Below are 288,358 nucleotides of genomic sequence, written 5' to 3' on the forward strand. Positions count from 1 at the left end.
GTGGTTTTCAAACCTGGACTTACACTGCAGCAAAATCACCATGATCCCAGACAGGCAACCTTATTTAACTACTTCGGGAAGGAGTGCTTGGATTGTTGAGAGAGTTACTCTCAATCACTTCTTGAATGTCTTGTCTCCTGCTCTGAGAAGGTGTGTAAGCCATGCAGACCCAAGAATGGTGGACAGACTCATAGAGATGGTGGAATACTACCAGGGTCGGACTGGGACACCAAGGGCCCACCAAGGAAGTTTCAGCCTGGGGCCCACCCCCCTCTCCTCCTCCCTCCCCCCCCCCCCCATTTTGGGCTCACATACACATGTACTCTAGAAATTTTGCATGACTTTATGGTAGGGAATAGATTGTGAGCAATTCTGAGGACAGTCTCCAATAGGGATATGTGTAAATGCGGCGCGCGCAGCGCGCCGCAGAGATCCTGAATGGGCATCACCACGCACTGGAACATCGACGTGGTCATGATGAGTCATGGGCAGACTTAAAAAAAAAAATACAAAACACAAAATAAGTAGCGGCGTTATTCACAGAGATTAGGTCTGACCAGATACATTTTAGATAAAATATTCAAGTAGTTACATGCCTCATGATAATTCATCAAGTAGTCAAACGGCAGCAGATACCCCCACAAAATGCAATCAGGTTGACGGCAGATACCCCCACACAATGCAATCAGGTTGGTGGCAGATACCCCCACACAATGCAATCAGGTTGACGGCAGATACCCCCACAAAATGCAATCAGGTTGACGGCAGATACCCCCACAAAATGCAATCAGGTTGATGGCAGATACCCCCACAAAATGCAATCAGTTTGGCTGCAGATACCCCCACACAATGCAATCAGGTTGGCTGCAGATACCCCCACACAATGCAATCAGGTTGGCTGCAGATACCCCCACAAAATGCAATCAGGTTGGCTGCAGATACCCCCACAAAATGCAATCAGGTTGGCTGCAGATACCCCCACAAAATGCAATCAGGTTGGCTGCAGATACCCCCACAAAATGCAATCAGGTTGGCTGCAGATACCCCCACAAAACGCAATCAGGTTGGCTGCAGATACCAGGGCTGTGGAGTCGGTACAAAAATCTTCAGACTCCAACTCCGACTCCTCAGTTTTTGAAACCACGACTCCAACTCCGACTCCGGGTACCCAAAATTGCTCCGACTCCTTAGTCTGATACTTAACTGGGCTGTGGATTTTGTACAAAAATCATGCGACTCCGACTCCCGACTCCGACTCCTCAGTTTCTGAAACCACGACTCTGACTCCGACTCCGGGTGCCCAAAATTGCCCCGACTCCGACTCCACGACTCCGACTCCAACTCCACAGCCCTGGCAGATACCCCCACACAATGCAATCAGGTTGGCTGCAGATACCCCCACACAATGCAATCAGGTTGGCTGCAGATACCCCCACACAATGCAATCAGGTTGGCTGCAGATACCCCCACACAATGCAATCAGGTTGGCTGCAGATACCCCCACACAATGCAATCAGGTTGGTGGCAGAGATACCCCCACACAATGCAATCAGGTTGTCTGCAGATACCCCCACACAATGCAATCAGGTTGGTGGCAGAGATACCCCCACACAATGCAATCAGGTTGGCGGCAGATACCCCCACACAATGCAATCAGGTTGGTGGCAGAGATACCCCCACACAATGCAATCAGGTTGGTGGCAGAGATACCCCCACACAATGCAATCAGGTTGGTGGCAGAGATACCCCCACACAATGCAAGTCCCCCCCAGCTTGGAAGGGGGGGCAGAGGGCACAGATCAGCGGGGAAGCCTCCCCCCCTCCCTCACCTAGGGCCCCCCCTTCCGCGCACCCCCCTCCTCCTGGGGGCCCCAGAGCTAAGAGGGAGGGGGGCACAGCTTGGAAGGGGGGGAATTGGGCACAGAGTGGCGGGGAGGGGGGGGAAGCGTTACCCCCCTCCCTCACCTAGGGCCCCCCCCTTCCGCGCACCCCCCTCCTCGAGAAGTGCAGCCAGCAGCGAGCGGAGAATAGCTTACCAGCTTCAGATGATGCTATCTCTGCTCCGCTCCGCATGCCGCTGCTGCCCTGCTGGTCTCTGTCTCCTGTAGTGACGCTGTCCAATCACGCTCTCGCAGGAAGTACTGCGAGAGCGTGATTGGACAGCGTCACACACTACAGTCAGAGACCAGCAGGGCAGCGGCATGCGGACTCGGAGCGGAGCAGAGATAGCATCATCTCTGTAGCTATTCTCCGCTCGCTGCTGGCTCAGCCTGGCTGCACTTCTGGAGGAGGGGGGTGCGCGGAAGGGGGGGCCCTAGGTGAGGGAGGGGGGGGGACGCTTCCCCCCCTCCCCGCCGCTCTGTGCCCAATTCCCCCCTTCCAAGCTGTGCCCCCCTCCCTCTTAGCTCTGGGGCCCCCAGGAGGAGGGGTAGTCGGGGCCCACCGATGGGACCATCGGTGGTTCGGCGGCTCTGTCCGAGCCTGAATACTACCAAAAGGGCAGGTGGAACTCCCATGGGGCCGGACAGCAAATGGGGCTTTTTCAGTGTAGGATATGTAATAAATGAGGACATCACACGTTGCTGTCTAAAGTCTTATTCCTGCTGTAAGTATGGAGTGTGAACAAATAAAATGAAGGTCCTTCCTTGTCAGACCTGTTTGCATTGTGGACATTAAGTTTCACTTGCCACATATAAAAGTAGCTGGAAAAAGTGTCCAAACATTTCTTCACTTAAGTAGTCTGGTGATTCTGATCTATGCCAGACTGGTGGAAACTGCCCCCAGATTGTAAAGTGTGGTAATATTTTTTCTTGTGTCCTTGAGAACTCCAAACAGTATCCAACCATCCTACTAATATAATAAATGGGAAAGTTCGGATGTTTGGATGTTTGGATGTTTGGATGTTTGGATGTTTGTTACTCGATCACGCAAAAACGGCTGAACGGATTTGAATGAAATTTGGCACACACATAATACATTACCTGGAATAAAGTATAGGATACTTTTTATTCCCATAACCAAAAAGAGACAAATACAAATTTCACTGGAAAATGTAAACTGCAGCCATACACTGTTACACTGGAGGTGTGTTTAGCTTCTAAGGGTAGAATGGTTAATTTGCATATATTCAGCAGTGATGCACTGGGAGACATCTCAAGCTCACTCCAACCTGAATTATCGCAAATTCTTTCTGTTTTAAGAAAGCAAACGTTTGTTTTTCTTAACATCTTAGTAAGGGTGCTTTTAGGACCATTGTAGTCCCTTACACACTCCAATGAGTTCTGGGTCACCATGAGCTTGCTGGTTAGTCTGTACCTCTCAGTGTTACAAGTTCTACTGCATAGAGCCAAATTAATCTATGCCATGCACTGATAAGGATCAAACAATCCAAAAAAGTCTGTATGCATGTTGGATTATTATGGCTCTGTACAATTTAACAAGCTGACACATCATTGCGTTCCAGTGGTTCTGGAGGTGTGTTTAGCTTCTAAGGGTAACAATGGTTAATTTGCATATTTTCAGCAGTGATGCACTGGGAGACATCTCAAGCTCACTCCAACCTGAATTATCGCAAATTCTTTCTGTTTTAAGAAAGCAAACTTTTGTTTTTCTTACTTTGTTAATGGTAGGGTTCTCAAACTTTGCACAGTTGGTTGTTGGCTGACTAGAGTTATTATTCAGAAAAGTGGTTGGAGCCTATAAAAGCCAATCAAAATTCACCTAATGATTTTCAAGGGGAATATTTACATTTCTGCCATTCTTGCACTGTTAATGGCACAAGCCTCAAACTTGGTATAGTTGATCATTGGGTGACTGGGGTTCAATTTCAGAAAGGGGGTGGAGCCACAAATAGCCAATCAGATTTGTTTCATTCCAATGCAAATTATTGTTGCCAAACACCACAAAGCTCACAAACTTGGTAATTGAGTAATTGATTAATTGTGTGTTAGGGTTAGGAAAGTGGGCACAGCCAACACCAGCCAAATACATAAGCGGGCAACGCAGGGTTATAAGTGGGCAGAGACAAATACAAATTGTACTGGGAAAATGTAAACAGCAGCCATTCTTACACTGTTAATGGTAGGGTTCTCAAACTTTGCACAGTTGGTTACTGGGTGACTGAGATTAATATTCAGAAAAGTGGGTGGAGCCTACAAAAACAATCAAAAATTACCTATTAATTTTTCAGGGGAATATTTCATTGCTGCCATTCTTGCACTGTTAATGGCACAAGTCTCAAACCTGGTACAGTTGATCATTGCGTGACTGGGGTTTAAATTTATATAAGGGGGTGGAGCCCCAAACAGCTAATCTGATTTGTTTCATTTTAATGCAGGTTATTGATGCCAAAGACCGCAAAGCTCACAAACTTGGTCATTGAGTAATTGAGTAATTGTGTGTTAGGGTTAGAAAAAGTGGGCGCAGCCAGCACCAGCCAAATACATAATCGGGCAATGCTGGGTCATCAGTAGGCGGAGACAAATACAAATTTCACTGAGAAAATGTAAACTGCAGCAATTCTTACACTATTAATTGTAGGGTTCTAAAACTTTGCACAGTTGGTCACTGGGTGACTGAGATTAATATTCAGAAAAGTGGGTGGAGCCTACAAAAGCCAATCAAAATCCACCTATTAATCTTTAAGGGGAATATTTAATTGATGCCATTCTTGCACTGTTAATGGCACAAGCCTCTTGCACTGTTAATCACCTGTACCTGGTACAGTTGGCCATTGGGTGATTGGGGTTCAAATTCAGAAAAGGGGTGGGGCCACAGTCAATCAGATTTATTTTATTTCAATGCAAATTTTTGATGCCAAAGACCGCAAAGCTCACAAACTTGGTCATTAAAGGATACCACAACTGAAATGTGACATAATGAGATAGACATGTGTATGTACAGTGCCTAGCACACAGATAACTATGCTGTGTTCCTTTTTTTCTTTCTCTGCCTGAAAGAGTTAAATATCAGGTATGTAAGTGGCTGACTCAGTCCTGACTCAGACAGGAAGTGACTACAGTGTGACCCTCACTGATAAGAAATTCCAACTATAAAACACTTTCCTAGCAGAAAATGGCTTCTGAGAGCAAGAAAGAGGTAAAAAAGGGGAATTTATTATCAGTGAGGGTCACACTGTAGTCACTTCCTGTCTGAGTCAGGACTGAGTCAGCCACTTACATACCTGATATTTAACTCTTTCAGGCAGAGAAAGAAAAAAAGGAACACAGCATAGTTATCTGTGTGCTAGGCACTGTACATACACATGTCTATCTCATTATGTCACATTTCAGTTGTGGTATCCTTTAAGTAATTTTGTGTTAGGGTTAGAAAAAGTGGGCGGAGCCAGCACCAGCCAAATACATACCTGGGCAATGCCGAGTCTTCAGTGGGTGGAGACAAACACAAATTTCACTGGGAAAATGTAAACTGCAGCCATTCTTACACTATTAATTGTAGGGTTCTAAAACTTTGCACAGTTGGTCACTGGGTGACTGGGATTAATATTCAGAAAAGTGGGTGGAGCCTACAAAAACCAATCACAATTCACCTATTGATTTTCAAGGCAAATATTTAATTGCTGCCATTTTTGCACTGTTAATGGCATAAGCCTCAAACCTGGTACAGTTGATCATTGGGTGACTGGGGTTAAATATTTTGAAAAGGGGTGGGGCCACAAACAGCGAATCAGATGTGTTTCATTTCAATGAAAATGATTCATGCCAAAGACCACAAATCTCACAAACTTGGTCATTGACTATTGACAATTGTGTGTTAGGGTTAGAAAAAGTGGCCACAGCCATCAGAGGCAAAATACATACCCGGGAAACATTAGAACATCAGTGGGTGGAGAAAATTACAAAGTTAACTGACAGAATGTAAACTGAAATTTGGCACACACATAGTACATTACCTGGAATAAAGTATAGGATACTTTTTATTCCCATAACCAAAAAGGGGGCAGAGACAAATACAAATTTCACTGGAAAATGTAAACTGCAGCCATTCTTACACTGTTACACTGGAGGTGTGTTTAGCTTCTAAGGGTAGAATGGTTAATTTGCATATATTCAGCAGTGATGCCCTGGGAGACATCTCAAGCTCACTCCAACCTGAATTATTGCAAATTCTTTCTGTTTTAAGAAAGCAAACTTTTGTTTTTCTTAACATCTTAGTAAGGGGGCTTTTTAGGACCATTGTAGTCCCTTACACACTCCAATGAGTTCTGGGTCACCATGAGCTTGCTGGTTAGTCTGTACCTCTCGGTGTTACAAGCCCTACTGCATAGAGCCAAATTAATCCATGCCATGCACTGATGAGGATCAAACAATCCAAAACAGTCTGTATGCATGTTGGATTATTATGGCTCTGTACAAACTAACAAGAAGACGCATCATTGCATTCCAGCAGTTCTGGAGGTATTTAGCTTTTAAGGGTAACAATGGTTAATTTGCATATATTCAACAGTGATGCACTGGGCGACATTTTAAGCTCACTCCAACCTGAATTATCACAAATTCTTTCTCTTTTAAGAAAGCAAACTTTTGTTTTTCTTACACTGTTAATGGCAGGGTTCTTTGCACAGTTGGTCACTGGGTGACTGGGATTAATATTCAGAAAAGTGGGTGGAGCGGGAGCCTACAAAAGCTAATCAAAATTCACCTATTGATTTTCAAAGGAGTGGAGCCACAGCCAATTAGATTTATTTCATTTCAATGCCAATTATTGATGCCAAAGACCACAATGTTCACAAACTAGGTCATCCTTGAGTAATTGTGTGTTAGGATTAGAAAAAGTGGGCAGAGCCTACACTAGCCAATTACATACCCGGGCAACGCCGGGCGACCAGCTAGTTGTTAATAATGTGAGAGAAGTTGTATGGTGTTCCAATTGAAATGAAAAGTGATCACAGCAAAACAAAGCCTGATAAGCCTGACATTAGTACCAGATCAAGTGCTTGCAGCATGGCTTCCCACAGGATCTGTCAAACTTGTGAAACACTAACAGCCAATGCCTCACAAATTAAAGGGAACCTTAACTCTAAAAAAAAATAGTTTTACTTACCTGAGGCATCTACCAGCCCCCTGCAGCCATCCTGTGCCCTTGCAGTCACTCATGGCTCCTCTGGTCCCCCGCTGCCAGCTAGTTTCGTTTCTTGCCGACTGGGAGTCAGCCGGATGCCATGTGTATGTTTTTACACATTTCCGCTGGTGCAGGAAGCTATTGCAGACATCAACAAGTACATTTTCACGCATTACGGGTGTAATGCGTAAAATTTTACTAGCTGGCAGCAAGGGACCAGAGGAGCCATGAGTGACTGTGAGGGCACAGGATGGCTGCAGGGGGATGGTAGATGCCCCAGGTAAGTAAAACTTTTTTTTAGAGTTAAGGTTCCCTTTAATGAGTAAAGAGGGTTTTTCCAGTTCCCTTACCCATTGGCTAGTGACACAAGAGTTAAAAACACCCACGCTGCACCCATGCTATGAATTTTATTATTTTTATAAAAATGGTATAATGTTCTCTAATATCATCATCTTCGTCTGTGGCTAAAAGTATTAGAGACAGAGGACCAGCAGGAAAGTCAGGCAACTTGTATTATTTTTGTGAGAAAGCCGCCACATGTGCTGACAGCAAGGCGGCTAATTCCGCATCCAGTGTGGCGGTTTGCACACAGAGGCATGCGTCTGGTACTGGGAGTGACGGCGGAAAAAGTTTGCATGCAGCAGCATGCGGCTGGTGTGGCTGGGTCTGTTAGTTCACAGATTCAGGAATACGCGCGCGCGCACTGAGAGGCAGAACTTTTATGACGGCCAAGGGGGGATCAGCTGACCAGGCTGGTCAGCTGACCTCAGAACTAGTGGCTATTGGTCTATCACTTAAGGGTGGCGCCAGAGAGTGCTACTCTATATATAGTTATGGCTGGACAGTCACAAGTTGTCTGCCGTTGCGAACACTACGTGGAAGCACTCAGACCTTAGTCAGATCCAACAGTGTGTTTGAACCAGGAGGGCCTGGGAAATCACACTGAGCCAGATTACTACTGTATTATTATTGTGTTATACTTCAGACTAGTTCCAGGGTGTAGAGACCACGGACCTCTCACCCAAGACTAGGGAACTTGTGTTATCATTCTGTTATACTTCAGACTAGTTCCAGGGTGTAGAGACCACGGACCTCACACCCAAGACTAGGGAACTTGTGTTATCATTCTGTTATACTTCAGACTAGTTCCAGGGTGTAGAGACCACGGACCTCACACCCAAGACTAGGGAACTTGTGTTATCATTCTGTTATACTTCAGACTAGTTCCAGGGTGTAGAGACCATGACCTCACACCCAAGACTAGGGAACTTGTGTTATCATTCTGTTATACATCAGACTAGTTCCAGGGTGTAGAGACCATGGACCTCACACCCAAGACTAGGCTTTGTTGGATATCTGTTATGACCTATTGCTTTCCTGACTATCCCTCCGCTCGCTGATTCGGTACCACGCATATCTGATTATCTGTTGCCAACCCTGCCTGTCTTGGATACCGAACCAGCCTTCTGTCTTTGTACTTTATTTGTCCGTGTGTTGCCGACCCGGCTTGCCCGACCTCGAGAGCTATCTCCCCTCTTTAGGAGTTAGTCTCCAGATCAGTTAGTGACATCCACCTTCAGGTGTCACTCACTCTCTGACACTTCCTACTTCAGCCTGAGACTCCAACCCTTGGAAGATCTCAGGCTGCTGGAGGGTTCTCGTGCTTCTCAAAAGAGCAGTGTTGCCCACACTGCCAAGGACCACCTGCTCATCAGGTGGATTACTCAAAGTATACTGTTGCACCAAACACTCACGATATATACAGGTGTCCAGAGGTTAGTACTATATCTGTATTATTGGTGATTCTGCAGATCATCAATAATCAGGTATATATCTGTATTCTTGGTGATACTGCAGATCACCAATAATCAGATTCTCTCTGTGTGCTGACACCGATCGTTACAATTTTAAAGGGAATATATACTTCAGTTTAGGTTCATTTTAAGAGCACTCAACTTCTTTCTACAATCTTATCCCTTCAGAAATATACATCTTCTGGAATCTTTATCTGTATTCTCGTGAAATCTTTTTTAACTGTCATTCTTCATGTGTAATTTAAAAAAAAAAAAACGTTTCTGTTTAACCTTCATACATAAATCAACTGATCGTTTTTTTTTCTTGATTGCAGATTTTTGCAGTCTGGAGCTGTGGTCCTGTCTTCTGTCTTTAAAGCCTTTCCAATAATGTAGGAATCTCTGTGACGCTTGGGTTTATAAATGAGTCAGGGTTCCTTGAGTGACATCCCAAACCATAAATAGTCATTGATAATAAAAATATGTAATATTTCATTACAGTGTCTGTTGTAATCCAACAGTGTTTTTCATGTTTGTTCTTAAGCCTACGGGTTTACTTTAAGTTAACTGTTCATTTTTACTTTCCCAATGGGGCTTATGCATTGCTCAATTAACACCAATATAGCTGAAAAAGCTCAGGCAATAGCTGTTATTTGAACAATGTTGTTTCATCTTCTGCTAATTAACATTATAAAACCAAATTTGTGTTTTAAGAAACCTTTATTTACCTCTAGTGAACACAGACAATCTTTCATCTAGAAATGTTAACAAGTAGCAGGACAGTTCCTGATTCTGGCATGCAATACAACAACTGGCAGGAATTCTGCCTGAGGCACTTCTTTTGGGATGACAGACTGAGTAACCACAATCATCCATGCTAAACTCCTGAATAGATTCGGGATGCATAATTAATGCCTCTACTAAGTCAATTTAAACTTACTAGATAGGGAATAGATATTGCAGAATTTCCAAATACAATCTTAAATATTTTTAATTTGTACAGTATAATGCTCTGGTATAGTATTTATTGGAAAGTAAAAACATTATAGTATTTATTGGGACATGTTTCTAGTTTGTAATCGGAAATTATAATCACGAAAAAAAAATAATGTACAGACTTTGCTCTGTCAACTTCATAGGTGCATAATAAATAACTTATTGTGTGTATTCATCATAATCAACCTTCATGAATAAACTATTCCTGGTGCTACTGTTTTATCCAGCCTAGAACTGGCTATATTAAATCTTGAAATAGACAACCTACTTGCCACATATTAATAGCAGTAACATGTATTTTATTGAAATATTGGAAAACAACAGAGGTCTCTACCATAAGTGATGTTAACTGAGAGGCTGAATTTCAATACAATTTGAAGAGGTCTTAGGAAAAAGCTGTACTTGTAGATAGTATTGGCCAAAATAAAGATGTTTTCCATTAGATGAATAATTTAAAACTTGATATATATTGCCTTGGTAAACATATTGCTAGAAGCAAAATACACCTGTGTATGATGCTATGTTATTTGAGAATACAGACTAACCAGCAAGCTCATGGTGACCCAGAACTCATTGGAGCGTGTAAGGGACTACAATGGTCCTAAAAGCCCCCTTACTAAGATGTTAAGAAAAACAAAAGTTTGCTTTCTTAAAACAGAAAGAATTTGCGATAATTCAGGTTGGAGTGAGCTTAAGATGTCTCCCAGGGCATCACTGCTGAATATATGCAAATTAACCATTGCACCCTTAGAAGCTAAACACACCTCCAGAACCGCTGGAATGCAATGATGTGTCAGCTTGTTAATTTGTACAGAGCCAATCCAACATGTATACAGACTGTTTCGGATTGTTTGATCCTCATCAGTGCATGGCATGGATTAATTTGGCTCTATGGAGTAGGGCTTGTAAATCCAAGAGGTACAGACTAACCAGCTAGCTCATGGTGACCCAGAACTCATTGGAGTGTGTAAGGGACTATAATGGTCCTAAAAGCCCCCTTACTAAGATGTTAAGAAAAACAAAAGTTTGCTTTCTTAAAACAGAAATTATTATTTGAGAATGTTATTTGAAATACTGGTGTATTCTAAGTATTTGTAGTATTACTCCCTAAACAAATATTGCACAGTTTACAAAAGATGGTTTGCTTAGATCGCAATATCGTTGTCCTACTTGAGGTGTAAACCATTTTTTTTCTTTTGTAATCATTTGATATTTTGCAAAGTGATCCTTATTTGAAAGCATCATTTCTGTTTATTCTTTAAAGTACAACTGAAGTGAGAAGTATATGGAGGGTGCCATTTTTAATTTTTTCAATACCAGTTGCCTGGCTGTGCTGCTGATCCAAATCTCTAATACTTTTAGCCATAGACCCTGAACAAGCATATGCAGATCAGGTGTTTCTGACATTATTGCCAGATATGACAAATTCAGACACATTCAAACTAGCAACTGGGGAGATACCATACAGTATGAAGACTTTGTGTGAAACTTTGGAGTGATTATGGATGGAAAGATAACGCTCAGACAACAGGTATCGGCTGTTGTCAAGTCCTCATTTTCCATCTGAAAAATATAGCAAGAATTAAACACCTTATGCCAGCTGGAGACCTACCTGTGCTAGTTCATGCATTTGTATCCTCCTGTCTGGACTACTGCAAGGCCCTGTTCGTCAGATCCCCAGATAAGAATCTGGGCCCCTTACAACTAGTACAGAATGCAGCAGCCAGACTCCTAGTCAAGGCCCCCTGCAGCTCACACATCTTCTGCAAACTCTTCACTGGTTGCTACTTGCCAGTAAAATGGAGAATCTATTTTAAGATCTGCCTGCTGACATTCAAGACTCTAAACCACATGGGACCAAAGTACATAGCGGATATGTTGGAGCGATATGCCCTCTTCCACACACCCACCGTTCTGCCAATTAGAGATGGCTCGAACCTCCGATTTTCGGTTTGCAAACCTCAAACGTGAACGTCTGCAAAAGTTTGGTTCACGCAAACTTTTGCGATCAGCAATAGACTTCAATGGGGAGACAAACTTTGAAAACTAGAAACATTAATTATGGCCAGAAAAGTGATGGAAAAGATGTTTCAAGGGGTCTAACATCTGAGTTTTTGCATGGATGAGTGGGATACATGCCAAAAGTCCCAGGGAAAAATCTGGAATTGACGCAAAGCAGCGTTTTAAGGGCAGAAATCACATTGCAATGGTAAATTGCAGGCATAAAGTGCTTTAAAACATCTTGCATGTGTATACATCAATCAGGGAGTGTAATTAGTGTACTGCTTCACACTGACACACCAAACTCACTGTGTAACGCACTGCAAACAGCTGTTTGTGTAGTGACGGCCTTGCTGGACTGGTGCACACCATGGCGAAAGTGCAGGCCATGGCGGTTTTCCAGCCCATATGGTCGCCGGGCTGAGGTAGCTGAATGACAGAACAGTGACTGTACAGCTGATCGAATTTGGTCTGTCCACAATGAAGCAACGACCTTATTATCGTAGGTGTGCCCCCCGCCCCCGAGACACTCATATAGCCATCGGTCATTGCTTCATTGTGATATGCAAGCCCTTTCATCGCGGCAAGGTAATGATCTTGAAGGGGAATTGGCACATGTACATGCCTTTTGTTTTGTTGTTGCAGCTGCAGTGCAGCCAGAGAAATTAGGCAGGCATGTACACGCACCAGAAAAATTATTATAGCAGCCACTGCTAGCAGTCAAGCGGCCTGCAGGCAGAGATGCTATGTGGGGAGCGACTTAGTCTTGGGGCAGGAATTCACATGGCGTGCAGGCAGAGATGCTGTGTGTGGGGCCTGATTTAGTCTTCGGGCGGGCAGTAGCAGTCCATGCCTTATTCATTTTGATAAAGGTGAGGTACGGAACACTTTTGTGACTTAGGCGACTTCTCTTCTCAGTGACAATGCCTCCAGCTGCACTGAAGGTCCTTTCTGACAGGACGCTTGAGGCAGGGCAAGACAGAAGTTGTAGTAACAAAAGAGATGGCACACCACTAGCTGCAACAAATATTGCTGTATTCACAAACAAGTACACACTACATGTTGCGGAATATTACATCCTTCATCAGGTGAAATTTTTTTTCACCTGATGAAGGATGTAATATTTCGCAACATGTAGTTTGTACTTGTTCATGAATACAGCAATATTTCTTGCAGTCAGTGGTGTGCCGTCTCTTTTGTTACTAGGTTGTTTCCAATAGCCGTAGGAGCAATTCAGCTGAATCAGGGCACCGGCAGTCATTAAGGTTTTTTATACCTGACACACATGTTTCCGTGCAGCAGCGGATGCAACAAGACAGAAGTTGGATGGCAAATTGAGACAACTCTGGCCACAGGTCAAGCCTGCACACCCAGTAGTCCAAGGGTTCATCACTGCTCACAGTGTTTACATCCACACTTAAGGCCAGGTAGTCGGCTACCTGCCGTCGAAGCATTGGTGGAGGGTGGATCTGGAATGGCTAAGGTGAGGCATTGGACTAAAGAATGTCCGCATGTGTGACATCACCATGAGTTCACTGAAGCATCCTGTCCTTGCCTGCGTGGACATGGGAGAAGGATTACTGGCAGTGGTACCTTTATTCAGTTGTGCTGTGACATCACCCTTAAAGGAATACTGTAGGGGGCGGGGAGTCGGGGGAAAATGAGTTGAACTTACTCGGGGCTTCTAATGGTCCCCCGCAGACAACCTGTGCCTGTGCAGCCACTCACCAATGCTCCGGCCTCTCCTCAGGTTCACTTCTGGAATTTCAGACTTTAAAGTTGGAAAACCACTGCGCCTGCGTTGCCGTGTCCTCGCTCCCGCTGATATCTGTGGGTGGAGACACCTGTAACCCCCACCTTCTATGTACTCCCCAAAGTACATAAGGATAAGCGTAATCCCCCAGGACGACCGATTGTGTCGGGCATTGGAGGCCTTAGTGAGAAGTGTTGTTCCTTTGTGGATTTCTTTCTCCAGCCCCACGTTGTCTCCCTTGACTCATATATCCGTGATTCAATGGACGTTCTGACAAAAATTCGGGATGTGCAGATGAGTCCAGATGATACCTTGGCCACGTGTGATGTGGAGAGTTTATACTCGAACATCTCACATGTGCCCCATCCGTGGCAAATCTGTTTTGATGATGGTGGGAGAGAGAATGTGTGTGGGTGTCGTCTCTGGAACGATTCCACCCCGCTATTGCGGGGTGGCATCGTTTCATAGACGACATCCTCATATTATGGCAAGGTCCCCAAGAGGACTTACAACAGTTTTTGAATTTGTTGAATACCAACGATTTGAACATATTCCTAACGTTTGACATCTCCTCCACAACAGTCAATTTCTTGGATTTGCGTATTGTGAAGGATAACGATGGATACCCGAACACAACTCTCTACCGAAAGAATACCGCCGTCAACAGTTTGCTACATTTTTCATCCTATCATACACCCACAACAAGAAGAAATATACCGGTGGGCCAGTTTTTGAGGTTGAGGCGTAACTGCTCAACACCACAGGCATTTGAAGAAGAGGCAGAGAAATTGGCGAATAGATTTCGTGAACGGGACTATCCCAATAAATATGTGAGAAGGGCATGGAGGAGAGCCAGATTCACAGATAGAGAGACCCTGTTACAACCATCCACAAATAAAGGGAGGGAAGCAAGGAGGGACCAGACAGTAAGATTAACAACGAGATACAATGACAAATGGAATGAAATATATAACATCATACAGACCCATTGGAATATCCTACCCTATTCTTAGACAACATTTAACCAAGAAAGCAACGATTACAGCAAAAAGGGCACCAACTTTACGTGATCAGTTATGCCACAGTCATTATATGAAGCCTAAAAGATCCTTAAGTACAAAGGGGAGCCACCCATGTGGACATTGTTCTATTTGCAATTTAATGCCTGCAACAAAATTTATAACCAATTATAAAGATGATAAAAGGATTTACCTACAAGATTTTGTCAACTGTCAAACACCCTGGGTAATATATATGTGCTTGAATGCATATGTGGGAAAAGATATGTAGGACAAACCCAAAACCCTCTAAAACTTAGAATACAAAAACACCGGTCTACAATAAAATTGGCCCCTAGAGATAGTGTGGTGGGAAAGGCGCTTACTACAGTAGCGGCACATTCCTTATTATGTACTCCTGGAAATATGGATAGATGGAAAATTTATGGAGTGAAGAAACTACATCTTAACAATAGAGGTGGTAACCATACAATAAGACTGCTACAGCTGGAGCTACAATGGATCCATAGATTAGGTACAAGATGTCCCACGGGCCTTAATGAGGATTTTGGGTTTGGATGCTATTTACCATCTTAGTGATTTTGCTATGCAAATTATATGGAATTGTGATTGACTTATTGGTGATATAGGCACAATATCTTTCTGGCTTTCTAACACCCCCTCCTATTGTGTAGAGAAGATGGGTACTTCTATCTATTAAACATTATGAACTATTCTTCTACTCTAAGACCTCAAGGTGAGGAGGTCTGACTGTGACATGACTCTTATGATCTAGGACCCTGAGGTGAGAGGGTCTGACTGCCTGAGCCCCTTCTGGGTCTCATATTCTTTTAGCTGCTTGTTTTTGTGTGTTTCTTTCCCCCTGTCTCATCTAAGACCGTGAGGTAAGACGGTCTGACTTTCTACACTTGAGAGACTCAACTGCTGTTTGATGTGTTTCTCTGGATGATGAATACTAAAATTGTCTTGTCCTTTTTGATTTGCCCTAGAGGGCCCTATGTATTGCACAATCTGGAAAGACCCACCTTCTTTTTTTGAGAGGAGGGGACTTATATATAAGAAGATGGACTTGCCCTATGATGTACCATGATGGACTATTCAAAAGAAACATTAACTTGTTGTTTTGATTTTCTGTATTGATATCCATTAATATATTGACCTCTTTTGAAAAGGATATTTATAGAACCTAACAATTGGATACGTTTTGTACTCTGTATGATGTTTTTATATTTGGCTGGTGACACCCATCCCAGATGGATTGACATGATTATAAGAATGCTGTCATGTATTCACTAAAATTGGATATTGTTCAATATAACACCACTAGATGTCCTCGGTAGTCTCCTCACCTTCTCCTTTTCGCTTTATTATTTTCCTCCAATTCTCTTATTGACCACTAGATGTCTCTGGTTTTTCCAACGAGTTCCATTGCTTCTTGAACGTAATAGCCACTATAGTTGTAGGGGCGGACACGGCAGCGCCGTTGCTATGGTGACGGCGCGCCTGGTCACGCTGATGACGCGGCCGCGTCCATTGCAGAAATTTAGTATTTAAACAACGGATAGGAAGTTAGAGATATCCCTGAGGTAGCTTCTGGCGTAACCGGTAGGATCCGGATCCCCATGACCCCATTCTTCCTTGTACACTAGGGTAAGCTCCGCTGAGCTGCAATATGAATGCTGCTCCCACATCTTGATGGGATTTCTACTGCATTTTGTTTCTCGCTGGTTATGGCCTACCACACGTGGTCTTCTATTTCTGTTTGTTTGAGGCTGTTCTGAATTCTGCTTACACTATATTTGGTTATTCTTTTTTGACACTATATTTTCTTTTGTTATTCCATTCACTTCGTTGCTGTTTGATCATAGTCCTCTATTTGGACAGGCACTTGCACTTTATATACTGTAATGACACTTTATTTGTATATGTACTCATTCTTCATGAAATGACCTAATATGAATTTTACCACACAGCACTTTATACATTTGTAAATTGCACATTACCAAACCAGTAGCCTGTGATTTCTATATCTATTTATTATGGTTATTGTTTGGGGCTCCCTGGGCTGTCAGCAACACTGATACAAACACATAGCTTCTCAATCCTGATCATTGACATACAATTGTATATTTTCCATTGGGGAGCTCTATATCCATCTATTTATTACTTCTTTGTGTCGGTGTGCTGACAGCTCTGGGATCCACCTTTGCTGAGTGGACTTGTGAATATACTATATTACAATACTAAGGAATTTATGGATGGCAAGAGGCCAGGGGATCCTGAGTGTGTTTTTAATGTGTTTTTAACCATGATGCTGTTTAAATAAATAAATGAATTGATATGTGATACTATTGTGGTTTGATCATTATCCTTGTCATAGGTAGGAGGGGACTACTTTCTCTTTTGTTTGTGAATAGATTGCCCCCGGATCGATGATCCTAGTCCCCAGAGATGATTACCTCTCATTGGGTAGCACTGTCAGTGGATTGGACTAGACAGTGAGTGTTTGGGCTTACATTTTTATGGTAATAACTCGCTCCCGCTGATGTCACCAGGAGCATCCTGCGCAGGCCCAGTATGGTCTGTGCCTGCACAGTACGCTCCTGGCAACATCAGCAGGAGGGGGGGAGCGGCAATGCAGGCGCAGTGGTTTTCAGACTTTAAAGTCTGAAATTCTAGAAGTGAAGCGGAGGCGGGGCCAGAGCATCAGTGAGTGGCTGCGCGGGCACAGGATGTCTGTGGGGGACCATTAGAAGCCCCGGGTAAGTTCAACTTATTTTCAACACTGTAAAGCATGGTTGCCAGCTTGTTCTGCAAGTGCTGCATCCTTTCTGCCTTCTGGTGAGTTGGAAACATCTCCACCACTTTGTGCCTATACCGAGGGTCTAGTAGCGTGGCCACCCAATACAGCTCATTCCCCATGAGTTTTTTTTACACGGGGGTCCCTCAACAGGCTGGACAGCATGAAAGATGCCATCTGCACAAATTTGGATCCAGACTTACTATCCATCTCCTCTTGCTCTTCCTCAGTGATGTCAGGTAAGTTCTCCTCCTCCCCCAGCCTCGAACAATACCAAGGGAACGCAGCACAAGCCCCCTGCGATGCCTGCTGTGGTTGCTCTTCTGCTGCCGCCTCCTCCTCCAGAAAAAAAAAACCTTCCTCATCATCTGAGTCTGACTTCTCTTCTCCACACGACTCTTCTTCCTCCTCCTCCTCCCCCCGCTCTGTGCTGCAGCAGGTGTTGAGGAAACATCTTGTTCTGATGAAAATTGATCCCACAACTCTTCCTCTTGTTCCTGTTCACGCTCGTCCACAGCTTGATCCACCACTCTACGCACAGCACGCTCCAGGAAGAAAGCGTACGGGATCACTGATGGCGCCTTCACTGCGACTCACCATGTTTGTCACCTCTTCAAACGGCCGCATGAGCCTGCAGGCATTTTGCATGAGCCTGCAGGCATTTTGCATAAGTGTCCAGTTCTTCGGCCAGAACATCCCCATCTCCCCAGAGTTTGTCCTTCTAGTGTAGTTGTAGAGATACTGGGTGACAGCATTCTCCTGTTGTAGCAGGCGGTCGAACATCAGCAGGGTCAAATTCCAGTGAGTTGGGCTATAGCAAATCAAGCGTCTCACCGGCAAGTTGTTTCTCCGCTGAATATTGGCAAAGCGTGCCATGGCTGTTTAAGACCACCTGAAATGCCCACACAACTTCCTGGCCTGCTTCAGGACGTCCTGTAAGCCTGGGTACTTAGACACAAATCTCTGAATTATGAGATTCAGCACATGTGCCATGCATGGAACATGTGTCAACTTTCCCAAATTCAAAGCGGAAAGGAGATTGCTGCCGTTTTCACACACCACATTGCCGATCTCCAGTTGGTGCGGGGTCAGCCATTGATCCACCTGTTTGTTAAGAGCAGCCAGGAGAGCTGCTCCAGTGTGACTCTACACTTTGAGGCAAGACATGTCTAAGATGTCGTGACACCGTCGTACCTGGCATGCAGCATAGGCCCTGGGGAGCTGGGGCTGTGTAGCTGGAAAGGAACACCAGTAGAGTTGAACTGCCACTCAGCCAAGGGGGAGGAGGATGACGACAGTGAAGAGGATGTAGCAGGAGGAGAGGAGGTGGCAGGAGGCATGCCTGCAAGCTGTGGAAGTGTCACAAGTGGGTCCGCTGCACAGCCACGTACTCCCTGCTTGCCAGTGGTCACCAGGTTGACCCAATGGGCTGTGTAAGTAATGTACCTGCCCTGACTGTGCTTGGCAGACCAGGCATCCATGGTCAGATGGACCCTTGACCCAACACTGTGTGCCAGAGATGACACACTTTGCCTCTCAACTTCATAGTACAGTTTGGGTATTCGCTTTTTAGAAAAATAATTGCGGCCTGGTATCTTCCACTGCGGTGTACCAATGGCAACAAATTTACGGAAGGCCTCAGAGTCCCCCAGCTGATATGGTAACAGCTGGCGAGCTACCAGTTCCGCCAAGCCTGCTGTCAGATGCCGGGCAAGGGGGTGACTGGCAGAAATTGGCTTCTTCCACTTAAAGATTTCCCTCACAGACACCTGACTGCTGCTGTGGGCAGAGGAGCAGGAACCACTCAAGGTAAGAGGCGGAGTGGAGGAGAGTGGCTGTGATTGTGAAAGTGCAAGGGAGAAAGAGGCTGAAGATGATGCACCTGAAGGAGGAAGAGGGGAAAGAGGGTGGCTTTTCTTTTGCGTGCTGCTTTTCCTCTGGTGCTCTTCCTATTGCAGTTTGTGCCTTTTCTCCATGTGCCTTCGTAAGGCAGTTGTCCCTACATATAATAAATTATGACGCCTGGAGTCCGGGTAATTTGATTCTTAATTGATGTATTGGTAAAATCAATTTAGCATACAATACACATATTGTGTATAAGTAGCATTGTGTGCAGCACAAACAATAGGAACATTAGTGCAGTTGTCCCTACATGGCTGTTGGCCTTATTCCACGGCTCCATTTTTGGAGGCAGAAAGAACTAGAGATGGCCCGAATGGTTCGCCGGCGAACGGTTCCCAGCGAACTTCATTGGTTCGCAATTGCGGAGAACCGCAAACTTTTCCAGAAGTTCTGTTCACCCCCATAGTGCATCAGGCACGTCCCATCAACTCCCAAGATTGTCAGGACGTGGTTGACTATTTAACACAGAACACCTCATCTTCTGCAGCCACCAGTGCTACTCCAAGTACCACATGCACTATATTTGACAGTTTGCAGGAGTTATTTGGTGGGGAAATCACTGATGCACAGCCATAATTGTTACAACCAGATGAAGGCGCTAAGCAAGTTACACCACCTCATATGTTTGGGTTAGGTGACACTATGGATGTAACATGTGTGGAGGAGGAGGATGAAGTACCTGCTTTTGTCTGAGGTGTCTGAGGCTAACAAATCTGGGCAGGATGATTATGATGATGACGATGATACGGATCCCATGTATGTTCCCAATAGAGGAGATGAACAGGGGGACAGTTCAGAGGGGGAGTCAGAGAGCCTTTTCTGGCCAGCATAAGTGTTTCTCGTTTTCAAAGGTTGCCTCCCCATTGAAGTCTATTCCGGTTTGCGAAAGTTTGCGGAAGTTCGCGAACCAAAAATCGGAGGTTCGGGCCATCTCTAGAGAGAACAGATGGCATTGCTCTGATCTAAGGCAGACACACTAAAAAATGTCCAAACCGCTGAGCCCCCTTGGGGTGATGGCACTATGGTGGCATCAGCAGCTGACATTGAAGGGCATGTTGGCTGGCTGTCCATAGGTGGCGATACATGGCACCAGACACTGCCACCAGCTGTTTCTGATGATGAGTTCCCCCTGTTTCTTTCAGGAACTCGTCTCCTCCTACTCCTCTCTGACTCCCCCTCTGGATTGTCCCCTTGGTCATCCTGTCTCTTAGGAACCCACGTGGCATCCGTATCATCATAATCATCATAATCATCCTCCCCAGCTTTGCTTGCCTCAGACACCTCATAAACTGCACCCACAGCAGGTACTTCATCCTCCTCCTCCTCCTCACACCTTACATCCATAGTGTCGCCTAACTCAGACATATGAGGTGGTGTAACTTGCTTAGCGACTTCATCTTGTTGTAACAGTAGTGGCTGTGAATCAGTTAATTCCCCACCAAATAACTCCTGCGAAGTGTCAAATGCAGGGGATGTGGTGCTTGTAGTAGCGCTGGTGGCTGCGGAAGATGAAGTGTTCTGTGTTAAATAGTTAACCACATCCTGACAATCTTGGGAGTTGATGGAAAGTGCCTTATTCTGAGCACTGTACTTTGGTCCAAGGCCGCACGAAATCACATCACCACGACCTCGAACAGACCTGCCGGGTGGCCTTCCTCTGGGTCTGCCTCTACCTCCGCCTCTACCTGTTTTGTCCATATCTGTTTTTATTTTTAATGATGGATGTAACATTTCCGTCGCATCTAACAGTTGGAGTGCATATGGTGGTTGCGACCTTAAGGTCGCATCCCCAGGCGGCACGCATATGCGCTCCAATGGCGTCAAAGGTCACGAACGCGAACCGGAAGTACTCCGAGTGAGACCGGAAGTGGTCATACTGGCAAACGGCGGCCACGGCTTCGCACTGGACACATGGGAGTTGGTAATTATATGTTTTATTATATATAAATGCACTTTACCCGCCCGCTCTCGTATCCCTTGATGACGGCGAAAGGCCGAAACTAGTCGGGACGAGAGCGGGCAACGCTGCACTTACTGCAAGTATATTGGAATTAGTACCACATAGAGTGGGAAGTGTATTAGCCTGGAGGGTCTCTACTGGAGTAGGACCCTCTAAATGTTAGTGTACTATGCTGCACTTTGAAAATAAGTTTTTACTCAAATAAAATGCTTTTGGACCATTTCCACTGAGAGAATCCTTCTTTTTGCTTATTTTATGCACTGAGTTGCACTTTAGGTATACAAAGACTTTGCATGGGATCTCTGGAGGTGGAAGAAGTGTTTTGCCAGTATCCTGAAGTGTATACTTTTGAGCGCTGTTGTTTTGCTGACATGTCACATCTCTATGTTGTAACAAATATTGATCTCCTAACATTATTTTATAGTGTGTTTCTAGACAACACGTGCAAAAATGCAGGTTCCATAGAAGTTGAACATTCAATAGAATAATTTGTGATTTTTTTTTTTATGCGCATATTGTGCATTGCGTTATGTATTCATTGTAGTGTGCACATTACCAAACGCACATTGGGCTCGATCCCATTCACTTTTCTCCTAAGTTTTCTCCTAGGTTTGCTGGCTCTGCTGCATTTAAAGACTGGGTTCTGTGCCTCCCCCAAGGTTAATATACTTTCAATTAATGTGTTTTAACATTTAATACAGAGTCCATGGTATCTACATGGAGTGGGGTATAGTACTGTATTAGCTAGACCTATGTTTCACATTGAGTTTCAAACAACCAGAAAGCACACTTATCCGGCATCAACCAGTCCTCATTGGTGGCAGATAATCAAAATCAATTTTATTTGGTCAAATAAGTTTTCACTTGTAAGAAATTTGACTTGGCTGTTGCTTAGCGGACACAGACAAATTAATGCAAGGGCAGACAGTATATATATTGCAAGTCAAGGACAGGGTGAAACATGTTCCTTTTCAGTTCTGTGCTGTAATGCTTTCAACTCCTTGCAGCTCTAGTGTGGTTCCACATTAACCAATGCTACCACTTGAGGGAAGAAGCTGTTCCTGTGCCTTGAACAGAGACTGTACTTTAGTTAGTAAAGGAAATAACATATCAGTGATTGCAAAAATTTGCAAAGCGTGCTTGCTGGTTAAAACAAGTGCCATTTTTTAACATACTGAGTATATACTGCAGAATATCTGTATTGAATCTGTGGCAGTTTTGAGCTTACTGTTGGAAAAGCATCAAAGGACTTGGGGCCTGATTCACAAAGCGGTGCAAACACTTTGCACGCCTGTGAAAAGCCCTTTATCTTGATCTGAAGGAATTTGCGTGAACTCCCGCGTGCAAAGTTTTGCACATGCAGCACACCACGCTACGTGCGCAGCGCACCGTGCTTCGCGCAAAGCGCCCATTAAACCCTATGGGACTTTGCGCGCGTGCGTGCGCGTTTGCACGCGCAAAACTTTGCGCGCGGGAGCTTCGGGCGAATTATAGCACAAAGCGGTGATAACTTTGCTAGTGCAAAAGTTATCACGCCTAAAGTCTTTTAGGCGTGATAACTGAGTTATCACCGCTTTGTGAATCAGGCCCTTGGAGTCACTAACAAAGGAAATAGACAAAATATGAGTTGCAAATATTTGTAGCAAATTAAATATTTAAAAAAAATTGATAATTGATAAACAAACAACTAATATGATGAAAAGCTTAACCACACATGCGGTCACACATGTCTTTGAAGACGCTATCTCAGCGAAACGGTCATTAGGCGGGCCATAGCCACAACCATGCCCCACAGCCCAGTTCACACTCCCAACGGGAACGTGCATTGTTATTATTGAACATTGTTTGAAGAAATGTTTATATTTTGAAGAAATGTTTGTATCCTATTGAGCCGAGCACAATAAAGCTCTATTTATGAAATGTGGATGCAGTGCCAGACCCTATATTATCTTTGCTACCTCTATGGACATTTACCTATAGTTTCTGGCCTAGAGCACGCTGATATCTATCATATATAGTACCAAAGGAATCGACATGTTGTTGTGGTGTCAATGATCATTTGCATGCTGCCGTGGTGCCTGCCACTGTTGTTCCTTCTAAATTGCCATAACTGAATCATATATTGTCAGTTTTGTTGGCAAATATTATTTCTAAAATATTTATATAATTCAATTACCATTTTATTGGTGCATTAATGGCAGAACAAAGGTGACTGTTGGGTGAATCTTCCATTTACTTCTTTGTTAATAAACCTCTGTGTTCTCAATCCCAAAACACCCAACAAAGCATATTACGTGCAAATAAACACAATTCATATTTAGATGTTTTAATTAAGGTTGGAATTAACATGCATGCTTGTTATGGTAGTCAGCTGATGCAATAACATTAATGAGTAAAAGGATTAACAGTAAATTTAATTTTGAAATGAAGACTTAGTAAAATCTTTTTATTATGAAGGATATTACCCAGGTGCATTATCAAAGTCAACTGAACATTCCAAAATGTGATTAATTTTGTCAAGTCTATATATATATATATATATATATATATATATATATATATATATATATATATATATATATATATATATATATATATATATATATATATATATATATATATATATGCGATATACATGTGATATGATAATAATCATCATCACATTGTTTGCCTTTTTTATTATTACCACAACGATGGAGACAATGACGACGACGACTATGATAACAACAACGACTAGGGCACTGCATTGGAATGGACAATATAATCACACTGCAACTGTGATGCAATTATATTGTAGTGGTACATTCGCACTGGCACATTAGCAGTGTATTGAAATGGAATCCTTTGGAATAACATGAGGCATGCTGTGGGTAACCGGCAACATGTGAATTTACAGTTGTGGAGAAGCACACTTTTAATGCTCTGTATACCTCATTGTATTTGCCAAATTTCATGCGTAAAATCCTATTTTGCTGTGATTTATAATATGAACATGTAGCAATTTTAGTGATGATTAAACCTCACACTTAATGAAACATGTATTTGTACTTGTATTGCTGGATTGTCATGATTGTACAGTGTCTTGAATGTCTCATGTATATATGTTCCCTTAACCTCTTGCCGACTTTTTCACGCTGATCGTGAGCAATGCGGCAGCCCCAGGACCGCTTCAAGCCAATTGGCATGAACAGCGGAGAATGGGCTTTCTAGGAGAGCATGCGCACTAACGCGTACGCATCTCCTTCAGTCTCCCAGCGCTGTCTATTTAGTTAGTACAGCGCTGCAACCTAAGGCAGCACTGTACTGGGGACAGCCGTGTGACACAGCTGTCCCCCTGGGGGACACAGGAGCGATCAGCTGTGATAGGCTGAAGCCTACCACAGCTGATCGCTGTCATAGGCTGCCGCTGGGAGGAAAGGAGGGAGAGTGGTTCAATTATAAAAAAAAATAAAGAAATATAATAAAAAATAATAAAATAAACAATTATTAAAAATAAATAAACATTCCTGGGGGTGATCTGACCCCACCAACAGAAATCTCTGTTGGTGGTGAGAAAAGGGGGGGGGGGAATCACTTGTGTGCTGAGTTGTGCGGCCCTGCAGCTAGGCCTTAAAGCTGCAGTGGTCCAATTTGTAAAAAAAAGGCCTGGTAATTAAGGGGGTTTTAACACCGCAGTCCTTAAAGAGACTCCGTAACAAAAATTGCATCCTGTTTTTTATCATCCTACAAGTTCCAAAAGCTAGTCTAATGTGCTCTGGCTTACTGCAGCACTTTGTACTATCACAGTCTCTGTAATAAATCAACTTATCTCTCTCTTGTCAGACTTGTCAGCCTGTGTCTGGAAGGCTGCCAAGTTCTTCAGTGTTGTGGTTCTGCTATGAACTCCCTCTTCCAGGCCCCTCTATGCACACTGCCTGTGTGTTATTTAGATTAGAGCAGCTTCTCTCTTCTCTCTTATATTTTACAAGCTGGATAAATCGTCCTCTGAGTTGGCTGGGCTTTCACATAGTGAGGAATTACAGACAAGGGCAGGAAGAAAAGAGCAGCCTGAAACTTTAGTGCATGAGAGATGCAGGGGGAAAGAAACACACAAATGATCTCTTGAGATTCAAAAGGAAGGCTGTATACAGCCTGCTTGTGTATGGATGTATTTTCTATGTGTGGACATACTGTACATCAACCTACTTCCTGTTTTGGTGGCCATTTTGTTTGTTTATAAACAAACTTTTAAAAACTGTTTTTAATCACTTTTAATGCGGCGGGGAGCGGCGAAATTGTGACAGAGGGTAATAGGAGATGTCCCCTAATGCACTGGTATGTTTACTTTTGTGTGATTTTAACAATACAGATTCTCTTTAAGTGGTTAGTATTTATTTTGCACAATGTACAGCGCTACAGAAAATAAAAGAAAAAAAAACTTCATTTTTTTGATTGGTCCAATGCTTCTGAGTTCTTTAATTGGTCCAATGCTTCTGAGTTCTTTAATTGAGCTAAAATTACTGAGTTGCGCTAATGCGGTATTTCCACAGAAATCCGATTTCCATTTTGGGAATTAATGTAACTTTTCCCCTTTGTCGCCTTGTGTACAAGTAAACTAAGAGCACAATTTGGCTGCAATTATCACTTATGTTAAAGACTAGCAAACCAGTAATGTATGCAGATTTTTATTAAAGAGACACTGAAGCGAAAAAAAAAATGATATAGTGAATTGGTTGTGTACTATGAATAATTACTAGAAGATTAGCAGCAAAGAAAATATTCTCATACTTTTATTTTCAGGTATATAGTATTTTTTCTAACATTGCATCATTCTATAATATGTGCAGATTACACAACACTCAGCATTCAAAATTAGTCTTTCAGAGCAGTCTGTGAAGTAATGACCTCTCCTCTAGCAGAGGAAAAGTAAATAGTCCAGGAACAGTTGAGATAATAAAAGTCAGATAACAGCCCTCTCCACGACTAACTTAGTCGGAGAGCTTAATGGCTTGTTTGCATAGAGATAACAACTGGAGTTTCTCAACTCTTCCTGTACTGGAAACTATTACACTGATGTATATGATCTGAATGTTTTATTGCTTAGCTGTGCTACACATACAAATCATAATATCATCATTTTTTTTTCGCTTCAGTGTCTCTTTAAACAAATCAAAAGTATGTTTGAGCATGGAACAAGTAATAAAGCAGAGATTACTAATGCCACATTAAACTTTGTAGGGATGAACAACATTACCTGTAGCCAGCTGTCCCCAACAGCAAAGCTACTTCTGGTGTAAGCAGGCTGCTGATTCCAACTTCTTGCAAATGGGTTATTTCAATGGCTGAGTGCTCTGTCATGTGACATGTCCCAGGTCTCTGTGAGAGAAACATTGGACAGGTTCTAGTAGGATATTCATGCCATTTTACATAAATGTATGCAAATGACTTCAGGGTAGGAGTGGGCTGCAATCAAAAGGTACAACTAGGGTGTGATTCACATGCCCAACAAGCTGGAGACACTAAAATGTACTTACATTGATTTACACCACAAAGGTAGTATATTTACTGGCAAGTCTGCTACCAAATGTAAAGGTGTCTGTGCAACGTCCAGACTGTGATAATGTGTCCAGACGGTGTTAACGTCCAGATGCTTAATGTGTTGGCTGGCTTTCTAGAATTGTCAAAGACACCCACATCCTGAGAAACTCTATTCTCTCTATAAGGCCTTCCAGAGTTGAGATGGATAACCATTGGCCTGTTGAGGGACCAATAGGAAGCACTGGTGGCACATTTAAAGTTTTTTTTATGTGGCTTGCAATAGATTAATTTAGCAAGCCCTGGCCCCATGTATACTTCTGCTGGCTGCCTGACACAACCCCAGCACCCCAAGCTGGCACATGACAACCTTTCCCCTGTGGCATCCACAGTACCCCCAACACCTGCCAGTTCTCCCTACACACACTTCACCACTAACACCTGTGGCTCACTGCTGACACTCCAACACTCACCTATAAGAACCTCGACAAAAAAATCTTTGAATTTTCCACTGGGGTTTCCCATTGGTTACTACACTGAACAATGAAATACCTCAAACTGTACAGAGTAAGGAAGGGTTAAAACCTATCTGAGATTTAGCTGCTATTAACACAACAGGAGGTTAAGAAAGCTCTTCAACCTGAACATGTTCAACAATAAAACCCTGATAAAGGCTACAACTTATTCAACATTCCAAAACAACATATTTCACTTCCTCCTGTATCCCTAGTCAACAGGTTTCTTCATTTTAGATTTCCAGTGAAAATATCCCCATTTGAAAAAATAAATAAATAACAGAAGGTTGATGGGAACTTTTGTATTAGCCCATTGTTATGAACAGATCATCTGGTCGGTGGCATTCACTCCCCTCTCCTCTGCCTAACACTATCTTCTTCTCTCCAGTGGCTAACACTAACCTTTCATCTCCTCTGCCTAACACTTACCTCTCATCTCTGGTGCCTAACACTATTCCCCCCTCCTCCATGCCCCACACTAACATCTCTATACTCTAATATTAACCTCTCTATTCCAATGCCTAAGACTAAACCCTTTGATGCCTAACACTAAACTCCCCCCTCTGATGCTTAATACTAGCGCTTCTGATTTATAGCAGCAGTCATAGCCAGAAAGATAAGCTGGTCATGCCAAATCTGTGATTGACAGACTAATATGTAAGTACTGGATAATGTAATCCAAACAACAGCAGCAGCTCCACTCACAATTCTTGTGACTTAGTTACTTTTGATTATGTGAAGGGATTTTTCAACACAATATAAACATTTTTAACTTCAGAATCCTTGTTTCACACACAAAAAAAAAATAACATGTAAGCAATGTGTTTATAAAGCTATCAGGTAGTAAATGTATGTCTCCCACAACAGGCAAGTACTCAATGTCACATCTCACTTTTGCATTTGTATTTTTTTAAATGTATCTTAGCTCATCCATGTGCAGGGCTAGCAAGCCTTAGTCTTGCTCTGTAGCTGATGTGGATAAAGTCCAGATCTAGCTTTTACACCAGCTGCTTTGAGACTGTGTGCACCGGACAGTTCTATGGCATCATTATATTGCTTTTTTGCATTAGAGGACCTTCTACATTCTATTAGTTGTTGGCACATGGTCCCCTTCTAGAACTCAAAAAGCTATGTGTTTGCTGAAGCAAGCCATAGCATCATAATCCCATCTTGTCAAAACAATGCATCGCCTATCCTGTTATCTGCAATTTTGGTTAACATGTGTCATTGATATTTTAGTATTTGTAAATAGTGAGATATTGGCTTTTCAAAAAATATATTATTTAATACTTTTTAACAAGTTTATATACACAAAAATCAAATCTTATTTTGGGAAATATTTTGTACGTGAAGACATATTGTGTTATTTTTATTTATGTTCTTGTTTTCTTTCTGTTTTCTTACCCAACTGAGATGTAGAATTTTAAATGACCTTCTGTCTAAATCACTTATGCTGTAGACCAACCTGATTTATTTGCAAGGCACATAATAGCAAGAATTCTTAGATCTTACGTATAATAAACTCTCAAATCAACCAGGAGGTGTTTTATAATTCAATATATTCAAGTGAAAGTGCTTTACATCACTTTTACTGTCTCAAGACAAATAAAATATGTAACAACCAAAGTGGGATTTTAAAAAGGAGATTTGTCATTTGAGACTTAAGTTTTCACAGACCTGCTGAAGTTGTCAAGTGTTATTTCTATCAAATGTATTTTTAGGTCATCCAATAACAAAAGATCAACAAATAGATTTTACATCTACATTAGAGTAAACATATTCTATTTTATTTGTGCTATGATAGTTTACATATATATCTTAGTTGCTAAAAAGTCTAGTTATTTCAGTATACAACATTAAAGGATGGTGTCCCCTACATCTTTTGTTTACTTCAGGATCTACCAACAGCATAACTCAAATGACATGCTTGCTCACTGCCTCTAACGCAAATATGCTGGTACCCGACAACCCAAATTTATCTCAAGTAATTACCATGTGTCCTTTGTTAACTAATAGTAGCATGTTAATGCTCATTTATCCCTTTGAACTTGAGAGTTGAAGTACCAATATTCATCCGTGAGGCTGAATATTTTGTCCTTCATTATATTATATACAGTATATTGTTTGTGTTTCCTTCTATATGTCACACATGTTATGTACCCTTTCTCTGCATACCTATAAAAATGGTGACCGATAAAATTAGCACTGGAGACTTATATATTAAAATAACAGATTACAGATATTATAGTACTTAATTCCTATAATAAAATATTGGTAATATTTACTAATATTTTACTATGCCTTAACCCTACCCACACACACATTCCTCATTCTACCTATGCTTAACCCTAAGACCCCCCAGCTAGTGTTGGGCGAACACCTGGATGTTCGGGTTCGGGAAAGTTCGCCGAACATGGCCGCAATGTTCGGCATGTTCGGGCCGAACCCCGAACTCCCCGAACATCCCGCTTTTGGGGGCCCTATGGGGTCGCAGGCATAAGGGGGGAGCATGCCCCGATCGCGGGGGGGGGGAGTCGGAAATTCCCCCCACCCCCTCCGCTAGCGCTCCCCCCTCTGCCCGCTTCCCCATACAAAAGTTTCAGGAAGTACCGGTCCGGTGGTAGTGGGTGGCTGGCAGTGGGCGGCACTGTGAAGTGAGTGACTGAGGAGGAGGAGTCCGGAGAGTGACGCGTTGAGGGAGGCCGGGCAGCGGGCGGTTCAGCAGTAGTACCGTACTACTGCTGAACCGCCCGTTGCCCGGCCTCCCTCAACGCGTCACTCTCCGGACTCCTCCTCCTCAGTCACTCACTTCACAGTGCCGCCCACTGCCAGCCACCCACTACCACCGGACCGGTACTTCCTGAAACTTTTGTATGGGGAAGCGGGCAGAGGGGGGAGCGCTAGCGGAGGGGGTGGGGGGAATTTCCGACCCCCCCCCCCGCGATCGGGGCATGCTCCCCCCCTATGCCTGCGACCCCATAGGGGGGCAGTATTCGGCCGAACAGGGGCCCTGTTCGGCGGCCAATTAGTAGTTTGGGGCGAACCCGAACTTAAAAGGCCGAACACCATCAGGTGTTCTGCCGAACTCGAACATCACCCGAACAGGGTGATGTTCTGCAGAACCCGAACAGTGGCGAACACTGTTCGCCCAACACTACCCCCAGCACTGCCTAACCTTAAACACTCCCCCCTGTTACCTAACCTTAACCACCCCCTCTGCCTGAACTGAACTACCCAAAGCCTAGCCTTAACTCCTGCCCGTGCCCAACCATAAACTCCTAAACTATCCTGTTACCTCTAAACTACCCTGTTGATGCCATAGGTAGCAATAGTAAAAGCAACAATTAGTGGCAATGAATGGTAATTATGGTATTTATTGGGCACCATAATTACAGTTCATTGCCTCTAATTGTGGCTTTTACTATTGCCAGCTATGGCAATGACATTTTTTAGCAGCGGTGCTCCTGCACCATCTTCATCTGATTCACCTTTCCTCAGTCCACCTTATGCACAGGGTCAATGCTTTTTAAATCTTTCTGAATTTCCACATTGTATTTCGGTATAAGTATAAGACAGAATCAGTAATTTCTATGAACAGTACCTAATAAGGGCAAGACTTATCTAAGAAAACTATTTTTCTGGACCTTTTGATTACTAATTTGTAAGAATAAAGAAAAATAACAATGTACTGTAAAATGTACTTCCAAAGAAGATATGATGCATGTTCAATAAGTATTTATTAAAAAAAAAATGAAAGCAGAAGAGGCAAGACTGTTGCCATTACATGTCAGTGATTGGTGTATAACCGGACACTCTGATGTCTATTGTAAACCAGTGTGATATTATGTGATCACGGTGAACAATCTGTCGACTTTTACCATTTGAAAACTGGAAAGCAAGCTTGACATTGAAAAAATGTTCCAATCGATACAGAAACAATGGGCAAAGGATTGGTAGTAGGATGGTGACACCTATCAAGGGTCAGAGCTTTTTAATAAAGCACCCACTGTGAAATGACCATTAATACCAATTCCTTTTTTATTGAGTTTTTAGTGCAGTTACAGATAAGTAAACCCTTGATATCAATTTATAATACAAGACAAAAACAACACACTACAGAGTGGCAAGTGAGAGCACATTGTAACATGTATGAGAAAGGTAACATGTATAGGTAAAATGGGTAAAATGATGTGACTATTCTTCTTGATCAGTTGATATTGTATTATATAGACTACACAGTCTTCCACAACAATAACCAGTTATTAACAAAAAGGGGGAAAAAAACCAAAAAGCCCTAGGACCAGGGATGGTCGTAGTCAGTCAACTTTGCTACGCTGGAACTAAGCATAGTTTTACGCAATTACGCTTTGCCAAACTACGGCTTCAAAATGAAATATTCGCTTCGTATGCATTTCGTAGACTATGCGTTAAAATACGAAATTACGCGTGGTGTGTATGCGGATGCTTATGCCCATATGCAGAAAATGTTACGGAATTAATTCCTCTTTAATTTCTTATACCGGTACCTCTTCTATGCGTACATTCCCAGTTATGAAACTTCACCTACGAACTACGATGCGTAGATGCGAACTACGATGCGTAAATTCACACTGGTTTAGTTTCTGCTCATCCCTGCCTAGTACCTAACATTTGGTCCAATGTTTAACTAAGTGGTTGCATGCCAGCTCTTACTTCTACCTGCTATCCCCCGTGGCGCGGACAGCTGATGACAGCAATTTGTCTCAACAGAGGGATAGGGGAGGGAAGACGGGTGGATGGGGGGGGTACTCCAGAGCAGTGTCAGACTGGGAAGTGAAAAAACTGGGAAAATCAACTTGCTTGCCAAGCAGCAGTAATCAGGTATTGCTGCTTGCAGTGAAGACTTGCTACAGGTTTCTGATGGGAGTGACACAGGGTTACTGCTGCTTGGCCAGTAGGTGAATTTCCTCAGCTTTCCCACCTCTCAGTCTGACACGGTTCCAGAGAGAATAGGTACTGGCTGTATTTTTTTGTTTTAAAACCAGGTTTTTCCTATAGGATGTGACTTTTTACACCACAGATGTCTTTGTTTCAAGTAGATGATTATCTAGACAGCGATTCAAGGATGTTACCTGAGTTCACAGAATGCACAGAAGCATATTGCAGGGAGGAAGGGTTTTGTTGCAGTTGGTTCTCCATTTCTAAATTGCATTGAGTGGCTTGGACTATTTGAGAGAGTGAGGAAATATGATTGGAGGCCCATTCATTCAAGATAGCTAGTCGTGTATCGCATATAATGTGAGCAAGTGTTTTTTTTTATAGCTAATAGGGATTTTGTCTAGTCCTATAAGAAAGAGGCCAAGTCTGGAGATAGTGCTATGGGCACCCCTATGATAGAGGTGATCATCTGGGATATTAAGTACCATAGGGTTTTGGATCTTTGGACATTCCCACAATAGATGGCATATAGTGCCTACCGTGCTGCAGCGCCTCCAACATTGTGGTGAATGATACTTGGAGAAACTAGCTGATAAATGGGGTGTTAGGTATTATTTGTAGAATATTTTCCTTAAAGTCTTAGGGTGTGTAGAGCATTTAGATAATTTCCCCAAAGAATTATGAGCTTTAACAAATGAGCTGTTGTTATAGGGACATTAATCTATAAGGACCAAAATATAGCATCATTGTTTAATAATGAGCACCTTTTTTGTATTAGAAACCAATACCAGGCAGAGATACCCATTCTGAGTTGTATAGGACTGTCCAAAGGGGGCTGTAATTGACGGAGGATAGAAATTGTTGTTATTTGATGAGAGTGAAACCTGTAGTCTATTTGTAGAAACTGAAACCACATGGGCCTATATGCAATTAACTTTTTCACCTGTGCTTTCTCCTAGGTGATATTTCCACACCTTGCTATAAAATGCCCTTTAAACCACCAGCAAGCAAGAAAATACTCAAAATGAATTTGGTAGTACTTTATCACCAACTTTTGGGTACTTTTTCAATTGAAACTGCTGAAAAGTTACTTTTTAGAGAAGATGAAAATTATCTCCTAGGAGGTAACTCAGGTGAAAAAGTTAATTGCATATGGGCCATGGTGTCTGTAGAAACTGAAACCACGTGGTGTTGAATGCAGGAAATGTTAAAGACAGAGTAGAGGAAGGAAGTAGTTTTATCATTATCGCTGATGTCCACTAGTGAGTGAATGCCCAGTGTGTTGCCCATTTCTGGTATCTTAATTCTTTGATAATGCCTGGTAATGTAGATATAGCTATGGGAATCATCAAATGGTCAGAATGTATCTCTGCTAACATATCAGACCAGGCTTGGATTGTGGCTTTCATGACTGAAGATTTTACCTGTACTAGCCCTTGTTTATGAGAGCTTAGTAGCAATACATTTTTCAGAGATGCAGCGTGATATAGTGAGTTCTCCTTCATTGCCCATTTTTGGGGGCTACTGGAATTCCATCAGTGTTTGGTCATGTCTAGATTACATGCTAGCTGGTATTTTTGGAGATCCGGTACTCTGAACTCACCCTAAATGTTCTTTTTTTTTCTTTACAGAAATTAGGAGGGATTGTGATGGGGATTGTATGTAATATGTATAGGATTTTGTGTAATGCAATGTGTATGCTGCAATTTTCTCTAATACCCCTTCCCTCTTACCTACATTGTTCCTGTATAGTTGGACTAATTGTACTGATGGTGTTAAAAGAAAATAAATTGCATAATGCTATATAATATATGCTATGTAAAATGGATTCTGTACCTCCACTCTTTCATTTAAAATACTTATTCATAGACCCATGTAGACTCAACAGAGAGAAGGCTGAAAGGGGCAGCTTGTTTTAATGTCAAGTTAAAAAAAATCCCTGTTTGTTCAAGTTCTGAGCCTGCAATTAGCTATTATAAGAAAGCTTAAAATACCGATGCAAAAATGAATAGTCTTGTAGATTAGAATGCTACTCTTAGGTATACTGGTGGGTGCCGGTGGGAATGTACCAATGGGAAGCCCCAATGATAAATTCAAAGATGCATGTACCAATTCTCCTGAGTGTTGTTACAGTTAGGATCTGACAGCACAGATGTGGCATCAGTGGACTCTCCCAGAAATCTTTGCAAAGACCGCAGAGGATTTAAATCCTTTGTTTTGACCAGGGTGATGGTGGGGGACATTAAAGAGACTCTGTAACTTTAAAAAGATTCCCTGGGGGGTACTCACCTCGGGTGGGGGAAGTCTCCGGATCCTAATGAGGCTTCCCACGCCGTCCTGCATCCCACGGGGGTCTCGCTGCAGCCCTCTGAACAGCCGGCGACAGGCCCGACTGTAATTTCAATATTTACCTTTGCTGGCTCCAGCGGGGGCGCTGTGGCTGCATTCGGCTCGGAAATAGACGGAAATACCCGATCTCCGTCGGGTCCGCTCTACTGCGCAGGCGCCGGAGACTTGCGCCTGCGCAGTAGAGTGGACCCGACGGCGATCGGGTATTTCCGCCTACTTCGGAGCCAACAGCCGTCAGAGCACCTGCGCAGGAGCCAGGAAGGTAAATATTACGTCACGGCTGTACGGAGGGCTGCAGCGAGACCCCCAAGGGACGCAGGACGGCATGGGAAGCCTCATTAGGATCCGGAGGCTTCCCCCACCCGAGGTGAGTACCCCCCAGGGGACGTTTTGCCGTTACAGTTCCTCTTTAAGAAGAATTTTATGATGTGTTTTACATTATTTAAAAACTTTTACAATGTCAATGTTTTGGGGTAATGCCTTAAAAAGGGGCTATTAATACACCCTTCACATATTCCCATAAATGGGGAAAGGTACCTAGGGGGCTTCCAGATCCCAGCATCAACCCAACCTCAACATCTGATTCTGATTCGAATACTAGCATTATTTTTTTCCGTTAATCCAGTGAGGAGAAGGTATTAGTTTACTCATGGGAGAATCAGAAATCCACTTGAAAAATTCACAAGTTAACAAAAAAAATAAAAATAAAAAATAAGTATAAACAAAACTGAAAAGCAAGTTTTATTAACACAAGAATTTATCCAAAACTGGAGCCTTAAGGTATCAGTACACAATGTACAATAGACGGTTGCACTGTGTTTTCTTGACATGCGAATAGACAGATCAATTAGTGATAGTCAGAAATTATGATTTCCGATTCCGTGGATAATCTGAATACTGAAACTGCCAAATAGAGATTCCCGGGAGATACGAAGTCCTATTTCTGATGCTTCCAAGTTCCATGATTGGGTTAAAATTACTGTGTTGCGGTAATGCAGCATTTCCCCAGAAATCCGATTTCTGAGATCGATTTCTGATTACCGCTGAAGTAAGCCCATTTCAGATCAAAAAAGCGTAAATTTCAATGCCGCGGAATCCAAATAAGCATCCCTAATACAGATGGCCCGATAGGTTCGCCCGCGAACTTATTCACGCAAACTTCGGTGGTTTGCGTTCGCGAACGCAAACTTTATGGTGGTTCGACCCGCCCCCTATACTACATAATTAGGGTCAACTTTGACCCTATACATCACAGTCAGCAGGCACAGGGTAGCCAATCAGGCTACACTCCCTCCTGGAGCCCCACCCCCATATAAAAAGTAGGCAGCATCAGCCATTTCACTCACTCGTGTGGCTGCAGTAATTAGAGAAGGGAGAGGTGCTGCAGAGACATTAGGGAAAGCTTAGTTAGGCTACATTTAGGCTTGTTAGATTGCTCTTTCTTGCTGATACTTATTGCTAAAAAGCACTCCTCATCCTCAACAGCTCTTTTGAGAGCTAATGTTGTTCTTGTGATCTATTTTTTTGTGTGTGTCCCACAGACACTTGTGTTGCATATACAGCCCTGTCAGTCAGTCTTAGCTGCTGGACCTTGGCCCCTTGGTAATTCCTACTGTGCCACTGCCAGGCCCAGCACATTCAGTGACAACCTGTGTGTGTGAGACAGCTGCATGGACACATCTAAGTGAGTCTGTGTTACTCACTGCACTGGGAGAAGGGGGTTGAGGGAGGGAGCCATGCTGTGTCTGTCTGTGCTGCTGACAAGGCTGGAAGCAGCCAGTACCACGGACACATCTGGGTGAGTCTAACTCACTGTGCATTGCATGTTATCTGCCAGCCAGCATCAGCCTGCAGATGTCCCCTGATCTCCTGGGAGAGGAGGTGTTCCAACATTTTAGCATACCCCACAAAATAGCATACTAATGCTACTAAGCATGTGCAAAGTCATGCAGGTCATACATTAACCCCATAATGCCCATCAGCAGCTGAGGGATAGAGACATGCTGTGACTGTGTGCAAGAAAAGGTGAATGGGTGGTGAGAGACATCACTTGTGCATTTAGCTGGGTGTCTGGAATACCTCCTGCAACTTTAAAAAACAATTCCCTTAAATTGCTGAAGCGGCAAGCTGGTAACTATACAGAGGCTTGGGTCTGTAGGGTCTGTGGGAAAAACTCAGCTCTTTCACTATTGTAAAGACTGATGTGGACGGCTACATAAAGTATTTCACAGGATGAAAAGTTTTTGACAGTCCCTAGACTCCAGGGCTGCTTTCTGACTTGTGTGAGAGACTGGCAGGGACAGGAGTCATATTACAGGCTAATAGCCTCTGTGTAATGTGGGACTGCAATACAGATAAGCTCTCTGCTCCATCTCAGGCTATTCTCAATTTCTCCACTCCTCCTCTCTCTGGGCTAGTGCACGCCAAAATCACAATAGCAATCGCTAGCAATTTGTGAGTGTGATTTTGTGAAGCGATTTTTCAGAGCGATTTTTGAATGAATCGCTCCAAAAAATGCTATATGCAGTGTGTTTGTGATTTTGAAAAAATCACAACGCTGCTGCCTGCTGTGGGAACACCCTCATAGGGTAACATTAGCCAAGCGCTTTTCAAATCACTGTCGATTTGAAAAATGCTCAGAAGCCCTCTTGGTGTGCAGCAGCCCTCCCTCATTCACCTTTGTTTCCCTCTTCCCCTAGTGCTGGGTGTCTTCTTGTCATACAGGAAAGCTAAATAAAAGTGCAATCCTGGTGAGGCAAATTATTATTAGTGGTCAGGAGGAAACTGTGGGGGGAAGGAGGGCCCAACAGATTAAGTTTGCCCTGGGGCCCCAGGGCCCCTTAAACCGGCCCTGATGGTACCTGTGTGTGTGTGACAGCTGCACATTTGTAATACCCATCACTGCATATACCTACCTGTTGTTTAGTGCACCCACCTACCTACGTGAGTGCACGCAGTGTAATAGTTAATACCACCAGTCACTGTACCTGTTCACGATACCTGTGTGCAGTGTGTGTTTGTGACAGCAGCAATTTGGTACGTGGTACTGGCAATTTGTGAGTGTGATTTTGTGAAGCGATTTTTCAGAGCGATTTTTGAATGAATTGCTCCAAAAAATGCTATATGCAGTGTGTTTGTGATTTTGAAAAAATCACAACGCTGCTGCCTGCTGTGGGAACACCCTCATAGGGTAACATTAGCCAAGCGCTTTTCAAATCACTGTCGATTTGAAAAACGCTCAGAAGCCCTCTTGGTGTGCAGCAGCCCTCCCTCATTCACCTTTGTTTCCCTCTTCCCCTAGTGCTGGGTGTCTTCTTGTCATACAGGAAAGCTAAATAAAAGTGCAATCCTGGTGAGGCAAATTATTATTAGTGGTCAGGAGGAAACTGTGGGGGGAAGGAGGGCCCAACAGATTAAGTTTGCCCTGGGGCCCCAGGGCCCCTTAAACCGGCCCTGATGGTACCTGTGTGTGTGTGACAGCTGCACATTTGTAATACCTATCACTGCATATACCTACCTGTTGTTTAGTGCACCCACCTACCTACGTGAGTGCACGCAGTGTAATAGTTAATACCACCAGTCACTGTACCTGTTCACGATACCTGTGTGCAGTGTGTGTTTGTGACAGCAGCACATTTGTAAGAGCCATCACTGCATATACCTACCTGTTGTTCAGTGCACCCACCTATCTACATGAGCGCACGCAGTGTGATATTTAATACCACAAGTCACTGTACCTGTTCACGGTACCTGTGTGTGTGTGTGACAGCTGCACATTTGTAATACCCATCACTGCATATACCTACCTGTTGTTCAGTGCACCCACCTACCTATGTGAGCGCACGCAGTGTCACTGCACCTGTTCACGGTACCTGTTTGTGTGTGACAGCTGCACATTTGTAATACCCATCACTGCATATACCTACCGATTGTTCAGTGCACCCACCTACATATGTGAGCGCATGCAGTGTGATATTTAATACCACCAGTCACGGTACCTGTTCCCGGTACCTGTGTGTGTGTGTGTGTGTGTGTGTGTGTGTGTGTGTGTGACAGCTGCACATTTGTAATACCCATCACTGCATATACCTACCTGTTGTTTAGTGCACCCACCTACCTACGTGAGTGCACGCACTGTGATAAGTAATACCACCAGTCACTGTACCTGTTCACAGTACCTGTGTGTGTGTGTGTGTGTGTGTGTGTGTGTGTGTGTGTGTGTGTGTGTGTGTGTGTGTGTGTGTGTGACAGCTGCACATTTGTAATACCCATCAATGCATATATCTACTTGTTGTTCAGTGCACCCACCTACCTACGTGACCGCATGCAGTGTCACTGTACCTGTTCACGGTACCCGTGTGTGTGTGACAGCTGCACATTTGTAATACCCATCACTGCATATACCTACCTGTTGTTCAGTGCACCTACCTACCTACGTGACCGCACGAAGTGTCACTGCATCTGTTCATGGTACCTATGTGTGTGATACCTGCAAATTTGTAATACCAGTCATTGCATAATTGTTCACAGTACCTGTGTGACCGCACGCTGTGTAATATACCACTCAAAACCTGTAGAGGCGGAGGCAGACCCAGAGGAAGGCCACCCGACAGGTCTGTTCGAGGTTGTGGTGATGTGATTTCGTGCGGCCCTGGACCAAAGTACAGTTCTCAGAAGAAGGCACGTCCCATCAACTCCCAAGATTGTCAGGACGTGGTTGACTATTTAACACAGAACACCTCATCTTCCGCAGGCACCAGCGCTACTACAAGCACCACATCCGCTGCATTTGACACTTCGCAGGAGTTATTTGGTGGGGAATTAACTGTTTCACAGCCACTACTGTTACAACAAGATGAAGTCGCTAAGCAAGTTACACCACCTCATATGTCTGAGTTAGGCGACACTATGGACTTAATGTGGGAGGAGGAGGATGATGAAGTACCTGCTGTTGGTAAGGCAAGCTAAGCTAGGGAGGATGATTATGATGATTATGATGATACAGATGCCACGTGGCATCCTAAGAGACAAGATGACCAAGGGGACAGTTCAGAGGGGGAGTCAGAGAGGAGTAGAAGGAGACGAGTTCCTGAAAGAAGCAGAGGGAGCTCGTCATCAGAAACAGCTGGTGGCACCTATGTACATCTCAATTAAAGAAAAGCAAGGATGTCTATTGGGTGAACTGGTCAATGTACCCTCAAGGATAAAGGGTGGGGCTAACCCTCGCAACAATGGATAAGTTAAATATATACACAATAAGGTCATAAGGCCACCATAATTGTACCAAAAAGATCTATGTATTAAATCCAATTAAACATAATCCCCTCAATGCAAAACCCTCAATACAACATATTCCCCTATTCGTTAAAACCAAAGAACAATGCAATGCATTTTAGCCATGGCACATGATGCAGATTTCTGCAGATGTAAAGATAGCTTATCTCTGGCCAGAGAGTATCATCATATCATCCATCCGCCTGCGCATGCATACAACAACCATACTGCCACACTGTCTCTATGTCCGGGGGCCCCCCCTTTTTCCTTTAAATTGGGCTTCCTTTTAGAAATCCTACCAGGGACAATTTTTCCATATAGGTACATCAAGATCTGATTCAGAGATGGAAAGTTCGGATAACTTGTATGCTTTCAGTCTTAATGATATGAGGTAACACTATGGATGGGTCTCACCCGTAAAGACAGTCCCCCGTTGTAATCACAGCAGCTCCACACTCACTTTCATTGGTGTTATAGCCGTAATCTCACCGAGCGTGTTGCGGGTACAGTCACCTTTAATGCTGTCATGCTGCCCGCCGCGTGTGCCTCCGCATCCACGCCAAACACGCTGGTTCCTCTATCCGGGGTTCGTGCGGCCAGGATGTTGTGTCATCAGATTAGCATCCACTGTGTCGGCTAATGCACCGCCCACCTCAGAACAAGATGTTTCCTCAACACCTGCGGCAGCACAGAGGGGGAGGAGGAGGAGCAGGAAGAGTCATGTGGGGAAGAGGAGTCAGATTCAGATGATTAATGTTTTTTTTGGAGGAGGAGGCGGCAGCAGAAGAACAACCGCAGCAGGCGTCGCAGGGGGCTTGTGCTGCTCAACGTTCCCGTGGTATTGAAAATTGCGCAAAAGGTGGATCAGCGCATCACCAGGCCGCCTCCGAATGGCCTCGAATCAGAGGTGCGCTGAGCCCCCCCAGAAACTGCAAACACACCTTGAACCCAAACAGAAGCTCTGCATATACACCAAAAGCAAAGCTGTTAAGTGGGAGCAGCTGACCAAAATTGAAAAAATTAGTACATGGCAAGAAAATGAACAGCGCTACTTAAAAACAGACAAGTGCCTACCTGCAAAAGAGTGCAAGCCCCACTTGTGGGATAAAATACACACCTAGCATACACATGACCTGTCTACCACTGGAGGATGTTGGTTTCTGTAACAGCTTGCATGCAACCTATTGAGTACTCGTCCCTCCCACTGCGAAGAAGTCAATCCTCCATGGGAGGGGACCTAACACTAACTAAATCCTAACCTATGTATATGCATAGCCTGAGTGCAGCTAATCGAGTAAAATCGAAAATTGAAAATTGCGCAAAAGGTGGATCAGCGCATCACCAGGCCGCCTCCGAATGGCCTCGAATCAGAGGTGCGCTGAGCCCCCCCACTTAACAGCTTTGCTTTTGGTATATATGCAGAGCTTCTGTTTGGGTTCAAGGTGCGTTTGCAGTTTCTGGGAGGGCTCAGCGCACCTCTGATTCGAGGCCATTTGGAGGCGGCCTGGTGATGCGCTGATCCACCTTTTGCGCAATTTTCAATTTTCGATTTTACTTGATGAGCCGCACCCAGGCTATGCATATACATAGGTTAGGATTTAGTTAGTGTTAGGTCCCCTCCAATGGAGGATTGACTTATTCGCAGTGGGAGGGACGAGTACTTAATAGGTTGCAAGCAAGCTGTTACGGAAACCAACATCCTCCAGTGGTAGACAGGTCATGTGTATGCTAGGTGTGTATTTTATCCCACAAGTGGGGCTTGCACTCTTTTGCAGGTAGGCACTTGTCTGTTTTTAAGTAGCGCTGTTCATTTCCTTGCCATGCACTAATTTAACTCAATTTTGGTCAGCTGCTCCCACTTAACAGCTTTGCTTTTGGTGTATATGCAGAGCTTCTGTTTGGGTTCAAGGTGCGTTTGCAGTTTCTGGGAGGGCTCAGCGCACCTCTGATTCAAGGCCATTCGGAGGCAGCCTGGTGATGCGCTGATCCACCTTTTGCGCAATTTTCAATTTTACTTGATTAGCTGCACCCAGGCTATGCATATACATAGTTTAGGATTTAGTTAGTGTTAGGTCCCCTCCCATGGAGCATTGACTTCTTCGCAGTGGGAGGGATGAGTACTTAATAGGTTGCATGCAAGCTGTTACGGAAACCAACATCCTCCAGTGGTAGACAGGTCATGTGTATGCTAGGTGTGTATTTTATCCCACAAGTGGGTCTTGCACTCTTTTGCAGGTAGGCACTTGTCTGTTTTTAAGTAGCGCTGTTCATTTCCTTGCCATGTACTAATTTAATTCAATTTTGGTCAGCTGCTCCCACTTAACAGCTTTGTTTTTGGTGTATATGCAGAGCTTCTGTTTGGATTCAAGATGCGTTTGCAGTTTCTGGGGAGGGGCTTAGCGCACCTCTGATTCGAGGCCATTCGGAGGCGGCCTGGTGATGCACTGATCCACCTTTTGCGCAATTTTCAATTTTACTTGATTAGCCGCACTCAGGCTATGCATATACATAGGTTAGGATTTAGTTAATGTTAGGTCCCCTCCCATGGAGGATTGACTTCTTCGCAGTGGGAGGGACGAGTACTTAATAGGTTGCATGCAAGCTGTTACGGAAACCAACATCCTCCAGTGGTAGACAGGTCATGTGTATGCTAGGTGTGTATTTTAGCCCACAAGTGGAGCTTGCACTCTTTTGCAGGTAGGCACTTGTCTGTTTTTAGGTAGCGCTGTTCATTTCCTTGCTATGTACTTATTTAATTCAATTTTGGTCAGCTGCTCCCACTTAACAGCTTTGCTTTTGTTGTATATGCAGAGATTCTGTTTGGGTTCAAGGTGCGTTTGCAGTTTCTGGGGGGGCTCAGCGCACCTCTGATTCGAGGTCATTTGGAGGCGGCCTGGTGATGTGCTGATCCACCTTTTGCGCAATTTTCAATTTTACTTGATTAGCCGCACCCAGGCTATGCATATACATAGGTTAGGATTTAGTTAATGTTAGGTCCCCTCCCATGGAGGATTGACTTCTTCGCAGTGGGAGGGACGAGTACTTAATAGGTTGCATGCAAGCTGTTACGGAAACCAACATCCTCCAGTGGTAGACAGGTCATGTGTATGCTAGGTGTGTATTTTAGCCCACAAGTGGAGCTTGCACTCTTTTGCAGGTAGGCACTTGTCTGTTTTTAGGTAGCGCTGTTCATTTCCTTGCTATGTACTTATTTAATTCAATTTTGGTCAGCTGCTCCCACTTAACAGCTTTGCTTTTGTTGTATATGCAGAGATTCTGTTTGGGTTCAAGGTGCGTTTGCAGTTTCTGGGGGGGCTCAGCGCACCTCTGATTCAAGGTCATTTGGAGGCGGCCTGGTGATGTGCTGATCCACCTTTTGCGCAATTTTCAATTTTCGATTTTACTCGATTATCCGCACTCAGGCTATGCATATACATATGTTAGGATTTAGTTAGTGTTAGGTCCCCTCCCATGGAGGATTGACTTCTTCGCAGTGGGAGGGACGAGTACTTAATAGGTTGCATGCAAGCTGTTACGGAAACCAACATCCTCCAGTGGTAGACAGGTCATGTGTATGCTAGGTGTGTATTTTATTCCACAAGTGGGGCTTGCACTCTTTTGCAGGTAGGCACTTGTCTGTTTTTAAGTAGCGCTGTTCATTTCCTTGCCATGTTCCCGTGGTATTGTTCGTGACTGGGGGGAGGAGGAGAACTTACCTGACGTCACTGAGGAAGAGCAAGAGGAGATGGATAGTATGTCTGCACCCAAATTTGTGCAAATGGAATCTTTCATGCTGTCCAGCCTGTTGAGGGACCCCCGTATAAAAAAACTCAAGGTGAATGAGCTGTACCGGGTGGCCACGCTACTAGACCCTTGGTATAGGCAAAAAGTGGCGGAGATGTTTCCAATTCACCAGAAGGCAGTACAGATGCAGCACTTGCAGAACAAGCTGGCAACTATGCTTTACAGTGCATTTAAGGGTGATGTCACACCACAACGCAAAGGTACCACTGCCAGTAATCCTTCTCCCATGTCCTTGCAGGCAAGGACAGGACGCTCCAACGATCTCATGGTGATGTCAGACATGCGGACATTCTTTAGTCCAACGCCTCACCTTAGCCCTTCCAGATCCACCCTCCATCAATGCCTCGACCTGCAGGTAGCTGATTACCTGGCCTTAAGTGTGGATGTAGACACTGTGAGCAGCGATGAACCCTTGGACTACCGGGCACGCAGGCTTGACCTGTGGCCAGAGCTGTCACAATTTGCCATACAACTTCTGTCTTGCCCTGCCTCAAGCGTCCAGTCAGAAAGGACCTTCTGCACAGCTGGAGGCATTGTCACTGAGAAGAGAAGTCGTCTAAGTCACAAAAGTGTTCAGTAGCTCACCTTTATCAAAATGAATGAGGCATGGATCCCGGAGGGCTACTGTCCCCACACACAGCATCTCGGCCTGCACGCCGTGTGACTGCCTGGTTTTCTGGTGCGTGTACATGCCTGCCTAATTTTTCTAGCTGCACTGTAGCTGCAACAGCAAAACAAAAGGCATGTACATGTGCCAATTCCCCTTCGGGATCATAACCTTGCCGCGGTGAAGAAGCTTGCGTTTCACAATGAGGTAATGACCGACGGCTATATGAGTGTCTCGGGGGGGGGGGGGGGGCACACCCACGATAATAAGGTCATTGCTTCATTGTGGACAGACCAAATTCGATCAGCTGGACAGTCACTGTTCTGTCATTCAACTACCTCAGCCCGGCGACCATATGGGCTGGAAAGCCGCCATCAACTGCACTCTCGTCATGGTGTGCACAAGTCCAGAACGGCCATCACTACACAAACAGGTGTTTGCAGTACCTGCATACCTTCCACTGCATCTGTGACTGCACATCGTATTATACCTGGCAGTCAGTGCATACCTTTCACTTGAATGGATGGTAGACTTGCCCTCTATAACAGATTCTCGTTAAAGGTTTTGAAGTTGATTCATCTCATATACAGCAGGGCCTTGAAAGTCCTCCTGTATTGTTATTTTTTGTCACTACCTCGGGACTTGCATGCCATGCCTGCTGCCTTCCTTCAATTCAATTCAATTCACTTTATTGTCATTGTGTAACACAACGAAATTACTTTTCATGACAACCCCACGGTGCATATAGGGAACATAATGATAGTAACAAGGAAGAGAAGAAATTATACACGTATGCCAGGTATTACAGATATTAAAACAATTTGTACACAGTGTTAATTATTTCAGAGAGGATTCAGAGTTCATCAAGTTTATGGCGGATGGGAAAAAGCTGTCTTTCAGTCTGTTTGTGTGTGTGCGTATTGATCTAAAACGTTTACCTGATGGAAGGAGCTCAAACAAGGCATTTCCAGGGTGAGTGTTGTCCTTGATAATGTTTTTGGCCCTTCTCACGCTGCGAGTATTATTCAAAAGTTCCAGTGATGGTAGTTCAGTGCCAATAATGGCTTCTGCTGTTTTAACAACTCGCTGCAGGGCTTCTCTAGTAGCCTTCGTGCAGCTGTTGTACCAGGTCGTCATGCAATTGGTCAGAACGCTTTCTATAGTGCATCTGTAAAAATTAACCAGCAGCTTCTGTGGGAGGTTAGCGCTCCTTAGTTTTCTCAGAAAGTAGAGGCGCTGTTTGGCTTTGCCAGTTAGAGCTAAAGCATTGTCATCCCAAGACAGGTTCTCTGCGATGGTGACTCCCAAAAAATTTGAAGCTGGAAACTCTCTCCACAGCCTCTGCATTGATCATTAGCGGTAGGTGAGTGGTCTTTTTGGTGGTCCTAAAGTCCAGAATAATTTCTTTGGTCTTCTTTGTATTTAATAACAGGTTGTTAATGTCGCACCATGCAGTCAGGTTCCTAACGTCTTCTCTGTATGCAGCTTCCTCATTGTCTGATATAAGCCCAATGACAGTCATATCATCTGCAAACTTAACAATCATGTTTGAGGTGTGGTGGAAGCCGTTTCTCAGGCTCCAACTCCGGACCGGAATTGAACCCTGATTCCACGGCCATTACCCGTGGTCACCATGGTACTGAGAAAGTAATATGGAAACTTGTTTATCAGTCACACAGTTGAATGGATGGCAGACTTGCCCTCCATAACAGATTCTCATTAAAGGATTTAAAGTTGATTCGTCTCATATACAGCAGGGCCTCGAAAGTCCTCCTGAATTGTTATTTTTTGTCACTACCTTTGGACTTGCATGCCATGCCTGCTGCCTTCCTTGGATGTGTGGTGGTAGCCGTTCCTGCTCCTTTACCCACAGTGTGCCTGCTGCCTTCCTTGGATGTGTGGTGGTAGCCATTTCTCAGGCTCCCAGTCCGGACCGGGATCGAACCCTGACTCCCCGGCTGTATGCTTTCTTTAACAATGGTAGAGAAAGAACCATCAACAGTATGAGCAGCGATGGACTACTAGGTGCGCAGGCTTGACCTGTGGCCAGAGCTGTCACAATTTGCCATCCAACTTCTGGCTTGCCCTGCCTCAAGCGTCCTAGAAAGGACCTTCAGCACATAGGTCAAAAAAAGTGTTCAGTACCTCACCTTTATTAAAATGAATGAGGCATGGATCCCAGAGGGCTACTGCCTGCCTGAAGACTAAGTCAGTCCCAACTCCCCACACACACTGTTGTTCTATCATTGAGCTACCACAGCCCGGCGACAATATGGGCTTGAAAACCGCCATGGCCTGCACTCTCGTCATGGTGCGCACCAGTCCAGCAAGGCCGTCGCTACACAAACAGCTGTTTGAAATGTGTTACACAGTGAGTTTGGTGTGTCAGTGTGAAGCAGTACACTAATTACACTACTTGATTGATGTATACACATGCAAGATGTTTTAAAGCACTTTATGCCTGCAATTTAGCATTGCAATGTGATTTCTGCCCTTAAAACACTGCTGAGTACTCCATACGATCCGCAACATCAGAAATTGTATCTTTATTTATAGCTCATAAAAACAATTAAAATCCATAAGTGGGTTTGTGCAAAAATGATGACGCACAGGCATTTCGGGCCATCGTAGGTCCTTTCTCAAATCATGACCAGCCCACAATGTCCTCTAGTCCATACAACAGTTCATTCAAAGCCTCAAAGAGGACCACATAGAAAACTGCAACATTAACATATATGCATATTCATGTCTGCCAAACATCCAATAGGAAGCCACACAATAGTATATTCAAATACACAATCAAAATTACCACAGATCAACTGCATCTGATCTTCTAATTTTATCATATAATCTGCCTACAACATGGATACTCACCACCTGCCTCACATGTATAAAATACATGTGGAAAAAGCAACATGTATTTAAAGGATCATAGTATCCAATTGTAGCATAGCCTACAGCGTCCGCCATAGGACTGTGTCCAATCGCTGCAGGGACATTCAGTGGACCCACCCTCCTCATAGCCAATCAAATGCGCAGCGGCGGACAAACAGCGTCGCTATATATACAGAAAAATTCTGCATCTAAATGCGAAAATGGCTATACGGAGCGTCATCCAATCATACAGGACATACCAAGACTCCCAGCTAATCAAGAAACGCGGTGGCCACGTCCGCCTATGAATGCGTAATAGGGCGCCGACCAATGTGAGGGCAGTAAATCTAACCAATCATAACGGCACCTACGCCGTCTGCCCAGGGGAAACAGACTACACAGCCATCCAATGGCTGGGCCGCCGACAGCGTCCGCTAGTTGTAGTCTAAGAGACACGTGATCCCATCACGTGTCTCCATCCACCTATCCAAACCCGAACCCGCATTGCCTGCATCTCAAAGTGCATAACGGCAGTCAGATGGAACGCCCTTATTCAAATTAGCCATGTGGAGAGCAGAAGACACATGACCCCACCGCAGTATCAGACAGTATACATTACATCAGAAACATTAAGTGGGTAATCATAAGCCGGATAGAGGAGGCAGAGGCACATATAATTTATACTACAAAGAAAAATACAAAATCTAGTATTGAAATTATAATATATGAACACCTCTCCAACTCCACCGGTCCATGATGACCTCTAGTGGCAAAGAACAAACAATACACATAAACCTTAGATTACAGCAGTAAGATCGTAGTCCCTGTTAAGGCCCTTGGGTTCACAAGTCTCCAACTTATTTATCCAATAAAATTCTCTCAAAGTTAGCAATTTTTGTCTGTCTTCCCCCCTACGTAATAGAGGTATCCCTTCAATCACCTGGACCCTAAGTTGTGCTAGAGAATGTTTTTTGTTACAAAAGTGTTCAGATGCAGTTAGATCCCTATTTTTATTCCTGATGTTGGATTTGTGTGAGGCGATACGGTCCTTGAGGGGTTGAGTAGTCTTACCCACATATCCCAAACCGCAGGGACATTTTAACAAATAAATCACATACCTGGATTCACAATTATAGAATCCTTTAATCTTATATCTGGTCCCTCGGCTTGGGTGGGTAAAGACATCCCCCCTGACCATATAGCTACACAAATGGCAATTTAAACATGGATAATTACCATTCCTTTTGTTGGTCATAACTTCCACCGGGCTCAGATCATTTTTAACCAGTTTGTCTCTTAGTGATGGAGCTTTTTTGTATGAGAGGAGGGGGTAATCATGAAACTCTTTGACTGTAGAAAGACCCTGTCTCAAAATCGGCCAGTGTCTGTTAATAATACGTGCTATTTTATCCGCAAGCACATTATAAGTCAACACGCAAGGGATTCTTTCTAAGATCCCCAATTTGATTGCACCTCGTCTCAAACCCATGTTAACCCTAGATCTAAATTTGAAATCATCACTCAAACATATTAAAGGATATTTTCTAGCCAAAAACTTATATTTCATTTCCTCCAATCATTTCTCTCTTATAATGGGACCCCCCACTATTCTTTCTATACGTTTGAACTGAACGTTTGGTATATTGTACCGGGTATTGTGGGCTGGTCATGATTTGAGAAAGGACCTACGATGGCCCGAAACGCCTGTGCGTCATCATTTTTGCACAAACCCACTTATGGATTTTAATTGTTTTTATGAGCTATAAATAAAGATACAATTTTTGATGGTGCGGATCGTATGGAGTATTTTGCATGATACTTGTGACTCCAGAGGTGATTTCAGCACATCTGTTCCCCATCATTGGTGCAGTGGCTTTTACTATTCTTAAAACGCTGCTGTGCGTCAAATCCAGACTTTTCCCCGGTACTTTGGCGTGTATCCCACTCCTCCATACAAAAACTCAGATGTTAGACCCCTTGAAACATTTTTTCCATCACTTTTCTGGCCAGAATTAATGTTTCTAGTTTTCAACGTTCGCCTCTCCATTGAAGTCTATTGCGGTTCGCGTTCAAGGTTCGCAAACGGAAAATCGGAGGTTCGAGCCATCTCTAATCCCTAAGTTCAATGACCCCCCCCCCAAAAAAAATAAAAATAAAACAAAAGTGAAAAATATATGTGTTTTGTCAGTCACATTTGACAATATCCAAAGACTATGTCACATATAGTAAAGATACTGACCCATGTAACATGTGGCAGGCAAAAGTCTATGTGAATCAAGCTGTGATTCATGAATTGTTGTGTGAAGGATTTTGTGAACGGATATGCAGTTGAGGGATTAAGGCAATTTCAAACTACAATATATACAATGCACAACATTGTTATGTTTAGTTTTATTGTATTGCTTCTTAAAAACTGCAGCTATATTTTAGATATATTGTTAGATAGGAATTTAAAGGAATAGAGTATTTTTATTTGTATTTTTTACTGTGGGTTGCTTCTATCTTATTGTAATTTAAAAAAAATAACAATAACTAGCAGGAGAAGCAGCATTTGTAGAATGTTGCTGATACATTGCAATTGTTATTTTCATTCACAAATACATCCAAGAGCATAAAAGGTACACAGTTAGAAATCACACCCTTAACAAATATTTTTCTCCTCTGGTTTGGATTGCAAAATTATCGGCATTTCATTCTGAGGTCATAGAAGTCAAGACTAGCAGAACAGTAGAGGCTTCCAGCAGTGATGATAGGTCAATCAGACACCTTGTGTCTCAGCATGGGGCTCTGAGTGTAGAATAGGTAAAATGTACCTTATATTCCTGGAAAATTTCCAAGCAAGAAACTCATATATATATATATATATATATATATATATATATATATATATATATATATATATATATATATATATATATATTTAAAATATTCATTCTCTTTGAACAAAAACAATTAGTGCAGCATTTACAATGCAAAATAGTTAGTTTGTGTCATTACCATTTCAGAACTAATGAGCTAAAGAGAAGGTCTAGGAATCTGAAATAAAATACTTATACCTTTTAATAAAATTGATACCTTCATAATCACAAAACATTTGCTATCACTTTACCAGAGTCTATAATATTTATACATGTTATAAGTGTACACCACCTTGTTGAACTTTTGACTGATCCTTTGCACTTCAAAGAATCAAATATATAGAGCTAATGAAATGTAGGAGTTCTTAAAACCAAATAATAGCTGTAACAGGACTGAGTGTCAAAATGTGCACTCAGTGAAGTAAGGAGAGATTCAAGAGTCTGAGGAAAATAAACAGAATTTTAGAACTACAGAATGCCCAATATGTGTTACACTTTCATCCTCTTGTTATCCTGTAGTATCATGATTAGGGGTGGTTAATGAGATATTAATTGTTCCTAGTTGATGCAGGACGTTGCAGATTTTGAATCAAAATTTATGTGTAACGATTGGTGTCAGCAACAGCTTTTCTGGTTACTGGTGATCTGCAGTATCACCACTAATACAGATGCTATATCTAATGATATGGTGATTAGAGATGTCGCGAACCTCCGATTTTCGGTTTGCGAACCGGGTTCGCGAACTTCTGCGGAAGGTTCGGTTCGCGGAAAAGTTCGCGAACCGCAATAGACTTCAATTGTCCCTTTAGATTGTAAGCCTCTGGCAGGGTCCTCCACTCCCTAGTGTAATCTACAGGATCATGTGCTCCTGTCCTATGACAGCCTGTACTTGTATTACTGGGCCTACCTAACCAGCCCATATTGCATGATCATGTATTTTGTACAATTTGTATGCATAACTTTGTTCTATGTGTATAACCCTATGTATGTCATCCTTGTATCATTGTATATATTTATTGTCCAGTGCTGCGTAAGATGTTGGCGCTTTATAAATACAATAAATAATAATAATAATGGGGATGCGAACTTTCAAAAATAGAAAAAATTATACTGGCCACAAAAGTGATGGAAAAGATGTTTCAAGGGGTCTAACACCTGGAGGGGGGCATGGCGGAGTGGGATACATGCCCAAAGTCCCGGGGAAAAATCTGGATTTGACGCAAAGCAGCAATTTAAGGGCAGAAATCACATTGAATGCTAAATTGCAGGCCTAACGTGCTTTCAAACATCTTGCATGGGTATACATCAATCAGGGAGTGTAATTAGAGTTCTGCTACACACTGACACACCAAACTCACTGTGTAACGCAGCGCAAACAGCTGTTTGCGTAGTGACGGCCGTACTGGACTGGTGTGCACCGTGGCCAGAGTCTAGGCCGTGGCGTTTTTCAAGCCCATATGGTCGCCGGGCTGTGGTAGCTCAATGATAGAACAACAGTGACTGTCCAGCTGATCAAATGTGGTCTGACCACAATGAAGCAACGACCTTATTATCTTTTGTGTGCCACCCCCACCCGAGACACTCAAATAGCCGGCGGTCATTGCTTCATTGTGATGTGCAAGCCCCTTCACCGCAGCAAGGTAATGATCATGAAGAGGGATGGGCACATGTACATGCCTTTTGTTTTGTTGTTGCAGCCGCCCGCAGTGCAGCCAGAAAAATTAGGCAGGCATGTACACGCCGCTGCTAGCAGCGGCCTTAAAAATTCAGGAATCCGCCTAGAGTCCTGGACCCTGTTGGTGGTGGCGGAGAAGGCAGTCAAGCGGCCTGCAGGCAGAGATGCTGTGTGTGGGGACTGACTTAGTCTTCGGTCGTGCAGTAGCCCTCCGGGATCCATTCCTCATTCGTCTTGATAAAGGTCATGTACTGAACACTGTCATGACTTAGGCGACTTCTCTTCTCAGTAACTATGCCTCCAGCTGCACTGAAGGTCCTTTCTGACAGGACGCTTGCGGCAGGGCAAGAGAGAAGTTGTATGGCAAATTGGGACAGCTCTGGCCACAGGTCAAGCCTGCACAACCAGTAGTCCAAGGGTTCATCGTCGCTTTTCGCAGAGTCTACATCCACACTCAAGGCCAGGTAGTCGGCTACCTGCCGCTCCAGGCGTTGTTGGAGGGTGGATCCAGAAGGATTATGGCGAGGAGTTGGACTAAAGAACGTCCGCATGTCCGACATCACCCTGAGATCGCTGGAGCGTCCTGTCCTTGCCTGCGTGGACTTGGGAGGAGGAGGGTTACTGCCAGTGGTACCTTGACTGCGTTTTGCAGCCACATCACCCTTAAATGCATTGTAAAGCATCATCGACAGCTTGTTCTGCAAGTGCTGCATCCTTTCCGCCTTTTGTTGAGTTGCTAAGAGGTCCGCCACTTTGTGCCTGTACCGAGGGTCTAGTAGCGTGGCCACCCAGTACAGGTCATTCATCTTGAGTTTTTTGATACGGGGGTCCCTCAACAGGCTGGACAACATGAAAGAGGACATCTGCACAAAGCTGGATGCAGACGTACTCTCCATCTCCTCTTGCTCTTCGTCAGTGACGGGACGCAATTCCTCTTCCTCCCCCCAGCCACGAACAATACCACGGGAACGTGGAGCAGCAGAAGCCCCCTGTGACGGCTGCCGCGGTTGTTCTTCTTCCGCCGCCTCTTCCTCCTCCACAGAAACACCTTCCTCATCATCACCATCATCAGAGTCTGACTCCTCTCCTTCCCCACACGACTCCTCTTCTTCCTCCTCCTCCTCCTCCTCCCCCCTCTGTGCTGCCGCAGGTGTTGTGGGAACATCGGGTTCGTGTGTAAATGGCTCCCACGACTCCTGCTGCCGTAACTCTTCTCGTTCACGCTCCTCCACAGCTGTATCCACCACTCTACGCACAGCACGCTCCAGGAAGTAGGCGTAGGGGATCAAGTCGCTGATGGTGCCCTCATCGCGACTCACCAGTTTGGTCACCTCCTCAAAGGGCTCCATGACCCTGCATGCATTTCGCATCAGTGTCCAGTCGTTGGGCCACAACATCCCCATCCTCCCAGATTGTGTCCTTGTACTGTAATGATACAGGTAGTGGGTGACGGCTTTCTCCTGGTCTAGCAGGCGAGAGAACATCAGCAAGGTGGAATTCCAGCGAGTCGGGCTATCGCAAATCAGGCGTCTCACCGGCAAGTTGTTTCTACGCTGAATCTCCGCAAAGCTTGCCATGGCCTTGTAAGAGTGCCTGAAATGCCCACACAACTTCCTGGCCTGCTCCAGGACGTCCTCTAAGCCTGGGTACTTGGACACAAATCTTTGCACGAATAGATTCAGCACATGTGCCATGCAGGGTATGTGTGTCAGCTTTCCCAAATTCAATGCAGCAATCAGATTTCTGCCGTTGTCACACACCACGTTGCCGATCTCAAGCTTGTGCGGGGTCAGCCATTGCTCCACCTGTTTGTTAAGAGCAGCCAGGAGAGCTGCTCCAGTGTGACTCTCCGCTTTCAGGCAAGACATGTCTAACACTGCGTGACACCGTCGTACCTGGCATGCAGCATAGGCCCTGGGGTGCTGGGGCTGTGTAGCTGGAGAGGAGATCGTGGCACCAGCCAAGGAGGAGGAGGAGGATGACGACAGTGAAGCGGTGGTAGCAGGTGGAGAGAAGGTGGCTGGAGGCCTGCCTACAAACCGTGGAGGTGTGACAAGTCAGTCTGCTGCGCAGCCACGTACTCCCTGCTTGCTGCCATCGGTCACCAGGTTGACCCAATGGGCTGTATATGTAATGTAGTGGCCCTGCCCGTGCTTGGCAGACCAGGCATCCGTGGTCAGGTGGACCCTTGACCCAACGCTGTGTGCCAGAGATGACACCACTTGCCTCTCAACTGCACGGTAGAGTTTGGGTATGGCCTATTGTGAAAAATAATTGCGGCCTGGTATCTTCCACTGCGGTGTACCAATGGCCACAAACTTACGGAAAGCCTCCGACTCCACCAGCTTGTATGGTAATAGCTGGCGAGCTAATAGCTCCGCCACGCCAGCTGTCAGACGCTGGGCAAGAGGGTGACTGGCAGACATTTGCTTCTTCCGCTCAAATACTTCCTTCACGGACAGCTGGGTACTGCTGTGGGCAGAGGAGAAGGAACCGCTCAAGGGAAGAGGCGGTGTGGAGGAGGGTGGCTGTGAAGGTGCAAGGGAGAAAGTGGATGAAGACGATGCACCTGAAGGAGGAAGAGGAGAAGGAGGGTGGCTTGTCTTTTGAGGGGTGCTGCTTTTCCTCAGGTGTTCTTGCCATAGCTGTTTGTGCCTTCTCTCCAGGTGCCTTCGTAAGGCACTTGTCCCTACGTGAGAGTTGGCCTTTCCACGGCTCAATTTTTGCTGGCAGAGACAACAGATGGCTTTGTTCCGATCTGAGACATACACGTGAAAAAATTTCCAAACCGCTGAGCCCCCCTGGGCTGATGGCGCTACGGTGGCATCAGCAGCTGACGTTGAAGGGCATGTGTGCTGGCTGGCCATAGCTGGCGATACATGGCGCCGGACACTGCCCCCAGCTGTTTCTGAGGACGAGCTCCCTCTGCTTCTATCATGGAGTCATCTCCTCCTGCTCCTCTCTGACTCCTCCTCTGAACTGTCCCCCTGTTCATCTCCTCTACTGGGGACATATGTGGTATTCGTATAATCGTCATCATAATCCTCCTGGCCAGCTGTGCTTTCTTCAGACACCTCCTCAAGTGCACCAACTTCAGGTGGTCCACCATCATCCCCATCCACACATGTTACGTCCATATTATCGCCACCTAACTCAGACGTATGAGGTGGTGTACCTGCGCCTTCTTGTTGTTGTGGCAGTAGTGGCTGGGAATCAGTGATTTCACCACCACCACCAAATAACTCCTGCGAAGTGTCAAATGCAGCGGATGTGGTGCTTGTTGTAGCGCTGGTGGCTGCGGGAGATGAGGTGTTCTGTGTTAAAAACTCAATCACCTCCTCACGATTTTGGGAAGTGATGGCACGTGCCTTCTTCTGAGCACTGTATTTTGGGGCAGGTCCGCACGAAATCAGAGAAACACCACCTCGCACAGACCTGCCGGTGCCTGGTGGCCTTCCTCTGGGCCTGCCTCTACCTCTTCCTCTACCTGGTTTGTCCATTTTGTCCATCTCGGGGGGATGCTAGCTATATGCAGTGAGGTGGGTTCTCACTCAACACAACCGGTAGTTAGATGCAGTGAGGTGGCCAGGTGGGTTCTCACCCAACACAACAGGTATTTAGATGCAGTGAGCTGGGTTCACTCAACACAATGCTAGGTATATGCAGTGATGAGGTGGGTTAAGTATACACAACAGGTACTGGGTAGTTAGATGAAGTGAGCTGGGTTCACTGAACAGTGAAGGTACTTAAGATGCAGTGAGGTGGGTTTTCACTCAACACAACCGGTAGTTAGATGCAGTGAGGTGGCCAGGTGGGTTCTCACTCAACACAACAGGTATTTAGATGCAGTGAGCTGAATTCACTCAACACAACGCTAGGTATATGCAGTGATGAGGTGGGTTAAGTATACACAACAGGTACTGGGTAGTTAGATGCAGTTAGCTGGGTTCACTGAACAGTGAAGGTACTTAAGATGCAGTGAGGTGGGTTCTCACTCAACACAACCGGTAGTTAGATGCAGTGAGGTGGCCAGGTGGGTTCTCACCCAACACAACAGGTATTTAGATGCAGTGAGCTGGGTTCACTCAACACAACGCTAGGTATATGCAGTGATGAGGTGGGTTAAGTATACACAACAGGTACTGGGTAGTTAGATGCAGTGAGCTGGGTTCACTGAACAGTGAAGGTACTTAAAGAGATTCCGTAACAAAAATTGCATCCTGTTTTTTATCATCCTACAAGTTCCAAAAGCTATTCTAATGTGTTCTGGCTTACTGCAGCACTTTCTGCTATCACAGTCTCTGTAATAAATCAATGTATCTTTCCCCTGTCAGACTTGTCAGCCTGTGTCTGGAAGGCTGCCAAGTTCTTCAGTGTTGTGGTTCTGCTATGAATTCCCCCTTGCAGGCCTACTCTATGCACACTGCCTGTGTATTATTTAGATTAGGGCAGCTTATCTCTTCTCTCTTATCTTTTACAAGCTGGATAAATCGTCCTCTGAGCTGCCTGGGCTTTCACATACTGAAGAATTACAGACAAGGGCAAAGCTGTTTGCAGGAAGAAACGAGCAGCCTGAAACTTCAGTGCATGAGAACAGGGGGAAAGAAACACACAAATGATCTCTTGAGATTCAAAAGGAAAGCTGTATACAGCCTGCTTGTGTATGGATGTATTTTCTATGTGTGGACATACCGTACATCAACCTACTTCCTGTTTTGGTGGCCATTTTGTTTGTTTATAAACAAACTTTTATAAACCGTTTTTAAAAACTTTTAATGCGGCGGGGAGCGGCGAAATTGTGACAGAGGGGAATAGGAGATGTCCCCTAACGCACTAGTATGTTCACTTTTGTGCGATTTTAACAATACAGATTCTCTTTAAGATGCAGTGAGGTGGGTTCTCACTCAACACAACCGGTAGTTAGATGCAGCGAGGTGACCAGGTGGGTTCTCACTCAACACAACAGGTATTTAGATGCAGTGAGCTGGGTTCACTCAACACAAAGCTAGGTATATGCAGTGATGAGGTGGGTTAAGTATACACAACAGGTACTAGGGTATATGCAGTACTGGGTAGTACAATGTGCAGCTCCCTGTCACACACACAGGTAGTCACTGAATGTACTGGGCTGCTGGCAGTGGCACACACACTATCAATTAGCAATGCTGTGCATGCAACAAAAGTGTCAGTTTGACACACAGAAAAAGAAAAGTACAGGATGAGCTCTGACAAGAGCTGTTGCTGGGTGTGGGTGCTATAAAAGCAATTACAATCAGCCAGGAGCAAGCTAAGCAGCCAAGAACCTAACTAATCTGTCCCTAGAAGAACAAGTCTGCAGCAGCTCTCCCTAGTCTGTCTAATAGCAGGCAGACGAGTGACTGTAATGGCCGCCGGAGGCTGCCTTATATAAGGGGGGGTGGGGCTCCAGGGCTTAGTGTAGCCTGAACAATGTGCCTGCTGACTGTGATGCAGAGGGTCAAAGTTGACCCTCATAGTGCATTATGGGGCGAATCGAACTTCCGCAAAAGTTCGCCTGGTGCAGATGAACGCGAACCCCCGAAGTTTGCCTGGAACCGTTCGCCGGCGAACCGTTCGCTACACCTCTAATGGTGATCTGCAGAATCACCAATAATGCTGATATAGCGCCACCAAGGTACTTGATACGTGTAGGGTGTTTGGTGCAACAGTAATACAGAGAGCATAGGCAATAGATCATATGTGAAGAGAAGAACCGAGAGCCAAAATATAGTGTAGTAGATTATGATAAATGGAAAAATAAAGTAGAGTACAACAATATACTCACAAACATGGGTTACCACCAGGTAACCACTATATAAGCAGGTGAGGAGATTAGCCTGTCCTCACTCAGGATTAAGAAGTCGCTCTCTGTAGATAGGAAAAAAGATGGGGTATCCCCCTCCACCAAGGGTGGATATTCAGATTGACAAAGACAGAGGCGCCAAAAGGATAAGTTCAATGCTTAAAAAGTTTAAAAATTGCTGAGGAGGCAGTGGTGGACTTACCTCCAGCAAGCAGACACAACAAGCTGTGTATTTCAAACAAATAAAATTTATTGGTACACTCCGGGGGGCGGTCGCAACGCGTTTCGCAGGCAAAAGCCCGCTTCCTCAGGCAATAGTGGACGGAGTACACAACAACTTCAGGTCCGGGTAACACCTGGCGCCTCGTCCGAGGCTGACGAGGCGCCAGGTGTTACCCGGACCTGAAGTTGTTGTGTACTCCGTCCACTATTGCCTGAGGAAGCGGGCTTTTGCCTGCGAAACGCGTTGCGACCGCCCCCCGGAGTGTACCAATAAATTTTATTTGTTTGAAATACACAGCTTGTTGTGTCTGCTTGCTGGAGGTAAGTCCACCACTGCCTCCTCAGCAATTTTTAAACTTTTTAAGCATTGATTTTATCCTTTTGGCGCCTCTGTCTTTGTCAGGCAATAGATCAGGATCTCCTGAGGAGCAGGAGACTCTGACTGCATCAATGTAATTCACAAGTAATGATTCAGATACTACTGCAGCCGAGGATCTCAAATGCTAGGAGAACACGGTCTGTAAGGAGCTTGAAACACCTGAGTATGAGAGGTGATTCAGACCTTATTGCAGAAGTATATTCCCGAGGAGTGGGAATAATAAAAAGAACCCCTCAGCCTGGGCTAGACCCAGTGCTGAGGGTGGAGTAGTCAGACAGGCAGATTCGGTAACACATGGACAGAGGCAGTACAGTAGCAAGAGGCAAGATCAGAGTAGTGTCACAGGCAGAGTTTGGCAACTAGATCAGATAGGCAACGGTACAGAATCAGAAGACAGGAGAGTAGTCAGGCTATCAAGAGGTCATAACAAATAATAAAGTTAAATTAGTACTTTAAGCTATCAAGGAATCTGACTAAGTGTGGATCCCCAGCTCCTGCTGGTTCTAGCACACTGTGGGATCTGACTCAGGTCTGAGAGGTGAGAGCTAACACATATAGTATTCGTAACAGCAGACAAGGATCAACTGACAGGAAGGGTCTATATATACCTGGAGCACTCCTTAGCTCCACCCCATTCACTCAACCAATCAGAAGGGCGGCTGGAGTCAGCTGACCGGCTGGTCAGCTGACTGCCCTTCTACTTGCATAAAGGTCCTGTCGCCTTGCGCACGTGCGCTTGACCCTCAGCCTCTGTGTGTCAGTGAGGCTATGCACAATGTCAGGATGTAAATGTGTGTTAAAGGCTGCCGGCTGAGATGCAGAGACCACCGCCATGTTGCTTACCGCGGCGGCGGTACTTCTGCTAGCCCTTACAGTATGTAACTTGAACTAGACCATCTCTGCAGAAGTCCATTTCCAGGCTGCATACATTTGCATTAGAAATTTGCACAATCCTACATCAAATTGGAATGATTTGCATCTCATTGACCATTTCTAATCATGGTGTATGTAACTAGTCAACCACTAGTGTTACAAAGAAAAAAATAGACAAAATCTTGGCACAGAGTAGTTGTTTTTTTCCTTTTTAGGGGTGAGGTTGGAAGGGGAATCTCTCAGGCACATCCGACATAGTTTTTTTAACCTCCTTAGTGGTAATCCTGAGTCAGGCTTGGGCCAGAAATCCACAGCCCAGAGCGGTAACCCCGAGCTGGACCCATTGGAGGTGTGTAATGTGCAGGGTTGCTGCAGATCTATCAAGTGGTATGATTTTTAGGGTCTAAAAGCTCATAAAAAATTGCACGGCTTTTAACTAAAATCCAGAAATAATCACAATGCCAGGGAGGTAATATAAATTTCTGCCAGGAATCCCAACAACTGTCATAAAGAAATTGCAGAAAGAAACCTGCCCTTGTTTAGCTACTTTTCATTTGAATACCCAAGCAGCTCGGGTGAGCTACTAGCAAAGTATAGGGGGTTAAAAGAGACCAAAAAGCAATCTTAGGGATTAGGGATAAATGAAAGTTATTAATATTACCTTTCATTAAAGGTGCATTTGTTATTGTTATACTTAAGTCCTTATTAAATGTTATATTTTCTATCTAGAGAAAGGTATACACAAAGTGGATTAAAGTTTTTGCTGTATTTCAATACAAATATATTTCTGAAGTGGCAAAAGAAAGGGAATTGTTATGTACTTTGAGCAGTATTTTAACCTCCCTGGCGGTTAATTTTTTTTTGTCAAATTGGCAAAAATCCTTTTTTTAAAAAAAAAATTTTTTTGTTTCATGTAAAGCTACCAGAGTGGTAGCTACATGAAACACCACTAGAGGGCGCATGTGTCCCTCTAGTGCGATCGTCGCCGGCATCAATAGCAAACAGGGGAACGCGTATATAACGCGTTCCCCTGTTTGGCTTCTCCTGTCGCCATGGCGACGATCGGGATGACGTCATGGACGTCAGCCAATGTCCTGACGTCAGGCACACCCGATCCAGCCCATAGCGCTGCCCGGAACTCATTGGTCCGGGAAGCGCAGGGCTCTGGCGGGGGGGCCCTCTTTCACCGCTGCGTGCGGCCGATCGCCGCAGAGCGGCGGCGATCATGCTGTGCGCGCGGCTAGCAAAGTGCTGGCTGCGCGCACAGCACTTTGAATGGGGCGAATCGCCCCAGTAGAGCGGGAGAAATCCTCCTGCGCGGCATAGCCCGAGCTCAGCTCGGGCATACCGCCAGGGAGGTTAATTGTCAAAAACAAAAAATACTTCTAGCACAGCAGTACTAATTAGAGATGAGCGTAATGGAGTAATTACGATTTCGCGAAATTTTGCGTAATTAGTGTAATTACGTTTATGGCCGTAAGTACATAATCGTAATGAAGAAGAATTTCGCGAAATTTCGCGTAAGCGTAATTTTCGCGTAATTTTCGCATTGCAACGGGTATTACGAAATTAATGCGTATGGTCATGCTCCCGAAGCGGAAAAGTTGACGCATGTATCAATGTTAGGTAGCCGCCGACTTTAAGGGTTAATAGCAAAGCCCCCTTAAATGCTAAAAGCCTCAAATTTGGAGAATATATTAAGGAGATCAGGAGGAATAAGAGGAAAAAAAAATTTTTCAAAAAGACCTTATAGTTTTTGAGAAAATCGATGTTAAAGTTTCAAAGGAAAAATGTAAACATTTAAAAACCCGCCGACTTTAACGGTTAATAGCAAAGCCTGCTTAAAGTTTAGGAACACCAAATTCCCAGGGTATATTAAGGGGATCAGTGGGATTAAGAGGAAACATTTTTTTTTCAAAAAGACCTTATAGTTTTTGAGAAAATCGATTTTTAAGTTTCAAGGGCGAAAATGTCTTTTAAATGCAGAAAATGTCAGTTTTTTTTGCACAGGTAACAATAGTGTATTATTTTCATAGATTCCCCCAAGTGGGAAGAGTTTTACTTACTTCGTTCTGAGTGTGGGAAATATTAAAAAAAACGACGTGGGGTCCCCCCTCCCAGACCTCTTTAACCCCTTGTCCCCCATGCAGGCTGGGATAGCCAGAATGCAGAGCTCCGGCCGCGTGGGGCTCCGCACCCTGACTATACCAGCCCGCATGGTCCATGGATTGGGGGGTCTCGGAAGGGGAGGGGCAGCCAAGCTTTCCCCTCCCCCTCCGAGCCCTTGTCCAATCCAAGGACAAGGGGCTCTTCTCCACCTCCGATGGGCGGTGGAGGTGGAGGCCGCGATTTCCTGGGGGGGAGGTTCATAGTGGAATCTGGGAGTCCCCTTTAAAAAGGGGTCCCCCAGATGCCCACCCCCCCTCCCAGGAGAAATGAGTATAGAGGTACTTGTACCCCTTACCCATTTCCTTTAAGAGTTAAAAGTAAATAAACACACAAACACTTAGAAAAAGTATTTTAATTGAACAAAAAACATAACCACGAAAAAAGTCCTTTAATATTCTTAATTAACCATTAATACTTACCTGTCCCTTTAAATAAATGATCCCTCGAAATAGCCTCGGAAATGTTCTATCAGTTACAATGTAACAAAGTTATTACAATGTACAATTTTGATTTGAAGGAACCCCATTGGTCTGCTAAGGACCAATGGGGCTCCTTGGAGCCAAAATACAAAGATGCTTCTCAGAGCTCTGAGCTATATAGCTCAGAGCTCTGTCGGGAATCTGTGCAGCGCAGACGCGTATGCGGCGGCGGCGAGTGACGTCGGGTGCGGCATAGTTACAATGTAACAAATTTGTAAAAACTGCCCCCTGGGGGCTCCTGAACACCCCCCCCACACACACACACACACCCTCAGACCCTCCCTAGACCCTCCCCCCTGTGTACTGTATACATCTATTCTTCCCTATAATCACCCACTGATCACCTGTCAATCACCCATCAATCACCCCCTGTCACCACCTGTCACTGCCACCCATCAGATCAGACCCTAACCTGCCTTTTGTGGGCACCTGATCACCCACCCACACCTTCAGATTGCGTGCAGACCCACCCTCAGATCACCTCCGAAAGTGCATTGTTTACATCTGTTCTCCCCTCTAATCATCCACTGATCACCCATCAATCACCCATCAATCACCCCGTCACCACCTGTCACTGCTACCCATCAGATCAGACACTAATCTGCCCCTTGCGGGCACCCAATCACCCGCCCACACCCTCAATTAGCCCCCCAGACCCCCTCTGATCAACTCGCCAGTGCATTGCTTGCATATATTCTCCTCTGTAATCACCTACTGATCACCTATCAACCACCCCGTCACCCCATGTCACCACCTGTCACTGCTACCCATCAGATCAGGCCCTAATATGCCCCCTGCGGGCTTCTGATCACCCGGCAAAACCCTCACCCGCCCCACCGCAGTGACAGAAATTTTTTTTCTGATCACTGCTGGTACGACCTAATTGCCATGTCCAGGTCACGATTTGAGAACATTCCTGCACTTCAGTGCCAATACAACCTGTCATCTAAGAAGCCACCCTGCTTATGACCGGTTCCACAAAATTCGGCCCCTCATAGACCACCTGTCATCAAAATTTGCAGATGCCTATACCCCTGAACAGTCATTTTGAGGCATTTGGTTTCCAGACTACTCCTCGTGGTTTTTGGCCCCTAAAATGCCAGGGCAGTATAGGAACCCCACAAGTGACCCCATTTTAGAAAGAAGACACCCCAAGGTATTCCGTTAGTAGTATGGGGAGTTCATAGAAGATTTTATTTTTTGTCAAAAGTTAGCGGAAATTGATTTTTATTGTTTTTTTCACAAAGTGTCATTTTCCACTAACTTGTGACAAAAAATAAAATCTTCTATGAACTCACCATACACCTAACGGAATACCTTGGGGTGTCTTCTTTCTAAAATGGGGTCACTTGTGTGGTTTCTATACTGCCCTGGCATTTTAGGGGCCCTAAACCGTGAGGAGTAGTCTAGAAACCAAATTGTAAGGCTTGGTGGCAGTGGTGCTCAGCAGAGCTCGAATATTCGAGTAGCTCGAATATTCGAGCTCTTTTTCAGCTATTTGAGCTCGGTATTCGAGCTCCGAATAGCTGGAGCTATTCGAATGGGCTATCCGAGTACACTCGAATAGCCCATTCACTATTCGAGCTATTCGAGCAACCCGGCGCTATTCGAGCTCGGTACCGAGCTCGAATAGCGTCATAGCACAGATTGATGTCCTTAGAGCCAATCAGAGGGCTCCCAGGCCCTCTGACGGCAGCCAATCACAGAGGGGGACCCTGGCCAGCCCCTACCCTATAAATAGCGGCCGCCATGTTACGTTTCTCCGTGCTTGCCTGAGACTTGTACAGAGAGAGAGTTGCTCCTTTGTGCTTTGGCTTAGCAAGAGCTCTATTGTCGTCATTTACCTAGCGTTTTTGCTCACATACACCTCCTATACACACCTATATTGTTGTTAGTTAGATAGACATTGTATTTTAGTTAGTAGCTTGTGTGTTACATTAGAGACAGGCAGCTGCTGCAAGCTTACAGGTTTAGGCCTCAGGGGGGCCTTGCCTCTGTGGGCAGCTGTCCTCTGTTTATTTATCTCATCTATACCAGTATTTCTGCTGTCCTTTACTAATAGTATTGTAGTTATACTGTACTAGGAGTAGGACACTCACTGACTGTCACTGTTTATAGGCTACTAGCTAGCTCCTGCGTGTGTGCACTCACTCACTGTCTGTGTGTACACACACTCTATTTCCTTCTGATTACTGATAGATTATTGTTAGTTAGTTGTACTTACTTACTACTTACTCTTACTGTACCCGTAGGGACACTCACTGTCACTGTTCATATAGGCTACTAGCTCCTGCGTGTGCGCACTGCACTCACTGTCTGAGTGTACACACACAACACACACTCTATTTCCTTCTGATCGCTGATTGATTATCGTAATTAGTTAGTTGTACTTACTGTTACTACTTACTCTTACTGTACTAGGAGTCTAGGACACTCAGTCACTGTGTTCATAGGCTACTAGCTCCTGCGTGCGTGCACTCACTGTCTGAGTGTACACACACCCACACTCCATTTCCTTCTGATCGCTGATTGATTATTGTAATTAGTTAGTTCTACTTAGTGTTACTACTTACTCTTACTGTACTAGGAGTCTAGGACACTCAGTCACTGTGTTCATAGGCTACTAGCTCCTGCGTGCGTGCACTCACTGTCTGAGTGTACACACACCCACACTCCATTTCCTTCTGATCGTTGATTGATTATCGTAATTAGTTAGTTGTACTTACTGTTACTACTTACTCTTACTGTACTAGGAGTCTAGGACACTCAGTCACTGTCCATAGGCTACTAGCTCCTGCGTGCGTGCACTCACTGTCTGAGTGTACACACACCACCCACACTCTATTTCCTTCTGATCGCTGATTGATTATCGTAATTAGTTAGTTCTACTTACTGTTACTACTTACTCTTACTGTACTAGGAGTCTAGGACACTCAGTCACTGTGTTCATAGGCTACTAGCTCCTGCGTGCGTGCACTCACTGTCTGAGTGTACACACACCCACACTCCATTTCCTTCTGATCGCTGATTGATTATTGTAATTAGTTAGTTCTACTTACTTACTGTTACTACTTACTCTTACTGTACTAGGAGTCTAGGACACTCAGTCACTGTGTTCATAGGCTACTAGCTCCTGCGTGCGTGCACTCACTGTCTGAGTGTACACACACCCACACTCCATTTCCTTCTGATCGCTGATTGATTATTGTAATTAGTTAGTTCTACTTACTGTTACTACTTACTCTTACTGTACTAGGAGTCTAGGACACTCAGTCACTGTGTTCATAGGCTACTAGCTCCTGCGTGCGTGCACTCACTGTCTGAGTGTACACACACCCACACTCCATTTCCTTCTGATCGCTGATTGATTATCGTAATTAGTTAGTTGTACTTACTGTTACTACTTACTCTTACTGTACTAGGAGTCTAGGACACTCAGTCACTGTGTTCATAGGCTACTAGCTCCTGCGTGCGTGCACTCACTGTCTGAGTGTACACACACTAAATTTACTTGTGATTACTACTGATTATTGTAACTGCTAGTTGTACTTCCTGACTGTTACTACTTACTTACTGTACTAGGGGACACTCACTCAGTCACCTCACCAACCAACCAACTCACCTCATTAAAGTACCCCACTTTTCACCCGCCCTTTTAAAAAACTTTTGTCTATACGCCCAAAACATTGAAGATGTCTGGAAGTGGCAGCCAGCGCGGTTTGGGCAAGGGCAAGGGCAGCAAGGGAATCAGGAGGAGAGGGAGCAGCATTGTGGCAAGCCGCGGCCGCGGGCGCGCCACCATGCACAGTTCCGCAGCAGCAGCAGCGTCAGTGGCTAACATTCCTCCCATAGCCACTGGTCGTGGACGCCTTGGGCGCCGCCCAGCAGGAGCATCTGCAACTCACGCTGCAGAGACACAGCAGCAGCAGCGTGTAGCACCTGCTCCCATTTTCCTCCAGCCGGGTCGGAAACGTCCCATTGAGGAAAAGGATGCAGACACTGTGGTGCAACTCATGACGGAGGATGAGCAGCCCGCCATCAGCTCTGCATCCGAGGCCTCCACCCTCACCACCACCACCACCACCACCACCACCCCTGTTCGCAGCAGCCGCCCAGCAGGGCCTGGGGAGGAGGCCAGTTCACCGTCAGTTGGCGACCTGTCATTCAGCAGTCTTTTGACCCCAGGCATCATGAGTCAATTGTCTGCTGTTGTTGGCGATTTTGAGGAGGAGATGCTGATGGGCACTTTGGGGGATGAGGGATTGGACAGCAAGACTGTGGCGACAGTCAAGCAGCCCATCCATGCATCAGGAGAGGAGTTTGGGGGGTCCTCATCCCAGCAGGACATGTTTCAGGAGGGGGAGGATGATGATGACCCGGTGACAGACAGAGACTGGGTGCCACCACCTCCAGGGGATGTCGTCCTCAGCAGCTCTGAGGAGGAGGAGGAGGATGCTCTTGTGGGCCTTGCAAGGAGGCGCATCATTGCAAGCATTGGCAGCAGCAGTAGGCAGGTCCCACAGCCTGCTGGTGTCTCAGGCTCAGCAGCAGCAGCAGCAGCATCTGCCAGTACCACCACCAGCCGCACCCAAGCCCCCCAAGCCCCCCCCCCAACCACCACAGGGAGACAGGCAGCAGCGCTTCCATGCCGTAGGGGGATGTTTAAGTCACCAATCTGGCGATATTTCACCATGCCCACTGTGTACAGCAAGTACGCCACTTGCAACCACTGTCAGCGGAAGTTGAGCAGAGGTGCAGACCCCTTAAAGTTCTGCACCAGCTCGCTCATCAACCACCTTGCGGCTAAACATTTCCACCAGCATGAGGAGTTCCAGAGGCTGAAGGCATCTGGTGCTGGCAGTGGCACCACACCCATCACTGCACAGCCTTCAGCAGCAGCAGCAGCAACAGCAGCCACCCGCCCTCCTGCTCCTCCAGCAGCACCAGCAGGAGTGCGGAAACGCACTGCTCCTCCCCCCTCTGCAACTCCTGCCGCCGACACTGAGGCCTGTTCTGGCAGCCAGTCCTCAGTGGCCTCCTCTGCTGTGTCTGCTGATTCCCGTGTCAGCAAAAGGCCACGCCAGAGCCTTTTGAGCGAGTCCTTCCAGGGGGTGGTTAGGGCTCTGCCTCCCAGCAGCCGTCGCGTGCGGCAGCTGAACGGCTTGCTGGCACGGGCCATGTGCTCCCAACTCCTGCCGTACACGCTCGTGCAGGAGGGGAGCGACATTCGTGCGCTGCTTGCTTGCGCAGCCCCAGACTGGCAGCTCCCCAGCAGACACTTCTTTGCCCGCAAGGCCATTCCTGCACTGCACCGCTTTGTGATGGCCAATGTGGAGCGAGGGCTGGAGCATGCGGTTGGTGAAAGGGTCCACGTCACCATGGACTCCTGGAGCAGCCGCTTCGGGACAGGCCGCTACCTGTCCTTCACTGTCCACTGGGTCAGCTTGGTGGAAGGGGGTGAGGATGGGAGAGCAGCAGCGGGCACAGCAGCAGCAGCAACACAGTGGGTGGTGCCACCCCGCAGGGTCAGGGGAACTGCAACAGGTTCCTCCGATCCTCTGCCATCCTCCGGCACACCTGGCCAAACCCCCCGCCTCAGCAGCAGCGTGAAGGCACGCCACTGCCAAGCGCTGCTGCACTTGGTCAGCCTTGGGAAGACCAAGCTGACGGCAACCCATGTGTTGGCCAAACTCCAGGAGCAGGAGAGGATTTGGCTGACCCCCAGAGGCCTCAGAGTCGGAGAGGTGGTGGCCGACAATGGGGCCAATCTGGTTGCCGCAATAGACAGGGGAAACCTGACCCACATCCCCTGTCTTGCCCACGTGCTGAACCTGGTGGTGCAGAAGTTCCTGCGCACCTACCAGGGGATGGGCGAACTGCTGGAAACGGCAAGGAATGTTGTGCGTCACTTCCGGCGCTCGGCTGCAGCCTGTGCGAGCCTGGAAGACGTGCAAAAGGAGCTGGATCTGCCACGCCATCGGATGATCCTTGACGTTCCGACTCGCTGGAACTCCACCCTGGCGATGTTGGAGCGTCTGGTTGAACAGAAGCACGCTGTCAACCAGTACCTTGCCCTGGCCACTGTTTCCGCCGCTCAGAGAAGGGACAAGACCAGCAACATCCCGTCCATCGTCCCCGATGATGACTGGAGGCACATGCAGCAGGTGTGCTTTGTGCTGGCTCCCTTCCTGCAGGCCACAAACATGGTGAGCAGGGACCATGCTATGGTCTGCGAGTGGGTGCCCCTGGTTTCTCTGCTGAACAGGGCCCTCGATGCTTTGCTGGAACAGGGAGCGGCAGCCTTGGACCAGCAGGAGCGGTAACCAGCTGCGCAGTCCACCTCTGAGGGGGAGGAGGAGGAGGACTTGGTGGAGGTCCCTGACCTGGCTGCTGATGAGGGGGATCAGCACAGCGCAGCTGAGTTGGTGCGGGGGTGGAGAGAGGATGAGGCGGCAGAGGAGGAGGATGAGGACAGCACTGACGTCGATGTGCCAGCAGACGTGGCCCGCCTCTTCCCAATGGCAGCGCACATGCTGACGTGCCTGCGCAGGGACCCCAGGGTGATCCAGATGAAGCAGAGGGAGGACATCTGGATCAGCATGATGTTGGACCCACGCCTCAAGGGGAAGTTGAGCCAGTTCCTGCCGCCTGCAGGAGGAGACCCAGCGCAACAAATAAGGAGCTTGCAGCAGGCCCTTGTTGAGCGCTTGGAGGAAGCCTTCCCCCAGCCTTCCACCCCCACTGTCCAGCAGCCAGCACAGAGGCAGCAGCAGGTGCCTGCATCCAGCAGCAGCAAGCGCCCCACAGACCTGCTGTCTCTCAGCCACGAGCTCTACAGGACTGTAGAGGCTCCGGCAGCAGTGACTAGAGAGGAGATGCATGCAGCAGCATCCTCCTCCGGTCACAGCCAGCGCCTGACCCGCATGGTGGCTGACTACATGGGGTCGTACAGCGGGCTTGACAGCGATGCCCCTGTTGATCCCATGGAGTATTGGGTCAAGCGCATGGAGATCTGGAGCGAGCTGGCGCAGTACACCCTGGAAGTGCTTTCCTGCCCCCCTTCCAGCGTGCTGTCCGAGCGCTGCTTCAGTGCAGCTGGTGGCGTGGTCACCGAGAAACGCTCACGTCTGTCTCACAAGTCTGTGGACAGACTGACGTTTCTCAAGATGAACCAGGCGTGGGTGGAAGGCGAGTTCCTGGCCCCTGTTGTCGGCGAGAGGGGGACATGAACTGGCTGCCGGAACCATCGTTAATGTGCCTTACCACCCTTTACCACCTCCTGGCTCCTGCTCACTAAGCCAGCCTGGTTCAGTTTGACTATTACGTCGCCTGCAGCCACACATTTTACACCTACAGTGGGCTGCTGTGTACTGCCCTTCTGCTGTCTGTCTGTGTTTCCCACTGCCAGGGTACACAGAATTACCTTCTTCTGCTGCCACTCTGCCACCAGCTATTACGTCAAACAATAGCTATATTGGTTGCAAAACCAAAACCAAACAAACCATTAAAAAAAAAAAAAAGGTTTAATTTTTCTGAGGTGCCCGGGTTGAAAACTGTGTTGTCCCAGTTGTGTATTGGACACAATGTGGGCTGCACGACCGCTGTCTGGGACCTCCTGTTGTGTTTATTTACAGCCCTGGTATCACCGCTAGGTACCAGGGCTATTATGTCACGCTGCCTACCTGCTGCCACACTCACACTACTCCTCCATACCTCCTCCTGCTGCTGCTGCTGCTGTCTGTCTGTGTTTTCCACTGCCAGGGTACACTACACAGATGATTTACCTTCTGCTGCCACTCTGCCACCAGCTATTACGTCAAACAATAGCTGCTCACATTACTCCTCCATTCCTCCTGCTGCTGTTGCTGTCTGTCTGTGTTTCCCACTGCCAGGGTACACAGAATTACCTTCTTCTGCTGCCACTCTGCCACCAGCTATTACGTCAAACAATAGCTATATTGGTTGCAAAACCAAAACCAAACAAACCATTAAAAAAAAAAAAAGGTTTAATTTTTCTGAGGTGCCCGGGTTGAAAACTGTGTTGTCCCAGTTGTGTATTGGACACAATGTGGGCTGCACGACCGCTGTCTGGGACCTCCTGTTGTGTTTATTTACAGCCCTGGTATCACCGCTAGGTACCAGGGCTATTATGTCACGCTGCCTACCTGCTGCCACACTCACACTGCTCCTCCATACCTCCTCCTGCTGCTGCTGCTGCTGTCTGTCTGTGTTTCCCACTGCCAGGGTACACAGAATTACCTTCTTCTGCTGCCACTCTGCCACCAGCTATTACGTCAAACAATAGCTATATTGGTTGTAAAACCAAAAACCAAAAAACCATTAAAAAAAAAAAGGTTTAATTTTTCTGAGGTGCCCGGGTTGAAAACTGTGTTGTCCCAGTTGTGTATTGGACACAATGTGGGCTGCACGACCGCTGTCTGGGACCTCCTGTTGTGTTTATTTACAGCCCTGGTATCACCGCTAGGTACCAGGGCTATTATGTCACGCTGCCTACCTGCTGCCACACTCACACTGCTCCTCCATACCTCCTCCTGCTGCTGCTGCTGCTGCTGTCTGTCTGTGTTTCCCACTGCCAGGGTACACAGATGATTTACCTTCTGCTGCCACTCTGCCACCAGCTATTACGTCAAACAATAGCTGCTCGCCTACTCCTCCATTCCTCCTCCTGCTGCTGCTGTCTGTCTGTGTTTCCCACTGCCAGGGTACACAGAATTACCTTCTTCTGCTGCCACTCTGCCACCAGCTATTACGTCAAACAATAGCTATATTGGTTGCAAAACCAAAACCAAACAAACCATTAAAAAAAAAAAAAGGTTTAATTTTTATGAGGTGCCCGGGTTGAAAACTGTGTTGTCCCAGTTGTGTATTGGACACAATGTGGGCTGCACGACCGCTGTCTGGGACCTCCTGTTGTGTTTATTTACAGCCCTGGTATCACCGCTAGGTACCAGGGCTATTATGTCACGCTGCCTACCTGCTGCCACACTCACACTGCTCCTCCATACCTCCTCCTGCTGCTGCTGCTGCTGTCTGTCTGTGTTTCCCACTGCCAGGGTACACAGAATTACCTTCTTCTGCTGCCACTCTGCCACCAGCTATTACGTCAAACAATAGCTATATTGGTTGCAAAACCAAAACCAAACAAACCATTAAAAAAAAAAAAGGTTTAATTTTTCTGAGGTGCCCGGGTTGAAAACTGTGTTGTCCCAGTTGTGTATTGGACACAATGTGGGCTGCACGACCGCTGTCTGGGACCTCCTGTTGTGTTTATTTACAGCCCTGGTATCACCGCTAGGTACCAGGGCTATTATGTCACGCTGCCTACCTGCTGCCACACTCACACTGCTCCTCCATACCTCCTCCTGCTGCTGCTGCTGCTGCTGTCTGTCTGTGTTTCCCACTGCCAGGGTACACAGATGATTTACCTTCTGCTGCCACTCTGCCACCAGCTATTACGTCAAACAATAGCTGCTCGCCTACTCCTCCATTCCTCCTCCTGCTGCTGCTGTCTGTCTGTGTTTCCCACTGCCAGGGTACACAGAATTACCTTCTGCTGCCACTCTGCCACCAGCTATTACGTCAAACAATAGCTATATTGGTTGCAAAACCAAAACCAAACAAACCATTAAAAAAAAAAAAAAAAGGTTTAATTTTTCTGAGGTGCCCGGGTTGAAAACTGTGTTGTCCCAGTTGTGTATTGGACACAATGTGGGCTGCACGACCGCTGTCTGGGACCTCCTGTTGTGTTTATTTACAGCCCTGGTATCACCGCTAGGTACCAGGGCTATTATGTCACGGCGAGCTGCCTGCCTCATTGACTGCCTGCTGCCACACACTCATCCTCCTCCTCCTGCTGCTGAATTTACCTCCTGCTGTCTTTGTGTTTCCACTGCCAGGGAGCACATACAATGGCGCTTCCAACATGCGTGCGCCCACCAGCTATTTGTTACGCTCAAAAATAGCTGCATTTCTTTAAAAAAAAAATTGAAAAGAGAAATACGTGAAGAAGACGATATTGAAAAAGAAGGAGAAGATGAAGATGAAGAAGAAGATGAAGAAGAAGATGAAGAAGATGATGAAGAAGAAGATGAAAAAGAAGAAGAAGATGAAGAAGATGAAGAAGATGAAGAAGAAGAAGATGAAGAAGAAGAAGATGATGAAGAAGAAGAAGAAGAAGAAGATGAAGAAGATGATGAAGAAGATGAAGAAGAAGAAGAAGAAGATGAAGAAGAAGAAGATGAAGAAGAAGAAGAAGAAGAAGATGAAGAAGAAGAAGAAGATGAAGAAGAAGAAGATGAAGAAGATGAAGATGAAGAAGAAGATGAAGAAGATGAAGATGAAGAAGAAGATGATGAAGAAGAAGAAGAAGATGATGAAGAAGAAGAAGAAGAAGATGATGAAGAAGAAGAAGAAGAAGATGATGAAGAAGAAGAAGATGATGAAGAAGAAGAAGAAGAAGAAGAAGACAATATAGAAGAAGAAGAAGAAGATATAGAAGAAGAAGATCTAGAAGAAGAAGAAGAAAGATAAAGAAGAAGAAGAACAAGTATATACAGTAACACTACTGAACAAAATTAAGGACACAACTTCTCTTTCCACATTTTTTTTTTTGAAGGAACATCCCCACATAATCACTTGCTGTTGTTACTTGGAAAAAAAGATGTTTCTTGCATCATTCACCCTCAAAACAAGTGTTGGAAGCTATTTAAGGCCAATTCGAATAGTCAGCTCGAATAGTGAGCTCGAATACCGACTCGAATAGTGAGCTCGAAGTCCGAGGTCGAATCGAATAGTAAAAATTATTCGACTCAAATATTCGACTGACCTCGAATAATTTACTATTCGAATTCGACCTAACTCGAATTTTGAAAAGGGGTATTTGAGCATCACTACTTGGTGGTGTATTCTCCACAGTCAGCATGCAACGCATGAGCTGGCGTGGAGGAGGTACACACACTAGCACAAGGAAACAGGCTATCCCTAGTATAGTGGAGGGGAGGACTGACTCCAATAGGAGATTGTGGCGCACAGAGCCGGTGCAGATCTGACAGCCACAAACAATGCTTTCGTTATAACATCTCAGCGCAAAGTAGCGCTGAGCGCATAAACCAGAACTGAGGAGATCAGGGCAGGTAGACAGAATGAACGCTTGCTAGCTAGCGGCTACTTAGCGACAGCAAGCGTCCAAAACAAGACAGACTGGAATGAAGCAGCCAATGCGATTGCAGCGATGGCGTGCCTCACAAAGACAGGACAGGATAGTCAGGAAGTAGCAGGATCAAGATAGATGAACGTAACACAGACAAATATACAACAAGTATGTTTTCCTAGCGTATTACAATTACAGCTATCAATGAAACTATTTGTAACGTCTGACTAACATATGTATATATCGGCAATGAACCGATATATGACATAAGCAGGAACGCTGACTAGCACTGGAGCAATACAGGGAACAGGGCTCAGAAGGATTCGCTATCTCTTCGCAGAGATGAACGCAATCCACAAACGGTAACAGGACAGGATCAGAAGGATTCGTTATCTCTTCGCAGAGATGAACGCAATCCACAAACGGTAACAGGACAGGATTCAGAAGGATTCGTTATCTCCTCGCAGAGATTAACGCAATCCACGAACAGGACCAGGAGCAGGATACTAGCTCAGCACGGGTGCTCACGATACGTGCAAACTACCAAAACGTGCTGGAAAGCTGACTAACTGCACACAGGATATAAACAGTTCATGTACGTATACATCAGCGACACTGATGTATCAACGTAACACGAATACAAGGAAAATAATAAACGTGCTGGTATGCATATATATGGGCAATGAACCAATATATGATGCAAACCAGCAAAGTATCTTTTAGAACAAGAAACACGATCGGGGGCTGAAGCGACAGCAAGACAGGCTGAAACTGAAGCTATGAAAACCCAAGGAGTCCTGCAGGAAGCAGATCTTTATACTGAGGTCATCCAATGGGAGCAGACATGCAGATTCCCACACAGGTGAATGATAATCAGTCACAAGCTGACAGCAGGGAAAGACAGACAAAGCTATGCAGCTTGCATGGAAAGATATCAGAACTGATGCAGCACTACTATTTCCAGCAACACCTGCTGCAGCAGTGATCATTACAGTACCCCCGCCCTTAAAAGCGGATTCCAGACGCTTTTCAAAACTGAAATTCCCAACAAAACAGTCTGACTGATAATTCATGATGACCGGGACAGCCCGGCAAGATCGAATTCCAGAATCTGTCCCCACAAGACTGGACCCATCAGAACCAGAACCTACAGAACCATGCCCATCAGTACTACAAGCCCCAGTGTGACACCCATCAGAACCATGATTTCCAGAAGAAAGCCCTCCGAAACTCCCTGAGCGATACCCACCGCCTTCCAGGAACCGTTCAAAAACGCCAAAGCCTTTGCAATGCCCACCGGGACTGTCTTTACCAACACAAAACCCACTGTTGAACCAGTCCAAGGCACCAGGACAAGTTTTCTCAGAGACCTCCCAGAACACCTTGAAGCTCCAAAGAGATCCCCATAGGTCAGAACGCCCCTTAGGCTCACATGGAGAACTATCAAGAACCCCTATGGAACCTAGGGCAATTCCCGAGTCAGGGCCACAAGGACAAACATCAAGATCAGGGCTTTCAGGGACCAGAACCATCTCTGGGCATGCAGGCAGACTGGCAACATCAGAACATGTTCCCACTAAGGAAGCATGAGAGCACGCTAACACCTTAGACACACTTGGGCATTCTGGCACACAAAGAACATCTGGGCACACTGGCACAAGAGAAACCTCTGGGCATGTCAAGGAACTGTGAGCCTCAGGGTCAGCCAAGACAGGACCAAAACCAGGACTGGCCAAAAAAAAATCATCATGACTAGACTTCGCAACTACTGGACTTTTACACGAGAATGCAGGATCAGACTTAAATGTCGCTGATTCCAGCAAAGTCAGTAACAAATCAGATTCAGGGGCACTAACAAGACAGGACAAATCTTCTGATGTATGCACTGAACCAGATAGGGACTCCACAACTACCTCTGGACTGGACAGAGACTCATCTAATACACTGGATTGGAGCTCATGAGGCGCTGCAGAACAAGTCAGTATTGCAGCGGCCCCCACTGGACTAGGCAAAACTGAGGAATTCCCTGGACAGGAAGGGGACTCTGGAACCTCTGCCACCGCGGCCAGAGAACCAGAATCTTTCAGGATACAGGGCTGGGTTTCAGGAACACTCATCAGACCGGACTGAAATTCTGAGATTTCTATTATTTTGACCAGAGAATCAGAATTATCCATGTTACAGGGCAAGACTTCTGAAACATTCAGAGGACAGGGCTGGAGTTCCTCGGCTGTTACAACACTGGAGAGGGACTCAACAACATTGGTTAAATCAGACTGTGTACAGGGCAAGGTATCTAACACACTTGCTGACGAGGACAATATTTCAATGGCTTCTGCTTTGCTGGGCAGAAATTCATCAAGTTTTATTAGAGCAGACTGTAATTCCAAAACAGCTGCTAGACAAGTGAATATTACTGCAACACCAACTGAGGTAAGCAGTGCCTCAGACTCCTCTGCTAGAGGGTTTGAAGTATCCAAAGTACTGGGTGAAGCATAAGACTCTGCGACCACAGCTTCACTGGACAGGATCACTGAACAGTCCATATTGCAGGGCAAAACCATGGAAGCACTTGCTGGACAGCATAATGATTCTGTGACCTGAGTTTCATTGGAGAGATCTACTGCACAATTCATGGTACAGGGCAATTTTACTGGAACATCTTCTGAACAAGGTAATAATTCTGCGATTTCAGGTTCACATAGCAGATGCTCTGAGCTATTCACAAAACTAGAGCGAGGTGTAGAAACAGGAAGATCAAGACACAATGTTTGCGCATCTGAATCACCATTCATTTGTAAAATTGGAAAATTCAGATGCTGGGGTTCTGAGGTTTCTAGACAGGATTGCTGGGACTCGGAAACTGATGTAGTGCATCTATTGGCATCTGCTGGATCAGACAGGAGTTGAACTTTATTAACACAGGTAATTTCTGCAGAAGTGTTTGCAGAGGCAGGCAAGATTTTTCTGGTGTCTGTTTCACCGAACAAAGAGTCATGAGTACTGGCTAGGCTGGACTCGGAAGTCAGCAGGACCTCTGGATTCTCTGCTGAGAAATTTGCGCAGGGCAAGGTTAAGAATGTATCAGTGGCTTCTGTTTTACTGGTAAGTAACACTGAGTTATCCATGATACAGGGTGGAATTGCAGGAACTTCAATTTCACACAAAAAGAGCTCCGAATCACCTGCTGAATCAGCCAAAGGTGCTGAAGCAGGCGGGTCAGAACGCCAAATTTGTGAATTCGGAGTCACATAAAAATCATCCAAAATCAGTTCCCACACATCAATCAATGGAGCCACAAAGTCATACCCACACACACCAGTTTTTATTAGGTTATAGGCAGACTTAATGCATGCATTCAATACTAATTCACTTTTTGCACTGTAAAATTGACAAAATGAACTTGAATCATTCTTCCATTCATTGACCAGAGCTTCCATCTCTCCTTTCTCAAATGGAGGATTCCAAGCATACTTAACAGGCAGATCATGGTTTGCAGATATGATTGTAGCAGGGACATATATTGGGTTAATTAGCAGGTGATTGGCAGATTCCTTATTCCTAAGAATCTCCAATACCTGTAGCAAGTGCTGAACTGTAGTGTATGCAAACTTTCCATGCTTCACAAATAAGTCGATTTGTTCAATACTCTGTAATATCTCCTCATAATCATACTCAGATAATTCTTTTAAACAAAAATCTTTATTTTCCCTAGCCAGGGAGGAAAGTTCATTAGTAGTTTCATAAGTCCATTTAACTCCCCTGAAAGACAATTGCATTTCATTATCTGTTAATGGCAGAATCTCATTATAGGTCTCAGTCGCTAAGGATAACGATTCTGCAGATTGGACACGTTTCTTAGAACGTTTGCATTTTGCCTTTGACCTTGCTGTTTTTGGTGATTTATTCAAAGCTGCAGGAAAATTATCAGTAACACTTTCTGCTTGCTGCTCATTCTTGCAAGCAATTGAAGGAGCAGCTGATTGGCCTGCTGCCAGGAGTTCATTAAGAGGAAAAGGCAATGGATCTATGCGCAACCAATTGTGAATTACAAAAGCTATAAATTGCAAAGGACTTTGTCTAAACTGAGTGTGATCTAAGACATCGATTGCCCAATCAAAAAGTTTGCCCTTAAAAAGAGCACAAATGATCCAATCAGACCAGGTAGAAATTGCAGAAGCCCGAAAGTCGGGATTGGCCAGAACTTTAACCAATTCTGATATAAATTTGTCTGTAACTTCAGGACCAAGCTTTTCAAATTTTTTAAAGGAGCAGGACCCCTGACAAACAGTGTCATAATTTCTGGAAATTCCCCCCACAATGGGGATTGGTAATGGGGTTTTCATAATGTAAGGCTTGGTGGTGTATTCTCCACAGTCAGCATGCAACGCATGAGCTGGCGTGGAGGAGGTACACACACTAGCACAAGGAAACAGGCTATCCCTAGTATAGTGGAGGGGAGGACTGACTCCAATAGGAGATTGTGGCGCACAGAGCCGGTGCAGATCTGACAGCCACAAACAATGCTTTCGTTATAACGTCTCAGCGCAAAGTAGCGCTGAGCGCATAAACCAGAACTGAGGAGATCAGGGCAGGTAGACAGAATGAACGCTTGCTAGCTAGCGGCTACTTAGCGACAGCAAGCGTCCAAAACAAGACAGACTGGAATGAAGCAGCCAATGCGATTGCAGCGATGGCGTGCCTCACAAAGACAGGACAGGATAGTCAGGAAGTAGCAGGATCAAGATAGATGAACGTAACACAGACAAATATACAACAAGTATGTTTTCCTAGCGTATTACAATTACAGCTATCAATGAAACTATTTGTAACGTCTGACTAACATATGTATATATCGGCAATGAACCGATATATGACATAAGCAGGAACGCTGACTAGCACTGGAGCAATACAGGGAACAGGGCTCAGAAGGATTCGCTATCTCTTCGCAGAGATGAACGCAATCCACAAACGGTAACAGGACAGGATTCAGAAGGATTCGTTATCTCTTCGCAGAGATGAACGCAATCCACAAACGGTAACAGGACAGGATTCAGAAGGATTCGTTATCTCCTCGCAGAGATGAACGCAATCCACGAACAGGACCAGGAGCAGGATACTAGCTCAGCACGGGTGCTCACGATACGCGCAAACTACCAAAACGCGCTGGAAAGCTGACTAACTGCACACACGATATAAACAGTTCGTGTACGTATACATCAGCGACACTGATGTATCAACGTAACACGAATACAAGGAAAATAATAAACGTGCTGGTATGCATATATATGGGCAATGAACCAATATATGATGCAAAACCAGCAAAGTATCTTTTAGAACAAGAAACACGATCGGGGGCTGAAGCGACAGCAAGACAGGCTGAAACTGAAGCTATGAAAACCCAAGGAGTCCTGCAGGAAGCAGATCTTTATACTGAGGTCATCCAATGGGAGCAGACATGCAGATTCCCACACAGGTGAATGATAATCAGTCACAAGCTGACAGCAGGGAAAGACAGACAAAGCTATGCAGCTTGCATGGAAAGATATCAGAACTGCCTGAGCTGCAGCACTACTATTTCCAGCAACACCTGCTGCAGCAGCGATCATTACACAAATGCCTCAAAATGACCTGTGATTAGGACGTTGGGCCCCTTAGCGCACCTAGGCTGCAAAAAAGTGTCACACATGTGATATCGCTGTACTCAGGAGAAGTAGTATAATGTGTTTTGGGGTGTATTTTTACACATACCCATGCTGGGTGGGAGAAATATCTCTGTAAAGGGACAATTGTGTGTAAAAAAAATCAAAACATTTTAATTTACAGAGATATTTCTCCCACCCAGCATGGGTATGTGTAAAAATACACCCCAAAACACATTATACTACTTCTCCTGAGTACGGCGATACCACATGTGTGACACTTTTTTGCAACCTAGGTGCGCTAAGAGGCCCAACGTCCTATGAGTACCTTTAGAATTTCACAGGTCATTTTGAGGCATTTGGTTTCTAGACTACTCCTCACGGTTTAGGGCCCCTAAAATGCCAGGGCATTATAGGAACCCCACAAATGACCCCATTTTAGAAAGAAGACACCCCAAGGTATTCAATTAGGTGTATGGGGAATTCATAGAAGATTTTATTTTTTGTCACAAGTTAGTGGAAAATGACACTTTGTGAAAAAAACAATAAAAATCAATTTCCGCTAACTTGTGAAAAAAAAAATGATATCTTCTATGAACTCCCCATACTACTAACGGAATACCTTGGGGTGTCTTCTTTCTAAAATGGGGTCACTTGTAGGGTTCCTATACTGTCCTGGCATTTTAGGGGCCCTAAACCGTAAGGAGTAGTCTAGAAAATAAATGCCTTAAAATGACCTGTGAAATCCTAAAGGTACTCATAGGACTTTGGGCCCCTTAGCGCAGTTAGGGTGCAAAAAAGTGTCACATGTGGTATCGCCGTACTCAGGAGAAGTAGTATAATGTGTTTTGGGGTGTATTTTTACACATACCCATGCTGGGTGGGAGAAATATCTCTGTAAATGGACAATTGTGTGTAAAAAAATCAAAAGATATCTCATTTACAGAGATATTTCTCCCACCCATCATGGGTATGTGTAAAAATACACCCCAAAACACATTATACTATTTCTCCTGAGTAAGGCGATACCACATATGTGACATTTTTTTTGCAGCCTAGGTGCGCTAAGGGGCCCAAAGTCCTATGAGCACCTTTAGGCTTTACAGGGGTGCTTACAATTTAGCACCTCCCAAAATACCAGGACAGTAAACACACCCCACAAATGGCCCCATTTTGGAAACTAGACACTTCAAGGTATTCAGAGAGGGGCATGGTGAGTCCGTGGCAGATTTCATTTTTTTTTGTCACCAGTTAGCAGAAATGGAAACTTTTTTTTATTTATTTTTTTTGTCACAAAGTGTCATTTTCCGCTAACTTGTGACAAAAGATAAAATCTTCTATGAACTCACCATGCCTCTTAGTGAATACTTTGGGGTGTCTTCTTTCCAAAATGGGGTCATTTGGGGGGTATTTATACTATCCTGGAATTCTAGCACCTCATGAAACCTGACAGGTGCTCAGAAATGAGAGAGATGCTTCAAAATGGGAAAATTAAATTTTTGCACCATAGTTTGTAAACGCTATAACTTTTACCCAAACCAATAAATATACACTGAATGGGTTTTTTTTAATCAAAAACATGTCTGTCCACATTTTTCGCGCTGCATGTATACAGAAATTTTACTTTATTTGAAAAATGGCAGCACAGAAAGTTAAAAAAATCATTTTTTTGCCAAAATTCATGTCTTTTTTGATGAATATAATAAAAAGTAAAAATCGCAGCAGCAATCAAATAGCACCAAAAGAAAGCTGTATTAGTGACAAGAAAAGGAGGTAAAATTCATTTAGATGGTAGCTTGTATGACTGAGCAATAAACCATTAAAGCTGCAGTGGTCTGAATGGAAAAAAGGCTCTGGTCCTTAAAGCGGAATATAACCCTGCATTTCAACTTTCCTCTAAAATATTATTTACAGCATATTATATGCAAAAAGCATTTTTTTTTACTAGACCAGCATTGGAAGGGTTAAACACAGACGTTTCAAGTTCCGTGGAGAGATATGCAGAAGTTCAGATTGTTACATTCTATGTATCTATTGATAAACAGTTACGCACTCTTTGGCAGTCCTCCAAGCTCCTTCTCATTCAGAGAGATGAGTCACATTAAACACTTAGATACATTTCTGTAAACAAAATGTATCTCTTTTCAGCTTCGGATGCGTCTGCAGAAATCTAAAGGAACTTTAAAGCCCTGTGTAACCCTTCCAATGCTGGTCTAGTAAAAAAAAAAATGCTGGTTGCATATAATATACTGTAAATAATGTTTTAGAGCAAAGTTGAAATGCAGGGTTATATTCCGCTTTAAGGGGTGAAAAGACTGCGGTCCTTAAGTGGTTAATACAGATTAAAAGTTGGTATGTAAAACTTCTTATCCATATTACATTTTAAAAAAATTAATTCAGTCACATGTCTGCCATACTCATACTTGTTATTATTATTAGTATTAGCAAATGTCCACTTATTTTAATTTCTTGTTATATGATACTAAAACCCCAAATGCTAACTTTCACTGATACAGGTATTTCTCTAGTTTAATATGAACTCTTTTATAAATTGACAGCTGGACCACTGGTAATGACTAGTGTTGGGCGAACAGTGTTCGCCACTGTTCGGGTTCTGCAGAACATCACCCTGTTCGGGTGATGTTCGGGTTCGGCCGAACACCTAATGGTGTTTGGCCAAACTGTTCGGCCATATGGCCGAACTAAGAGCGCATGGCCGAACGTTACCCGAACGTTCGGCTAGCGCTGTGATTGGCCGAACGGGTCACGTGTAGTGTAGTGTTGGGCGAACACCTGGATGTTCGGGTTCGGGCCGAACAGGCCGAACATGGGCCAGATGTTCGGCATGTTCGGCCCGAACGCCGAACTCAATGGGAGTCAATGGGACCCCCGAACATGCCCATTTTGGGGGCCCCATGGGGTCGCAGGCATAAGGGGGGAGCATGCCCCGGTCGCGGGGGGGGTCGGAAATTCCCCCCACCCCCTCCGCTAGCGCTCCCCCCTCTGCCCGCTTCCCCATACAAAAAGTTTGAAACAAGTTCAATAGTACCTGGGCTGGTGGCACTGGCTGGCAGTGGAGTGAGGAGGAGGAGGAGTCCGAGTAGCAGAGTGACGTTGAGGCCGGGCAGCGGGCGGTTCAGCGCTAGTACCCTTGTGGTACTTCCGCCCTTTCTCTGACCTCACGTCCTCTGCGTGATGACGCATACGAGGGTACGCGTGATGCGTACCCTCGTATGCAGAGGACGTGAGGTCAGAGAAAGGGCGGAAGTACCACAAGGGTACTAGCGCTGAACCGCCCGCTGCCCGGCCTCAACGTCACTCTGCTACTCGGACTCCTCCTCCTCCTCACTCCACTGCCAGCCAGTGCCACCAGCCCAGGTACTATTGAACTTGTTTCAAACTTTTTGTATGGGGAAGCGGGCAGAGGGGGGAGCGCTAGCGGAGGGGGTGGGGGGAATTTCCGACCCCCCCCGCGACCGGGGCATGCTCCCCCCTTATGCCTGCGACCCCATGGGGGGCAGTATTCGGCCGAACAGGGCCCTGTTCGGCCGAACAGGGGCCCTGTTCGGCCATGCATTCAGTAGTTCGGCGAACCCCGAACAGTTTGGCCGAACACCACCAGGTGTTCGGCCGAACTCGAACATCACCCGAACAGGGTGATGTTCTGCAGAACCCGAACAGTGGCGAACACTGTTCGCCCAACACTAGTGTAGTGTTGGGCGAACATCTAGATGTTCGGGTTCGGGCCGAACATGGCCGAACTCCGAACATAATGGAAGTCAATGGGGACCCGAACTTTCGTGCTTTGTAAAGCCTCCTTACATGCTATATACCCCAAATTTACAGGGTATGTGCACCTTGGGAGTGGGTACAAGAGGAAAAAAAAATTTAGCAAAAAGAGCTTATAGTTTTTGAGAAAATCGATTTTAAAGTTTCAAAGGGAAAACTGTCTTTTAAATGCGGGAAATGTCTGTTTTCTTTGCACAGGTAACATGCTTTTTGTCGGCATGCAGTCATAAATGTAATACATATAAGAGGTTCCAGGAAAAGGGACCGGTAACGCTAACCCAGCAGCAGCACACGTGATGGAACAAGAGGAGGGTGGCGCAGGAGGAGAAGGCCACGCTTTGAGACACAACAACCCAGGCCTTGCATGAGGACAAGAAGCGTGCGGATAGCAATTTGCATTTTGTCGCCATGCAGTCATAAATGTAATACAGATGAGAGGTTCAATAAACAGGGACTGGAAACGCTAACCCATCACAGATGTTCATTGTTCATGTTACTTGGTTGGGGTCCGGGAGTGTTGCGTAGTCGTTTCCAATCCAGGATTGATTCATTTTAATTTGAGTCAGACGGTCTGCATTTTCTGTGGAGAGGCGGATACGCCGCCGATCTGTGACGATGCCTCCGGCAGCAGTGAAACAGCGTTCCGACATAACGCTGGCTGCCGGGCAAGCCAGCACCTCTATTGCGTACATTGCCAGTTTGTGCCAGGTGTCTAGCTTCGATACCCAGGCCCGCCATCAGGGGGGGACATCCGTGACTCCCGTCACGGGCCCGGGCCTGCAGGGGGGCCCCATCCCCGCCGCGGCCCTAGCGGGTGCCGCCCGACCGCCGCTCAACCTCCCCTGGCCGCTGCTCCCTCCCTCCATCCCTCTAGCCGCCGCCTCCGCCGCCGCGTCAGACCTCGATCAGGCGGCGACAATAGTGCGGGCGCTAGGACCCAGTGCCCGCACTGATATGCGGAAGTGACGTCACTTCCGCATATAGAGCGGGTGCGTCCAGCGCCCGCTCTTACTGGTCGGGTCGCCGCTGATCTTGAGGTCTGACGCTACTGGCAGCCTGGCAAGGTAGGGGAAGCAGCGGTGGCGGCTGGGGGGGGCCTCCCTGTCACTCACTCACTCACTAGCTAAAGGGCCTCCCTGTCACTCACTCACTAGCTAAAGGGCCTACCTGTCACTCACTCCCTAGCTAAAGGGCCTACCTGTCACTCACTCACTGCCTAATGGGGCTCCCTGTCACTCACTCACTAGCTAAAGGGCCTCCCTGTCACTCACTCCCTAGCTAAAGGGCCTCCCTGTCACTCACTCACTGCCTAATGGGGCTCCCTGTCACTCACTCACTAGCTAAAGGGGCTCCCTGTCACTCACTCACTTGCTAAAGGGCCTCCCTGTCACTCACTCACTAGCTAAAGGGCCTCCCTGTCACTCACTCACTTGCTAAAGGGCCTCCCTGTCACTCACTCACTTGCTAAAGGGGCTCCCTGTCACTCACTCACTTGCTAAAGGGGCTCCCTGTCACTCACTCACTAGCTAAAGGGGCTCCCTGTCACTCACTCACTAGCTAAAGGGGCTCCCTGTCACTCACTCACTAGCTAAAGGGGCTCCCTGGCACTCACTCCCTAAAGGGGCTCCCTGTCACTCACTAGCTAAAGGGGCTCCCTTTCACTCACTCACTAGCTAAAGGGGCTCCCTGTCACTCACTCACTAGCTAAAGGGGCTCCCTGTCACTCACTCACTAGCTAAAGGGGCTCCCTGGCACTCACTCACTAGCTAAAGGGCCTCCCTGTCACTCACTCACTAGCTAAAGGGGCTCCCTGTCACTCACTCACTAGCTAAAGGGGCTCCCTGTCACTCACTCACTAGCTAAAGGGGCTCCCTGTCACTCACTCACTAGCTGAAGGGGCTCCCTGTCACTCACTCACTCCCTAAAGGGGCTCCCTGTCACTCACTCACTCCCTAAAGGGCCTCCCTGTCACTCACTCACTAGCTAAAGGGGCTCCCTGTCACTCACTCACTCGCTAAAGGGGCTCCCTGTCACTCACTCACTCACTCACTCCCTAAAGGGCCTCCCTGTCACTCACTCACTAGCTAAAGGGGCTCCCTGTCTCTCACTCACTAGCTAAAGGGGCTCCCTGTCACTCACTCACTAGCTAAAGGGGCTCCCTGTCACTCACTCACTAGCTAAAGGGGCTCCCTGTCACTCACTCACTAGCTGAAGGGGCTCCCTGTCACTCACTCACTCCCTAAAGGGGCTCCCTGTCACTCACTCACTCCCTAAAGGGCCTCCCTGTCACTCACTCACTAGCTAAAGGGGCTCCCTGTCACTCACTCACTCGCTAAAGGGGCTCCCTGTCACTCACTCACTCACTCACTCACTCCCTAAAGGGCCTCCCTGTCACTCACTCACTAGCTAAAGGGGCTCCCTGTCTCTCACTCACTAGCTAAAGGGGCTCCCTGTCACTCACTCACTCCCTAAAGGGGCTCCCTGTCACTCACTCACTCCCTAAAGGGGCTCCCTGTCACTCGCTCACTAGCTAAAGGGGCTCCCTGTCACTCCCTCCCTCCCTAAAGGGGCTCCCTGTCACTCGCTCACTACCTAAAAGGGCTCCATGTCACTCACTACCTAACCTGGGGGTCCCTGTCAGAATCCAGGTGAGAGGTGTCTACCATAATAAGGGGGCATTCTGCCTATTTATGTGAAATGCTGTCTATTTATGTGCCTCATGTCTGCTGAATTTGTCTTGTTGGGGGCCTAATGATTAAATTTTTACTTGTTGGGGGCCTCATGATTTGTTGGGAGCCTCATTGCCTCAAGATTGCTGAATTTGTCTTGTTGGGGGCCTCATGATTTGTTGGGGACCTCATGATTTGTTGGGGCCTCATGATTGCTGAATTTGTCTTGTTGGGGGTCTCACGATTGCTGAATTTATCTTGTTGGGGGCCTCATGATTGCTGAATTTGTCTTGTTGGGGGACTCATGATTGCTGAATTTGTCTTGTTGGGGGTCACATGATTGCTAACTGCGAGACTATGGGAAAAGCTGAATCATTACCATATGAGACAATAGCATTAAACCTACTTTTTTAGTTTTTTTAAACAGAAAATAAAACTGGGAGGTTCTAAAAAAATGATGGAGCACTTCCTCCTTCCGGCTTGAAGGAGGAAGTGCTCGATATCGAGGCTTGCAACGCGTCCATTCGGAAACTTGCACCTCGTTGAAACGCTGGGCGGAGAGCGGCGGTCTGGGTAATTAACCCCGCCGCATCTAGCCGCTCAGCTGTGGCAATTAGAGCTAACTTGAATCACGAGTATCCACCGTGGTTATTCGTGATTAATTTGTGGACAGCAAGCCTCCAACTAGCTCTGCCAACATGTAATGGCTACGCACATTTCTCAGTTTGGGGGGGGGGCCCGGACTGATGATTTGTGAGGGGCCCCAAAATTTCTGATGGCGGCCCTGTCGATACCCAATAGTTGAAGGGTGCAGATGGATTGTTCAACACAGCTACGCCATCTGACATGTAGTCCTTGACCATCTTCTCCAGGCGATCGGTGTTGGAGGTGGATCTGCACGCTTGCTGTTCTGTGTGCTGCTGCATGGGTGTCAGAAAATTTTCCCACTCCAAGGACACTGCCGATACCATTCCCTTTTGGGCACTAGCTGCGGCTTGTGTTGTTTGCTGCCCTCCTGGTCGTCCTGGGTTTGCGGAAGTCAGTCTGTCGGCGTACAACTGGCTAGAGGAGGGGGAGGATGTCAATCTCCTCTCTAAAGTCTCCACAAGGGCCTGCTGGTATTCTTCCATTTTGACCTGTCTGGCTCTTTCTTCAAGCAGTTTTGGAACATTGTGTTTGTACCGTGGATCCAGAAGGGTATAAACCCAGTAATTGGTGTTGTCCAGAATGCGCACAATGCGTGGGTCGCGTTCAATGCAGTCCTAGGCCGAAGAGGTCATAGCCTAGGGCCACAAAACCTGTTTATTGGGCAATTTCAATGGTGGCGAGTCTGACGTACATAAATCGCAGCAATGGCCGTTAGCAACGTCTGAATCTCACGAAATGTCTCATGCAGGTAGAAGACATATTGTTAGACTTGGGCTCCAAAGATGGGTTCCCTACATCTCTGCAAACCAGAGTTACAGGGCTACAAATTTGGTAAAATCCCCCATAGGCTTTCATTGGGCCTCCTATTTACAGTTCCAAAATCTCACATCTTTTCAAAGGGCAATTACTCAGCAGTGGCAAATTTTCTAGCATTTTAGGGACCCTTAGGGGGAACATGACTGGTGAGTTTCGGGCCCCTAGGCCGAAGAGGTCATAGCCTAGGGTCACAAAAACCTGTTTATTGGGGCTATTTCAATGGTAGTGATGGTGACGTACATAAATCGCAGCAATGGCCGTTAGCAAAGTCTGAATCTCACGAAATGTCTCATGCAGGTAGAAGACATATTGTTAGACTTGGATTCCAAAGATGGGGTCCCTACATCTCTGCAAACCAGAGTTACAGGGGTCCAAAATTGGTAAAATCCCCCATAGGATTTCATTGGCTCCCTATTTCACTTTCCAAAATCTCACATCTTTTCAAAGGGCAATGGCTCAGCAGTACCAAATTTTCTAGCATTGTAGGGACCCTTAGGGGGAACATGACTGGTGAGTTTCGGGCCCCTAGGCCGAAGAGGTCATAGCCTAGGGTCACAAAAACCTGTTTATTGGGGCTATTTCAATGGTAGTGATGGTGACGTACATAAATCGCAGCAATGGCCGTTAGCAAAGTCTGAATCTCACGAAATGTCTCATGCAGTTAGAAGACATATTGTTAGACTTGGATTCCAAAGATGGGGTCCCTACATCTCTGCAAACCAGAGTTACAGGGGTCCAAAATTGGTAAAATCCCCCATAGGATTTCATTGGCTCCCTATTTCACTTTCCAAAATCTCACATCTTTTCAAAGGGCAATGGCTCAGCAGTACCAAATTTTCTAGCATTGTAGGGACCCTTAGGGGGAACATGACTGGTGAGTTTCGGGCCCCTAGGCCGAAGAGGTCATAGCCTAGGGTCACAAAAACCTGTTTATTGGGGCTATTTCAATGGTAGTGATGGTGACGTACATAAATCGCAGCAATGGCCGTTAGCAAAGTCTGAATCTCACGAAATGTCTCATGCAGGTAGAAGACATATTGTTAGACTTGGATTCCAAAGATGGGGTCCCTACATCTCTGCAAACCAGAGTTACAGGGGTCCAAAATTGGTAAAATCCCCCATAGGATTTCATTGGCTCCCTATTTCACTTTCCAAAATCTCACATCTTTTCAAAGGGCAATGGCTGAGCAGTACCAAATTTTCTAGCATTGTAGGGACCCTTAGGGGGAACATGACTGGTGAGTTTCGGGCCCCTAGGCCGAAGAGGTCATAGCCTAGGGTCACAAAAACCTGTTTATTGGGGCTATTTCAATGGTAGTGATGGTGACGTACATAAATCGCAGCAATGGCCGTTAGCAAAGTCTGAATCTCACGAAATGTCTCATGCAGGTAGAAGACATATTGTTAGACTTGGATTCCAAAGATGGGGTCCCTACATCTCTGCAAACCAGAGTTACAGGGGTCCAAAATTGGTAAAATCCCGTATAGGATTTCATTGGCTCCCTATTTCACTTTCCAAAATCTCACATCTTTTCAAAGGGCAATGGCTCAGCAGTACCAAATTTTCTAGCATTGTAGGGACCCTTTGGGGGAACATGACTGGTGAGTTTTGGGCCCCTAGGCCGAAGAGGTCATAGCCTAGGGTCACAAAAACCTGTTTATTTAGGCTATTTCAATGGTAGTGATGGTGGCGTACATAAATCTCAGCCATGGCCGTTAGCAACGTCTGAATCTCACGAAATGTCTCATGCAGGTAGAAGACATATTGTTAGACTTAGATTCCAAAGATGGGGTCCCTACATCTCTGCAAACCAGAGTTACAGGGGTCCAAAATTGGTAAAATCCCCCATAGGATTTCATTGGGCCTCCTATTTACCGTTCCAAAATCTCACACCATTTCAAAGGGCAATGGCTCAGCAGTGGCAAAACTCACCAGTCATGATCCCCCTAAGGGTCCCTACAATGCTAGAAAATTTGGTACTGCTGAGCCATTGCCCTTTGAAAAGATGTGAGATTTTGGAAAGTGAAATAGGGAGCCAATGAAATCCTATGGGGGATTTTACCAATTTTGGACCCCTGTAACTCTGGTTTGCAGAGATGTAGGGACCCCATCTTTGGAATCCAAGTCTAACAATATGTCTTCTACCTGCATGAGACATTTCGTGAGATTCAGACTTTGCTAACGGCCATTGCTGCGATTTATGTACGTCACCATCACTACCATTGAAATAGCCCCAATAAACAGGTTTTTGTGACCCTAGGCTATGACCTCTTCGGCCTAGGGGCCCGAAACTCACCAGTCATGTTCCCCCTAAGGGTCCCTACAATGCTAGAAAATTTGGTACTGCTGAGCCATTGCCCTTTGAAAAGATGTGAGATTTTGGAAAGTGAAATAGGGAGCCAATGAAATCCTATGGGGGATTTTACCAATTTTGGACCACTGTAACTCTGGTTTGCAGAGATGTAGGGACCCCATCTTTGGAATCCAAGTCTAACAATATGTCTTCTACCTGCATGAGACATTTCGTGAGATTCAGACTTTGCTAACGGCCATTGCTGCGATTTATGTACGTCACCATCACTACCATTGAAATAGCCCCAATAAACAGGTTTTTGTGACCCTAGGCTATGACCTCTTCGGCCTAGGGGCCCGAAACTCACCAGTCATGTTCCCCCTAAGGGTCCCTACAATGCTAGAAAATTTGGTACTGCTGAGCCATTGCCCTTTGAAAAGATGTGAGATTTTGGAAAGTGAAATAGGGAGCCAATGAAATCCTATGGGGGATTTTACCAATTTTGGACCCCTGTAACTCTGGTTTGCAGAGATGTAGGGACCCCATCTTTGGAATCCAAGTCTAACAATATGTCTTCTACCTGCATGAGACATTTCGTGAGATTCAGACTTTGCTAACGGCCATTGCTGCGATTTATGTACGTCACCATCACTACCATTGAAATAGCCCCAATAAACAGGTTTTTGTGACCCTAGGCTATGACCTCTTCGGCCTAGGGGCCCGAAACTCACCAGTCATGTTCCCCCTAAGGGTCCCTACAATGCTAGAAAATTTGCCACTGCTGAGTAATTGCCCTTTGAAAAGATGTGAGATTTTGGAACTGTAAATAGGAGGCCCAATGAAAGCCTATGGGGGATTTTACCAAATTTGGAGCCCTGTAACTCTGGTTTGCAGAGATGTAGGGAACCCATCTTTGGAGCCCAAGTCTAACAATATGTCTTCTACCTGCATGAGACATTTCGTGAGATTCAGACGTTGCTAACGGCCATTGCTGCGATTTATGTACGTCAGACTCGCCACCATTGAAATTGCCCAATAAACAGGTTTTGTGACCCTAGGCTATGACCTCTTCGGCCTAGGACTGCATTGAACGCGACCCACGCATTGTGCGCATTCTGGACAACACCAATTACTGGGTTTATACCCTTCTGGATCCACGGTACAAACACAATGTTCCAAAACTGCTTGAAGAAAGAGCCAGACAGGTCAAAATGGAAGAATACCAGCAGGCCCTTGTGGAGACTTTAGAGAGGAGATTGACATCCTCCCCCTCCTCTAGCCAGTTGTACGCCGACAGACTGACTTCCGCAAACCCAGGACGACCAGGAGGGCAGCAAACAACACAAGCCGCAGCTAGTGCCCAAAAGGGAATGGTATCGGCAGTGTCCTTGGAGTGGGAACATTTTCTGACACCCATGCAGCAGCACACAGAACAGCAAGCGTGCAGATCCACCTCCAACACCGATCGCCTGGAGAAGATGGTCAAGGACTACATGTCAGATGGCATAGCTGTGTTGAACAATCCATCTGCACCCTTCAACTATTGGGTATCGAAGCTAGACACCTGGCACAAACTGGCAATGTACGCAATAGAGGTGCTGGCTTGCCCGGCAGCCAGCGTTATGTCGGAACGCTGTTTCAGTGCTGCCGGAGGCATCGTCACAGATCGGCGGCGTATCCGCCTCTCCACAGAAAATGCAGACCGTCTGACTCAAATTAAAATGAATCAATCCTGGATTGGAAACGACTACGCAACACTCCCGGACCCCAACCAAGTAACATGAACAATGAACATCTGTGATGGGTTAGCGTTTCCGGTCCCTGTTTATTGAACCTCTCATCTGTATTACATTTATGACTGCATGGCGACAAAATGCAAATTGCTATCCGCACGCTTCTTGTCCTCATGCAAGGCCTGGGTTGTTGTGTCTCAAAGCGTGGCCTTCTCCTCCTGCGCCACCCTCCTCTTGTTCCATCACGTGTGCTGCTGCTGGGTTAGCGTTACCGGTCCCTTTTCCTGGAACCTCTTATATGTATTACATTTATGACTGCATGCCGACAAAAAGCATGTTACCTGTGCAAAGAAAACAGACATTTCCCGCATTTAAAAGACAGTTTTCCCTTTGAAACTTTAAAATCGATTTTCTCAAAAACTATAAGCTCTTTTTGCTAAACATTTTTTTCCTCTTGTACCCACTCCCAAGGTGCACATACCCTGTAAATTTGGGGTATGTAGCATGTAAGGAGGCTTTACAAAGCACAAAAGTTCGGGTCTCCATTGACTTCCATTATGTTCGGAGTTCGGGTCGAACACCCGAACATCGCGGCCATGTTCGGCCTGTTCGGCCCGAACCCGAACATCTAGATGTTCGCCCAACACTAGTAATGACCAAAACAACTCTTCTACCTATTACCAGAAGCATTCTCTCAAAGAACATGATTAGGAGCTATGTACAAAACCAAACAAACCCTTAGCTTGCAATTGTTTTGAAACTTTTGTCAGTGCATCACTGGCCATGTGTGTACTCACAGGTCACTCTATCCTGTCAGTGAACAATCTTCTGAAGATATATCCTAATAATACATATAAAATGTCATACTAGTGTGATCTAAGAAAAACATGCTCGAAAACTGATGTCTCAAAAAGGCCTTAGATAATACATATGTCATTTCTCAATTCCAAAGACCAGTTCAGCAGCTGTCAATAAAATCCTATTTGTCAGCAATTGTAGCAAGGACAGTGATAGCACAAAGATACAGTATGTATTGAAGTTAGATTGGAAAAAGCAATTATGTTTTAACTTTAATACAAAAAAAATCACAGTTTGACACCACTGAGTTGGAATGGGCAAACATTATAATGTTGCATTTGTGAACACGTTCGATGTGAGCTCCATTAACTTTAATGGCAGGCAAACTTCTAAAACCTTTGGGGCATCCCTGCAGCCAAAAAAGTGTACAAAACCCAGTGGCATGGCTGTAAGGGATAAAGGATGATATAATCCTGGTATACTGGGTGGAGGTATTGGTGGTGCAAGACAGGTGGTCAAGTGACCAAGGTGGGCATGATGCTCCCATTCAATTAGGGCAATTACAAGTCCATGCTGTAACCCTCTGATACACTCCTCAATTATTTTAAGATATTTCAAGTATTTAATACTGCTGTGAGCTAGTCGACTTCTCTTTTCTGTAACAATCCATCTAGCTAGCTGCACAGAACATAAATTCAGATAGGACACACAACGTAGAGCAAGCCAAAAGCTCCATGGCAAGTTGTGTCAGCTCTGGCCACAGGTCAAGCTGGCACACCCAGTAGTCCAGAGGTGCCTTGCTCCTCAGAGTGTCCACAGTGACTGTTAACCCGAGGTAGTTGGATACCTGTTGGTTGAGATATTGCACAGAGGAAGGACCCCCTATCAGGCATGATTGCCAGTGCACAGAGGTACTCATTGACTGCATGTTGTTTGCAGATGATAACTAGTTTGCAGGTGGTAGATTGGAGTGAACCTACAGTTGCCCTATCATCTATATATATATATCTACAGACTAGCCCATAGACACTATACAGCAACAGCCTACTGGCATTATTTCATCTTCCAAAGTTTTGCCACAGGTGTCTGATGAATAGAGTTACTGCATTAATTGATTATTCACTGGATTGGTAGCCATGGTTATGGAAAAGCTACCCTACTGCTAAGTCAAGAAAAACATGCGACAAAATTGTGTTTTACTGAAGAAAGATATTTTGTTCTGATAATTAAATATCTCTCATGTAGCAGATGATTGCCTAATATTATCTGTTTGGGTATTTGGTTACCTTAACTACTTGAAGACTGCCCCACGCCAATGGGCGCGGTCGCGGCGGCAACCCCAGGACCACCTGGTGCCAATTGGCATCAAGGCCTGGGGCTGCATTTTTCAGGAGATTGCGTGCAGGCTGCGCGCACATCTCCTGCTCGGGGGGCGGAGCTTCACCCCCTCTTCAGTCTCCGAGTGGCAATCGCCACTCGGGAGACTGTTAGACGGCGTGATCGCCGTCTATTTACATACAGCACTGCGATCGGCAGAAGCGCTGTACTGGGGACAGCCGTATGACACGGCTGTCCCCTCCTGAGACTGGGGAGTGATCGGCTGTCATAGGCTGATGCCTATGACAGCTGATCACCCTGATTGGCTGGCGGGGGAGGGAGGGAAAAGGGGAGCACAAATAAAAAAAATAGCAAAATGTATTAAAAATAAATAAAATAAATATTTATAAAAAAATAAATAAACAACTCTGGAACAATCAGACCCCACCAACAGAGAGCTCTGTTGGTGGGGAGAAAAGGGGGGGGGATCACTTGTGTGCTGTGTTGTGCAGCCCTGCAGCTTGGCCTTAAAGCTGCAGTGGCCAATTACCAATAAAAAGGCCTGGGGGTTTAACACTACGGTCCTCAAATGGTTAAAGTAGCACTGTCACACCTTATTCGTTTTTCAGTAAAGTTAAACTGGACATTCCTTATTGTACTCCCTTTTCTGTTCTCCATCTATGTCCCTTTCTCCTAGCTGCTTCTTGGTCCCCTCCATTCTCTGCCCATCCCAGGTGCAGCCCATTTGCATGCACATGGACATCCTGAACTGCCAGACTGTTTCAGTAATTTTGGCCTACTCTCTACACTAGGGATGTCACACTCCAGTCCTTGAGGTTTGTGGTCCTCCCACATTTTTAGCACAGTTCAAATTAGTTGATGGGACTGAATCAGAAAACATATGGTTCACCAAGTAGAACACATTTATCCATTTCTTAGTCCATCCTAAACACTGGCATGGCCAGGGGCGTCGCTAGCCCTGTTTTAGGGGGGCACGTGCCCCCAATCTTTCCTGGGGTGCCACGGATCTCCGCCCGGCCGCCCCCTCTGTCAAGACTCAGCGGCTCCCTCCAGCCGCCGCGTCACTGACAGTCTCAGACCTCAGGATCAGGCGGCGAGCCGGCGACCAATCGTGCGGGCGCTAGGACCCAGCGCCCGCACTGATATGCGGAAGTGACATCACTTCCGCATATCGAGCGGGTGCGTCCAGCGCCCGCTCGTACATCTGGTCGGGTCGCCGCTGATCCTGAGGTCTGCTGAGAGGTAGGGGGGGAGCGGCGGCGGCTAGAGGGGGGGCCTCCCTGTCACTCACTCACTCACTCCCTAAAGGGGCTCCCTGTCACTCACTCACTCCCTAAAGGGGCTCCCTGGCACGCACTCACTCCCTAAAGGGGCTCCCTGGCACGCACTCACTCCCTAAAGGGGCTCCCTGGCACTCACTCACTCCCTAAAGGGGCTCCCTGGCACGCACTCACTCCCTAAAGGGGCTCCCTGGCACTCACTCACTCCCTAAAGGGGCTCCCTGGCACTCACTCACTCCCTAAAGGGGCTCCCTGTCACTCACTCACTCACTCCCTAAAGGGGCTCCCTGGCACGCACCCACTCCCTAAAGGGGCTCCCTGGCACGCACCCACTCCCTAAAGGGGCTCCCTGGCACGCACTCACTCCCTAAAGGGGCTCCCTGTCACTCACTCACTCCCTAAAGGGTCTCCCTGTCACTCACTCCCTAAAGGGGCTCCCTGTCACTCACTCACTCCCTAAAGGGGCTCCCTGTCACTCACTCCCTAAAGGGGCTCCCTGGCACGCACTCACTCCCTAAAGGGGCGCCCTGGCACGCACTCACTCCCTAAAGGGGCTCCCTGGCACGCACTCACTCACTAAAGGGGCTCCCTGGCACTCACTCACTTCCTAAAGGGGCTCCCTGGCACTCACTCACTTCCTAAAGGGGCTCCCTGGCACTCACTCACTCCCTAAAGGGCCTCCCTGTCACTCACTCACTCCCTAAAGGGCCTCCCTGTCACTCACTCACTCCCTAAAGGGGCTCCCTGTCACTCACTCACTCCCTAAAGGGGCTCCCTGTCACTCACTCCTTGCCTAAAGGGGCTTCCTGTCACTCACTCACTGCCTAAAGGGGCTCCCTGGCACTCACTCACTGCCTAAAGGGGCTTCCTGTCACTCACTCACTGCCTAAAGGGGCTCCCTGGCACTCACTCACTACCTAAAGGTGCTCCCTGTCACTCACTATCGGGGTCCCTGTCACTCACTACCTAACTGGAGGCACCTGTCACTCACTAGCTAACCTGGGGGTCCCTGTCACTCACTACCTAACTTGGGGGGGCTACCATATTAAGGGGGCATTCTGCCTATTTATGTGAAATGCTGTCTATTTATGTGCCTCATGACTGCTGAATGTGTCTTGTTGGGAGCCTTATGATTTGTTGGGGGCCTCATGATTGCTGAATTTGTCTTGTTGGGGGCCTCATGATTTGTTGGGGGCCTCATGATTGCTGAATTTGTCTTGTTGGGGGCCTCATGATTTGTTGGGGGCCTCATGATTGCTGAATTTGTCTTGTTGGGGGCCTCATGATTGCTGAATTTGTCTTGTTGGGGGCCTCATGATTTGTTGGAGGCCTCATGATTGCTGAATTTGTCTTGTTGGGGGCCTCCTGATTTGTTGGGGGCCTCATGATTGCTGAATATGTCTTGTTGGGGGTCACATGATTGCTAACTGCGAGACTATGGGAAAAGCTGAATCCTTATCATATGAGACAATAGCATTAAACCTACTTTTTTAGCGTTTTAAAACAGAAAATAAAACTGGGAGGTTCTAAAAAATTGAATACATTTTTCAGGAGTAGGATGGATGAAATTGTTTATCTTCACAGTTTATTTTCAACTTGGATTTTCCATAATGTTCATGTATGAGTTAAAACGTTTGTACAGTATTTAGTTTAAATTGCTGTTGCCACTTTGCGATAGATACCGGTAAGTGACTTTTGGGCTGCAGTTTGGGCACTCGGCCTCCAAAAGGTTCGCCACCACTGTCCTAATCTGATGTCCCACCATTGCTAGGTTCATGTAAATTTGTCTCCACCCGTTACCACACCTATATTCTGGTCCATGGCCCACCCATTTTTTGGTGCGGCGCGATAAGCACGCCGCACAACGTGATCGTCATATTTTTGGCACGCTAGCTGCAGTGTGCTGAATTCTGCTGCCTACAGTATGTACAGTATACGCTGTTCTCTAGTGCTTGCACTGTGTGCTGATTTACCTCCAGTGTGTACAATTTTAGCTCTGTTCATAAAATTCATTGTCTGTTGGCCCACTTACTGCACGGGGGTGGGAAATTGGGGGTCAGTGATTGACCAATCAAAATTGTATGTGCGTATACATCTTTGATCTATGCCTATACTGATTGTAAATGATCGAAATAAAGGACAGGGGGCTCCGTCCAATATTTCGATGGGCAGGCCCGTTATCCGTAGCTTACACCGCTGCTAAGTTCATGTACATTTGGCCCCACCCATGGTCACGCCCACTCACCGCATGACCACGCCCATTTTTTGCCGCGGCGCGCGCATGTACCTCCCCGCCTGGTGCCCACAGGTGCCACTGATCTCCAAGGACCCTAGAAACGCCCCTGGGCATGGCTATGGCTCCTGAGGATTGGTGTTGGACACCTATGCTCTACAGGCTTGAAAGTGAATGTTTATTTGTGTATGGAGTGGGCAGGCTTTACTTCAGTGGGGAAAGTGTCATCGGACAGATCTGTCAGGAAAGACAGACACCTTCATAGCAGTGGCAGTGAAGAACTGGAAGGAGAAGATAGAGAAAAAATAATATTTTACCAGTTATCTATGCATTTTATTATGTAAGTATTTAACCTCTCCAGCATCAATACTGTAGACATATAATCCAATTCATAATCAGTTCCATTCTTAGAGATCACTGTCATGCTATTTTAAAACTGGGGCTTTAGAGCAATACAATTTCTTGCTTAACACCTGTTCATAGAAGATTTACTTTACTACGTATGCATTACATTGCCTTGCCTTAAATTTTAGCAATATAATATAGGCCACTACAATATATTGTATTGTAAAATTTCCAAGTTTACACCACAAAATTAGCGTGGAAAGATTTTCACCAGATCCAGCTTATCCTATTACTACATACAAAATGCTATGTTTAGGTTTAATCAAAGCAAAACTACCAATGAGCAAATAAGTCTTTGAGTCCGCATACATTTTGGTTTCTTTTAAAATAGATAAATTTCCTGCAGCAATCACGTTCTCTTGGGTATAGTAAAAACATTTACCATTTAAAAATCACCAGTTTTCTCTAAAATCTTAATGAAGCAATGGAAAAAATACATCCTTCTAAGCTTGAAAAAAAGTAGTTATTAAAGCTACCTCTAACGAGGTATACATAATAGCATGCTGAATGCATTTAATTAAATAGCCAGATTTCAGTTAAATATAAACATTCAAATAGAAATGCTTTTCAAAACAGAACATTGTAAAGGAAAAGTTTGCCTGTATAGTATATGGCAAACAAGGATTTAAAACATGTAACATTTACCCTATGTATTAAAATGTAAGCAACCGCTAGTGTGAGTCATAGTACCTCTGATACTACCTAAACATGTGTATTTATCATAATTATTTTAGAACTGGCCTGGGTACATGTTTTCCAATTATGCATAATGCTTTCATATGCCATAAATGTTTACTACATGTTTTATATGGTTTATTGCTTGCTAAAACCCCAAAACTGTTGGTGCTGAATTAACTATGACAAGCCATGGTACTCTGGGATACTTCTAGACTTTATGTTGCCTGAAGTAAACTTGAGAGGACCCTCCCCAGATTTGGAACAGTCACACAGCACCCAATTTGCATATAGCAAATTGTTATAGCCATGGCGCAAAAAAAAACCACCCTCAGTATAGGTAGGTAGCAGGGGCGTAACTAGAAATCACTGGGCCCCCCTGCAAAAATTTGGGCACCCCTCCGTAGGTGCCAAATATGGTAATTGGGCAACGTTTGACTATAAAATAATTGTAGTTGGGCAGCGTTTAACTATAAAATAATCATAATGCAACAATGTTTTACCAGAAATTATCCGTAAAGTCGGCAGCATTTCACCAGAAAATAATCGTAAAGTGGGCAGCAGTCACCAGAAAATAATCGTAAAGTGGGCAGCAGTCACCAGAAAGTAATCGTAAAGTGGGCAGAATTCACCAAACAATAATTGTAAAGTGGGCAGCACTTGACCAGAAAATAATCGTAAAGTGGGAAGCATTCACCAGAAAATATTCGTAATGTGGGCAGCATTTCACCAGAAAATAATCGTAAACTGGGATGCATTTCACCAGAAATCATAAAGTGGGCAGCACTTCACCAGACAATAATCGTAAAGTGGGCAGCATTCCACCAGAAATCGTACAGTGGGCAACATTTCACAAGCACAAAGAAATAAGAAAAGGGCATACATAGCAGTGACTGCATGCCAGATAACTAGAGATGAAGGTGTTGGGGATGTTGGGGAACCTGGGGCGCCTATTAGTCCAATAGCAATTAGTGTGTGACGGCTGGGGTGAGAGGGATGGAGGGGCGCACTTTGGTGTCTCAGCCTTGGGTGCTGAAGGACCTTGTCCCGGGTCTGACCCCCAGTATAAGTAGCCTGGTATAGGTGCCACCAGTATAGGTAGCCTGGTATAGCTGCTTCCAAAATAGGTAGCCTGGTATAGCTGCTTCCAAAATAGGTAGCCTGGTATAGGTTACCCCAGTATAGGTATCCAGGTATAGGTGACCCTTATATAGGAAGCCTGGTATAGGTGTCCCCAGTATAGGTGGGCAGGTATAGGTGCCTCCAGTATAGGATGCCTGGTATAGGTAACTCCAGTATAGGTAGGAATAGGTGCTGCACCCAGCATAGGTAGACAAACTCACCATCCTCCAGCTCCATCTTCTGTTCTCTGCAGCAGTCAACAGTGTCTGTGACTCTCCCAGTGGTTGGTCCTAATCTTCCCTACTTCAGTGGTGGCTAATGTGAGTGAGCAGGCAAAAGGCAAGCGAGTATGCGGCAGAGGCACTTCTGGGTTTTTTCCAATGCCACCCTCAGCCATGATGCCGTCTGAATGTAGAGATGGCCTGAACCTTTCGATGTTCGGTTCGTGAACTTCCGCAAACTTTCGCAAACCGCAATAGACTTCAATGGGGAGGCGAGCTTTGAAAACTAGAAACACTTATGCTGGCCACAAAAGGGATGGAAAAGATGTTTCAAGGGGTCTAACATCTGAGTTTTTGCATGGATGAGTGGAATAGATGCCAAAAGTCCCGGGGAAAAATCTGGATTTGACGCACAGCAGCGTTTAAGGGCAGAAATCACATTGCAATGCTAAATTGCAGGCATAAAGTGCTTTAAAGCATCTTACATGTGTATACATCAATCAGGTAGTGTAATTAGTGTACTGCTTCACACTGACACACCAAAATCACTGTGTAACACACCGCAAACAGCTGTTTGTGTAGTGACGGCTGTGCTGGACTGGTGCGCACCATGGCGAGAGTGCAGGCCGTGGCGGTTTTCTAGCCCATATGGTCGCCGGGCTGTGGTAGCTCAATGATAGAGCAACAGTGACTGTCCAACTGATCAAATTTGGTCTGTCCACAAAGAAGCAACAACCTTATTATCTTGGGTGTCCCTCCCCCCCCAGCAGGCACTCAAATAGCCGTTGGTCATTGCTTCATTGTGATACGCAAGCCCCTTCACCGTGGCAAATTAATGATCATGAATGGGAATTGGCACATGTACATGCCTTTTGTTTTGTTGTTGCAGCTGCAGTGCAGCCAGAAAAATTAGGCAGGCATGTACACGCACCAGAAAAAGTAAATTCAGGAATCCACCTGGAGTCCTGGACCCTGTTGGTGGTGGCAGAGAAGGCAGTCAAGTGGCCTGCGTGCAGAGGTGCTGTGTGGGGAGCGACTTGGAGCAGGCAGTCACACGGCGTGCAGGCAGAGATGCTGTGTGTGGGGACTGACTTAGTCTTAGGGCAGGCCTGAGCGTGCTTTGCAGACCAGGCATCCGTGGTCAGATGGACCCTTGACCCAACGCTGTGTGCCAGAGATGTCACCACTTGCCTTTAAACATCACGGTACAGTTTAGGTATCGCCTTTTTTGAGAAAAAGGCCTGGTATCTTCCACTGCGATGTGTGGCTTTTCTTTTGTGTGCTGCTTTTCCTCAGGTGGTCATCCCATTGCAGTTTGTGCTTTGTAATCATGTGCCTTAGTAAGGTAGTTGTCCTTATGCAGGTCTTGGTCTTTCCACGGCTCAATTTTTTGTGGCAGAGAGTACAGAGGGCATTGCTCTCATCTGAGGCAGACACACAAAAAAATGTCCACACCGCTGAGCCCTGGGGTGATGGCACTTTGGTGGTGTCGGCAAACTGAGTGTTAAATGGGGTGCCAGAATCAGAGCAGGAGGAGGAAGATATGTCATGCTTCAGTGCGGAAGCTGAGAAAGATGAGGTGTTCTGTGTTAAATAGTCAACTATGTCCTGACAATATTGGGGGTTGATGGCACATGCCTTCTTATGGACACTGTACTTTGGTCAAGGGCCGCACGAAATCACGACAGCGAGACCTTGAACAGACCTGCCAGGTGGCCTGCCTCTGCTTTTTGTTTTGTCCATATTGGGGGGGATGAAGTGAAAGGTAGGCACTGACTTGACTAATACAATGTGCAGTCAGTCACACAGGTGCAGTTAACAGGTATGCACGGATTGGTATATCACACTGCGTGCACTCATGTAGGTAGGTGGGTGCACTGTGAACAGCAGGTAGGTATATGCAGTGATGGGTATTACAATGTGCTCCTGTCACACACAAACAGATACCGGACAGGCACAGTGACAATGCGTGCGCTCGTGTAGGTAGGGGGGTGCACTGTGAACAACAGGTAGGTATATGCAGTGATGGGTATTATAATGTGCACCTGTCACATACAGACAGGTACCAGACAGGCACAGTGACACTGCGTGCACTCACATAGGTAGGTGGGTGCACTGTGAACAACAGGTAGGTATATGCAGTGATGGATATTATAATGTGCACCTGTCACAGTAGTAATTATACCACCAAGGGGCCAAAGGCCAGCTGCAGCTGACTGACAGGGCTGTATATAATGCAAGTGGGCCACACAAAAAAATATATATCACAAGAACAAGATTAGCTCTCAAAAGAGATGTTGTTGAGGGGTGCTTTTTTAGCAATAAGAATCAGCAAGGAGCAAGCTAAGAAGCCTACAAGAGCCTGACTAAGCTTCCCTGTAGGTCTCTGCACAGCAGCTATCCCTTCTCTAATTACGGCAGGCACACGAGTGAGTCCAGTCCAATGCCTAATGCTGCCTGCCTTTTATAAGGTGGGGGGCCTCCAGGAGGGAGTGTAGCCTAATTGGCTACAATGTGCCTGCTGACTGTGATGTAGAGGGTCAAAGTTGACCCTAAAGATGTAGTATAGGAGGCGAATCGAACCGCCATAAAGTTTGCGTTCGCGGGCGAATGCAAACCACTGAAGTTCGCCGGGAACCATTCGCCGGCGAACCGTTCAAACCATCTCTACCTGAATGACGTGCCTCAGGCTGCATCATGGTAGATCCGCTTCTGGAAGTACCTCTTGAACACCTCAGAAATGTCACCTATTGTACACATACCATTTAAGTGTTATGAACCTGGCGAAGCAAAACAGCACAAAAGTTAAAAAAAAAATAAAAAATGTTATTATGCAACCAAATATCCAAGTGGCTGGTTAGTCAGCACTGAGATTCTATAATACAATACTTACTCATTTGCAGTGATATCAGAGGGACCACCTCCACATTCCCTGACTGGCCTACTATGTCACCTAACCAAGTAGAATGCAGGTAAGTCCTTGTATTTATAGAAATGAGTCCACAGGTTTGCAGCACACACAATACATTGAGCACAAATCCAGTAGCAATAAAGCAACACATCCATTTTTTTTAAACTCCAGTTGATCTTATGATCTATATCCATGGGAAACAAAAAACATATAGGAGGGACCTGTAAGCTACACAAATATGTCTAAATCATATTTTTTGTTTGAACCAGAAGGAAATAATGTACCTATGTTAAGTATCTAGAAAACACTATGTAAGTTTTGAAACCTGGTGCCCTCCTTTCCTAAGTCTCGGAATATGGTCTATGACCATATATTTAAAATCTTTTAACGTAATGTTTTGCCATTGATAACTCACTGTGTCCATTGCACACAGAGTACCGATGTTGCACTATACAATCACAGACCTTCTGCATTGTCTCTCTGATATAATATAAGCCACATAGACAATGTAGCAGATAGACAATAAAAGTACTCTGGCAGGTGACATAGTGGGTAATCTTAAACTGCCGTCTATGGAGTATATCCTCAAAGTACTGTCCTTTAATCACATTACAGCATTCACTGCAGCTGTCCTTGAATCACATTACAGCATTCACTGCAGATCAAGTATGGATAGCACCCAAGGCGTGCTATAACCAAAAAGGTTGTGTCTTATCTGGTAGGAAATCAGATCTTACCAATCTGTTCCCAGTAATGGTGTTTTTATGAAAAAACTATCATGAGGGAGAGGCAAACTCTAGTATTTCTGAGTATGTGTTGCTCAGGGTATGCCAATGCCTTCTGACTCAAGCCTGTATCTTTCTGGACTGGGCATGATATTGGCAGACACAATTAATAAGTTGGCCTCTATCCCTATCCTGGCCACCACCAGGGTCTAGCACAGTTTCACCATCCTTCTGCACCTCCTCCAGTAGATCCCTGGTACATCCCTAGGATAACCTTTTAGGCTATTACATGTTTATTGGGTGTGTTAATATATAAGGGCAGTTGGTGCTGTCCATTTTTTTTTCATGTCTGCCAGAAGTAAAGATGATGACCTGCAGGCTCACCGTGGAGCACACAACATGAACAAATGACACGGTTAGTATCATTCATTTCTTATCTATCTTCTATTTCTTAATGTTCATCTTTAATTTTCCAGGCAAGGTAACTGATCATCTCTGATCTCAATTTGGAAACTGTACATGTTTTTTTTTAATTCAAATTGAATCTGTATTTGTATCTGTATTTGACCACCCTTTCCATATAGGGTTAATTTGTGATGTCATCACCTGCTGATGAGAGGTTCTTCCCCTAGGTATATAGGTGGGCTGGGACAGGAAGGGGTGTGCCTTGGTGTCCTGAGGAGGTGTGGGAACACGAGAAACAGGTCTTGACACAGGCAGTCTTCTTTCTCCATTGTAAATCCTGCACCGTGCTTAAAATGTAGTTGTCGGGCATAAAATAAAAAATCAATTATTTATTTTTATCTGGTAAAACAGTAATAGGGATGCTAACCAGGCAATCTAAAAGTTAAAATCACTATTACTTTTCTTGTTAATAAATGATCATTCTCCAGCTTACCTGACTCTTATTTGGTACACACAAAATTTGGTACACAAAAAGAAAGTTGCAGGGCATACTGGGTTGTCCTTTTTTGCTTCTTTACGTCCCCTCAGACTTAACTAAGGCAGCCTGATTGGCTGAAGCCTCTTTCCCTCCTGTTTTCCCCTCCCCACCCCTGTTGCTCTCTGATTGGCCAATATTTCTCATGCTGAGACAATGCACTTTTTTATAGTGAAGGACGGGCAAATCAAGCAGAGGAGAGTAAGGGAGGAAATTACATCAGGATTGGCTTCAAAATAGCCACACTTAAAATGGGCAATGCTAAGAAGGATTTTCTTTTTTTTTAACTGTAGACAAATCACTAAATTCAAAACGTGGACAGTGCAATACATATGTTATATAAGTAGTGAAAGTATCTATCTACTTATATATATGTTTTTTCTGAGATACTATGGCTGACAGCTCCTCTTTAAATACTATTTATAAGGACTTGAAGTGCCAGAATCCTCTCTTTCTTTTTACTGAAAACATAATCTTTGTTCTATAATTCCCAGTAAGAATTTAGAAGGTAAAAAAACAAAAAACAGAATTACGAGATGCAATATTTAGGAATTTTTATTTTTGCATTGCATATTTGCAATGAGATAAAATATTTGATATGTCCTAGATCGCATAAAAGTATAATTTCATTAACTGTTTTACTGTTAAAAATGGAATCGTATTGCCACATAAAAATTGCAGTTGTGTTCTATTGTGGAAATAAAACCCACACGCAGGTATTGTTATTTTTTTTATTTATAACTGGAAATGCAGTGCATTAACTGTATGAATTGAATAATGTTGTATTTGCTGTTTGGTTTATGAAGTAAAGATACACTAAATAGACATCTTCTAAATAGACTAATGTGGAAATCCCCAGGGGTTTAATTTACTTTCAACATCTTTACTAGTGTTGCTGGAAGCAGATGCTGCCTCATCCCCTATGACATAGATGTTCCTAGTCAGCCTTAGGAGATGCCATCTGACATACATATATCTTTAAAAACTCTATGAAGACATCATGACTTTCATGGGACCATTTATTTCTGCCTGAATGACAGCACTGTACATATCTAAAAGGGGTATTTGAGTTCATTGCAGCTGTGTGTCACTAAATCTTTTTCCTAACCCTTTACTCTATGAAATGCAGATAATATAATGTTGAGCATATTTTAAGTATATGTTGCTATTCTAATTTAGGATTATTAAGGTTTTTTTTAAGTTTAGTATTATTTACTATTATAGTTACTGCACTAAGTTTTCAATTTACTTATTGAAAACATCAGATGTCAGATGCCATGAACTTGTCTGAAAGTGTACTGGTTAAGGGCTCTGCGGTGACCAGAGTTTAAAACCTGGCTAGGCTCAGTACCTATTCAGTAAGAGGTCCTTGGGCAAGACTTCCTAACACTGCTGGGTGCCCCCATGTGCTTGCCCTTAGTGGCTGCAGCTCTTGAGTGCTTTTAGTCCAACATTATTATTATTACTGTACTAAGCTGGATATGAACTCTGAACACTAGGTGCTCCTTTTTGTGCCATTTGTCTGGGTCCTTATTTAAAGCAGAAGAAGTGTATCTTAAGGCAATCAAAGGTTCTACTTGACCAGTGCTACTGACTAATCAGAGAGTGACCAGGAGCCAAATTCTAATTGATTATTAACACTAGCCATCTAAAGTATTTGTATACCTTTGTACCATATTTTTTGTCTATTATTTGGTAATCATAAGTAAAATATCTGGGGCCATATGCAATTCACTTTTTGACCTGAGTTTTCTCCTAGGAGTTATTTTTTAACTTGTCAATAAAATGTCTTTTAAGCCATCAACTAGCAATAAAATACTCAAAATAATTTTGATAGCACTTTTTCACTTACTTTTGATACTTTTTTTAGTTTAAAAATGCTGGGAAGTTATTTTAAACTGAAGATGAAAAATTATCTCCTAGCAGAAAACTCAGGTGAAAAAGTAAATTGCATATGGGCCCTGGTGTGTTTAGGGCTGACCTATATGAGGTTCGATAATATGACAATATTATGTATAACTAGAGATTCCCTTTGCCATGTGTAAAAAAATACGGAATTGTATTATACAGATGTCATCTTCCTCAAAAGTGACTGAGAAATCATCAGAAGGTAATACTCTTTGGATCCAGGGAAAATGTAATTAATATCTGTAGGGCACAATGTGGGTTTTAAAAAATCCCTTTGTTAAGCAACTTGAAAGATAATTAACACTTTTAATGGGTATTGCCGTATTTTCAAAAATAATAGGTGAGGTGAAAACTAACAGTTCTACTTATCGCTCATACTTAACCAGGATAGAAATAGAAGACTTGTATGCCTGCCATGGGATGAACATTCATTAACTCTCTGCACTTATACACTCACAACAAGCTGGAACTCTAATAATGTTGATAAAAACAAGTTGAATGCAATTTGTATTCAGCTGCACTAAGTAGAGGATATTCATTTCCAAAATGGTTTGCATGCAAAAGCATTCCATACTAGACCCTTTTACCAGCGTTGAGGTTCTCTCCAAGTTCAAAAGGGTCCCTACTCTAACCACACTAGTAAGCAAGCAAGTAAACATTTCATGCTCTCAAACCTGAAATTTACGGGTCAACAATTTTAGGGAACACATGCATGCACATAAATAAGTCTAAAATATCCATCTACTGTATATCAGACATTGTTCTTTTAAATGCTGGAAGTGCAAAGTAATCAAGTATGTAGCTGACGGATTAAGAGCAGAAGGATACATTTGCCTCAGGTTCTTAGCTGGAGTGAAATATGTTTGGCTGACAATAAACTTCTACATTGCTCTTAATCTAATTAAGGTAAATATAGCTATTACTTGTCAGCATTTTACTTATGCATAACATGGCAACTAAATTGGCACTTTTCAATACATTTCAATTACCGTATGGATGAATATTATAAATACTTATATTTGAAATACCAGTTTTACTGTGTGAATTAAGGAATTAGACAAGTGTTTCTAACAATAGCAAAGTATGGAATTTACAAATGATTATTTCTGACAGCAGGTCTTATACATGTATAATACAAAGCCACTTTTGTTTGGAACTAGCAGGTATTTTAAATAGCACATCAGTATTCAGTGAATCAGAGGACATTTTTGGTTTAGTTCTACTGACAGTTCAAATTAATTATTGAACGGAGGCTAAGGATCTTAAAACTGGTGCTTTAATATTATTTTATTCACTAATAATGTGTAATGGTGCAATATTTAAAATACAAAATATAAATAAATAAAAAAGTTTTTTCCCTTATTGTGTGCCTGACTTGAAATAACATGGTCGCCGCCAGCACCATGAGGATTCTGGGGGATGTAGTCCTATACGGACTCGTACGAAATCAGGAGGAGGGCCCAGAATTCAGTATAGAAAAGGTACGGGCGGAGATGCGGGCGGCGTATGGTTAGGTAATGCGCCTAGCATTATGGGATGTGAATGGCTCTGTACTGAGCCATAAGGAAAGAGAGATCTGTGGCATTATGGGGGCTGTAGGCTAGTCTAGCCGGCCAATAGAAGGACTGCTGGATGTAATGGCAGTTATGGCGGCGAATAAGAAAAGCCTAAATCATTGGTCATGTGATGAAGGGGGCTATAGTACATATAGCGTCTTTCAGCTCTGAATGGCCGAGCCCCTGATGAGTCATAAGACGAAACTAGTAGGGCGGAGCCTGAGGAGCTGACAAGACGCTGGAGGATCCTGTGATTGTTTTTATATGCGCAAATTTTACTGGAACTTTGTAAGTGCACTACTATTTTTATACTATTAAACTTTATGGAATTATGCTATGGTCGATTGTCTTTGAGCCCTAGGAGATTACTCACTGAACTCTGAAGCTAAAGTAACAGAAATACGCTGGTTGCCGGTCTGTTGCGGGTTGGCCCGTTTATCTGGTGAGCGCTCTATGTATCTGTGGTGGAGGCACGCTAGGTGTCACTTTTGGATGCGGGGTGCACTGGTGACAATATAACAGCATATTGTTCAAAACGGTATCACACTATTGCTGTCTTGTATTCATATTTATATATGTATCCGTGAGGAGACCGGTGAGACATCTACAGAGAGCTGGCTGGCTAAACCAAAAAGCGCTGACTGCTGATCTGAGAGGATTGGCTGAATGTTCTGGTGAGCGTATAGGTTATTACTCTAAAAGGATCTGGATTTTTATTGCTGAAGTGAACCATATTGGAGGAGAAATGAAGTGATGAACTTTTATGAATTATATTAGTTGCAACCTTAGACTGTATACAAGGGAAGATTTCCCTACAGATGATGTGGACTGTAGCTGCATTTATTTATGTAAACTGTTGAGCACTCTGCTTTTTCACTAATATTTAAAATACAAATCCATTTTTATGGTCATGATCAGCTTTCCCTAATATCATATGACTGGTCAAGAGCTGGTTGGTTGTAGTTAGTAGGAAAATAAATGAAAGGAGTATGAATTAACTTCCTAGCAATACCAGCAAGCTTCATCATAACACAGGAATATGCTGTGCATGGATAAAGGGTATCTTTGTTCTAGGTTCTTACAGGGGGATACCGTTTCTCCAAAAGAAAAAAAAATGGAATTCACTAAGATGGTATAGCACAGGAGAGGTAACATGTAATCTCAGAGAAAACATCAAAGCTAAAGCTGAGCACCTTAAATGATGAAATGAAGTGTGGACATGTCTACAGTCTCCCTGGGATCTATGATTGGCCAGCATAGTTTTTACTCTTGAGTTGACAAAAAGAGCCCTAAGTGAAAACAGACAATACAGTAGGAATGTTTTAAGCTGGAGTTACAGTGGTCCATTGCATAACCAGGGCTGGTTCTAGACTTTTTGCTGCCTAAGACTTTTTGCCTGCACAACTATCATCTTGGCAAACTTGTAAGGATGCGCCCCCATTTGGAATGATCACACAGCACCCGACCATTTACTCTGCTTAGTTTAATGTTGTCACATGACATGCTGCAGTTTATCATAATAGCACACTGGCTGGCTGTGAGTCTGTGACAAACAAACTGCTCACCCTCAGCCACTCCATTCCTCCTCAGTCAGGACAGCAGTGTCCCCTCCCTTCTTCTGCTGGGCAAGTTAAATGACACACCGCTGCTCTCTTGCCTACTCCCTCATCACTCACTGTCAGAGTCCTCACACAGCACAAGCTGTTTTTCCCCAATGATGACCTCTTCACCTCACTCTCCTCTTGCTTCTCCTCCTACTCTGACTGCATGCTGTTATTGTAAACACAGTACAAACATGCTGCCTCTGTAATCTCTGCGCTTGGTGCAAATGTTTCAACTTCATGACAAAACCTGCCCTGTGCATAATGCATGTGCTAAAATGGGACTTTAGACACTACAAATACATACAATACAAAGCCTACATGCTGTGAGTTAAAATAATGCAATCTGTGACTATGCAGTACTGTGAACAGGCACATGCAGAATTATTGTGCAATGCAACTGAGCACTGTGAAGAACTAGTCCTAAGGAAGATAACAAAAAGCCAGTCAAAAAAAGAAAAACTTGACGAGCATCAATGAAATTATTTGGCAATACTCAAAGGGAAGTCCAGATCAGTTGGATCAGTGATTGAAAGGAAACACTACACATTGCCCATCAAACATGGCATAGACATATAAGATTATCATTATTATTATTATTGATTTACTGTATAAAGCACCAACATATTCTGTGGCACTGTACAAAGTAATAAACAAACCTGGGGTAGAAAATAATACAGACAATGGGATGCACCAATAGACAAAATACAGAGTTGGTAAGAATATATATATATATATATATATATATATATATATATACAGTATATATATATATATATATATATATATATATATATATATATATATATATATAGATATATATAGATATATATAGATATATACAGTATATATTCTCCAGGCTTTGCTGATGACAATGAAAAAAGTAAACATAATGATCCGCACCACCTTTAGAAATGTATCTTCATTTATTGAGTGAAAAGACATACATATTAAAATAAAGAACTGTAGGACAAGACAGTCCACTGTTTCAGGCTCCTGCCCATCTTCAAGTTGCCCAGTTCTGAACATAGGTATATGCTCTGACTTAGGACATTCCCCCTGCAACCTCTGGCCAAGTTGTACTCCTTGCTAGATAACGTAAAAACACACTGCCTCTAGGTATACATATTGTATACTACTCTAACTCTTGTGTCCTTCCTATTCCTATAGATTGTCAGCTTGCGAGGGCATGGCTCTCTCACCCTTTTGTGTCTTTGTTATACATTTTGTGTCTTGGAATTTCTTATACATTTTATTCATCATGCTGCATTTGTCACTGTAATTACTATGTCTACCAATTCTGCATTTTGTACCATGTATCTATATTTGGTGTATACCACTGCATTATCATAAACCCCATGTTTGTTTCTTATTCTGTACAGTGCCACAGAATATGTTGACACTTAATAAATAAATAATGATAATAAAATAATCAACAGCGAAAAAAATATATGCATTATTAGAATGCTTGTTTTTATTTTTTGAAGTATTTGATACAAAACTCATATTCATATTTTTATTTTTCAGTAATCATAAAACATTTATTTCAAAAAATTAAAAAAAAAAAACTTTTTGATTTAACCACTTGAGGACCACAGTCTTTTCGCCCCTTAAGGACCAGAGCCTTTTTCTCCATTCAGACCACTGCAGCTTTCACGGTTTATTGCTCGTTCATACAACCTACCACCTAAAGGAATTTTACCTCCTTTTCTTGTCACTAATACAGCTCTCTTTTGCTGCTATTTGATTGCTGCTGCGGGTTTAAGTTTTAATTATATTCATCAAAAAAGACATGAATTTTGGCAAAAAAATGACTTTTTTAACTTGCTGTGCTGACATTTTTCAAATAAAGTAAAATTTCCTATACATTTGAGCGCGAAAGTTATTCTGCTACATGTCTTTGATAAAAAAAAACCATTGAGTGTATATTTATTGGATTTGGTAAAAGTTATAGCGTTTACAAACTATGGTGCCAAAAGTGAATTTTCCCATTTTCAAGCATCTCTGACTTTTCTGCGCACCTGTCAGGTTTCATGAGGGGCTAAAATTCCAGGATAGTACAAATACCCCCCAAATGACCCCATTTTGGAAAGAAGACATCCCAAAGTATTTAGTGAGAGGCATGGTGAGTTCATAGAAGATTTTATTTTTGTCACAAGTAAGCGGAAAATGACACTTTGTGAAAAAAAAAAAGTTTCCATTTCTTCTAACTTGCGACAAAAAAAAATTAAATCTGCCACGGACTCACTATGCTCCTCTCTGAATACCTTGAAGTGTCTACTTTCCAAAATGGGGTCATTTGTGGGGTGTGTTCACTGTCCTGGCATTTTGGGGGTTGCCTAATTGTAAGCACCCCTGTAAAGCCTAAAGATGCTCATTGGACTTTGGGCCCCTTAGCGCAGTTAGGCTGCAAAAAAGTGCCACACATGTGGTATTGCCGTACTCAGGAGAAGTAGTATAATGTGTTTTGGGGTGTATTTTTACACATACCCATGCTGGGTGGGAGAAATATCTCCGTAAATGACAATTGTTTTATTTTTTTTTACACACAATTGTCTATTTATAGAGATCTTTCTCCCACTCAGCATGGGTATGTGGAAAAATACACCCCAAAACACATTATACTACTTCTCCTGAGTACGGCGATACCACATGTGTGGCACTTTTTTGCACCCTAACTGCGCTAAGGGGCCCAAAATTCAATGAGTACCTTTAGGATTTCACAGGTCATTTTGAGAAATTTCGTTTCAAGACTACTCCTCACGGTTTAGGGCCCCTAAAATGCCAGGACAGTATAGGAACCCCACAAATTACCCCATTTTAGAAAGAAGACACCCCAAGGTATTCTGTTAGGAGGATGGTGAGTTCATAGAAGATTTTTAGCGGAAAGTTAGCGGAAATTAATTTTAATTGGTTTTTTTCACAAAGTGTCATTTTCCGCTAACTTGTGACAAAAAATAAAATCTTCTATGAACTCACCATACTCCTAACGGAATACCTTGGGGTGTCTTCTTTCTAAAATGGGGTCATTTGTGGGGTTCCTATACTGCCCTGGCATTTTAGGGGCCCTAAACCGTGAGGAGTAGTCTTGAAACCAAATGTCGCAAAATGACCTGTGAAATCCTAAAGGTACTCATTGGACTTTGGGCCCCTTAGCGCACTTAGGGTGCAAAAAAGTGCCACACATGTGGTACCGCCGTACTCAGGAGAAGTAGTATAATGTGTTTTGGGGTGTATTTTTACACATACCCATGCTGGGTGGGAGAAATATCTCTGTAAATGACAATTGTTTGATTTTTTTTACACACAATTGTCCATTTACAGAGAGATTTCTCCCACCCAGCATGGGTATGTGTAAAAATACACCCCAAAACACAATATACTACTTCTTCTGAGTACTGCGATACCACATGTGTGACACTTTTTTGCAATCTAGGTGCGCTAAGGGGCCTAACGTCCTATTCACAGGTCATTTTGAGGCATTTGGATTCTAGACTACTGCTCACGGTTTAGGGCCCCTAAAATGCCAGGGCAGTATAGGAACCCCACAAGTGACCCCATTTTAGAAAGAAGACACCCCAAGGTATTCTGTTAGGAGTATGGTGAGTTCATAGAAGATTTTTTTTTGTCACAAGTTAGCGGAAAATGACACTTTGTGAAAAAAAAAAACAATACATATCAATTTCCGCTAACTTGTGACAAAAAATAAAATCTTCTATGAACTCATCATACACCTAACAGAGTACCTTGGGGTGACTTCTTTCTAAAATGGGGTCACTTGTGGGGTTCCTATACTGCCCTGGCATTTTAGGGGCCCTAAACCGTGAGGAGTAGTCTTGAACCCAAATGTCTCAAAATGACCTGTGAAATCCTAAAGGTACTCACTGGACTTTGGGCCCCTTAGCACAGTTAGGCTGCAAAAAAGTGTCACACATGTGGTATCGCCGTACTCAGAAGAAGTAGTATAATGTGTTTTGGGGTGTATTTTTACATATAACCATGCTGGGTGGGAGAAATATATCTGTAAATGACACATTTTTGATTTTTTTTACACACAATTGTCCATTTACAGAGAGATTTCTCCCACCCAGCATAGGTATGTGTAAAAATACACCACAAAACACATTATACTACTTCTCCTGAGTATGGCGATACCACATGTGTGACACTTTTTTGCAGCCTAGGTGCGCTAAGGGGCCCAACGTCCTATTCACAGGTCATTTTGAGGCATTTGTTTTCTAGACTACTCCTCACGGTTTAGGGCCCCTAAAATGCCAGGGCAGTATAGGAACTCCACAAGTGACCCCATTTTAGAAAGAAGACACCCCAAGGTATTCCGTTAGGGGTATGGTGAGTTCATAGAAGATTTTATTTTTTGTCACAAGTTAGTGAAAAATGACACTTTGTGAAAAAAACAATAAAAATCCAATTTCCGCTAACTTTTGACAAAAAATAAAATCTTCTATGAACTCATCATACACCTAACAGAATACCTTGGGGTGTCTTCTTTCTAAAATGGGGTCACTTGTGGGGTTCCTATACTGCCCTGGCATTTTACGGGCTCAAAACTGTGAGTAGTCTGGAAACCAAATTTCTCAAAATGACTGTTCAGGGGTATAGGCATCTGCAAATTTTGATGACAGGTGGTCTATGAGGGGGCAAATTTTGTGGAACCGGTCATAAGCAGGGTGGCCTCTTAGATGACAGGATGTTTGGGGCCTGATCTGATGGATAGGAGTGCTAGGGGGGTGACAGGAGGTGATTGATGGGTGTCTCAGGGGGCGGTTAGAGGGGAAAATAGATGCAATCAATGCACTGGGGCGGTGATCGGAAGGGGGTCTGAGGGGGATCTGAGGGTTTGGCCGAGTGATCAGGAGCCCACACGGGGCAAATTAGGGCCTGATCTGATGGGTAGGTGTGCTAGGGGGTGACAGGAGGTGATTGATGGGTGTCTCAAGGTGTGATTAGAGCGGGGAAATAGATGCAAGCAATGCACTAGCGAGGTGATCAGGGTTGGGGTCTGAGGGCGTTCTGAGGTGTGGGCGGGTGATTGGGTGCCCGCAAGGGGCAGATTAGGGTCTAATCTGATGAGTAACAGTGACAGGTGGTGATAGGGGGTGATTGATGGGTAATTAGTGGGTGTTTAGAGGAGAGAAGAGATGTAAATACTGCACTTGGGAGGTGATCTGATGTCGGATCTGCGGGCGATCTATTGGTGTGGGTGGGTGATCAGATTGCCCGCAAGGGGCAGGTTAGGGGCTGATTGATGGGTGGCAGTGACAGGGGGTGATTGATGGGTGGCAGTGACAGAGGGTGATTGATAGGTGATTGACAGGTGATCAGTGGGTTATTACAGGGAATAACAGATGTAAATATTGCACTGGCGAATTGATAAGGGGGGGTCTGAGGGCAATCTGAGCATGTGGGCGGGTGATTGGGTGCCCGCAAGGGGCAGATTAGGGTCTAATCTGATGGGTAACCGTGACAGGTGGTGATAGCGGGTGATTGATGGGTAATTAGTGGGTGTTTAGAGGAGAGAAGAGATGTAAACACTGCACTTGGGAGGTGATCGGATGTCGGATCTGCGGGCGATCTATTGGTGTGAGTGGGTGATCAGATTGCCCGCAAGGGGCAGGTTAGGGGCTGATTGATGGGTAGCAGTGACAGGGGGTGATTGACGGGTGATTGACGGGTGATTGACGGGTGATTGACAGGTGATTGACAGGTGATCAGGGGGGATAGATGCATACAGTACACGGGGGGGGGTCTGGGGGGGGGGTCTGGGGAGAATCTGAGGGGTGGGGGGGTGATCAGGAGGGAGTAGGGGGCAGATTAGGGACTAAAAAAAAAATTAGCGTTGACAGATAGTGACAGGGAGTGATTGATGGGTGATTAGGGGGGTGACTGGGTGCAAACAGTGGTCTGGGGGGTGGGCAGGGGGGGGTCTGAGGGGTGCTGTGGGCGATCAGGGGGCAGGGGGGGGGGAAATCAGTGTGCTTGGGTGCAGACTAGGGTGGCTGCAGCCTGCCCTGGTGGTCCCTCGGATACTGGGACCACCAGGGCAGGAGGCAGCCAGTATAATAGGCTTTGTATACATTACAAAGCCTATTATACATACGTGCAGCAGCGATCCGGGTGCTAGTAACCCGCCGGCGCTTCCGAACGGCCGGCGGGTTACAGCGAACGGTGGGCGGAGCCAGTCCCCGGCGGCTGATCGCGTCACGAATGACGCGATCGCCGCATAGCCACTCCCGCAGCCGCCCCCGCCGATGGGCGTATTGTGGTCGTTTGGTCCCGGACTTTGCCGCCGCCCATCGGCTGGGGGCGGTCCTTAAGTAGTTAAAAAATGATGCATGGAAATACACTATTGTCAAGAAAAAAGTTTTTTTTTCTTAATTTAATTTTCTTTTGGAATCTTTTAACTACTTAACGAAGCCACATGCCATTTGTAAACAACAAAGAAAAAAGGGATGGGGAAACTAAAAAAAAGTCATATGACAAGAATCAGCAATAGGGCTTTTTTAGCACACAGTGCAAGATGAATAGCTGTTGATCCAATAGGCCCTCAATTAGACCCCCCGATGTCTCACCATTAATGGGTGTAATAAACAAGATTGTAGTTTGGGGATAAAGATTAAAGGTACATATATTGCATCTGCTCAGGGAGTGTAGTCCTGACGAGTTTTGCAAGTTCCATCCTTGCTTCCTCAGAGGGGGATAAGCAATGCAGAAAAATAAAACAGATCTATCAAATAAATCCTGCGCTCAAAAGGGGTTGTATGTCTTCTGACCAATCGGGGGGAAGGTTAGAAAGTTGTTAGAGACATGTTTGAGGGAGATCCTACTCTAAATAGTCGGTTCATGAATAATCAAAGGACATCATCAGTGCTGCTTGTGAATTTTCAAGTAATTTTCAAATTGAAAATGCTATTTTTGATTTTAAAAAAAGATGTGCAAAACTACATTGAGCCCAGTCTAATTCACTTTTTCTCCTACGTGATAGCTCAACATCTTGTCAATAAAATTCTGGTTGAGCCACCAGCAAGCAAGAAACTCTGTGTAGTTTTGACAGTACCTTTTCACCTACTTTTTGGTACTTTTTCAATTGCAGAGTGCTGAAAAGTTATTTTAAACAGAAGATGAAAAATTATCTCCCAGGAGAAAACTTAGGAAAAAAAGTGAATTGGATAGGGCCCATTGTATTTTCACAATATGGTAAAAGGAAACATTTTTCTTTCTGATGCAAAAAATCATACAAAAATGTAAAAATAATGCAATTTTACCACAAAAAATCATGAAACATGCTAAAAATAGTTTGTTTTAGTGTGAAAATTTGCAAAAAATCCCAAACATACTACAAAAAAAATGATGTCAAATTTAAGTCAAATTTTACATTATTACATTTTACATTATTTTCACAAAAAGTAATGCAAAAAGAATATTGCCATTTTCGCTGGTCACTGGACAGCATCACCCCACATGACATATTTGTGGTGTCAAGAACCCTTCATGGAAACTATTGTAATATAGACTATGTTTAAACATGTATAGAAGTGGAAAAAGGGGTGTGGTGGGGTAATTTGTATTATCTGCTTAAGCTATACCAACATGCTGATATAAACATAAGAGAGGAGGAGGATTAGCGTGACCTATTCACTTTATGAACATTCAGTGTAGGTGGATCCCGTAAACTGGACTCGGTGCAGGACTATATGATTAAAAGCATCTATCTAGTCAGGGATATATTAGCAGATCATATAGTCAGCATGACCTTGGTCAGCAGTGTATACATTTAAGGGTACAAATTTAAAGGGTATTAATTTTAAGGGTACTTTAGACAAACCGAATTATACCAGAATTGAGCCAGAAGGGAACAGAAGCGAACTAGCACAAAACTCTGGGCTGTTGTTCATCTACTGATTTTCTACACCCTGCATAGAAGTACCTTCAATACCATATTGAACATACACCAGCTAAACATACAGCCAGCTAAATTTAAGCACTGCACACCCACTTACCAAACTACTGATGGTTTCACCGTGCCTCACCAACCACACCACTGCTGATCTTTGCTGGCTGCTCCACTGCTGAACTCCCCACCAACTGATCCATCGCCGACCTCCAGACAAGTTACGTCATTACCAACCAGACACCCCATCTACCAATCACACACAGCTGGGTTTTTTTTTTTTGCCATCATTGATGATCTGCCAACTTCACTGCTGATCTCCTATGGACTGCTCCTTACCAGATTGATTATTGATGCAACTTTGCTGAACCCCTTCAGCCACATCATTGGTGACATTTATCTCATCTTGTTCTAACTGCTGTCCCCCTGTCTATGCTTCCACTCTCCACACCCCATCCTACCTAATCCCTTCAGTGCAAAATGTACCCCTTCCCTCCTATTAACTCCCTGACCCCTCCACCATTTCCCAGCTATCTCCCTCCCCATCTTGCTATCCCCTATCACCACATGCTCTACCTCCACCTCCTTCTACACCTTGTCCCCCTTCTGTTTCCCCGCACCCTCTCCCCTTCTGTCTTTAGACTCCCTTTTGGCCCTCAACCCCCATGCACCTCCCTTCCCTCCCCCCCACACTCTACCCACACACCCCCTCAGCATAACCTTATTCCTATCCATCCTGCCCCTAGGCATTCACTCCCTGTTTCCTGTGGCCTCTGGAATGCCAGGTCCACCCGCAATAAGCTGTTCTCTGGAACTCGTTCCCTCCAGCCACCAGACTCGCCCCCCACCTTTAATATCTTCACACAAGCTCTCAAGACTCACCCTTTCATGCTCGCATACCCCCCTACACCAGCACCATAATATGTTCTGTTAGACACCCTCTCAACAGATACACCTATTGTCTCCACCCCCACCCTTTAGATTGTAAGCCTCTGGCAGGGCCCTCTCCCCTAGTGTTTCCTTGATTATGCAATCTTACTGACCCCTTTTGTGGACTATAACACTCTATTTTGACCTATGACACTGTATTATCAAATCATTTGCATGATCTTGTTTTGTTGTGAGTTTCCTGTATGTCCTACCTTGTATGTTAACCCTTTTATCTATTGTGCAGCGCAGCGTAATATGTTGGCGCTTTATAAATACAGTAAATAATAATAAATAATAATCAAAAGGAATATAGCAAGAAGAGATTAAAAGGGTAAATATACACTTACAATAGTTTAGTGTCCTCAGCAGTTTTAGTGTGAGCACTTGGGGACTGGTAAAATAATATATATATATATATATATATATATATATATATATATATATATATATATATATATATATACATATATATATATACTAGCTGATTGCCCGGCGATGCCCGGGTATGTATTTGGCTGGTGTTATATCCACCCACTTTTTCTAACCCTAACACACAATTACTCAATGACCAAGTTTGTGAGCTTTGCGGTCTTTGGCATCAATAATTTGCATTGAAATGAAAAAAATCTGATTGGCTGTTTGTGGCTCCACCCCTTTTTCTGAATTTGAACCCCAGTCACCCAATGACCAACTGTACCAGGTTTGAGGCCTGTGCCAATAACAGTGCAAGAATGGCAGCAATTAAATATTGCTCTTGAAAAGCAATAGGTGAAATTTGATTCACTTTTGTAGGCTCCACCCACTTTTCTGAATATTAATCCCAGTCAAAGTTTAAAGAGAATCTGAAGTCTCCCTAAAATGAGGATTTTATTTTAAAAACCTCATTACCATTATAGTCCCTCTTAAAACACCGCATCCCCACAGCTGAAAACCCCCTCAATCACCCCAAACTCACGGGGGTACAGGGCAGGCAAAATCCACGACTTTCTTGGTCGTGGATTTTTCTGCTGCCTCTATGCGTGTCAATCAGTGCGTATCTCTGCCTCTCCCCCGCCCCTCTCAGTGAAGGAAGACTGAGAGGGGCGGGGGAGAGGCGGCGAGCCACGCTGATTGACGAGGCTGCCTCTATGCGGAAGGAGCCGCCGTGTACCCCGTGAGTTTGGGATGATTGAGGGGGTTTTCAGCCATGGGGATGTGGTGTTTTAAGAGGGACTATTATGGTAATGAGATTTTTAAAATAAAAACCTCATTTTAGGGAGACTTCAGAGTCTCTTTAAGAACCCTACCATTAACAGTGTAAGAATGGCTGCAGTTTACATTTTCCCAGTGAAATGTATATATGTCTCCACCCACTGGTGACTCAGTGTTGCCCATGTATGTATTTGGCTGGCTTTGGCTCCGCCCACTTTTTCTAACCCTAACACACAAACACTCAATGACCAAGTTTGTGAGCTTTGGGGTCTTTGGCATCAATAATTTGTATATTCCCATAGAAATTAAACAAATCAGATTGGCTGTTTGTGGCTGCGCCCCTCTACAGCATTTGAACCCCAGTCATCCAATGACCAACTGTAGCAGGTTTGAGTCCTCTGCCATCAACAGTGAATTTTGATTGGCTCTTGTAGGCTCCACCTTCTTTTCTGAATATTAATCTTGGTCACCCAGTGACCAAATGTGTCAAGTTTGAGAACCCGGCCTTAACAGTGTAAGAATGGCTGCAGTTTATATTTTCCCATGTAAAAAGTTAGTTGTTTTTGGCTCCGCCCACTATTTCTAACCTAGACGTACAGTCACTCAATGACCAAGTTTATGAGCTGTGGGGTCTTTGGCATCAATAAGTTGCATTTTCCCATTGAAATTAAACATTTAAACCCCAGTCTGGCAGTCTCCCAGTGACTGACTGCACCAGATTTGAGGCCTCTGTTATTAAAGGGACACTTAAGTCAAACAAAAAAAATGAGTTTTACTCACCTAGGGCTTCCAATAGCCCCCTGCAGCTGTCCGGTGCCCTCGCCGTCTCCCTCCGATCCTCCAGGCCCCGCCAGCAGCCACTTCCTGTTTCGGTGACAGGAGCTGACAGGCTGGGGACGCAAGTGATTCTTCGCATTCCCAGACACATTAGCACCCTCTATGCTGCTATATGGTATATGATATATGCTATAGCAGCATAGATGGCGCTATTGTGGCAAGGAACGCGAAGAATCACTCGCGTCCCCAGCCTGTCAGCTCCTGTCACCAAAACAGGAAGTGGCTGCCGGCGGGGCCAGGAGGATCGGAGGGAGATGGCGAGGGCACCGAACAGCTGCAGCGCGCTATTGGAAGCCCCAGGTGAGTAAAACTCATTTTTTTTGTTTGACTTAAGTGTCCCTTTAAGAGTGTATTCTGTAGGCTCCACCCACTTTCCTGAATATTAATCCAAGTCACCAAGTGGCCATGTTTGTCAAGTTTGAGAACCCTGCCAATAACAGAATGGCTGAAATCAATCTAACAAATCTAATTGGCTGGTTGTGGCCCTACCCCCTTTAGTGAATTTGGACCCCAGTCACCCAGTGACTAACTGCATCAGGTTTGAGGCCTCTGCCATTAAGAGTGTAAAAATGGTAGCAATGTAAATATTCCCCTTGAAAATCAATAAAAATCAATAGGTGAATGTTGATTGGCTGTTGTAGGCTCCACCCCATTTCTGAATATTAATCCCTGTCTCCCATTGGCCAATTGTGTCAAGTTTGGGAACCCTGCCATGTAAAAAATTAGTGGTAGGTGAACAGAGGCGCCAGAAGGATAAAAGTACACAAAATGTTTAAAAATTGCTGGGAGGAAGTGGTGGACTCGCCTCCGTTAAAGCAGACACCAAGGACTGTAAATATATAGATATACACATTTTTCGAAAATACCCCTCTGACAGAGGTGCTCTGCTTGCTATAACTGAATTGCTGTTGTTTATCCCCTGCTTATTGCCTGAAGAAGTGGGCTGTGCCCGCGAAACGCGTTGCATCTTTGGGGTATTTTCAATAAATGTGTATATCTATATATTTACAGCCCTTGGTGTCTGCTTTAACGGAGGCGAGTCCACCACTTCCTCCCAGCAATTTTTTAAAAATTTTATGTACTTTTATCCTTCTGGCGCCTCTGTTCACCTACCAATATATTTGAGTCCACCCCAGGTGGAGGGGTGATCTACCCCCTTTCTTCCTATCTACAGAGAGCGACTTCTTAATCCTGAGTGAGGACAGGTCTAATCTCCTCACCTGCCTAATGAGTGGTTACCTAGGTGGTAACCCGTGTTTGTGAGTATTACCATCTCACTGTTTCATTTATCCAATCAATTTTGACATACTACACCATATTGGGCTCTCGATTTCTCTTTAACTTTATGTAAAAAAATAGGTTGTTGGCACCGCCCACTTTTTCTAACCTTGACATACAGTCACTCAATTACTAAGTTTATCAGCTTTGGGGTCCTTGGTATCAATATTTGTATATTCCTATTGAAATTAAACAAATATGATAGGCTGTTTGTGGCTCCACCCCCTTTTCTGAATTTGAACCCCAGTCACCAACTTTACCAGGTTTGAGGCATCTGCTATTAACCGTATAAGAATGGTTTAAATATTCCCTTTGAAAATCAAAAGCTGAATTTTTATTGGCTGTTGTAGGCTCCACCCACTCTCCAAAATCTTAATCTCATTCACCCACTGACCAACTGTGCAAAGCTTGAGAACCCTGCAATTAATGGTGTAAGAATGGCTGCAATTTAAATTTTCCCCAGTAAAATGTGTTATTGGCTCCTCCCACTTTTTGTAACCTTGACACACAGTTGCTCAATGACCAGGTTTGTGAGCTTTCAGGTTCCTGGCATCAAAAATGTGTTAATGGAAGCAGTTTATCCACCAAGGAAATCTGATTGGCTGTTTGTGGCCCCGCCCCTTTAGTGAATTTGGACTCCAGTCACCCAATTACCGACTGTAGCAAGTTTGAAGCCTCTGCCATTAACAGGGTAAGAATGGCAGCAGTTTAAATATTCCCCCTTGGAAATCAATAGGTGAATTTTGATTGGCTGTTGTAGGCCCCAACCACTTTCCTGAATATGAATCCCAGTCACCCAGTGACCAAGTGTACAAAGTTTGAGAGCTCTGCGATTAACAGTGTAAGGATGGCTGCAGTTTTCATTTTCCCATTTAAAATTAATGGCTGAAATTTGATTGGCTGTTTTATGCTCCGCACACTTTTCCTGGATTTGTAACTTCAGTCACCAAGTGACCAACTGTGCCAAGTATGGGGACTCTGGCTTGATTACTGTGAGAATGGCAGCCTTTTACATTTTTTCCCATTGACATGAATGGGTGAAATCTGATTTTCTGTTTGTAGCTCTGCCCAGGTGTGCAGGGGGGGCCCGAGACCCCCAGAACATATCATCCCAGGTAGTAAGGGATCTGCATACCAAGTTTCGCTCAAATCGGTCAAGCCGTTTTCCAGTGATCGCGGCACATACACACACACACACACACACACACACGATTTTATATATATATATATATATATATATATATATATATATATATATATATATATATATATATATATATATATATATATATATATATATATACTGTCAAAATGTTAGAATGCACTGGATGGTGTATATATTGTACCAGGTCATGTGTTAAAAGTGTGGAAAAAATAACGTGGACAAAGAAAACCAGTTTAGGGTCCTGGAGCTAGTGGTGCTCAAATACCCCTTTTCAAAATTCGAGTTAGGTCGAATTCGAATAGTAAATTATTCGAGATCAGTCGAATATTCGAGTCGAATAATTTTTACTATTCGATTCGACCTCGGAATTCGAGCTCACTATTCGAGTCGGTATTCGAGCTCATTATTCGAGCTGACTATTCGAAATGGCCTTAAATAGCTTCCAACACTTGTTTTGAGGGTGAATGATGCAAGAAACCTCTTTTTTTCCAAGTAACAACAGCAAGTGATTATGTGGGGATGTTCCTTTAAAAAAAAAAGTTGAAAAGAGAAGTTGTGTCCAGAAATTTGTTCAGTACTGTATATACTTCTTCTTCTTCTTCTTTATCTTCTATATTTTCTTCTTCTTCTTCTTCTATATCTTCTTCTTCTATATCTTCTTCTTCTATATCTTCTTCTATATCTTCTTCTTCTTTTATATTGTCTTCTTCTTCTTCTTCTTCATCTTCTTCATCATCATCTTCTTCTTCTTCATCTTCTTTTTCTTCATCTTCTTCATCTTCTTCTTCATCTTCTTCTTCATCTTCTTCATCTTCTTCTTCATCTTCTTCATCTTCTTCATCTTCTTCTTCTTCTTCTTCTTCATCTTCTTCATCTTCTTCATCTTCTTCTTCTTCTTCATCTTCTTCATCTTCTTCATCTTCTTCTTCATCTTCTTCTTCTTCTTCATCATCTTCTTCTTCTTCATCTTCTTCATCTTCTTCATCTTCATCTTCTTCATCTTCTTCATCTTCTTCTTCTTCTTCATCATCTTCATCTTCTTCTTCATCGTCTTCTTCTTCATCATCTTCATCTTCTTCTTCTTCATCTTCTTCATCTTCTTCATCTTCATCTTCTTCATCTTCTTCTTCTTCTTCATCTTCTTCATCTTCTTCATCTTCTTCTTCTTCATCATCATCTTCTTCTTCTTCATCTTCTTCATCTTCTTCATCTTCATCTTCTTCATCTTCTTCTTCTTCATCATCTTCATCTTCTTCTTCATCTTCTTCTTCTTCTTCTTCATCTTCTTCTTCTTCATCTTCTTCATCTTCTTCTATATCGTCTTCTTCTTCACTTATTTCTCTTTTCAAATTTTTTTTTTTAAAGAAATGCAGCTATTTTTGAGCGTAACAAATAGCTGGTGGCGCACGCATGTTGGAAGCGCCATTGTATGTGCTCCCTGGCAGTGGAAACACACAGACAGCAGGAGGTAAATTCAGCAGCAGGAGGAGGAGGAGGAGTGTGTGGCAGCAGGCAGTCAATGAGGCAGGCAGCGTGACATAATAGCCCTGGTACCTAGCGGTGATACCAGGGCTGTAAATAAACACAGCAGGCAGGAGGTCCCAGACAGCGGTCGTGCAGCCCACATTGTGTCCAATACACAACTGGGACAACACAGTTTTCAACCCGGGCACCTCAGAAAAATTAAACCTTTTTTTTTTTTTTATGGTTTTGTAGTTTTGTTTTTACAACAAATTACACAGACAGATATAGCTATTTTTTGACGTAATAGCTGGTGGCAGAGTGGCAGCAGAAGGTAAATCTGTGTACCCTGGCGTTGGGAAACACAGACAGACAGCAGCATCAGCAGGAGGAATGGAGGAGTAGTGTGAGTGTGGCAGCAGGCAGGCAGCGTGACATAATAGCCCTGGTACCTAGCGGTGATACCAGGGCTGTAAATAAACACAGCAGGCAGGAGGTCCCAGACAGCGGTCGTGTAGCCCACATTGTGTCCAATACACAACTGGGACAACACAGTTTTCAACCTGGGCACCTCAGAAAAATTAAACCTTTTTTTTTTTTTTATGGTTTTGTAGTTTTGGTTTTACAACCAATTACACAGATATAGCTATTTTTTGACGTAATAGCTGGTGGCAGAGTGGCAGCAGAAGGTAAATCTGTGTACCCTGGCGTTGGGAAACACAGACAGACAGCAGCATCAGCAGGAGGAATGGAGGAGTAGTGTGAGTGTGGCAGCAGGCAGGCAGCGTGACATAATAGCCCTGGTACCTAGCGGTGATACCAGGGCTGTAAATAAACACAGCAGGCAGGAGGTCCCAGACAGCGGTCGTGTAGCCCACATTGTGTCCAATACACAACTGGGACAACACAGTTTTCAACCCGGGCACCTCAGAAAAATTAAACCTTTTTTTTTTTTTATGGTTTTGTAGTTTTGGTTTTACAACCAATTACACAGATATAGCTATTTTTTGACGTAATAGCTGGTGGCAGAGTGGCAGCAGAAGGTAAATCTGTGTACCCTGGCGTTGGGAAACACAGACAGACAGCAGCATCAGCAGGAGGAATGGAGGAGTAGTGTGAGTGTGGCAGCAGGCAGGCAGCGTGACATAATAGCCCTGGTACCTAGCGGTGATACCAGGGCTGTAAATAAACACAGCAGGCAGGAGGTCCCAGACAGCGGTCGTGCAGCCCACATCGTGTCCAATACACAACTGGGACAACACAGTTTTCAACCCGGGCACCTCAGAAAAATTAAACCTTTTTTTTTTTTTTATGGTTTTTTGGTTTAGTTTGTAAAACAAATTACACAGATATATAGCTATTGTTTGACGTAATAGCTGGTGGCAGAGTGGCAGCAGAAGGTAAATCTGTGTACCCTGGCAGTGGGAAACACAGACAGATAGCAGAAGGGCAGTACACAGCAGCCCACTGTAGGTGTAAAATGTGTGGCTGCAGGCGACGTAATAGTCAAAGTGAACCAGGCTGGCTTAGTGAGCAGGAGCCAGGAGGTGGTAAAGGGTGGTAAGGCACATTAACGATGGTTCTTAGCCAGTTCATGTCCCCCTCTCGCCGACAACAGGGGCCAGGAACTTGCCTTCCACCCACGCCTGGTTCATCTTGAGAAACGTCAGTCTGTCCACAGACTTGTGAGACAGACGTGAGCGTTTCTCGGTGACCACACCACCAGCTGCACTGAAGCAGCGCTCGGACAGCACGCTGGAAGGGGGGCAGGACAGCACTTCCAGGGCGTACTGCGCCAGCTCGCTCCAGATCTCCAGGCGCTTGACCCAATACTCCATGGGATCAACAGGGGCATCGCTGTCAAGCCCGCTGTAGGACCCCATGTAGTCAGCCACCATGCGGGTCAGGCGCTGGCTGTGACCGGTGGAGGATGCTGCTGCATGCACCTCCTCTCTAGTCACTGCTGCCGGAGCCTCTACAGTCCTGTAGAGCTCGTGGCTGAGAGACAGCAGGTCTGTGGGGCGCTTGCTGCTGGATGCAGGCACCTGCTGCTGCCTCTGTGCTGGCTGCTGGACAGTGGGGGTGGAAGGCTGGGGGAAGGCTTCCTCCAAGCGCTCAACAAGGGCCTGCTGCAAGCTCCTTATTTGTTGCGCTGGGTCTCCTCCTGCAGGCGGCAGGAACTGGCTCAACTTCCCCTTGAGGCGTGGGTCCAACATCATGCTGATCCAGATGTCCTCCCTCTGCTTCATCTGGATCACCCTGGGGTCTCTGCGCAGGCACGTCAGCATGTGCGCTGCCATTGGGAAGAGGCGGGCCACGTCTGCTGGCACATCGACGGCAGTGCTGCTGTCCTCATCCTCCTCCTCTGCCTCGTCAGCCTCATCCTCTCTCCACCCCCGCACCAACTCAGCTGCACTGTGCTGATCCCCCTCATCAGCAGCAAGGTCAGGGACCTCCACCAAGTCCTCCTCCTCCTCCCCCTCAGAGGTGGACTGTGCAGCTGCTTGCCGCTCCTGCTGGTCCAAGGCTGCTGCTCCCTGTTCCAGCAAAGCATCGAGGGCCCTGTTCAGCAGACAAACCAGGGGCACCCACTCGCAGACCATAGCATGGTCCCTGCTCACCATGTTAGTGGCCTGCAGAAAGGGAGCCAGCACTAAGCACACCTGCTGCATGTGCCTCCAGTCATCATCGGGGACGATGGACGGGATGTTGCTGGTCTTGTCCCTTCTCTGAGCGGCGGAAACAGTGGCCAGGGCAAGGTACTGTTTGACAGCGCGCTTCTGTTCAACCAGACGCTCCAACATCGCCAGGGTGGAGTTCCAGCGAGTCGGAACGCCAAGGATCAGCCGATGGCGTGGCAGATCCAGCTCCTTTTGCACGTCTTCCAGGCTCGCACAGGCTGCAGCCGAGCGCCGGAAGTGACGCACAACGTTCCTTGCCATTTCCAGCAGTTCGCCCATCCCCTGGTAGGTGCGCAAGAACTTCTGCACCACCAGGTTCAGCACGTGGGCAAGACAGGGGATGTGGGTCAGGTTTCCCCTGTCTATTGCGGCAACCAGATTGGCCCCATTGTCGGCCACCACCTCTCCGACTCTGAGGCCTCTGGGGGTCAGCCAAATCCTCTCCTGCTCCTGGAGTTTGGCCAACACATGGGTTGCCGTCAGCTTGGTCTTCCCAAGGCTGACCAAGTGCAGCAGCGCTTGGCAGTGGCGGGCCTTCACGCTGCTGCTGAGGCGGGGGGTTTGGCCAGGTGTGCCGGAGGATGGCAGAGGATCGGAGGAACCTGCTGCAGTTCCCCTGACCCTGCGGGGTGGCACCACCCACTGTGTTGCTGCTGCTGCTGTGCCCGCTGCTGCTCTCCCATCCTCACCCCCTTCCACCAAGCTGACCCAGTGGACAGTGAAGGACAGGTAGCGGCCTGTCCCGAAGCGGCTGCTCCAGGAGTCCATGGTGACGTGGACCCTTTCACCAACCGCGTGCTCCAGCCCTCGCTCCACATTGGCCATCACAAAGCGGTGCAGTGCAGGAATGGCCTTGCGGGAGAAAAAGTGTCTGCTGGGGAGCTGCCAGTCTGGGGCTGCGCAAGCAAGCAGCGCACGAATGTCGCTCCCCTCCTGCACGAGCGTGTACGGCAGGAGTTGGGAGCACATGGCCCGTGCCAGCAAGCCGTTCAGCTGCCGCACGCGACGGCTGCTGGGAGGCAGAGCCCTAACCACCCCCTGGAAGGACTCGCTCAAAAGGCTCTGGCGTGGCCTTTTGCTGGCACGGGAATCAGCAGACACAGCGGAGGAGGCCACTGAGGACTGGCTGCCAGAACAGGCCTCAGTGTCGGCGGCAGGAGTTGCAGAGGGGGGAGGAGCAGTGCGTTTCCGCACTCCTGCTGGTGCTGCTGGAGGAGCAGGAGGGCGGGTGGCTGCTGTTGCTGCTGCTGCTGAAGGCTGTGCAGTGATGGGTGTGGTGCCACTGCCAGCACCAGATGCCTTCAGCCTCTGGAACTCCTGATGCTGGTGGAAATGTTTCGCAGCAAGGTGGTTGATGAGCGAGCTGGTGCAGAACTTTAAGGGGTCTGCACCTCTGCTCAACTTCCGCTGACAGTGGTTGCAAGTGGCGTACTTGCTGTACACTGTGGGCATGGTGAAAAAGCGCCAGATTGGTGACAGAAACATCCCCCTACGGCATGGAAGCGCTGCTGCCTGTCTCCCTGTGGTGGTTGGGGGGGGGGCTTGGGGGGCTTGGGTGCGGCTGGTGGTGGTACTGGCAGATGCTGCTGCTGCTGCTGCTGAGCCTGAGACACCAGCAGGCTGTGGGACCTGCCTACTGCTGCTGCCAATGCTTGCAATGATGTGCCTCCTTGCAAGGCCCACAAGAGCATCCTCCTCCTCCTCCTCAGAGCTGCTGAGGACGACATCCCCTGGAGGTGGTGGCACCCAGTCTCTGTCTGTCACCGGGTCATCATCATCCTCCCCCTCCTGAAACATGTCCTGCTGGGATGAGGACCCCCCAAACTCCTCTCCTGATGCATGGATGGGCTGCTTGACTGTCGCCACAGTCTTGCTGTCCAATCCCTCATCCCCCAAAGTGCCCATCAGCATCTCCTCCTCAAAATCGCCAACAACAGCAGACAATTGACTCATGATGCCTGGGGTCAAAAGACTGCTGAATGACAGGTCGCCAACTGACGGTGAACTGGCCTCCTCCCCAGGCCCTGCTGGGCGGCTGCTGCGAACAGGGGTGGTGGTGAGGGTGGAGGCCTCGGATGCAGAGCTGATGGCGGGCTGCTCATCTGCATGCTTTTCCTCAATGGGACGTTTCCGACCCGGCTGGAGGAAAATGGGAGCAGGTGCTACACGCTGCTGCTGCTGTGTCTCTGCAGCGTGAGTTGCAGATGCTCCTGCTGGGCGGCGCCCAAGGCGTCCACGGCCAGTGGCTATGGGAGGAATGTTAGCCACTGACGCTGCTGCTGCTGCTGCGGAACTGTGCATGGTGGCGCGCCCGCGCCCGCGGCTTGCCCCAATGCTGCTCCCTCTCCTCCTGATTCCCTTGCTGCCCTTCCCCTTGCCCAAACCGCGCTGGCTGCCACTTCCAGACATCTTCGATGTTTTGGGCGTATAGACAAAAGTTTTTTAAAAGGGCGGGTGAAAAGTGGGGTACTTTAATGGAGTGGGTTGGTGGGTGAGGTGACTGAGTGAGTGTCCCTAGTACAGTAAGTAAGTAGTAACAGTCAGGAAGTACAACTAGCAGTTACAATAATCAGTAGTAATCACAAGTAAATTTAGTGTGTGTACACTACAGACAGTGAGTGCACGCACGCGCAAACACGCGCAGGAGCTAGCCTATGAACAGTGACAGTGAGTGTCCCTAGTACAGTAAGTAAGTAAGTAGTAACAGTCAGTAAGTACAACTAACTAATTACAATAAGCAATCAGTTATCAGAAGGAAATAGAGTGTGTGTAGTGTGTGTACACAGACAGTGAGTGCACACACGCAGGAGCTAGTAGCCTATGAACAGTGACTGAGTGTCCTAGACTCCTAGTACAGTAAGAGTAAGTAGTAACAGTAAGTACAACTAACTAATTACAATAAGCAATCAGTTATCAGAAGGAAATAGAGTGTGTGTAGTGTGTGTACACAGACAGTGAGTGCACACACGCAGGAGCTAGTAGCCTATGAACAGTGACTGAGTGTCCTAGACTCCTAGTACAGTAAGAGTAAGTAGTAACAGTAAGTACAACTAACTAATTACAATAAGCAATCAGTTATCAGAAGGAAATAGAGTGTGTGTAGTGTGTGTACACAGACAGTGAGTGCACACACGCAGGAGCTAGTAGCCTATGAACAGTGACTGAGTGCCCTAGACTCCTAGTACAGTAAGAGTAAGTAGTAACAGTAAGTACAACTAACTAATTACAATAAGCAATCAGTTATCAGAAGGAAATAGAGTGTGTGTAGTGTGTGTACACAGACAGTGAGTGCACACACGCAGGAGCTAGTAGCCTATGAACAGTGACTGAGTGTCCTAGACTCCTAGTACAGTAAGAGTAAGTAGTAACAGTAAGTACAACTAACTAATTACAATAAGCAATCAGTTATCAGAAGGAAATAGAGTGTGTGTAGTGTGTGTACACAGACAGTGAGTGCACACACGCAGGAGCTAGTAGCCTATGAACAGTGACTGAGTGTCCTAGACTCCTAGTACAGTAAGAGTAAGTAGTAACAGTAAGTACAACTAACTAATTACAATAAGCAATCAGTTATCAGAAGGAAATAGAGTGTGTGTAGTGTGTGTACACAGACAGTGAGTGCACACACGCAGGAGCTAGTAGCCTATGAACAGTGACTGAGTGTCCTAGACTCCTAGTACAGTAAGAGTAAGTAGTAACAGTAAGTACAACTAACTAATTACAATAAGCAATCAGTTATCAGAAGGAAATAGAGTGTGTGTAGTGTGTGTACACAGACAGTGAGTGCACACACGCAGGAGCTAGTAGCCTATGAACAGTGACTGAGTGTCCTAGACTCCTAGTACAGTAAGAGTAAGTAGTAACAGTAAGTACAACTAACTAATTACAATAAGCAATCAGTTATCAGAAGGAAATAGAGTGTGTGTAGTGAGTGTACACAGACAGTGAGTGCACTCACGCAGGAGCTAGTAGCCTATGAACAGTGACTGAGTGTCCTAGACTCCTAGTACAGTAAGTAGTAACAGTAAGTACAACTAACTAATTACAATAATCAATCAGTTATCAGAAGGAAATAGAGTGTGTGTAGTGTGTACACAGACAGTGAGTGCACACACGCAGGAGCTAGTAGCCTATGAACAGTGACTGAGTGTCCTAGACTCCTAGTACAGTAAGTAGTAACAGTGAGTACAACTAACTAATTACAATATTCAATTACAATAATCAATCAGTTATCAGAAGGAAATAGAGTGTGTGTAGTGTGTACACAGAAAGTGAGTGCACACACGCAGGAGCAGCTAGTAGCCTATGAACAGTGACAGTGAGTGTCCTAGTACAGTTACAGTATATAACTACAATACTAATACAATCAGTAGTAAAGGACAGCAGAAATACTGGTATAGAATAGAGAGAAATAAACAGAGGACAGGAGGACAGCTGCCCACACAGGCAAGGCCCTGAGGCCTAAAGCTGTAAGCCTGCAGCAGCTGGCCTGTCTCTATGTAACACAAAAGCTACTAACTAAAATACAATGTCTAACTAACTAACAACAATATAGGTGTGTATAGGAGGTGTATGTGAGCAAAAACGCTAGGTAAATGACCACAATAAAGCTCTTGCTAAGCCAAAGCACAAAGGAGCAACTCTCTCTCTATGCAAGTCTCAGGCAAGGATGGAGAAACGTAACATGGCGGCCGCTATTTATAGGGTAGGGGCTGGCCAGGGTCCCCCTCTGTGATTGGCTGCCGTCAGAGGGCCTGGGAGCCCTCTGATTGGCTCTAAGGACATCAATCTGGGCTATGACGCTATTCGAGCTCGGTACCGAGCTCGAATAGCGCCGTTTGCTCGAATAGCTCGAATAGTGAATGGGCTATTCGAGTGTACGCGAATAGCCCATTCGAATAGCTACAGCTATTCGGAGCTCGAATACCGAGCACGAATAGCTGGAAAAGAGCTCGAATATTCGAGCTACTCGAATATTCGAGCTCTGCTGAGCACCACTGCCTGGAGCTAGTCAGGGAAGAGCTGGGTGGGTTCCCTGACCATCCGGTCCGGAACCAGCCCGGTTAGTATTAAGGTCAGCAGCCTGAAACAGGGAGAGCTCTGTATGCAGTCTGTCTGAAAGCTGCAAGGAAAGGAGCTCTGAGAGTGATTGCAAAGTTCCTGCAAAACTGCTGAACTGTATATACACACATTCACATACACACCCATATATATCAATTAGATGTCATAAGTAATGAAAATGTTTTTGCTGTATTAATAGTAGTGTTGGGCGAACAGTGTTTGCCACTGTTCGGGTTCTGCAGAACATCACCCTGTTCGGGTGATGTTCGAGTTCAGCCGAACACCTGATGGTGTTCGGCCAAACCGTTCGGCCATATGGCCGAACTAAGAGCGCATGGCCGAACGTTCCCCGAACGTTCGGCTAGCGCTGTGATTGGCCGAACGGGTCACGTGGTTCGGACCCGAACGCGCTCTGATTGGCCGAACGGGTCACGTGGTTCGGGTGAATAAATACCCGATCCACGTCATTTCTCCGCCATTTGTCTGTGGGTTTAGCTTTGGGTAGGCAGGCAGGGTAGTTCTCTCTCCAGCCAGGCTAGCCAGGGTCCCCCCAGTCATTGTGTCGCTGCTGGGAACAGTAGTACACCGCTCACCCACACTATATAGCATTGTGTTTACTGCCACTCTGTGTCTCTGCTGGGAACAGTAGTACACCGCCCACCCGCCACTGTATAGCATTGTGCTCTGTGTCGCTGCTGGGAATAGTAGTACACCGCTCACCCACCACTGTATAGCATTGTGTTTACTGCCACTCTGTGTCTCTGCTGGGAACAGTAGTACACCACTCACCCACCACTGTATAGCATTGTGCTCTGTGTCGCTGCTGGGAATAGTAGTACACCGCTCACCCACCACTGTATAGCATTGTGTTTACTGCCACTCTGTGTCTCTGCTGGGAACAGTAGTACACCGCTCACCCACCACTGTATAGCATTGTGCTCTGTGTTACTGCTGGGAATAGTAGTACACCGCTCACCCACCACTGTATAGCATCGTGCTCTGTGTCGCTGCTGGGAACAGTAGTACACCGCTCACCCACCACTGTATAGCATTGTGCTCTGTGTCGCTGCTGGGAACAGTAGTACAACGCTCACCCACCACTGTATAGCATTGTGCTCTGTGTCGCTGCTGGGAACAGTAGTACACCGCTCACCCACCACTGTATAGCATTGTGCTCTGTGTCGCTGCTGGGAACAGTAGTACACCGCTCACCCACCACTGTATAGCATTGTGCTCTGTGTCGCTGCTGGGAACAGTAGTACACCGCTCATCCACCACTGTATAGCATTGTGCTCTGTGTCGCTGCTGGGAACAGTAGTACAACGCTCACCCACCACTGTATAGCATTGTGCTCTGTGTCGCTCCTGGGAACAGTAGTACACCGCTCACCCACCACTGTATAGCATTGTGCTCTGTGTCGCTGCTGGGAACAGTAGTACACCGCTCACCCACCACTGTATAGCATTGTGCTCTGTGTCGCTGCTGGGAACAGTAGTACACCGCTCACCCACCACTGTATAGCATTGTGCTCTGTGTCGCTGCTGGGAACGGTAGTACACCGCTCATCCACCACTGTATAGCATTGTGCTCTGTGTCGCTGCTGGGAACAGTAGTACACCGCTCACCCACCACTGTATAGCATTGTGCTCTGTGTCGCTGCTGGGAACAGTAGTACACCGCTCACCCACCACTGTATAGCATTGTGCTCTGTGTCGCTGCTGGGAACAGTAGTACACCGCTCATCCACCACTGTATAGCATTGTGCTCTGTGTCGCTGCTGGGAACAGTAGTACAACGCTCACCCACCACTGTATAGCATTGTGCTCTGTGTCGCTGCTGGGAACAGTAGTACACCGCTCACCCACACTATATAGCATTGTGTTTACTGCCACTCTGTGTACACCGCTCACCCACCACTGTATAGCATTGTGTTTACTGCCACTCTGTGTCTCTGCTGGGAACAGTAGTACACTGCTAACCCGCCACTGTATAGCATTTCTGTACTGCCACTGTACTGCTGCCAGTCAGCGTGTACTTTAAGGATAAGTGAAATGAAGAAGAAATCCTGTGAAAGAGGGAGGGGCAAGGGAAGAGGTGTTTCCCCTGACGGTTCACGTACAGGCCACAGTGGAGCACCGAAGAAAACCCACTCAATACCGCCCATGTTGTCCAGGAAATCAACCCTCACAAATCCAAAAGAACAGGACCAGATAATTAATTGGATGACCTCTCAAGCGTCCAGCAGTAGGTTAAGCAGCACCAGCACATCACGCACGAGGTCTGAGTCCTCAGCCAGTTACAAGGAGCCAGTGGGCACAAAGCTGACACAACCGGCAGCGACACCACGCACACAACTGCCAAATAACCAGTCCGAAGAATTTCCTTAGGACACAATGGGGTATTCGCAGGAGCTATTCCCAGCCCAACAAACTTCCACCTTTCAAAGGTCAATGGAACAGCCAGAAATGTTGTGCTCGGATTCACAACCATTTACTGTGGAAAATGCACCGCGCACTGAAATACAAGGCGAGTCCGAGGACTTTGAAACCCAAATCCCAGAGCAAGTTGGGCAGGAGGGGTTTCAATTGCAGGAGGTCGGCCAAGAAGATCTGGAAGACGACGTTGGAGTGAGCTGCGCAGAGGTTGTTCTGGGGAGCTCTACTCCACGGCGGCGGCCCACAATCACATATGACGAGTTTGAGGAGATGGAAGAGGAGGAGGGTATGGACAATGTGGACACAGACCCAGATTTTTAATGTGAAGGAGAACATCGCCGTAGCAGCAGCACAGATGAGTCTGTTGAAGAACCCACTGCTGCACGAGTTCACCTTGTGCCACAAGGTAGGCGGCGCGAAATTTCAGGCACCACAAGCGTGGAAGTTCAAGTGAGACGCAAAAAAGGCGCAAACAGAAATCGCCAGCAAGGCAGGTGCTCCAAAGTCTGGCCTTTCTTTGAAGACTGCAGTGAGGATGGTACCATGGTGATTTGCAAGGTGTGCAAGACCCGCCTGAGCAGGGGGAAAAATATTAACAACCTCTCCACCACCAGCATGACCCGCCACATGGTATCCAAACATCCCACTCTGTGGGCAAACGCGGCAGGACAGGGTACCAGCAACACTGCCTCCCTTGGGGTCACCAGACTCACCACCAGACCCTCCTCAGCAGCAGCAGTAGCCCAGCCATTGCGTGGTTCACAACAACATTCACAAACATCAGACGACGCTGACACTGTCACTTTCCGGAATAGTGCTCTTGAGGTCTCCCAGTCTTCATCAAACACAACAACCAACAGCCGTTCAGTGTGCAGCCCTACGGTTCAGTTGTCTGTCTCGGAGATGCTTGAGTGCAAGAGGAAATTGCCAGCAAATGACCCCCGGGCCGTGGCACTAACAGCCAGCATAGCCAAGCTTCTGGCCTGCGAAATGCTGCCATATCGAGTGGTGGAGTCAAACAGCTTCAAGGGCATGATGTCAGTGGCCATCCCACGTTACGTGGTTCCCAGCCGCTACCACTTTGCGCGCTCTGCAGTGCCTGAGTTGCATGAGCACGTGGTCAGCAAAATAACCCAAAGCTTGAAGAATGCCGTTGCCTGCAAGGTTCACCTCACCACTGACACCTGGACGAGTGCGTTCGGCCAGGGTCAATACATCTCCATTACCGCGCACTGGGTGAACCTTGTGGAGCCTGGCAGCGATTTCTCACCTGCTACAGCGCGGGTGTTGCCCACGCCGCAAACAGCTGCACCGCCATCCCTCCCACTGGATAACAACAGCAGCACCTACCTCTCTGACTCCTTCTCCTCCAACGCATCTCAAAGCTGTACCTCATCCGGAAACGCTAACCCAGCAGCAGTAGGATCGTGGAAGCAGTGCAGCACAGCTGTTGGCATGCGTCAGCAAGCGTTGCTGAAGCTGATCTGCCTTGGGGATAAGCAGCACACAGGGGAGGAAATTTGGAGGGGAATAAAGGAACAGACGGATTTGTGGCTGGCACCGCTGGACCTGAAACCGGGCATGGTTGTGTGTGATAATGGGAGTAATCTCATTCGCGCTTTAAGGTTGGCTAAGCTGACACACATCCCTTGCCTGGCGCACCTGATGAACCTAGTAGTTCAGCGGTTCCTGAGGACATACCCAGGCGTGGCCGATCTTCTGTTGAAGGTGCGACGAGTGGCCAAACATTGTAGAAATTCCAGTACTGCTTCGGGGGCACTCGCCAAGATGCAGGAGCGCTTCAATCTCCCCCACCATCGCTTGCTGTGTGATGTCCCTACGCGCTGGAATTCTACGCTGCACATGCTAGCCCGCTTTTGCGAGCAGAAGAGTGCAGTGGTCCAGTACATGATGGCGCAGTACTGAGGCGCATCCGGACAGCTGCCAAGCTTCTGTGGATCAGATTGGGCCAACATGTTGGACCTCTGCCAAGTCCTCCAAAATTTTGAGCAATCCACGTTGCTTGTGAGCAGTGACAACTCTTCAGTCAGCATTACCATACCACTGCTGTGTTTACTGAAGAAGTCAATGTTGAAAATCAAGGAAACAGCTGTCATGATGCAACTGGGGGAATCTGAAGGAGAAAACGATCAGCGTGATGATACCAACATCAGGCCATCTGCCTCAGGAAACGCTGGCCCCAGCAGCTATGACGAAGAAGAGGAGGAGGAACAGCTGGAGTTGGAGCAGGAATTTCATGCCACCACTGACGAGGGCCAGAGCGGTGCACGTTGGACTTCCAGAATTCAGCGCGAATGGTCAGCAGAAGCAGACCAGGAAGAAGGTGACGACTATGATGCATCACAACAACTATCACAACGCTCACAAGAGGATGATGAGGATTCTGGCAGGACTCTGGCACACATGGCTCAATTCATGCTAGACTGCAATGAACACGACGCACGCATTGTGCGCATTCTGGACAACACCAATTACTGGGTTTATACCCTTCTGGATCCACGGTACAAACACAATGTTCCAAAACTGCTTGAAGAAACAGTCAGACAGGTCAAAATGGAAGAATACCAGCAGGCCCTTGTGGAGACTTTAGAGAGGAGATTGACATACTCCCCCTCCTCTAGCCAGTTGTACACCGACAGACTGACTTCCGCAAACCCAGGACGACCAGGAGGGCAGCAAACAACACAAGCCGCAGCTAGTGCCCAAAAGGGAATGGTATCGGCAGTGTCCTTGGAGTGGGAAAATTTTCTGACACCCATGCAGCAACCCACAGAACAGCAAGCGTGCAGATCCACCTCCAACACCGATCGCCTGGAGAAGATGGTCAAGGACTACATGTCAGATGGCGTAGCTGTGTTGAACAATCCATCTGCACCCTTCAACTATTGGGTATCGAAGCTAGACACCTGGCACGAACTGGCAATGTACGCAATAGAGGTGCTGGCTTGCCCGGCAGCCAGCGTTATGTCGGAACGCTGTTTCAGTGCTGCCGGAGGCATCGTCACAGATCGGTGTATCCGCCTCTCCACAGAAAATGCAGACCGTCTGACTCAAATTAAAATGAATCAATCCTGGATTGGAAACGACTACGCAACACTCCCGGACCCCAACCAAGTAACATGAACAATGAACATCTGTGATGGGTTAGCGTTACCGGTCCCTTTTCCTGGAACCTCTCATCTGTATTACATTTATGACTGCATGCCGACAAAAAGCAAATTGCTATCCGCACGCTTCTTGTCCTCATGCAAGGCCTGGGTTGTTGTGTCTCAAAGCGTGGCCTTCTCCTCCTGCGCCGCCCTCCTCCTGTTCCATCACGTGTGCTGCTGCTGGGTTAGCTTTACCGGTCCCTTTTCCTGGAACCTCTCATCTGTATTACATTTATGACTGCATGCCGACAAAAAGAAAGTTGCTATCCGCACGCTTCTTGTCCGCATGCAAGGCCTGGGTTGTTGTGTCTCAAAGCGTGGCCTTCTCCTCCTGCGCCGCCCTCCTCCTGTTCCATCACATGTGCTGCTGCTGGGTTAGCTTTACCGGTCCTTTTTCCTGGAACCTCTCATCTGTATTACATTTATGACTGCATGCCGACAAAAAGCAAATTGCTATCCGCACGCTTCTTGTCCTCATGCAAGGCCTGGGTTGTTGTGTCATAAAGCGTGGCCTTCTCCTCCTGCGCCGCCCTCCTCCTGTTCCATCACGTGTGCTGCTGCTGGGTTAGCGTTACCGGTCCCTTTTCCTGGAACCTCTCATCTGTATTACATTTATAACTGCATGCCGACAAAAAGCATGTTACCTGTGCAAAGAAAACAGACATTTCCCGCATTTAAAAGACAGTTTTCCCTTTGAAACTTTAAAATCGATTTTCTCAAAAACTATAAGCTCTTTTTGCTAATTTTTTTTCCTCTTGTACCCACTCCCAAGGTGCACATACCCTGTAAATTTGGGGTATGTAGCATGTAAGGAGGCTTTACAAAGCACGAAAGTTCGGGGCCCCATTGACTTCCATTATGTTCGGAGTTCGGCTCGAACACCCGAACATCGCGGCCATGTTCGGCCTGTTCGGCCCGAACCCGAACATCTAGATGTTCGCCCAACACTAATTAATAGCAATACAGCTACAGTGGAAATGTCAAACTTGCCAGGTACCTGAACTGGTACATATTGTAAACGTAGAAGAAAAAGTAAATATGCATTACACACTGTAACTAATATTTCTAGGTTTCTAAGACCTAATACATTTTAAAATTTTAAAAATCCTACAGTTATATTTATTAAGTGTTAGTAACACTGAAAAGTTCTCATTATGGTATTAAACTAGATGTGTCCTTCAGTGCTTAAAATTAACCTAAAAGTCAAATAACATATTCATTATAAACTGTATTCTCAACAATTTAGGGCATAAAGAAAAGATAATTATGAAATCTTTAATATCCCATATATTATATTTCTAAATCACAAAAACAACCATCAAATGTCCTACATGCAGTAAAGGTTAATTAGAATAGTACAGATTATAGCTATATTTTGTCAGGAAAATTGTCTAATTCTCCATTAAATTATTCATTCTTCAGCTATTAAGAAACACATTAAGCGGTAACTAAGAATGAAGTGTTTTCAGACATTAAGCTGAATTACCTAGTCTCTATCATCATAACATAAAGTCCTTCATATTCAGGAGAGTTCAGACAATGTGAGTTGCAAAAAAAAAAAAAAAAAACAACTGTAGCAAACAAGAGTGGAGAAAGTGTAAAACAACACGTCAACCAAATTATATGAAGGCACACAAAAGAAAAAAAGAAAGAAAGAAACAGAAATACTTATTAATAAGGTAAGCACTGTTTAGTGAAAGAACAAAAGTAAACATTCAACCTTGACATTGTTGAGTGGGTGCATCTTATATTCCAAAGATACGGAAAAATGAATGCAGAGTGCGCAGGGAAGCTTTCACCATACTTTGCCGGCTCCTGACGTCGCAGTCGGCTCCCACTGGCTCTGGGTCTTGCATCTTCTGCGATCCTCTCCAGCATGCCTTCCCCATCCCCATTAGTGGCAGCGGTAGGCAGGGAAACTAGCTGACAACTGCTGACCAGAACAGCTGGGTCCTCCATACCGCTTCCCCCATACACACAGTACCTGTACACTAGCCACGCACGTACACAGAGGGTCACGCATGACATCATGGATGGGGAAAGCATGCTGGAGAGGATTGCAGAAGATGCAAGACCCAGAGCCAGTGGGAGAGGATTGTGGCAGCAGGAGCAGGTAAAGGATTGCAGAAGATGCAAGACCCAGGAGAAGGTAAAGTATGAAAGTGCAGTGTAGTGTAGTGCAGTTTAGTGAAGCGTAGTTTAGTTAATTGTATTGTATGCTAGTGCAGTGAAGTGTAGTTTAGTTAATTGCAGTGTAGTGTAGTGTATTGTGTAGTTTAGTTGGTAGGGGCAACAGGGATTAGTGTAGTGTAGCTGGGCAGTGTAGTGTAGATAGGGTAGATAGGTTGGGGGTAATAGGTGCATAAGACGCCCCAGAATTATAGACACCCCTAGGTTTAGTTGTTTTTTTTTCCTGATTTTTGTCCTCTAAACCTAGGTGCGTCTTATATGCCAGAGCATCTTATATTCTGAAAAATACACTACTTTTCACAAGTATGTCCATAGGAGAAAGTGAAAAGCAGATGTTAGCTGTATTTGTAGGCGTGAGTGATATGTTGTAAAAACCACCATGTTAAACCAACCATAATTTTTTTGTTGTTGCAATGTTACACACACAGACCCAGGACCCTGTTCAACTTTTTGAAACATTAATTTTAGTGCCAGGCTTATTTGGCTACATCAGAGTAGTTCTGGTGGGTACATCAGGACAACACAGAGTTGGAGCATGGTAGTTTACATACAAACATTATTTAAAATGTTTGTATCACACACGCAGTAGTATGCAAATATACCTTTTTTAAAGCTATTAATTGGGGGGCAACTGGTAATTATTAATACCATTGTTTGAAAATATGAGTGCCATAGTTATGTGCACCCTCTCCCTATTTCAATCCCATTCAATCATCCATTTTTTCAGCACTAGATTAAAGACTCCCCTTTATTCAAATACATGGTTGCACAGCTTCAATCAATAAAGACATAAGTATTTAGTAATAAAGGGAACTCAGCTTCATGTTTAAGACAGTGCTCCTTAGGATTAAGATTGACCAATCTGTTCCCTAACAGCAACTGTATATGAGGATCATATTGGGCAAAACTATCCCTAAGGAGCAAGTGACACTATTGGAGGCGCCCTTCAGAATTATGTATATCTTAAAGAGGAACTGTAAGCAGAATAACATATTCCCTAAAAAGTAGTATATGAGAGTGACCGAGGTGTATAGATAAGAATATGCGACTAATAAATCTCCTAAACCCTGTCAGCAAGGTGCTGTAAAAATGCCATAGACAGTGTGGGAGGATCCCTGTTTACTTCTGGCAGGATTAGCAAGTTTTTTTTTCCTTCACTCTAGCAGTTGAAAACACGCCCACAGTGAAGGTTGTTACACCCTCCTCCACCAACCCTTTTTTTTTATATTTCTAACTGACATTTGCAGAAGGCCAGGAAGTGTAATATGCACATGTGTGAAGAGAAGCAGACAGGGAATCAGCTGTAGATGCTAAGTAGTGTACTGTAATGTTTTAGCTGAATAGAGTAGGAAACTATGAAAAGTGTAGTGTATGTGCAATTTACATAAATAGCTATTCGGATATTGTTTATAGGAGCCTAAAAGATGAGAGCGTGCTGTCTGTATAAGCAAGGTGATGATGGGTGGGTGTAAAACTATTTCAGTAAGTAATGGTCGCAGGGTAAATAAATTCATGTTTTATTATGATGAACTGGAATAGAGGATGTCACGGACGGTTGCGGGGACGCAGGCGCGTCCTGGAACCACCCGTGAAGAAAAGAACGATCGCACTCGATTCCTGCATCGATTGCGCCTCAGATCAATAGAACCAAGATTTGACGTGTAGTATCCCTATGCCTAGGAACAGCTGGGGGATCTGTCTTAGCTGAAGTGACAGCCTGGGGGGAAGGTGTTAATTAGCTTGGACATATTCCCTGTGGAAGGCACAATTCCCCTTTTGGTTCTGGGAACCAGGTGACACTTAGCTGATCTCATGGAGATGTTAATTAACCAAAGGATGCCTAGGTACAGCCAGGCAGGCTACGAATCCGCGGGAGGTCTTGACACTTTGCTCCCTAGTAAAGATCAAAGGAAAGTCAGCTGTTAGCAGCTAGAACACCTCCTGAATTAACCTGAGGCTCATGGCATAATCCATAACTTCCCAGATCTGTAATATTTCTGGGGTTCCTGAGATGGCAGCTTCACCAAACGTGGGGGAAGTGTAGCATGAGCCCCGGTGCTGGTTCTGAGGAAGTTTCAGAACATTCTGAGGTAAGGACTGCCAGTTAGGCAGTTTGAAAATGCCCTGATGATACCACAGGGGTCCCACCCCTCATGTCTGGTATCAGGGCGCTGGGTAAATCGAGACAGACCTGAAAATGTTAATAAATCTGCCCTGACCTGTACGGTTCTGTGAGATAGAGCCCATATATGGGTAGATATGATTTCTAGCCCCCAGGATAAGGGGAGGGCTCATCTCATTTTCTTTACTTTCAAATTTTTTTTATTGTTTTAATATTTCAAGAAGAAAAACAAAACATGAAAAGAAAGAATGTTTGTACAATACGAATGGCATTATTAACAAACAAGTGTATGACAAACCAATCTTTATACATTCCCTTTTAGATGGTACAAGGGGTGGGTGTTAGCATAGGACATCTAGTATAACATGAATATTCTTATAGACAGATCTAGATAGGCTTGGGATAACAACAGATCAGTAATATTCTTTTTAAATAACATAGGTAGCATGAGTAGCTTGGTAAGGACTTTCTCTTGTTAAGTCCAAGTTGGGGAATTATTACGCTCGTGTTCAATGACAGGTTCCTTATTTAGCACTTCTCTGTATTAGGTAGAGGTCTACATAGCGTTCTCTACATTTAGCATTGGTCCAAAGTTCTTTTGATGTGAATTCCATAGGACGATGATAGCCAGGGGGTCCAGATGGAGGAAAACTTTGAGGTGTCCTCATTTGTTAGCGCGATTATGTATTCGTTCATACAGATATAATTGACTTTCTGTTCTACCTTTTCCCAGAATAGATCCTTAGAAAGCCAGTTTTGTGCTATATGTGATCTAGTAGCTACTAATATCTTTGTGAATAGGGTGTTTTCCAAGTGGGATAAGTTAGGCATATTTGTATTAAGTAGGGCTGGCAAAGGGTTTAGAGTGGAAGGTTTATTCCATAGCTTCTTTGTTAAGTGAAAGGTCTTAGACCAGAGTGTTTGTACTACTGGGCAGCTCCACCAAGTATGGAAGAAGTCCCCCAGGGCCTGGCAACCCCTGAAACATGTATTAGGCCTCTGTGTGTTGTACTTGTTTATCCTTGACGGGGTCAAATAGGTGCGAAATAAAAGCTTAGTAGACGTTTCAGATAGGGAAATATTGCTTGAGCATTTAGAAGTATTCTTCCATATTGATGTCCACTGTGCCTCAGTGATTTCATACCCTAGATCTTTCTCCCAGTGCTTTTGGTATAATTTTTTCTGGTTAGTCAGTGGTGTAATAAGTATTTTATATAGTAATGATATTGATATAGGTAGGTCCTTTCCCTTGCTCACTATTTCTTCTATCTGGGTCAGTGGAGGGCCGTAATTGACCTTCCAGTGTTGAGATATATAATGTTGTAATTGTAAGGAGCGGAATACCTCCGAGGCAGGGGGAGATATCATATCTTGGATATTGCCTTTCCCCTTCTTTAGTATATCATGAAAAGTCCAGAAATTATTAGTGGACCACCAGTGGAAGTTTTTGGGTTCAAGGCCTGGGGGGAATTCAGGGTTCCTAATTATAGGGGCTATAGGGGAGACCTCAGACAGGAGTCTGTATTTGAATCTCAGAATGTTCCATAACTTAAAGGAAAATGCAATAAAAGGATTATTCGAGTTCAGTATGTCCTTGGGGATGTTTTTTACCCAGATCATATCCTGTATGCGGTATGGTGAAGTAAAGAAATTTTCAATAGCTCAGTAATTGGGAGGTTCTGGCAGCATAAAAAATTTTTGTTATTTCCGGGACTCCCAGTCCTCCCTCCTTTCTATTTCTAAACATAATAGATGATGCTATACGAGATTTCTTTTTGTCCCAGACAAATCTAAGTATTTCTTTTTGGAATTTTTGGAGTTGTGCTAGGGGAATTTCTATGGGTAGGGATCTAAAGAGATAGAGTAATTTAGGTAGGATGATCATTTTTGTAGAGGTGATTCTACCTATCCAGGAAAGGTTCAGTCTGCTCCAAGAGTTTAATTTGAGTGAGAGGGCTTTGAACAGAGGTGGGTAATTTTGTTCATAAAGGGTTTTGGGGGAACTGGAAATTTGGATGCCCAGGTACTTTAAGCTTTTGTCTCTCCATATAAATTGAAAATTTTCCTTGATCTGTGTCGCTAATTCAGTTGGATAATTGATAAGGAGGGCTTCAGTTTTTTCTTGGTTGCCTTTTAGGCCTGAGGCTAGACCAAAGGCTTTTAGAATTTTGAGAATGTTGGGTAGTGAAACAATTGGATTTGTAATTGTCAATAAGAGGTCGTCTGCAAATGCATTGCATTTGTATTCCTTTGGCCCAACTTGGAGACCTTTTATGGAGTTGTTTGATCTTATGGCTTCCAGTAAAGTTTCAAATGCTAGAATGAATAGGGCCGGGGAGAGAGGGCATCCCTGCCTAGTCCCTCTTTTAATGTAAAAGGAGTTTGAGAAACATCCTGCGGATAGTATTGAGGCGGAGGGATTGGAGTATAAAGTTTTTAAAATTTGAAGGACAGGGCCATTAAATCCAAACTTGTTTAGTACTGCATAAAGAAATTCCCAGTTTAATGAGTCAAAGGCCTTCTCTATGTCTTCTGCCAGCAGCAACATAGGAAGGCCTTTGTGGTTAGCTAGGTGAATTAGGTTGCAGACCTTTCTTATGTTGTCTGTGCCCTGCCTGGTTCTGACGAATCCGACCTGATCGGAATTTATTAGTTGTGGGAGATAGGTGTTTAATCTATCTGCTAGCAACTTCGTTAAGATTTTATGGTCAATATTTATAAGGGAGATGGGTCTGTAGTTTTTGCAGAGTGTGTTGTCTCTACCCTCTTTTGGAATCACTGTGATTGTTGCGTTGTTCGATGATTGGGAAATAGGGTGTCCATCTCTAATTGCCGATAGGTAAAATAATAACTGGGGGGCTAGAATTTCTTGGAATGTTTTGTAATACTGGCCTGTTAGGCCGTCCGGGCCTGGAGCTTTCGAAGTTTTTAAATTTTTAATAACCTGTAGAATTTCAGTCAGGGAGAAAGGTTGATTAATGCAATCCATTTGATGCTGTGTTAATTGGGGGAGGTTAATCTGGCTCAGAAAATCCCGTATAGCATCTGGTGTGGAGGACTTGTTATTTGCATAGAGTTTTTCATAGAATTCCCTAAATAATTCCGCAATTTTGTCTGGGTTGTGTGTTACCCCTCCTCTAGGTAGTTTAATTGGGGAGAATCTGGAAGCCCTCTTCTGACCCGCCAACTTTTTAGCTAGCTTTGAGTTGGCTTTGTTGGCCAAGTGGTAATTTTTGCTGCCCAACCAGCGAAATGATCTCGCTACTTCTTCTGAGCTAATAGAGTCCAGTTGTTCTTTCACTATATTGATTTGCTTTAGGAGAGATATTGATTTAGAAGTGTGGTACTTATCCCATAAAATCTGTAGTTCCTTTTCCCGGGCCATCTTATTAGCCTCCCTATCTTTTTTTGCAGATGTCGTGAGGCTGATAAGGTGGCCCCTTATGTAGGCCTTGTGAGCGTCCCACCAATTACTTACTCTTGTATCTTCAGGCTTATTAAAGTGAAAGTATTCTCTCAATAGTTGTGAGAGTCTATCTACACACTTAGGATTATTTAGAATAAAGGGTGGAATTCTCCACCTTTGTGTACCAGCAGATTTGCCTTGAGAAGTAAAATTTGTACAGATAATTGAGTGGTCTGACAGATATGTATGTATGATAGTTGAACTTTTTATCCTAGTGGTGTATATCTTAGAGGTGAAAATATAATCTAGTCTTGAGGAGCTATGATGAGGGTTGGAAAAAAAGGAAAAGTCTATTTTTTGGGGTGTGTTTCTCTCCATGTATCTGTTAAATTAAATTCCTTCAGTAGTTTTATAAATGATTTCGGAGGAGCTGGTCTGTCGGAGGGATTAGAAGTGGCCTGGTAGTCTAGTTTGGGGTTTATAACTAAGTTCATGTCTCCTCCTATAATCATGTGGATTGTGTCATATTTTTGGATGATCTCTATTAATTCTGCAAAGAAAGCTCCATTCTTGACTGAGGGTGCGTAAACATTAATCAGCAGTGTTGGGGTCCCTGATAGTTCTCCTTCTAGGAGGATGTAGCGTCCTTCTCTGTCAGTTAGTTTCGTCTTAAGTTTAAAAGGCATATTTTTATGGAAGAGGATGGCAACTCCACCTCTTTTATCTGTTGTGTGGCTGGAAATATGGAATTCGCTGTAGTTCTTATGGAAAAACTTTGGGTATGATGTTTTAGTGAAGTGGGTTTCTTGTAGCATAATTATGGAGGGGTTCCTAGTGGCGTAGTCACGCATACATTTTGCTCTTTTAGCTGGGCTGTTAAAGCCCTGAACATTATGGGATATTACTTTCATATTCAGGGTATTTGAATAGTATAGTTGCCATCCTTTCCCATTTGAGAGAGTCTTGGAGCAATACCTGAGTGTGTGTCCCTATCTAGAGCTGATTGATCGCTCGGTATAGTATTCTTAATTTTGAAAGGTGCGAGTCTATAAACCTGTCGAATATCCTTTTCTGTCGTATAGAGTAGGTATACGTTTGAGGCAGACCGATGTGTCTGTTTACAAGTTGGTGGCCTATGCTAACCCGTAACAGTGAAATCTCACATGTATGATCATAAACTATTGAACACATTCCTAATAAACTGGGGAATATGGAGCTACAATTAACATAGCAGGACCTGTAACATAAACTTATAAAACATTATATACTACCTTACCGCGGACCTCAACCGGGCAGTCCTTAAAGTATCTATATGAAGCTATAGGAGCAGATCTCCTGCTTATCACTTAGGACTCTGTATGACGTTCCGTATTGAACGGTGGAGAGAGAGCTTACTCGCCTTTAGTTAAACTAAGCATATATTTAGTCAGTCATTGTCGTTACCGGCTCTGGGCGCTCTCGGTATCTTGGAGGGGGTCAGGTGTCTGTCTTTGCTTCTCTTGTATTTTGAGTGTTGGACCTCACTCCAATCTCTGTTGAGCCTTTTAGTTTTGCCGGAGGAGTCCATAGGTGTCTCGACTGACGCATCTTGTACTCCATTTTCTTTAAGGGCTTTTAGGCCTTCTTCAAGAGTGTGAACCTGATACTTCTTTGGGCCGAAGTTGAATACCAATGCGAAGGGGAATCTCCATCTGTACTGAACCGCTCTCTGCTGCAGGGCTGATGTTACTGGCTTTAGAGCTTTGCGTTTAGCCAGAGTTATTGGTGACAGGTCTGGAAAAATCTGCACTTTGTGTTCTCCAATTCCGCCTGATCCCATATCCCGGGCAGCTCTGATTATGTCCTCCTTGGTTTCAGAGTAGTGCATTTTTAGAATAATGTCCCTCGGCCAGTCCGGATTCTTTGGTGCTTTTAAGGCCCTGTGGATTCTGTCGAATCTAAACATTTCATCTAGATGGTTAGGTAGGAGAGCTTTGAACAGAGCGGTCACATAGCTTTTAAAGTCTTCCACTGATTCAGGGACTGATCTTATTCTTAAGTTTTCTCTCCTACCTCTGTTATCCAGGTCTTCTAGCTTGCTTTCCGTGCTGAGCTGTCTGTCCTCTTGGGCTGCGTTCTGGTTCTGGAGGCCTGTAATGATGTCTGCTGCTTCATCCATCTTGTACTCCAGCCTGCTAGTTCTGTCTCCCAGATCCTCAATTTGAGCGGATAGCGTGGAGACAGCAGCTCTTATCTCATTGGTAAAGGAGGCTCTAAGTTCGGATAGGAGATCCGTAATGTCTTTTAGGGAGAAATCAGTTCGGTGTATTGATCCGCCTTCCTTTTCGGTGAGAGCGTGTGTCTCCTGTGACTTCTCGGCGGCCATCTTAGCTGCTGCTGCACCGCGCGGCTTGAAGAAGTCCAGCGATCTGGGAGCTAATTCCTTAGCTTTGCTCTGGTTAGACGACATATGATGTACGGAGCAGGTTATCCGCTGTATTCCTGTGCCGGTACTGTTTAGTTTAGGTCCACGGGTTAGGAGTTATGCCATCTAAGGTCCTTGCTATGGTCGGAGCTCACGGAGTCAGCATCCGCCTCTCTCCGCGCCGCGCATGCGCCCCCGGCTCATCTCATCTTCTAAGGGGGTGTATGGCTCCCCGCCCTCACTCCCTCCTACTGAAGCAGGGGCATAAGAATGGCTGAGGACCCAAACTCAGTGTCCTCCAGACTGAAACATCTTGCACTCATCAGATGCCAGCTTGAGGATATGCTGGCATCCACCTGGTCTGAACTCTGAACTCAAATTGAAACCCAGAACTCTGTTTTCCCACAAAAAGGACATCTTTCCAGGAACTAAGTATTTTTCTCCCTTCTTTTATTTTTTATACTGGCTATTACTGTTTTAATAATTGTTGATTTTAATAATTATCTGTATATATTAATTATTTATATTGCGTGAATAAACGACTTTCTCCAAGTCATTCACTGTCTGCTACCCTGCTTATCAGCACACACAGAACTGATCCCGGGTCTCTGAAGATACGCTACTGTTTGTTTGTTGTTGGCTAGACAGAATATCGTGTGTTTAACCGTTTTATTCGCAGGATTAGTCAGTTAATGGGCTCCACGGTCCCATGGTAACCGCGGTGGTGGCAGTACCCTGAACCAGTGGGTGAAGTTGTAATCACCCGTGTCTCACAGGCTCCCTTCTGAGTTGTCTGCGGCTAATTCTTAACGGTTCCTGCGCATTGACTGCGACCAGAGTTCGCACGATCTGTGCGCTGGCACCGTTTAGAAGGCTAAGTGCGGTCAGCCACTAGGACTCCTGTGACAGTGTTAGGCAGCGGTTGGGGCCTGTGTTGTGCTGAAAGTATCTACGATAGCGCTAGCGCTATCAAGAAACGAACTAATTCGTTGGTGTAGCTGGAAGGCAATATATTTTTTTATATATACAGAGAGACTGTGTAGCCAGTACCCCTCCCCAAAAGTTTTATTTTATTTGGCGTGGAAATGTCCGGGAACTACAAGAAAATGTGCCTGGCGGACCTGCAAAATCTTTGCCAAGAGAGAGGCATTGATGTCGGCCGCAAGAAACAAGGGGACCTGGTAACGGATTTGTTTCAATGGGATACCCAGCAACTGCAGGAGCTGGATGTGTCTGCTGAGGTAGACGCTGACCCATCTGACTCAAGGCAAGGGGAACCAGAGACTGAGACTCCTGACCGTACAGAGGTTGTGCATCTTGAGGGCCCTGCATCAACAGTTACGCAGGAGAATGTCAGTGTGGACCCCAACCCCAAAGTTTCTGAAAATACTCGCCCGGAACTGGCCAGTACTGGACTGTCCAGGGGTGCTGACCCGGTAATGCAGCAGGCATTACAAAAGCTGATGGACACTGACCTGGACAAGTACCTGCAGTACATGCGTGAGGAGCGCCAAATGCGGGAGGAACTGGAGCGGCAAGCTGCTGCTGCTGCTGCTGCTGAACGCCACGCGGAGAGGGATGCCGCTGAGCGGGAACGCCAACGACAACATGAGCTCAACATGGCAAAGGTTCAACAGGCCAGCCAGAGTTCACCGCCCAGCCTCCCTGCTGAAGGAGCTGCACCACCCGTAAGTGCAAAATTTAAATTTGCTAATATTGAAAAAGACACAGACATTGACTTGTTTTTGCGGTCTTTTGAAAAAGCATGCCATCAGTATCGTCTGTCCCAAGACCAGTGGGCCAGACATCTGACACCTTTGCTGCGCTACAAAGCGCTTGATGCCTTCGCAGAATTGCCTGCGGAGAAGGATAATGATTATGCTGCTATAAAAGACGCTATCATTACTAAGTACCAGCTGACGCCAGAAGCCTATCGGAAAAAGTTCAGGGCCTGGCAGAAAAAGCCTTCTGATTCGTACCGAGATGTGGCCAGCAGCTTGCTCACCACACTCCGCCAGTGGACACTAGGCCTCACCAAAGGGTCTTATGATGTCCTGGAGGACCTGATAGTCCTGGAACAATTTCTGAACATTTGCCCTGCTGATGTACGACAATTTGTGCTAGAACGCAAGCCGGCTTCAGCAACTGTCGCTGCAGACCTTGCTGAGACTTTTGCAACTACCCGGGTGGCTGATACCCGCAGGACTGTCCCATCCAGCTGGAGAGGAGGTCAGCCCAATACTCTGGCAGACTCTCCTGCCCCTGTGAGCCGTCAGCCACAGAGGCCACCCAGCGCAGCTGCTGCACCCAGGCCTGCAGCGCCTGGAGAGGTCACCTGTCACTACTGCCGCCAGCCCGGACACATGAAGTTCGACTGCCCGGAGCGGAGACAGACACCACCAGCACCTGGATCATCTGCATCACCTGCACCTCACCCACAGCAGAGGCAACCCGCCAGCGAACCACAGCCTGGATCATCAGATTTTGTCCTGTTTGCCCGCGGAAAGGAAATCCGTGACCGAACCGACCAGCAGCAACTTGTTAGAGTGAACGGCAAAGTTGTCACCGGATTCCGAGACACCGGAGCTGACATCACGTTAGTTCACTCACACCTTGTACCAAAGGAGAGCATCAGCTCCAGCCGATCCCTTGCCCTTACTGGAGTAGAGGGCACCCTTTTCCACATAGCCCACGCAAAAGTGAAGCTGGATTGGGGAGTGGGAGGAGTCCAAGAACGGGTTGTTGGGGTTATGAAGGATCTCCCAGTCCCTGTGTTGCTAGGGACTGATTTGGGCAAGCTTGTGTCCTACTATGAACCTGCCACGACCGCCTTGTCGCTCACGGAAGGAGACGGACTCTCCACCCACCACCAGGTACTTTATACACTTGGGGGAGCACCAGGGGGAGGTGGGTTGAATGTGCCCAGTTCAAGGGTACCAGGTTCAATAGTGCCTGCTTCAAAGGCACCTGAGTTTGATGTACAGACTGTCTGTTGTGATGATGCTGTAGCTGTACCTGAGTTTACTGTACAACCTGTCTGTAATGAAAAAATGTCTATACCTGTCAATGTCATTACTGCATGCAATGATGATTTGAGTAATGTCCGTCTGTGCCATTCTGACAGTGTACCTGTGCTAGCAGTACCGCGCAGCTGCACTGCTCAGAACCCGAGCTCAGAACAGGTGGAGGGGGTTCCGGCCTCCTCCCCCTCCTCTGACCGCAGGGATGAGACCTTTCAGCCGCTGGCCTCGTGTGACATGAGCCAGTTGGCTGAAACTGACAGCGCCATATTCTCAGCCGCACTACAAAGTGACCCAAGCCTGGAGGTGCTCAGGCAGCAAGCCGCTGAGCCCCTCGCAGACGGGGCCGCTTTCAAGGTGTACTGGGAAGGTGGGAGACTGTACAGTGAGTCTGTACAGCCCCCTACAGGTAGATCCCACGCGAATACCAAGTGGCTTGTGGTCCCGAGTGCGTTCAGGGGACATGTGCTGAAATCCGCACATGGTAATCCTCTGACAGGGCACTCGGGTGTCCGCAAGACACTCGCCGGTATTCGGAACCAGTTTTATTGGCCCCGGATGAACAGGGATGTAGCAAACTACTGCAGGGCATGTGCCGTCTGTCAGGAGCTGGGAAGGTCCAGGGATTCCCGCGGGGTTCCCTTAGGTCCACAGCCACTCAGCAGGGGAACCCTGCGTGGGCTGGCTGTTGACCTAACCAACCCACTGCCCGTTGTCAGCAGTCCCGGCAGACACCACGTCCGACTGCAGTGGCGCAAACGCCCTGTCCAGAACGGTCCATGTTGGGTCAACCCTGAGGGTAGCAGACCGCGACCGGTCCAGGGGAACCGAGCCACAGGCTCCAATAGGTTTTCCCGCCGTACCGGCAACTCGAGGCCCGTCAGCCAGGTTAGCGGCGCCGCCACACATCGTGCGGATGAGTGGCTAAGCCGCGGACAAGGGGGAGGGCTGTCACGGACGGTTGCGGGGACGCAGGCGCGTCCTGGAACCGCCCGTGAAGAAAAGAACGATCGCACTCGATTCCTGCATCGATTGCGCCTCAGATCAATAGAACCAAGATTTGACGTGTAGTATCCCTATGCCTAGGAACAGCTGGGGGATCTGTCTTAGCTGAAGTGACAGCCTGGGGGGAAGGTGTTAATTAGCTTGGACATATTCCCTGTGGAAGGCACAATTCCCCTTTTGGTTCTGGGAACCAGGTGACACTTAGCTGATCTCATGGAGATGTTAATTAACCAAAGGATGCCTAGGTACAGCCAGGCAGGCTACGAATCCACGGGAGGTCTTGACACTTTGCTCCCTAGTAAAGATCAAAGTCAGCTGTTAGCAGCTAGAACACCTCCTGAATTAACCTGAGGCTCATGGCATAATCCATAACTTCCCAGATCTGTAATATTTCTGGGGTTCCTGAGATGGCAGCTTCACCAAACGTGGGGGAAGTGTAGCATGAGCCCCGGTGCTGGTTCTGAGGAAGTTTCAGAACATTCTGAGGTAAGGACTGCCAGTTAGGCAGTTTGAAAATGCCCTGATGATACCACAGGGGTCCCACCCCTCATGTCTGGTATCAGGGCGCTGGGTAAATCGAGACAGACCTGAAAATGTTAATAAATCTGCCCTGACCTGTACGGTTCTGTGAGATAGAGCCCATATATGGGTAGATATGATTTCTAGCCCCCAGGATAAGGGGAGGGCTCATCTCATCTTCTAAGGGGGTGTATGGCTGAAGCAGGGGCATAAGAATGGCTGAGGACCCAAACTCAGTGTCCTCCAGACTGAAACATCTTGCACTCATCAGATGCCAGCTTGAGGATATGCTGGCATCCACCTGGTCTGAACTCTGAACTCAAATTGAAACCCAGAACTCTGTTTTCCCACAAAAAGGACATCTTTCCAGGAACTAAGTATTTTTCTCCCTTCTTTTATTTTTTATACTGGCTATTACTGTTTTAATAATTGTTGATTTTAATAATTGTCTGTATATATTAATTATTTATATTGCGTGAATAAACGACTTTCTCCAAGTCATTCACTGTCTGCTACCCTGCTTATCAGCACACACAGAACTGATCCCGGGTCTCTGAAGATACGCTACTGTTTGTTTGTTGTTGGCTAGACAGAATATCGTGTGTTTAACCGTTTTATTCGCAGGATTAGTCAGTTAATGGGCTCCACGGTCCCATGGTAACCGCGGTGGTGGCAGTACCCTGAACCAGTGGGTGAAGTTGTAATCACCCGTGTCTCACAGGCTCCCTTCTGAGTTGTCTGCGGCTAATTCTTAACGGTTCCTGCGCATTGACTGCGACCAGAGTTCGCACGATCTGTGCGCTGGCACCGTTTAGAAGGCTAAGTGCGGTCAGCCACTAGGGCTCCTGTGACAGTGTTAGGCAGCGGTTGGGGCCTGTGTTGTGCTGAAAGTTTCTACGATAGCGCTAGCGCTATCAAGAAACGAACTAATTCGTTGGTGTAGCTGGAAGGCAATATATTTTTTTATATATACAGAGAGACTGTGTAGCCAGTACCCCTCCCCAAAAGTTTTATTTTATTTGGCGTGGAAATGTCCGGGAACTACAAGAAAATGTGCCTGGCGGACCTGCAAAATCTTTGCCAAGAGAGAGGCATTGATGTCGGCCTTCTGAGTTGTCTGCGGCTAATTCTTAACGGTTCCTGCGCATTGACTGCGACCAGAGTTCGCACGATCTGTGTGCTGGCACCGTTTAGAAGGCTAAGTGCGGTCAGCCACTAGGGCTCCTGTGACAGAGGAGTATGCAGATTGTGTTTATTTCTGTTTGTGTGTATCAAATGTCAGCCTGAATGACAGTGCATGAAATAGTTGCTGCCTATTTCATGTTGCCCCTCTGAATAAAGGCAAACACTTTTCCCCACATTAGATTGTAGATGCAGGTATGGTACATGAGTGAAAGGCAAAAGGTAGCCATACATCTAGTGATGATGGGCAGATTGACCAAGAGACAAATCTCTCTCTGATTGAATCTGATTAGCGAGAGATTAGTTGGCTTTCAATACACTGCAGGCCGATTCCCAAACAATTTCATGCTGAAATTACTGAAATGAAATGACAATTCAGTTCAGAGCTGTGTTACAGTGTGAAGCTGGACAGTAATGCTAAGTACACATCATACAATTTTCCGTTAGATTTACCTGCCAGATCGATTATTTCCAACATGTCCGATCTGAATTATGATTGATTTTTCGATCGATTGTTAGATTTACCTTCCAGATCAATTTTCAGATCATTTTTAATCTTTTTTTATTAGTTTTTTCCATCAATTTTCGTTCAGTTCTATGAATATCGATTACAAAACTATCAAAAAAATGATAAAAAACGATCAGAACATCTATCTATGGAATGTAAATCTTACAGAAAATTGTATGGTGTGTACCTAGCATAACTGTCTCCATTTCCCCTGCCTCACTCGAAATAATTGTGAATATATATATTTTCTCTTCTCTCCATATAAGATGTGCTAGCCTCAGCCCTGTTTCTAGGGGTGTGCAGGCCATGCGGCTGCCCTGAGGGGGAGAGGGGGGGGGGACTCCGTGATGGAAGGGGGAGCCGTGGCTGCGGGGAGGGTGAGGTCAGGGCTCTGTGCTCCCTCCTTCACTGCTGAGTTAGAATAGGTAAAAGTTGTACCTCCCTGCCGTTCCAATCGCCGATCAATTTCTGCTGGTCTCTGCATAGCCACTGATACACGCTTTACTTGTGCCAGAGAGACAGAGAGAGTCACTGGGCATGTGGAAAACTGGCCGAACTGTCTGGCCGAAGTTACGAAACCAGATATCGGTGGTAGACGGCGGTGTGGGAGTGATCCATGAGGATGGGGCTGGAGGAAGCCCCAGGTATGTATAAATCTATTATTTTAAATCGTCTGAGTCTCTTTAAAGAAGACCTGTAACAAAGAAAACCTCCCCTGGGGGTACTCACCTTGGGTGGGGGAAGCCTCCGGATCCTATTGAGGCTTCCATCGTCCTCCTCGGTCCCACAGCAGCGGCGAAAATCCTCCCAGAATGGCAGCGATGTAAATATTTACCTCCCCGGCTCCAGTGCAGGTGCAGTATCGGCTCTCCGCACAGAGATAGGTGAAAATAGCCAATCTCCGTCGGGCGCTCTACTGCGTAGGCGCAAGTCTCCTGCACCTGCGCAGTAGAGCGGACCCGCCGGAGATCGGCTATTTTCGCCTATCTCCGTGCGAAGAGCCGCAATAGTGCCCCCGCTGGAGCCAGGAGAGGTAAATAAGTCAGCGCTTATTAGTGCTTGACAGCCTTGTTGAGGGAGGACACTGGGAGTCTTCGGTGTAGCCAGTGCTGGACTGCCTTCAGCTACAGGGGTGGGGGAAGCCTCATTGGGACCCTGAGGCTTCCCCCTCCCGAGGTGAGTACCCCTCAGGGGAACTTTTTTTTGTTACAGGCTCTCTTTAAGGACACATCTGAGGTTGCCAAAAAATGAGATCTACTTACCCGGGTCTTCCAGCCCCAGCAGCTGACATGTCACTCGCCGCAGCTCTTGTGGCTGCCGGTCCCCTCCGGTGCAGATGCTGACCTTGCCAGATTGGGATCTTCTGCGTCTGCAGAAGTGCCGCTGTCAATCACTCGCACGTAGTCAGGAGCGTTGTGCGCAGTACACTCCCCACTACGTGTGAGTGATTGACAGCGGCGCTCGCTCAGGCGCAGTAGATGCCGACCTTGCGCCTGCACCGGAGGGGAACGGAAGCCATCGGAGCAGCAGCGAGGGACAGGTCAGCTGCCTGGGGCTGGAGGAAGACCCGGGTAAGTAGATCTCAATTTTTTTGGAGACCTCGGATGTGTCATTTAACCTCCTTAGCGGTATGCCCGACACTGTGTCGGACATACCGTTATCTGTCCTCCTGAGTGCCCCCGCTGAATAAATGTGCTGTAATACCTGCAAAACCTTCTGCTAGCACTAGGCTAGCTAGTAAATGTGTCCTGCACCCTCCGCAACCCCCCCCCCCCGTTTATACATTACCCTGCCTGGATCCAGCGATCGCGCAGCCTACCTGCACAGCTTTGGTCTCTCTATGGGGAGGATCGGGTTTGCGCATGACATCAGCGACGTCATGTGCGATCCTCCCCATAGTGAAGACCGGAGCTGGCCGGGGAGGCTGCGCCCATCGCTGGATGCAGGCGGCGTAATGTATAAACAGGGGAGCGGTGGGGATCAGAGGGTGCAGGACTCATTTACCAGCTAGCCTAGTGCTAGCAGAAGGTTTTGCAGCACATTTATTCAGCGGGGGGGCACAAAGTTGCATCACCTCCTGAGTGGCGTAACGCTCAGGAGGTTAAGTTAAATTTTAAAAATGATTTTAACTTACTTCTTGCAGCCCCCTGGAGTCATCCAGTGCCCATGACGTCAGTCCAAGTCCCTCCGGCAAGCAGCGGCAACCCCACAATGCTAGCCTGCCATGCGCCTCATCACGCTCCAGTGGCTGGGAGTGTTCTGCGCATGTGCAGTATGCGAAAATCGCTATTTCACATGCGCAAATTGCTCCCTTCCTTAGGAGCGCAATCAGGGTGCGCATGCGCAGTAGACGCTGACTGGCGGCGACCAGCCAGCTTTGCATGGGTCGCCGCTGCTTACTGGAGAGAGTTGAACCAACATCGTAGGCACAGGAGTACTCCAGGGAGCCCCAGGGAAGTTAAAATCATTTTTTTTTTTAAATCAATTTAAGCCTCCCTTTAACTATATTTTAGGGAACTGCAAGTCTCAGCATGCTCTGAGAGGACTTGCTGGCCCGTGTTTTCAAAGGCTTAGGGCTCGTTTCCATTTAGCAATGCAGCAGCCATGCGTCAGCGCAGCTCTGCGTTGCCTGTGACTGTCACTGGGGCAGCGCTTGCGATCCCATTCACTATAATGGGATCGCAGGCGCAATCGCCCCAAAATGCAGGCACTAATTCAGTGATAAATCGCAATGCATGTATGGAAACACCAGAGAGTGCAGTCTATGCACTGTCTGCTGCGATTGCGTTTCCATAAGTGCGTCTGAAAGTGCGCATGTGGAAAGGAGCCCTTAGTGTTTGCCTTTCAAGAGTTAAGGGCTTGTTCACACTATGAGCATTTGCAGATTTTTTTAAAGTGCTGGCGATATCGGAAATCGCTCTGAAAGCACTTGTGCAATGATTTGGGATGGGAGTGTTCATATATGAGCGTTCCGCTTTCTATTGAATCGCAAGTGCGCTACCTGTACCATTTTTTTGAGCGGTTTGTGCTCAATAGAAAATATAGGGAAATTGCAAAGTGCTTGAAAATGCACTTTGAATTGCGATTTCCCGAGTGGTTTCTGGGTACAAGAGTTCACGAAGTGCCAAAATTAATCGCAGAGTAAAAGCGCTTAGAAAAACACTTTTCTAAGCGCAAAGTTTCAGAGTTCACTTCCTGACTTGCGTCAGGGAGTGAATTAAAAAACGCTCTGGAATAGCGCTTAGAAAAGTGCTTTTCACAAAAACGCAACCCCCACCCAAGCCCCGGGAATAAAAAAAAAATGTGTAAAGAAAAGCCCAACGCAAACGCTAACACGAGTGGAACGCAATGTGCACAAGGCCATAGAGAGAAGAAAAGGAGGAGGACAAACGTCAAGAGGCGAGCTGACTTGATATTTACACAGATCCCAGGTTACAGCTGGTCAGAGGGATACCTCTGCAGACCAGGATTCCTGCCTGTGTCAGGTATTACACAAGCAGCTCTCTCTGCAGCCAGGGTTACCCTCTCTCTGTCAGTTGCCATCATGTGATTCCCCTGCATCTTTCCATAGTGTGTGTGATGCCTCTCTCATGCTGCCAGCCTGCAGAAGTATGTAGATTCCCAATCACTGCCCCATCTTCTCTCTTAACCTCCTTGCCGGTCTAAAAAATCCGGCAAGGAGGCAGCGCCGCACATTTTTTATTTTTTTTTTAAATCATGTAGCGAGCCAAGGGCTCGCTACATGATAGCCGCTAAGCGGCGGCATCCCCCCACCCACTCCGATCGCCTTCGGCGATCAGAGTATGCAGGGAATCCCGTTGAGAACGGGATTTCCTGCAGGGCTTCCCCGGTCGCCATGGCGACGGGGCGGGATGATGTCACCGACGTCATGGACGTCGGGACGTCATAGGGAATCCCGATCCGCCCCTCAACGCTGCCTGGCACTGATTGGCCAGGCAGCGCAGGGCTCTGGGGCGGGGGGGAGCGACTCAGCGCGGCGGATTGCGGCGGATCGGCGGTGAGCGGCGGCGATCAGAAGTTACAAGCAGCTAGCAAAGTGCTAGCTGCTTGTAACAAAAAAAAAATTATGCAAATCGGCCCAGCGGGGCCTGAGATATCCTCCTGCGCAGGTTACCCCGAGCTGAGCTCGGGATAACCGGCAAGGAGGTTAACAGGCAGCCTCCAAATGTCGAGCTGTGAAGTTTCTTATGGAGGGAGGGAGAGAAGCTTAGGATCAGACGCATACCTTACTCCAATCTAGCCAAGGAAGCTGTACAGCGTCTGGCTGTCCTCTGCTCAGCACTGGCTAGTAGTGGCTACAGATGATTCACAGCTTCGGGCTGCACCACCTGAAATGGAGGGGGTGGGGAACATTTGCCCATAGAATACTCTGCTCTGTTGCAGAACCCCACACCCCCCTTCAGCATTAAATTCCAACTAGGTATCATTCAGGACCAGGGGAAGATATAAGAAAAAAAATAAAGGGATAAATAATTTACTTATTTTGGCAGATGTCTTGCTGCCCCCCATCATGCAGTCCATGGTGCCCTCCTGTGCCTTGCTAAGATGCCCTGGCTGTGCATAATAAATTAATCAGCTGATGCTCACAGACAGCAGGAGCAGCATCGCTGATAACAGGCAGCGTGTGCAGTCTATTGACACGAGATCTGAACTCTGCAGGGAGGAGGAGAGGATGCAGTAATCCTCAGAGCCTCTAGTGACGTTTTTCACATGTCACTACCCATGAGGCAATGGGGCTAGGGCTAATTAATATACTTCCGCGGAGGAAAGTCTCCTGGTGGGCGTGGCTTAAGGCTTAAAGGGGTAAAAACAAAATAAATATAGGTCAAATCCTAATAAAAGCCAGGTTTTTCCCTATAATGTGGATGTGATCTATACACAGGCGGTGAGCAGGTGAGGAGCTTACAGTACCTCTTTAAATATATAGTAATAGTAAATGGTAAGAGAGGTAGTTTCTTACCTGTTAAGAAGACTCGTAGGTCGATATAAAAAATATATAACTATTTATTAATACTTGCTGTATTCCTGTAAGTCTGTGCAAGTATTAATAAATAGTTATATTTTTTATATCGACCTACGAGTCTTCTTAACAGGTAAGAAACTACCTCTCTTACCATTTACTATTACTATATATTTAAGATATACCTAATTCTGAAGGGCGCCTCCAATAGTGTCACTTGCTTGAATTTCACCCTACAATCATAGGGCCGGGTCTTTTTCTGGAGCTGCGACCGACAAGGCCGAGTGGAGACGGTACTTCTCCAGATGCACAGTTTAGTGGTTGCCATCAAAAGCAACCCACGCTTGTGAGTATACTACAATTCATTTAACTGTAGACCAATTGGTTGTACGATAATACACGATAGGGGCTCCCGGTGTCCCTGTGTTTTTTTGTCTCTACTAGCTTGATATCCCTAAAGGTGGCCATACATGGTACAATTTTTTCATACAATCTTACCATTTATATGTAATATAAGGGAACTGCCTAAATTATCCTTTCAGTATATTTCCCTAATTTACCCTTATACTACATAGAAATGGTAAGATTGTATGAAAAAATTGTATCATGTATGGCCACCATTAGGAGGACTTTCTTTCTGCTGAGTCTCTGATCTTGTGCCTGTAAAATGCATGGCGTGCTATTGCAAGCTTTAATAAAGAATTTTTGTATATCCTTCATGTCAAATACCTTTTATTACACACTTTATCAGTGGGAATCTTTTGCAAAAACAATGTTTGAAAGTATGAGGGACTTGGATAAAGCAGAGTAAAATCATCCCCTTTCCCTCCCCTTTGTTTAAGAACAATTTTTGAGAACCTTCATGTTATGCACCATTGGGCCGGATGCACAAAAGTACAGTAATACTGCTGTGCACAGACAGTGCATGGCAATAATTTCCTTACTTCCAGCAGCAAGTGCCGGAGTTATGATATTAGCGCAACTGTTGCTATGGTAATTTGTCTTACTAACGAGCGTTACCATTAGTAAGGCTCATTACCGTAGCAACAATAACGCTACTCCCACTAATAGCATAACTCACAATACTTGCTACCAGAAGTAAGAGTAATATTGCCTTGAGCTATCTGTGCACGGCAGTATTACCAGAATTTTTTGCATCAGGCCCATTGTTTCTACAAAGCCATTAATTATCACGGTAATATGCTTTAAAATATCGGTTTTGATAACTGTCTATTTCATTTTACAGATGAAAACCTTATAACATTTCAAACGGTTCTCCTCTTTCTGTACCCCTCTCTCAGTAAATTTAGCTGATTGAATACATTAAATAACTCAGAAGGTGTTCTAGGTGACAGATGATTCTTGAGGAAAAGTGCTAACAATTACACAAACAAGCCCGGCAAGACCTTAGGTGTGATCTTTCATAAGAATTTCAACAAGATCAATAAAACATGCAACAGTTTTAGCATGCAACTCTAATCGCCATAGCCTTTAGATTTTTTTCCGCATTTGACTTGGCTGATCATTTTCTCTTTGCTGATCCTACATTTTTGGCTTTCCTCTTCCCTGTCTGGACATTATTGCCCTGTTTCTTGCTTCAGCACCAATTCCTCCCCTTCCTGTTGTCTGTTATTGTACCACAGGGCTCTGTTCTTTTGCTGATGACACCAAAAATCTGTCTCTCATTTTATGGCATCACTACTATTTTAACCTCCCTGGCAGTGCATTTCTGTCTGGAATTATGACGCAAAAGCAGTACATTTTTTTGAAGTATTTTAGGCCTCCAATTCTTAAGTCATAACTCACCAAAATATGCCACAATAAAAGCCTGGTAGACATTCTGCGTATAAATAAAAGACTAGAAGACAAATTTGCTGAATTAATTAAATTGATGAATAAACTTCAAAAATTATGAAACAGGCAGCAGGCAGAAAGTAGTCAAAATCCAGACAGAGGTTGATGCAGGCAGCAGCCAGAAAGTAGTCAAAATCCAGGCAGAGGTCAGTGGAGGCGGCAGACACACACACACACACACACACACACACACACACACACACACACACACACACACACACACACACACACACACACACACACACACACACACACACACACACACACACACACACATATATATACAATACTGTATATATACAGTACAGACCACAAGTTTGGACACACCTTCTCATTCAAAGAGTTTTCTTTATTTTCATGACTACGAAAATTGTAGATTCACTCTGAAGGCATCCAAACTATGAATTAACACATGTGGAAGTATAGTGCATAACCAAAAAGTGTGAAACAACTGAAAATTTGTCATATTCTAGGTTCTTCAAAGTAGCCACCTTTTGCTTTGATTACTGCCTTGCACACTCTTGGCATTCTCTTGATGAGCTTCAAGAGGTAGTCACCTGAAATGGTTTTCACTTCACAGGTGTGCCTTGTCAGGTTTAATAAGTTGGATTTCTTGCCTTATAAATGGGGTTGGGACCATCAGTTGCATTGTGGAGAAGTCAGGTGGATACACAGATGAAAGTCCTACTGAATAGACTGTTAGAATTCGTATTATGACAAGAAAAAAGCAGCTAAGTAAAGAAAAACGAGTGGCCATCATTACTTTAAGAAATGAAGGTCAGTCAGTCCGAAAAATTGGGAAAACCTTGAAAGTGTCAGCAAGTGCAGTCTCAAAAACCATCAAACACTACAAAGAAACTGGCTCACATGCGGACCGCCCCAGGAAAGGAAGACCAAGAGTCACCTATGCTGCGGAGGATAAGTTCATCTGAGTCACCAGCCTCAGAAATCGCAGATACACTTTTTGCATTAATTTTCACGAAAATAATGTTAACCACTTGATGACAACAGTGGTAAACCCCCTAAAGAAAAGGCTAATTATTACAAAAATGGCCACTGCAGGTTTAAGGTCAAGCTGCAGGGCCCCACCACACAGCTGCAGGGCCCCCTTTTCCCCCCACCAACAGAGCTCTCTGTTGGTGGGGTCTGATGGCCCCCCCAGTTGTTTGTTTTTATTTTTTATCAATATTTATGTTCATTTTTTTGAATATTTTTTACTATTTATGTAATTATTTTTTTTTTTTTTTAGAAAACCCCTCCCTCCCCCCAGCCGGCCAATCAGGTGATCGGCTGTCATAGGCTTCTGCCTATGAGAACCAATCTCTCTCTTGTCCCCCAGGGGGACAGCCATGTCACACGGCTGTCCCCAGTGCAGCGCTGCTGCTGATTGCATTGCTACACTGTGTAGACAGACAGTGATCACACCGTCTAACAGTCTACCGAGTGGCAATAGCCGCTCAGAGACTAAAGACGGGGCAGAGCTCTGCCCCCCAAGAAGGAGATCCGCACGCACCCTGCGCGCGATCTTCTTCAGTAGCCGGCTCCAGGACCTGACGCCAATTGGCGTTAGGAGGTCCTGGGGCTGCCACCGCGGTCACGCTCATTGGCGTGGAGCGGTCTTAGAGTAGTTAAATGTGGATTTCAAAAAAATGTTACAATTTTGTTATTTTTTTTTTTTGTGAATTTTCATGGTGAAAATAAATTATTTTGCACGTTTCCCTTTTTTAGGTAAAAATGCAGATTATGTTTTGCATCTTTTGTGAATTTTGCTAACTCGTTTATTGAAAAAGTCCAAATTTGATGCAGATTATGTGCCAGTGGTCAGCACATTCACCCGTTTACCATCAATTATCTGCCCCAGCATTTCACTTGCTTTTGGATATTCTTTCAACATCTGTATTGAATGTTGGCCACAGAATCAAGACTAGTGCATCTTCATGAACCCATTAGCTCTTTAAAAATGTCTCTGTTAAGCAATTTTGGCACGTGGCATTCAGTGTTCCAGTCACAATTCTTTATTAATGATGTTTGCTGCCCAGGTTTGTTTCAAGCTTTGTATCTCTCTTTGACAACGTATAACAGTGTTTTTATAAATTATTAACGTTTAATTTGAGTATGCAACCACGTTTTGATTATACGTATTGATGCATGAAGCAAATGTTTCCTCCAGCTCTTTTTTTCCTTTAATTTTAGATACCCATGGGAGTTATGATCAGGTTAATGCTAACAATCTTATAGCATAATCATATTTTACAAGATTTTTTTGTTTACATTTCACAGTGATTTTACTACACAATTGATCATTTCATGCAATTCAGGCTTAAACGATCAAAAACAAATCACTCTGTGTACTTTGGATATTTTTTTACAGCTTTTGATTAGGAAATCATCCACTAGATGGAGAATGTATGCCTGCAAATGAAATATAGTAAGCAATCAACTGAAGCATAGCATAGACGAGATAGTGAGAAAGGAAAAGTATATTAGTCTTTTTTTGTCTTGCTTTTCATTTGAGAGTCTCATTCCCCTTGTTTACCTGTTTAAATATGGGTGTATCAAGGAAGAAAGGAAAGATGTCAAATTATTTATAGTCTGAACCAAATAATGGTATTGAAAGTACATTTTATTAACCACTTCAGTACCAGTGGTCTTGGGCGCCTTAAGGACCAGAGATCGCAAATGACACCTTTTTTTATGCTAAATGGTAGCCCATGGGACCTATTGGCTGTTCCCCCGGTCATTTTTTAATTTTTATTTTTTGCAGCAGCAGGAGGTGTCGCGTAACCCATGGGACCTAGCGGTGGTCCCATGGCGGTCATTTTGGCCCCGTAGGAGGTGTCGCCTAAGCCATGGGACCTAGCAGTGGTCCCATGGCGGTCGTTTTGTCTCCGCAGGAGGTGTTGCTTACGCCATAGGACCTAGCGGTGGTCCCATGGCGGTCATTTTGGCGCCGCAGGAGGTGTTACTTATGCCATGGGACCTAGCGGTTGTCCCATGGCGGTCATTTTGGCCCGCAGGAGGTATCGCTTAAGCCATGGGACCTAGCGGTGGTTCCATGGCTGTCATTTTGGCGCCACAGAAAGTGTCGCTTAAGCCATGGGACCTAGTGGTGCTCCCATGGCGGTGGTTTTGGCGCCGCAGGAGGTGTCGCTTACACCATGGGACCAATGCAAGGTCATTTTGGCACAGCAGGAGGTGTCGCGTAAGCTTTGGGACATGGCGGTGGTTTTGGCGCCGCAGGTGGTGTAGTGTAAGCTTTGGGACCTGGCGGTGGTCCCATGGCGGTGGTTTTTGGCACCACAGGAGGTGCCGCGTAAGCTTTGGGACTTGGCGTGGTCCCATGGTGGTGGTTTTTGCACCGCAGGAGGTGTCGCGTAAGCTTTGGGACCTGGCAGTGGTTCCATGGCGGGGGTTTTGGCGCCGCAGGAGGTGTCACGTAAGCTATGGGACCTGGCATTGATTCCATGGCAGTGGTTTTGGCGGTGCAGGAGGTGTTGCGTAAGCTTTGGGACCTGGCGGTGGTCCCATGGCGGTGGTTTTGGTGCCACAGGAGGTGTCGCGTAAGCTTTGGGACCTGGCGGTGGTTCCATGGCGTTGATTTTTGCGCCGCAGGAGGTGTCGGGTAAGCTTTGGGACCTGGTGGTGGTCCCATGGTGGTGGTTTTGGCACCACAGGAGGTGTCGCGTAAGCTTTGGGACTTGGCGGTAGTCCCATGGTGGTGGTTTTGGCACCGCAGGAGGTGTCGCGTAAGCTTTGGGACCTGGCGGTGGTTCCATGGCGTTGGTTTTTGCGCCGCAGGAGGTGTTGCGTAAGATTTAGAACCTGGCGGTGGTCCCATGGAGGTGGTTGTTGCGCCACAGGAGGTGTCGCATAAGCTTTGGGACCTATACAAAATGGTTGGGATAGGTGAAATAGCTAGGGAGCTGGTTGCTAACATAGGATTGATTGGTTTGTGTTAACACTGTAATTGGTGCTGAAATAATTCCGACTTTCATGCAGAAATCCATTTGGGTGGTTTTTGAAAGCCTCTGATTGGTGCAGAAATTCCTAATTTCATGAAGAAATCCTGTTGTTTTCACTTTAAACTTCTTCTAGGGGCTTCCTTGTGATTGGCTTACAGAATTCCGCATTCCACCGGAATTACGCATCGTTCCACGGAATTTCTACTATAGCGCTAAGGCAATTCCGTTCCGATGTGACGGAACGGAATCACCAAATTCCATCCGGAATCGCGGAAAAATGAATTCTGCGGTACGCGGTGAGCATCCCTAGCCATCACTATGACAGCAGAGCTCCGTGACCTGTGGTCAGGAGCAAATGAAATCAGCTCCTGACCGGCTCATGGAGTTCTGCTGTTATACCGACAGAAGGGGGAGTGGGCTGCAGTGGTGGGAAAGTGGTACAATAGGTGATAGTGGCTGGCTAATTTAAATCTATGCCCTGGCAGGGATTACAGGGTGTAGAATGCAATTAGCATGGTACAAAAGAGGTTAAACAATATTTGCAATTGAATTAACAAATATATATATTTGTTTTTGCAATTTTTCTCAATCTGAAAGATATTATTTACTTGAACAAATCACATTTAGAAATTGATTAACTTACATTCCAGTCTGTGCATCTTCTTTGTTAGTCAATTGTTACTCCTTCCATTCTCTACAAGTAAAGGAATGACCTTTAAAGATTTTAAAAGAAGATTGATTATACCATCCATTGAGAAACCCACTGAACTTAAAACCTCTATTGTGAGACGTTCAATAAATGAATACTCATAGCAATTTAATTGAGCCACCAGAGTAGTAAATGTTATTTTTCTTTTTGGGTTGTGAATGTGTGCACTAAATAGACTGTTTATCAAGTATTACCAAGTTTACAACTGCTACTGTTATGGGATGTGGGGTTAAATATGTATCATTTTAGAACATTTTTGTAACAATAATCAAAATAAGGCATGATCCAAGATTAACATTGTATAAAAAAAAAAATCTACTTTTTTACAAATGACAACATATTCTGAGCAGCAAGAGTAAAAAAAAGTAGTGAAATTACAGTGCATGATTATTTGTGTATATATCTGTAAAATATAACACGTTTTATTATTTCAGTTCTCCCTTTTGAGTTAACGAGGGAAATACAGTATGCAAGCATTGACACTTTGCATCACAAAAATGCAGGAGAGGTTCCAGAAATGCATCACAAAGAAAAAGGAAGGGCTAACTAGTCTGAGCCGTCTTTACTCTCTGACCAGATGATGAGTGTGTGGCATTGTGCATTCTTTTGTGATGACAATTTGCTTGGGACAACTAAGTTGCCATTTAGGAAGAACTTCACAAAGACATAAAGTGATGTGGGAGCAGCAGCTAAGAGCCATTGAAGGGAAACAAATACAATTCCTTGCTATTCCTCCTCCTATTCCTTTTATTACTTTACCTTCAACATTCATCATCAGTCATTCTCAGCATGTTTTTGCAAGTCTTCAGACTGTTGTCAAGCGGAGATGAAGTTTCCAATCACCATAGAAGGATCTGGGTGGATGTGAACTCATCTTTCTCATGATTTGATGATCTCTGCTTTACTGCCTAGAAAATCCTCAGCAGATACTACTTTTCCCATGCAATTGCACCAACATGTAATGGACATTGAACAATATTTCCATGTCATTACTTGTATTGCTTACATCTGTTTCTAGCAAGAGCCTCATAACTACGGTCATCTGAAAACCTAGGCGCAGAGTGGGCCACTACCCCTCCTTTATCACTCACCTTACATCAATCTGGGAAACACTTCTCTGCATGGCACTGTAAATATCAGGGCCTTTTTAAGGCATAGTCATTACAGTGCCTGGGGCACCATCCTGTCTCCAGAGCACCGCACTGACCACCTGGGGCTCGATTTACAAAGCGGTGCTAACCTAGTTAGCACACCTAAAGGCTTTGGGCGTGCTAACTGGGTGCTAAGTAGTTAGCACGCACAAAGCTTTAAGAAATTGCGCGCAAAGTTATGCGCTCATAAAGGTTTACTGTGCGCATAAAGGTTTACGCACGTAAAGTTTTGCGTGCATAACTTTGCGCGCGAAAAGCTCTTTTAGGCGTGCTGAGGGGCTTTTCACAGGCGTGCTAACAGTTAGCACCGCTTTGTGAATCAAGCCCCTAGTGTGTTCTCAGCAGTCTATAGACCGCATGCAACACTACACTGCTGTCTGCATGTGACGAGGATGTATTCACCCGCTCCATTCTAATCTAAACATGTTGGTCCAGCTCACTGCCGCAGCTGCTGGCTGTCAGTGTCAAGCCCCCTGTCATTGAGGACCACCATCGTGTAGGTGAGGGTCCAGACTAGGCATGCTATTATTGCCAGTAAGTGTATCTCTAATCATCTCCCCGCAGCAATGCCGGGAAATGTGCTCTTTCTGACAGGAGGGCACAAGCTGGGATCTGCATATTGGTGTCACTGCACTTTCACAACCAGCACTTCTGACATGGTTGTTATGAAAGGGCAGTTATGCCAATATTTAGCTTTAAGCATGGGCCCTCCTGTCAGAAAGAACACATCTCTCGGCATTACTATTTAAAATAGTTACGTTAGGGACGCTTTTTTATTATGCAAGACATGATGGTATATTACTGTTATTTTTTGTAAATAAAGGCTAGTAATTATTAAAAACTCAAAGCAGAACAAATACACCTGTATTTAAAAATAATTTATTGTCACCATGTATTGTACTAGTGATATAATTTAAATGTTGCAATAACCAGGACAATTGGGCAAATAAAATGTGTGGATTTTATTTACAGTAGTATTGTTTATTTTGCCTTCTTAAAACAGAAGGACATTTGCAATAATTCAGCTATAAGTGAACATTTGTGGTTACCCACAATACACCACTACTGAATATGCAAATTATCCCTTTTCACCCTTGTAAGCAAGGAAAGCATCCAGAACCACTGGTGTATACCAAGCCTATAGCTTTAAATATTACACAGCCACACCAACCCCACATGTAGACAGCCTGTTTTGGGCTTTTTACTCTATTGTTTATTTTAAAACTATACGTAATGAAATATAAAAAATGTGTATTTTTTCCTATGTTTCCCCTTTAAAATGAATAGAAAATAAATTAATTATTACAAAATTATATCTCCCCAAAAATCCTGATTTGTGGTGAAAAGAAAAAGGTATAGATCATTTTGGTGGGATAAGTAGCGATAAAGTTATTGGCTAATAAAAGGGAGGATCGCTGACAGGTGAAAATTGCTCTGGTTCGTTATGGAAAAAAACTCTTGGGGGTGAAGTGGTTAATACAAAATTCATTAACTACTTTGGCCTCCTGGACGTACTAGCTACGCCCAGGAGGCCATGTGCACTCCCGCGCGCCCCCGCGGCCGATCGCGCATGTGCACGCACACTCCCGGCCCACGGTTCGCTAGCCAGGCAATCAGTGAATCGGGCTATAGTGCCCGATCACTGATTGCTCTCCCCCCGAGAAAAAACGTCAGCTTCGCACAGAAGCTGAGGTTTTTCTGTTCCTATTTCCCCCGACGTCACTCTAAGCGTCCGTGTTATGCTTAGAGTGACGTCATTGTAAACAAACTCATGGCTGCCAAAATCTTGTGGCCAAAAAGCTAACTGCATGAAAATGCAAAAAAATTTTAAAAAATAGGCCTATATGTACAAAAAAATATTGATTTGCACCCCACTCTCCCAAAAATACCCACATAAAATGTTTAATAATTCAAAAAACAAAACATTACAGTTAAAAAAAAACCACATAAATATTTACTTAAGGGTCTAAACTTTTTAAATATCTATGTAAACATGAAATATTTCTATTTTTTTTTTTATTATAAGCTTGTAAATAGTGATGGATGCAAAACGGAAAAAATGCACTTATTATTATTTCCAAGTAAAATATTGTCGCCATACATTGTGATAGGGACATAATTTAAATGGTGTAATAACCGGGAGAAATGGGCACATACAATACGTGAGTTTTAATTGTGGAGGCATGTATTATTTTAAAACTATAATGGCCGAAAACTGAGAAATAATGATTTTTTTCCGTTTTTTTTCCTTATTCTCCCTGTTAAAATGCATTTACAGTAAAGTGGCTCTTGGCAAAATGTACCCCCCAAAGAAGGTCTAATTGGTGGCGGAAAAAACGAGACATAGATCAGTTCATTGTGATAAGTAGTGATAAAGTTATAGGCTAATGAATGGGAGGTGAACATTGCTTGGATGCATAAAGTGAAAACGACTGAAGGCTGAAGTGCTTAAAGAAAACCTGTACTGAGAAAAAATGGCCCTTGGGGGGGTACTCACCTCAGGAGGGGGAAGCCTCAGGATCCTATCGAGGCTTCCCTCGTCCTCTTGCGTTCCACAGGGGTCCCGCTGTGCCCCTCTGAATGTGGGCGAGCACAGGCGCAGTAGTGGTGCTGCACTCCGAAGTAGACGGAAATACCCGATCTCAGTCGGGGCCGTTCTACTGCGCAGGCGCAAGTCTCCGGCGCCTGCGCAGTAGAACGGACCCGACTGAGATCAGGTATTTACATCTACTTAGGAGCCGAAAGCCGAAACAGCGCCCCCGCTGGAGCCTGGAAAGGTAAATATTGAACAGGCTGACAGATTTGTCGGGCTGGCTTTGAAGGGCTGCAGCGAGACCCCCGTGGGACAGAGGAGGATGGGGAAGCCTCATTAGGATCCTGAGGCTCCCCCCCCCCCCAAGGTGAGTACCCCCCAGGGGAAGTTTTCCTAGTTACAGTGTCTCTTTAATAGGCTTTTCTTGCACATTGCACTCTATACAGTTATTTGCTGCTGTCAATTTTGTATGGAATTATACTATGTCATACTATGATGTTTAATTAATGCTACCTTTACATATCAGCTTAACCAGCAATTTGTAATGCAGCTGTTATGAACCAACCACTGCACTCATTGATAGACTTATTTATTTACATTTTAGTGTTGTGGGGTGATTTGTCTTGGCCAATACAGTGTGTGCCTAAATTGAGGAATTAAGTATATTTGTATATTGCTTAGTAAAATACAGACTGTTAATAATATTCCCTTAGAATGAACGATTAGCTTAGTAAGATTTTGATGCCACATGGCCCTGCCTTGCTGGAGCACCAAAAAGGTCAGAAACAACCTCGATTTGGTCTAGGGGTATATGTAAACTGAATTGTTTGATCTGTACACGGCATGTTGTCTGCATTTGTTCAGTGTGTGTTGGTGTGTGCGTTTACTCGTGTATGTGGCAAAAGGGAGGGGTGGGGGGAAGTGCCTCAGGTTTTCTGGACTGGGGTGACAAAAGTGCCAGAAAAGACCCCGGTAAAGTACCTTCTACCTTCACTAAGGGGGGTGGAGGTGAAACCATGGTCCACACCAAGTGATGAGCATAATGACCTAATTACGTTTACGCACAATTTTGCGTAATTCGCAAAATTACGATTATGGTTGTAATCAGAAATTCATAATTTTGCAGAATTGCATGAAATTTTGCGTTAACGCAAAATTTCTTAATTCCAATAGTTTTTCGTAATTACGATCATTTCCGTAACGAAAAACAAATCATAATTTTGTATTTAATTCGGGAATTCGACTCAAAATTGTGTTCCAGTCCAGAACCTCCTGATACAGCACGTGCAGGGACCTTTTCATTATCAGATATTGCAAGGCCCAAAATCAATTGTCTCAGCATGACCACTAAGTGCACCTTGACAAAGAGCACCTGTATTAGAAGTGGCTGCAGGTAGAGCCTCCTGATACATTTAAAGCGACAGCAAGTTCAGGGGCCTTTGCATTATCAATAATTGCCATCAAATAAGTGACTTTCTTGAGTTCAGCAATTACTCAAATTTGCATAATTACTATCAGAAACAAAATGACACCCATTTTTGTAATTACAATAACTTTGTTTCAATAGAAAAAACGAAATTACACGTCAAACATGTATTTGCGGTGTGGGTAGTGGGTGTCAGGACACCTTCTGAAAAAGGACACAGAGAACAAAAACGGGGAGCCCAATGGTGCAGTACGTCAATACAATCAGGTAATTGTAGTAAGTGAAAATCTACTCACAAAGGTAGGTTGCAGAGGGGCAACTGACCGCAAGAAGCAGGTGGAGACAATAAACCCGACTCCACTCGGGGAGGTCGCCGAGGACCTGGATGCGGTCGCACTCCTTGGGTAAAAAAAGGGGGACAGGTGTCCCCCGTGGTGTACACCACACGTGGTCTGTCTCCACCCCTCAAACGGGACACGTATGGGGGTACAAGATGCACTAGACAATTGTAAAGAGGCGCCCTAATCGTGGATAAAAGCATCTAAAAACAGTTTAAACAACAGTTTGACAAAAACGTGAGGTAGCTTACTTCAATCACAACAAATCTTTGTAATAAACAAAAGATTTATTATAGCACAGGCAACGCGAACGCGTTTTGCGGGTCCAAGCCCGCTTCCTCAGGCCAATACAAGTGAGAAAGCTAAATGGAATATTTAGCCAAGGGAGCCTCCCTTGGCTAAATATTCGCCAAGGGAGGTTGCCTGTGCTATAATAAATCTTTTGTTTATTACAAAGATTTGTCGTCATTGAGGTAAGCTACCTTGACGTTTTTGTCAATTTTAAACTGTTTTTAGATGCTTTTATCCACGATGAGGGCGCCTCTTTACAATTGTCTAATGTATTTGCGGTGAAACACAAAATTACGCAATGGAAATTACAATTTTGCAATTTCCGAATTCATGTTTGTATGACAATTACAAAATTATGAATTCACGTCGTAGCGGCAACATTTTGCGTTTTTTACTGAAACACGAAATTACGCAAATTTTGGCTCAACACTATCGACACTACACATCGTTATAACACAGAGTCATTCCACTCATCTGTCTATTAGATATGCTGTGTGGTCTGATAGAAATGGGGGCGGGGATGGGAGGAGTAGTAATTACTCCATTACTCCATCATAGACCGCATCAGGACTAAGAATGGACAGTAGCTATCATCAGGAGTTGGAAGAGGAGGAGGAGTTGGAGGTTGAAGGAGAGTTGTTGTTTTTTTTTTTGTGAATCTGTACAGGGCAAAGACACAACACCGGTCACATTAAACCTAAGTTTCTACTTCCAAGCATCAGGCATTGTGTGTGCAAGAGAGGAACCAGAGTTGCTACCACCTGAAGAAGTGGTGGGTAAATTTTTGGAGTTATTAAAGCTATTTTGGTTAATTGTCTATCCCAAAATTGATCTTACACTATCATAAGGACATTAGATGGTTGTTAACATTAAGGCCGCTTTCACAGTGCGACGTTAAAGTCGCACGTTAGAAAATGTTCCAACGCAGACTAACGCACAGCAATGCAAAGTCTGTGCGACATTCACAGTGCACACGCTGCGTTGTGTGTAACGTGTAGCACTATTTAGGAAGTGCTGCATGCTGTGCGTTTAGCAATACATTTGTGGCATTATGTGTGTTGCACATGCTCAGTAATGTTTTTTTTTTGTAAAAATGTAACGCAGTTTTCGTTCCATCAGTATGTGACGAAAACGGCGCACCAAGAGACACATAACGTAGTCCAATTTTATTACCTACATGCACTGCGTTAGGGGCACGTTGTGCAACCTTAATGTCGCATCAAACGCAACGTCCTGAATGCTTAGTATGCTTAGTAAAGAGTTGCTGAAAATGTCAGTGCCACTTAGCTAGAGTTAAGTATACATATTGTTGATGTAATCCTCATAGTATCATAGCACAGGATCAGTGAAGTAAATAACTCACATGTGCTCTTGACTTCCAAGCAAGGCTTCAGGATTTGATGGGGGGGATCTAGGGTTTAAGAACAATGTGAGTTATTTATCAATTTAATTTCAGATCCTATGATAGGATGCTAAGAGCTTCTCAATAACTATTATGTATACTTCACTGTAGGTACTCTTTAAATGGGTTCTAATATTAACAATAATCAAATTTCTATTTATCTTTATATTCATGTTTTGTTCCTACTGAAAGAGGAGACTTTTTGCAAAGCAGAAAAAAAACACACACTGATGATCAGTAATGGCAAAAGGAAGTCATGATTCTTAAAAAAATGTACCATTTTGGCATTATTTCCCAAAGCATACACTGAATACATCAGGCATGTAAGCAGTAATTATATAGAAGTAGTAAGTCAGGAAGGTAAAGCACGTTGCTTTTAGCCTGGATGTTCTTTAACAGCATGAGAGGGTTTTTTTGTAACTAAGAACAAATGGTGTAGTGTGCTTTTCTTCAACAAATGGCTTGTCAGTGGGAGCTAAAACTAAAGCTGGTCATCTCCTGAACTTTATCAACACATCGTTAATCCAAATTTCACTACAGGAGACGAAGACCTTAGGAGAAAGTGCTGGCAGCGAAATGATTAGGAAATATATAGGCAAAGCACGCTGTGTATTTCCGTTAAATAAAAAAAGAGTAAGATCCACTCATAAACATACTGTATTTAGGAATAAAACATGTTATAAAAATTATTGCTATAAATTCATCTGCCAATGTTTATATTTATTATTGTGGAGAAGAAACTTAAGGAAACCTATGAAGTCAACTGAAATAACTAATGATATCCACAATGGGATTCAATTGTTTATCTTCCTTTCTTAAAAATGCTTGCAGTCAAGTTCACAATGTTTCTTGCACTGTTTTAGAATGTGAATGTAACCTCCTTTTATGTGATTCTGTGCTGTTCCGGCTTCCTTCCATGCCGTAAGTAGAAAGAAGCATAGCTACAGCAGGCAATACATTTTATCAGCCAACTGAATATATTTGCATACGTGAAATACTTCCATGCTTCAGCCAATTGCTGTTCTTTTAATTGTTTTTGTTTTTGTTGTTTAGCAGCAAATTATAAAAGGCAAACTATGAAACTATTTGGTAAATTTTCTGAAATACTACTTTCAGTTTTTGGGAGTTTCACCTGCATTTGTGTCTATTAACCACTTGCCGACCGCGTCGCACTGATGGGCATGGCCGCGGCAGCAGCCCCAGGACCGCCTAACGCCGATCGGCGTACAGTCCTGGGGCAGTGGTTTGCAGGGGATCGCGCGCGCATTCCAGCTTGGATGACGGAGATCCACTCCACCTTCAGTTTCCCAGCCGCTATGAGACTGTTAGACGGCCAAACTGCTGTGTATTTGCTAGGTACAGCGCTGCAATATATGGCAGCCCTGTCCCCCTGGGACAAAGGAGAGCGATCGGCTCGCATTATAGGCTGAAGCCTATGACAGCCTGGCTGGCTGGGGGAGGGAGAGTTTTTGGAAAAATAAATAAATAAGGAGATATATTGATAAAATAATACAAAAAATATTTATAAAAAAAATAAATAAATAAACATTCTGGCAGGGATCAGACCCCACTAACTGAAAGCTCCGTTGGTGGGGAGAAAAGGATGAGGGGGAGGAATCACTTGTGCGGCCCTGCAGCGAGGCCTTAAAGCTGCAGTGGCCTATTTGTTGAAAAATGGCCTGGTCTTTAGGGGGGTTTAAAACTGTTGTCCTCAAATGGTTAATGGTTTGTGAACAGAAAAAAAAATTATATATATATTTACGCCATATATATAATTACAGAGGGGCTGCAGCACACAACAGGAAAACAGTGACAGGGGCTCTTGGTTACGCTTTAACGCGCTTAAGCTCACCAACTGCGCCAAAGTGTCCCCGATCTGGTGAGTCCTACTCTACCATGCAAAATGCCAGTTTTTATAAGCAGTCTAGTGGGAACTAAACCAAAAACCCAAGAGTCAACTAAATGGGAAAAAAAGGAAATTAAAAACACCTTACCTTTCACTAGCTACCAAATGAACTCTCTGAACATGTGCAATGCACTAATTTATATGCTTAACTGTGCTAGAGGTGGGTGTGGTTATGCAGGCTTACAGGGGAAAATTATAAATAAATACCAAGGGGTAAGCAGCACAAACCAAATTTTTTTTATGCAATTCTATGCAAAGCATGCACGCAGCACAGGAGGTCCCCAACCTCCATAAGAAATATATAATTATATGTTTCTTATGGAGGTTGGGGACCTCCTGTGCTGCGTGCATGCTTTGCATAGAATTGCATAAAAAATTTGGTTTGTGCTGCTTACCCCTTGGTATTTATTTATAATTTTCCCCTGTAAGCCTGCATAACCACACCCACCTCTAGCACAGTTAAGCATATAAATTAGTGCATTGCACATGTTTAGAGAGTTCATTTGGTAGCTAGTGAAAGGTAAGGTGTTTTTAATTTCCTTTTTTTCCCATTTAGTTGACTCTTGGGTTTTTGGTTTAGTTCCCACTAGACTGCTTATAAAAACTGGCATTTTGCATGGTAGAGTAGGACTCACCAGATCGGGGACACTTTGGTGCAGTTGGTGAGCTTAAGCGCGTTAAAGCGTAACCAAGAGCCCCTGTCACTGTTTTCCTGTTGTGTGCTGCAGCCCCTCTGTAATTATATATTTCTTATGTAAGTTGGGGACCTCCTGTGCTGCGTGCATGCTTTGCATAGAACTGCATAAAAAAATTTGGTTTGTGCTGCTTACACCTTGGTATTTATTTATAATTTTCCCCTGTAAGCCTGCATAACCACACCCAAAAATTCTGGATAGAAGCTTTATTTTAGTTCGTCCAACATACTGATTCTTACACCCACACTCTATGATGTATATAACACCTGTGCTCATACAATTCAGATTGCCATATATTTCAAAGCATTCATGAGCCACAGTGGATTTAAATTGCGTTATTGGTGCAACATATTTCGTGCTCCTACATGGCACATAAAATTCCACATTTTTTAAAAGAACCCCGCACTTTCTCATTAACAGTGGGTGCAATTATATTTTTTATATTGTTAGCTTTACTGAAGCTGAACCTTGGTCTTTCTGTCAGAATTCCATTTAGAGTTTTATCTCTCTGTAGAATGCCCCAATATCTATCTACTATTTTTCTCACATCTCTCAATTGGTGATTGTATGGCATTTTAATACTCAAAGGTGGAATAATCTCCTCTTTCTCTCTGATCCTCATCAATTGGATACTCTCTGACTTCCTTAATTGTCTAGTCTAGTACATCAACTTCATAATTCTTCTCTAAGAATCTTCCTTTTAATACATCCACCTGTTTATCAAAATCTTCTAGATCAGTACAATTTCGTCTGATTCGAGTGAATTGGTTTTTAGGGACATCCATTAACCATTTCAGCATGTGGCAGCTATTTAAAAATATATAGCTGTTTGTGTCCACTTGCTTAAAAAAATGTTTTTGTTTTAATCTTAGCATCTTGAATAAAAATTGTAAGGTCCAAAAAATTGACCTCCATACTGCTGAATTCACTCGTAAAGACCAAGTTGTACTCATTTTTCACGTTCAACCAGTCTAAGAACACCTTCAGTTTTTCATCCCCCCCCCTCCTTCAAATAAAAGACGTATCATTGATAAATCTTCTCCATAGGACGAGGTCCGCACCGGGCCCCCCTGGCCCCTCAGAAATTTCTCCTCCCTGTAGGCCATGTATAAATTTGCAAACCCCGGTGCGAACCTCGTCCCCATTTTTTCTTGTATTATACCTCCCCACATAAACACTTACTGTTTTTCTTTAAAAAAAAAAAACATGTTGCTTCATGCATCATTTACTATCAAAGACGTTTTGGAAGCAATTTAAAGGCCACTTCCGGTTTTCAATCCAGATACCCGGATTAATCCGGATAATGGGTTTGGATATCCGGATCTATTCGGATTCAGGAACGGTTCTAATTCGGATATCCAATCGTATCCGGATTTCTGGGTCCAGATCAATTCGGATTTTAAAAAGAGGTAAACGAGCATCACTGATTGCCACAATCAAAGAAATCAGTTAGTAAATTCACATTAACCGTTTTTTGCTTTGCATATGTGGAATTACCAGTTTTTGACAATGGCTTCAATTCATCAAAGGGTGTTCGATAACAAAACCCCAGTCCTTAAAATACCGCATTCGGTATTTTACACTTCACTGTGCTAATTCATCAATATTTTCCCATGTGTGGTAGAGGTTCGTTAAGTTACCGAACTACTAGGCTTCAATTCATCAAAGGCTGTTCGATAACAGCAGAGTGGTGCAGAGCAGCTTGGAATGTCCGTGTGTTGTTACAAGCTGATAACAATAGAAGGCATCCAGACATCCCTTTAGATGTAAAGGTGTTATAGTTACTGTTATTTATACTGCCTCTGCTGCTCTGAATCTGTCGATCAGTCTTTCTTAACATTTTATTTATTTGCCACAACGTAGATGAACTTCCTGGAGACATTACAAATGCCATGCTTGGTGATTTCACCACCAGCATCTTTGCATTATCAAACAGGGCCTGAAAGGGTTACACCACCGAAGGGAATCTGGGGATATATTTTGACCCGTTCTCTCTGCTCACTGCTTGGGGGGTCTGAAAGCTTGTGTGGAGAAGCCTGTGTGACCTATCAGCAGCACTTGCAGGAGAACAGGGGCTGTTTCTATTGGCTGCCTGCTCCTGCTAATCATGAAAACATTCACACAGAAGGCTTTCGAAGCCTGTAACGACAGGGGAGAGCTTGAGATAAACACCGAATGTGTTATCGAATGTGGGAACCTTGATGAATTAACATTTGTTGAGCACATGTCGGTAATTTATCTCATTGCTGTGTCATTTCAGCTTCTCATTCGGTAACAGCTTTGATGAATTAACATTTTCTAAAGTGCTTCGTTAAGTCAGCTGTTTTCAGCATTACCGAATGCGGTAATGCTTGATGAATTGAAGCCAAAGTGTTACTTGAACTTTGTGAATGACTCTTTATAAGCATGCCCAATATTCTACAAGCACATTCCCCCTGTGTCCAAATTTACACTGCTCCCTTTTTTATATACGCCTATTAAGTGGGTGTGACCTATGTTTTGTGTTTAGTGCAATAAAACTATATATTTTTGGGCACCTCCTTTCCTAATGCAGTTTAGCATACAGAGAGGCTCTTTTAGATACATGTTCACATGGGCACTTCCCAAACCTTTAAATAAAATAACATAAAAAGCGGTGACCATCAGTGATGAGTGAAAATGCCGACATTATTTTCACATTAATGTTCACAAAAATAATGTTAAATTTGGTTTTCAAGCGAAAATGCCATCAGAAATCATTTTGTAACAAGTATGAGATTTTTCCCACTAAAAATAAATGCATTTTTCATGTTTTTGCTAATTTTTGCAAATGAGTTTCCTTTGACCATTTTGTGAAAATAGTGTATTTTTGCTAAACATTTTTTTTGAAAACGAAAATAACATTTTCAATTATAAATATTACTTTGGCGAAAATTTAAAAGCAATACTGGTGATCACTCTAAAATCGATGCAATTAATATGATATAATCTACAGGGTGGGCCATTTATCTGGATACGCCTTAATAAAATGGGAATGGTTGGCGATATTAACTTCCCGTTTGTGGAACATTAGTATATTTGAGGGGGAAACTTATCAAGATGGGTGGTGACCATGGTGGCCATTTTGAATTTGGCCATTTTGAATCCAACCAGTTCTCTGTTCTACAAGCCTACAGCCAACTGAAATGCAGTGCCTGCCTCCAGCAACCCCATACCCCCCCCCCAGTGTTGAGCTGACTTTTTCATAATTTTGTGTTTCCTTAACCACTTAAAGACAAGCAGGCGTATTAAAACATTCTGCTGGAGCCTCTTTCCGGCTCCAGTATGTTTTTATAAGTCAAGCAGCCCTGCTGCCGCTCTGCGTGTGCACACTCATGCACGTGAGATCTGCATGTGCTCCCGTGCATGCACATGAGATCAGTTAAAAAAACACACAACAGAAAAAATACACTTCCAAATAATATAATATAATACACTTTCCAAATAATATATTCTCAACATACAGGGTGGGCCATTTATATGGATACACTTTAATAAAATGGGAATGGTTGGTTACTGTTAGTATCACATTAGTATAGGTGAGGGGGGAAACTTTTCAAGATGGGTGGTGACCATGGTGGCCATTTTGAAGTCGGCCATTTTGAATCCAACTTTTATTTTTTCAATAGGAAGAGGGTCATGTGACACATCAAACTTATTGGGAATTTCACAAGAAAAACAATGGTGTGCTTGGTTTTAACGTAACTTTATTCTTTCATGAATTATTTACAAGTTTCTGACCACTTATAAAATGTGTTCAATTTGCTGCCCATTGTGTTGGATTGTCAATGCAACTCTCTTCTCCCACTCTTCACTCACTGATAGCACCACTACAGGAGAAATGCTAGCACAGGCTTCCAGTATCCGTAGTTTCAGGTGCTTCACATCTCATATCTTCACCGCATAGACAATTGCCTTCAGATGACCCAAAGATAAAAGTCTAAGGGGGCCAGATCGGGAAACCTTGGGGGCTATTCAACATGCCCACGATGACCAATCCACTTTCCAGGAAACTGTTCATCTAGGAATGCTCAGGCCTGACACCCATAATGTGGTGGTGCACCATCTTGCTGGAAAAACTCAGGGAACGTGTCAGCTTCAGTGCATACAGAGGGAAACACATCATCATGTAGCAATTTCACATATCCAGTGGCCTTGAGGTTTCCATCGATGAAAAATGGCCCCACTATCTTTGTACCCCATATATCACACCGTCATCTGAAGGCAATTATCTATGCTGTGAAGATACGAGATGTGCAGCACCTGAAACTATGGTTACTGGAAGCCTGTGCTAGCATTTCACCTGTGGTGTTGCTATCAGTGTGTGAAGAGTGGGAGAAGAGGGTTGCATTGACAATCCAACACAATGGGCGGCATATTGAACACATTTTATAAGTGGTCAGAAACTTGTAACTAACTCATGAAAGAATAGTTACGTTAAAACCAAGCACACCATTGTTTTTCCTGTGAAATTCCCAATAAGGTAGATGTGTCACATGACCCTCTTCCTATTGAAAAAACAAAAGTTGGATTCAAAAGGGCCAACTTCAAAATGGCCGCCATAGTCATCACCCATCTTGAATAGTTTCCCTCCTCACATATACTAATGGTCCACAAACAGGAAGTTAACATCACCAACCATTCCCATTTTATTAAGGTGTATCCTTATAAATGGCCCACCCTGTATATAAACAGCCAAAACAACCATTTTATAATTGTAGAATTGCTGGCTTATAGTTTAAGAATACCGTGCCCTCATCCTTTGTTTCCCCGTTGCTTTTTTGTACAGTTAAAACCACCAACACCCCAGAGACATATCTACAGGATCCACAAATAGCATGTGCCTTGGTTGCCTCCAACCATAAAGAAAATGGTCACACTGTGCTAAACTGTCCTCTGATGTTCCCCTTAAAGAGACACTGAAGGGGAAAAAAAATATGATGTAATGAATTGGTTGTGTACTATGAATAATTACTATAAGTTTAGCAGCAAAGAAAATATTCTCATATTTTTATTTTCAGGTATATAGTGTTTGTTCTAACATTGCATCATTCTATAATATGTGCAGATTACACAACACTCAGCATTCAAAATGATTCTTTCAGAGCAGTCTGTGAACTAATGACCTCTCCTCTGGCAGAGAAAAAGTAAATAGTTCAATAACACTTGAGATAATAAAAGTAAGATAACAGCCCTCTCCACGACTTTGAAAGTTGCAGAGCTTAATTGCTTTTTTGCATAGAGATAACAACTGGAGTTTCTTAACTCTTCCTGTACTGGAAACAATTAGACTGATGTATCTGATCTTAATGTTTTATTTTTTAGCTGTACTACACATACAAATCATAATATCATTTTTTATTTTCGCTTCAGTGTCTCTAAGTTTCTTCCTCCTGTCCTTCCAGAGTTTGCAGCAACTGGTTCAGTCCTTGCATCAGCTTCGCACCCCTGTATCAAAGGGTTTGTAGCTGGGGGTACTGTCCATTACAAATGTCTGTTCCCGGAGGTGCTATTGGAGGACATTACAGACCTCTCTTACAGAGGTGATATTGGAGGACTTTTAACCACTTTGAATCCCTTGCTACGCTTATCTACTCCCCACAAAACTTCATCTAAAGCTCAGGGGAGTAAATATGCGTACTTGTGGTAAACAGTGTGCTGTATGCCCAATAAGCTATCTGATTATGTATATAGGGTATCATTTCAACCGTGACAAGTGAGAGAATAGATTTTGTGTTGTTTGACAACTGAGGGCTAAGTCATGTGATTTTTTTTTTTTACCGGAAAACTGAATGAAAAGCAATAAAACTGTTGTTTTCATGTACTCTATACCCCTAAAAAAATACTTGTAAAAAAAAACAAAAGTGACAGCATTGAAAAGAGAATACATAGTTACCCTAGGGACTTAGCTTTTAAAATATGTATGCCATGAGAGTGTATTACTGTTAATCATGAAGATAAGGGCTTTTAATTACTGATAGAGTACAATGAGAAAACAAAAAACACAAACCAGAAACTAATATATTATCGCCATACATTGTACTAGGAACATTATTTAAATGTTGAGATAACCAGGACAAATTAGCAAATACAATGTGTGGGTTTTACCTATGATAACATTGTTTATTTGAAAACTATAGTGGATGGAAATGGAGAAATAGTGTATTTTTTTTTCTTATTTTTCCCTTTAAAATGCACAGCTAATAACATAATTACTAAAAGCAAATATCACCCTCACAAAGCATAATTTGAGGCAAAAAAACAAGATATAGATCATTTACATCTGATGAGTAGCAATAAAGTTATTGGTGAATGAATGGGAGGAGCGCTGAAATGTGAAAATTGCTCTGGTTTTTAAGCAAAAAACCCTATGGTGCTGAAGTGGTTAAGGAGGGCTAATTTTTACTGGAATCTGTCATGGCGATCTGTCTGTTTCTAGTGTCTGTCATTGTGCTCGGTTACAAGGGTTTGGTCTTTTTATGGAGACACACATGCTGCCTAATTATGATTTTTAGGAGAAATGCTTGCCTAATCTAGTAATTATGCTACCTAAGTGTTAATTTAAGGACATGCTGCTTCTTATTTGTTACTTGGATGACAAGTTGCTGCTTGGATGTTTTATGGGTGAGCTATGCTGCCTAATTGTTAGTTGCGGGACAGACTGAAGCGGCTTATTCGACATGAAATATTGGGAGTCATAAATATCGTTAGAGCCTGTGCTCTGTTGCTCATGCGAACTGCTAAACCTAAGAGATATCTGAGGCCAAATCCATCCTTTATTGAGCATTGGGAAAGCACAGCTATCCAATTAGCCTTTAGCATGCTAGAGTAAATGTATAACAACTGTATACAGCAATCATTAGGTCCTGTTTACATCCAGGTGGTGTGAAGAGCCATTGGATATGTGGCATGTATGTGTGTGTGGGGATCAGGCCTTGCCGTCTCTGAGGTTTCTCTATGTTTTTAATGCATTTTAATTACCTATGGTTTTGCTACTCACCTTTTATATCTGTTCACAATAAAGTTATTGAATGTTTCAAATGTGAGGCCTGAGCTAATTTTTTTGTGCTTGTGATGTTAAGAGTTTTCCGACTTGAGTTACAGGCCCCCAATTTATTAGTATCTATACCGTGGAGGTGTAAGTATTGTTTAACCCGGGCTATATGACACACTATTCCTCATTAGCTTGAGGACTGAATCAGAGTGTTTAAATGTGGACATGTACATACTGACCTCATGCCACACTGACAGACCATGCTTCATTGTTCACAGTGCATGGGGCCGATTTGTCAATACCCTTCAATAATCTTCCTGGCATATGCCATGATAGCACAAATAACTACTATACCAGTGCAAATCCACTCTCTCCTTCGTTTGACCAGCAAAACTGGTAGCACAGCTCTTGATGAGGTTTTGCATTTGAAATAATGTGGTACACAATAGTTACACGATAGTCTCTACTTCCTGAAAATGTTTGAACATCTTATGCTGGGTACACACCATGCGTTTTCCCGCTTGATTCGCGGGACGTTCGGGACAGATTTGGTTATTTCTGACATGCTCGATTCCGGTTCCGATCGTTCCTGCCATCGATTTTGCATACTCAACATGCAAATCGACGGTAGGAACGATCGAAGCCTGAATCGAGCACGTCGGAAATAATCGAATCGATCCCGATCGACCCGCAGATCAAGCGGGAAAACGCATGGTGTGTACCCAGCATAATACGCAAATGTTTGGGTCTCATATTCATTGACTTACATATATACAGTACTTCCCAGTATGGAACAAGCAGATTCTCATATTTTTTTTACTGCAGAAAGCTGATATTTATTGCAGTAAGAATATGTTCTCGCTACTAACACTGTTAAGAGATGTTGTAAGGCACATGCACTGCTTGTAGTCAGCGATCTCTTAAGTACAATTAAAAGAAGTGTTATGACATATAAGAAGGAAGACAATTATTTCTGAAGTATATTAAAGTTAATTAGCATATAACATTTAAGACAGCTGCTGATACAATATTTCTAAGTACTATGGGATTAATTAGAAGTTGATACTAATTAAATGTGTCTCTCCGAGCATTGGTCCTAGACAAATAAGCACTTTTATGAACATTTTAAACATGACAGTCATAACGACATGTACTGTACATGGGCTCAACTATCAGTAACAGCAAGTTTATGTGCTTCTGTGATTTTTATCCCTTACCTTGTCAGGTCATGCTGGTTTACACAATTAGAAATAAATATAGATATGACTTCTTCATTCACTGACAGAGTCATTTATTGATTGATTTATAAGTTCAGATAACAGGCTTTTTACAAACACTAAGTAAGTTTCTGATACTCAGTGATATCAGCATTTAAGATACTCAGGCAGATCAACTGTAAGCAAATGTACTTAGTGCTATAATTATTACTATTGCTGTTTATGTCAATGATGATCATTATAGTGTTCCTTTGTTGTTTTGCTTTCATTTTTTTTTTTTTGCATAAATATATACTTAACCACTTAACGACCGCCCACTGCACAGGGGCGGCCGGAAAGTGGATCCCGCAAGGACCGCCGCATGCACAGAGGCGGCGGTCCTTGTACGGGCATGGGCAGAGCGATCGCGTCATCCATGACGCGATCCTCCGCCGGGGATCGATGGCCGGGAATTTAGTCTCCAGTCCGCCGGGCCACTTAGCAGCGCCGGCGGGCGGAGGAATACAAATCTCCGCCAATCAATGCGTATAAGGCACTTTGTTAGCTAAACAAAGTGCCTTATACATGCTTCCTCTTCGCCTCGTGGTCTCATTGGTTCTGAGACCACCAGCGAGGAGGAAGCAGAAGTGAGTATACATACACCACACATTATTTTTTTTTTTTTTAAACAGCCCCCCTGATCTCCCACCCCAGCCTTCAGACCCCCCCCCCCTGATCACCCCAGCAAACTCCTGGCAGCACCATTGCACCCCTCTAAAACCCCCACCCCCCACCTGTCACTAACTATCGATGCTATCCCCTATTAGGTCCCTAACTGCCTCCTAATCACCCCTGATCCCCCCCTACCTTTAGATCACCCCTAGACCCCATCCCAGACTACCCCCTGTATACTGTATACATCTGTATACAGCTAGCTTACCCTCTGATCCCCCTCTGATCCCCCTCTGATCACCTGTCTATCACCTGTCCATCACCCCTCAGCACCCCCACCCATCAGAGCAGACCCTAACTGCCCCGTGGGGGCAACTGATCACCTGCCCAGACCCTCGATTGCCCTCAGACCCCCCTCCTGATTACATCCCCTGCGCATTGTTTACATCTGTCCTCCCCAGCAATCACTAACTGATCTTCGATCAGTAACCCCCTATGTCTGCCTCTCATCAGATCAGGACTCAGTCTGCCCCGTGCGGGCTCCTGATAAACCCTCCACCCCCTCAAATCGCCCTCAGACCCCCCCCCCCCCTAATCACCATCCGAGTGCATTGTATTTGACTGTGCTGTGATTGTATTCGATTGTGCTGCAATTGTATTTGTTTGTGCTGCAATTGTATTTGATTGTCCCGTGATCTGTTTCGATTGTCCCATGATTGTTTGATTGCCTCTGAGACCCCACTTCCCACCACCCCCACCCCCATCACCTTCCGAGTGCATCAGATTTGATTGTGCGGTGATTGGATTCGATTGTGCTGTAATTGTATTTGATTGTCCCGTGATCGGCTTTGATTGTCCCGTGATTGTTTGATTGCCTCTGAGACCCCACTTCCCGCCACCCCCAAACCCCCCCCCCCCCACCACCTCCAACCACCGCCTTCCGAGTGCATCATATTTGCTTGTGCTGTGATTGGATTCGATTGTGCTGTAATTGTATTTGATTGTCCCGTGATCGGCTTTGATTGTCCCGTGATTGTTTGATTGCCTCTGAGACCCCACTAGCCACCCCCCCCCCACACCCCAGATCATCCCCTTGTTACTATCCTAGTGATCGAAAAACAGTGATCAGTGAAAACTGACACTTTTTTTTAGTATCACTAGTGTTAGCAGTTAGGCCAGTTAGCTAGGCCCCTTTGTTAGGGTCAGTTAGCGCCCAGCCCACTGCACCGCATTCACCGATTAGTCGCCGATTAGCGCCATCACTGTCGCTAATCAGCATTGGTACTATATAGTATCTAGTGATCATTCCTGATCGGACAGATCTATAGCAGTACATTAGGGTCACCTTAGTGTAGGCTCCACTAAAAACGCAGTGTTTACCCGATCAGGCCTGATCGTTCGCCCGCACTTGCGTTCAGCCGCCCGCACTGTAGTGACAGATTTTTTTTTCTGATCCCTGCAAAAACACTGTACACTAACTGTGGCGCTGTAAAGATCAGTTTTGATTTTTTTTTAATCAAAACTCAGTGACCACAGCTTTCTACCTCTCAAATACTCCCTTTTGCTAGGTAGGTGCTCTTTTTTTCTGGGTAGTCTCGGAGGAAAACCCCATAAATTTAGCAGTCCACAATGGCAAGAAGGGGGATTTCCGATGAGGAGGTATACAGGTACATGGACCAGTCGGATGAGAGCGTTTGGGAAGACTCAGCTGACGAATCATCCGGGTCCGAATTTGAACCTGTGGAAAGCAGTGGTTCTCTGACCGAAAGTGATGATGAAGTTTTGGTCCCGGCTAGAGCCAGGCGTACCAGACCCCATGTCGTTAGACCGCAGGTGGCGGAGGATCCGCCTCAAGGACAGCAGGGTGATGCTAGCGCTGATGAGAGTTTTCTTGGTGAGGCAGGCACCAGCAACGCAGCATCTCCTGGACTTAGTACCAGTACTTCCATAGACCCTGGTGAAGTGGTGAGCGCCAGCATGGAAGTTGAAACTGGTACGGTGGCACATGCAGTAGTACCTCCGTCGCAGCCACCAAGAAGAAGACGGGCCCGTAGTACCCATAGACTCCCAGAGGTGCTGGCACATCCAGATTGGCAATCCCCTGATTCCGCCGCACCCGTAGTGCCCCCTTTCACCGCCCAGTCTGGAGTCCAGGTGGCAACAGCTCATCTAGGAACGGCCCTAGACTTTTTGCAGCTGTTCATCACCCAGGTTCTCTTGGACTTAATTGTGGTTGAGACCAACCGTAAAGCCACACAATTCATCACCGAGCACCCGGAGAGCAGCTATGCCCAGCCTTTCCAGTGGAAACCAGTCCAAGTTTCCAAACTTAAAATCTTTTTGGCCCTTATCCTTCACTTGGGACTAACGAAACAAAATGTATTGCGGTCGTATTGGTCTACGAACCCAGTACATCATGTTCCCTTGTACCCTGCTGCCATGTCCAGGACACGATTTGAGTCCATCCTGCACTTTCTGCACTTCAATGACGACAAAACCTGTCATAAAAAGGACCACCCTGCTTATGACTGGCTCCACAAAATTCGGCCCCTCATAGACCACCTGTCATCAACATTTGCAGATGCTTATACCCCTGAACAGAACATCTGCATAGACGAGTCCCTCTTACGCTTTACCTGGCGCCTTGGCATCAAACAGTACATCCCAAGCAAGCACGCCCGGTATGGGGTGAAACTGTATAAGCTCTGTGAAAGGGCCACAGGCTATACATGTCGTTTTAGGGTCTATGAGGGAAAAGACTCAAAATTGGAGCCGGTCGGATGCCCTGACTACCTGGGGAGCAGTGGAAAGGTTGTGTGGGACTTGGTGTCACCCTTGTTCCAGAAGGGGTACCATCTTTATGTGGACAACTATTACACAAGTGTGGCCCTCTATCAGCACTTAAAGTTAGAATCCGATGCTGTGGCACTGCGCGGCCTAGTCACCAGGGCTTCCCCCAACGGCTCGTTACCACCAGACTTGAACGGGGCCAGAGGGCCGCCTTGCGTACTGACGACCTGCTCGCGGTGAAATGGAGGGACAAGAGGGACGTTTACTTTCTGTCCACCATTCACACAGACACGACAGTCCAAATTCAACGGGCAACTGAGGTCATTGAAAAGCCCCTTGTCATCCACGAATATAATGTCAACATGGGAGGGGTGGACTTCAATGACCAGAGGTTAGCGCCCTATTTAATTTCCCGGAAAACAAGACGCTGGTATAAGAAAGTGTCTTTTTATCTGATTCAATTGGCAGTATACAGCAGCTTTGTTCTCTACAGTAAGGCTGGGAGAACTGGATCTTTCCTTCAATTTCAGGAACAGATCGTTCTGGACCTCCTGTATCCAGGAGGTGCCAGGCCCCCCCCAGATGCATGGAAGGCATTATGCCTATCAGATTCCGAGTACCCCAGGTCAACGCATCTGAAGAAAACGATATTGCTGATCTGTGCTGGGTTGGCGATTTAAGACGGCATGTTTGAATTTTCCTTGAGTGTGGACACCCCCGGTTTATATGTGATTTACTTTGGGCCTATGATGATACTTTAATGCCACACAGAGTCATCTATATTGGCAGGCATATTGCTGTATACTACAGGCATAATGCTGTATACTAAAGTTCTGAGGCCCAGTCACATACAGTGGGTTGCAAAAGTATTCGGCCCCCTTGAAGTTTTCAAGGAGTATGGTGAGTTCATAGAAGATTTTATTCTTTGTCACAAGTTAGCTGAAATTGATTTGTAATGTTTTTTTTCACAAAGTGTCACTTTCCGCTAACTTGTGACAAAAAATAAAATCTTCAATGAACTCACCATAGTCCTAACAGAATACCTTGGGGTGTCTTCTTTCTAAAATGGGGTCATTTGTGGGGTTCCTATACTGCCCTAGCATTTTAGGGGCCCTAAACCGTGAGGAGTAGTCTGGAAATCAAATGCCGCAAAATGACCTGTGAAATCCTAAAGGTACTCATTGGACTTTGGGCCCCTTAGCAGTTAGGGTGCAAAAAAGTGCCACACATGTAATATCGCCGTACTCGGGAGAAGTAGTACAATGTGTTTTGGGGTGTATTTTTACACATACCCATGCTGTGTGGGTGAAAGATCTCTGTAAATGGACAATTGTGTGTAAAAAAATCAAAAGATTGTCATTTACAGAGGTATTTCTCCCACCCAGCATCGGTATTTGTAAAAATACACCCCAAAACACATTATACTACTTCTCCTGAGTATGGCAATACCACATGTGTGGCACTTTTTTGCAGCCTAACTGTGCTAAGGGGTCCAAAGTCCAATGAGTACCTTTAGGCTTTACAGGGGTGCTTACAATTAGGCACCCTCCAAAATGCCAGAACAGTAAACACACCCCACAAATGACCACATTTTGGAAAGTAGACACTTAAGGTATTCAGAGAGGGGCATGGTGAGTCCGTGGCAGATTTCATTTTTTTGTCGCAAGTTAGAAGAAAAGGAAACTTTTTTTTTTCTTTTTTTTGTCACAAAGTGTCATTTTCCGCTAACTTGTGACAAAAAATAATATCTTCTATGAACTCACTATGCCTCTCAGTGAATACTTTGGGATGTGTTCTTTCCAAAATAGGTCATTTGGGGGGTATTTATACTATCCTGGAATTCTAGCCCCTCATGAAACATGTCAGGTGGTCAAAAAAGTCAGAGATGCTTCAAAATGGGAAAATTCACTTTTTGCACCATAGTTTGTAAACGCTATAACTTTTACCCAAACCAATAAATATAGGCTGAATGTTTTTTTTTTTTTTGGTCAAAAACATGTCTGTCCACATTTTTCGTGCTGCATGTATATAGAAATTTTACTTTATTTGAAAAATGTCAGCACAGAAAGTTAAAAAAATATTTTTTTTGACAAAATTAATGTCTTTTTTGATGAATATAATAAAAAGTAAAAATCGCAGCAGCAGTCAAATAGCACCAAAAGAAAGCTTTATTAGTGACAAGAAAAGGAGCCAAAATTCATTTAGGTGGTAGGTTGTATGAGCGAGCAATAAACCGTGAAAGCTGCAGTGGTCTGAATGGAAAAAAGGGTCTGGTCCTTAAGGGGGGTAAAGCCTACGGTCCTCAAGTGGTTAAGCTGACAGTCTTGAATTTGAAGAAATCTATAGCCCATAAGAGCTGCAAATGGCCACTGCATGTCTTTTTCCCATTCTAGAGAAACAGTGGATGCTTGACTACTATTGTTCACGTCAATCATGCTACATGCACTCTACATGTGAATGCAAAGCACACTACTTAACTTAAATACTGGTTAAATATAGGTGTGCTGCGTGGGGGTTGTGTTGGAAGCAGGAAATATGGGTGCCCGCTAGCACCAGAAGTTTTGGCACTGCCATAGGGGCCCATAGTAGCTATCAGCAAGCCGAAACTTCTACTCCTTGCTGATAATTACAATCAACGCCTATGGTGCCACCCAAAAAAAGTTGCCATTTTTTTTAATATTTTGTTTTTTACTGGTGGTGGGAAGAAACAGTTAAGTTTATGCATGGGGTAGGAAGGTTTAGCCCTCGGAAGGGGGTGTTATAATTTAAGTATTATAAGTAGGCCTCAGTTATTTGGACTGAGTTTTAGGTAAAAGGCTTGTTCGCAAAGTATACCTTTAAATGGAGTTTCTCGTGATGCAAGCAGATACTGAGAAGATGTTCCTAGTCCAAGGTCTTAGGCCTACACTGCCCCAGACAAATGGACTACGGGAACAATCAACATAGGCCATATTTGCAAAACATAACATTCCTGCAACTGGTACAAGGGGCTCATAGAATATTAATCAAGTAGGTCGGTATTATGACACCACGAGGGGTCTGAGCCAATCGTAAGTTTTGGGGGGATAGCTCAGATGAGGTCACATTTAACTCTTTCTGGTTCGTATAAAACCAACAGCCGGTTTACAGAGAGGCACTTTCTGTCCCTGTCACCGCCGGTCTTAATCTTTACTTATATATTTATTTATGTCTCGTTAGTTTATCTTGTATGCTGTATATACTTAGTTTAGATGTAATTTAGTATAGAAAGAAAATAACCTGACTAACATTCATGGGGGATGTTAGTCAAGAGCTTGTAACGCAAATGGACTTAAAGAAGAATCTGCTTCGCTAAGATGTAACGAACTGTATCTGTATATCTGTTTACAGAATAAACTCCTAACTCTGAAGGCGACTGTTGCTGTTGCTGTGATGAGAGTCGTGTTTGCAGCTCTTACTAATGAGTTGCTGGTGCCGGAATACAGGTGTCGAGAGAAACATATAGTTTCTTACAGGGGGGTTGTCGGGATGGTTAAGGTAAGGCATGGGGTAGGATAGGAAAGGTTAAGATTAGGTGTGGGGAGTATTTGCAATGGGGGTGATGATTGCGGTTAGTTGGGTAAGAGGGTGAGTTAAAGGGAAGGTTCAGGGAGGGGATTAAAAAAATAAAAATAAATTTCCACTTACCTGGGGCTTCCTCCAGCCCGTGGCAGGCAGGAGGTGCCCTCGCCGCCGCTCCGCAGGCTCCCGGTGGTCTCCGGTGCCCGACCCGACCTGGCCAGGCCGGCTGCCAGGTCGGGCTCTTCTGCGCTCCATTTCCTGGGACTTCTGCGTCCCACGCCGGCGCGCTGACGTCATCGGACGTCCGCCGGGCTGTACTGAGCATGCGCAGAACTACTGCGCCTGCGCAGTACAGCCCGGCGGACGTCCGATGACGTCAGCGCGCCGGCGTGGGACGCAGAAGTCCCAGGAAATGGAGCGCAGAAGAGCCCGACCTGGCAGCTGGCCTGACCAGGTCGGGTCGGGCACCGGAGACCACCGGGAGCCTGCGGAGCGGCGGCGAGGGCACCTCCTGCCTGCCACGGGCTGGAGGAAGCCCCAGGTAAGTGGAAATTTATTTTTATTTTTTTAATCCCCTCCCTGAACCTTCCTTTTAAGGTTAGACATCGGTAGTGGGATGGTTCAGTGTGAGAATAGGCTTAGGTTTAGCTATAGTAAAATATCTAAAATATCAGTATTCAATACCAATATTTTACTATCATTTTTACAGTTTAATCATAAAATATGGATACATTTACTGATATTCTACAATAGGGATTACTGGGCACCTACATTTCCAGGCACCCTTTTTTGACATACTAGCGTTGTCAGGGCCAATGTGTTTTGTGGGTTGAGTAAAAAGTTCCACAAATTTGGGTTGAAAGCATGTTTAACCCCCTTTATATGCACCCAGTGTGAATTTGTGGCATTTTTACCAGAAGAAGTGGGTGACCATGACCAATGACATGGTATGGCTTTTTGATAAATCACAATAAGATGTCTGGGTTTTTCAAAAGAAGGTAAATATTTTTCTTACACTCTCTTTTTAAATGCCAATTATTGTATGCTCTGTGAATGCCCCTTATACTTTGTATGAGTTATAACCTCAACTGGAGTATTGGACAGTTGTCATTTTGGACTGCCTCTAACTGGGAATCTTGGTTGTAGAGTCAAATCACCCAAGTAGAGACAAAAAAAAGTGTTTTCTATCAGCCTTTATATCTATATATATAATAGAGTAAGTGCCTCAACCTTCAAGCAAGAAGAAGTAGCGCCCTGCCCCCAGGGCCGGTCCAAGCAAGAATAAGGGGCTGGTCCAAGCAAGAAGAAGTAGTGTCATATCAAACCAAAGGCAAAGAGGGATAATTTGCATATTCAGAAGCAGTGCATTGTGGGTAACCACAAATGTTCACTTATAGCTGAATTATTGCAGATTTGCTTCAGTTTTAAGAAGGAAAATTACACCAAGCTTTGCTTTTTTTTAGTAGGAGGGCTTTTTGGTCTCTTTTATCCTCCTATACATTCTTAGTAGTTTGGGTCACCCTGAGCTGCTTGGTTACTCTGTTGTACTGGTCCAAGCCCTATCTCATGCAGCCATATCAATCCCTGCTATGTACTGATGAGGACCAAAAGTCTGAAATAGGTTGTCACATGTGGGTTTGATATGACTGTGTAAAACTTAAAGCAATAGGCTTGCTAGACTTACCAAGGGTGAAAAGGAATAATTTGCATCTTTAGTAGCAGTGCATTGTGGGTAATCACAAATGTTCATGTATAGCTGAATTATTGCAGATTTTCTTCTGTTTTAAGAAGGCAAATTACACCAAGCTTTGCTTTTTTTAGTAGAAGGTCTTTTTGGTCCCTTTAATCCCCCTATACATTCCGAGTGGTTTGGGTCACCCTAAGCTGCTTGGTTACTCTGTTGTACTGGTCCAAGCCCTATCTCACACAGCCATATCAATCCTTGCCATGTACAGATGAGGACCAAAAGTCTGAAACAGACTGTCACATGTGGGTTTGATATGGCTGTGTAAAATTTAAAGAGACTCTGAAGCGAGAATAAATCGCTTCAGAGCTCATAGTTAGCAGGGGCACGTGTGCCCCTGCTATAGCGCCGCTAAACGGGGGTCCCTTCACCCCCAAACCCCCCACTGCGACACTTGGTCGCAGACTTGGTCGCTCCTGGAGGCAAGGCTAACAGGTGCAGCCCTGCCTCCAGTCGCGTCTATCAGCCGTGCATCGCCGCCTCTCCCCGCCCCTCTCAGTGAAGGAAGACTGAGAGGGGCGGGGGAGAGGCGGAGATACGCGCTGACAGACGCGCGTGGGGCAGGGCTGCGGTGGTTAGCCCTGCCCCAACCAGGAAGCGCTTCCCCGCTACACGGAGGGGGATTTGGGGGTGAAGGGACCCCCGTTAAGATGCGGGATAGCGGCGGTTTAGCAGGGGCACACGTGCCCCTGCTATCTATGAGGTCTGAAGCTTCAGACTCTCTTTAAAGCTGTAGGCTTACTATAAACCAGTAGTTCTGGATGCTTGCTTGGCTTACTATGGGTGAAAAGGAATTATTTGCATATTTAGTAGCAGTGCACTGTGGGTAACTACAAATGTTCACTTATAGCTGAATTATTGCATATTTCCTTCTGTTTTAGGAAAGCAAATTACACCAAGCTTTGCTTTTTTTAGTAGGAGGTCTTTTTGGTCCCTTTTATCCCCCTATACATTCCAAGTGGTTTGGGTCACCCTGAGCTGCTTGGTTACTCTGTTGTACTGGTCCAAGCCCTATCTCATACAGCCGTATCAATCCCTGCCATGTACTGATGAGGACCAAAAGTCTGAAACAGGCTGTCTACATGTGGGTTTGATATGACTGTGTAAAATTTAAGTTATATGCTTGCTTGGCTTACCAAGGGGGAAAAAAGGGAAATTTGCATATTTGTTAACAGTACATTGTGGGTAACCACAAATGTTCACTTATAGCTGAATTATTGCAGATTGCCTTCTGTTTTAAAAAGGTAAATTATACCAATACAGTGTGCAGCATAGCAGGAAGTGACGACAGTGGAAAGCACGATGGAACACGGAAGAGGTGAGTCATCCCCGCCCGCTGCTTCTTACTAATAGTGGCGGCTGCTACTGTGCTTAAGCAGGAGGGGGAGCGCACATGGGGGACCCAGGTTAGGGGGGGTTCCTGCTGAGCTTAAGCTGGAGGGGGAGTGCATATGGGGGACCCAGGTGAGGGGGGGGGGGTTCTTGCTGAGAATAAGCTGGAGGGGGAGCACACATGGCGGACCCAGTTGAGGGGGGGTCCAACCCCCCTCCCCGCCGCTGTGCCCAATACCCCCTTCCTGCCCTATACCCTCTTATGCCGTGTATGCTACGCCACGGGTTGGCTAGTTGGTTGGTTATATTTCTGGTGACCTGACTTCGTTAGTATCTATCTACAAATTATCAAGCACTTTAATCTTCACTAAATACTACTCTTTTTTTAGGTGTATTGTTATTTGAGTGTGCTTTAGATCGAGATCCTTGTTAGATATTTTTGTACATGGTGACATGTTTTGTAACTTTATTAGAAATATACTTTGTTTTACACACACACACACACACGCACGCAGGAGCGCATGTGCACATACACACACACACACACACACACACATATATTCATTATTATTATTATTATTATTATTTGAAAATCCTGACTTGGATAATGCAATGATGGTAGTCATTTATTTATGCATTGCAAATGAATACACATCTGCTATCATATACATTAACAATAGGAAACAGAACAATGGTATTAACACGACCCAGTCGACCCATAGAAAGTGCCTCACAGTTATACACAGTGGTATTGTTTCCTGAAAACTTATAAATATGTGCCCAGTTTCTCGCAGGATCAAAATCTTCTGCCAATACATTTTACATGTTAAAAACAGTCTGCCATTAGGTGGCAATTTTAAATACAAAATAGATGTTGGATAAGCGCTCAGGGCAAAAAGTCTCTGTTAAAAAGTCCAAGTAAATTCAATAATTCCTGGCATCAACACAGGGACATATCCCCCCCCCCCCCAGCGTGGAGAGACTCACCGAACTTTGCGGCCTGAATGGGCCTGACAACGCCTTAGGGGTATAGGCCACCCCTCAGCCTCTCTGGCAACCTCCGGGGTGCTGCACTCTTCACTTCCAGCTTGCTTGGCCAATTTAAGCGAATGCCACCTCCATACAAAAACAGAAGCCGCACATAGCGTAAAAGTGCAAAAGGGAATATTCCCACTTCTATTAAAAAACTTAAAAACAACAGGCACAGCCTGAACGGATAACTCTGGCGGCTACGCAGGAGTGGGGGACAGCAACAGCTATTACTAGGTGCTCTATCAGCCCGGCGTCTCCCCACCTCGTGACCTGCGGACCCCGCTGTGTAATACAAACTCGGCGCGTCAAACCAGTCACTGCGTCTTTAAAAACCATCTTGCTTACAGGTGGCAGATCAGAAAACGTGAGAAGGAAAACTCTCAAACCGTCCCTCAGCCACTTGACGGAGAGAATGGGATGGTACCTAGACAACCACTGCCAACCACACCAAGGGGGCCAAGGGGGAGGGGACTTGCTCACCCAGTGGGAGTGGGAGGCAGACGCCTAACCCCTAAGTGGAAAAATGCTCCTGTGAATAGAGGGCCACCACCTGTACAACCTTACATCCCCCCCTCATGTAGGTCGAGGTTACCAACCTAGACCCAATTATCCTAAGAAAAATATGAACCAGTACCCTCATAATAGGGACCGCCCACAACACCCTTATCCAGGTCAACAACCTTATATGAGACCCCAGCCGAATTATTCCATTCCAACTACTAACAGATTCTATCCTCTTGCTCAAGAGGAGGAGTCTTCTTTTATTTGGAATTACCCAAAACCCAGGTACAGGGACAATCAAGATCTAGACCCCCCCCCCCCCCCCCCCCAAACCCACAAACAAGCGAAGAGCAGAAGAGGGTGCCGAGGGGGCAGAAGAGAAAAGGTCAAGAAATTAACTGGACAAGGAATTTTCAATATCAGTGGGTGTCCCCTTAGCAGAGAACAGTTGAAATTAATTGATCATGGACTGAAGTATGCACCTCCCTGTCAGTTGAAAAAATTCAACACGTATATTGATATACATAAGTACATGCACAAATTAAATATAAAAAAATACTTTCTCAAAAAAGAAGGACCTAGTACTAGAGTTAACCCTCCAGAGCCATATAGACATACCACTTTAAGAAATAGGTCACTCTTTAACCCTCAGGATAATAGTGTGGATAGCACAGTGGACACATTTGTTTTTGTATGGAGGTGGCATTCGCTTAAATTGGCCAAGCAAGCTGGAAGTGAAGAGTGCAGCACCCCGGAGGTTGCCAGAGAGGCTGAGGGGTGGCCTACCCCTAAGGCGTTGTCGGGCCCATTCAGGCAAAGTCCGGTGAGTCTCTCCACGCTGGGGGGGGGGGGGGGGGGGGGGGGATATGTCCCGGTGTTGATGCCAGGAATTATTGAATTTACTTGGACTTTTTAACAGAGACTTTTTGCCCTGAGCGCTTATCCAACATCTATTTTGTATTTAAAAACTATTTTCACTAATAGTCAGGCAGCGCTCCACCGTTTATAGACTGGTGTTTACAAAATTCTCACAAATCAACTTAACTACTGTTTCCACTCCCTGTGAGCGCTTATGTACAATCTTGCATTTCATTAGGTGGCAATGGCAGCAAAAAATATGTTGTATCACTCCTGCATAGTTAGGATTTTTGTTCTCTTGTTTTATCAATTCTGGCTGTCCTGAATACATCACAAAGAAAGTTCATGCTTCCAGTGTATAATTGGACTGGCACAACTGCTAATTCATTAAGCTTTAATCAAGTTTCACTATGGTACAATGTGACCAAGATATCATATGTAATGTGAGTACTTATTGTAAAGGCACTTGTTTAGTTGAACGGCAGGTGTTGTTGATAGTGAAAATATCAGAAAAAGTTGTATTCCCAATATTCACCTATTAGCTTGCCTGATGCCTGACACTAACCCAATTGCCAAAGCAAAACCCTATCTATTCACCTAACATTAACCCCTCCATCTATAGGCCTCCGCTAACTCCATTCAAATAGCAAAGTCTTTCCTAAATGCTTAACACTGCATCCAGCTGAACTGATCCGATTGTAAACTACTTAAAGTGTACCTGAGATGAGTGTTGTTATTATTATTTAATATTTATACAGTGCTGGCATCTTCCACAGTGCTGTACAGAGTATAAAGTCTAGTCACTCACTAACTGTCCCTCAGAGGAGCTCACAATCTAATCCTTTTGAAAGTCATGTCATGTGTCCATCATAGTCTAGGGCCTTTTTTTAAGGGAGAAACAAATTAGCTGTATGTTTTTGGTATGTGGGAGGAAACACACACTGACACGGGGAGAACATACAAACTCCTTGCAGACAGCCCCCTGGCTGAGATTTGAACTGTGCTCCCATGCCACAAAAGCATTTTGCACCAGTGCAGTTTTACTGCCTAGGTGCAGAATGCTTCCGGCCACTGACGCGCAAAAGGGGTGCATGCGCAACAAAGTGACTGGACAAGTTTACTGGAATAGCCAGCGGATAATAGAAGTGGCGTGGGGAAATGGCAAGGGAGGCTTCAGGCTGAAGGGGGCTGAAGGAAGCTCCAGGTAAGTATAAATGTTTTGTTTTTACTCCTCTCAGGTTTCATTTATATCTTGAGAGCCTTATTTTGAAATCCTCCTAAAACACCCTGTACTTGCTCCTACAGAAAAGATCTTTGTAATCCCTTTACAATCCACCCAGGCATAGAGCCATGTTTCACCAGCAGACTTCAAACACGTGCTTAGGAAAATGTTTAACCCAAACTGCTTTTCTGCCTCTGCATATGTTTATAAGAATATAGCAATTTTATTTTCTTTGTATCATGCATTGCCAAATGGTTTTATTATTGCTTGTATAGTGTCTAATTTGAGTAAAGGTTAATGGAGCTTTTCAAAATAATACTGATCCGTTTGACACATATAAAGCCATATGAGATTATTAATGAGGGGTTTTAAGTGAAAGTTGAGCATTGTGGCCAATTATCTTTGTTACTTGGTTGCTTGAAACTCACATTTGTTTAATTAAATAAATAAGCTAATTTGGAACATTTGAAATGTGATCTGCTGCAATGTTGGCCATTGTGTATTATGCACTATTAAAGTAATATGCATCTGAATGTTTTAAAGGAGCAGAACTTTTTTTATTTTCTTGTCTCATATGTATTGTGCAGTTTTAAATGAAGTATGAAAAGGTAAGAGCTTTTATCAATGTATAGATTAAGGTCACACACTTTGTAAGAATAGAGCAACCAAGGGAGTTTTCTGATGGATTATTGACTAATGATGTAAACCATGGGTCCCCAAACTTTTTAAACCAGGGGTCAGTTCATGGTATCTCAGAGTGTTGAGGGGCCAGAACTATCATTTGAAAAAAAGGAAAAAATACCATGCACACGCAATATTATTTATAGTGAAAAATAACATGAAAGTACCGACCTGTGCTTCTTGGTACTGCATGGCAGGTGATGCTCCTGGCTTGCGGTTCTGGCTAACGAATTGCAGGTGATGCTGGTGGCCTGTGTTTATGGGGACTGGGAGCCATGTGATACTGCTTGCCTATGTTCCTGGGTACCTGTATAGAGGTGATGCTGCCTACCTATATTTCTGGGTACTGGATTGCAAGTGATGCTTCTGGCCTTTGTTTCTGGGTACTGAGTGGCAGGTGATGCTGCTGACCTGTGTTTCTGGGTACTGGGTGGCAAGTGATGCTGCTGACCTGTGTTTATGGGTACTAGGTGGGGGGAGTTACTGCTGACATGTGTCTCTGGGCACTGAGCCTTTCTGGACTGTAATGGTGTCATTTTTCCAACTCATACTGTAAGTCAGTATGGCAGAGGGGCAAGCTATTTGCTGTATTGTTGCTTAATTTGTATATCCTTATTACTGGAGGGCACTGGCATAGCACTGGCCAAGGCAGGAGAACAAATATATTAGTTTGGATGAGAGGACGGGCATTGCGGGCTGCTATCATTTATGAAGTACTTTGGACTCAGCATTGGCTGTGGTGGACTTTATAGCACTGATGATACAAGAAACATCCATGGTGGCAGAGATATAAAAATTCTGCATCCTCATATACTCACGCACATCAACAGGGCATCCAAATAGCAGCATACCTCATCCATGGAAGATGCTGGACACAGCACTCAAGGCAGGGGAAAAATGTATTTACTTGTAGGGGAGGGTGGGCATTATGGAACGGGTTATGTGGTGGGCAATGCAACCCAGTGAGCTGGCCTTTCTTATGTGACAGCAAATCAAATAATGAAGTGAAATCATTCCAGGCATATCTTATATTGAAATTGATTTGTTCAAATTGCAAAAACAAACAAACAAACAAACAAACAAAAAAAACCTTAATTACCAAATCCAGCCTTCTTTCTGATGTGGCAGACCACATGTGGCCCGTGGGCTGTAGATTGAGGACCGCTGGTGTAAAGGTTTGATTTGATAATATTTGATAATATTTGATAATATTTGTCTCTGTGCTCTCTTGTTTAGCCTTCTTTTACATCACTAACACCTTCTATTTTACCTCAAAAATACATCCCATAATTGCCTTTTCCTAAAATGCTTGCGTATGCCCTACACATATCCCATCTTGAATAATGCAGCATTCTACTCTTTGGCCTACCAAACAAAAATCTTACTGGGTTTTGCTCCTTATCTCTTCCACCTCTCATTTTGCCAGCCCTTCCACTGACTGCCAATTATCCATACTCAATTGTTCAATCTCATTCAAAGCTCTTCATTAGTTGCCCCATCCATACATCTCCTCACTAATTTAAATAACCTACTTTCAATCTTTACTCCTCTGATGAAACTGCCCAGTCCTCTAGTGTGGTTAACTCTTCTCATGTTTTCATCAAGAAATTGTCTTACGTTTCCTTTGCTACTCTCTCCACACCATGGCCCTCTTGGCTTCAACCTAGAAACTTCAAATTAGCAATTAAAATACACCTATTCAGATAAGCTAATATTTTTGTCCTTCTTCAGAGCTGGAGTACATTCTGCATCAGACCTCAAGGTTCACTGCCTCACAAAGTTTCTCCACCCTCTTTAGAATGCAGGGTCCTCCATCTAGTGCTTCCAAATTCTGCTGTTCTTTTTCTATCAAACGAAAATGTACCTGGAGCTTTGGGTGTTTTTATACCATACATGCACTTTTTATGGATTTTGAGCTTGTGCTGCTACATGTTTCAGTTGTACTGTGTGTGAAATGTATGCATCAATGGCCCACAGTATTGCCTCATTTTTACTCTGTACAGATTTTTGCAATAATAATAATAATAATAATAATAATAATAATAATAATAATAATAATAATAATAATAATAATAATAATATATCTGCTATACTAGGTATACTAAGTATTCCAGAGTAATACAGTAAAAAATATTCTGTTCATATTCAGGAAAAAAAATCGGTGTGATCATGTGATCATGTAATTACTGTTTGCTGGCCTTCAATGCAGCCTGAAGGCCTAAAGTGACCCAGATGGTTGACGTAAAGAGCCATGTAAATGTAAAAAAAGATGTTACTGCCTCACACTGGATCATGGAAGCCATTTTTTTCAAGACATAATGCAATGGCAAGCTCGGCAACGCAATCTGGTCACTGGAGTGCCCATCCATTTCAATGAATGGAGATAATGATACTAGTGAGAATTCACTGTAATTAGAAGAGGTTCATGCATGAAATAAAACACTAGCAAATGTGTTTTTAATCATATTTAAGAATAGAAAAAGTATTTTAAAGTAGAAATTTCCATGCTTCTGGTCATCACTGGCAGTCTAGAATCTCATTACATTGTTCAGGTTCATCATATCTTGGTCACAAAGCAATATCCACAAAACTGTGTTGGAAGTTTCATATGTTTCTTGAAATTTCTCTCCAGTCCAGCATCTTTGGTTTTCCATAGAAAATGTATGACAAATCTGTAACACACATGAAATGCCAAGTATTGCCAGCCCACAGTTTTCAGCATTTCTTGAAAAAGTAAAAGTTTTAGTATTTATATTAAATTATCTTAACAGCTGAAGTGAACTCACAACACACATATTAGCCCCTCCCTTCTACATCCCCGGGAAAGTAAGGAATTGTGAGGAAATTCTGCAAAATTGTTTTGGTACAGAAGTGCCATAAAGCATGGAGGCAACTGTGGGGTTAATATATTACAAAAAGAAAAAAAAAAAGCATGTGCTAAATACACATGTTATGTTTTTTCCCATGCATTAAATGTGTGTTTATATGATGGAGTTTGAATATAAATGGCTTAAAGAAAGTTGAAGTATGTCAATTTATAGAGACACTGTAGAGACTACTTTTCTATGGGTCGCCCCAGGTACAAGAGGGATGCTACTTATGACCTGTGAGGTCCTTCCCCCTTTCCTCATTAGTGTTGTACCTGTAACCCAGGGGTGTAACTAGAGGGAAGCAGGGGGGCCTAGAGCTGGGGAGGGCAGCTATTAAAATTCCCTTCCTCTAATACAGTGGACTATACTTAAGATCAGGTGTTTTTGTGGCTACACTTGTTATGGGTGTGAATAGAAATGGTGGCGAACTGCTCGTCGGCAAACATCTATGGGCAGCCTGGCCCTGTACTACTTCCGGGTCTCATTGTCCCGCAGTAGTACGCATGTCCTGGCCCAGGTGCATTCATTAGTACGCATGCCCTAGTATGGCAGTGCGCACCCTTGATTGGGCGTCTGTGGCCAGGCACGCGCCCTTGATTGGGCACCTGGCACACTTCGTGACATCACGCTCATGCATAAATACAGGCTGTCCATAGCTTCATGGCGAGCAGTTCGCCTATGCAGGCGACCTGCTCACATACATCACTAGATGTGAAGATCCTGATAGCCACACATATTTTATGACCCTTGTGAGATTGGCTCCAAGCAGCCAAAAGCACCAAGGGGAGGTAATGGAAGGGATGTGAACACTAGGGAAGCCCCATTAAAGTTTTGCTGGGGGCCCCATGAACTGTAATTATGCCATTGCTATATCCCCTCCAGTTCTCTGTGCTACAAGGCCACAGCTAACTGAAATGCAATGCTAGCCTCAACCCCCCCCCCCCCCAGCGTTGAGCCAACATTTCTTCATAATTTTGCGTTTCCTTAATTATGGACGCAAATTTTGCCACTACGACACTAATTTATACTTCCATAATTGCCATACAAACCGTAATACGGAATTCCATAAACAAAATTTTGGTTTCGGAGTTTCGCATTTTGGCGCAAATTCATGTTTAAAGTGAAATTTCATAATTTCATGTTTTCTATAGAAACATCGTTATTTTAGTTAAAAAAATGGACGTCATTTTGTTTCTAATAGTAATTATACACATTTAGGTAATGACTAAACTCAGGAAAGTCACTTATTGTAACGATCGGTGAAGCACAGAGAGGATCTGATTACCAGTGATCTGCAGAACCACTGGGAATACAGATGTATACCAGATTATACGTGATCTGCAGTATCACTGATAATCCGATATACTAGCTAACCTCTGTTCACCTGAGTAGAGTGTAGTGTTTTGGTGTAACAGTAACACTTAGAAGACAGGGCCTCAGTACAGTAAGGCGTACTGTACAGATTCCTTCCGCAAACCTGAGCTCTCCAAGGCGGGAGGAGTCAGGCTGCCAGCGGGAAGGATACACTGAAAGTAACCCTCTGGCGGAAGGGTCACTTAACAGAACGAGGAACCGCCTCTAACAGTAAGGTCGGTTCTCGAGGTCGGACAAGCCAGGTCGTACACACACGGACAGATAAAGTACAAGATCAGGAGGCAAAGGCGGAGTCAAAGTACAGGCAGGGTTCAGCAACGGGGTATCATAAATATCGGGGTACAGAATCAGGAGGCAGAAGCAGAGTCAAGGAACGAGCCGGGGTTCGGCAACAGAGTATCAGAAATATCGAGGTACAAGATCAGAGTTCAAAAGGGTAGTCAAGGCAGGCAAAAAGTCATAACAAATAAATACAATCAAACTAGTACTTTAGCTATCAACAGAATCTAGCTAAGTGTAGGATTACAGCTCCAGCTGGTCCCGGCACACTTGCGGATCTGACTACGGATCTGGGTGCTCCCACATATGTGATCGCACGCCAGACAAAGAGCAAGTGAACAACCAGCAGTATATATACTCTAGGACCTTTCCAGGACCTCCCTAATTGCTGGTCCAATGAGAGCAGTGGAATTTGTCAGCTGACCCAGCTGGTCAGCCGACACCCTTCTAACTGCTATTTAAACTCTGCCTCTGTGCTCGCGCGCGTGTAAGTCTGAATCTTGGTGGACTGTCAGTCCCAGCTACACCAGTACTGTCATGCAATGTATCTAGTGCGGGGGCCGCCTCTGATGCGGATTCCGCCGTTACCAATGCGGATTCCGTCGCTCTGCCTAAGCGGCATGCGGCGTTTTTTCCGCGTTGTGACGCGCTGCTGAACGCGGAAACAGCCGCCTCATTGTGAGAGACGGCGGCTCTTCCGCGTTTCCTCACAGTACCCCCCCCCCCCCCCCCGAGGAGTGGACTCCGGACAACTCCCACCAGGTTTCTCTGGATGTGAGGCATGAAATTCTCTCCTTAATTCGTCTGCATGCATGCGCGTCCCCGGTACCCATTGCCTCTCCTCAATGCCGTACCCTTTCCAGTGTACGAGATATTGTACTGAGTTTTGCACAACACGTGAATCTAAAATCTTTTCCACCTCATATTCAGGTTGGTCATCTACCAACACAGGGGGAGGAGGAGCGGAACCCACCTGGACCGCAGGTTTGAGTAGGGACACATGAAACGACCTTACGCCCCGCATGCTGGCAGGAAGATCAATGGCGTAAGTCACGTTATTGATTCTTTTAGTCACTGGGAATGGACCCACAAACCTGGGACCCAGTTTGGTAGAAGGCTGCTTCAGGGTCAAGTGACGTGTGGACACCCAGACTAACTCCCCTGGCTGAAACTTCCATTCCACGGATCGTCTTTTGTCTGCTTGACCCTTCTGACTCTGGAACGCCTTCTGCAAATTCCCCTTAACAATTCCCCAATTGTCCCTAAGTGATCTCTGCCAATCCTCCAGTGCTGGAAATGGGGATGACACGACTGGAAAAGGGGGAAATTTGGGTGATCTCCCTGTCACAATCTGGAATGGAGAGAACCCAGATGAGGAATTCTTCAAATTATTTTGTGCAAATTCTGCGAAGGGCAAAAATTTTACCCAGTCAGTCTGTGCTTCCGCAACGTAACATCTTAGGAATTGTTCCAAAGACTGGTTGATACGTTCCGTCTGCCCATTAGTCTGTGGGTGGTAGCCTGACGAAAAAGACAACTTCATGCCCATTTGGCGGCAAAATGCCCTCCAGAAACCAGAGACAAATTGGACTCCCCTATCCGACACAATGTCTTCCGGAATGCCATGCAGCCGGAAGACGTGAATGATGAACAACTCGGCCAGTTCCTGAGCCGAGGGGAGTCCTTTCAGGGGCACAAAATGGGCCATCTTGCTAAAACGGTCGACTACCACCCAAATGACAGACATTCCTTCAGACCTGGGCAATTCTCCCACAAAATCCATGGACAAGTGGGTCCATGGCTCACTCGGGGTGGGCAAAGGCTGCAGCTTACCTACAGATGCCAGCCGGGAGGGTTTACTCTTGGCACAGACCGCACACTCCCTGACATACTCTTTGCAATCTGTTGCCAAAGAAGGCCACCAAGCACACCTGGCAATCAGATCCTGTGTTCTAGCAGCTCCAGGATGACCAGCATTCTTATGGGCGTGAAAGAGGTGCAGGATTTGTAAACGAAAGGGCAAAGGGATAAACATAACCCCTTCGGGTTTTCCCTCAGGAACGTCCTGCTGAAATGGACCCAAAACCTCCGTCCAATCCTCCCAAGTCTCTGTTGCGGCTAACACTAGTTCCCGCGGGATGATAGACTCAGGAGCGGGTGGCTGTGCCATTTCTGGTTCAAAACACCTGGAGAGGGCATCTGCCTTGACGTTTTTGCTGTCTGGGGTGTACGTGATTATAAACCTAAACCTTGTAAAAAACAAAGACCATCGGGCCTGACGGGGACTCAATCTCTTCGCCCCCTCGATGTATTCCAAGTTCTTATGGTCGGTGTAAACTGTGATCGTGTGTTCTGTCCCCTCTAACCAGTGGCGCCACTCCTCAAATGCCAACTTAATAGCCAGAAGTTCCCGGTTGCCTATATCATAATTGTTTTCTGCAGGTGAAAACCTGCGGGAAAAATAAGCACATGGGTGTAATCTGCCCTGCAACCCAGACCGTTGCGACAGCACCGCCCCCACCCCAACTTCTGAGGCATCAACCTCCACAATGAAGGAAAAGGACGTGTCAACATGCCTCAAAATTGGTGCTGAGTAAAATAATTTTTTCAATAAAGCAAATGCCGCCACGGCTTCAGGAGACCAGTGGTTGGTATCCGCCCCTTTTTTCGTGAGACTGGTAAGGGGGGCAACTAAAGTGGAGTATCCCTTAATGAACCTCCTGTAATAGTTCGCGAACCCCAAAAATCTCTGCAGGGCCTTCAACCCCACTGGCTGTGGCCACTCCAACACGGCTGTGACCTTGGCAGGATCCATTGAGAGGCCCAAGGTGGAAATTACGTATCCCAGAAACGTGACCGTGGTCACTTCAAATATACACTTTTCCACCTTCGCGTAGAGCCTATTCTGTCTTAATTTGTTTAGGACAAATTTTACGTGAACCCTGTGTTCGGAGAGGTTATTGGAATAAATTAGTATGTCATCGAGGTATACCAACACGAATCTACCCAAAACCTCCCGGAATACCTCATTGATTAATTCTTGGAAGACGGCTGGCGCATTGCACAATCCGAAGGGCATCACTAGGTACTCGTAATGCCCGTCGGGTGTGTTGAAGGCCGTCTTCCACTCATCACCCTCTCTGATGCGGATTAGATTGTATGCCCCCCTCAGATCCAATTTAGAGAAGATCTTTGCGGCTGAGACTTGCGTAAATAAATCGTCTATCAAGGGTAACGGATAGCGATTTTTTATCGTGATCTTATTGAGGCCCCGATAATCAATACAAGGTCGGAGACCCCCGTCTTTCTTTTTAACGAAAAAGAAACCGGCCCCAGCAGGCGACCGGGAGGGCCGGATGAACCCCTTGGCTAAGTTATCACGAATGTATTCCTGCATAGCCATCTTCTCTGGACCGGACAAGTTATACAGGTGACCCCTAGGAGGCATACAACCAGCACGGAGATCAATGGGGCAATCGAACGGGCGATGAGGGGGTAACTGATCAGCAGACTTAGGACAAAATACATCAGAGAACTCTGCATACTCTTCGGGAACCTGTATGAGTGCACTTTTTTGCCTGCGAGAGTGGAATATTAGGAGGTGGACGCATGACTGCAGAGACGTTTTGAATCTGTATGATCGCCGTCTCTGCAAGCAAGCGTAGCCTGGATAACATCTGGATATTGATGGCCTCATGTGGTTTTAATTGTCTTTTCTGCGCAGAAAATTATTTTAATGTAGTACTGTGGTTGGCTCTTGACAAGGAGCAAGTCTGAGAATTCTGTGTGTGCAATAAACTTTTGTTACTCTTCATTACTAAAAAGAAGTGCCTAGACCAATATGTTCAAAATGTTGTGAGAAATGGATAATACGGTTGCACTAATTGAGTAATATTTAGGGTAGTATATCAGAACCAAAGGATGCACACAATATTTGAGTGGTGACCATGTGATGGTTATATTTATTGAAAATACTCTTCGGGATCCCCCTCCACAAGAATCTTGGTCCGACCCAATGTCACCTTCCCTAAACACCGTTGGTGACAATGATCAGACCATCTGGTTACCTGACCCGTAGCCCAGTCTATGTGCGGAGAATGGATTTGCAGCCACGGCATGCCTAAGATAATAGTGGAGGTAGACATGCGTAACACAAAAAATCGTAACTGTTCCCCATGCAGTACCCCTATGGCGACCTTCACCTCCGGGGTCTGTGACAGTGGGCGATCCCGTTGCAGAGGGGAATCGTCTACTGCCGTGACCTGAATGGGGGGACTCACTGGAGTGAGGGGAATACCCAACTCCTGAGCAAATTCAAGATCCATAAAATTAGCGGCTGAGCCAGAATCAACAAACGCTTCAGTGGCTACGGACTTATTCTCCCATGTGATAGTACAGGGGAGAAGCAATTTTTTCTCTTTAAGGGGTGAAAATTGTGTGCCTAGGGTGTCACCCCCCACTATTCCTAGGCAAACTCGTTTCCCGACTTGTTAGGGCAGTTTCGCACCCTATGCCCTGCTGCTGCACAATACAGGCACAGCTGTTCCGTCATTCTCCGCCGTCGCTCCACCTGGGTCAACTTCGAACGACCAATCTGCATTGGTTCGGGCGGAGGCAAGGCCGGAGAGGGTGAGACAGGCGGAGAAGGTGTTACTAGGGGTGTAGCGGATGGTGCCGCATAAGATGTCACCCTGACGCGGTGACTACCCCTAACCTGCTTCTGATGGCGTAACCTACGATCAACTCAAATGGCCGATGATATGGCCTCATCGACTGTCTTGGGCTCGGGTACAGTTAACATTAGATCAGAGACTTCCTCCGACAACCCAGACAGGAAGTAATCCATCAGAGCAAAGTTATCGAATCTAGCGGTGACTGACCACCTACGGAACTCTGCCGCATAATCCTCGACCGAGCCTCTGCCTTGCCGCAAAAGTTTGAGCTTCCGCTCAGAGGACGCGGCAAGGTCAGGGTCGTCATAAATTATGGCCATGGCCTTAAAGAATTCCTCCACCGAGGTCAGGGCAATATTGGTAGAAGGCAGGTCGTATGCCCATGACTGGGAGTCACCAGCCAGCAAAGTTTTAATAAAGGTGACCCGTTGGGTCTCAGTCCCCGAGGATCGGGGTCTCAATTCGAAATATGATAACACTCTACTCCTGAAATTCCGAAAGTCAGATTTGTGGCCGGAAAATTTATCAGGTACAGGCATGCGAATGTCGTCACTAGGAGGGGATCGCACTGAATCAACTGACGTCTGGAGGGTTCGCACTGAGCCTGATAGGGCATCGATTAAGGCTTTGTGCTGGCCCAGTGCTTGATGGATACTGTCCACCGAAGTGGCAAGCACAGTCAGAGGATCAGCGCGTGATTCCATCTGTTTTTTGGTCTGGCGTTCTGTAACGATCGGTGAAGCACAGAGAGGATCTGATTACCAGTGATCTGCAGAACCACTGGGAATACAGATGTATACCAGATTATACGTGATCTGCAGTATCACTGATAATCCGATATACTAGCTAACCTCTGTTCACCTGAGTAGAGTGTAGTGTTTTGGTGTAACAGTAACACTTAGAAGACAGGGCCTCAGTACAGTAAGGCGTACTGTACAGATTCCTTCCGCAAACCTGAGCTCTCCAAGGCGGGAGGAGTCAGGCTGCCAGCGGGAAGGATATACTGAAAGTAACCCTCTGGCGGAAGGGTCACTTAACAGAACGAGGAACCGCCTCTAACAGTAAGGTCGGTTCTCGAGGTCGGACAAGCCAGGTCGCACACACACGGACAGATAAAGTACAAGATCAGGAGGCAAAGGCGGAGTCAAAGTACAGGCAGGGTTCAGCAACGGGGTATCAGAAATATCGGGGTACAGAATCAGGAGGCAGAAGCAGAGTCAAGGAACGAGCCGGGGTTCGGCAACAGAGTATCAGAAATATCGAGGTACAAGATCAGAGTTCAAAAGGGTAGTCAAGGCAGGCAAAAAGTCATAACAAATAAATACAATCAAACTAGTACTTTAGCTATCAACAGAATCTAGCTAAGTGTAGGATTACAGCTCCAGCTGGTCCCGGCACACTTGCGGATCTGACTACGGATCTGGGTGCTCCCACATATGTGATCGCACGCCAGACAAAGAGCAAGTGAACAACCAGCAGTATATATACTCTAGGACCTTTCCAGGACCTCCCTAATTGCTGGTCCAATGAGAGCAGTGGAATTTGTCAGCTGACCCAGCTGATCAGCCGACACCCTTCTAACTGCTATTTAAACTCTGCCTCTGTGCTCGCGCGCGTGTAAGTCTGAATCTTGGTGGACTGTCAGTCCCAGCTACACCAGTACTGTCATGCAATGTATCTAGTGCGGGGGCCGCCTCTGATGCGGATTCCGCCGTTACCAATGCGGATTCCGTCGCTCTGCCTAAGCGGCATGCGGCGGTTTTTCAGCGTTGTGACGCGCTGCTGAACGCGGAAACAGCCACCTCATTGTGAGAGACGGCGGCTCTTCCGCGTTTCCTCACACTTATTGATTGCAATTACCGATAATGCAAACGCCCCTGCACATGCTGTCTCTTTAAATGTATCAGGAGGCTCTATCTGCAGTCACTTCTGAGACAGGTGCTTTGCCATGGTGCACTTAGCGGTCATGTTGAGACACTTGGTTTTGGGCCTTGCAATATCTGATTACGCAAAGGTTCCTGCACATGCTGTCACGTTAAATGCATCAGGAGGCTCTGGACTGGAACACAATTTTGAGATGGACAAATTTCCAAAATTCTGATTTGTTTGTGTTACGTAAATGATCGTAATTATGAAAAACGATTGTAATTACGAAAATTCCCCATAAACACATTTCACGTAACTTCATGAAATCACAAAATTTTGACTACGCCCATAATTGCAATTTCGCAAATTATGCAAAATTTAGCATAATCATAATAAGGTCATTATGCTCATCGCTACCCCCCCTCCCCCATCCCCTCCGAGTAGAATACATTTCTCACACCTCCCTCTAGCTAGCCCATAATATCACAATGTGAGGAGTACCTGATGGCTAACAGAATTTATGTCACTTTGGAGAGGTAGGCTGGCAATGTGTACAGGTCAGAACCATTTGACCTGCCAGATGTTTGAAATGAAGTAGAGATTCCCCTAGTGAATACCACCACAGTAGCAATGAGGATAGTGGAATAATATCTCAGATCATAAGTATCTTCCTTCTTCTACCTGGGCACAGTAGATTACTTTCAATAGGAGCTTCCAATAAATGTTATAATTGAACTGAATAATGTCTGTTGATCTACAAGGGAGGTAAGTCCACCATAAATGCCCCTTTTGTAAATGGTTTTTAGATGTTTTTATCCTTGTTTGGCACCTCTGTTCAAATTACTACATGCAGTAGATTACAACTTTTTGTCGTCCCCACAGAGTCCCTTTAAAATCCTTTTTTTTCAAGTTTAAATAAAATTATTACAATTTCCATTTAGTTCACACTTTTAATACCTTAAATGCTTGTGAATTGTGTTAGTATATATTAATTAGCATTTTACAACTTAAATAAGAAATGGTTTGCTGTGGCTGAAGAATATACTGAAATGATGATCTTTTTACTTTTTGCGAGGAAACATATTTCTTGTTAGACAAAACATACGTCCATGAAAGGCTTTCTGAAATCACAGCAATACTTCCATTTTTGTGTTACAAATCTTATGATTTATGACATTTTCTGTTGCTTTGGTCAACTAATGGTAAAAATAATGAGAGGAAGAACAATGTGAGGTAAAGGGTGAGTATAGTAATTGAGTATTTATCCTATAATGTATGTTTCATTTCTGGAAGGGTTTAAGCAAGTTAAAGAAGCCAGTAGGGATGGTCGGAATGCCAAATTCCGATTCCGCGGTAATTCCGCATTCCGTTATGTACCGATTACCGATTCCGCTTTCCGCTACTAATTTCCGCATTCCAAGGCGGAATTTCCGCCGGAAATCGTGGAAATTCCGCCCGACTTTAACATCAATTTTCTCAAAAACTATAAGGTCTTTTTGAAAACTTTTTTTTGCATCTTGCTCAGAAGGTTCTGTTTAATAAACCCTGAAAATGTGGTGTTTCTAGGACTTACGGGGGTTTTGCTATTAACTTCTAAACTCGGCGGATTTTTACTGTCATGTAAAATGCAGAAAATAGGCAGATGCAGATTTTCTGCATTTTACATTACAGTAAAAATCCGCCGAATTTAGCAGTTAATAGAAAAGCCCCCTTAAGTCCTAGAAACACCAAATTTTCAGCATTTATTAAACCGAATCTTGTGAACAAGATGCAAAAAAAGTTTTCAAAAAGACCTTATAGTTTTTGAGAAAATCAATGTTAAAGTCGGGTGGAATTTCCGCGATTTCCGGCGGAAATTTCCGCGATTTCCGGCGGAAATCCGCCTACGGCACGTGCATTACCGATTTCCGCATTCCGATGCGGAAATACAATTTCCGATCGGAATTTCGGAAATTGCATTTCCGCGGAATCCGGATGAGCATCCCTAGAAGCCAGTGGAAAGCTCAACTATGTACATGTATACTTTTAGAAAATGTACAGCTAGTTTCCATTGATTTTAATACTTATGCATACAGTTGAAAATATGATTTTTTATTTAAACATGCTGAAGTAAAAAAACAACAACATCTGGATATGTTTAGTTTAGTTTTTGAAAGATAGACTTGTTAGAAACTCTGCTATCTGTCCGCTGTATGTATGAGTAATCATCCTCCCTGGAAACGCCCCCTTCTGCCCCCTCCTATGATTAGTCAAGACCCTGATTAGATGGTGGATGCACATGTGCATGTTACTGGATGATATGTGCGGGCATGGGTGGGAGAAAGTATATGACATCAAGATAGATGGCGTGCACAGTCCTGCCCCATACCGCATAGTGTGCGTCACAAACTAATTTCAGCAATAAATAAAAAATAAAGTTATGGGTTGGATAAAAATGTGTTTTCTATTCCAGTATGAAGAATGTGATGAGTGTAAGAGTGAAGGAATTTGTGAGGAGTAAATTCATGGTAGCTGTATCAAAAGTGAGACCCACAGGCCATGTAGACATCCATGGCTACAATTACTAGGTAATGCCCAATGATGTTGATCCAGGGATGTTATCTGATTGCCATCTGGAGTCGGGAAGGAATTTATTTCCCTTTTGGGGCTAAGTGGACCGTGCCTTGTAAGGGTTTTTTTGCCTTCCCCTGGATCAACAGGGATATGTGAGGGAGCAGGCTGGTGTTGTACTTTGTTCTCTGGTTGAACTCGATGGACGTATATCTTTTTTCAACCAAAATAACTATGTAACTAATATAAGTCTTAGGGGTGTCCTTTGAGCATATCCTACAAATAAATGTTGAAGTTCAGTCTTTTTAATAATCCACACCTCTGCTTCATGCTGTAAAGATATTGTGGGGCATTATCACCATTAATGAGTGTCTTTTATCTCATTTGCTAATTATATTAGCTCACATAGTGCCCTTTTTCATCACAAGAGATGAATCTATATGGAAATAATCCTGTGGCTAAAGGAAGGGGTACAGCAGAAAATGATGCTTTACTTTGACATCCATCTTACTAGACAATGGCTCATATGCAATTACTGGTAACTTTTTCTCCTAAGTTTTCTCCAAGGTAATAATTTTTCATCTTTCGATTTAAAATAATGTACGCATTTCTCAATTGGAAAAGTACCTGAAGTAGTAGAAAAAGTACTAATGAAATTATTTTGCGTAATTTCTTGCTTGCTGGATGTTTAAAGGGAAGGTCCAAGCAAAAAAAAAAAATGAGTTTCACTTACCTGGGGCTTCTACCAGCCCCATGTAGCCATCCTGTGCCCTCGAAGTCACTCACTGCTGCTCCAGTCCCCCGCTGGCAGCTTTCTGACCTCGGAGGTCAGGCCCACATTGCATACATTTTTACGCATTCCAGCTAGTGCAGGAACAAAAATTTACGTGTTGCACCACTAACGCGTAAAAATGTATGTGTTAATGTTCCTGCACTAGCGGGAATGTGTAAAAATGTACGCAATTCGGCCCTGACCTCCGAGGTCAGAAAGCTGCCAGCGGGGGACTGGAGCAGCAGTGAGTGACTACGAGGGCACAGGATGGCTGCATGGGGCTGGTAGAAGCCCCAGGTAAGTGAAACTCATTTTTTTTTTTTGCTTGGACCTTCCCTTTAAGAGGAATTTCACCGACAATGTGTGAAAATATCAGAAAAATATAGAAAACTAAGGAGAAAAAGTGAATTGCATATGGACCAACAAGTGCTTCAGTATCACCTTATTAAAAGTATCACCAATTAAGTATTTTCAATAAAAACATGCACTAGCTGACTAGTCAGGTGGTAACAGTTTCTGCAGGCAAAGGAAAGAAGCAGGTTGTGTACCAAATCTTGGAGGGACAATTTTCTCCTTAGAACAGTAGCTGGTACTGGTCTTAATAATGTAAGATCTTTGGCAAACCTTGTGCAAAATCACCGTAACTGACTTTCACACTTCAGAAAAACTGCAAGTACCGTATATACTCGCATACAAGCCGAATTTTTGACCCCCAAAATGGGGGTCAAAAGTTGGGGGGTCGGCTTGTATGCGAGTCTTCCCTGGTGGGTGGGTGGTCCGCGCCCCGCTCCCCCCTCCCCGCTCCCCCCCGGCCGCCGCTGCTAATACCTGTTTAGGCAGCGGCCGCTTCCTAATCCGCGTTCCTCTTCTTAAGTGTCTTCTCAGAGTATCACAGCAGCGCGCCCGGCGCTGCTGCTGTGACGATGCAGGGGGCAGGAAAGAGCGGTTCCCTTGGCAACGGCGATACAGATCGCCGCTATAGGGAGCCGCGCTCTTTCCTGCACTCTACATCGTCACAGCAGCAGCGCCGGGCGCGCTGCTGTGATACTCTGAGAAGAAACTTAAGAAGAGGAACGCGGATTAGGAAGCGGCCGCTTCCTAAACAGGTAATAGCAGCAGCGGGGGGCGGGGGGGCGGAGCACTACCTACCTATGCTGGGCACTAAACTGGGCACTATACTGGCTAAACTGGGCACTATACTGGCTAAACTGGGCACTATACTAGCTAAACTGGGCACTATACTAGCTAAACTGGGCACTATACTGGCTAAACTGGGCACTATACTGGCTAAACTGGGCACTATACTGGCTAAACTGGGCACTATACTGGCTAAACTGGGCACTTTACTAGCTAAACTGGGCACTATACTGGCTAAACTGGGCACTTTACTAGCTAAACTGGGCACTATACTAGCTAAACTGGGCACTATACTAGCTAAACTGGGCACTATACTGGCTAAACTGGGCACTATACTGGCTAAACTGGGCACTATACTAGCTAAACTGGGCACTATACTGGCTAAACTTGGCACTATACTAACTAAACTGGGCACTTTACTAGCCATACTGGGGCACTATACTAGCTAAACTGGGCACTATACTAGCTAAACTGAGGCACTACCTACCCATACTGGGCGCTATACTGGCTATACTGGGCACTATACTGGCAATACTGGGCACTTTACTAGCTATACTGGACACTACCTACCTATACTGGGCACTATACTAGCTATACTGGGACACACTGGGGGGCTGCACCAATCCAGCATTTCCTACCCCCGGCTTATATGGGGGTCAATCATTTTTCCCTGTTTTTTCAGGGAAAAGTTGGGGGGTCGGCTTATATGCGGGTCGGCTTATATGCGAGTATATACGGTATGTACTATTATTTCCTAAAAACAACAAAATCAGGCAAGCCATTTCTGATGTGAAGCAGTTAGTGTGGCTGCTGTTTTGGAGCTACCCTAGAGCTAATACAAGTGTGTAGTTCAGTGGCACTAGCTGAATGATTTAGGCACCAGTAACCAGCTATCAATTAGCTGATGACTAACTATAGACTACAATATATGAAAGGATATGATGGTTTAATTTATCTATATGTCATAATTTAATCATTTACTTAAGTTAAACATGAGCAGAGACACATCTTGCCATCTTTGAAAGTTAATCATTGCCTACATTTCAATGGACAAAAATGACGCTAATGTAATGCCTACTTTGTATAATTGTTTAACGACTTAAGTACCACCAGTCTCTGCCCCCTTAAGGACCAGAGACCGATGGTACAGAAACAGCAGAATCACGATGAACTGCTGCACATACCCACCACAACTGCTGTCACCATCGCATGTCGGGAACCTAGACCACCCACTCTGCTGTCTCTATGACAGCAGAGTTGCTGTGAGCCGGTCAGGAGCCACTTTTATTGGTTTCTGACTGTGTCTTTCAATGTAAGCAAATGGGAATTGCTTACATAGAAAGACAGGGCCAGGAGCCAATGAAATCGGCTCCTGACCCACTCACAGAGCCCTGCTGTCTTAGAGACAAGCAGAGCAAGTTAGCTGAGATGGGAGACAGAGGCGAGATTGCCGAGAGCAACAAAAACGGCAGATGTGCGCAGCGGCAGTGAGTTAAAATCTACGCCCTGGCAGCCAGATAGCCATCAAAACGATTAGATTTCAAATACGGCAGTCCTTAACCACTTCCCGACCGCCTAACGCACAGAGGCGGCCGGGAAGTGGAGCCCTTAAGGACCGGCTCACCCACAGAGGCGGCGGTCCATTTAAGGGCATGGGCGGAGCGATCGCGTCATCCGTGACACGATCCTCTGCCGGCGCCTGTCACCGCTCGCTCGCCGCAACATCCCGCCGGCTATACGGAAGCGCCGGCGGGATGTTAACCCCGCGATCGCCGCATACAAAGTGTATAATACACTTTGTAATGTTTACAAAGTGTATTATACAGGCTGCCTCCTGCCCTGGTGGTCCCAGTGTCCGAGGGACCACCAGGGCAGGCTGCTGCCAACCTAGTCTGCACCCAAGCACACTGATTTCTCCCCCCCCCTGCCCCAGATCGCCCACAGCACCCATCAGACCCCCCCCTGCCCACCCCCCTGACCCCTGTTTGCACCCAATCACCCCCCTAATCACCCATCAATCACTCCCTGTCACTATCTGTCAACGCTATTTTTTTTTTATCCCCCCCCCTGCTCCCTGCCCCCTCCTGATCACCCCCCACCCCTCAGATTCTCCCCAGACCCCCCCCCCAGAACCCCCCCCCCCCCTGTTTACTGTATGCATCTATCCCCCTGATCACCTGTCAATCACCTGTCAATCACCTGTCAATCACCCGTCAATCACCCGTCAATCACCCGTCAATCACCCCCTGTCACTGCCACCCATCAATCAGCCCCTAACCTGCCCCTTGCGGGCAATCTGATCACCCCCCCACACCAATAGATCGCCCACAGATCCGACATCAGATCACCTCCCAAATCCATTGTTTACATCTATTCTCTCCTCTAAACACCCACTAATTACCCATCAATCACCCATCAATCACCCCCTATCACCACCTGTCACTGTTACCTATCAGATCAGACCCTAATCTGCCCCTTGCGGGCACCCAATCACCCGCCTACACGCTCAGATTGCCCTCAGACCCCCCCCTTATCAATTCGCCAGTGCATTAATTACATCTGTTCTTCCCTGTAATAACCCACTGATCACCTGTCAATCACCTGCCAATCACCTATCACCCATCAATCACCCCCTGTCACCCCCTGTCACTGCCACCCATCAATCAGCCCCTAACCTGCCCCTTGCGGGCAATCTGATCACCCACCCACACCATTAGATCGCCCGCAAACCCACCGTCAGATTACCTCCCAAATGTATCGTTTACATCTGTTATCTTCTCTAAACACCCACTAATTACCCATCAATCACCCATCAATCACCCCCTATCACCACCTGTCACTTTTACCTATCAGATCAGACCCTAATCTGCCCCTTGCGGGCACCCAATCACCCGCCCACACGCTCAGATTGCCCTCTGACCCCCCCCTTATCAATTCGCCAGTGCATTAATTACATCTGTCCTTCCCTGTAATAACCCACTGATCACCTGTCAATCACCTGCCAATCACCTATCACCCATCAATCACCCCCTGTCACTGCCACCCAACAATCAGCCCCTAACCTGCCCCTTGCGGGCAATCTGATCACCCACCCACACCAATAGATCGCCCGCAGATCCGACATCAGATCACCACCCAAGCGCAGTGTTTCCATCTATTCTCTCCTCTAAACACCCACTAATTACCCATCAATCACCCATCAATCACCCCCTATCACCACCTGTCACTGTTACCCATCATATCAGACCCTAATCTGCCCCTTGCGGGCACCCAATCGCCCGCCTACACGCTCAGATTGCCCTCAGACCCCCCCTTATCAATTCGCCAGTGCAATATTTACATCTGTCCTTCCCTGTAATAACCCACTGATCACCTGTCAATCACCTGCCAATCACCTATCACCCATCAATCACCCCCTGTCACTGCCACCCAACAATCAGCCCCTAACCTGCCCCTTGCGGGCAAACTGATCACCCACCCACACCAATAGATCGCCCGCAGATCCGACATCAGATCACCACCCAAGCGCAGTGTTTCCATCTATTCTCTCCTCTAAACACCCATTAATTACCCATCAATCACCCATCAATCACCCCCTATCACCACCTGTCACTGTTACCCATCAGATCAGACCCTAATCTGCCCCTTGCGGGCACCCAATCGCCCGCCTACACGCTCAGATTGCCCTCAGACCCCCCCTTATCAATTCGCCAGTGCAATGTTTACATCTGTTCTCCCCTGTAATAACCCACTGATTACCTGTCAATCACCTATCAATCACCCATCAATCACCCCCTGTCACACCCATCCATCAATCACCCCCTGTCACTGCCACCCATCAATCACCCGCTGTCACTGCCACCCATCAATCAGCCCCTAACCTGCCCCTTGCGGGCAAACTGATCACCCACCCACACCAATAGATCGCCCGCAGATCCGACATCAGATCACCACCCAAGCGCAGTGTTTCCATCTATTCTCTACCCTAAACACCCACTAATTACCCATCAATCACCCCCTGTCACTGCTACCTATCAGATTAGACCCCTATCTGCCCCTAGGGCACTCAATCACCCGCCCACACCCTCAGAATGCCCTCAGACCCCAGCCCTGATCACCTCGCCAGTGCATTGCTTGCATCTATTCCCCCTCTAATCACACATTGAGACACCCATCAATCACCTCCTGTCACCCCCTAGCACACCTACCCATCAGATCAGGCCCCAATTTGCCCCGTGTGGGCTCCTGATCACTCGGCCAAACCCTCAGACCCCCTTCCGATCACCTCCCCAGTGCATTGATTGCATCTATTTTCCCCTCTAACCACCCCCTGAGACACCCATCAATCACCTCCTGTCACCCCCCTAGCACTCCTATCCATCCGATCAGGCCCAATACAACCTGTCATCTAAAAGTACACCCTGCTTATGACCGGTTCCACAAAATTCGCCCCCTCATAGACCACCTGTCATCAAAATTTGCAGATGCTTATACCCCTGAACAGTCATTTTGAGACATTTGGTTTCCAGACTACTCATGGTTTTGGGCCTGTAAAATGACAGGGTGGTATAGGAACCCCACAAGTGACCCCATTTTAGAAAAAAAAGACACCCCAAGGTATTCTGTTAGGTGTATGACGAGTTCATAGAAGATTTTATTTTTTGTCAAAAGTTAGCGGAAATTAATTTTTATTGGTTTTTTTTCACAAAGTGTCATTTTTCACTAACTTGTGACAAAAAATAAAATCTTCTATGAACTCGCCATATCCCTAACGGAATACCTTGGGGTGTCTTCTTTCTAAAATGGGGTCACTTGTGGGGTTCCTATACTGCCCTGGCATTTTAGGGGCCCTAAACCGCGAGGAGTAGTCTAGAAAACAAATGCTTCAAAATGACCTGTGAATAGGACGTTGGGCCCCTTAGCGCACCTAGGCTGCAAAAAAGTGTCACACATGTGGTACCGCCGTACTCAGGAAAAGTAGTATAATGTGTTTTGGGGTGTATTTTTACACATACCCATGCTGGGTGGGAGAAATTTCTATGTAAATGGACAATTGTGTGTAAAAAAATCAAACAATTGTCATTTACAGAGATATTTCTCCCACTTAGCATGGGTATGTGTAAAAATACACCCCAAAACGCATTATACTACTTCTCCTGAGTACAGCGGTACCACATGTGTGGCACTTTTTTACACCCTAAGTACGCTAAGGGGCCCAAAGTCCAATGAGTACCTTTAGGATTTCACAGGTCATTTTGCGACATTTGGTTTCAAGACTACTCCTCACGGTTTAGGGCCCCTAAAATTCCAGGGCAGTATAGGAACCCCACAAATGACCCCATTCTAGAAAGAAGACACCCAAAGGTATTCCGTACGGAGTATGGTGAGTTCATAGAAGATTTTATTTTTTGTCACAAGTTAGCGGAAAATGACACTTTGTGAAAAAAAACTATTAAAATCAATTTCCGCTAACTTGTGACAAAAAAATAAAAACTTCTATGAACTCACCATACTCCTAACGGAATACCTTGGGGTGTCTTCTTTCTAAAATGGGGTCATTAGTGGGGTTCCTATACTGCCCTGGCATTTTAGGGGCCCTAAACCGTGAGGAGTAGTCTTGAAACAAAAATGACCTGTGAAATCCTAAAGGTACTCATTGGACTTTATGCCCCTTAGTGCAGTTAGGGTGCAAAAAAGTGCCACACATGTGGTATTGCCGTACTCGGGAGAAGTAGTACAATGTGTTTTGGGGTGTATTTTTACACATACCCATGCTGGGTGGGAGAAATACCTCTGTAAATGACAATCTTTTGATTTTTTTACACACAATTGTCCATTTACAGAGGTATTTCTCCCACCCAGCATGGGTCACAGGTCATTTTGAGAAATTTCGTTTCAAGACTACTCCTCACGGTTTAGGGCCCCTAAAATGCCAGGGCAGTATAGGAACCCCACAAATGACCCCATTTTAGAAAGAAGACACCCCAAGGTATTCCGTTAGGAGTATGGTGAGTTCATAGAAGATTTTATTTTTTGTCAAAAGTTAGCGGAAATTGATTTTAATTGTGTTTTTTCACAAAGTGTCATTTTCCGCTAACTTGTGACAAAAAATAAAATCTTCTATGAACTCGCCATACTACTAACGGAATACCTTGGGGTGTCTTCTTTCTAAAATGGGGTCATTTGTGGGGTTCCTATACTGCCCTGGCATTTTAGGGGCCCTAAACCGTGAGGAGTAGTCTTGAAACGAAATTTCTCAAAATGACCTGTGAAATCCTAAAGGTACTCATTGGACTTTGGGCCCTTTAGCGCAGTTAGGGTGCAAAAAAGTGCCACACATGTGGTATTGCCGTACTCAGGAGAAATAGTATAATGTGTTTTGTGGTGTATTTTTACACATACCCATGCTGAGTGGGAGAAATATCTCTGTAAATGGACAATTGTGTGTAAAAAAAAATAACAAATTGTCATTTACAGAGATATTTCTCCCACCCAGCATGGGTATGTGTAAAAATACACCCCAAAACACATTATACTACTTCTCCTGAGTACGGCAATACCACATGTGTGGCATTTTTTTGCAGACTAACTGCGCTAAGGGGTCCAAAGTCCAATGAGCACCTTTAGGCTTTACAGGGGTGCTTACAATTTAGCACCCCCCAAAATGTCAGGACAGTAAACACACCCCACAAATGATCCCATTTTGGAAAGTAGACCCTTCAAGGTATTCAGAGAGGGGCATGGTGAGTCCGTGGCAGATTTCATTTTTTTTTTGTCGCAAGTTAGAAGAAATGGAAACTTTTTTTTTTTTTTTCTCACAAAGTGTCATTTTCCGCTTACTTGTGACAAAAAATAATATCTTCTATGAACTCACTATGCCTCTCAGTGAATACTTTGGGATGTCTTCTTTCCAAAATGAGGTCATTTGGGGGGTATTTATACTATCCTGGAATTCTAGCCCCTCATGAAACATGACAGGGGGTCAGAAAAGTCAGAGATGCTTGAAAATGGGAAAATTCACTTTTTGCACCATAGTTTGTAAACGCTATAACTTTTACCCAAACCAATAAATATACACTGAATGGGTTTTTTTTTATCAAAAACATGTTTGTCCACATTTTTCGCGCTGCATGTATACAGAAATTTTACTTTATTTGAAAAATGTCAGCACAGAAAGTTAAAAAAATCATTTTTTTGCCAAAATTCATGTCTTTTTTGATGAATATAATAAAAAGTAAAAATCGCAGGAGCAATCAAATAGCCCCAAAAGAAAGCTGTATTAGTGACAAGAAAAGGAGCCAAAATTCATTTAGGTGGTAGGTTGTATGAGCGAGCAATAAACCGTGAAAGCTGCAGTGGTCTGAATGGAAAAAAAGTGGCCGGTCCTTAAGGGGTAGAAAGCCCTAGGTCCTCAAGTGGTTAAAGGAATACTATCGATTCACATATTTTTTTCAATTGACACAGGAATTGTTTGGGAAGTGCTGCTAAGGACTGGTGTATACATTTTAGTAGCAACTTCTTTGTTTACTGTTAGCAAAATACATTCAAAGTTTACTGACGCCAAAACTGACGGCTGACTGAGCCATGAGGTGAGGGGAAATTCCTCTCACACTTGATCAGTTAACTCTGTGTAGCTCTGTGTGTGACAGAGAGAGACAGGATACAGGAGCTGCAGCTGTTGGGAGCTCTGTTTCTGACTGAAGTGTCTGAAGAGAGCAGAGGAAATGTAACGAATTCTCACAGCTTTTTCATACTGTTTTTGCTTTCAGAGTTTGATATGTTTGATATTTGCTTTCTGTAGTCTGCTTCAATGCACAGCCAGAGTTGCATATCAGACACCCCTTCTGCAATTGATTTGTCCCAATGTAGCTAAATCCTACTCTCAATAAATTACAGTTTTTGCCTCTGATATTTAACATGAAAAGTAGGAAAATGTTTACACAGCTACTTAGACATTATTTGCACACTGCCATTTTAGAACACTTGGGTATCGATAGTATTCCTTTAAGTAGTTAAAAGGACATATAGATGGCAGCCACCATATGCCTCTCACTTCAGGTTCCCTTTTACTCTAAGCATCTATGATGGGCTGCTGGCAAAAAACCCAAAGTGGATTTGAGAGGTGTACATGGGTTTGTGGGCTTTCTACTGAGCACATTTTTCAGTCAATTATGTGTATAAGCAGTGAAGTGTCCTAAAACAGTGGAATGATGAGTTAGTGAAACATGTGCAATAAGTCCTGAAATGATGTAGTAAAAATGTGCAATTAAAAGAAAGAGATATATGTGGTCTCAAATGTATGGACATGGGTATAGCTCAGGTAAGACATTCCTCTGCAGCAATCTACTCTCTGCTTCCTGGTTCTTCTGCACGTCCCATGATTAGTTTACACGTGTTGTGCAGGAGATTGAAAAAAGCAGAGATTGGGCATCTGCAGTAGAGGATGGATGGGAGGCACAGTGTCGGAGGTGGTGAGAACCTCCACTTCAAACACCACCTCTGTAGTACATGTTGTTGGACCACAAAAGGAAAGCAGGGGACCCTAGGAGAGAGAGGGAGGAAAGAAATCAGCACCCCCACACCACCAGGTATGTAACATTCTTAAAGGGGTCGGGGGAAAGATAGAATTACTTTTTAAAAAGAGAGAGGGCAAGTGGAAACACAAATTGCTCACACATCATGTAGGGGAAGGGGTTGCAGGTGGCCAGAAATGTAAATGTTTGGTCACAATGATTGCTAAATACTCTTAGCATGCAAGTGCACCCCAATCTCTGCCATGCACTGAGCACCTTCTGCAATTTCCTTCAGCCAGTTGGCAGCATTTGTAATCCCACACATTTCAGCATTTAACACATTGTGCAGTTACAAGGAAGCAAAGCACCACCTCATGCATGGGAGCAGCTGACAGGTGAACTGCATAGCCAAACTTGTAATGTGTATAGCCGAGTACTAGCATCAGCTATATATATAGCTATACATTATCAGCTGAGATGGAGAGATATTGGAGTGCTAGGTGTTGGTAGGGAAGAGGTTAGTGTTAGGTGTATGTAGGGGAGAGGTTAGTGATCACTGTTGGTCTTGAGGGTTTGTGTTAGAAGATAGGGTGGGTAATGGTATTAGTGCCATGCTAATTCACAATGCTAAACCATTATTTGAATAGCATTAGCAATATTCAAATAATGGCAATATCTGGCACTCAAATTAGTGGGGCAATTTTTACATGAATGCCCAATGGTGGGCCTTTTTCTTATTAAGAATATTCTTGCATTCTGGTCACTCAATGTTGTGGATTCTATGTTGAAGTTTTTCTGCACTCTGGAAATGAAAAAAAGTGTATTTTTTGAGAGAACCATTTAATTGAACCACGCCAGATCCCAGTTTACTGTAAAAAAAAAAAATATATATATATATATACTTAATCTTTCCCTAATAACTTCAATATATTTTCTAAAATGTTCCCAGTTTTGCAACTTATTTTTTCCAAAAAACTTCATCTATTTCTTTTCTATACTGCCTTAACATGTTGTTCTCAAACGCATTGGATGTTCGTACTGAATTCCTAGTAGAGAAGGATCCCAGTAAAAATGACTGTAGCAACAGAAAATAAATTAGAGCTCTTATCATGGATATGAACCATGGTTGCATCAATGACTGTACTATAGTAGATTTTCTTTTCAAATAATAGCAGCAAATGAAGATAAGGATGAGCAGTGACATCATGGTCAGCCGGCTGTTTATAAGCAATGATGACCTTCTGTTGCCCCATGAAATATCTCAGTGGAGCAAAATCAATAATAGATATGCTGTATCTATTATTGATCAGGGTCATGCTTTAAGAGACAGCTGTAGTGAGAATAATACAGAAACTATAATTTTTCTTCTTTTTTTTTTTAAAAATGCAAGCATTGTGGCTGACATGTCAACCATTCCAATGCAGAGGTCTAAGTTATTCCCCCTGAAATAGCCATATAACAATTGAACATAAACACAAATGAAAATGCCTGATCTACGTATTTTTTTCTGTGCCTATGATATAAAGGATGAAAGACAGAGAATCAACACAACAGCCTGATCGATAGCATTTGTAAAGATGAACTGTAACCAAGGATTGAGCTTCATCCCAATCAGTAACTGATACTCTTTTTCCATGAGAAATCTTTACCTTTTCTCAAATAGATCATCAGAGACGTCAGTATGGTGGATATTGTGTTGAAACTCCTCCCACAGTGTGATGTCAGCACCAATGCACATTGATCCTTATTCAGTTTACTTTTTCCCCTAAATTTTCATCTTCTGCTTAAAATAATTTTCAGCACTCTGTAATTGAAAACATACCAAAAAGTAGATGTAAAGGTAATTCTCTAAATTATTCTATTTTCTTGCTTGCTAGTGGCTTAAAAGGCATTTTGTGCTAAGATATGAAAATATCACCCAGGAGAAAAAGGATTGGATTGGAGGATTGGATTGGATCCCTTGTGTTAACTAGTCTGGAAGTTAACATGCATTCTTTATTTTGGGTACCGTTTTGCAAATTTGTTTACATTTATTTCAAATAGTTTGTTTTTGTGGGTGTTTTGTGAAGTTTTTAAGTTTTACTTGCTTATTTTATTTTTTCAGTTTGTTTTTCTTCTAATATTGAATTTTTATCACTGTGTTCAATCTCCTTTTACCTGCCACTTTTTTCATGATTCTATGTTAAAAAGTAGAATGCAACCCTATCTCAATTTTAAATTAGTTTGATTAAAATGAATTGGGCCTTTCCACTACTCTTCTTTGCATTGGATCCTAGGTCCAATTTAGTTGCAAGTTCTAGAGGCATTTTTCAAAGCCAGGGCACCCCATGGACCACTTAAAATCTTAATAATTGATAACGCCAAATGTTCTTCCAATTTCAAATTATATGTTAACAACTTGTTTGTTTTCATGAAACCATTGCTTATACAAAAATGTAAAACTGATCTCACTGGTAATGGTTTGAAAAGCCAGAAAAATGAAGACTGTGCTTGCCGACTTTTTTTTTTTTCAAAAGGTGCTAGTTTCTTGGCTGTAGCGCTGATCTTTTGGCTTTTATAATTGCTTAATCACCAACACATAGAAGCATTCAGATCAGGAGCTCAAACTTTCCTCTGACATAATTATTTAAGACACATGCTCAAGAAAGTGTTGTTGTCAGAGGATCATAATTGTAGTCAAGCAGCTAATAGCAATACTATAAGATGGGATTTATCAATGGCATTCTATACATTTTTCTTCCAACTGGTTTACTGATATGTCCTTTAGTATAAACAACAATAAATAGGTCTCACTTCCTATATGCCATACAATATCATGTTTCCGATTATTTTAATATTAGCAATTAGTTCACATGTATTTATTGATATGAAATGTTTCAAGCATGTCATCTTTGAAAATGGTTAATGATGACATATTCCACCTCATCAAAACTCCCAAAGACTAATCAGTTAATTAATTATGCTACTCTCTTTGGATGTACACAGTATCTGCAACAGACAATTCATCTTTGCTTTATAGAAGTCAAGACAATTTTTTTCTACCCAAATGGACTTTCTCTTAAAAGCTGAAATAATATCATGAAACCGAAATATGGAAACACCAACATATCTTTGGAGAATTACATATTATTCACATGTTTTTCCAGAATCAGCTGCATCATATGTATATAGTAATTGGAAAATGTGCTGCAGTATATGGTTATTGAGGGTTATGGGCTTAGTCAAATTATTATAACGGTACATGGAACTTCCTGAATAGTTGTAGATGAGCCAGGACAGTAACTGTAATGGGACCATCTGGGCTTTAAACAGCTATTATCCCTGGAATCACAAACTGTCTCCCCTGATGACGCAAGACTGTGAAACCGGTCGGGAAGGTAACAGGCGGCACCATTGTCTATTGATCTACGATTGACCATTACATGCGCGCTAATCTTCCGGGGTTCCCTGTTTATGGGCCCCGTATGTGAGTTATTGTTTTTATATCTACTGCCTTTTAAAGAAATTGTATCTAAATAAACGGGTTACGCTTAGATATTGCTGTTTTTGTTTTCCTATATAAATTCCTGAAACTTTACCTCCATACGGATGTCCACTGGATCTTCATGGCGTCTGAGGTTCCCTGGACGTTATCTGTGACCTGAGCCATTTTACAACCTTATAATGTGGGTTGTTGGGAGCTGGTAAGCCTTTTCTAGTTTTGATGTATGGCGGATATCTACCTCTGAGCATTTGATATATTGTGGTGAAGAATTTATCATTCCCTACATACAATGACTTTCTAAACCTGCGCTGACCTTTGATGTATGCCTGACTTCTGAACTTTTGGACATTGTTCTTCTCAGCGGTGGTTCCATTGTCCCTTGGCGCCGATATATATTTGCTATTATAAACTATTGGTATTGTCCCTCATTTAAGGATATTGGTTCACCTAGATGTAGGACTGATGTTTAATTCATTTAACCCGAGGCGAGATGTGTGTGGTAAGGAATGTGTATGTTCCAGGCAGTTGTATGTTATGGCTGGCATACAGTTAAAGTGCCCCAAAGGTGGGATGTGACATGATGAGATACGCATGTGTATGTACAGTGCCAGGCATACATATAACTAGGCAGTGTTATGTTTCTTTCTTTTTCTGCCTGAAAGAGTTAACTTTCAGGTATGCAAGAGACAGTTTATCTTAAGTTGGGACTCATATGCAGAATATGGTAAGCTTCACTATAAGGAATTAACCACTTCACCCCCCCCCCCCCCCCCCAGTGCTAAATTTCTCCATCCCTCTGCGCGCTGCTTCACCCCCAGGGACGGAGAAAGGCGAACTTGTTTGTTTACTGGCTGGGAGTGGGCGGGGAACTCCCGCGCACACTCCAGCCAGCCAGCACAGCAGGTGACTAATTGTATGTTAGGAACAAGCATTCCTAAATCCAATTAGACTCACCGATTGTGAATAGAATGAAGACTGCTTCAAACAGAAGCAGTCTTCATTCATAACAATGAAAAGTAAACAAACAAATGTGCCCGCGACCCGCGCGCACGCACACACACCCCCGCTCTGCAGTGCAATGATTGGTTATGGGGACCTCAGTCCCCAATAACCAATCATACTACAGAAAAAAAAAGAATGGAAGCAGCGCTGAAAGGTAAAATCGCGCTGGTGTTTCAGGGGTAAAACCCCTCCGTTGTGAAGTGGTTAAAGCCATAAAACTCTTTCCTGGCATAGATTTGTTACTAAGTGCAGGGGATAGATGAGGAAGATCAATAGTTCATCTATTGAATAGAGATGAACAGAGATAATACAACATTACATCTATTTTTTAAGCTATTAAATGCAAAATAAAATTGTAGGATATCTAAAAAAATGTCATTTTTAGCAGCAGGAGGATAGATACAATTGTTTGTCTCATCAGTTTATTTTCACCTAGGGTACACTATAAAGAAGAGCTCTTTACAGTAAGAATTTTGTTTTTAATAATCTTGATTATGCTTTAATAGAAACCATTATAATGATAAAGCTTAGATCAATTTGAGCAGACTTAGTTGTTGTGAGTATACCAGGCATCAGTTATAAAAGCCTAAGCATGTACAACATTATCAATAGTTTTCCACCACCAGCCAACATACATTAACAGTCTACCCATTTATACTTATACAAGTACTTAGCAGAAATTGAAAGTAAGCTAACTAGATAAATCCTCAGGTGTAAGTCTTCAAAAGGTCTCAAGAAAGCCTTCATTGAGGGGCGAAACGATTGTCGACATCCTCCGCACCATCCATTACTGCCTCCTGAACGTTAAGTATATGCTTTGTCTTTATGCCACTAATTGATTTTAATAGATTCAAGTTGATGGAATTTTACTGAAGTTTAACATGGCGAGTTACTCCTGGATTTCTTTTTCTCTTGGAATGATGTTGTGATTGGTACTATTTTCACATCTGGAAGATGCACCGCTATTGAGAGTGAATACAAGGCATTGAGGCATAGGTGTGCACTCACTCTTTTTTCTCCTGATTTACTTAAGTCTTCAAAGGGGTGTGTATTTTCACCCCTCCCTGCCGTTCCCATCACCATTTCGACATATTAATTGCTGTACAGCTGGAAAACAGCAAGGATTTATTTAAGATCACGGACTTTTGATTTAAACAACAAACTCAACCCTAAAATATTTTATTGTGACATAAAAGCTATTTAAACAGCGAACCAGACATCTGTTTGCATTTTAAGTCATCCTCTCGAGTCAGTACTTGCTAGAATCACCTGTCATTGCAATTACACTTAAAATTTGTTGGGACAAGTTTTTACTTTTAACATCTGGATCCTTCAATTTTTGACCATTTGGACAATTATTTGCCCCAGTCCCAAGGCTTAGCAAGTCTGTAACATATGGAAGGTACCAATTCCAAGCATGTAAATACTTACGCAAGATGATGATCTGAGTTTTGAAATTGTGAAATACAGGTTTTGTGCCATCCTTTCTGAATCACAAACTTTTTTTTATTCCATAACAAAAATTAATAAGACAGGGACAAATCAAAATATTATCAAAATATTTCTTTAATATGTAGCCATTAAAAACATGTGTTTGACATTTTCTAAAGTACTAACAAAAACACATAATGCCACTTTAAATTCTAGATTAATCATTCTTCATTTGAAAAAGACCATCTGTTCACAGAAGATTAAGAAAGTTACAGCACATCTTTGAGAAAAAGTTACAGAGAAGTCTTCAGTCTGTCAAACTGAAATGACATGAGATCACCGAGATCCAATTTTGAAACACTGCAATATAACAATCGGAGGAAGCAACAGCTTTTAACAAAGTGGAAAAGGATTGGTTTGACAGTTTATGAATTACACAGAAGAAAGTCTGAAAGAAAATGTATGGCATTTTAACAATCAAATGTACTAATAATAAGAATGAATGTGTCTCTCAGGGCTGTGCTGGGAATATGTTAAATCAGTAATGACATTAAAGTAACACTGCTTCCTTCAATTTGTAATTAAAGTGTTTGGGTTAGAACCGTTAGATGAAAGGGGATGGGTGTGGAAATAAGGACGCTGGTATCATACAATATCTTTCCACTTTAGTCAAAATAAGCTATTAGCATATTCACCCACTCACTAATTGCATTGACTGTACATTCCTCTTGTCAGAAGCAGTTTAAATGAGTTTTAGATGTAAGTTGCTATGCAGTCAGCAAGGTAGTCTAAATATAAAATTGTCATGCTATCGTTTTGCTAATGGGCACCACTGAATAATTCAACTGCAATAATAAGGCGAAAATCTGTCTCATATCTCCAGATCATGAGTCAGGGTAGTAATTTAGTTTCAGCATCGAAGGTAATGCTTTTTTCAGGCAGATGAAGAAAAATTCTTCTGCATTTGCTTCATTCATCATGTCAGAAGAAAGAAACGAAAGGGGTGGTGGAATAGCAGCAGGGGAATAATGCTAGGAGGTTTAACATTTGTATACTACTCAATGTCTTCTTTTGTCTTCTCTCTAGAGAGCACTCGACTCTGGGATAAGGATTTTGTTTTATTAGGACTTCTGGGGTAGGTGAATGGAAGGTGATGCATGTAGAACAGTGTTAATATTATAAGTCTGTTTAACAAAAAAAAAAAAAAGAGAGATAGTCGCTACACATTATTCACTGTTCTGTCGACATAAGAGATTTTCTATTATTTTTTAGTATTTTAATTTTCTCTATTTTTAAATTTATTGTTGACACCAATTCCCTTGATATTTTACACTTTAATGTTGTCAAAATAACAAAAAGATTCCTTTGTAAGTTTTTATGTGCTCAGACTTCTCTGATTCATTTTACTCCCTTTTATCTATACTACTGATGAGCAAAAATCTTATTTTTTTTCTGGAGATTAAGGGAAACAGCTTAATGCATAATTAAATGAATGCAGCCTATGTTAATCCAAACTAGAACAGAAAAAGGCAGATTTCCTTCCAGTTAAATGGCTTCTGGCTTATTGGCCATCTTTTTAAGTGTAACCTCCAGTGCAAGCTTAAAGCTCTTTTGCTATATAACACTGTAGAAAATATAGAATGATGATGATCATTATACTTATAATGATTATTATTCGTATTCTTATTATTATTATTGTTATTATTGTTATTATTATTATTATCAAGAACATCATCATCATTGTTGTTATTAACCAATCAGTGCCATGTTTAACGGTCCCTTAAAACACTTTATATTCCGTGTAGTGCCAACTCTTCTTTGCTGTTGGTGCCCCAGAAAGTCATATACATAACTACAGAATATACAGATTGAAGTGGCGCCCCTTTTCAACATGAACTTCTGCATTTGTTGAAAAGTAGTGTTGGCACATTGACTATGCACAAATGTTAATAATTCAATTTTAATTTGCAACCAGACAGAATTTTTAAAGCTGTTTAAGTGCTGAAATTTCAGATCTGTTTTACATACGGCATCTGTACTATTCTTGAAGGATGAACTGCTGTGCTGAAAATCTTGCATATTCCTGCATGAGAAATAGAGATGATCAATTTAGTTAATAGAAATTCTCTTAAAAGATAGTTACTGTAATTAAGATTTATGTGAACAGTTTGAGCAGATGATTGATTTAGAAGTCTTTAATTTGCTGGTTACAATAATGGGAACATTATTGCACCGCTGCCTCCAGCTTTAGACTACAAAAGATGCAGAAGTGACCTATGATCACATGATTATGCCCAACTAAGTCCCAAGCCTCTACATGAACTCTGCTGAAAGAACATTTGTGTACAATAAAGTACTATCAAATACACATTTGACGAGTACTATCTAATGCCTCACCATTTTATATGTGCTTTCTGTGAAGATTGATGAATTGAAGTATTTCAGATATTTGTCTGTTAAACAGTATTCTTGTATTTAATGTTCAAATAAAGATTTTCATACTGCAAAAATGCTGTTGTGGTAACTTGGATATACAGTTGTTGCTATATAGTTAAGTACTAGATGCACTTATCCATAGCAGACCGGCAAAAATATTCCACACTAGCAGTGATGCTCGGATACCCCCGATAACGGATTCGACTATTCGGCTGTGGTTGAAAAAAAAATCAGCAAATGTCGTGATTAATTTCTGGATTTGAAACGGATTCAGGAATTCAACCCGGATAATTCCCTTGAATGAGGCAATCATGGAAATTCATGGCCGTGATCACGGAAAATTGTTTAGCTAATAGCAAGGCCCCCATACATGCTACAATCCCCCAAATTGCATGGATTATAAAGGTGATAAGGGGCTACAACTTAAGCAAAAAAAATTCCAAAAAGAACGTTTACTTTTTGAGAAAATGGATTTTATATTTAAATCAACAATTAAATGAGGAGGAGGACTAAGAGGTCAGTTTGGCAGCACAGAACAACTATGGTACCTCACTGGTGGTACCACAGCATGCTGCCCAAAAAATTACATGCATCCATGGCCCCTGGTGGTGAAACTCAGTGGAAGCAGGATGAGGACTAAAACGGTCAGTGCGGAAACACAAAAAGACCATGGCACCACAGCAGGAGGAGACATGTGCTGCTGCTGGGAGTGCTGCTCACAACAGAGGTCTGGGATAAAGTTATGATGGTCTGCACCAACATCATCATTTCCATCAATTCCTGTGAGTCACTCTCCTGAATGACCACATGGCGACCCAAGGTGATGAAAATGAGTGCCACCGGCGTTGGCTGACTCAGCCCAGGCTGTGCTGCTAATACACGCCTCTCTGCTGCACCCCTACAGCTGAGCGCCCTCTCCCTGGCCGTGAACCAGTCCCAGAAGTGGCGGAGGCAATGGCACTCCCTCTCCTACCACGACTCCTGCCAGACATGTTGTATGCACAAGATTTCAAGGTGGAGAAAGTGTGCTGATTTTTACAGTCAATACATGTGTGTGAACCTGGGGACAGATGGACAGAATATAATAGGGGCCTTTTATTGATTTTTTCAGAAAAGAAAAAAACAAAACATTGAATACAGTAATAGAACACGAAAGTCAGTGAACAGCGCCGTGGTCTGCCTGCACTATGCACACAGTAAACTAACCGGCTGCATGCTAGTAGCAAAGCACGACATCACTGACTAAACTTAGTGATGGATGAGTGGCAGCCAGTGACTGCAACTAACTGAAGTTGATCACTGGCTGGCTGGCTTAGCTAGCTAACAAGTATACAATAATAGAGCAGTAGAATCAGTGTGAAGTTGAACCTGCCTGCACTAAGCACAGCAAATCAGTAAGTCCCTCGTAACTGTAATTACAAATATTGTAATTACAACTTGTAATTGTGGGTGATTATGACTTTGATGTTAGAATCCACAATTACGTTGCATAATTTCGACAAATCCTAAATTATGAGTCGTTACGCCCAACACTAGTAATATTTGCTCTAAAAGATTAAGCCCAGTAAAAAAATGTCTTGTGAAAAATATTACTATTATAAGGTTACAGAAAAGTATAATAGCTCACATTTCCACTGTATACAATTATCAGTTTATCGAATCTTGTGTTTACTAATTACAGGTCAAACAAAACAGAGAAGTTTCTCTAAAGACAAACACAAGCATGAACACAGTCTAAGCAACAAACAGTAGAAAAACAAGTTTTCAGTTAATGTTATTCTAGATGATATTACTACCGTATATTCCGGGGTATAAGACAACTGGGCGTATAAGATGACCCCCCCTCCCCAACTTTTCAAGTCAAAGTGCAGAGTTTGGGATATACTATAGTGTGGAATATGTTGGCGCTATATAAATAAATAATAATAATAATGTACTTGCCGTATAAGACTACCTCCTCTCTGCCTCCTCCATCCATCTGGCCCACCACTGTATAGACCACACATGGGCAAACTTGGCCCTCCAGCTGTTAAGGAACTACAAGTCCCAGAATGCATTGCAGGAGTCTGACAGCCACAGTCATGACTCATAAAGGCAAATGCATTGTGGGAGTTCCGTAACAGCTGGAGAGCCGAGTTTGCCCATGCCTGGTATAGACCCTCAGCACTTCGCATCACATATAGAATCCCTATATTACATTGTGCCAGGCAGAGCTTTAAATTATATACCAGGTGCTGCAGCCATTGGGGAAAGATTATTTTGAAAAATGTGTTTCCAGTCAAAGCTTCCTGCAATCCCTATAGCTTTTTGCGAGCAGACGCCAGCATGAGTAGCAGAGCAGATTCCTGATTCCGGGTCACCTGCCTGGTGATGTGTGCATGCCACAATTCAGTGTGTTCCTCCTCCGGCAATCTCCAGCGTGAGCGCACATTTCACCAGTGGAACGCATGTGTCATAAATCAGGTGATTCCCCGAACCAGGAAGCTGCTCTGTTACTCATGCGAGCGGCTGCTTGCATAATGCTAATGGTTTTGCAGGAACCTTTGACTAATGGATTTTTCAATTGGAACCTTCCACCAATGCTGCAGCACTTGGTATCTAATTTAAAGCTGACAACCGGCATATAAGACGACCCCCAACTTTTCAGAAGATTTTAAGGGGTTTAAAAGTCATCTTATACACCGGAATATGCAGTACTTTAATGACTCTACATAGATTTCTTGAAACTGTTCAAAACTTTAAGTTTCTTTCTTTAAGAAACTTTAAGAGGGACAATGGCCCAGTACATGACATAGTGGAAGGGGTAAGGAGGAGAATAACGATATGATGATTCGGCCGTCCCTATTTCTCGATGATGTACTAGGATGACCTCTCCCAAGAATCTTGCTTATTTACAGCAACCCCAATGTCTTTGGATTAAGGTGACCTGAGCAGTATTTTTTTTTCTTTTTAAAAGGGATGCAGGGGTTAGGGGAGCATCATTTCTTACCTATGGGGTGCTACTGTACTCAAACCTCCCAGACTACATCTCCCAACATGCATGAACCGAGACATGGATGGATGAAAGCCATGACTGGATAGCAAATTTAGGGGGATACAATGTGTTTAGGAATTATAGAACAGGGAAAAAAGGTGGAGGGGTTTGTCTCTTTGTTAAGAATTCTTTTACAGCTTTCCTGAACGATGAGATGGAGGAAGATTGTTAAGATGTGGAGTCCGTTTGGGTAAATATTCATGGTGGAAATAAAGGTTGCCAATTGCTTATTGGGGTATGCTACAGACCACCTCTTATTAATGAAGCTGCAGAACTGCGATTACTACAGCAGATTGAAAACGCTGCAAGTAAAAATGAGGTCATAGTTATGGGTGACTTCAACTTTCCAGACACTGACTGGAGTATTGAGGCTACCCATTCTGGTAAAAGCAGCAGATTTCTGGCATCACTACAGGACAATTACTTGACTCAAATGGTAACGGAACCAACTAGGGGGAATGTGTTACTGGATCTGATCATTTCTAATAGACCAGGTAATGTATCAAATGTGCAGGTTCAAGAACATTTGGAAAATATTGATCACAACATGATAACGTTTGATCTGGTGACTGATAGGCCACGGGGCAGCGGGACCACTAAAACTATGAATTTTAGAAAAGCAAAGTTCAATCAACTCAGGCAGGCACTAAGTTTGGTGAACTGGGATAATGTACTACAAGGGGAGGACACTGAAGGGAAATGGCAAGCTTTTAAACTTACTCTCAATCAATATTGTAGTATGTATATCCCATATGGAAACAAAATATCTAGGAATAAAAAAAGGCCTCTATGGATGAATAGAAAGGTTAGAGATAAAATGAAGAGGAAAAAGAATGCCTATAAGGTCCTAAAACAGGAGGGGACCGAGGCTGTGTTAAACATTTATAAGGAGTGCAATAAAAAATGTAAAAAAGAAATTAGGCTGGCAAGAATTAAGCTGAAAATCAAATAGCTAGGGATATCAAATCTAACCCAACAAAGTATTACAAGTACATCAACTCTAAAAAAAAGAAAGGTTGACTTTATTGGACTCCTAAAGGATGAGGGGGGAACTCAATGGTGGATGACCAAGGTAAGGCAGAGTTATTAAATGCTTTCTTTGCTTCTGTCTTCACAAGGGAAACATCACTGTTGCAAATTACAGAGGCAGAAGAGTCTCAATCTTCCAACTGTAATATTAAATACATAATGCAGGAAGAAGTGACAAGACTAAATACAGTGGCTTGCAAAAGTATTCGGTCCCCTTGAAGTTTTCCACATTTTGTCACATTACTGCCACAAACATGAAACAATTTTATTGGAATTCCACGTGAAAGACCAATACAAAGTGGTGTACATGTGAGAAGTGGATCGAAATCATCCAATATCTTAATACCAATAGAGCGGGCCTTCATTTTACATCTCAATATCACCCAACCTCCATAGATTTCCTCGATCTTACCGTCTTCATCGAACAGGGCTCCATAAAAACAAAAACATATTTCAAATCCGTTGATTCCAACAATTTTATACACTTTAATAGTTTTCACTACCGACCTTGGACACAAAATACACCATACTGCCAGTTTAGACGGATCTATAGAAACTGCACAGACAACAAAGATTACCATGTTCAATCTGATAAACTCATTAAAAAATTTTCTGCGAGGAAATACCCAAAAAAACGTATCCGGGACGCACATCATAAAGCAGAACTACCATATAACCCCAAACCATCGACCGCAGATAGCAATAATCCACCCCCCAGATTCATCACTCAATATTGTAGAGAACACAAAACCATCAGGAAAATAATGAACAAGCATTGGGAAATTCTACTCCAGGACCCATTCTTGAGACCCCTCCTCCCCACCAAACCACTGATCACCTACCGTAGAGCCCCCAGTCTCCGCAATTTACTAGCCCCCAGTAAACTTTGCTGGCCCAAAACTGAACTTACACACAGTTTAGCCCCTATGACACCTGGCTCATGACCCTGCCAACGTCCCAGATGCCTAGCCTGCACCTTTGTAGCCAATACTACCACCTTTACGTCCACTGTCACCAACATCCAATACAATATCAAAAAACAATTGTCCTGCCAGTCCCGATTTGTTATCTATGTCATTTCATGTCCCTACCATCTTCAGTATGTGGGTAGAACCACACAGGAAGCCCGGAGCAGAATTGGCCAGCATAGAAGAAATGTCCTGAATAAATTCCCTATGCACAGCGTGTCACGACACTTTCACCAAGCTCACCAAAATAATCCCGAAACACTCTCCGTCACCCTCATCGACAGTACCTGCGATAACGAACCAGCGGCATTCAAAAAATTAAAAAAGCTCGAAATGTATTGGATCCAGACCCTGAGGACACTGGTCCCAGGGGGTCTGAACAAGGTCCTGGAAAAAATATACTAAAAATGTTTTTTCATTCCATATGATGCATCCCTTTTGTTCCGTTTATTTTTAATTAGTCCTCTCTTTTTATATTTTACAGTATTATGATTTTTATCCTCACTTTTATGCAGATTGATAATAAGAATTTTATGTTGTACCAGTTTTATGTTTATGTTAATGTTATTTCTTAAATTTTGTCTGAAAAACATTTTTGGTCAAATACACCCACTAACCCCTTTTTTAAAACTCCTCCCCCCCCTTTCGAAAATCATATCTGGCAATTTTAATGATACTTCAGCTTACCGTTGATCTACCATAAGTACAATAGTGTGTTTTTTAACCAAATGTCTTTTTTTTTTTTTTACCATGGATACCATGGTAGATCCATACCATGGATCTACCATAAGTTTAACCACTTGAGGACCCACCCTTTACCCCCCCTTAAGGACCAGCGCTAGTTTGATTGATCTGTGCTGGGTGGGCTCTGCAGCCCCCAGCACAGATCAGGGTGCAGGCAGGGAGATCAGATTGCCCCCCTTTTTTCCCCCCTATGGGGATGATGTGCTGGGGGGGTCTGATCTCTGCTGCCTGCGAGTGGCTGGCGGGGGGGGCACCTCAAAGCCCCCCTCCGCGGCGAAATGCTCCCCCTCCCTCTCCTACCTGGCCCCCTTTGGTAAGCCGGGCTGCACAGGACGCTATCCGTCCTGTGCAGCCAGTGACAGGCTGTCTCCTGTCACATGGCGGCGATCCCCGGCCGCTGATTGGCCGGGGATCGCCGATCTGCCTTACGGCGCTGCTGCGCAGCAGCGCCGTACAAATGTAAACAAAGCGGATTATTTCCGCTTGTGTTTACATCTAGCCTGCGAGCCGCCATCGGCGGCCCGCAGGCTATTCACGGAGCCCCCCGCCGTGATTTGACAGGAAGCAGCCGCTCGTACGAGCGGCTGCTTCCTGATTAATTAGGCTGCAGCTGGCGACGCAGTACTGCGTCGCTGGTCCTGCAGCTGCCACTTTGCCGACGCACGTTATGAGTGTGCGGTCGGCAAGTGGTTAAGCTCCTTTAAAACCCCTTTTATCCTTTTGGCGCCTCTGTTCTCTCCTATATAATATTGTATCCACCCTGGGTGGAAGGTTGCGACTCTTTTCTACTATCTACAGAGAGCGACTTCTTATTCCTGAGTGGGGTCAGGATAATCTCCCCACCTGCCTTTACAGTGGTTGCCTATTGGTGACCCATGCTTGTGATTATAACAACTATTACTCTTTGTCATTATCCCCTTTGTCAATACATACTACACTATTGGGGCTCTTGGTGTTCCTCTCTTTATCTCGTTTGCAATACAAAGTGGTGTACACGTGAGAAGTGGAACGAAAATCATACATGATTCCAAACATTTTTTACAAATCAATAACTGAAAAGTGGGGTGTGCATAATTATTCAGCCCCCTTTGGTCTGAGTGCAGTCAGTTGCCCATAGACATTGCTTGATAAGTGCTAATGACTAAATAGAGTGCACCTGTGTGTAATCTAATGTCAGTACAAATACAGCTGCTCTGTGATGGCCTCAGATGTTGTCTAAGAAAATATTGGAAGCAACAACACCATGAAGTCCAAAGAACACACCAGACAGGTCAGGGATACAGTTATTGAGAAATTTAAAGCAGGCTTAGGCTGCAAAAAGATTTCCAAAGCCTTGAACATCCCACGGAACACTGTTCAAGCGATCATTCAGAAATGGAAGGAGTATGGCACAACTGTAAACCTACCAAGACAAGACCGTCCACCTAAACTCATAGGCCGAACAAGAAAAGCACTGATCAGAAATGCAGTAAAGAGGCCCATGGTGACTCTGGACGAGCTGAAGAGATCTACAGCTCAGGTGGGGGAATCTGTCGAATGGACAACTATTAGTTGTGCACTGCACAAAGTTGGCCTTTATGGAAGAGTGGCAAGAAGAAAGCCATTGTTAACAGAAAAGCATAAGAAGTCCCATTTGCAGTTTGCCACAAGCCATGTGGGGGACACAGCAAACATGTGGAAGAAGGAGCTCTGGTCAGATGAGACCAAAATGCAACTTTGTGGCCAAAATGCAAAGCGCTATGTGTGACGGAAAACTAACACTGCAAATCACTCTAAACACACCATCCCCAGTCAAATATGGTGGTGGCAGCATCATGCTCTGGGGGTGCATCACTTCAGCAGGGACAGGGAAGCTGGTCAGAGTTGATGGGAAGATGGATGGAGCCAAATACAGGGCAATCTTGGAAGAAAACTTCTTGGAGTCTGCAAAAGACTTGAGACTGGGGCGGAGGTTCACCTTCCAGCAGGACAACGACCCTAAGAATACAGCCAGGGCAACAATGGAATGGTTTAAAACAAAAGATATCCATGTGTTAGAATGGCCCAGTCAAAGTCTAGATCTAAATCCAATCGAGAATCTGTGGCAAGATCTGAAAACTGCTGTTCACAAACGCTGTCCAACTAACTGAGCTGGAGCTGTTTTGCAAAGAAGAATGGGCAAGGGTTTTAGTCTCTAGATGTGCAAAGCTGGTAGAGACATACTCTAAAAGACTGGCAGCTGTAATTGCAGCAAAAGGTGGTTCTACAAAAGTATTGTCTCAAGGGGCTGAATAATTATGCACACCCCACTTTGAAGTTATTGATTTGTAAAAAATGTTTGGAATCATGTATGATTTTCGTTCCACTTCTCACGTGTACACCACTTTGTATTGGTCTTTCACAGGGAATTCCAATAAAATTGATTCATGTTTGTGCCTGTAATGTGACAAAATGTGAAAAACTTCAAGGGGGCCGAATACTTTTTCAAGCCACTGTAACTTAAAAATAGACAAGGCACCTAGCATGCATCCTCGAGTCCTAAGGGAATTAAGTTCAGTTATAGATAAACCCCTTTGGGCTTGATTCACTATGCGGTGCTAACCTACTTAGCACGTCTAAAGTCTTTAGGCACGCTAACCAGGGTTCTAAGTTGGCTAGCACCGGTTTTCTCAATCAGATCGCGCGCTAAGTACCGTGTGCAAAGTTTTACGCGCACAAAGTCCTATGTGCACGCTAAGTCCCATAGGCTTTAATGTGCACTTCGCGTGGAGCGCCCTGCGCTTTGTGCATTGCGCGCGTAAAGTTTTACGCACATAAAGTTTTACGCTCGTAAGGTGTTACGCGCGAAAAGCTTGTTTAGACGTGCTAAGGGGGTTTTCACAGGCGTGCTAACAGTTAGCACCGTTTGTGAATCAAGGCCTTTATCTTATCTTTTGTGACTCTCTTTCAACTGGCAGAGTCCCAGTGGATTGGCGTACAGCCCACGTTTTCCCATTATTTAAGAAGGGCAAAAAATCAGATCCAGGAAATTGTAGACCTGTAAGCTTAACATCAGTTGTATGAAAACTATTTGAGGGGTTACTAAGAGATACTATGTATGACTTCATAGTAGAAAACAATCTTATTTCTCAGCATCAACTTGGGTTTACTAAAGACAGGTCCTGTTTGACTAACATGCTCGGCTTTTATGAGGTAGTGAACGCTAATGTGGATATTGGTAATGCTGTAGATGTGATATACTTGGACTTTGCAAAGGTATTTGACACTGTTCCCCACAAAAGTCTGGTGCAAAAGTTGAGGATGCAAGGACTGGGGAAGAGTCTGTGTGCATGGATAGGGAACTGGCTAATGGACAGAAAGCAAAGAGTTGTGGTCAATGGATCATACTCAAAATGGGAGACTGTTAGCAGTGGGGTCACACAGGGGTCTGTACTGGGTCCAGTGCTCTTCAATTTATTTATTAATGACCTAGTAGATTCAGTAGTGAGCAATGTTGCTATTTTTGCAGATGATACAAAATTGTGCAGAATCATCAACTCTCAGGAAGATAGGGACATATTGCAACATATTCTGTATAGGATGGCTATATGGGCACATAAATGGCAGATGAAATTCAATGTTGAAAAATGTAAAGTCATGCATTTTGGTCGTACCAATGGTCTAGCACCATACAAAATAAATGGGATACAGTTGGGGACATCAAACTTGGAGAAGGACTTAGGACTACCCATCGACAACAAGTTAAGTAATCACACTCAATTTTGGGATGCATTAAAAGGGAAATAAAAACTCCAGATGCTAGCATAATATTGCCGCTGTTTAACTCTCTAGTAAGGCCACATATGGAATATGGAATTCATTTCTGGGCACCACATTACAGGAAAGATATTGCAGTTTTAGAGCAGGTGCAGAGACGAGCAACAAAATTGATACGTGTGATGGAAAGTCTCACTTACCAAGAAAGCAGTAGGGTATTGTACCGTGTTAGCCATCAGTAAAAGCAAGACGTTTTAAATCAGGATGATACCATTTATTGGCTAACTACAAATGAATAAGAATGAACAAGCTTTCGGCCTTGCAGCCTTCGTCAGGTTTACATCCTGTTAGTTTGCAAGCTGGTTCACAACAGGAGTACAGAATACAAGGTACATTTTCTTGTGGGTCCACCAATCTGGTATATCTGATCATGTGTGCTAAATGCCCCAATGTTATGTACGTGGGAGAAACTGGACAAACTCTGCGCAAACGTATGAATGGACACAGGCACACTATTAATGATACCAAATCTGGACTCCCAGTTGCTACACACTTTTGGTCCAACGGACACAGCATGGATGATCTTCGTGTCACTGCCCTGAAGGGCGGCTTCAAAACGTCAAATGACCGATTAATAGCAGAAACAAAATTTATAAATTGTTTCAAAGCTGTGCAGAAGGGTCTGAATAAGGACAACAACTTTCTATATTGGTATGAGATTGATGATATATGAACTGTCTCAGCCACCCTAGCTGAACTTGTGAACTAAGAATTTACGATACCTCTGGGTCAATCCTAATACCAGGTCTGTGAGCAATAAAGTACACAAGGATCCTTATCTTACCCCATTTAGATGGTCTGTTTGTATTAAGGCATCTTAACCTCCCTGGCGGTTTATTTATTTTGCCAGGGAGGCTGCAATGTGGTTTTTTTTAAATTAAAAAAAAAATATTTCATGCAGCCAACTGAAAGTTGGCTGCATGAAAGCCCACTAGAGGGCGCTCCGGAAGCGTACTTTCGATGCCATGGCGACGAGCGGAGTGACGTCATGGACGTCAGTCGACGTCCTGACGTCAGAGCCGCCCGATGCAGCCCCTAGCGCCGGCCGGAACTGTTTGTTCCGGCTGCGCTGGGCTCGGGCGGCTGGGGGGACCCTCTTTCGCCGCTGCACGCGGCGGATCGCCGCTCCGCGGCGGCGATCGGGCAGCACACGCGGCTGGCAAAGTGCCAGCTGCGTGTGCTGCTTTTTTCAGAAACAAAATCGGCCCAGCAGGGCCTGAGCGGCGACCTCCGGCGGCATACCCCGAGCTCAGCTCGGGATTACCGCCAAGGAGGTTAATGATGTATTTATGCTTGAAAAAAATATCTGTTTTTCCTTTTGATGTTGCATGTATATAAGTTGTCTGTACCACCAGCTTGCAAACTAACAGGATGTAAACCTGACGAAGGCTGCAAGGCCAAAAGCTTGTTTATTCTTATTCATTTGTAGTTAGCCAATAAATGGTATCATCCTGATTTAAAACTTCTTGCTTTTACCAAGAAAGGTTAGATAAACTGGGTTTATTTAGTCTAGAGACAAGACGCCTTAGAGGGGATCTAATTAACATGTATAAATACATCAGAGGGGATTATAAAAGCTTGGCGGATGAGCTTTTTGCCCCTAGGCCTTCACAAAGGACTAGAGGACATGATCTGCGCATGGAGGAAAAACGTTTTAGCCATTTATTTAGGAAAGGGTTCTTTACAGTAAGGGTGATTAAGATGTGGAATGCATTGCCACAGGAAGTAGTTATGGCAAACTCTATACCTGCATTTAAAGGGAGATTAGATGCTTTTCTTGCGTTGAAAGACATCCATGGCTACAATTACTACGTAATGCCCAGTGATGTTGATCCAGGGATTTTATCTGATTGCTGTAACGATTTGTGTCAGCAAGAAACAGAGTTCTGATTATTAGGTGATCTGCAGTATCACCTATAATACAGATATATACCTGATTATATGGTGATCTGCAGAATCACCAATAATACAAGTATACCAGACAGCTGATGTGATAGCTACTAGCAAAGTATAGTGCTTGGTGCAACAGTAGTACTGATAGGTTTAGCAATACCTCACCAGAGGAGCTGGTGGGTCCTAACAGTACAGAGCCCCTCACCAGAGTCAGGGCCCTCTGGTGAGAGTAGAGTGGTCAGACTAATCAGGCTGGCAACAGACAGACAGATACAGTACAAAATCAGAAGCAAAGACAAGAAGGTTTAACAGGCAGAGTCGGCAGCAAGATCAGATGGGCAGAGGTACAGAATCACTGAGCGGAAGATAGTCAGAACGAGCCAGAGTCATACACAGATAATATACAGTCTATCCAAGTTAGATAATTAAGCTATCAAAAGGTCTGAGCGCTAACACGAAGTATTCGCAACAGCAGACAAGTTGCGAGTGATTCAGCTTGGCTTATGAAGCAGAGGAGACCCCTCCGGCATGCCTATTCCTCTTAGCCAATGAGGAGCGGCGAGTGTCTCCTCTGACGTCAGCCGACCGGCCGGTCAGCTGACGCGCCTCCTCCCCACATAAAGGTCCTGTCTGTGCGCGTGCGCACGCGATAAGGCTACCTTATGTGCGGCTGACAAACCCGTCCTCGGCGTGCTACACGCCCGTGACACGGGTAGACTATTAGGCAGGGAGACGGAGGCAGCTGCGGTGGTAGTGCTGTTCACCACAGCTGCCTCTCCAGTATTCATTACAGTATCCCCCCTTGAGGCATGGACTCTGGACACATCCTGCGTGGCTTCTCAGGATGCAGATCATGAAATTTTTGTTTAAGTTCCTCAGCATGCATGCGATGATCCAGCACCCAAGATCTCTCTTCAAGCCCATACCCCTTCCATTGAACAAGGTACTGTATCGAGTTACGCACCCATCGAGAATCCAAAATCTGCTCGATCTCATACTCAGGTTCACCATCAATCACCACGGGGGGGGGGGGGGAGGAATCCACATGCACAGCTGGCTTCAATAGAGACACATGGAAAGACTTCAATCCTCTCATACTAGATCGCAGATCGATCACATACATCACATTATTGATCTTTTTGGAAACAGGGTATGGGCCTATAAATCTGGGCCCATATTTAGCTGATGGCTGCTTCAGAGCCAGATGCCGGGTAGAAACCCACACCATGTCCCCTGGAACAAATTTCCACTCCACTGATCGCTTTTTATCAGCCTGTTTCTTCTGGGTCAGAAAGGCTTTTTCTAAATTCTTTTTAACCACGGCCCAGATCTACTTCAATGACCCCTGCCAATCTTCGAGGGCCGGAAAAGGAGAAGACACCACCGGTATTGGGGAGAATTTGGGAGATCTCCCCGAGACCACCTGAAATTCAGCTTGGCTTATGAAGCAGAGCAGACCCCTCCGGCACGCCTACTCCTCTCAGCCAATGAGGAGCGGCGAGTGTCTCCTCCGACGTCAGCCGACAGGCTGGTCAGCTGACGCGCCTCCTCCCCGCATAAAGGTCCTGTCTGTGCGCGCGCGCGCGCGCACGCGATAAGGCGACCTTATGTGCGGATGACAAACCCGTCCTCGGCGTGCTAGACGCCCGAGACACGAGTAGACTTCTAGGCAGGGAGACGGAGGCAGCTGCGGTGGTAGCGCTGTTCACCGCAGCTGCCTCTCCAGTATTCATTACAATTGCCATCTGGAGTCGGGAAGGAATTTTTTTTCCCTTCTGAGGCTAATTGGACCATGCCTTGTAAGGGTTTTTCGCCTTCCTCTGGATCAACAGGGATATGTGAGGGAGCAGGCTGGTGTTGTACTTTGTTCTCTGGTTGAACTCGATGGACGAATGTCTTTTTTCAACCCAAATAACTATGTAACTATGTAACTATTGCAGTTTGCACGCTTAACCCCTAACTGGAATTACAAATGCTGCCAGAACCTGCGTCGGCTTGAGAAGACTGCATCAAGTACAGTCCAGGGGCCAGAGGAGCAGCACTCCGTAGGTAAGTAATGGTGCCCCCCCATCCCCTGCAACCCCAATTACACGCACTGTTACAAAGGGGGAAAAAACACTGCTCAGGTCTCTTCAGTTTAATGTGGTTTTAAAGATGAGTCTCACAATCTCAAGATCTTTAGAAAATACTTTAGGTTCCAGGAATAACAATTTTTTACATTTTTCTCCATACTATGAGTTGCTGTGCATTTGTATATATAAGGTTTGTATGACTAAATATACAAATACACTGCAGATTACATAGGTTGTATTGTTTTTCCAGAACTGGTAACTTTAAAACAGAAAAGCACATAATAGAAACTTAAACAGCACTTGATTTGTTTTGAAAACATCTTCCACAAGCCCTTCCATATTAATGATGACATCTGGTGAGATGTTTGTAATGTTCCGCCAACAACAGAATATTTCAAGATAATTGTCAAAAGTGCAACAAGGCATACCTAAACAACCAGTGGCAGCAATTAGCAAAAAGGGGAAAAAGAAAGAGAAAGTCTTTAAAAAGCTTTCTAAAGAAAACATTTGTTAAAGATAATGTTGAATTCAAAAAAAATAATAAAGTTCAAATCAAAACACATTCTCTGTTTAACCCTTATGTGCAATATTTTAAATCCATGTAAGTGGCCAAAAGTGTATACCCTGAAAAAACGTGTGCATAAATATAAATTCCAAAGAAAATCTAAAAATGATTAGTTGCATAAGATACAATTAAACAATACTTTATTAAGATAAAAAGGAGATACAAACAACCACCGATAACAAAACTGTAACCCTGCTCATGAAGCATTAAAGAGACTCCGTAACAAAAATTGCATCCTGTTTTTTATCATCCTACAAGTTCCAAAAGCTATTCTAATGTGTTCTGGCAAACTGCAGCACGTTCTACTATCACCATCTCTGTAATAAATCAACATATCTCTCTCTTGTCAGACTTGTCAGCCTGTGTCTGGAAGGCTGCCAAGTTCTTCAGTGTTGTGGTTCTGTGATGCATCTCCCCCCTCCAGTCCCCTCTCTGTATACTGCTGTGTGTTATTTAGATTTGTGCAGCTTCTCTCTGCTCTATTATCTTTTACAAGCTGGATAAATCCTCCTCTGAGCTGGCTGGGCTTTCACATACTGAGGAATTACATACAGGCAGAGGAAGAAACAGCCTGACACTTCAGTGGAAGATAGCTGCAGGGGGAAAGAAACACACAAATGATCTCTTGAGATTCAAAAGGAAGGCTGTATACAGCCTGCTTGTGTATGGATGTATTTTCTACGTGTGGACATGCTGTACATCAACCTACTTCCTGTTTTGGTGGCCATTTTGTTTGTTTATAAACAAACTTTTTAAAACTGTTTTAACCACTTTTAATGCGGCGAGGAGCGGCGAAATTGTGACAGAGGGGAATAGGAGATGTCCCCTAACACACTGGTATGCTTACTTTTGTGCGATTTTAGCAATACAGATTCTCTTTAAGGCTGCATTCACACTTATTCATGTTACTTCCACATATGATTTTCCATGTTTTTCTGCATGTCCAATTCTGCATTTTGTCCTTTGACTCTTTCCTCTGTGACATTGGGTTTTTAAACGATTTTTCAGGATGTAATTTTTCTGTGCATACTAATGAAGTTTATTTACATAAGAATGTTACTTATTACCTTCAAAATCGGTTGTATTTGTTATGTAACAAATATGATTGTTTTGTTTTGTTATGTAACAAATATGATTATGTAATGTAAGACAATGGTCTTACATTACATAAGAATCACACATTGCATACAGCCAAAAAAACATTACTGCAGCTTGAGGGTTTAAATGCAATGTTTTTTTGAAATACATTAGGGGCTTGATTCACGAAGACAAATAGCATGCCTTATCGGAATTAACACGCCTTATCAGAGATAACGTGCCTTATCCGAGTTAACACACTTTATCAGAGATAACGTGCCTTATCTGAGTTAACACGCCTTATCACAGATAGCACACCTTATCAAAGTTAACACACCTTGGGCCATATTCTATTGCTGAACTCGCCAGCGCTAAGCACTGGCGAGTTCTTAACTTAGGCGATGGGGGCATCGCCTAATCCCCAGGCAGAAAAGAACTCGCTTGGGCGATATAATCGCCCAGCGAGTTCTTAACACCGAATCCAATTACCCTTATCATGTCTCCGGGAAGCGATGCTTCCCGGCAGACATGAGCGTTAGCTTAGACCTGCAAAAAGCAGGTCTAAACTAGCTAACGCACGTCACCGCCGCAGCATCTGGGGGTCTCCTTTAATAAGGAGACCCCCAGAGCTCCCCGTCGGGTCGCCGCACAGTTTAGAAGCCCCCGCGCAGCTCTGCACCGGCACCCCTGTTGGCATACATACCGCCGCAGATCACCCGCCGCCTCTCGCCGCAAAATCCGTTGCGTAATTACAGTGTATCTAACACTGTAATTACTGTCCGCATAGAAGGAGCCCGGGCAAAGCATCTTTGAATCTGCAGCCTGGGCTCCCCATTGGTCCGCTGTCTAAACCAATAAAATGGCTCAGACAGCGGACCAATGGGGAGCCCAGGCTGCAGATTCAAAGATGCTTTGCCCCGGCTCCTTCTATGCGGACAGTAATTACAGTGTTAGATACACTGTAATTACGCGACGGATTTTGCGGCGAGAGGCGGCGGGTGATCTGCGGCGGTATGTATGCCAGCAGGGGTGCCGGTGCAGAGCTGCACGGGGGCTTCTAAACTGTGCGGCGACCCGACGGGGAGCTCTGGGGGTCTCCTTATTAAAGGAGACCCCCAGATGCAGCGGCGGAAGATGGCGGCGGGCGAGTGCGCATGTGTGGGGAGTGAGGCTGTGGTGCTGATGGACAGCACCACAGCGTAAACCTCACTCCCCATCTCTCGGTAAAAGGGAGCATTGCTCAGGCTTTCGCCTGAGTAATGCTCCCTAACGATCGGCCATCGCGCGACGGATATGGGCAATAGGATTTGCCGGTAATCCTCGCTCGATGGCAAGGTGATAAGTAGCTCGCATCTGCAAGCTACTTATCACCTTGAATAGGATATGGCCCCTTATCAGAGTAGCATAGCGAGCGCTACAAACTCACAGGGGCTCAGGGTAGGACAAGTGGAGCTCTTTTCATTACCAATTAGCAGGCATAAGTTTGTAGCGCTCGCTATGCTACTCTGGTGAGGTGTGTTAACGTTGATAAGGTGTGTTATCTCTGATAAGGTGTGTTAACTTGGATAAGGATTGTTATATGCAGTTGACTGATGGTGTAATGGTTAAGGGCTCTGCCTCTGACACAGGAGACCAGGGTTCGAATCTCGGCTCTGCCTGTTCAGTAAGCCAGCACTAATTCAGTAGGAGACCTTTGGCAAGTCTCCCTTACACTGCTACTGCCAATAGAGCGTGTCCTAGTGGCTGCTGCTCTGCTCTGGCGATTTGAGTCCACAAGGAGAAAAGCGCAATATAAATATTATTTGTCTTGTCTTGTTATCTCCGATAACGCGTGTTTACTCAGATAAAACATGCTATTTGTCTTAGTGAATCAAGCCTTAGATGTGCAATGAAAGCTAAGTCAAATATGAACAGCCCCTAAAACAAAACAAATATTTTTAAATTTGCTCTCCATTTAGATAGTGAGCACAACAGAAACTTTTTGGTTAAAGGGAAAACTCTAGAATAAAACAGGATATTCAGGTGGTGGAGGCAGGGGCGTATCTGAGTAATAAAGAGCCTATGGCAAACTCAAAAAATGCGCCCCCCCAGTCAGAGCCCCTTTCCCCTCTAAATCCCCCCCATTCCCCTTTACAGACCCCTCTCCCCTCTCGCTATAGGCAGCAATGCAATATGATTGGTCCATGTCTTGTTACTATATAAGGCCTAGTGAATGTTATGTGATTTTAGACACTGACATAAGCTTGAGAAAGGAGGAGCTGTCTCCGAAATCTCGCATGATGTTTGTACTGTCTTTTAATTATTAAAGAGCAATCATATATCTGGATGGTGCTGGTCTTTACTTTCTGCGGTGTGTTTTTTGCTCGGGATATTGCTGAAGTTACTTTTATGGAAATACTGTATCTCTTATTCCCTCTCAGTCCTCTTTTCTAACTCTAAGCCAAGTGCACCCTACATACATAAGTTAAGTAGCCTTGTTCCCCATTAACAGAAGTAATTTTATCTGAGGTCTCAAGGACAGGCAGGCACAGGGGCAGGCATGGTGGCGCAGCTTGGGGCAAGAATGGGGGTTAAGAACATAGACAGACATGGTGGTACAGCACAGGGGCAAGCATGGCGCCCAATGGTACTGTGGTGCCCATGGCACAAGCCATGCCTGCACCCCTCTAGATACGCCTCTGGGTGGAGGCACAATTTTATCTGGTGCCTCTGATGCCCAAATTTCCATTTATAGCAACTATTAACGTGAATACCTGTGGCTTGTCTAAACTTTAATGGTGATCGATATTTATCATATATAGTGGAGAAGGTGACATGTATATTGGTGAGTTTGTGGTGGGACAACTTTTAGGATTAGCATTGTTGGGGTCGGTTAGGGTTAGGCATCGGTTAGGTCAGTAAGGCATCATGGAGGAGGGGTTGGTTAGGGTTAAGCATAGGTCTGATCCAGTTAGAGTTAGGTATCAATGGGGAGTTCAGGTAGGGTTAGGTATTAATAGAGGGAGGCCACATGTGAGAATAGGGTAAGCGTTAGTGAAATATTGATCAAATTTGCTATCGGAATTATCCCTGCCTAATAGTTGAATATCAGTAATTTTACTTATCTTGTATTAGCTGATTTCTCTGGCGCCAAAATTCCAGAGGCACCCATTTTGCATGTACGCTCTCTAGGATGAGACAAAGTATCTTTTGTATAGTATAGTATATTTTTGTATACCCCCCTATCTCTCATTTATAATCTACTTAGAAAGCTTGCTAACAATCTTTTCTGATTCTGAAAAAATGGTGTGCTATGATGTTGATTTGAATAAACTTTTAAAAGATGTTTTTATTCACCCTGTTATTTTACAAACTATGACATTTTCCAAGAAGTATTTAGCTATTATATAGATGTTTAACCACTTCTTACTGCAGGGTTGTTTTCACCTTATGGACACAATCAATTTTCATATTTCTCATTTTAGCGCTGCTCCCATTCAATCGCCAATAACTTTATAATTTCTTGTTACACCTTTGTAATCTTTTTTTTTTTCAGGACAAATTAGGCTTTTCGTGGGTGACTTTTTTTTTAGTAATATCTTTATTTTGTATGCATTTTAAAGAGAAAATGGGAAAAAAACATACTCTACCAAATACACTATTTTTCCATTCCCATCCATTATGGCTGTAACAGTGCTTATTCACAAAAAAACAGGTACAGATTGTCTCAAAGAAAATATGTTGCCCTGCACCAATCAGTGCTGTGGGAGTCATCAGGAACATGAGTGTACATGTGTGCAAGTGCACGAAAGTTCATGGTTGCGCACCAGGACCTATGGCAGTGCATACACATGCAAAATCGTGAGTGCACATGCAGAGTCTGACAATCTAGTTATCTGGGAATAGCATGAGCTAGACAACTACCAGAATCTGCCATGAATAACAAAATGTTTGCAACGTATATTTTTTAAAGGACAAAAAAATATTTAAAAAGTTATAAAATACAAACGTACTCAATGTCAAATCCAATGGAACACTATAGTTTTCTCCATTAAAGTAAAATTCTACTTTTTTAGTAAAATAAGGAATCAAAGTTCAGTGCTACAAATTGCTAGGATTAATAACAAATATCGTTCACCATAACCTTACAATAGTCTGCCAAGATGGCACATTGGCCTTTGAGTCTTTGTTGGTCTCTGCCTCCTGAAAAAGGGGAAGTCAACAATTGGGGAGTATTCTACAAGGGCATATTGGAAATGCTCACATCTATACCAAGGCAAACTTGTCCAACAATACGGATCCCCAGTGTCCAAAAGAAAATGGGGTCAATAGTATGAAAGGACTTCTGATTGAGTCTGGAAGCTCATGTTAATAATAAAGGGTTCTCAAGAGGAAGGTGTACAGGGGTATTGTTACCCATTCCTATATATATATATATATATATATATATATATATATATATATATATATATATATTTATATATATATATATATATATATATATATATATATATATATATATATATATATATATATATATATATAATTTTTTTTGGGATAAATAATATTTCAGTTAAATTAAGATACATACCAGGAGAAATACAAGTTTTGATCAATGTTGCTCACCTTCAACCAGGTTGCATGAGCTGCCCCAGTGTTGTAACCCTCTTGGATCTTTGGTGAATCAGAATTGAAGACCCCTCTAGCAGAGTATATTTCAAAAAAGCGACCGTAAAAAAAAGGGTGCAGGGTAATGCTGTGGAGAAAATCTGTACATTAACCAATATTCTACAATTCCTGAGTCCAAGCAGCTGTAGCTTAGAGTCCTGGCTCCCAGCTCCAGCTGCATATCTCCTCTCCCACGGCTTGGGCATTCAGCTCTTGCTCTCTAACCCCGCCCCCCACTAGAAGTAGCTGTGCATGCTGCTGTAGCTGCTAATTACATAGCGAAACCCATACTACATGTGGATACCTCTATAATTGACAATTATATAGCGACCTATTGTGGCACCCAAATCAACTGGTGCATCTCATGCTGTTTTTAACTGCTTCGCTCTAGCATGCTCTAGCATACTCTGTTATATTTTCTCATCGCAATTCACAAGTTCTAAGTTCTGGCAATAGTATTTTTGATTTTAGAGATAAGTGAAAGTGTTTTTATCATATTAACTTTTGCATGTGATAAGTATCGTATTGCTAGTGCAATATTTTAAAAGATATAATATATTCATGAGTATTTTGCAGAGATAGACATTCTCATTTTGTAAGCCTATATTAATTTCAAGTCATGTGCAACAGTAAAAAAAAGTTTTCTGGAAATTATTGCATGCTTGTAGTAAAATGTCTCCTTCATTATTGTAATTGCTATCTTTAACAGGCTTCATTATTTCATGATCGTGACGTTTAACATACGTATAATAACACCAAACATTCATGACACAAAGCAATTTTGATGGTCTTCTTGTTCTCTCTGTGTTTTGCTTGGGCTTCATTTGTTCACACCGTTTTTTTCCCACACCCCAAAAACATACAGATAACCCAATTACTAATGATGAGCACACATTTCACATAGAGGTAATTTTGCAACGTAATTCGCAATTACGATCCAAAATCATAATGCGTAATTTCAGGAAAAATCATAATTAATTTAATCTGTAATTGTAATCATTTGTATTTTTTCACAGAATTGTGTGATGACTTTAGCAGTTAATAGCAATACCCCCATACATGCTATTGCCACCATATGCTACATATGTTAAGGAGAATAGTGGGTACAAGTCAAAAAATTAATTTTCAAAAAAGCCTTGTAGTTTTTGAGAAAAATGAATTTTAAATATGCAAAGGAAAAATGTTTTTTAACTGTCATTTTTCCAAGTTTAAAAAACATTTTTCTTTGCATTTTTGAAAATCAATTTTCTCTAAAATACTATGGCCTCAATTCACTAAGGTTATCTCCTGTCTTTAATAACATTTCTAGAGTTATCACCATGGTGATGAGGCATGTAGTAAATGTTTCCTGAATACTACATGCCTTATCACCACGGTGATAACTCTAGAAACGGTAATAAAGACAGGAGATAACCTTAGTAAATTGAGGCCAAGATCTTTTTGAAAAATTATTTTTTTGACTTGTACCTAGGGATGTGCTTCTGAGTAGCTATGAAGCCATAGCTACTCAGATTCTAAATTTTAATGAAGAGCTGTTTAATCAGCTGTGACCATGGATGATGGAGGGTTAACTTATCCATAAGTCCACGAGATCCTCTGCGTGTCAATTGTGTCAATTGTGTCATATGTGAAGTGTTGACCACATTCCACGACTCACTACCACACTTCCTTCTTCAAGCTGGAAGGAGGAAGCATGATAGTGAGTCATGGAACCAGGCAACACTGCGTGTATGATGCGGTTGACACGCAGAGGATCCCATGGACTAATGGGTAAGTTAGTTCTCCGTCACACGTGGTCACAGCTGATTAATCAGCTTTTGATTAACATTTCAAATCCGAGCCCAGCCCTACTTGTGCCCACTATTCTTCTTAACATATGTAGCGTCAATAGAATATATGGGGGCCTTGCTATTACTGCTAAAGTTGGCACAATATAACGCACAAAATTATGTGAAATGTATGCGAAATTACAAATGATTATATAAAATCATTTAAATTTACAAATCGCTAATTTAAAAATTACTAATTGCCTACCCCTAAAACTGGACTTAAACTATGATGGACGTATGACTATGGTAGGGATTAAATTCTGAGGCTATAAGGGATAGTTATAGGAAGATTATATATGCTATAAAGTGTTGTGGAGGATATCAGTGACCTAAAAATAAAAAAAATGATGAATAAATATTCTGTTAGGTCTATTGGCTTTTTACCATAATGCTTCTAGACTAAAGAAGGATCATGAGATTAAGATTGCATTAAGTTAAAGACTAGTTAGTGATGACAATTGTTCAATATTCTCTGTGAAGTGCTATAGAAAAATGATGGCTGCTGTAAAAACGTGTAATAATCAAAATTATATCAGATATATGTGGAAAAAAATGCACTGTATTGGCTCAGGACAGAAAAGTGATGTGGTCAATGTAGTTTTAGTGTGGTTTTAGTCATATTGTATTAATGTTGAAAAACAAAAAAGTAACAGTATTTAATATCAAAAGTTCTCAGTTTACTGTAAATGTGTTGTTTGTTCAAAGGAAAGGGAAAACCCAAGTGACCCCTTAAATCAGCATCTCTTTACTATGCAAAACTCGAAACGTACAGATGATTATAGGGTCAAGGATCCAATTATGGAAATATAACTAAGTGGTTTATGTTTTGTAATTAATGATGTGAAGAAACATTTTCAAATACAGCATTTCAATACCCTGTATCCCTGTAGGTATATATGATTGCGAACATTTCCTTAGACTCACAAGGCAATAGAAATGATGAACAGAGGTGTCTACTTCATGAGACTATATTTAATAGCCTCCTACTTGTGACCATTTGGCAGCTCCAGGAAAGTTTTCTTTGAAACTAAGTCTCAGAAGCCAAGCCAATAAAGTGCTAATTAAAGACGGTGCAGAAGAGATATGAACACTTGGAGCCAGGAGTAATTTGCAGGAAACATACGAGGACAGAATACATAAGTATGCCTACTCTCACTGATGAGGCTTTCATTTCATGTAAATATTTGTTCAGAAACATTTAATTTTGAATATTGTGACAAATTTAACACAAAAAATAACAAACTGCTACAAATTTACATAAAATGTACATACAGTGAAAATTATGTGATGTTTATATTTTTGAGTTTGCTGTGGCTACTGAAATAGCATTTGGGCTGTTGACCATATTTGTTAAATAAACAGCAATTATCAGCCTAAAAATTCAGCCTAAAAAGAGTCAAATGCATAAAAAATAACTAAGTGGCATAGGGGACCATTGCACCAAATACTTGGCATTTAATTCACTCTCAAAGGTTATTAAAATTAAAGTGTCATTTTTATTTCTTGATTTTTCTTTTCTGTCTGTGTCCATGGTAGACAGATTTATATCACTTGGTGATTATATGACAGGAAATAAGTGAAACTCTGGAGAACATAGATAACAAAAGCAATTTGCAAAAATTTTCACATTTCCTGATGCTGATGCAATAACAAGAAGTAAGGTTATGTCTCGTTTCCATCTGCAATGCAGAGCTGTGCGGCTCTTCATTGCAAGTGATTCCTGGGGGGTGGCACTTGGGATCACATTCATTATCATGAATGGGATTGTGGGCGCAAATGGGCCAAAATGAAGGCAACCATGCACTGCGAATTGCAGTGCATGTGTGGAAACATCAGAGAGTGCAGTCTATGCATTCTCTGATATCCCTGCGATCGTGCTTCCATAAACGCGGTTAAAAGTGTGAATATGGAAACGAGCCCTTAAACATTTCCATAGAGAATGACAAGGGCAGCAACGACAAACTAAAATGATGTTTAACCACTTAAGCCCAATTGGACAAACATTCTCGTCCAGCTGTGCTGTGCGCATTCCCGCGGGCCGCGTGCGCTCCCACGGGGGCTCCCGTGTGCGCCCCCCGCAGAAAAGCCGACAGCGTCTCTTCAGACGCTGCTGTTTTTCTGAGTTCAAAAAGTTCCCTGTCTTCATTTCTATTCCTGGGAGTGAGATTGATTGCTCCCAGGACTTTTTGACTGTGGCCATCTTGTGGCCAAATAGTAAAACTACACTCACAACCACTTTTTGTTAAAGAAATACATTTTTTTACATTTAAAATTAGCTGGTTACCTCCCACATCAAAAAATACACAAATACATTTTTTTATAAGAAAAAATACAATAATAAAAAAAAACATAAATAGTTACCTAAGGGTCTGAACTTTTTAAATATGCATGTCAAAGGAATATATATATTTTTTTTTTTTTAATTATGGACTTGTAAATAGTGATGGACGCAAATTGAAAAAATGCACCTTTATTTCCAAATAAAATATCAGCGCCATACACTGTGATAGGGACATCATTTAAATGGTGTAATAAGCGGGACAAATGGGCAAATAAAATACATGGTTTTTATTTATGGTAGCATGTATTAATTTCAAACTATAATGGCCAAAAGCTGAGAAATAATGATTGTTTTCCATTTCTTTCTTAATATTACTGTTAAAATGGATTTAGAATAAATTAATTCTCAGCAAAATGTATCACCCAAAGAAAGCCTAATTGGTGGCAGAAAAAACAAGATATAGATCAATTCATTGTGAGGAGCAGTGATAAAGTTATTGACAAATGAATGGGAGGTAAAAGTTGCTCAGATGCAAAAAAAATAAATAAAAATCAACCCTTCGGGCTTAAGTGGTTAAACGTTCCCTCTATCTATCCAAAGGTTTAAAATATATGTTGTAATTAATTTTTTAAGGAACCCCGTGCAAGATAAATTCAAAATCATTGCTATATATATATTACTGTACTATGATGTAGATATCTGTCTAACAATACTTTTTGTCTGACACTCATGTTAATATAATGGCTACATTACTTTCTATGTACTAATCTGAAACTTGTGTGCAGATGTTCCACTTTCAATCTGTAAGACAGTTTCCTACTCATCTAAACATTATATTCCAATATTGGGGCTCTAGGTGGCGTCACCGCATGTTTGCCCCACTCTCCCGCTGCCTTGGACTGCCTGGACTCTCTCCACACGCCTGGCACTGTTATACCTGAGGGGACGCATACAGCAAGCTTGCCCCAGGGTGCTGGCAGACACGCATGGACTCTGAAACTCACTCAAACCCAGGATGGCATCTGTGGTGAGCCACAATCAAGGTACTCTATGCACAATTGTCAGCAGCGGCTGAAGGTGCACATGTCTATGTGGACAGAACTCTGCTACTGCCTTTTAATATACCGCTATGCACTAACCGCTTGCGAGGACAACTGAGTATCCACTGTGCTATATGTGCTGCACTAACCAACTGCAAGCCTTTCTTTTACACTGGGATTGATGCATTAACGTTTTATCACTGGCAGCGTGTGAGGACATTGTGCTTCTATATCTGCGGACTATGCATTAACAAGGTTCCTTTCAGCTGTTTCAGCTGTTACTAAAATGGAGCATTCTTAATTTCTCCAGCATTGGACTTCATGTCAGTAAATCATCTCTGACTTTTCAGGCGGCAGCAAATGTGTCTGAACTTTCAGTTACAATCTCTTTTTTGACACATATGAGAGTGCACTTAGTATGATGGCCATGGTCTGGGTTGGATGACTTGTGTGTTTCGATGAATGTGGGGAGCTCCCGGGTGGGATTATAGGCTAGCTGGGTATAGAGCTAGGGGCAATTTTAAACGGTTTGTACATATACATTTTTTGATATTCATTAAAGTCTTTTGATAAATTTATTAATGTGTTTAGTTTTGGTGTGTATCGTCCGCCCCATGATTCCTTCCTACTAATTGGTGTTATATTCCAATATGGCATCTCCAAATTTATACACTAAGCATCTGTGAAGAACAGAGTTAAACACCTCACGTACTCCATCTGCACATACCTCTCTGTTGAAATAGTTGCATTGGTTTAGGTTTATTTTATTTGTAGTCATTTTTATATCTAATGACGTGTACAGCTGTCAGTTGCTTTAATTAATAATGCTTTGAGAAAGCTTAAATTGCTTGTTGTAATTCTTGATGGACCCAAGGAACAACTCTAGACTCCAATTATATTCCCTGCAAAACTTCAGTTTAAAAGTTTTAAATACAGTTTGCATTAAACATTAAAACAATTAAATATCCATTTGAATTAACAAGTGTAACCCCATGTAATATTTTATTTGTGAGGTCAATGGGAGGGGTTGTTGCTGACTTCTGTAGCAAATGCTTGTCACACATACAACTAAATTTCCCATGATCCTTAGACATGACTGTCTCCTGCAAATACCATGCCAAATAATGCTGAACGCTGAATGCTTATTGCTGTCAATTGGTAGTTCTGCTTTCATTATGTGATAATAGAAGGAACAAATTAAAAAATTCATAGTAGGTACCTTTTTTTGTCATGCCATAATTATAAGTGTAGTACATTTATTTTGGGGGCAAGCTCTGCAGGAAATAAGTGATAATTGGCAAGCAAAGATAACAATTTCTTCATTCCACTTTATTTGTATAAGAGAGACATAAACAATGATATTACAGAATACTCAAATAGCTCGTGATGACCAAGAGTCACTAGGATAGTATAAGAGGCCAAATATATAAAGAGACCAAATAACCTTACTTCTAAAAAGCAACACTGAATATAATATGCCTTCTTAACCTCCTTGGCGGATTAATTCTTTCCATATTTTAGCGTCTAAAACTGATACAATTTTTTATTTAGACTCTAGAATTCAGAAAAAAAAATCATAACAGAGAGATTCTGCAGCAGGCGATGCAGAAATCACCTGCCCTGGATCAAGTACTGCAATTCTTCCTCCTGTCCTTCAGGTTGTGCTCTACCTCCATGGTGAGATTGTCATATGTCGTCATGTAACAAAAGGCGATCCTATCCAAAGAATTAAGAGCCTTGGAGAACTATATGAAGATGGTCTGCCAGGGGAGGTGAGTTTAGTACTGCTGCATTAAGACCTGCTCTCCTCTCCTACCCTGACCCAGGCTTAGGATTACCGCTCACAGCATATTTCTTTCACCCGAGCCTGGGTTGGGGATACTGTCAAGGAGGTTAAAACAGAATACACTTGCAATAATTCAACTTTAAGTGAGCAACTGTGGTTACCTATAATGCATTGCTCCCAAATATGCAAATCATATCTTTATGTTCCTGATGCCAGGGTCAAATCCAGAACTGCTGGTGTATAGCAAGCCTATCGCTTATAAACTTTACAGAGCCATATCAACCTAACATGCATAAAGCCTGTTAAAGACTTTCTGGTTCTTATCAGTGCATGCATGGCAGGTATTATTAATGTGGCTCAATGAGATAGGGCTTGAGCCAGTACTGTAGAATACCCAAATAGCTTGTGGTTACCCAGAACCACTAGAAAGTATAAGGGGCTAAAGAGACCAAATTATGATATTGTGGAAGTAGACATATTGCTGATAGTCAGAGCTGGGTGGTACATTTCGAGGGGTACAGTGTTTTTAGAAACAATAGACCAGCCAGAAACAAGAGGAGTGGAGGAATAAATAAACATTAAATATATAAGGGATGTTATGAAAACTGTAGATAAATAAGATCGGCATTGTACTTTGGCTATACACTCCTGCTCACCTAGCCTAGTGCCTTTTTGTCACAAGAGCACTACGGGGGCTGTAATTTGCAATCACTTCCCTTAGTTAAATTAGGGTCAGAGTATAAGTATCACTGTTCACTTTACAAGGTACATAAATTCAATTGCATGGTAACACAAATAGCAATTGAGCCTACCACACAGTAGCAACTCAATGCATTTAGACCACTAGATATGTTGAAGACAAGTTGCTGAAGTTCAAACGAGGAATCAGAATAGAGAAAATGGGGGATTTAAGTAACTTTAATGTGGCTTGATTGTTGGTGCCTAAATGGTAGGTCTGAATTTTTCAGAAAATGCTGATCTACTGGGATTTTAATAAACAATCATCTCCAGGTCGGCCTGACGTCATCGCCTGGGACTCGGAAGATTCACAGGCGAATGGCTTACCACGGAGCTGCAGCAAGGGACATGCTGGGAGCTTGTGGCTGGACGAAGCCCCAGGTAAGTAGCACTTATTGTCCTCATACCCCCCTAATGACTCTTTTAAGGATTTTTAGAAAATGGTATCACAGAGAAAATGTCCTGTCTGTGTCATTTGTGTGGATGAAAGTTCCTTGTTGATGTCAGAGGTGGAGGGAAATGAGCAGACTAATATGAGAAGATGGAAAAGCAAAATTATCTCAAATAACCACTCATTACATCCAAGGTAAGCAGAAAAGGTATTTAGAATGCCATCTCTGGACACACAACACATTGACCCTTGACTCATTTGAGCTACAGAAGCAGAAGATCACACCAGGTGCCACTCCTGACAGGTAAGAACAGGAATCTGAGTCTACAATTTACACAGGCTCACCAAAATGTTGAAAACAATGCCTGGCCTAATTTAGCTGGAACAATCAGATGGTAGGGTCACCATTTGACATAAATAGACAGTATGATCCAGCCTGCTGTCAATGCAACAGTTCAAGCTGGTGATGGTGGTGCAGGTACAATGGTGTGGAGGACCTATTCTTGGCACACTTTGAGCCCCTTCATAAAAACTGAGCATTGTTTAAGTATCCCAGTTTGCCTGAAAATTGTTATTAACCATGTCCATGTCTTTATGACCACAGTTTACCTGTGTTCTAATGGCTACTTCCAGCAGGGTAATACACCATGTCAGAAAGCTCATGTCATCTCAGACTGGATTCTTGAACATGACCAGTGCTGGTCATCCGGGTTTCCGGATATCAGGGTAACCCGGATAATCTGAACTTCTTCAGCTATCTGCCCGGATTCGGAATCCGTATAGCAAACCGCAGATATTTGGTTGCATACACGGATATCCGCAGATTCACGTCGGATATCTGAATCCGGATACTGTAACCATGGAGATGATGTCCATGACCTCATTGATCCAATCAGAGGGCTCCCAGCCCAGAGGCGGATTAAGGCTAAATGAGGCCCTAAGCAAAGTAACTGATTTGCCCCCCCCCCCATCATGTCGTAATAGAATCAGAAGATGCTGCTGCACAGCAACATGCCGCACACACCGGGGCAGCCGAGCTACTGGTTGCTATGGGCAACAGCCCACTTTCCTCTGTGGGTGCACAATGCAGGGAATAGCAGCGGCAAAATGCAGAGTGGGAGATGAATGGCTGGGACATTTGCACTCAGGGGCTGGGGCACCCCTGTGAAGAGGGCGCCAGATATCACAGCAGCAGCACTTTTCCCCTGCATCTCCAGCCTGGGAATAGCAGAAAGCTCTGGTCACCGCCAAACCGGAAGCCGTTCCCCAGACAGAATTACATAACCATCCCCCTACCACCGAACAACCGATTTCCTCCCAAACTAGACAGCCACCATGCAGCCTCCATCGCAGTGAATACGATAGTCCAGCAGAGAATGACAGCACCAGATGACTCACATTCACCTATTGCGATCCAAGCAATAGAGGTCCCGTCATCCGGAGCCCATCTGTCTCCTCTAGAGTGCTGCCGCTCTGTTACTACTACTATTACTACTACCTACTTCCTATCTGATCTGAGAATCAGGAAGTTCAGAGCGAGCGGCTGCACTGTAGAAGAGACAGATGGGTTTCAGATGAAGGGATCTCTATCGCTTGGATCATGGATAGGTGGGTGAGCGTTTGCCATCTGCTGCTATCATTCTTGCTGCAGCTGTGGTTCTCTGTAAGAAGGGAAGGAGGAGTGGGCAGTGGCAGAGCACACAGTAGCAGGAGGGGGACCTAGGAGGAGAGCCTGGCTCTGAAGACAATCAGCAGCGCACGGCATCATTTGACAAGACAAGACAAATAACATTGATATCAAGCTTTTCTCCTGATGGACTCAAAGCGCCAGAGCTGCAGCCACTAGGACGCGCCCTATAGGCAGTAGCAGTGTTAGAGAAACTTGCCTAAGGTCTCCTACTGAATAGGTGCTGGCTTACTGAACTGGCAGAGCCGAGATTCGAACCCTGGTCTCCTGTGTCAGAGGCAGAGCCCTTAAAGGGACTCCGAGCAGTGCCTGTGGGTATGCCTTTAAGCATACCCACAACGAATTAATTACATCCTCACACCTACCAGCATGATGTTTGTAATTATATCCCCCTGGGTTCCTTATATTTCATTGCATTGTGCTGAATCGACCTGCCGACTTTGGAGAAAAGTCGTCCTGTGTAATACAATGTAACTATGGAAAGATGCAATAAAACACATCTAGGTCCAATAAATCTCAGATAACTGCAAGTGCTTCCCTGGGTCTAAGACCCCACATAATCAATTATAACCTTATAGCGAGAAGGGAAGAAAACTATATTGAGTGGTTCATAAAATACTATACTTTAATTTAATCAATTTCCAAAATATAAAATAATGCACCTATAAAAGGACCAATTACAAGTAGCATGTGGGGTTAAGCATGTAACACACAGCCTCAAAACATCAATAACAATCAAATTCCACTAAATCAACTGGCCAGTTGTCTTATCATAATATGCGCATAAAAGATGAAAAAAGTGAAAAAGGGTGATCAGTTTGCATCCAAATTATCTCAATGAGGTAGATATGGTTCAGATGTAAGTCTATTATACCCTGTAGGAGTAATGGTATTGGTGTTAATCAGGAAGTCCATCCATGTATCGTCATTGTATATAAGCCAAAAGATCATTAAAGTAGACAGATTGCCATTGTATATTCTTCAGTGTAAAACTCCAGGACAGTAAAAGTCCGCCAGGATAAATCCTTATGCAGAATTGTCCATATTGGATAAAGTGACAGGTTGCATGGGTTCTGGTGTAATTCAAAGCTTATATCACAATTAGATTCACGTTTAGGAAACATCAACAGCCTAGGTGTAGTATGATCAGCAAATATAGTCCGCCAGGTTAGCCACCTTATGCAGTATGATCTCAAGGCCTAGCTGTATTTCCCTATGAAATATGGAAATGTATACCAACAGTCCACCTCCATGCAGGTTGTGGCAATTTAGGACTGGTTAGCAATTGATTGAATGTCTATTGAGAAATAGATATCTTTTTCCTTTGTGAATAAACCATCAACTCCACATTGGGATTGTATCGATAGATAGGATTCAAAATTGATACTCATCCGATTGCTGCGTGGATACTGGTAGTGAGGCCTCCATGCTCATTCCCCCATGCACCTGGTTGGTCCGTATGCGGGCCCAAAATGCCGACCGGTTTCGCTGGTCAGGTTACCAGCATCGTCAGGGCAGGCCCCCAGAATGTGTCCCTCCGAGAGGAGATGCCGGCCTTAATGGCGCCGGGCGGCCAGGGAACGCCACTCCGCCCCCCTCCCGCGCCACCGCCCTGACGTCAGGCGGAGCGCGGGAGGAGGGGCAGGCGTCGCCGTCACTGTGATGCTCTCCGCTCGCGCCACCCCCCCTCGGCCGCTCGTTGGAAGGCGGCCTGTCAACGCCAGTGGGGGCGCGGCCCGAGCTGGAACGCATGCCGGAATGCAAGAGACCAGCCTGGTAACAAGGACAGGCGACCTCTGCTGGTGAGACCAGCAGGCTAGAACTCGTGCGCCCCCCGCCGCCCAGACACCATACCTCATTGGCCGCAATGCGCAACTCATCCGCGCACCCCAGGCCTGCAGAGAGCCCAGCACCCAGACGTCCCCCTCTCGCATGCAAACCAGGGCTATAGGGTAGAACCACCCATAAATAGCCCAGGTGCAGCCGGTTGACCTATCCAGATGCCACAGCACTCCACAAGTCTGTTAAGGGCCGCGGACTGCACGCACCATTCGCGGCCAAAGGGGGCCATAACAGCTCCCCCCACAGGAACAACTCTCATATAAAAGAACTGTCAAAATCAATTATATATTACAATCATATATTACCCCATAATCAAACTACAAAATCGCTGCACCAATATCAAAAACCATATATACATTTAAATAAATGAATTAATAAGTTTCAAACATTGATAAAATTAAATTAAGTCCACGCTCACCTGGTGTATCGGCCAAAGGTCAGTGATACTCCTAAGGGGAGAGCCGGAAGGAGGGGTATATATCAAAAGCCACCCACCAAAGAAGTATGTTGAATCCATAGAAAATCATTGATTGTGAATGAAGTATAATCACATAATATCAATAAGATAAATCCTCAATAGGTTAGGAAAATCACATGAGGAAAACACCCAGCCAGGAGAAAACACGGGGTCCAGTCAACCCTCAACATTAGGGCGTTCAACAACATTAAGCACCTCTACAAAAAGGGGGCATAATCAATGCCATCATTGAGGCCTGGTCTTCTGAATGCTTTCAGCTTGTATATCCAAAAGGCCTCACATTGGAGTAATTTGCCATCCCAATCACCTCCCCGAGGGTCCCTATGTACCCGGTCCAGGCCAAAGAACCGAACCCTAGAAGGACTAGCATTCTGACATATAGCAAAGTGTTTAGCCACTGGGGTCTGATGTTTTTCTTCAATATTATATGTGTGTTCATATATACGTCTATTGAAAGCTCTACCAGTTTTGCCCACATAAAATGCCCCGCAGGGACAAGTTAGTAGGTATATAATCCCCTCTGTTTCACAGTTGGTATAGTGTCGTGTTGTCAAGGTCAGATTTCGAGCCGGCAGGACACACTGTTTACCCACCATAATGTATCTACATTGATTACATGATTGACAGGGGTATGTCCCCACTATCTTACACTTGCACAATCTACCTGGTCCTCCTCCTCCGACATAATGGCTGTGTACCAATTTGTCCCCTATTGTGGGGGCACGTTTAAACGTTATCATAGGTTTATCAGGGACAAAAGGGGCAATCCGTTGATCACCCACAAGCATGTGCCAATGTTTTTGTAATAATGATCGTATTTGCATGTGTTTATCACAAAATCTGGTAACAAACGATAAACCCCTATCCATCTTATCTTTCTTTTGAAGGTCAGAGGTTGGTCTGTACAATAGGCCCGATCTCGAGGATTCTTTTGCTCGTTTGTATGCCATTCGTAAGTATTTTTTAGGGTAACCCCTTTCCTGGAAACGTTCCTGGAGGTCAGATGTCTGGGTCTCAAAGGAACCCTCATCTGAACAATTCCTCCGTGCTCTTAAGTATTGTCCTGTTGGAATGCTACGTATTTGATGTTTTGGGTGAAAGCTTTTGGCATGCAATAAGCGGAGAGCATCACAGTGACGGCGACGCCTGCCCCTCCTCCCGCGCTCCGCCTGACGTCAGGGCGGTGGCGCGGGAGGGGGGCGGAGTGGCGTTCCCTGGCCGCCCGGCGCCATTAAGGCCGGCATCTCCTCTCGGAGGGACACATTCTGGGGGCCTGCCCTGACGATGCTGGTAACCTGACCAGCGAAACCGGTCGGCATTTTGGGCCCGCATACGGACCAACCAGGTGCATGGGGGAATGAGCATAGAGGCCTCACTACCAGTATCCACGCAGCAATCGGATGAGTATCAATTTTGAATCCTATCTATCGATACAATCCCAATGTGGAGTTGATGGTTTATTCACAAAGGAAAAAGATATCTATTTCTCAATAGACATTCAATCAATTGCTAACCAGTCCTAAATTGCCACAACCTGCATGGAGGTGGACTGTTGGTATACATTTCCATATTTCATAGGGAAATACAGCTAGGCCTTGAGATCATACTGCATAAGGTGGCTAACCTGGCGGACTATATTTGCTGATCATACTACACCTAGGCTGTTGATGTTTCCTAAACGTGAATCTAATTGTGATATAAGCTTTGAATTACACCAGAACCCATGCAACCTGTCACTTTATCCAATATGGACAATTCTGCATAAGGATTTATCCTGGCGGACTTTTACTGTCCTGGAGTTTTACACTGAAGAATATACAATGGCAATCTGTCTACTTTAATGATCTTTTGGCTTATATACAATGACGATACATGGATGGACTTCCTGATTAACACCAATACCATTACTCCTACAGGGTATAATAGACTTACATCTGAACCATATCTACCTCATTGAGATAATTTGGATGCAAACTGATCACCCTTTTTCACTTTTTTCATCTTTTATGCGCATATTATGATAAGACAACTGGCCAGTTGATTTAGTGGAATTTGATTGTTATTGATGTTTTGAGGCTGTGTGTTACATGCTTAACCCCACATGCTACTTGTAATTGGTCCTTTTATAGGTGCATTATTTTATATTTTGGAAATTGATTAAATTAAAGTATAGTATTTTATGAACCACTCAATATAGTTTTCTTCCCTTCTCGCTATATGGAAAGATGCATATCATTTTGAAGCTCTCTTTCTCCTCTTTCCAATGATAGATAAACTGCCACCCTACGCCTTTTTACTTTTTGCTATTTTCACAATCGAAATTGCCGTGGCCACGATTTCGATCGCCCAAAATAGCGAAGACTAAACGGCATAGGGCGGCGGTTTATATATCACTGGAAAGAGGAGAAAGAGAGCTTTAAAATGATATGCATCTTTCCATAGTTACTGCACTGCTCAGAGTCCCTTTAACCATTATACCATCCAGCCACCGCTGACAGGATGGCGAGGGCTGGTTTATGTGCTGATGGGGCCCCTTTGACTCTGAATGGGGCCCCAAGTGACTGCTTTTGTTGCCTGGTCGGTAATCCGGCTCTGTCCCAGCCTAAGCCCAAGCAACCAATCACAGAGGGGAACCTTGGCCAGTCCCTCCTGTATATAAGGAGGGGGGCAATGATGAGCATCTCATCCTTGCTTTGTGACTGCCACTGAGAGACAACTCCAGTGTGTTTGGCTAAGCAAGTGCATTATCACAGTGATAAACCCAGCGTTTTTACGCATAAACACCTTCACTACACTACTGTTATATTGTATTGTAGTTAGCTAGTCTGTGTAATTTGTTAGTGTCAGTCAGTCAGACTTTGAGCTGCAGCATCTGCCTGCTAGTTAGGTCCTGTGTCTGTGTGTGTGTGCTGTGCACAGTCCAGGCCTCCTGCTGTTGGCTGGCCTGCTATTAGCCTTAGCTAGCTAGTAGTTACAGTATAGGTAGGATTACTGTGTGGTCTCCTCAGTGGTCTCCTCTGCTTCCTCCTCAGCTTCCCGTGCAAGCCCAAAATGCCATCACCACCAGACCCTGCTGAGTGAGTCGTTCATGATTAGGGCTCAGCCTCCTGGCAGCCATCGCATATGCCAGCTGAACGGCTTGCTTACACAGGCCATGTCCTCCCAGCTCCTCCTCTACTCTTTTGTGCAGGAGGGGAGCCAGATGTGTGCGCTCCTGCAGTGCGCAGCGCCGGATTGGCCCATTCCCAGCCGGCACTACTTCGCACGCACGGCCATCCCAGCACTGCACCAGTTTGTGAAGGCCAACACGGAATGTGGGCTTGACCATGCGGTGGATGCATGCATCCATGTGACCATGGACCGGTCTGTCCCAAACCATGAGGTCAAGCTGGTTTGTGACAGGCCGGTACCTCTCTTTCACCGCACACTGGGTCAGTTTGGTGGAAGGGGGTGAGGAGGGGACAGCAGCATCATAACCCCAGTGGGTGGTGACACCCCGCAGCAGGGTCAGGGGAAGTGCAGCAGGTTCCAGCTCCGATCCGGTCCCATCCTTCAGCAAACCCGCCACCAACAGAGGAGGTGCCTGCAGCAGCATCCGGCTCTCAAAGCCAGAACCAGCACCTGATCCGGATGGTGGCCGACTACATGGGGTCCTACAGCGGGCTTGACACCAACACCCCTGTGGACCCCTTGGATTACTGGGTTAAGCACCTGGATATCTGGAGCTAGCTGGCGCAGTACGCCCTGGAAGTGCTGTCCTGCCCGCCTTCCAGCGTGCTGTCAGAAAGGTTCTTCAGTGCGGCTGGTGGTGTGGTCACCGAGAAGCACTCTTGTCTGTCCCCCCCAGTCTGTGAACAGACTGACTTTTCTGAAAATGAACCAGGCTTGGGTGGAAGGTGAGTTCCTGGCCCCTGTTGTTGGCAAGAGGGGGAAATGAAGTGGCTGAGTGGGAATCACTATGCCTGCCTTACCACCACCGTTTACCACCACCACCTCCTGGCTCCATCTTCATTGATAAGCCAGGTTCAAATTGTTTTTACAGCTGTGGTACTACCAACACTAGATGCCATGGTGATTATCTGAACACAATTGCTGTGTAATTTTTTTGGAGGTGTCTGTGCTGTCCAAGTTGTGGGGAGGCCCCAACTGCGGCAGTACAACCGCTTCCTGGAACCTCTCCTTTTTTTTTTTTAAACTTTTTATTTTCATGGAAAAGTCAGAGAGAATATAGAATTACATACAAGAATATCAAAAATTATATAGTGCAACATGAGTATGATATAGTATAAAATCAGACAATAGTTCAGAGTCATATAGATCAGTCAAGGAAGAACATCTGACATTTCCATGGTGTTTAACCCCTTATATATATCTATATAATATAATATGACAGAAGAAAATGAGAGAAATATGCATGTAGATATAATTCCCCCTTACCCTAACCCACCCATCCCCTCCCCGAACATTTAACCCCGGAGCCCCCCCCCCCATTAATTTTTAATTCCAGTCATATCGGAATCAGGAGGGTCTAGGGTTGCCCATCACATTCACAGCCACTTCATTATCCTCACTTATAGTAGATATAGTAGAAAAATAGGTTTAGATAAAAGTGTATACATATAGGGTGAGAACTAATATAGGTAGAATTGTCATGTATATCCCATAAAAAGGTACATAGTCATAATTAGATCATACGTCATCGTCACTCATTTCCAGGGGTCCTAAGGAACCCGCTATCTTACCCCTCAGATACCATGAAGTATAGGTGAATGGCCTCATTATCTGCTTTATTTCTGCTTTAGGGGCAAATTGTAAGATGAATGGCCTCCAAAGTCTGAAGAATTTTTTTGTGTTCGATTTTTTAGCTTGTTCTGCATTAAATTTAGCTTTATATAACAGTTTACGCATCATCTCCAAAACCTGTTTCTGTGAGGGTGTTTCCGAGTGTATCCATAGATTCAACATACATTTTTTTGCCGCTAAGAAAAACAAATGTTCCAGAGGTTTCAGGGGGGTTGGTTTCAGTGAGGACTGTAGAGCGACACTATGGAATATATACAGTTTCGGGTCTATAGGTCTTGTAAGTTTAGTTACCTTATATGTGAGTCTCCCAACCCCCTCCCAAAAATATCTAAGTTTCGTGCATGCCCAGAGTAGATGAAATAGATCTGGGGAAGATTCTCCACATTTGGGGCATTCAGTCAAATAATGCAAGGACTCGGTTACCTTTTTAAAATTACATGCATAATACCCTTTACAAATTATTTTTAATTGCATCTCTCTCCACACTTTCCCTATCATCACTTGTCTAACACTCTGCCATCCCTGTTCCATTAATGTATTTAATTCCTCCGTCTGACATCCCAAGGCCTTAGCCCAATAGTTTAAGTATTTTGGAGGATTCTGATCTAGTTTAAAATGTTTTATTTCGTTATAAAACAAATTATCTAACAATTATTTCAAATTATCTAACAATTTTAGAAAATTGTCATGGTTTGGTAGCGAGCCAGATTGACAAAAGGTAGAATTAAAAAAGTGCTGAAGCTGCATATAAAGGAAAGTATGAGTATTAGGGAGGCAAAAGCGAGATCGTAGTTCTGAGAAGGTGAGTAGTGTCCCTCTTTGAGTTAAAACATGTGAGAGAGATGACATTCCTTTACGCATCCAGCTCCTGGCCATCGCCCCCCCCCCCCCCCTGACCACCAGGAAAATATGGAGAGGACCATAAAGGCATCAAGGGGGAGAGATGTCCGGTAAAGCCAAAAATGTTCTCGTTTCTCTTAAAGCAATACAAGTATCTCTGAGTAAGACATTACGTTTAATATGGGTTGGGAGTTGGGAGATCCTAACATGCAAGATTCCTGCTAAGGACCATGGTGTTACCAATTGTTGTTCCAAGGTGGTATTGGTAAAAAAAAATCTGTGTTTCCTAGCCAATCTCTGCAGTGACGCAGAAGAGCAGCTACATTATAAGCCCTGAGATTAGGAAAATTGGCCCCAATGCCAAATATAGGCCTCTGTAATATCCGTAAAGGGATTCTGGATCTTTTTCCCTGCCATAAAAACCTTAGTAAGGACCTGAGTGTCCCCATGCCTGAGCAAAAGAGGCAGAGTTTGTAGTGGGTATAGTAGACGTCCGAAGCTGATCATTTTTATAAGATGGCATCTTCCTAATAGAGAAAGTGGTAAATTTTTCCAGGTATTCAGTTCAAATAGTACTTTATTTATAATTGGGATATAGTTTAACCTATACATTTGGGTAGCATTTTGTGAAAAGTGTATACCCAGATATTTTAAGGAAACTTTTGGGATTTGAATTCCCAGGTTCGAAGCTACTGTCCTTGTCTTTTTTGGGTCACCAATTTAGTTTGATAACATCAGCATCTCCGACTTCGTTCTATTGATCTTAAACCCAGTGAATACCCCGACCTGCTCAAAGAATTTAAATATGTTGTTAAAGAGAATCTGTATTGTTAAAATCGCACAAAAGTAAACATACCAGTGTGTTAGGGGACATCTCTTATTACCCTCTGTCACAATTTCGCCGCTCCCCGCCGCATTAAAAGTAGTCAAAAACAGTTTTAAAAAGTTTGTTTATAAACAAACAAAATGGCCACCAAAACAGGAAATAGATTGATGTACAATATGTCCACATATAGAAAATACATCCATACACAAGCAGGCTGTATACAGCTTTCCTTTTGAATCTCAAAAGATCATTTGTGTGTTTACCTTCTGTCCCCTTCTTCTCTCATGCACTGAACATTACAGGCTTCCTGCAGACAGCTCTGCTTGTGCCTGTGTTTGTAATCCCTCAGTATGTGTCAGCCAGCTACTTTCACAGCCTAAACAGAGGAGGATTTTTATCCAGCTCTCTTCTATCACTGATAAGATAGCAGAGAAGCTGCTGGCTTATGTAAATAAAACACACACTGGAGTGTGCATAGAGGAACAGACCAGCACAGAAGAGTTGGCAGCCTTCCAGACACAGGCCGACAAGTCTGACAGGGGAAAGATACATTGATTTATTACAGAGACCGTGATAGTACAAAGTGCTGCAGTGAGCCAGAACACATTAGAATAGGTTTAGGAACTTATAGGATGGTAGAAAAAACGTTGTAATTTTTGTTACAGAGTCACTTTAAGATCTCTTTCTGGGTTATTAAGGTAGATTAAGATATCGTCTGCAAATAAAGAGCAGAACAATGTCGTATGTTTTACTGTAATTCCTTGGAATAAAATCCCTTGCCTAAGGTACATCGCCAGGGTTTCGTTAGCCAAATTGAAAAGTAATGGGGATAAAGGGCACCCTTGGCGTGTACCTTTTTGTAAATGAATGGGAGAGGAAGCCACCCCCTCAACTATAAGTTTAGCTGTAGGGCATAAGTACATGTAGTAAATATATTCCTGAAAAGAACCCTCAAAGCCCATAGCAGACATAACTTGATGTAGCCATTGCCAGTTAACGTTGTCAAAATCTTTCTCGGCATCCAGGGACAAAATCGCCCCTGGATGTCGAGAATTGCAGGAGAGCCCATTGTACTCTAAGACCGTCATCACTTTCCTTATATTAGAAACTGCTGCTCTACCTTGAACAAAACCCAATTGAGATGATTCAATCAAATTTGGTAATATTGTTGCCAGACGGTCAGCTAACACCTTGGACATCAATTTAATGTCACAGTTTAATAAAGAGATAGGTCTAAAAGACCCTGGATTAAGTGTGTCTTTGTCCTTTTTAGGGATTAATTTTATATAAGCCTCATATCCTGTCTGTGGGAAGATTTTTTTATCATAAATAAAATTATAAAGTTTTGCCAGGCATGGGGATATATGTTTTTTCAAACCCTTATAAAACTCCAAAGAAAAGCCGTCTGGGCCAGGGGCCTTGCCGTTTGGGCCAGTCTTCAACAATGCAAGGACCTCATTTTCCTTTACCGGGGCATTAAGAAACGGAGTATCTTCCTCTGACAGCTTAGGTAGTTGTACTTTGCTCAGAAATTCGTTTCCCTTAGTTGTATCATGAGTGTAGCTACTGTACAAATTTTGATAGTATTCTTGAAAAATCTTAATATTTTTTTCGACTCCTTTTGCATCTCGTAAATGAGTAATATGTTGAGTAAGTATTTTTCCTTTAGCAATATTTGCAAGCAATTTCCCAGACTTATTCCCAAACTTGAAGAAAGTCCAATCAGAGCGAGTTCTCCATAGCATGGCGTATCTGTCATAACAAAGATCCAAGGTTGCCTTGGCATCCAGCCAATTTTGCCTGGATTGTTCCGTCATGTCAGATAGGTATTCCAAATATGGTTGTCTGGCTTTAGAAGCTGCCTCTGAGTAAGCTACATACGATTTATTTTTTCTAGCGCTAGCATATGAAATTATTTCTCCTCGAAGTACTGCCTTGGCAGCTTCCCAGAAAAGCAAAACATTATCTGCATGCCGATAATTATTTCTCCGATAGTCTAGCCACCAGAGTTCCAATTGAGCTAAAAAATCTTCATCGTGTGCCAGCTGACTAGGAAATCTCCAGCTAATAAATGATCGCTCACTGGCAGAGGGTAACTGCAAAGTCAGAGTCACAGGAGCGTGGTCCGAGATCACAATATCTAAAATCTCTGAAGCGTTAACCGTTCGCATGGTATTGGAAGAAACAAGAAACAAATCAAAACGCGATAATGACTTATGAGGAGGCAAATAAAAAGAAAAATCTATTTGCAGTGGATTGAGAAATCTCCAGGCATCTATGTGACCTGTAACTTCAACAAATTCTGCCAGTAAGCGGTCATTTTCATTTATTCTATGCATTGTCCCTGCTGGGTCTTCATAGTGTCTATCTTCCATAGTGTTAACAACCCCATTGAAATCGCCAGTAACTATTAGATTAGAAGATTGTTCTTCCTGAGCAATAAGGGATGCGATCATATTAAGAAACTCACCACTAGCTGAATTAGGACAGTACACATTGAGGACTGATAGATGATAGCCTCTTATATTTAAACGAATCATAGCCCACCTACCCTCAGCAGAATCAAAATGTTGTTCCTCTATTTAGCACTGAAGAGATTTATGAATTAGAATAGCCACACCAGCTTTCCTTTTAACGGAGGGGGCTCCTATAACTGTTCCCAACCACAATTTCTGAAGAAATTTTAGTTCCTCTGCCGCAAGGTGTGTCTCTTGTAATACGGCTACATCCACTTTTAGCTTTTGTAAGTGTCGTAAAATTAACCCTTTTATGTTCCAAGTTACAACCCTAACATCAAGGAGGGTCATAATGATCCATAATTGTGTATGATGCTATGGTTGTAACCAGGGGCGCCTCTGGCCATTTTGTCACTCCACGCAAGGAGACCTGTGGCGCCCCCCCCGCCCTGTCCATGAAAATATTCGCAATGCGGCAGCTTTTCACCAGAAAATAATGGTATTACAGTAGTGGTTCAGCGCAATACTACGAGCCCCTGATCTACCGCCACTATACCACTGTGTCCAATTGTAAAAATGTACTGCTTGATTGTACTTTTGGTACATTTTTGCCATGGATTGATTGGAATTCTGATCGATGTGGTTGTTGATAATTGCCATATTCGATCATTTTGAAAGAATCTGTCTGTAAAAATGAATGCATGTATTGACAGCTATAGGCTAGGGTTACTAATAACAAGATTGGGTGATTCAATTGTAAGGGTAAGATTGGGGGGGGGGCAAAGTAGAGAGTAACAAGGAACATTTATAATTACTTTTTTCTGGCGGACACAGTGCTGACTCGCTCAGTAGGCAGTAGTAGTGTTAGGGAGTCTTGCCCAAGGTCTCCTACTGAATAGGTGCCGGCTAACTGAGTAGGAAGAAGCAGAGATTTGAACCCAGGTTGCCTGTGCCAGAGGCAGAGCCCTTCACAATTACACTATCCAGAGAGAGGAGGAAAAGCACTTTTATTTTGCTTTCCTTTAAGACAAGAAGACAGCCAGCACTAGGGGAAGGGTGGGAATCAAAGGTGAATGAGGGAGAGAGGAGGAGTGGAGAGAGACTGAGAATAGCCTGAGATGGAGCAGACAGCTTATCTGTATTGCAGCCACATCACACAGAGGTGACTTGCCTGTAATGTGACGCCTGTCCTGCCAGTCTCTTACACAAGGCTGCAGCAGCCCTCCTGGAGTCTAAGGACTGTCTAAATCTTTTCAACCTGTGTAATACATACTTCCCAACTTTTTGAGAAGAAAAAAAGAGGTACACTTCTGCCACACCCCTGATCACTCCCCCGTCACACCCCTAGTCACGCATACCATACAGATTTCATAAGAAAAATATGTTGTTTTATAATTCAAAGCACACTGGTCCTTTCTATCCTGGGTCATTTTCCTTCATATTAACATTTTAAAATTAGTAATATATCAATGTAAAGGATGGGAATAAAGTTTACAGTCAAACACATTTTTAGTAGAGATATATATTTACATAGAAAGAGGGACAAAATCCTGAAAGAGGGACATATGAGGGGGAAAGAGGGACAGAGTGACAGGGCTCCCAAAGAGGGACTGTCCCTCCAAAAGAGGGACATTTGGGAGCTACCACATTATCTAGCTGACCACATGCAGTCTTTACAATGGTGAGAAAGCAGACAGTTTTTTTCTAAGGACACTGTAGGAGGCAAGCCTCTCTTCTGCATCATTCTGTGTACATTTACCAGCTTGCCATCAAATTATACATTTATTTCCCTCAGCCAGCCTAGTGCTTCACATTGTTGGCTCTCCATAAACCACAGACTTATACACTGTACCAGCAGCAAGGGGAAAAAAATCTCACTCCTTCCTCCTGGCTAGTCCCGTTCTGGAATGCACACAAAGACACCATCCTCCTCTTAAGTCATAAGGAGGGGCGGGCAGGACAGGAGTCACACAGACACACTCTAGATCCTGAGATAACACTAACATTAGGGAATGCCATACAAAGTGTTGTAGACAAAAGGTTTGTAGATTCCTTATTTGAGGCTGAGCAGTAGAGGCTTTCATTAGAACTTTTTATCTCCGTTCCATAAATTTTCAGCCTCTAAGGACAGGAAAAATAAACTTTTTTTTCTCTCAAAGCCGCCGTGCAATAAATCTGCCGCTCTAGGCAATTAGCTGGTCAGCTGGTCTCTAGAAGTGCCTCTGGTTGTAACTGTGACAGGAAAGGGCGTCCCAGCTGAGCACCCCCCTGTCGAAGTATGACTAGACCTATATTGTGAACCCGAGTGGACTGTGATGGGAGAACAATTATGAACCAATTTTAATATATAACATAACCATAAATGAAAAAGCTTAAGTGCAATAATACGATGTGGGGTAATGTCACTCAGAGGACTTCCTTTTTTCCCCATGCTTTTAGTAACCTCAGCAGGTATAGAGAGCAATTTCTCGCGATGACCCCGGGTGCAACCCGCATATTTTGACTCTATAAAAAAAAACGATCAAAACTGATAGAGTCAGACTAGCTGTTGCAGGACTGCACCCTGGGCCATGTCGGACGGCTCCCACATATGACAGCTCTTATAGTTTCTGTTTCCCCATCAGCCCGCTCCCCTACCCCCAACACATGAGAGAAAACATTAAATGAACAGTACAAATCGTGTGTACGTGTATAAGCTTATCATACTATCTGCAGGAGCGGCTTATTTTAACTACAATGCACCATAATTGAGTCAGTGTCCGGGTGGTAATCAAAAATATAGTTAGCGTATGTAGGTGCAATCTTGAAGGCAACATATCTAGTATGACTTAACCCACTCTAGGGAACTTAATAGTCACCCGATCCTGCAGATATCATGTAGAAGATTAACAGTGTCACAGCTGCTTCGAGGGCCTCCCGCCTAGGCCCAATCACCTCCCGCTTGAGATGCCTGCTCTTCTGTGTTTTCTTGTGTACGTGGAGATTTAAGAGCTGGTCCTCCTTGCTCCTGGCTTCGGTCTCGTGAACTAACACATAAGTTATCAGAGTCCTCTGTTTGTTTGGAAGATTCATCCGTAAGCGATTTGGTGAAGTCAGTGTCCGGGTGGTAATCAAAAATATAGTTAGCGTATGTAGGTGCAATCTTGAAGGCAACATATCTAGTATGACTTAACCCACTCTAGGGAACTTAATAGTCACCCGATCCTGCAGATATCATGTAGAAGATTAACAGTGTCAAAGCTGCTTCGAGGGCCTCCCACCTAGGCCCAATCACCTCCCGCTTGAGATGCTTGCTCTTCTGTGTTTTCTTGTGTACGTGGAGATTTAAGAGCTGGTCCTCCCTGCTCCTGGCTTCGGTCTCGTGAACTAACAGATAAGTTATCAGAGTCCTCTGTTTGTTTGGAAGATTCATCCGTAAGCAATTTGGCGAAGGAGAGGGCCTTTGATGGCACTGAGAAAGATTCCGCCGAGGCGTCACATGGAAATATCTTCAGCGTTGTTGGATATATCAAAGCAAAGCGTATCTTCTTTTTAAATAAAAGTTGACAAGCCAGGCCGAATTCTTTTCTTGCTTTGGCCACTTCCGCCAAGTAATCGCAAACATCAGAAGCTTGTGGCCATGTACTTGGAGTGATTTTTTTGCATGGAAGGCCTTTAAGACGTGTGCCTTTTCCACAAAGTCCAAGTAGCGTGTGATCACCACCCTCAGGCGGTTAAACTCGGGCTTGAAGGGGCCTAATCTGTGTGCTCGTTCAACTCGGAAAGGCCCAGGCAATCCAAGGGCATCAGGTATGATGTCAGAGCATATTTCAGCCAACTCCTCAGGCTTAAAAGACTCAGGTAGGCCGACAAACTTTAAATTATTACGTCGATCTATTCTCTAAATCTTCGATCCGGTCAGCCATAATTAGTTGTTTCTTATCACTTAAGTCAGCTTTGGCCTGTAAAGAGTCGACCTTCTCCCGCAGAGAGTTGTATTTCAGATCAATGTCCGCGAGATGGGTAGCATGCTGTGAAAGCTGTGCCGTGATCGGCGCCATGTGCGCATCTATTGTTTTTGCTAAGATGGCCTTCACATCTTTCTGCAAGTGTGCTGCCACTTCTGCAGCCAGTTTTTTATAGTCCAATTGAGTCAGCCTACCTTCCATTTCGTCCAAGATGTCCTCCTCGCCCGCCGAGTCCTGGTCTTTAGCCGGAGTGGTGGCACGTGTGGTGACTCGATCTTGGTATTTAGCCATCCGAGATGAACGCGGAGCTTTGGCCACAAATTTATCCATAACAGGTATGGGAGGGTATCCCAGAGTAAGGTTCCTTCAAAGCGGGGTGCAGATGAATGCAGATTATGAAGGAGGGGAGCGGAGCTCTGGAGAATGCGGCTACTCCATGAGGCGCCGGAACCGGAAGTACCTCTCCTTTTTAATATTTTATCTGTGCCGTGGTAGCAACACTAGGTGCCATAGTGATTCATAGTGATTATCTGAACACAATTACTGTGTAATTTTTTTGGAGGTGTCTGTGCTGTCCAAGTCGTGGGGAGGCCCCAACTGCGGCAGTACGACCACTTCTTGGAACCTCTCCTTTTTAATGTTTTACGTGTGCCGTGGTACCAACACTAGATGCCATAGTGATTATCTGAACACAATTGCTGTGTAATTTTTTTGGAGGTGTCTGTGCTGTCCAAGTTGTGGGGAAGCCCCAACTGCGGCAGTACGACCACTTCCTGGAACCTCAACTTTGTAATGTTTTACCTGTGCCGTGGTACCCATGGTGATTATCTTAACACAATTGCTGTGTCATTTTTTGGAGGTGTTTGGGCTGATAACTGTGCTGTCCCAGTTGTGCGGTTGGACTTTGGACACAATTTGGGCTGCATGACCACTGTCTGGAACCTAGTCCTGATGTTAATTGAAAGCCATGTTTTTTTTGGGGGGGGGATTTCAAGTCCCCACATCATCAATTAGTGTTTCCCTTTAAAAAATACATAATTCTACATGCCTCATTTACTCTAAAAAACAATTTAGAAGCAATTTAAAGGCCACTTCCGGTTTTCTATGCAGATATTAGAAACCGCTGGATACTGAGGTCGGATATCCGATTCGTATTCGGAACGGAAAATTTTGAACTTGGATATCCGACCCGGATCAGATATCGGGGTATCCGGATCTGAAACGGATCCAGATTTTGAAAAGGGGTATCCGAGCAGCACTAAACATGACAATGAGTTCAGTGTACTCCAATGGCCTCCATAGTTACCAGATATAAATCTAATACTGCATTTTTGGGAAGTAGAGGAGCAGGAGAATCACATCATGGATGTGTAGCCAACAAACCTGCAACAAGTGTGTGATGCTATAATATCAACATGGACCCAAATCTCTGAGGAATGCATCTAACATCTTGCTGAATCTATGACATGGAGAATAAATGCAACTGTGAATGAAGCAAGTAAAAAGCGCCCGAGTTTTTAGTACTACTGGCACCACCATAGGCCTTAATAAGAATTATGTCTAAAGCAGTGCTTGGACAGTTATTTGGGCACCGTCAAAAGATGGAGCCCGAATTATTATAAAGACAGCTTAATTTGGCCACCAGCAACAGCTGGAAGCTGAATTACCTATTCCCGCACTGTCCAAAGTTCTTGTGGTGTTAATTACTATTCCCCCTCTAGGTCACCACGCCTAGAGGGGGAATAGTAATTAACACCACAAGGAATTTTGCAGAAGCAGGTTGAGCATTATTTTGGCTTTACCCAACACCCAAATTTCCCAGTGGCTTAATTATATGTAAAAGAAAAATTGGTTCAAACATGTACTAGCAAGGTATACCCAATAAAGTAGATGGTGGAGGTCTTATCAGCACTTCTGATGAAAAGATAAAACTTTATTGTTTTGGAACAATATTATTTGGCCAGGTTTCTGAATTAGCCCAAACTTTTTTATTTTCTTCCAATACATTTTATAGGTCTGATATTTTTACATTTAACGCAGAACTATTTACACAAGGTTTGTTTCATACTGAAAAATCATGGCAACATTTTTAAGTAATTGTGTTTGCAATTCTCATTCAAGGAATAAGAATCGCTCCGTGAACGAGAATTGCAAAAAGAATTCTGGCAAAAGAGTGGTGATTTTGCACCAATTTTCAGTAAGCAATCTGGATAATCTTGGGTATCTATATAAGGAAAAAAAGGGGCGTGTCTTCAACTCAGGGAGTAAAAAAAAAACCTCTAGCTCTGTGTGCCAGTACTAAACATGATTCCTCCCATGCTGCACGAGGCACTTTTTGTACATGAAAAAAATCTTCTTACAGTTCCTCTCGAACATCTGGATGCAGCTGATTGAAATCTCTAGCCTGGGTATGGACTTGCTGTGGGCTTGTGTCCCTATCACCTCTCTGAACTCAGCTGTCTAGTGACAGCTAAGCTCCATGCACCAGCTAGAGCCAATTTCTCTGGATCCTTGCCCTGTGATCACTATGAGCCAATTACAGGTATCACCACCCAAATCTTAAAAAAGGGCTCTGGTTCTTAACCATTGCATCCCCAAAAGGTTACATTTGTAAAACATAATAATATAAATAATCCGGTAAATGGCTGAGATGTCTGAGAAAATAATGTTTTACTCATTATTGAGGGAGGAGTTAGCTATCTGTTTGTTCTATTATCAAGGCTTGCACATAAAATATAAACCTTCAATTATTGGACATCCTCATTGGTTCATGGAGATGAGGATGAGTTCAGGTGCCCTTTGGCGTTGAGCATGACACTTTGGAAATTATTTGCTCCCCTCCTTCTAATGCTCCCCTGTATGCAGAAAGATTGGGATGAGGAAGAATGTTCTTGCAAAGAGCGAGAATGTCCTGCAGTGTGCAGGAGGCTAGAGCAAGATATGCAAGAGTTAACACACCTAGCCACTGCCTGCATTTTGATGCCTTCTATGCTGCCTTCCATCTTCTTACACTCCTGCCTTCTAAGCTGGAACTTCCAATCTGAAGGCAGAAATGTAAGTATAAGTAGATGGAGCACAGGATAGAATGTATCAGAATGCAGGAAGTGGCTAGGTGAGTTAACCCGCACATATCTTGCACACTGCAGGACGGTATCACTTTTGGCAAGAACATTCTTGCTCATCCCTAATGACAGATATAGGGTGCTAGTGGAAAGAGAGATGGAAGGGTCCACACACTTACTGTTTCTCTTCCTATGTGCATAAGCACTGGGAATGTTATTGATAATAAGCAATTAGACCCAACATTATTTTGTTATTTACAGTAAACAAGAAAATTAAATCCAAGTTAAGCATTGTTTGTGATGCAAGATAAAAACCTGATAAAACACTTGCTTCCTGTTGGTGTAAAACTAGACCCTGAGCTATGCACAATAATTACTGTAAAAAATGAAAAGCTGTCTACAAACATTTGATAATATAGAATTATATAATTTTGTGCAGTTTTGCATAGTTGCATTAGTTCATATATCAAATTATATTACAAACATGTTTTTTTCTGATATATCTATTTTTTTCTATACACCTCATTTATAGCCCCTAAATACTGTCTGTTGACAAAAAAAAATATTTAAATAAGATGAGATCACAAATGAGATCTGCTTCATTACTTCATAAGAGAATTTCAGTAATCCTTATGCAATCCTTCTCTGCTATACCTTGTTACTTGCACCATTACTTATAGATTAATTGTAGTGATACATAGGCCTCAATTCACTAAGCTTATCTCCTGTCTTTAATAACTCTTCTAGAGTTGTTACCATGGTGATAAGGCATGTTGTATTCAGGAAACATTTTACCTCAGGCAAACCTAAAGTTAACTCTTCTGTCTTTAAGTTAACTCTTTAATCCTTAAAATAACTCCAGAGTTAAAGACAGGCTGTTTATTAACTGCGTGTGAAAATAACTACAGAGGAGGTAAATTAACTACAGAGGAGGTAACTTAAGGAATGAAGAGATAAGATAACTCTCTTACTGTGTGGTGGTACGTTTTCTCTTGCTTTATTATCTCCAGCATGATCTTATTGAATTGAGGCCATACTATAATGCAGGATAATCCACTTATAGTTATATATATATATAGTTATATGCACAAGCAATAAGGAAAAGGCACTCCACTGGCTTATTGAGAGCATGGACACATGCTTGAGGAAGGGTCAGGTGACCGTAACATGTATGTGCCCATGCTCTCAATAAAACAAATGGAAGTTGGAAGCCAGTGGAGTGCTTTTTCCTTATTGCTTGTGGATTCAATTGGAGCAGGAGTGGTGAACCTGCAGGGGAAGCGCACTGACCAGCTGCCTTATTCAGGTAAGCACACAGAGTAAGCACCAAAGTGACTGTTGAAATATATAGTTATATGTCCTTGGTTCAGCATCAGAAACACTTCCTATAACTAGATAATCCCCCCCCCCAGCATAATGGGACACCAAAAATATTTTCTACTGGCTTTAGGATTCTCAGTAAACAATAATGCCACAGAGATCACCTGCCAGCACTAACAATCTTACCATCTGTGATATATTTCTGAAAGTAGATCGTGGAGAGGAAAAGATTTTACAATAGTCAAACACAAATTAAAAAAAATAAACAAGTTTATTCATTATGTTATTTTGACTACAGTTCTTATTTCAACTTTGATTCAGTGGGTAAGTAAGGTCAATGATATCTACCTTATAATCCTCAAGAGTAATAGGAACATGGTTTACTTAAAGTGGTATAAAACTCAGCGTTTCTCTTTGCTCTAATAGATTATTTACAGCATAAAACCTATTGCCACAAAAAATGGTAGCAGAACAGCATTCAAATAGTTTAGCTTGTTGTTGAATCTATTACATTATCTTGTGTTAACATTCCTTTGACAACTACAATTAGTAAACATTAGTAGCAGTGCTGAAACTGAGCTGGACACATAGTAGAAGCTGAGAGAGTCAAAAAGTGATCACTAGATATAATTTAATATATAAATATAGCAGCAATGCAATTAAATTCAAAGGCAGCTTTCAGGGCCGATAAACTGTACTTTGGGAATTTAATATAATATGGTAACTATATGGGTAATAAAGTAGGAAATCAAATTTTTATTTAATGTTAGGACAGAGTTTGATCCCACTCTAAATGACTAAAATCTATTTCCTATGGAAATTTCAGTTAGTTTTTTTTTTATATAAATACAGTATATGCATGCACTGTCTTGAGTGACAATTTTATGCTTTCACATATTGAATAACACTTGGATGAGTGTGTCGAAGAAGTCTTTCCTCCATGGGAGGGGACCTAACACTAACTAAATCCTACCTATGCATGGAGGAAAGACTTCTTCGACAGTGGGAGGGACAAGTACTTAACAAGTTGCATGCAAGCTGTTATAGGAAACTAACATCCTCCAAGTGGTAGACAGGTCATGTGTATGCTCAGTGTGTATTTTATCCCATAAGTGGGGCTTGCACTCTTTTGCAGGTAAGCACTCATCTGTTTTTAAGTAGTGCTGTTCATTTCTTTGCTATGTTTTAATTTATTTCTGGTCAGCTGCTCCCACTTAACAGTTTTGCCTTTGGTGTATATGCAGAGCCTCTGTTTGGGTTCAAGGTGCGTTTGTAGTTTCTGGGGGGGCTCAGCGCATCTCTGAGCAGAGGCCATTCAGAGGCGGCCTGGTGATGCGCTGATCCCACTTTTTTGCGCAATTTTCAATTTTCACTTGGTAGCGCGCCCAGGCTATGCATATGCATAGCTAGGATTTAGTTAGTGTTAGGTCCCCTCCCATGGAGGAAAGACTTCTTCGACAGTGGGAGGGACAAGTACTTAACAAGTTGCATGCAAGCTGTTATAGGAAACTAACATCCTCCAAGTGGTAGACAGGTCATGTGTATGCTCAGTGTGTATTTTATCCCATAAGTGGGGCTTGCACTCTTTTGCAGGTAAGCACTCATCTGTTTTTAAGTAGCGCTGTTCATTTCTTTGCTATGTTTTAATTTATTTCTGACCAGCTGCTCCCACTTAACAGTTTTGCCTTTGGTGTATACGCAGAGCCTCTGTTTGGGTTCAAGGTGCGTTTGTAGTTTCTGGGGGGGCTCAGCGCATCTCTGAGCAGAGGCCATTCAGAGGCGGCCTGGTGATGCGCTGATCCCACTTTTTTGTGCAATTTTCAATTTCACTTGGTAGCGCGCCCAGGCTATGCATATGCATAGGTAGGATTTAGTTAGTGTTAGGTCCCCTCCCATGGAGGAAATACTTCTTCGACAGTGGGAGGGACAAGTACTTAACAAGTTGCATGCAAGCTGTTATAGGAAACTAACATCCTCCAAGTGGTAGACAGGTCATGTGTATGCTCAGTGTGTATTTTATCCCATAAGTGGGGCTTGCACTCTTTTGCAGGTAAGCACTCATCTGTTTTTAAGTAGTTCTTTGCTATGTTTTAATTTATTTCTGGCCAGCTGCTCCCACTTAACAGTTTTGCCTTTGGTGTATATGCAGAGCCTCTGTTTGGGTTCAAGGTGCGTTTGTAGTTTCTGGGGGGGCTCAGCGCATCTCTGAGCAGAGGCCATTCAGAGGCGGCCTGGTGATGCGCTGATCCCACTTTTTTGCGCAACTCTAAAAAATACCCAAAGAATTTTTTTCATTAAAAAAAATTACAATAATTAAAAAAAAAAAATAGATACCTAAGGGTCTGAACTTTTCAATACGCTTGAGAAAAGGGTATATTACAATTATTTTTTAACCACTTCCCGACCGCCTAACGCACAGAGGCGGCCGGGAAGTGGAGCCTGCAAGGACCAGCTCATGCCCAAAGGCGGCGGTCCTTGTAGGGGCATGGGCGGAGCGATCGCGTCATCCGTGACGCGATCCTTCGCCGGCGCCTGTCTCCGCTCACCCGCCGCAACATCCCGCTGGCCATACGAAAGCGCCGGCGGGATGTTAACCCGACGATCGCCGCATACAAAGTGTATAAAACACTTTGTAATGTTTAAAAAGTGTATTATACAGGCTGCCTCCTGCCCTGGTGGTCCCAGTGTCCGAGGGACCACCAGGGCAGGCTGCAGCCACCCTAGTCTGCACCCAAGCACACTGATCTCCCCCCCTTCCCCCTGATCGCCCACAGCACCCCTCAGACCCCCCCCCTGCCCACCCCCCAGACCCCTGTTTACACCCAATCACCACCCTAATCACCCATCAATCACTCCCTGTCACTATCTGTCAACGCTATTTTTTTTTTAAACCTAAACTGCCCCCTGGGGAATCCTGATCACCCCCCCCCACCCCTCAGATTCGCCCCAGACCCACCCCCCCTGTGTACTGTATACCTCACACCAATAGATCACCCGCAGATCCGACGTCAGATCACCTCCCAAGTGCAGTGTTTACATCTGTTCTCTACCCTAAACACCCACTAATTACCCATCAATCACCCCCTATCACCACCTGTCACTGTTACCCATCAGATCAGACCCTAATCTGCCCCTTGCGGGCACCCAATCACCCGCCTACATGCTCAGATTGCCCTCAGACCCCCCTTATCAATTCGCCAGTGCATTAGTTACATCTGTTCTTCCCTGTAATAACCCACTGATCACCTGTCAATCACCCATCAATCACCCCCTGTCACTGCCACCCATCAATCAGCCCCTTACCTGCCCCTTGCAGGCAATCTGATCACCCACCCACACCAATAGATCGCCCGCAGATCCGACGTCAGATCACCTCCCAAGTGCAGTTTTTACATCTGTTCTCTACCCTAAACACCCACTAATTACCCATCAATCACCCCCTATCACAACCTGTCACTGTTACCCATCAGATCAGACCCTAATCTGCCCCTTGCGGGCACCCAATCACCCGCCTACACGCTCAGATTGCCCTCAGACCCCCTTATCTATTCGCCAGTGCATTAGTTACATCTGTTCTTCCCTGTAATAACCCACGGATCACCTGTCAATTACCCATCAATCGCCCCCTGGCACTGCCACCCATCAATCACCCCCTGTCACTGCCACCTATCAATCACCCCCTGGCACTGCCACCCATAAATCAGCCCCTAACCCGCCCCTTGCGGGCAATCTGATCACCCACCCACACCAATAGATCGCCCGCAGATCCGACGTCAGATCACCTCCCAAGTGCGGTGTTTACATCTGTTCTCTACCCTAAACACGCACTAATTACCCATCAATCACGCCCTATCACCACCTGTCACTGTTACCCATCAGATCAGACCCTAATCTGCCCCTTGCGGGCACCTAATCACCCGCCTACATGCTCAGATTGCCCTCAGACCCCCCCCTTATCAATTCGCCAGTGCATTAGTTACATCTGTTCTTCCCTGTAATAACCCACTGATCACCTGTCAATCACCCATCAATCACCCCCTGTCACTGCCACCCATCAATCACCCCCTGGCACTGCCACCCATCAATCAGCCCCTAACCTGCCCCTTGCGGGCAATCTGATCACCCACCCACACCAATAGATCGCCCGCAGATCCGACGTCAGATCACCTCCCAAGTGCAGTGTTTACATCTGTTCTCTACCCTAAACACCCACTAATTACCCATCAATCACCCCCTATCACCACCTGTCACTGTTACCCATCAGATCAGACCCTAATCTGCCCCTTGCGGGCACCCAATCACCCGCCTACACGCTCAGATTGCCCTCAGACCCCCCCTTATCAATTCGCCAGTGCATTAGTTACATCTGTTCTTCCCTGTAATAACCCACGGATCACCTGTCAATCACCCATCAATCGCCCCCTGGCACTGCCACCCATCAATTAACCCCTGTCACTGCCACCTATCAATCACCCCCTGGCACTGCCACCCATCAATCAGCCCCTAACCTGCCCCTTGCGGGCAATCTGATCACCCACCCACACCAATAGATCGCCCGCAGATCCGACGTCAGATCACCTCCCAAGTGCAGTGTTTACATCTGTTTTCTACCCTAAACACGCACTAATTACCCATCAATCACCCCCTATCACCACCTCTCACTGTTACCCATCAGATCAGACCCTAATCTGCCCCTTGCGGGCACCCAATCACCCGCCTACACGCTCAGATTGCCCTCAGAGCCCCCCTTATCAATTAGCCAGTGCATTAGTTACATCTGTTCTTCCCTGTAATAACCCACTGATCACCAGTCAATCACCCATCAATCACCCCCCGGCACTGCCACCTATTAATTACCCCCTGGCACTGCCACCCATCAATCAGCCCCTAACCTGCCCCTTGCGGGCAATCTGATCACCCACCCACACCAATAGATCGCCCGCAGATCCGACATCAGATCACCTCCCAAGTGCAGTGTTTACATCTGTTCTCTGCCCTAAACACCCACTAATTACCCATCAATCAACCCCTATCACCACCTGTCACTGTTACCCATCCGATCAGACCCTAATCTGCCCCTTGCGGGCACCCAATCACCACCTACATGCTCAGATTGCCCTCAGACCCCCCCTTATCAATTTGCCAGTGCAATATTTACATCTGTTCTTCCCTGTAATAACCCACTGATCACCTGTCAATCACCTGTCAATCACCCATCAATCACCCCCTGTCACTGCCACCCATCAATCACACCCTGTCACTGCCACCCATCAATCAGCCCCTAACCTGCCCCTTGCGGGCAATCTGATCACCCACCCACACCAATAGATCGCCCGCAGATCCGTCGTCAGATCACCTCCCAAGTGCATGGTTTACATCTGTTCTTTACCCTAAACACCCACTAATTACCCATCAATCACCCATCAATCACCCCCTATCACCACCTGTCACTGTTACCCATCAGATCAGACCCTAATCTGAGCCATGCGGTCACCCAATCACATGCCTACATGCTAAGATTGCCCTCAGACCCCCCCTTATCAATTCGCCAGTGCATTAGTTACATCTGTTCTTCCCTGTAATAACCCACTGATCACCTGTCAATCACCCATCAATCACCCCCTGTCACTGCCACCCATCAATCACCCCCTGGCACTGCCACCCATCAATCAGCCCCTAACCTGCCCCTTGCGGGCAATCTGATCACCCACCCACACCAATAGATCGCCTACAGATCCGACATCAGATCACCTCCCAAGTGCAGTGTTTACATCTGTTCTCTACCCTAAACACCCACTAATTACCCATCAATCACCCCCTATCACCACCTGTCACTGTTACCCATCAGATCAGACCCTAATCTGCCCCTTGCGGGCACCCAATCACCCGCCTACACGCTCAGATTGCCCTCAGACCCCCTTATCTATTCGCCAGTGCATTAGTTACATCTGTTCTTCCCTGTAATAACCCACTGATCACCTGTCAATCACCTGTCAATCACCCATCAATCACCCCCTGTCACTGCCACCCATCGATCACCCCCTGGCACTGCCACCCATCAATCACCCCCTGGCACTGCCACCCATCAATCAGCCCCTAACCTGCCCCTTGCGGGCAATGTGATCACCCACCCACACCAATAGATTGCCCGCAGATCCGACGTCAGATCACCTCCCAAGTTCATTGTTTACATCTGTTCTCTCCTCCAAACACCCACTAATTACCCATCAATCACCCCCTGTCACTGCTATCCATCAGATTAGACCCCTATCTGCCCCTAGGGCACTCAATCACCCGCCCACACCCTCAGAACGCCCTCAGACCCCAGCCCTGATCACCTCGCCAGTGCATTGCTTGCATCTATTTCCCCCTCTAATCACACCTTGAGACACCCATCAATCACCTCCTGTCACCCCCTAGCACACCTACCCATCAGATCAGGCCCTAATTTGCCCCGTGTGGGCCCTGATCACTCGGCCAAACCCTCAGATCCCCCTCAGACCCCCTTCCGATCACCTCCCCAGTGCATTGATTGCATCTATTTTCCCCTCTAACCACCCCCTGAGACACCCATCAATCACCTCCTGTCACCCCCCCTAGCACTCCTATCCATCAGATCAGGCCCAATACAACCTGTCATCTAAAAGGCCACCCTGCTTATGACTGTTCCTCAAAATTCGCCCCCTCATACACCACCTGTCATCAAAATTTGCAGATGCTTATACCCCTGAACAGTCATTTTGAGACATTTGGTTTCCAGACTACTCACGGTTTTGGGCCCGTAAAATGCCAGGGCGGTATAGGAACCCCACAAGTGACCCCATTTTAGAAAAAAGACACCCCAATGTATTCTGTTAGGTGTATGACGAGTTCATAGAAGATTTTATTTTTTGTCAAAAGTTAGTGGAAATTGATTTTTATTGTTTTTTTCACAAAGTGTCATTTTTCACTAACTTGTGACAAAAAATATAATCTTCTATGAACTCGCCATACACCTAACGGAATACCTTGGGGTGTCTTATTTCTAAAATGGGGTCACTTGTGGGGTTCCTATACTGCCCTGGCATTTTAGGGGCCCTAAACCGTGAGGAGTAGTCTAGAAATCAAATGCCTCAAAATGACCTGTGAATAGGACGTTGGGCCCCTTAGCGCACCTACGCTGCAAAAAAGTGTCACACATGTGGTATCACTAGTGTTGGGCGAACAGTGTTCGCCACTGTTCGGGTTCTGCAGAACATCACCCTGTTCGGGTGATGTTCGAGTTCGGCCGAACACCTGGTGGTGTTCGGCCAAACTGTTCGCGTTCGCCCGAACTGCCAAATTACTAGCCGAACAGGGCCCCTGTTCGGCCGAACAGGGCCCTGTTCGGCCGAATACGGCCCCCCTATGGGGTCGCAGGCATAAGGGGGGAGCATGCCCCGATCGCGGGGGGGGTCGGAAATTCCCCCCACCCCCTCCGCTAGCGCTCCCCCCTCTGCCCGCTTCCCCATACAAAAGTTGCAAGAAGTACCTGTGTCCGGGTGGTAGTGGGTGGCTGCCTGGCTGGCAGTGGGCGGCACTATGCAGTGACTAAATGAGGAGGAGGAGTCCGGAGAGTGACGCGTTGAGGGAGGCCGGGCAGCGGGCGGTTCAGCAGTAGTACTGCTGAACCGCCCGCTGCCCGGCCTCCCTCAACGCGTCACTCTCCGGACTCCTCCTCCTCATTTAGTCACTGCATAGTGCCGCCCACTGCCAGCCAGACAGCCACCCACTACCACCCGGACACAGGTACTTCTTGCAACTTTTGTATGGGGAAGCGGGCAGAGGGGGGAGCGCTAGCGGAGGGGGTGGGGGGAATTTCCGACCCCCCCCGCGATCGGGGCATGCTCCCCCCTTATGCCTGCGACCCCATAGGGCCCCTACAAGCGGGATGTTCGGGGAGTTCGGGGTTCGGCCCGAACATGCCGAACATTGCGGCCATGTTCGGCGAACTTTCCCGAACCCGAACATCCAGGTGTTCGCCCAACACTAGGTATCACCATACTCAGGAGAAGTAGTATAATGTGTTTTGGGGTGTATTTTTACACATACCCATGCTGGGTGGGAGAAATATCTCTGTAAATGGACAATTGTGTGTAAAAAAAATCAAACAATTGTCATTTACAGAGATATTTCTCCCACCCAGCATGGGTATGTGTAAAAATACACCACAAAACACATTATACTACTTCTCCTGAGTACGGCGGTACCACATGTGTGGCACTTTTTTACACCCTAAGTACGCTAAGGGGCCCAAAGTCCAATGAGTACCTTTAGGATTTCACAGGTCATTTTGCGACATTTGATTTCAAGACTACTCCTCACGGTTTAGGGCCCCTAAAATGCCAGGGCAGTATAGGAACCCCACAAATGACCCCATTCTAGAAAGAAGAGACCCAAAGGTATTCCGTTAGGAGTATGGTGAGTTCATAGAAGATTTTATTTTTTGTCACAAGTTAGCGGAAAAATGACACTTTGTGAAAAAAAAACAATTTAAATCAATTTCCGCTAACTTGTGACAAAAAAATAAAACTTCTATGAACTCACCATACTCCTAACGGAATACCTTGGGGTGTCTTCTTTCTAAAATGGGGTCATTAGTGGGGTTCCTATCCTGCCTGGCATTTTAGGGGCCCTAAACCGTGAGGAGTAGTCTTGAAACAAAAATGACCTGTTAAATCCTAAAGGTACTCATTGGACTTTGGGCCCCTTAGCGCAGTTAGGGTGCAAAAAAGTGCCACACATGTGGTATCACCATACTCGGGAGAAGTAGTATAATGTGTTTTGGGGTGTATTTTTACACATACCCATGCTGGGTGGGAGAAATACCTCTGTAAATGACAATTTTCTGATTTTTTTACACACAATTGTCCATTTACAGAATTATTTCTCCCACCCAGCATGGGTATGTGTAAAAATACACCCCAAAACACATTGTGCTACTTCTCCCGAGTACGGCGATACCACATGTGTGGCACTTTTTTTCACCCTAACTGCACTAAGGGGCCCAAAGTCCAATGAGTACCTTTAGGATTTCACAGGTCATTTTGAGAAATTTTGTTTCAAGACTACTCCTCACGGTTTAGGGCCCCTAAAATGCCAGGACAGTATAGGAACCCCACAAATGACCCCATTTTTGAAAGAAGACACCCCAAGGTATTCTGTTAGTAGTACGGTGAGTTCATAGAAGATTTTATTTTTTGTCAGAAGTTAGCGGAAATTGATTTTTATTTGTTTTTTTCACAAAGTGTAATTTTCCGCTAACTTGTGACAAAAAATAAAATGTTTACACTTGTACAGTGCTGCGATCTATCGCAGCGCTGTACTGGGGAAAGCCCTGTCACTTGGCTGTCCCCCGTAGCGGCTTGGAACGCGAAAAGAGAAAAAAAGAAGAGGGAAAAAAGTGACACAATTATTTAAAATTAAATAACAAATAAATTAATTTTAAAAAGCCTGCAGCAGCGATCAGGTGCCACCAACAGAAAGCTCTGATGGTGGCAAGAAAAGGAGGAAAAATTAATTTGTGCTCTACATCGTATGGCTCTGCAGCGAGCTGTTAAATCTGCAGAGCACTGAATTGTAAAGAATAGCCTGGTCACTAGGGAGGTGTAAGCCTGTGGTCCTTAAGTGGTTAAGGACACTGCCTTTGTCATTGAGACCAGGGTTTGAATACAGGCTAGGGTCAGTACCTATTACTTGGCTAATGAGGTCTATAGATTACATTTTTTTAAAGAAAATGTTGTAATCACCCATAGTATGTGGCTGGGTAGTGTACTGGTTAAGGGCACCACATTTGACGTGGAAGACCAGGGTTCGAATTCTGGTTAGGATCAGTACCTATTCAGTAAGTCCTTGGGCAAGACTTCCTAACACTGCAGGATGGCCTCTTAAAGAGGAACTCCAGTGAAAATAATGTAGTAAAAAAAGTGCTTCATTTTTTACCATAATTATGTATAAATGATTTAGTCAGTGTTTGCTCATTGTAAAATCTTTCCTCTCCCCGATTTACATTCTGACATTTATTACATGGTGACATTTTTACTGTGGGCAGGTTATGTAGCTGTTCCTAGCTGTTTTGGACCAGGGTTTGAATACAGGCTAGGGTCAGTACCTATTACTTGGCTAATGAGGTCTATAGATTACATTTTTTTAAAGAAAATGTTGTAATCACCCATAGTATGTGGCTGGGTAGTGTACTGGTTAAGGGCACCACATTTGACGTGGAAGACCAGGGTTCGAATTCTGGTTAGGATCAGTACCTATTCAGTAAGTCCTTGGGCAAGACTTCCTAACACTGCAGGATGGCCTCTTAAAGAGGAACTCCAGTGAAAATAATGTAGTAAAAAAAGTGCTTCATTTTTTACCATAATTATGTATAAATGATTTAGTCAGT

This window comes from Hyperolius riggenbachi, chromosome 5, assembly GCF_040937935.1.
Source record: "Hyperolius riggenbachi isolate aHypRig1 chromosome 5, aHypRig1.pri, whole genome shotgun sequence".
Lineage (NCBI taxonomy): Eukaryota > Metazoa > Chordata > Amphibia > Anura > Hyperoliidae > Hyperolius > Hyperolius riggenbachi.